We start from the raw sequence: 288,358 nt of genomic DNA on the forward strand, positions 1-288,358 counted from the left end.
ATAAAGCCTTATTCCAGTTATTATACATATTAGTTGGTGGGGTTTTTACAGCACCGCAACGAGAAACTTGCCAAGCAATAAATTCCATTGAAAGGTTTCTTTGTGTCTTTAGGAAAAGCTTACATGAGATACTTCCCTACTTACATGTAATAAAAAGAAATAATGAAGTACACAAGCACACAAGTAACCATTAACTTGTGCTATTGTGTATTTTAATGGTTTTATTATGGATAACTTTCCAAACTGTAGAGACTCAAACGAGTGCCTTTGCATTTCTCTGAATCTATCTTTTTAATTTACAGAAAACCTGATTCATACAGATTCTGGAATTAAATCATCACTCCAGCTGCTATGCTTTAAGTTTCCCAGACCTTTGTGAATCATTGTGTGGTTTTGAACAGCCTGGTTGTTGTGACATAAATATTTTTCTAATTGATCAAATATGTTTAGGTTTGGTTGGTTTGTATTTTTAACTAAAAAAATGTCATTTTTAGAAGGATTTCTTTAATTTTTAGGAAATGAGATTAATCATGTTTTTAAGGCACGATTTCCTTTTAATGTCTCAAACTAATTGAAGCACAGGAATTATTTTGATTTTTGTCTCAGACATTACAGCTTTGTTGAGCTTTGGATGTGTTTCTTCTAAGTCCTCCTTCAAAAGCTCTGGAGTTTTTACTGCTTGGCAGTTGTTAAGCTACCTGCCTCCTTGTTTATGTTCTAGGAAAGAGTTCAGGCCACTTATGTCTGAGATCAAAAAATAAAAATAAAAATCTGATGCATCGGAGTAGATAAGCAACAGGACAGAAAGCCAGATGTGGCAGTCATCAGAAGCAAAGCCACGTGTGTTAGCTTACAGCACAATTTGGAGCCTTTATGCATATTAATTCTAGGAGAGAAATGATGAGTGAATGCTGCCAGGTACTGCTTGGGCCAGGCAGGGCAGCCACAATGCAGCTGGGACTGGGCGTCCTTGGGAGCTGGAGATCTGAGAGATCTTACAAAAGGGGGGGGTCATATAATCCTATGCACCTTGTTCTCTAGTGACTAACTGCAAAAATTCCCGAGTGTCTAAGTTTCATTCAAATTTCTTGAGGACAGAAAGCTAAACTGGATACAGAGACACCTTCATGTAGACGAACAATGTACAACCAGACCCTGGAGAAACAAGTAAAAAGCATCCATATAGGCTTTGTGCTTAGCCCAGATCAGCCTCAGAGCGGTGCTAAACGTGCCACTGTGGTGGCATGGCATCCAGAGTTTTTCCCGTGTTTGCAGAGCTTGCTGTGACAGAGGAGAAGTGCAGGGGCACCGGGGTGCTCGATGCTCATGCAGGAGGAGACCCCTGGGCTGCCAGCTCCTGGGACTGGGGCATCCTTGAACCTGAGCTGTGTCCTGCATTTCTGGGCTGGTTGGTGCAAGCCTTTCTCTGTGACTGACTGCTGGTTGTCCTCCAGGGACATTTTTGTTGCCTCTTTTCTCTCTTTTCTCAGCTGCCATCCCAGCACTTTCCTTTGCAGCAGTTTCCCCTGCTGCCCTGTCTGGGTCTCCCTCCCGCTCCACCTCTGTAAGAAGTGCCCAAGAGAGGCAGGGAGCTGTTGGCTGGCTTCTGGGGATAGCACTTTTGGAGAGGGCTTGGTCCCCCAGGAGAGCTGCCATTCAAGGGTTGTCTGCAGGTGTGGGACACCCTTATTGTACCCTTCTGATTCCGTACAAGATATTTGCCAAAACCAGAAACTGCTAAGAGTTATAGCTGGCATCCCCTGCTAGGGCTGCAAAGGACACATAAATACACTGAGTGGCTGGGGCACTGGAGACCTCCGAGTTTATCCTGCTACCGTGTTTTCCCCGGTACTTTGACTGCTGGGTTCACACGTTGACACCAAATTGTGCTTTAAAATATATATATTCATTGTGGTTGTATAACTTTGTGACCGTAAGGGGAACCGCAGTCCTGTGGACCCAGTAATGCCACTTCTGCGAATGCTGCCAAAGAATCACCCCATTCAGCTTGGGGCCTGCTCTGTGGATTCTGATTATGCAGCTGCAGAATGTGGTATTTTCTTAACCTGCCACTGAATTTAGCATTTTTTTTTCCTGTGTAACTTGCTATTTTGCTGAAACCAGGTGCTTGACATTTTTCTGTCAGTCCTTTGGGGGGGTCGGGGCGGAGCAAGAAATCTTCCAGCAGCTGCTTCTTGTTTCAGACTGTTCTCTGGGGAACAGCTGATTGGATTACTGAAGAGATGGGGCTTGGCACTGGCATACCTGGCATGAGGGAAAGTCCTCGACAGTGCTGTGTGGGTGCACCACTGCCGAGCAGATCCTGGTAAGAGGGAGAGGAAAAAAATAAAATACCGTCCTCAATCACTGAGTGGTTTCAGCGCAGTGTGAGCTGTTCAGTAACTTTGAGCTGTAAGTGAAGGAGTATTTGCCAGACATCGACTGATGCTCAATCTGGGCATCCTTTAGTGAATGGTGAACATTTGCCTAGTGGTGAAAAACTTCCAGGCATCAGCAGGGTTCCAGGTTTGCTCCCCTGGCTTGGATGCGCACAGGACAGTCTCCTCAGGCTGCCATGTGCCTGGCATGGCACTGCTGCTGCTGCACACATGGTGGTGTGGGAACAGCTTGTCAGTGGTGTAGGCATGGTGTCCTTTTGCAGACTTCACTCTGGAACCTGCTGAAAATGTCCTTCAGCCTTTTCACAAGAGCTCTGTCCTGTGGCCAAGCTCAAGCCCTCTGGCATGAGGTGCAGGAGGCACAGCCAGTCATAGCTGGACACTGCCAAGGGCAGCTATGACAGTTATTGTCATTTGTCTCCATTTATATTACAAGAGCAAAGTTGATGTTATTGCTGAATATCTTCCCAGGGACATGGCACATCATCCTTTAACCCAAACCGCCTGCCTCTCTTTTACCTTCGTGAGGCTGTACCCACACCTGCAGGACAGCAGCATTTCCTGAGCTTGGGGTTTGTGTATTAGACAGAATAGAGCCTTTCAAATAACCATACATTGCTCCTAGGGTGCCTTATTAAGCCCAATTAGTAATGGTTTGCAAATGAGAAGGGTTTTTTTTAGTTATTTTTTTGTTGTTCTCCCAAACCACCTTGGGACATTTTCAGGAGCTCACGTCTACCATGCCTGTATTGGCACACATTGGGAGTGCCTGTCCCCTGGCAGGGTGCCTGTCTCTCCCAGGAATCACGACTAGGCTGGGAAATGCAGCCCAGTGGGGCCACAGCCACAGTTACAGGGAATCAGGCTACTGCAGGTGACCTTTGGAAGCCACTGATTACAAGATCTTTGGATGGAGGAAAGGCCTCCGAAGGTGTCCTGCTCTTCTCTACGGCGTGTGCCTGAAGTGGAGTGTTCAGAGTGGCTGCCGGGTCTTGTGATTGTAGAAATCAGGCGACGTGCCCCACGGTCAGTGTTTGTGCAGTGTGAATGTGCCATGGATCTCACATGGGATGAGTCTGTACATTTACTTGTGGAAGCAAAGAGCCAACCGAGCTTCATTTAATTTTCCCCTACACTGCTGGGACGGCTTCATATGCTGATGTACCCACCATGGCAGGGACAGGAGGAAGGCTGGGAGATGGTGCTGGGCTGGTGGGCATGCAGTGCTGGGGAGCCAGCCCATGGTGCTGCCCCACGCTGGATGGCTTCTGGCCCTTCACTGAAAGTCTGCAAGCACCTTGGTTTTCTTCATGTACACTTGGGCTGCTTTAATTTGACAGTTACTGAAATGTCACTGCTTTGTTTAAATCACTCTCAGGCATCTTAAGAATGTAATATTGGGATTTATCAAGCAGACTGATTATGTTAAGAAATGACAGTACACTTTTTTCCAGTTTTTAATGCTTTCTTGTAAAACTGAAAATATAAAACCAGCCGAGCAGATGAAGATCTTTATATACATGAGGTCTGTGATTAAAAAAATCCTTTTAGTTAAAAAAAAAAGGCAAAAAAAAAAGAGATAAGAATTGACCAATGAGTTAAATGAAAACTGATTAAAGGGAACAACATTCTCAAATTGAAACATACTTTTCAGGAAAAAAACCAAACCCTTCTTTACAAGTTTATTATATAACTTACATTTACACTTTACTGAGAGAACTTACAAAACAAGCTGCTTGAAATGCTCCTCATTCCCTTAAAGCATGAATTTCAAAGTGCCACAGCAAAGGAACAGGTTCCAATATTATCTTATACAGACTATTCGTGTATAAAATGGTTTGGTAAATGTGAGGTGTTTATTTAAATGAGCACATATAGGGATACAGACTAAATAAAAGTACTTGAACAACACCTTTGTTATTACATACACAGTTATAGGTATATTAAAGGAAACAAGGTCAGCACTGCTCTTAGGTATCTGTATAGATGGAAGGAATGTGATTCAAGCAGTGATCAAAGGCGCCGTTTTGGAAGAATCCATTTTCATCAGTTCCGTTGGAGACCATGTCTTCAGATACACACTGTGCTTCAGAGATTGCATCGTAGCCTGAAAGTGTGACAAGTTATATGGACATGATTTAGTACCACGGTACATATAAGGAAGGAAGCATAGTTTGAGGCTTGGGATTATACAGTACAGCACAGTATTAATGAAAAGACAATAGGGTTTACCATCAAAGCCTTACCCAGGAGATACACAAACTAATCTCCATGGGCATTTGTGTCATAGTAGATGAAGCTCCCATTCATTTCTGCAGAAAGCTACCCATCTGCAAGTGCAGTGCAAGTATCAATGACTCTCTTGGGACTTTACAGTCATTATCTGAATAGGATGTCAAAACAATGAGTGGGCAAGGATCCTAGTTAAGTGTGCACTAAAAGTGATGTAGTCCTCTTGTTTTGTGTGTTTTTCCTTTTAATGGCACTTAGGAAAAATGTTCCATGTGTCTCACAGCTGCTGTTAAGATCCAGTAGAAATCTGGATCCTACATTTATCGGATCCTCACATACTGCAGAAGTGAGGTCTGTGGAAGCATGTCTGGGTCAGGTCAGGCTCACAGGACACGTGGAAGGAGCTGCACACCACATTGTCAGCCCACCAAAGCCCACCGTACTGCTGGCTTCTCACCTGGCCGAGCTGGTTGGTGCTTTCCTGGCTACCAGAAAGCCACTATGGTGGGGAAGAATTTCTCTGTCCTTCTCCTTTTATAATGGAAAACTTCCACACCTGTAACGACCCTCCCTGAGCTGTCCATCCCTGTGGAAAGGAACAGGTTTGCTTGCTGTTGCTGCTTGCTACCTGGTGCTATGGCAGCTGGAGTGCCAGGCAGTCTGAAAAAATAAGTTTATTGCCTATCCCAAAGGACATGAAAATTTCCTATTATGCCCCACTATAACCTGGTTTTGCAACTGGCCAGTCAAGACTCACGTGCACATAGTCATTTTACTGCAGTCCAGCTCTGTCCTTCCCCCCTGCTGTGTTCACCCCTTACCCTGCCCATCTCTTTTTTGTATCTATCCCTGTGCCCACACTTCTCCTCACACCAGCCAGACCCTCCTGTCTGCCCCACGGCCCTGATGTCTGCCTGGGGACTAGGCAGCCTTCTCCTTTAACTGTTTTCTAACCCACCCCACTACCCCCTGCTCAAACTACTGCATGTAACATTGACCCCTTATGTTCATCCTTTAACCTACATATTCTGTTTTACCCTGTACCACCTGATTTGGCTTGGGTCTTTAGAAAAGTGTCTGTGTGAGCTTCACCGCACAGTTCTGACCCCTGCACACAGCCCACCTACCACAATTTTAATAATCGGCAGCAGCATTAAGTCAGCTGAGGCAACGCATGAAACAAGAGTCTTCTAGTTAAGAACATGCCTGTGAACTAAGTGCCTGATGTAGAAAATAAATCTCTTACAAATCACATTTGTGTGAATGGCAATGTGCGGGTGGCTGATCCTTGTGGTTAAAGCACTGGGACCTGGCTCCATCCTCTGCTTGGCGGAGGAGCTCTGTGGAGCCATTGGGAAATAACTGTTTTTCTGTGCCTCAGGTTCCCATCTGGAAAATGAGGCTCTTCATTCTCTTAGGCCTTTCTCTCATCTCTTCACACTGCCTAACGCTGCAGGAAAATGTGTCTAGGAATGGCTGAATAAAACACTGCAACAGGCTTAACTGAGGCCTCCAGGCTGTGCAGCACCACACCACCAGCAGTAATGGCAGATCCTGTAGTCTTATACAGCCAGTCCTGATTTCAGAAACAACCGTCAGCTCACTCCTTAGAATTTAATTATAGGTATTTTACTATTAGGTATGTTTTTATTATTTGAGACCAAATTATCTACTTATTTACATTTCTGCATTTTCCTATGACGTATTAATTTACTGCTAGTTTACAGGTCAAATTCTGCTGTCTGCAGAAATCTGGCATGCAGCATATGTCCAAAGTCTCTGAAGACGAACTCAGCCTGTTTATCTGCCCTGTGCTGTGTCGGTCCAAGTGGAGTGACCAGTATTTTGATAAGTTTTGCGAGTGTTTATGTTATGCTAATTTCTGTTTGATGAGCTTGTATACAGGGTGGATACACAACCACACATAGACAAAACCCAAGATAAGCATACACCCCAGAAATCATTATTAGATTCCAGATAGAGTAAACTATCCAAAGTCCTGAACAGAAAATAAAAATTTATTGACTGTTAATGTGATTCATGGAACAGCTGTTTGCCAGTCACATTTGGCATTCCTGTGAGATGAGATCTCATTTAATATTAATGGTGCTATAAAAGCCTAAAAAAAGTTAATGCGTAGCCTTGATGAATCTTGCAAACCTGAATGGTTCTATTTTACACATAAAAAGATGAGATAAGATTTATATATTTCATATATATTTATGTTTCAGTCTTTTAAGTATTTGCATACCTCAATAACCACTCTGAAAACAAAAATATTCCACAGAAACATTTCATAAGAGTTTAGCCCCAGACAGAAAAATCAACTGTTGTTGAAGTTGGTGTCTTGCCATAGTATTATTCTTTGCTCCTACGATTTCTTTTGGAAAGTTTATTTAGTCTGTTCTTTAAATATTGCAGGCTGTCAATCTAAACTTGAAATTTGATGTTAACATGAAAAAAACTATGTTTTAGTAACATCAAACTTATGAATAACACAAAAGAATTCAAAGTTGAAGTTGAAACTTCATCTTAGACTTTTCCCTTGCGTTCATTACTGATGCATACACTTTCTCGTATGGAACAACAGACAAATGCATGTACGCTCTCTCGGAACAGAGTCTCCTTTAATACAAAACAAACAGGAAAGTCAACTCTAATTTTGTGGTCTGACTCAGGCCCCATTTCAAAAAGCATTTAAACATATGTTTTCACTATCGTTCTTAACCGAGATGCCCTCCTGAATTCAGACACGAAGAAAAATTTCTTGGAGATACGTAAGTAAAGATTGCAGTAAATGGTAGCGTTTCACGGCTCTGACAACACTCACATTTTGCTTGATTTCAGTAATTCTGTCAATTCTTAACTGTGGTTTTAAAAGTAGAAAAAATGCTTTATAAAAATGAATTATTTGAAGTATTATAGTAATCCAGCTATTATTACTTGTTGCAAATTTTACATTACGTACATATGTAGGTAAACGGGAAAATGCAATTGCCATAAATATGCAACAACACAAACACAGAGGAATTCTCAAACGAATAGGAACTAACTAATATTTTTAGCTGACTTTATCAGAGCAGCGCCTTTCCATTTTGTAAATGTCAGTATTGCAAAACAAAGCCATCCTTTTATTCTTACGTGGACAGGAAGTCCCTGCTGCTGCTGCTTTCTTCAGAGTTGTGTTAACTATCTTCTCAACTTTGATCTGATTATAAAAGCCTGCCTGCACATACCTGAAGAGGTGTACAGTGAATAGCCCACACAATACATGTGAGAAGTGTCTTGTTTGTCAGCGCTCCTGAAGGTATGTGTTGCCTATGACATCCAGTAGAACGAACGGAAACTTTGTCCATCAGTCAAATGCAGGAGGATAAAAGAAAATGCATTTGCTTTCCTTCTGTGATTTTTCTAGATGCAAATGAATTTCAGTGACTGAGTTTTTTATGCAAGCATATTTTTGTAATAACATTGACTATAAAATATGTTCTTTACCCCTCCTGCTAAAAATATCATATGAATAATTCTTTATAGGTGGAATAAATTACCTGTTGAAGCTAAAGGTGCATTGAGTATGTGATAGCCATTCTGTCTCAGAGGATTAAAGCAATGGGATTCCCCTGTTAGCACATCACTGGTGACAGACTGGTCCATTGTTCTGTAGCAGTCTCCATAGTGGAAACAGTTTTGTATTGAGTGAAAGCTGCCTTGGTAACCTGAAAACAGATATTGCACACACATTTTAACACTACTGCAATGGTATTAGCTCCATTTCTGTCACGGTATTTCATTACTATTGTGGGGGTTTTTAGCTCCTTGCTTTTAACTATGGAAAAATGATCATGCTATTCTGTAAGGCGTAATAATATAAAAGCTACATCAGACTCGGTCCCACAAGGTGCTGTGGACTGTGATCCCCATCAAGCAAAAATCTCAAGGATGTGCTTCATTTCAAGCAATAGATCAGCTGGACGCAGTCAACAGTCCACTTGTGTTCAAAGCTAAGTAGTAAGCACTCCACTGGATCAGGTCCAGGATGCTCAGCTCCTAAGGGAATGTGTCTATAATGAATTACTTTTAATTTAAATACAATAATGCAATATTTAAATGAACAACAGCACTGCTTTGTTTTCAATTGAGTAAAGTTTTTTCCCATCTATTGTGCATTATGTACTACTGGAGACAGGGCTATTTATTCCAAATACCTGTAAGAGTACCTTAAACCTCTCCTTTTGCAGACTGCTCTTATTTAAATGAAACTCCTTTCACTGAACACAGGGGGCCACAGTCTGCAAGTAAAACTGAACTAGAGGTGCAGGACTGACTCCAGACTGAATTCAGCTAGAGGCTTTTCTGGCTTCTGAAAAATGACAAACTAAATCTGTATGGTCTCTGGCTGCCTCGGCCACTCTGCTTTTGGGGCATGTTTGACATTTGTCCCACGCATACCCTACATTTATTATCTCCTGCCTTTTTTTAAAGTATTATATTACCAACCAACCAGCAGTCTGGGTTTTGCCAGCAGAAGTTGTGAATGAGAAGATATTTAACAGTAAAGGACAAATGAATTGCTGAGGAAGGAATTTTACAACTTACAAGTTTGTGCCAGCATCCTAAAAGAAAATGTTACTTGCTCCCATAAGGATGACCTCAAAGCACACCACAAGATTTACACCGACCATGGCCTGATTTAATTTTCTTCCTTCCTCCTGCCTCAACAACCTCTTCCTGATTCCAGGCACATTGCACACTAATTGCACATTCATATTAACAATCCCTTTTCCTACCTTCTGTGAAAGTCCCTTCTGAAATGATGCTCCTTCCCTTATATGCTACTGAAGTCAGCCAAGTCAGGCTTTAAGTTTAGTGGAATGTGCCATCCGGATTTTCCTCTAATTGCCAGAAAAAATATAGAACTGTTGTCTTTCTTCCCTCAGTCCTACTCAGACTGTAACATTTTCTAAGGATCTTCAACTGAGAAATCAGTACAGCTCCACTCACCAGTGGAAAACTTGACTTGCTGGGCCAGTTGTGCAGCTATTGAGTCTGTTTGTTTAGAAATGAAATACCTGTGCCTATCACCAGAGCGCCTGGGTGCCGAACAATGTGGAATTTGTCCCTGAGAAATCATGCAGTGTATAAGCTTTCTCCTGTTAAGCAAGATCTCCTGTCTTTTTCTACATTTTCCCTTTATTACCAAAGTTTGACCAAGTAAATAGTATCGGGCGAAACTCGGGGTCTGTCTGTTCAGTCTGGTCATGTTTTCTAAGGTGGTAATAAATAAGGCTAAGTGAGCCAATTCTTTAGTAGAAATGCAATGAACTCATCGAGCGGTGAAAGATTTGCTCTGAAGTTTCACAGTTTAATATGTGTTTTGGCAGAATTGCAAGGATTAGATGATTCATTTCTTGAGAACCTATGATCCTCCACCACAAAATACCTAAACTGTTGATATTCATGATTGGTGAAGTACTAATGGATGACTATATTAGATAAAGACACTATGCACACTGTACCAAAGCTGTTCATATTTGCTCCTATGTAGAAGGCGGCCCAGAAATTTGGAAAGCTGAGTATTAAATGATGCATGTCCTTCCTCGGAATAAATACACAGCCACCTCTATTTACTGCCTGGAGAGCCTGGCTCAAAAAACCAAAGAGCTCTTATGAGAGGCTGCAAAGCCATCTTTTGATGTGGTTTTAGGTACAGTGCTTTATTGCTTGGCTTTTGATAATTATCCTGACTTTTCTGTTTACAAAACACGAACTCTTTGCTGTAAGCCTTCTAAAAATATATCCTTTTGACATGAGCAGGGACTTTGACGTGAGAAAAAATGAGACACGGCATCAGATGAGGTATAACTGTTTGCAGAGAGCACATATATGCATTGCTAGAGAAGAAACTGAACCTTTTCCAGAATGTCTGCTATACACATCATTTCTAGGGAAGGCATGACGTGTATTTTCTCTGTCTCTGTAATTGCTGCCCTTTCGTCATGCTCCCAGCCTTGCCTTTGTTAAATCAATTAAATATCTTTATGATCTACTGGCTGGCACAGTGGCTTAGAAAATCAGAGAACAGCCAAGCATGACAGAACTGGATTGAAACTAGTTGGATCCAGGGTTTTCTCAAGACCTATGGGTAAAGGTTTCTTTTAAAACCTTTTAAAAGTTACACTGTCTAGTTGCTCAGGAAAAAATACCTGAGGCGGAGAACTGCCTCAGAATCAAAAGTCTGGAAAAGAACTGCCATAAGCAGTCAAGTTCTCCTCTGGATTGCAGTACCTATCCCTCAGCATCTGAAAAGGCAGCGCAAAAAGTGATACTGGAACTATCCAATAAAGAAACGCTATGTAGTAAAATTTACTGTTATTGCACCGTTGTATTCACCAGGACCACATTTCTGCTAAGTGTTTCCCAAAATAATACAAAGAAATACACCAGCCCTGTTCTAATGTGCATGCAGATGTGATAAATGCAGGTAGCAAACCAAAGAAAAAAGATGGCGTGAGGAAGGGAAAGGTTGCAATAGGAACACTGGTCAGGTAAAACAAACCATGCCACTAAAAACGGGACTTTTAAGCCGTCTGATCTGAGCTTCATAGAAACGATGAGACAGCAGGACCCTGTCTTTATAGAAGGCATTCTGTGTGTGTGGAAAAAGGCACAGGGATGGCTATGGGAGGAGTGGACTAAAAGGCAGGTAGCTGCTTCTTTGAGGATGAAAAGTGACGGAGAAAGGCAAAGACTCACAGTAGCTTTTGCAATTGCAAAAGGTGAGAAAGAGGTGGAGACTCAAGACAGCTCTTCTGCACAGACAACAGCACTGAGAAGGATCCTGAGTTAGACAGTGCCTGCTCTACCCCTTATGCAGGGATCTTACACCAGATAGTTCACTGCCTGGTTGGAGACCTGTCAGCAAGCACTTGTGTTTCTCTTCTGTGTGTTTACATGACTCATCCTCAGAAAAACCTCTCACATGACTGCATGGAGGTTTCATGGGGAGTGACAGCGGCAGCAGTTTATCCAGGAGGACTCTGGCCTTACATCTGAAACACTAAAGAACTGCAGTTGCAGCTGGTGAACCTCATCTATAGTTCCACTACTAGGATGTATAGGAAAAATTTGGTTATGTTCCCTGCACTTAAACTGGGCATGAAACAACACTTGGGTAGGAACAATTGTGCTTTCAGTATTAAAAGCTGTATTTCACAACGTAGCGAGCTGACTGTTAATCCTGGAAGGTGGAAACGAGTCTTCAGTGACTGAAATTGCATGCCTCCAGGCTGAAGGACTGCAGGATCAGTAAGTTACTATGTCAGTTAAGATTTTTATCATGACTTTTTATATATTTTCTATACTACTGCCCGCTGCTTCAGAGGCACAATCGGAGAGTTCCTTTTGGTACCAGGTAGGTTGGCTATTGCTGATGGCCTTCAGTAGCCTGGCATCCTCCAGAGGCCAGTCAGTCTGTTCCAGAGGATCTGAGCCCCATGCATCTTTTACACTATTAAAAAGGGAAAATTGGCAGCTTGTTTAAATGCTGAGTGTTCCCGAAAACCAAAATAATTAGACAAGAGACAGAAAGGGCATGTGAGTTAAAGCAACCAAAGGGCTTTTGTAACAACGGGTGCTCTGGCCAGATAAGGTTTCATTCACTTTACACAACCACAGGAAATGAAACTTGTTGCTTGCAGGCAATACAACGTTTGATTTGCATGTGCAATACAAGTCCGAGCTTTACTGCATTTATACATTTTTAAAATGTGCAGTATGAAACAGAGGTGCTTTTGGTTCATGCCATTTAGTTGTGGTTCCTTTAGATTTTTTGAAATTCTTTACATAGAAAGTATTAGAAATTAAAATATAATTAAAATCCCATAGCCAATGGTTCCATTAACAACCACGGAGCATTTTTCATAAGTTCTTAAAAAAGATTCCCTTCAGTGGTTAAAATATGAAGTAAGCAAGAAGGATTGTCTGCTGCAAACATCCCTGCTCCTTCTAGGAGAGCAAAAGCGTAGCACCAATTTGGCAACAAGTGTTTCACCAATATTTTTTTTCCACTTGGATTTGAGGTTTTCCTTCGGCTTTGATTTAAATCAAAAATTTTCTGAGGTTAATTTTCAAGTGAAGAATTTACTAAATGTCCTGTCAGTTTAAATGATCACTATTAAATGTTTTATGTACAGTAGATGTAGAAATATAACCATTAATAAAGGAATAAACCGTGTTCCAAACATAACATTTAGTTAAAATTTTGCTTTGAAATAATTTGTGACAGAAAAGCTGCAGTTAGCCACTTCACACAGGGCACTGGCTGCCTCTGTTTCTCTAAGGTATGGCCTAGAAGTCTTCAAGCAGCTTTAAAATGAATGATGTAATGAACAAATAATTGGAATATGCCTATTAAATACCATCTTGTTATGCCATGCCATTTACATGTATGTGCAAATAAATCTCAGCTTTTCAAATTCCATAAAATTTCTGACAAGAAATCATGTCAGGTATAAATAACTACAGGATTTCATTGCCTGCAAAATTCTTTCGGCATGTAATAATTTCCATGTGATCTTATTACAACTAGGTTTAAACATATAAATAATGTCAGCGTATTCTTTCATTATCAATATTTCTGCTACCAGCTTGACGAAGCTTGCTGTCTTCTGAAAACTTCAGCTCCACAATGTTTATATGCCTCTATACAGACGCCCAGTTCTACAGCTAGACTTACATAGTGTGCCTATTTTCAGCAAAAATTCAAAACTCCTAAATTACTACAGATTCCATTAGAAAAATGTGCTATTAATGAACTGAGATGCAAAAAAGATGTAGAGCAAGTACAGCTGAGTACAGGTTACAGATCAATTGATTTCAAAGGCTGCTAATCAAAATTGATTTTTGAATGACCATTTCCATAATGAATTTATAATAATACTTCAACATTTGGCCAAAGTGGAAAAATATTGCTTTTTCAAAACCACATGACATAACACTTAGAAAGCAACAATTCATTCAAAAGGAAATGTGGTTTTCTTAAGGAATAAAGTCAATTTATTTAAGTGGTTCAAAACTTGTTCTGTCTATGCATTTGTTTCTGCCATAGTAATGAGCTGCTAAACTTTCCTCTTGTGGTTTGTAGTTATTTAGCTCATTATAGTAACATAATCATATATCATTATATGCTATCATAAATCTGCCACTTTTCCCTTACAGAGTTAATCTTTTTAAATTGAATAATCTGTTGAGCATCAGGTTGAGTTAGTTTTTCCTTCAGCACAAATCATTTAATATAATATGCTTTAGCTTTTTCAGACTAAGTCGGTCCAACCAAAGAGCAAAAATACTCCTTGGAGAATGAAGGGCAGAGGGAACGGTTGGGATACTGAACCCCATTAGAGCTGTGAATTGCTCACTGGGTTTGTGTTCAGCTCCTGTGCTTCAAACATAGCCTTAGCATATATTGAGAGAAAGCAAACCTCCTATTTTGCCCACTGGTAAATTGATCACATGTGTTACTTTGCCAGCCAAAAAATGACCTTATACAAATGACAATACAGCTGTGAAACGACTTTCAAAAAGCTGGTTATCTGCCTGTATAAACTTACACACTTGGTTATACTTGCAACCAGACAGATGTCCTGCACACTTCTTTATTGTGAATATTTACCACACTTAAGCAGCATACCATCTGGATTATAGAACATATTTCTTAAATACGCAAGCTCCTGTTACTGGAAGAATCGGTGATGATAATATCTTTTGCTAATTTATACCTCAAAAATTGCAGAAACATTAATTAGTTCCCACAGCAGAACTCCGGAATAGGTAAATAAGCTCCTGATTAAAAAGGCTGTGTAATTGAGAACAAAAAAATGTTTTAAATTAAGCAGTGGGACAGCTGCTTAGCTGTTCCCATTCCCGTCCTCAAATCCCACTGGCACACTATGGCTGTACAGAGTGCCTTTGCATATTATTATATAAAACCATACAGATGCCACACTTCCAAATAATAAATAGCAAAATATTTTTTCTTTGTCTAAGCTCGTGTCTAGTGTATCATTATCAGTGCATTGAGCAGGACATTGCCAAAGGGTGCTTCAGCCCGTGTATTTTGGGACTAGATGGCTCTTGCTTTGGCAGGGTCACTCTCTCCAAGCTGGTGGAAGGCTGGGGACCAGTCAGATGAGGTGCATAGCTAGTAGCCATCTACTGAAAAACTTAAATCAATGCAATAAATCAGCTGTTGTGATAGCTTTCCCCATTATGATAATGTATCACAGCATGAACTGGTCTGAAAATTTTGCTCTGTCTGTATATCAAGCCACTTTAAAAATTGGAGCTCCCATTAATATCCTGTCAATCCCTTAATAAGACAGAATTGGCAGAAAATGCAAAAACCGAAATAAATTATTTCTCCCCAACTAGGAATTAGCAACGGTAAAAAAATAAAAGCGGGAGGGGGGGGAAGGGTTACCTTGAGATCCTTGCTGTACAGACTGGTTTTGAAACTGAGCATAGGGTTTATTTGGTATTCCAGAAAATTGCTGCCCATTTGGTGACTGGCTGTGTGATGATGGAGAGCCGTGTTTCTGCAATAGGGAAGGTGGAACTAATGCTTTCAGGGGGCTGACAAGTGGAGAGATTATGTTGGGAGCAAGCCTAGAAAAAGAAAATAGAGAAAAACTTCACATATCACATCACAATATGGGAAAATGAAATACCCTATTTCCATAATGGCTGAACTATAGAAACATTTATTTTGCAGGTAGAAATTATATTGTAAAAAAAGAAAAATAACAATGCAGTGCTGCTTTCAGGTATCCATTAGGAGAAAAGGGAGTTAGAAAAGGATTTCTGTTCCTTTACGCTGACTTCCTGTACTAGCCATAAGGACAGGATCAAAGTTACACCACTCCTCACTAAGCAACTTAAACACAGCTCAGTTTTAATTTAAAATTTTGTGATACATGAAATACATGTCCAGAAAACAGAAGTGGAAAACAGAGTTAGAGTGAGTAAATGCAAGTAAATTGTTTAAGTGCCTTTGTAGCTATTACGGGGTAAAGTTTTACACTCAAGTTGCAGCCAAGAGAATGAAAAGTATTTGTTCCAGTTATTCCTCGTGTAGGATTTTTTTAGATTTAGACATACTGCTTCAACTGCAACAGATGGTACCGTCCTCTCAGAGAAAAAGCCTGAGTAAGTGTTTGCTTGTGGCGGCGCTGCTCAGTGCAAGACTGAGAAGTGAAGTGGTTGTACCTGAGAGATGGAAAATCCCCCCCCGACGTCTGGGCCTGGGGCCAGCACAGAATGCGGGGGCAGTCCCGCTCGGGGAACAGACCCGGACCAGCACTCCCACAAGGAGCTGGAGCAGCTGAGGAGGAGCCTCACTAACCCACTTCCCTGAAGTCCCTGGGCATCCTCTGCCACCGGTGGAGCAGAGAAGCTTCAATGCTTCCTCCCTGCCACAACATGACCGTCCCACCAAGGGGTGGTACAGCAGCTGGCCCAGAAGGGACGAACCATTTGCCACAGAACTGTCTTTTGGCCATTTACAGCCAGAAAGATGGCACAGTGCAGAAGATGGGACCAAAAACCTGGCCATTCATGTACAAGCCTCTCTTAGAGCTGCATTAAACTAACTCTATAAACGAGTAAATAGGTAGAAGCTGGATCTTTTACCCTCCTATGGCAGCTGTGACAAGTGGCCTTTTGCTCCACAGCCCAGTGTTACACTGTCAATGTGTGGGCTGTGTGGGCCGTATGTTTGTGGACCGTATGTTCACCATATACTCTCTGCAGCCTCTGGAGCTTCTGCTGAACACAAAAAATGGTTCTTCGAGCAGCACTGGAACCTCCAGATGCTAGAAAAACCACCCGTCTGTCTGAGAGCCACCTTGCTGAAAATTCACAGCTACAGGTCCTGAGGTGCAGAAATAAAAATACCCCTGCAGGTTATAATACGTGTCACGTAGCTGGAAAAAAAATACTGAGCACAAACCATTGCAGGCGTACAAAGAGTCAACTAAAAACCAAATTAAATCTCTCACTGGTGTCTTCGTCTACTGCTGCACAAGCCATTCAAACACCATAAACCATGATTTGCAATAGCAGTTCCTCGCCAGTTTACATGACTGCTTCTTGGAGCAGTTAGGATTAAACTTGGGGAGGGAGGCTATGCTTGACTTAGGGCTAAGCACTACATGGGAGCATTCAAGAGGTAAATATAGATGAACTGTGAATTAATGGTGACAACAGCTTAATCAAATTTAACATAAGAGGCAGAGGAACACTGCCAAAAGCTGTCACAGTGACACTCTATTAAAAGGGACTTAAATAAATCAACCAGTCAAAGCCCATCCTATGCTGAAATAATTCCATCTCCCAAAGCAGGAAAATAAGGCATATAATACAAACCACAGAGACTCTGAATAAAACCAAACTAAACCAAAGAAATAAACCAGTATTGTTAAATGGGTGAAGCCAAAGATAATTTTCAAGTCAAATATGTAAGAACTGGAAAATAATTTTTTTGTGAGAAAGGTAACACCCCTCCAATAAGCGATAATCAGTAATATGTAAAATGAAGAGGACTAAAGTCGAATTTTAAGAGCCAATATGCAAAGAAAAAAAGATATTATCTGGTTGGTTGGGTTTTTTTAAAGTACATATTGAAAAGAGCTCAGTGCCAGAGCTGGGATGGCCCTTGCTCTACCCGAGGGGAAAGGCCTGGGGCTGCAGAGTGGACAAAGGGATGCGGGGAATGCAGGGGCCACCTCTGCCCTCTTCAGGGCAGAGACAGAAAATGCTCTCCGGAGTCTGAACTGCTGAAGGGCAGATGCTCGGGGGGGAAAAATACCGAGTTTATTTGCTAAGAAGCAGCTAAACGCCAAGGGCAGCTCCCATGTGGCTGTAGTTTTTCCTCAAAGGTCTCAGTAGAGAAATAGTTTAACACAAATGGGCTGTCGTGCAGCCCAGCTACAAGTTTTATCTTCTGCAAATGCTCTCAAATGCCTGTCTGTGGTGAACTATTGCATGAAGATGGGGCTGACACGATCTGCTGGGACCTGCAGAAAAGCCTTTGCTACGGTCTCTTCCGAGGCTGCAAGGGAACGCCGGCAAAGCACAACCACAAATTACAAAATGGTCACCAGCCCCTCCAAACGGCACACATGGAGACATTGTCCTCGGCATGCCAGAAATGCTATTAGAAGCCTGGAAATACTTCTATCTGAAAGGAGATTAAAAAGATTGCAGTTGTTTTCATTGGAAAGATAATAGCTAAAAGAGATCATGATAGTGACATTTATATGGATAATGACCACACACACATTTAAAAGAGAAACAAAAGATGTACTAAAAACTCCAAGGGCTGGATGAGCCAGAAACCACTCTGAATGAGGGAGGAAAATACTTCTGGTGAGCGAGAAACTCTGCAACTGCCTGTGCTGGGTTTCCTCTGCCTGCTCTTGTCTTCTGGCTACTGCTGGGAAATGCAGCACCCCATAGAGACCTGCCGGGCCGCTCTCTGTGGAAGGCTTTGTTAGAATGGTCAAGTAATTGCATTTTTCAATTCTATGCAAATATGTTGCACGTCAAACAAAAATGGTACATTTAAGGTGTCCAGCTGTGGGAATACTGAAAACCCCAGCTTCCCTACCCAGTTTAACTACTCCAAAAGGCTACTTAAATCTTAACCATGTGAGAAGAATTTGACAGTTTGAGACACTGGAACAGGTTGCCCAGAGAAGCTGTGGATGCCCCATCCCTGGAGGGGTTCAAGGCCAGGTTGGACGGGGCTTTGAGCAGCCTGGTCTAGTGGGAGGTGTCCCTGCCCGGGGCAGCGGGGTGGAACTAGATGATCTTTATGGTCCCTTCCAATTCTAACCATTCTATGATTGTTATTTTTAAAGCAGCGCTTCTACCCGTTCACACTCTTTTGCATTCCTGTTTTTCCTCTGTGCGAGCTCACCAGTCATGATAGCATTTGGGCCTTTGAAATGGCTGGTTAAGAGCAGGTGAGATTGCCCGTGGGATGCAGGAGGCGTGCGGAGGTGTGCGGGGCCCTGCTCCGGCTGGGAGAGCTGAGCTGCCAGCTTGCTGCTGCCACTCACCACCACTGTCATCATGCTGGAGCTCAGCAAACATAGCTGTCTGCAGGGAACCAGTATCCTAGCAGCCTGCAGCACGGGAACCTGAGCTGAAACCCTGGAAGCTCCATGTAACTCTTGACCATCACTGCCTCCTCTGCATGAACAGAGTTTTGCACAGTTGAGCAGGTCACTGTAAAAATCTACTATATTCTGCTCGGTCTCTCACAAACAGGGAATTTAACATGTTTCCCGTAAGTTAAAGCACAGTTTTAAGCTAGGGAAGAGCTTTGCTCATCAGAAAAATCTGGCTTTACTAGCATAAGCAGCCAACACGCGATTTGTTTCCTTAAAATGGTCATCACAATGCCAGCTCGAGCTGGTCCCTAAAATACTGTTTTGTGTGTGTGTGTAAGCATGGGTGAATGTGCTCTGGCACGCTCAAGGAGAGTTTTTTCATCGGCGAACTGTCCAGTTCCCAGTGCCGTGTTTTTAATTTTCTCCTGAATATCTGCCTACTAATTAGGTTGCTGCGATACTCGGGTTGTTAACAGAGAGGAGGAATCATTCCTAATACAAATTAAATAGATAATGCATTAGCAGCAGCAGAGAGCTTAAAAGGAGATGCCTTCTGTATGGAAGAAGAAACACTAAACTACTTACACCAGGAACTCAGCTGGATACATTAAAAATTCCCAGGCAGTAGCTCAGGCATATATGTTTCAATAACTAATAGCCTGGACATTTCCTGTTAATACTCTCTACAACCACAGTTTGCTTTGGTTTGGATATTAATAATAAATATATACCTTGTATTTTACTTTAATTGTAACTTGTATAATTCGGTAAATTTGCAGGTCCTTTTGGGGCCTTTTAATATATATCTGTGCCTATATATAGCTATATAGAGAGATATATAAATAAATACTCTTACACACATCTAAAAAAATCCTTATCCTTGCTTAATTCATTAAATTTGAGGGCTCCTGGCTATACTGAACATTTCTGCTCAGGAGCATAAATCTTTTTGCTATCTCCCTAACCTTGTGACAAAGATAAGAAGAATCAACAGTTCTTGCAGATCGCTTGCACTGATGTAGTCTGACTGTCGGTATAATCTGCCCTGTCTTACAAGGATGCTTGATGGTAAAACACTTAGTAACTCAAACAACAACTTAACCCACTGCAAGGCTTTTACTACTCCATTATCAGAAACTGTATGTCCCTTATGTGAAAGGTAACCTGTTGACCATGCATATACCTTGCTCCTAGCCATTATCTGCTACAAACACTAATGAAGTTCTTAGCAAGCCCTCTCTGATTCCAGATTTCCAGTTGCGTACCAATGAAACTGCTATTGCGAAAATATGATGCAAGCAGGAAAGATTTTTCACCTGAAGATTCATTTTGGTGGCTTCAGACCTAATGGCAATAGGTGCTTCTCAAACCCTCTCATACAGAGAGATACGCACCAAAAGGGTCTCTTCCCTGCATGGGTTGGCTGGGTTTAAACTTACAGTACCTTTTGGGAACAGCACTGTTGTAGGAATAATGTACAACTTTCTTGAGCATTGATAATAACAGAAAGGGAACTATATGGTTGGATGCAGTAAGAATCTACTTATTAATGACCATATATTACAAGTGGTAAAAATAGAAGAGCTGTATTCAGTTTTCATGCATTAAGTTATTGTGGGAAACAGCTGAAGATATACTAGAATAGTACGACAGGGGTTTTTTTTACAAAGTAAAACTGCCAAAACTAGAAGCATGCCGATGAAAGAAGAGAATTTAAAACACAGTTTTTCCTATTACAAGGGTGCAATGGAGGAGCCAGCCTCCTCTCCACCCTGTCCAAGGCATGGGAGCAACAGGGCATGCACCACAGAGAGAAGCAGGTCAGCTTAAAACAAAAGGAACATTTTGCTCACACAGCATGCCCTGGCCTGTGGCATTCATAGCCACAGGAAGTCACAGAATCAAACAAAATACCTAGTTTTTTTAAAAGGGACCGAATAATTTAATGGCCAAAACCAACATTTCCATGCTAAGCGAGGGGTAATCAAATCTTGTGCTTCAGGATGTAAACTGATCGGCCAAGGAGGCAGAGAGGAATTCTCTCTCTTCACTCATCATACAACTTTGTATGATTGACCAGGTATTGCGGTTTTTTTTCAAATTCCCTTTGAAGCACCATGTGTAGGATGGCGCTGAAGACATTATAGTAGTCTTGAGGGACCTGTGATTTCAGGTGGAATTGCAAAGCTAATGTGTTCCTCTCCTGAGGATGCATCAGTGGACAATTAAGTAAAAGGACTAATCACAAAAATCTTGTTTGTGTAATACCTTAATCCACACAACCGACGGAAAACTATTGGAAGAACCGATCCTAACTCGGTAACATACCTTGTCTGTGGTACTGCACACATTTCTCTACCATGCTAAACACTGTCTTAAAATACTCAGCTGCAGAGCCCTTCCTAAGGGAAGCTCTCGAAGTCAGACGGGATACTACCCATGAAGAGTCATTAAACCAAGCGTTAGACATAGACAATGAGCTAATTCTTCACCTCTAATGCAAAGCATTTGTCACTCCTATCAATGGGAACGCTCAGAAATGGCAATCTTAACAGAAGGATTTTTTAAAAAAGAAAATTAAAAGTCAAAACAGAAGATAGCAGCCTGTCTTCTCTCTCATAAAGTACATAACTTTAGGAATTTCAAACAGAAATCCCAATAAGACTTCCACATAAATTTTCTTGTGATCATGTTTTAACAATATATTTTGGATGGTGAGAGTTCATATTAAATTCTAAGTAAGGCCTATGTGAGGGAACTGTCTAGGTATGCCACGACCTAGCAGTGATCTGCAGAAACGACATCTAACAGGATACAATTACCATTACCTTGGTTTAGAATTATTTATCCTGCCTCCACTTTCAGCCTCCCAAAGTAGGCAGTGGTGTATCAGAATCCGTGTATTTTCGCAATGCATACCAAATGTCTTGTTCCAGTATTATTGCAACATAAAGAACCAAAAAATAAATACATATCGACATTGATTTCCGAGCTTTCTGTCAAGACGTACGTTTCCTATATTCATCCACAGTACTTAGTCGGAGTAAGGAAGTTTCACACTTTGCTTTAGCCAATCTTTGTTCAAAAGCAGTTCCTGGACAAATTAACAGAGTAAGACACTGTAAAGCCAGATTTTGAGCTCTTTTAAGATGAGCTTTTTCATGATCTCGTTCATCATCTCTTGACTGCCAAAAACTACACGCAGTATACTTAATTAGCAAATATTGAATGGAATTGAAAATTGAAAAATAATGAAAATAAATTTAAACTAAGATTCTTGAATAATAAGTGGGAATGAAGTGTTACCGCAAAATAGAAATATGTAATATAGGGATGTTTCCAATATGAAAACTGTCTGGGTTTTTTTTTTTTTTTTATGATGTGATGGCTTGATTGGCAGATTCCTCAGCTAGACAAAGAACCTCAACCCATATCCCATTGAGTTCAGTGGAAACAGGACCCAGTCCAGACTGGAAAACATCTGTCCTTTATCTCAAATAATTTTTTGTATATTTTGGGTTATAAGACCATTCTGTAATACAATTCTCATGCGTAGCATATCGCCATATCAAACAGTCTTGACTTTGAGAATTATGTTTAGCTCACGTTAATATGAAGAAAAGTATATAATAAAGCACTAGAGAAGTACAAAGCAGAGAAGCCCCATGCTTTATCTTAAGTGACTCGTACAGTATTGCAGCAAGTTACAAAAACAGATTTTCCACGAAACCAGGTTCTACCATAAAATCCAGCATGCCGACCATTTCATTCATAAAATCTCTCCCTTAAGCATTATAGTTACTTATATTGTGAGAAAGTCCAATTCAGTTCCAGGACCTGGAGATTTTTTGTTTTTTCATGAAAAAAAAAAAAAACTTAACACTGATTTTCATCTCTTCCCATAATATTAAAAATGATGTGTAAAGCTCTGCTAATCTGGTCTCTGGATAGCGCCCAATCTCTTGCCACGTGTTTCTGTTCTGGGTCTTGCCCTACGGGAATTTCTGTCAGCACATGCTCAGGAAACAGTTATACCGTTCACTTTTTTTTACTTTTTTTTTTTTTTGAGAAGGACTCTATCTGAAGTTTGGTGAACCTTTGCACTAATCACTGCCAGGTGCCTCTGGCTACGTTTCTGGAATGCAAAGAATCTTTTCCTTCTCTGCCTCTTTCTTCCTTTCTCCTCTCCCCCCCCCCCCCCGATATATAATAAATCCTTCATTGCAGATCAGCTTGCTGGGCATCATTGCATTTTATTACCCTCTTCTATAAACAATGAGCAAACAAGTTACTGGCCTGTGACACACTACCCTTCTTACAAGGCCTCAGTCTCTGCTCCGTGACTGCAGGACGTGACAGCGTGTTTCTGTTTGTCTCTTTTCTCACTGTGCTTGTGGCCAGGGTGAGTCCCTGGCTGCTGGTATGAAACTCAAGCTCTATTCCTGGCTCTGCTACTAATGTAACGGGTGACACACCTCTGTGTGTAACACCTTTAAAGCGTGGCAATGTCAGCCTTTTCCTATATTCTAGATAAATACAAGATACTATTTTTAATTCAGAATACTGCCTTGGATTAATGTAATCCAGTTCTGCATCTTCGCTCACCCACACTCTGAGCAGTGACAAGTGCCTGTACAACGAGCGCAGGAGCTAGTTAGCTCTGAGGAGTAAGAGGGGCTTCATAAACATTATGGCGGACAATATCGATGGGACCTTTATTGTGGCTGAAGAGTCTTAGGTCATTTAATTGCTTTAGAATATTTGTAATAATACCGATCAACAGTGGTATGAAAATAGCTTCAGGTTCAAAGTGACACAGGAGCCAAAGGAGTCCTTTCCTGGTACACTCAAAGGCTTTCTGTGTGGGCCTTCTCTTTAGGTACAGAGCGACTTACTGAAATACTCACAATCTTTTCTAACAAATACACATGCAAGTCTCAGTTGGGCATAAAAAGTAACTCGGTATTTTGTATTGCATTTCATTACCTACACAAACTCACAAACGTACCTAAACACATTTTCTTCTATGTTAAGTGAACATCTCTACAATTGTTCCGACCTCGTATTGCAATTTCTGCAGAGCATTTAAGTATAGTGATCATTATGAGAACGGTGCCAATCTAAAAGACACCTTTATTTATAGGGTTTGTTCAATGACCTCCTTTGAAATAAAGCTGATGGATCACTACAGTGGAAGGTGCTACATGTAAGGAAAATTTGAAAACTTATTATCGCTAACAATCTAGCAGGAAAATATATTTCCAAAGTAAAAAAAAAAATCCTTATTAATGTGGTCAAAGAAGTATCAAAACATATTTAAATACAGAGCACTGCCTTAGGTTCAAGTGATTGCCAGAAAGTCAATTACAAAGACATGCAATCACACGCAGATATTGCCTCCTCAGGATTATCCAGCATGCCCTGCATGCTTGACTCATCTGTCTTATTTTAGTCATTCGAGGTCATTATTCCCTGGCACGTGTGCAGCAAGATGCTTCCAGGTGCAGGTCGATTCTGTACAGGTAGCTGATGCCTGCTTTCTTCAAGTTTACAGTCTAAAAGGTACTATACCAAATAGTGGGAAATGTGAGGATAACTTAACTGCTTGTTATACCATGATAAATTATTGTGTTTGGCGTATGTGATTTACATGTAACTGCAGAAGTTTCACGTAAAAAGCAAAACAAAATTAAAACAAAATCAGCTTTACAAATGTTAAGCGTAAATTTAACTATAGCTAAAACCCAGTAATGGCTAAAATAATTAATATAATGCAGAAGAGCTGCAGTTGAATCCCCCTTAAATGGTTCCTGAGTTACGCTGACCAACTCCTTTCACCTCCCACCTTCCTGTAACTCTCTTGTTTCTTACTCTGAGGTCATTTTGCTCACAGCGTCTCCTCTGGGCAGGCAACACAGCACGCACTTTGAGATGCACTGGTGAAGGCGCTCTAATGAATGTCAATCCAGCCCTTTTAGAAACACAAACGAAATACATGCCTACCTATTTCCGCTGATGGCCAAACAATATTTTACCCCATGATCACCCACTAAGTTATTCTTAACCGTTTATTGTTAAAGTAAGCCTATGCTAATGCTAGTTTTTCTTTAAGGGGGGGAAAAAACTGTATAAGCCTATCTGGACATGATTATAAATGAATTCTGATCACATTTTCTACAATGAGATAAATGACTAGGGATTTGAAACCAGATGCCTTTAATTACTGATTTTCTTTGTTACATGAACCTCAGCTCCACACCTGTACATTGTTCTTTCTTTGGACAGATGTACTGATGCCCCTTTTGCGTGCTCAGATCCATAACACTGAGATAAATTATGATGGGTTCTTGGCTTCCTCCATTGAAAATGTTTTCAGCTGTCAGAGATATCTGTTTCTTGTTATTGGTTTTAGTGCTTTTGAAAGAAAGACTAAAACACTGACTTGTGTATTCTATTATAAATGAAGAGTATTCTCCAGTGGAATCCACAATGAATGAATGATCTATCTCCATGGTCCTAGGAAGCGTTACAAAAACTGTGTAGGTGTTTAGTTCTCCAGAGCACTTCTAGAGAGTAAAAGTTTGCTTCCTACAAAGATTCTAGCAACATGCCAGTTACTACTCAATTTATTTATGTGAGCTCACAAAGATTAATAAAAATTAGACATAAGTAGTTAGACACCTAATTGTCACTGAAAGTAATGAGAATTAGGTACACAAATGTATTTTCCTATCTGGCCATGGATTCTGGCAGTTAAAGGAGATAGGAGGATTGAAAAGAATCTCCCTGGTTTCCTTTACTGGTTTGGGGGCAATTTCTTAAATCTTATCCCAGAAACAGTTACACTCTAGAAGACTAACTGCTTGCAAACAACAATGAAACTCTTACCGCCATAATTTGAGTGTGGTCCCATCTGATGAGGAAGCACCCACCAGACTCTTTTATGCCATCATCAGCTACCAGCAAAGCTGAAGCCAAATCAGTCCCCCAGAGCCGAGATGTGGGGTTGTTGGGGGGTGCTTTCTCCCAGCTCCGCAGCTCACTGCCAGCAGTCAGGGGACTGGGCCAGATTCTTCTTTGAAATGGAGGCACCTGTCAGGGTCCCGGCAATGTGTGTAACAGGGATGAAACGTGGGTAGGAGCTGCCTTACAGTCTCTTATTGCCAAAGGATGGCAGGGTATCAGTACAAATGAAAGTCCAGCACACAAGATTTTACCCTACATATTTGTTTCCAAGCTTAGAAGTATCAAGAATTTCAAATCTAGTGTTCCCTGGTTGAGCAAGAAGGGAGGCTCTGTGTAGCTTGTGTTATTTTAGGTAGAGAGAAAGGAAGGACTAAATATTTGATACAGGTCTGTGGTACTTGAATTAACAGATCCTTCTTAGCAAGTTAACAAAAATTCTAATGTTTAAGCAGCCTAACTAAAACGTCTCTTTTCACGTGATTGTTTTTAAGTCCTGTTTCTTGTGATTTGGAATGGGTAAGTGGCTCTTCAGGGGCATCTGGAACATGGTTTGAACTGGCTGCAGTTAGCCGGTGAGAAGCCTGGGCAAAAGAGAGTTGTGTCAGCTCCTCCCTCTAACCCTGATTACTTAATCCTTTTTATTAAAGGCTCACAAGACTGGTTTCGGAGTTCTCATTAATCATCACCTGTGGACATCACAGATGTCTTACTCCCACTAGTTCTTCATTTACTGTTGTGTTTACAGAGCAGAAATGACCTAAATTACCACAGGAATATAAAACACTAGTTTCACTTACCTTTCCCTTGGAGACGCATCGCCTTCCCAATAAAGTTATTATTTGTCAGTACCCCCAGCTTCTTTTGAGAACATAAGTGCTTTTTGTTATGGGTGACACAAGTGACAGAGGGCCTCACAGTCACACATAGAGGGACCGTGTTCAGGTCCTACAAAGTGACCTTGTTAGGTCATTAAGCTAAATTGGTGCAAATCCCTAACTTGGTGCCACCACTCAAACTCACTTAACTTTAGTCATGAGAGTTTCATTTAGGCTGATAATTTATCACACTAAATATTTTAAACTGAAATATACAGAGATAGTTTACAAATGAAACGAAGCACATTTTTAGATGGTTTAGATAATAACAGCTAAAAAATAGCAGAAAGAAAGACAAGTGCAAAATCCACATAAGATTAAATACTAAAAGCTGTTTTTCTGTCTTCATACTGCTACAAATCAAAACAGACTATTTTTGCAATGGGGAAAATGAAACTGAGTTAGACATTATACATGGCATATGCTACCAGAAATGCTAAAATAACACTTTGCTACCTGAAATAAAACACAAATATATATTTAAACCTGGATCATGACAAGCCCACTTTCTGGATGCCAAAACATTTCTCAGTCACACACTTTTTAGTTTAATTAATATCAATATAAGGAAAATTTTTTGGTCGAGCATACACTTCATACCAGAATTTGAAAAAAAATACTCTCCATATTGTATAAAGCCAGTATAAATACATTTGGTAATGAAGTCAGATTTTGTTAGAACATTTTCAAGTGAATTAGATAATTTTGTCAAACTATTTAAATGTCTTAGCAAACCATTTGGGAAAATTGACTGCTGCACTTGGTATTGACTTTGGCAAAGGATGGTATAACATAGAGCTTTTTTTAAAAAAAAAAAAAAAGAAAAAGCCTTTAAATCAAATTCTGAATCTTATGTCAAACTTGAGTTGAATATTTGTACTCTGCATCATGTAGTTTTTGGCATCTTGCATATCTGATGACTCAGTAATTAGATTTCTTGATAGTAGTCATTTGGTTCGTTCCACAGACTTAAACTATGCAATGCAGTCTTGTCATTGTCCTGATTCACAGTATAGAAATTCTTCGCATTTACTTAAAAATTAATACTGAGACAGCTGACAAATGAGGCGAAACATTATATGTGTGCCAGAAAGCTGGAGCAGTTAATATGAAGAAAGGTAGTGTTAGGCATTTCTTTCCTATTGTAAACCATATATATTTTATATGAGTAATGGCATATTGCTATGAAGTGGCAAAAGTGTAACAGTTCTACAATTCAGTGACTCCAAGCATTAGATTATTAAGTGATTTTGCCCAGTTAAATGGATGAATGCTTTAAACAAAACTGTGTTAAATGAAATTCAAGGACTATTAGTTCACACTAAGTTTCTGTACTTGCAATTAAAATGTCATGTATGGGCTTTATTTCAGCAGTCATTAATAATGTAAGCATAAACAATTGAAAAACAGCAAAAGGCTCTTGGACTGGGTATGACAGCGCTGAATACAGATTATTTTGAGTTTAGAAAATGGTATTTGAGATGCTGAAAAATTCCAAGTAATTATGTCATGAAACTAGATACCCTGTTTTAAAATAACTATTCAAAAATACATTCCACTCTCCATTTCCTGATGTTTGGTTCATGGTTAGAAATCTGTTATCATCTCACTTTTACATTTTGTTGTGGTGTTTCTGCAAAGACTTTACGTTACTTAAGTATACAAGCACTGAAATCATCAATCGGCACTGTTGTCTCCTCTGAGAAAGAATACCTATTCCACTAGAACTGGGAACAGCAGAGACAATTCTGATGTAAACTTTGGCCTAAGCAAATGATCAAAACGTCTGTAGAAGGAGCTCAGTGAGAAACTTGCTTCACTCAGCACAGCATTTCTGCTGAAAAGAGAAGTGCTGTACTGTGGAATGGAGACACGAGGGGCAGCAAGGAGAATTCATCTGGGAGCTTCAGACCCCTCAAACTGGAAAACTGTCTGTTGCCCTCATTCTGGTCAAGTCTTTGCTTTCATTTCTTATTAACAGTACCAAAATGCAAAGTGCCTTAGAAACAAATCCTTCTCATAGTATATCCTCAGTTTATTTTGTTCATGGGAGTTTTTGCCTTAACTCCCCTAGGAAGCCCATCCTAGAACCAACTCAACGAGGAAATAGCTGAGCAGTGCACTGGGCGGCAATGAGAGGAGAGGATTCTACTCCCCCAGGCTCAAGTAGCCCCATTCTGCAGGTAAAGAATAGCTCGTGGATTACCTTCATTTTGGACTGTCTGTCTCCATTCCTCCCGTTTGTGCTCACTGCCTTCTCTGCTACAGAAAACTTCATGATCATCTGGTATAACTTCCGCCTGAATTGGCATGCCCAGTGCCTCCTGTTGGCCATGACTGTGCCACGGGCATGAGTCTGCCAGCAGGAAGACAAGGTCGGGAATGTGGGTGGCAGGGCAGGGAAGGAGGAGGGCTGGGCACAGGCATCTGTGTGACAGGGACGGGATAAGTCTATTCCTACGAGGGGCAGATATGTGTCGTGCATTGGGAGGGAGCACTGGTACCTGCTACTGGCATAGGTCAGAAGAGATGGCTGAAGGAGGAACTGGGTATAGAAGCTAATCTCGCTACAGCTGTCGTCCCCCAGTTCAGAAGAAAAATTGAGTAATTTGTTCCTAATTGAATTTCCTTAATCAGATTGTTCTTCAACTACTACAGGTGTAATTTTCATTACTGTGCCCTTTCCATGTCACTTACACTCTGCCTCTGCTCTCGCTTAAAGCATACAATTAAAAACTTTCTGGGCTTTCTTTTCCCCATATAAAAGAAGGGATGGGTCAGTCACTGGACTAGGATGGAAAAACTCTACATTCAATTGCTGTATTTGCTAAAGAACCCCGACATATTTTTAGGAAAAAAAAAAATATCTTAATCTCTCTGTATCCCAAGTTCCCATCAGTAAAGCAAAATCAGAGTCCCCTCCCTGTCGAAAGTGCTGGGAAGAAAAGCTGCAAGTTTGATGCTTAATTTGCATGAGTCTAGGCACCAAAAGAAATTCTGAGCAAAAAGATTAGAGCAGAATTTTGTGGCTTACAGAGATTCTTCACTGCTGAGAAGATGTTACGAGATCCTTGAGCAAACAGTGCTTTACAAATATCAGATACTGTAACAATGCAATGCAATCCATACTGTAGCAATGCAATCTATACCATCAGTGTGATAATATACTCTTCCCTGATGAGTATCTTACTGGTTAATGCCTGCTGCTGAGAGATGTATTACAGAAAATCTTATCAGAGAGCAAGGAAGTGAGAAAGCCTGCTGATCTGACACAAAGTCTTACTAAGGCAAATGCTGCCTTATTCCTGAGTGACTCATAGTTTGGGTTTTCACCCTTTGAGAGATTTCTCATTTTAGCTGAGAAAAGTTCTCTCACTTATCCAAAGTGAAGTCATCAAGGAAGAATTTAAAAAAAAAAAAATTAAAATCTAAATGCAATTGCATTCTATGAAGAAAAAAAAATCTCAGTGTGTTTTGTTGAAGACAAGGACAAGGCCCTGAGCAACCTGATAGTAATGTCAAAGTTTGCTCTGCTTTGCACAGGGACACAACCTTCTGAGGTCCCTTCAAAACTAAATTATTCTATGATTACAAAACAAACAAAATTGCTTAGTTTGAGCCAGTGTGTTTCATTCAAACAGCATTCATGCAAAGAAAAACAAACAATCATTCATTATCATGGCAGACAGAGGCCAAGCATGTTTCATACACATACCCTTCCCTAGCACTCTCCAGCGGCGACTGATGGTGATGTGGACTGGAAAGGGCAGAGTCGAGTGGATGGTGTCTTGAAGGGACGTCATGAGGAGGCGGCAATATACCTGGTGAGGGACCGTTATGGTTAGCGCTGGAACCACTGTACATGCCTGTGAACACACGTCATTTTGCAAAATAAAATAAGCAAGGGAAGAAGCATCCAAGTAAGTCCTTGAGAGTCCCCAACTCCTTCCCTATCCCCCACCCGACCCTGAGACACAAACACACAGCAGCCCCCTTCTGTTGGGGGAGTCATCCTGCCAGGGGAGTCCCCCAGGCAGAGACCCAATAGGTTAAGGAATACTGCTGTGCTTGGAATAGCACTCAGAGCAGCAGCAAGGTATTCTGACACATGTGTGCCCCCCCTCCCGCCCTCTCAGGTGGTCCATTTCTTCCTTGCTGTGACTGCAGACCTGTAAGCACTTCTCCTAGCAGCTGGCAGGACTTGGCAGGACTCTCACCCTGCCTTCACTATACTTCTGAGTGAGAACTCGCAGTGCTCGTTGCTTGCAGAATGATGGAGCTCATATTGACAGCAGAGTGGTACGTGACACCAACAGCACATCAGACACTGAACTCAGAGCACTGTGTTTCTGTGAGGGGGATCAGGATTTGGTTTTTTTTGTTATTCATTTAAAACTTTTTAACTTGACTTTCAATTAATATGCTGCTGGACACCATAGACTATTTAAAACTCTCACATACTGATACAAATGAAACCCCAGTGAATTAAATGTGAAGAGGAGTGAGGATAAATGTTTAACGAGACCATGAAAACAGAAGCTTTACAAGTACACAGAGGCTGAAGGACTGTTGATGCTCCTGTTTTTTAGGACTCCAGCTACTCTTCCCTACCATAGCTCTGGTGAGACCCCACCTGGAGTACTGTGTCCAGCTCTGGAGCCCCCAGCACAGGAAAGTCATGGACCTGTAGGAGCAGGTCCAGGGAGGGCCTTGACACTGCCTTTTGGCATGAAGGCTGCACTGAGGGCAGTCATCTGCAACGAGAGGAGATCGCAGAAGTGCTCGCTGCCTGGCGTTGCGAACACTGTTTGCAAATACCACCCTATGGCAGAAGGGAAAAAGGACTGGCTCCTCATAAATGCAATTCTTGGAAAAGTCTAGTCCTTTTCGCAGCTTCTCTGCCCTTCTCTTCCTCTTCTTAAAGTTTGCTTACAACACATCTCCCAGAGTTTTGGCCCACCAGGGCGTGCCTCCAGGGAATCTGCACCCAGAGGAGGACTAGAGCAGCCACTGTATTCTGAAGGCTGTGGAGAGCAAATGAAGTTTGCCAGCTCCCGCAGTGTCCAGCTATACAGCACTTAAGACCTCACACCCCCTCTGAGGTCTAGTTTCTTCACCTTCTCTCCTCCCGTAGCATTCACCTTTCCTTTCCCACTCATTGTGTGCAGAGCAACACGTTCAGGAAGAGCTGTGTGTCAGCTCTGCTTGGACGTGTCCCGTGTCACTGACAGGGTTCTGGATGGCACTGCTCCCAAACCCTTGCAGTGACATGGAGCAAGCAGAAAGCATCATGAAAATCTGGAGCCGTGGGGAATGTGTGACAGCCCTCAGGGTGGATAAGACACGGCTGAATGTCAGCATCTGTTTCTGTGTGACTGAAGAGCAGAACCACTAAGGCAAGATTCCAGCCACCTTTGTCAGAGACTTCAGATGAGTCAAAAACCTCTCATGAACAATGACTCCTCAGCTGTTGACAGATCTAAAGCAACAAAAATGAACCACATCATCTCTGTCTCCGCTAGACAGAACATTTGTCAACCAGCCAGTGAAACCAACTTGCTTTCTGCACTGAAAACCAGACAGAAGGGGCTTTAAGTAGTCAGATGTTCGCAGGTTATGCTAGGATTTATTTGTCAAAGCCTCTTCTGATAACAGTAAGTCAGTAGCTAGGATGCTACATTGTGAAAATGTCATTTTTCTACTGGTGGCTTCAGTCTGTTTTATGACACAATAGTTTCCACCTCCCCCAAATCCTTGCTGTTCATACATTCATTATCAGGCTTGGAAGATGTGCCAAATACCAATTTGACCTTGACTGTACAGTGTCATTTCACACTTCAGCTGTATTTCCTACAACACACAGTTCAGGTATATTCGCAGCACAGCCTGGAGGAAACCGCTAAACCTAAAAAGACGTGTTTATGCTCTCTAAGGCTAGTAGACTATTACCGGATCCTGTCAATAACTCGCCCAAAAAGCTCAAAACCCCTCAAAAGGTAGTTTTAGCAGTGTGGTGGCCAGTAGACACACTCATATGTTCTATCTTACAATTCCACCCTGAACAGTTCATGAATGTTTAAGAGGTCTCTCCTGGCCCCTTCCATACTGTCTCAGTTGCTGAGAATAGTTCAACTCTTTGCTTGGGGTGGATGAGAAAGACAGAGTAGCAGAGCACCTACCATCAGCCTGCTGCTCTAGAGAAGCAAGAAAATGTTAAAAAAGAACACCCCCCACACATCCATATGTCCAGGAGTTGAGTCCTGCATGATCCCATGCACTCAAACCCACCCCATTAGAAAACCAAATGAAACCAGAATCCCCGTCACCCCGAGTTTCTGCCATGCCCAACTGCTGTGCAGGGGAGTTTGCCCAGCTGTGGTGGAACTACTAGAGTGGACACCCATTGCCCACTCTTGCGCTTGAAAAGATGTATTGCTGTGGATCTCCTCTGCTATTTAAAGTAGTGCTTATTCCAGCCACCCTGAGTTTATCCATCTTTTGACTTACTGATCACACCTTCTCCGGAAGAGGCCCCTGCTTGGAGCACATGTGTGCTGAGGCTTGTAGGGTTTGTTCATCAGTGAGTTTTCCTTTTCCTGCATCTTTATTTACCACATTGCCCTCACTCACGCTCAGTTTGACACGTGGCGTCTCTTGTTCCCCCAATCCCTCTTCCACACCGCAGCTTGTGCTGCCTCACCCCAGGAGCCGCTGGCTCCCCAGGCACTGACACCCCCTCTCCGTGGCATTGCTAGATCGGCAGCTCACCACAACATCGGCTGAAGCATGTCAGGGCAAACCCAGCCGTCCCCATGTCCTCTGGGACACTGACAAATGTGGCGCTACACGTGTGCTGCCTGCTGCCAAGCAGCGTGTGTCCCAGCTGAGCCCTGCCTGCCTCCCCCACAGTGGGAACACTAATTTTGGGTGCCACTCTCTGGTAACCAGCTGCCAGTATTCATGAAGACTTGTCAGAACGTAATTATCTCTGAGGCATTTGTCAAATGTGGTTGAGCTTGGCTAATGGATTTAAAAAAATACTGTGGGGAAGGGGACTGACACACATGGGGACAGAGAGGCGAGCAAAATGATTACAGAAGCCTTGCTTCCCAAGGAAATGAGACTCGACCTGGGGTCCTGATTTGTACAGTGTTTATCCCTCAGACATGGGGCTAGTGGGAGGAATGGGGGGAGCTGCAGGGCTGCTCTGGTGTCAGACAGAGCGATGTGTGCTCCTGGGCCTGGTGGTGAGGCTCTGAGACTGCACAGCCCACCATTTGGATGAGGGCTGCATCCGCCCCTGAAGCTTCTGGATAGTGAGAAAGCCGAAACGCGAGCCAACGTAGACAAAGAATCGACCCTATTGTTCACTTGCTTCACTTGCATGGGGTGTCTGCCTGCAATTAAAGAGTAGTTCAAGGGCCATGTGGCACACACAATGGGAGATGGGATTTACTACAAGATTCCATGTGAGTCTGCAATGAGACATTAGTCATTTCTGTTGAGTCACTGAGAACCAAATCGGTACTTAATTAACATTAAAAGCTATTTATCTTACACAGTGCAAAACAAGGGCACTCCAACAGAACATTAACTTTATTTCCTTCAGAGGGACAGACCTTTCTCTGGTCACGGGCACTCTGCAGGGTGTACTACACTGGGCACCATGAATGCTATCAGCTCTCAGCCATTTATGCTGCTACTGGAATTCATTTTGACTGTAAAAAGTTTGATATGCATGTTTTCATTCCAGACTTAAGACACTCAAAGTTTGGAGTTGCTGTCACTCCGATTCCATGATTATGGAATGGTATGTTCATGGGCGTTAAGCCCAAAGACGGTGCTTTTAGAAGGAAATAGTGGCAGTGACAGTTTATCAGGAAAGAGAGTGTGAACTGCTTTGTTCAGGGAAGCAGGAGGTATCCTGGCCACTGCCAAGTCCTAACAGAAAGGAAGAGTTGTCTGAGTGGAGAGAAATCCTGTCTTTGCTGCATGGATCCCTTTACCCAGGAGATCAGGTGCCTCTACAATGGAAGAAGTCAAGAGGGGAAGAGCAGTTGCTGTTTCAGCCTCAGTATCATTTTCAATACTTCTAAAATGTCTCTTCTTTTACAGTTTTTCTTTTTTTTCAGCAGTGAGCTGTAATATTCTGAGTACCTGAAGTCACACAGAAGCCTTTGGAGCTGTTATGAATGACTAATCCTGCAAGTGCAACCCCGTTCAGGACTGTGCACCTTGGGCCTCTTCACGCATTGACCATCTTAGCTTGTAAATATATGTCATCAATCAGTATTTTAAATGGCTTGGCCTTTAACCTTAACATCTGTTGCCAAAACGGTACTCTGAGCATCTGTGACTAGCAGCTTTTCTTTTCCCCAGCTTTATGCCAACTGAGACCAGAAAAACAATAATAAAACATTCCCAGAGAAAATGCCTGAGCGGAATTACCTGAGTGGAGATACTGCCTTTGTGGAGAGAGTGGTACCAGTTCGTAGGCACAGCTAGAGTTGAATGTGTGCAGCCATGAAGCATCTTAGTTATGAGGAGGGAAAAAGGAGGAAGATCTAAGCAAACAGTGGGTTCCTCTGCCTGCGAAACATTCTTTTGCTCACTGTCTTACCCATTCCCAAGCACAAACCTGCTTTGAAGTCAGCCACAAGGGATGGGAGCTTTTTTAATATTTCATTTTTCCTGTGATTGGCTTTCATCCCTGACATATTTAAAATGTGCTTTAACTTGGAGAAAGACAAAACCGAAACTCTCCAGGAATTCAAGTGATCCCTAAAGCCCAGTGCTCTGCACATTAATAATATGGTTTCTTTGGAAAAAAAAAAAAACCAAAAACCCAAAACAAAAAAAAAAGGGAAAAACCCCCAAACTCAAAACAAAAACCCAAACCATGAACATTTTCATATTTTCAAGTGGAATCACGAGGACATCATATACTGTATTTATCCATATATATCCTATATAGAGTATTATACCTGATTTCTCCAGAAATATTACCTCTGCTTATTTGAAAGAGCAAATGTGCAATCATTGCAGACTATAGGTGGCAGCAGGAATGTCCTTATGCTTCGGTTCTGTAGGGATCAGCACTTTAGCTTATATGCCCTAAATAATGACAGAGGAACAACTTTGCCTATGGAATTGTACTACACATAGTATGAAGCAAGTTCTGTTTCACTGCAAAACAGTCATTCAAATCTTGATTTATTTTCCCTGGCTTTTTTTATACTGTGCATGTGATGGGGTCTCATATAGGATGACCCGATGGAAGTATCAGGGAAGATTTACTACGTTTTTTGCAACATCCTGGTGATGGATTGATATAATCAGCAAAGAAATCATATCAGAGAAAGCCAGTATTATTGATAGATAAAATCCTTAGTTTCACAAGAGGTTCTCAGAAATGACACTGAGAGGTTAGTTTATCTCTAAGTGAATAACTGTTTTCCTGTTTTATTTTTGTCACTTGAAACCTGAGGCTATTTCTGAGGTTCTTAAGTGCAGCCTGTTCTGAGGGAAATGTTGCTGGTCTTTCCTGTCCTGCCTGGAAGCGAGGGGCCAAGCCATGCTCCAGCTATGCCGGACTGGCAAGGGTGGAGAGCAGAGGCCACGTGCTGCCCTCACAGATGTTAAGAGTGCAGATGACAAAGGCAGAGGATGGAAATAATCCCCCCAACTCCCTTCAGCTTTCTGACACTTTTCGAGGAACAACATATAAACTGTGAGTGCAGATTCCCAGGGGAACAGTGTTAGAATGATCGGTTATTTCCCTTTCTACTTCATTCTGTTCACATTACATTCCAACATTTTATTGCAACTTGAACTAGAAAGGAGAACAGGAGATGTCAAGCAGGATGCATTTTTTGTTTTTAAGATTTGGAATGAGAAAAACGCAGAAGATTCTTACCTAAGTAATTTTTAGTAATCTATTACTTTGCTCTTACGTGGCAAAATATATTATTAAAGTGCATCAGCTCTTCCCTTGGTGCAGGGGAACTAGCACCAGGCATTTTCGTTTCTAACCCAAATTTTCCATTGGATTTCTCTAAGCCTCAACAGAAACAAGCTAGGGTTTGTCTGGAAAGCTCACACTCAGTTACTAAATGACCATAGGAAGTCCCATCTAAACATGAGGAGGAGCTTCTTTACTTTGAGGGTGGCAGAGCCCTGGCACAGGCTGCCCAGAGAGGTGGTGGAGTCTCCGTCTCTGGGGTCACTCCAAACCCGCCTGGACGCGTTCCTGTGCAACCTGCTCTGGGTGACCCTGCTCTGGCAGGGGGTTGGACTAGATGATCTCCAGAGGTCCCTTCCAACCCTATGATTCTATGATTCTAAATCAATTTAAAACTTATTTAGCAATACCAAGTCAAGCCGCTCCTCCACAATGGAAGTGCATCTTAAATCAAGATAGATTTAGCTCTAAGCTAAATAATTTTATGAATAATTTGGGATTTTAATAGTGCTGGACATTTTCTAATATTGACCAAGTTTGAAAATAGTCTTCAAAAATGGCAACCCTGCCTTTTTTTGTCTCACCTTGGCTCTGCTCTGCAACCTGAAGGCTTCCTCCTCTGAGGACAGGCTGAGAGAGTTGGGATTGTTCAGCCTGGAGAAGGCTCCAGGAGACCTTACTGTGGCCTTCCAGTACTTAAAAGGGGTTTATAAGAAAGACGGGGACGGACTTTTTAATGGGGACTGTTGTGATAGGACAAGGGGTAATGGTTTTAAACTCAAAGAGGGAAGATTTAGACTAGATAAAATGAAGAAATTTTTTATAATGAGGGTGGTGAAACGCTGGCACAGGTTGCTCAGAGAGGTGGTCAATATTCCATTCCCGGAAACATTCCAGGTCAGGCTGGACGGGGCTCTGAGCAACCTGATCTGGTTGGAGATGTCCCTGTCCATGGCAGGGGGCCATGGATAGAGTCCATGACTAAACGGCCTTTAAAGGTCCCTTCCAACTCAAACTATTTTATGATTCAAACTGTCCTTCGCTCTTAGACATAGCATGTGGTATACCAGACTCCACATTCCTGCCCCCAAATTAGGAATAGTCTATCCAAAACTGGATTTAGTATGCATTATTATTTAAACAATTATAGAATGAAAAAGTGATTAATACTTGTTACATCTTTTTTTTCTGGAGATTCTCTCCAGACTAGATACAGAATGTTGCCATATATCCATCCCATTTCTAATATGCAGCTGCCATTTAAAATCAATAAGATACTGAGATGAGTCATGACAGAGAATGACACAAGAAAACACAACAATGATGGCTTATAAATCAAGTGCATCGCATAATCTGGAGTTTTGTGTGCAGTAGTGGCTATACCATCCCACAATTAAACTGATGGCCTTTGAGAGTTCCTCTTCCTCTTTCTCTCTGCTGCCTAAACAAAGAAGCTGAGGTCCCCGATTCAGGATCCTCTGCTGAGGTTCAAAAGTTGTGAATCTAGATCTTATTTTCAGCAGAAGGGAATGGAAACATCTTTTTCTCTTCCTATAAAATGTATAGAATAGTCTAAAGTCCCAGAAAGGGGCCAGCTCTTGTTCAAACCACAAGAAAGAAAGAAAAGACAGACAAGAAAGAATGAAAGAAAGATTAAATACTAGAAAAGAGAATTAAAACAACATGTTTGACATTTCAAATTCAAGCTTTTGCTCCATTCATACATCACCATATTATCTGCTATAATCACACAGCGCGTGACAATACACAGCCTCATCAACTTTCCTGCAGCTCCTGAAGAGCTGGAAAACCTTACTGCTGCGTGCCTTTGTCTTTGCTAGAGCGCTCATTTGGCTTTAGCAAAGCTCATGCACCTGCATTCTGCTGAAGCCAAGGCAAACTTTTTAAAAAAGAACAAATGGATAGAGGCTGACTTTCAGCAGGGCTGCTACCCCCTTCACATGAAATTAACAGGAACTATTTGGCTGACTGACTCTGAAAAAACAAGTCAGGCTTTAGCAAACAACTCACAAAATTATTTCATTTCGTTTGTTGGTTTGGGTGGTTTTTTTTCATCTTCCATAGTGGCAAATCAGACCCGTAAGCTTTTCTGTTTTAAATCCTGTATTAGAAGAGACATTTAGCACCATACTTATTAGAAGTATTCTTACCTGTAATTAAATCATGATGACCTACAGATCTACCACATTTCCCATCCAAAATGTGTTGTGAAGATGTGTGGAGTTGTTGTATAGCTAAGCATTCACTTAGTACATCTTGTTCGATATCAGTACATGAATTTAGCTACAAGAGGAGGATAAAACAAACATAAAATAAAATGTCATTCTTAGGAACTTGGTGTAATTAAGGATGTCTCTATTACTTGGGTTTTTTTAATTAGAGATAATTCTGGTTTTCTTAAGTGCAGCAGTTAAGCGTGCTAATCTTAAATCAACAACAGTTTGCTTCAGAAAATAGTGTACGCTGTGTTTCTTCAAACCTTCCTCAGTAATTTAACTGCATATTTTCCGGCTTTCTGTAGTTTCTTGGGTTCTGTGGCAAAAGGATTGCATCACCTTGTAGCTGTGACACGTGGAAAGACATTTGATAGGGACGGAAAAGCGTTTGTGCTTATCAGATTAGAACTGGTGGAATAATACGCTGTCAGTAATGTGTAAGAGGTATCACCGATATGTCAGCTGTTCTCCATGTAAATTAAAGCTCTGGCAAAAGTGTCCGAAGCAAACTCTTGAAAACCACAACGTCGATCATATTAAAAACAGCAGGAGAGGAGAATTAAGAAAGAAAAGCATTTCTAATTCTCTTTCAAACACGCTGATGTTGCCAAGCTTTTGTCATAATATAGTGCTCACATTACACAAACAGCCATCATATTCTATAGCCATTAATAAATACTTATTGTCTTTACGTTTACAGTTTTGCATACCAATCTCCCCCAGGTTTGGTTATTCTAAATAAAAGGTCCAGGCAAACCTATTTAGAATTCTGCTATACAGCCATTTGTTGCTTCAAGATAAACATCTAACATTTGGATCACAAAGTGCATCTGCAGCCAATTAAACTTAAACTACTACTAAATTAACAGCTAACTTTCTCCTATTTTGTTCTTGTAAAGCCTTTCAGAACAACCAATTATTACCTCCGCAGTCATCTTCTAGGCTATGAACTAAACATTCAGGATTCCTTTGATGTAAGTCTAAGTGCAGGCATTTTATTTTATATCAGAGATGGCACATTTTGGTAGCATATCTCAACCAAGACATGTGGGCAGAGCAGCCTGTTAATTTTTCTTTCTTGGCTAAGTCATTTCCAGTCAGAACTCCTGGGAAGCTGATACCAACAGACAACTGCCTTTGTGGAGTTATAACCAAAAATGAGCAAATGAGTATAAACAGTCTTTTCCCCCGTGGACTGTCACCGTTTCAATAACACTGAGATTTAATTAGTTGTGAAAGGGTGGGGGTTTTTTCCTATAATACGTTTAAGTGAAATATTGGGGGGATTTTATTATTTCTTTATGAGTCAGGTTGGCTTTCGTTCCTTTTGAGAGCCTGATCAAAATGCACTTTAAATCTGCTGCTTTTTCAGATGTCTTTTAAGTTCAAATTAAAAAGACACAGGATCAAGTATTCATAAAGTTATCACGGATAAATGAGACAGGAAATCTGAAGATGATTTCAAACCACTGGAGAAGTGCAGATTTAGACTGGTCTCCCAAATAAGGTGTGGGAGGCAAGGAACTAACATTATTTTAAAATGGAGTTGATAAGTCTATGGGAGGCTATGTATATGCATGCAGGAAAATTCCTCAAGCTAGGAGATTAAGAGATATGAAACCCTGGATATTTGACGTCTTGGTACATCCAAGCAGCTTGAGTTTGCAATTTATGTGTACTGCATTTGTCCTGTATTGATTCTACGCTTAAGGCCTCCCACGGCTCATGTAGGAAGTACTTTGTGCCCCTTAATGCAAAGTTTGGATTTAGGGTTTTTTCCCCATCTTCCTCCCTAGAACTAGAAATAGGCTTCAACAGGTGACAGAGTATAACAGTGGGGACTGTCCCTTTGTCCAGATGTAAAGGATGTTAACGTGTTAACGCATTTAGCCCAGTACACAGAGCTGAACAAATGATACCCATGTTTGGTATCAGGAAATAATTCCCTCCTTCCTCCTCCCAAGAAGTACCTCAGCAACCACAGGAAGGAAAGGGGGTGTGTGTGTGTGTGTTTCTCGCCTTTGGAATAGGGAGCATGGTTGCTTTCCACAATCGTGTGGGAATTTCATATAACAAAATCTTCCTGTCACAAAGATCTTGCTATTGCAAAAGATTTTGGTGCCACAATCAACCTCTTCCTGTGGGCAATTACTGCTATAGCTTTCTGACTAGTACTCTCATTAAGCTTGCTCTAGGGGAGTGTTGGGAATGTTGCGACCTGCGGTGTGGGAGGCAGGTGCGCGGCACACCCTGTGGAACCTTCTAGAGAGCTGTAGTGAAGCCACATGGCCTGATAAAACAAAATTGGGCTTGAAAAATAGGTGGTCCTTTCCAGTCTTGCCAGGCTAAATGAGAGTTCTGACTGGACCTAACCTCAATTCTGTGGGCATCTGGATGGGTGCCAGGTATGAATAGCGTTACTCCCAGGCACAATGTTTCTAGACTGACTGTTTGAAATAGCGTGCACAACTCTGGACACTGATGTTCTAGAGACTGCTACTCAGATGGCATACACCTGATGCAGAGAACGGTTACAAGAAGAATGGGGGGACAGACAACTGTCCTTGGAAGGGGGAACATAGGTTCAGATTGGTGAATCTAGCCAAGTGAAAACTGTAGGGGATATAATTCAAACTGAGAAGTAGCAGGAGGGAAGGAGTGTAAGACAGGGGGCATGGCTGACACAAGGACAAGTCAGCATGAACTCATCACAGTTGTATTCAAGCAGGAAAATTAGGCCTCTTTGACATCCATCTCACTTCTCCATGGCTCATCCCAAATTCTGCAACTAAGATCGCCTGGGTTCTGCTATTGTCTCTTCTCTCTGCATGTTCCTCTCTTTGCTCTCCAGTACTTCTAGTTCTTACCTTTGACATTTTTGAAAACTAGCTGCTCCCTAAGCTCTATCTTGCCAGGCTGTCATTTCTGCTCTGTCCTCCATCCTTTACACATGCCTTGCTGTCTCATCCGTGGTGCTCTTGGCAGTGGCGAGGCAGCTGGGGGAAGACGTCATTGCTGCTTATTGAGCTAATCGTAATTGCTTGATAAGGCTTGCACTCCCTTCCTCTCCTGGGCCTGAAGTATGCTCATGGTCTGTTCTGTCACAGACCAGCTCTGTGGGGTCCCAATCAGCTTTTTACAAACTGTGTGTGCAAACGTGTAATAAAGAAGTCTCTGATCCGGGGCTGGTGCCCATAAGTATCCCCATTTAATAATGAGTTCAGGATTTAGCCCACAGAAACCAAAATACTTATTTGAATCTAATAGTAGTGAAAACATAACTAGCAGTCTGGGTTTGGAATGATTTATAAATGCATTTAAAATACAGATGTGGTGGGAAAAGTGAGGGTTTTTCATTCTCATCTATTACAAGCGCTCCTTTCCTGACATTTCCGTAGTATCCTGGCTTAGTTTCATTTGTGTTTTAGATGATCTGCCAACATGTATTTACTAGATGACTGCAGAGACTCAATGCGCTGGATGGGGCTTTGAGCAGCCTGGGCTGCTGGGAGGTGTCCCTGCCCATGGCAGCGGGGTTGGAACTAAATGATCTTTAAGGTCCCTTCCAACCCCAACCGTTCTATGATTCCATGATTCTGTGACATTTTGTGTGAATGACAGCAGAATTTGGGCTTGTGTATGAAAGATGAACAGGAAAGAAATGCTTGGAGAGAAAGCGTGGGGCAAACTGAAATGACAGGCTGGTAACCTGGAAAGGGTAAAACTATACAGTGGACTGGTTAACAACAATGATTAAAAACCAAACAGGAAATTAGCTCAACTTCAGTTTTCTTCTAGCGATATTGCAGAACAACTTGAGAATATTTGAGAATATATAAACTAAAGGTAAATTAAAAATAACTATATCAAGGAGGTCTGCAGATGTGTCACTTTTTGCCTAGTGGGTCTTACCTTCTTACGCACCTGTTGTTCTTTGGCTGAATGAGCTTTCACGTGTTTGCGCAGAGAGCTGGGGTCGGTGTAGCGTTTGGAGCAGCCAGGAATCTGACAGGCATAGGGTTTCTGTAAATGTGAGAAAAGGGAAAAGATTTCCTATTCCTCTGCATCTCTACAGTCAGCACACAGAGCTGAAGGATGGCCGTTTCTGTGAAACACAGTGTTAAGCCTGTGCTGTTTGCTCTGTTTGCTGTTTCCAGATTTGCTCTGTCTCTCTGTGTGCACAAGCCAGACGTGATGCAAACAGAATAACCGCACCGATTGCTCTGATTTGGCACTCCATGAGGCACTGAGAGCACTTGACATAACTATACTCTGGCATGTTGGATATTGATTCTGGGCTGAATTAAATGCTAATGGGACGTAACTGGATGGGTTTTGACAGCATTACTCTTTTCCTAGCCTTTACAGTAGGCAAATGATCATGAGATCACCCAGTATAATTATAAATATAGAAGCTCTGGGTTTGAGTTCTGATTTACATAGTTTTTACAACTGCTCCATATGCAGCAGAGCAAAACTTGTGGAATAGCACACATTTGTTTTCATTCATACCTTGTTCCCGTTTTGAATAACAGCAATATCTTTCTTTTTATAAGTCCTAACCAAACAGCCTGCATCAAACATTAACATCTGAGCAAATCAATACAGAAAGAAAAATCCACTATTGTCAATTTTGTTGGGAAGATCTTTCCAGCTGATTTTGGCATGCGACAGAGCTTGCCACTTCTATATGGCACAGCATGCGCGCTCTTTCCTGGGAAAACCACCTGGATCTGGGCAGGCAGTTGTAGTACACTCTTCTCATAGGAAAATAAAAAAAATAAATAAATAAGGATGTTCCAACTTCACCGCTGATTCTGGAGTCCCAATGACCGAAAGCCTCAGCAAGTTCTTCTCTTAGTTATGCCTACTCCCAACAAAGGAAACACTATCTCCCCGTTACAGTGCAGCCTCCAAATTAATGTGCAAGTACCAAGTTGAACAAAGGGACTCCAGCACTTGTTATTAACTAACCACTGACTTAAGTGATAGCAAAATAGTGCCGCACGTCAAAGCTCACAAAGTTTTAAAGATGAGTGGAACATTCCTTTTTTCTCTTTTTTCTTGCCTCATCTTTCAACATTACCTTTGCCTTCTCACTTGGACTAGTAAGTCCATTTGGTGTCTTCCCAAAGGTAGAAAACTGGTTTGTCATGACCTCAGTGTCACGTTCTTTAATCCCCTCGGTTTCAGAAAGTGGATGCACAAAAGCGAAAAAAACCCCACCGGTTTTGGGAGAAGTGACTGTGAGGTCCTTTAAACAAGTTGCTGTGCTCCTGCAGGAGTGATGACATACCCTTTGTACCACAAGGACAGATACGTTCCCTTTGTTCTCCTTCTACCTAGGAGAAGGATCTACTTCCAGATGATTTAGTAGAGACTTGATCAAACTAGCATACACCAGTAAGTCTCTGAAATGATTTACAGATTCTCCTTTTGGAGAAGATAAATGATGGAGTGACCTACATTGAGAAGCTTTAAAACCAATTCCAAATGCACTCAATAAGGAATACGCAGTCTATATAAACCCCTTTTCTTTCTGAGTACCTCCAGAGGATAAGTATTGCTGCTCTGTCCAGCCAGCAGGAAATTTCTGAAGGAATAATAGAATCATTCACCAATTCATGACCTTACAGGCTAACACAGCACCTACCCAGAAAGTTACAGGGCGAAGCAGATTTATTGAGAGTGTCTGGAACACAGAGAACTGACACCTGAGGAAAAACTACGGAAAACTTTAACAAATCTCGTAGCAGAAAAAACTAGCAGAGTATTTTTCAAATCACCGATGTCATTCAAATTAGTGATAGAATCATTCAACTTCACGATAGGGAAACTAGATGAAAATCTGACTGCCCTTAAAAAGGTTCAAGGCTATTTGCTCTGACATTCCCGGCAGTTACTTTGCCCACTGAGCTAAGGCAACGTGCAGTCTTTACAGTAGCACCATCTCGTAGCTCTGTTATTTTTCACATTCACTTAAAGCACACAATACACTGAACTAAACCACCAGACTTCAATTAAACCAGGTGAGTGGAAGTTAGTTACTGTGTTGTAGGACCACAGAAACAGTTTTAAACAACCTGCAACAGAATAGCATGGAGGACGTTTTTAGACATTTAGGAAAGTCAGTAGAAAATTATTACTGTACCTTTTTCCTGATTTATGAGCATTTCAGACAATAAAGACAGAGATAAAGAGAGAAGAAAAGAAAATAGAAAGTTAAGAGACTTGTCTTCAATAATGCACAGATCAACAGATATAAGCATTTTTGCTTATTTTGGTAACTATTTCAATTCTCTTTCGAAACTAATAAATGGCATTCCACATGTGACTTTGGCTAATAAAAAATATATCTGTTAGATTCAAGCAGTTACATTTCAAAACTGTGCGCCCAATTTAGTATACCCACTTTCAAAAGAGACGCATTTTAGAACTAATTACAAATTCAAATATCTCAGGTTGACTTTCAAATAAATAAAACATTGTTATTGTAAGTGTGCTTTGGTTTGGAAAATGTGACTGACTGGCTTCTCTTACTTGTTTGTTTTTGCAAGGCATAATGTACATTAGACATTCCTTAATGCTGCACTGTCTGAAATGTGTAACTGCTTAAAAAGTAAATATCAATTAAACTCAAAAGCTCTGCCCCATAAACACTTGGCCAAACGTTAAAACATATATTCACTTCTTTGCAAAAGACAAAGGAACAACTCTGCCTGTTATTCTTTACAAGCTTTACGCTGAGGACTTAACTGGTCTACAAAGTTGTCTACTTTCTTTCCCCATAATACGGTGATTTAATTTTATCAGAGCCTAAGACACTAGACAGGCTCCCATCTTCTCTGCAAGACAAGTGAGAGGACTTGTAGAGTTGAGCCAGAATCTACCCACTGTTCATAAAAAAAGAATTTGTTTCTTACGTGTAATTCTGATGGTGGATACTTAACAAATTTCCTACAGTTATAAGACAGATGTATTTTTACCTTTACAAAATTATGTCCAAAATTGAGATGTGTTTACCTTTCACTGAGATGTCTGAACTGCTTTTGCATTCATTCAGAACAGGCTTTGTTGAAGCAACACAGGATAGGAAGCAAGATAAAGACACATTTAGTACAGCAGCAATGACTCAGCTTTCACTCATACTATACCTTATTCTGCTGCCTCCTCTTACTGGAACAAGAACAATGGGAGAGTTTGCTGAGTAATTTATTCCTGAGAAACCTATTCTTGAGTAACTTATTCCTCAGCATGAGTAAGGCAGCTGAATTTGCCTTTCTGTGATCAAGACTTTTTCATTTCTCAAAGCACATACAATTCAAAACAAAAGTACAGTTGCCTATAGCTGAGTTTTCTGAGACGCTCCTTGTGAAAAGTCACCCTCCAGTTGCAGAACAGACTGTGTACAAGGACCACTCGAAAACTCAGTGCAACTCCCAGTATGAAATCATGCTTACGGTATCCAGGTGTGTTCGCTGATGCTTTGCCCGGTCGCTGGAGTTGCTGAAAGCTTTCTGGCAGCCAGGATGCTGACACAAGTATGGCTTCTCCCCAGTATGACTCCGGAGGTGAATCTTAAGGTTCTCAAGCCTAGAAAATGCCTTGTTGCACCCTTCAAACTGAAAAACGTCATAAAAAATCGTTGTAAAGTACTGTTAAATAAACCATGTGCAGCCACAATGAGAACAGTGTAAGAACCAAGTTGGACATGCAATAAATCAACTAACATTCAAACATCTGTTGACATTTATGGATGAAACGTAACATTTTGTGCTCTTCATTTAATCTGTCACTGAAGACATGGTGTGTAGCTCAATAATAATACAAGGGTTATAAATATCTCACATGTTCTGTCTGAAATACTGAACGCTTAAAGACATGGTGTCAGAACAGAAAATTTAAAGAAAGAACAAGTGTTCTGATGAGTACGCTTAGATGTTAATTGGCACAGGAACCACTGTGAGCAATAACAATTAGCAGCTACAGACAGAGAGCAAGAGAAGCTATTTGTGGTGGGTTAGAACCTGGTTTCAGATGTCTGAAATACTATACACTGGAGCAGATGAGCACGGACTATTACAAGACCTGATCCATTTGAAGATCAATCCAAAGAACTCTGCTGTTATTCTGCACCCTTTTCTTTACTGGCCGCATCACACAGATCTGTTCTCAGCATTTATACAAGCAGTAACCTGAGCAACTCTGACTTCTTAAGCACCCGTTTCATTAGAGAAAACGCTGCATAGCATTCATAACAAAAGTCACTGTTTCAAATTAAATCTGAACAAATAAATAATTAACATTTCCAGCTACAAGGCCAAGGGAAGGGTGTTTTGCATTGCTCAGAGATAAGCTTCAGTGTTACAGATAACCAGTGACTGCAGGGGTGGCACCATCTCTGAGATGGGCTTTGGGAACTAACTCAGGTGAGCACAAACACATGCACATGCACATTTGTGCACCAGCAAGCCCATAAAATGCATTCAGATACTTGTGCAGGTGCACAAATACTTCCATGCACTCATACGTGTGGTGGTGGGCATATACTTTGCCCACTCTGCATTGCAGTTTCACGGCACTGCAGATCTTCTAGTGTCCCTATACAGATAAAACCCTGGCTCCTCTATGATTAAAGAGCTGCGCGTATTTGAGAAACACAACCCAGTTCACCTTCACCATCAACACTAACAACAATTTTGAAAGAAGGCAGGTGTGTCTTAAAACTGCTATTTCTGGAAGCCAGCTGTTTTTGTCCAATCCTTGCTCATAAAGAGTGAAATCCTGACCCTCACAAAATTAGTGAGTGCTTTGTCACTTCCTTCTGATGAGTCAGGATTTTGTTCAGCAGCTTTCCATTCACTACCTGTGATTCCCCAGATGGCATCACAGAAATCACAGTCTCGCCAATCTCTGTCGCAGTCTATTTGTTATGCACAGAGCCCTTATACACATCAGTGTGTGCAAACTTCTGACTCGGCTGCTGCATCCAAACTTCTGACCCGGCTGCTGCATGCAGCATCGCAGGCAGAGGGATGGGAAGGGAGAGCAAATGCAGATGGAGCCTAGAAGATGCTGTAAACTGGAGGCACCTGATCTCCTGGTGCCTGACAAAGGCAATTTTAACTACTGATGGACAAAGGTCCATCACATCCTGCTCAGACCAATGTGTTTTAAGCATCTCAACACAAAGTGATCTGGACTCTCCAGCTAGCACTTCATTTTGCAGGCTGGGTTCTGTCTTTGGGTGCAGATCCGCCGTGCACACTACAAATTAAGCACACCAATGCACTCCAACACACAGGCACCCACACCGAGGGTTTCCTGGCAAATTGCAAATTTCTGCCTTTCCTCACCACCCATACATAAAAGGATCGCTATAGGTTTTACTGCCTTAAATATTTTACTGCCCTGGAGAGATATTTAATCTGTCTGAATGGCATATATAGGTCTATGTGTGCAAACAACTATCTGATATGTCTATATTTCCATCTTTCCCCATCACAACTATCATGATAGATCCACAGTCACCTGGAGACATGCAGTCTATGTCTTCAGAAGTTTGTTTGGTCATGACTCTCCTCTGAACACTTCAGTTGGTGCAGGAAGCAGAGGGAGTTTTGGAAGTGACCAAGCCACCAAGGCTTAAAAAGAAACAAACTTTCATCTTAATCATCACTACAAATCTGGCAAGGATTCAGAACAAAGGAATCTGAAATGTGCAAATATGCTGAAGTCCGTGAAAAATAAAGAGTTTGGCAAATCCACAGGTGTCGTAAGACATTCCATAAGGCCAGTCTCTAGCAAAAGGAGTGAATGTTCTGAGGTCCTTAAGATCATTTGCTTCCTCTGTTCCCCCGCATCCTCTCCCCTCCCCTCCCTTTATTCAGTCTCCTTTGATTACTGTTGTGCCCACAGTGTTGTATCATCCCCTTCGAACTAACATCCCCTTCATTTTCAGTTCAATAGACCAGCTTTTCTCAGTTTTACTCACCAATATTTAACCACGAGGGAGGGTGAGAATCAAACCCAGAGTCTACAAAATTATTCTGCAGCTCAGCTGTGTGACCTCATTCACCTGAATCCCAGGTGAGGAGCAAGACCAAGCTTTTCCCTTCAGTTGTTCATGCTGTCCCCCGATGTGTGCCATTCTTTCCCTCCTACCTGAGCGGACTCTCCCCTGACTCTGTTAGGAGTTCTTTCTACATGCTCCACTCCCCTCTCTAAAGGAGTTTCTGGTTCTTGCATACAGGCATCAGAAAACCTAGTCCAGAAAGACATTATATAGCAACGTTCTTTGTTATTGGGTCTTTGGGACACTTTATACCCTGACGGCACCAGAATCACTACAGTGGCACTCCACAAGATCCTCCTTGTCTCCGTGTTGTCTCAGGACTGGAAGACCTGTTAGATCACAGAAGTAATTTCTCAGTTATTCAGTCACGAATGGAGAATCTTGACCCTCAGAATGTTTTTCTAATGGATTACCAGTCTTCAGCTACATATCTACAGCCGAATGCAAAGTAGGAAAGTATGCAGAATAATCCGAACAAATTAAAGGTCCAGCTCCATTCTCATTGATGTCAGTAGCAAAAATTCCAGTGGCAAATGTCCTAAAACATCTAAACACAAGCTTAATTTAAAACACATGAAAGCACATATGTTTAAGAGCTTGCTGGATCAAGACTACAGGAAGAGAAGGTACAGGCCCTACCATAAACGCTCAGAGCTACAATGTAAGCAGCAACACTCAAACAAATATGGGGTTATTACCCTTTTACTGTGGTCAGCAGCCTTTTTTTGGTACTAACATATAATCCAAAGGTGTAATGCCTTCAGCAGTAAGGTTCCTCCATTACCACATATGCCTGGACTTTAAGGTCTTTTCTTATTTATATAATTATTTCTTAATTTGCATTACTTATATTATTCAGCTGGATAACAGATAGTGGGACAGTCACAATGCCGTGATAAATTCAGTCTAAACATGTAAGGTGGGAGAATACACCAGCAAAGAGAATGATATGACTCCAACGCTCATATTTTCAAGGAGGCAGGGTTGCAAAAGGTAGGGTTGGCTGAAAAGGAAGAAAATCAACGGAAAAGGAGTAAGAACCTTGCTGGTAAGTGATAAGAAGAGGGGAAAGTGATGTACAAAGGTGAAGGGCCTGAGAGGGAGGGAGGAAAGGAGCTGGTGCAAAGAGCTGAGAAGCACGGGGCTGAGAGAAGCCACTCAGAGCTGCAGAAAGGTCTCCGCTTTTAAGGACTCCAGGAAAACCTATTTCAATTTGGTTATTTCTTGCTAGATCTGCTGACTGTGTCCCTTGCAGTTTTTTCCTACAATTCCACATGTGGAAACAGCACTGCTTCCCTAAAGTGGAAGTGTCTCACCTGTACAGTTGTACAAGGACAAGACAACTTCAACTGGGTTACTGAGGAAACTTGTGTTAGGATGACTTCGTAAAGTAATTCTTGGGCTTCACTGCTACTCACCAATGCTTTTAACCCTTCCACCTACCCTCGCTACTTGGAGTGTATTTATATTTATATATACACAAAATAAAACTGCTCCTGGAGAGATGGGGCGCTCGTTTTCCTTTTCAAATAACGTCCAGGAAGATCCATCAATCCCACAAGTGTCTCAGCTTCAACTACAAAGAACAAATGTTCAATTTCTAAAGGGCTTTAGGATGGCAAGAGCTATTTGATCAACTGAGAAGGCTACTTACAGTATCTCCCAGACATCTGGCCCCAATCTGTCACTGCTTAATCCTACATCTTAAACATTTTGTTGCCGTTTGATGCTTGGGATAACTGTAACAAACTCTGCGTGATCCTCAAAGTCTGTAAATGTCAACAGAGCTCTTAAACAAGTTCATCAATAAAAATAATAATTATATTACAATTACTACTTTTGTCTTTTTTGTGAGATTGCTAATGGGGGCCTCAGACACTGCCATGCTACACACATCTGAGCACAGACACAAAACAATGCCACATGATTACAGTAAATAGAATGATGCAATTACTGGATTTTATAACTACTGCTGCTTTTAGAATAGGGCTTCTACCAGGAAAAAATATGTTGTACAAATTTACGGGACTAAATTAGTTCACTACCATATGGAAATACATATGTTATCTTTATTTTACTCTAAAATCTCGCTGGAGTGTAACTGCTGCAATATCATGCATTTAAAAGGCATATTTATGAAAACACTACATTATCTCACAGTGATCTAAACACATCACAATTTTCCTAACTAAACAATTTAATCTAATAACTGTAATTGCTTAATATGTTTTTTCTTTGCTTCCACATTATACTTTGAATGCACCTGAGAACGTTGCCATGCAGAAATAACAGCATATTCCTAAGAGGGTTTATATTATCAAATGTTTACCATTTTCATAAGCATATTTAATCACAGTCTTGTCTAGAATATCTGTCAGCGGTACAGATCAGAAGAAATAAACTAGAAACCAAACAGCTCAGACCATAAGGTGAAGCAATAACTGACATTTTCTTAGGAAATGAGTTATGACTGAAAAAAAGAAGCCTTCACAGTTGTAGTGCTAAATAGGTCCAGTGTGCCATTAGAGAAAGCTCATTAATATACACCTCTGCTCTCTGCTGCAAGATCAGTGAAACAAGCTGCCTTTTATTTATAGACCTAAAAGGGAAAGAGCAGGTCATATTGGCTGCTGACATCTCAGACAGCCTACAGATGGAAACCCCAAAACATTTCATTCCAAAGCATTTATTACTATCAATAGGAAATCTTATGTCTGGTCAAAACATCTACCAGCCTTATGAACATTGTGAAATGTTCTTTCTTCCCAACTGATTACAAAATTGGGAAAAATTTATTGAAAAACATGTTATGAGAAAAAGGATCCTGTGAGGATATGTATCCCTTCTGGAGGGGAGGAAATAGTCACAGCACTCTCTTTAAATAGCATCAATGTTTTACAGCACACTGAGTCTAATGTTGGGGACATGGCAGGAGGCACACAAGGCTCCAAACTCTTATGAATGTCAGTAACTTAAGCACATGAGTTGTTCCATCCAACACACGAAGCAAAATACCTGATTTGGTGCTTTGTGTTGTTTTTCTTTTCTAGTGAACTCCTGATTGGATTAATTTTTAATTTTCTATTTTAGGTACAATATAAAGCGCTGATCCTGCAAATGCTTGCTCGTGAGTAACGTGACTCATGCAAGGAGTGTTATTAAACTCAACAGAACTGTTTGCATACATAAAAAGCAGCCCATAGGACTGAGCTCCCAACTGCCTAAAGAATATAGCCAGTTCATATAGCCAGCTTACAAATTTAAATTGTTAGAAGATGCCTTTTTCCCCTTGTGCTAGCAAAATAATGGAAGATACCCGTAACAGAAAAAGGACTTGCCAATTTCTATGTTGTTTCTTTTTCCTAAGCCTGATCAATTTACGTTTGCAAAGTGACATTTCTACATGATATTTCACTTGAGTCCTGGGAAAAATTGCTTATACTTGTTTCATGATTTGTATTACAAAAAAGCATTCAGGGCTTTCACCAGACTATGGTACAATTGCTGGTGTGTAGGAGAAAAAAAGATAAAAAGGTTCAGAACAGGAAAAACAAAACCTAGAAAAGTAAGCCACAGTATAAATGCAATACATCCTTCATGTTGTTGGGTTTTAGGGTAATAACAGCCAACCATTTGACATCAACACATTGTACACCAGCAGTTCATGTTTCTCTATGCTGTTCAACAGGTTGCGTATTTCCCGATTAACATGAAACTGGGAAATACTAATACACTGAAAATCCTGGAGGAGGCGTTTGATCAGCATACGTCATTGAATTAAACAAGACTTTGGGCTGTCTCTTTTATTTCAATGTTATGAATTTCTATAAGCCCCTAAGTCTGCATTCCTGACCCCCCTATCTCTGGCAGTACTAGGAGTTATGGGTGCACGAGGAATGCTGGCCCACGCACAGCGTAACAACAGACTCATTGAAATCATGAGGCTTTCAACAGCAACCAGCTCTGATTCTGCATGAGAGGTGATTTCCACACACAAACAGACTTCTCTGCCTGCAAAATCCAACCACCTGCCTGCCAGCATCCCCAGAGATGCGATTCCTCTGCTCTCACTGTAGCTGTCTAAAAAAAAAATGAACAGTCTCATTGTTTGAGCTCCCCGAATCCCTGGGGAGCAGCAGGTCTGCCCAGCATGAGGTAGGCAGCTCCGTGGGACGCATCCTGCTCTGGAGGTGCCTGTCCCTCTCCCCTGACTACACAGGCAGCCTACATTTGGCTCCTGGGTTTTGTTTTTTAAAGATAGTTTTACCTGTGCTCCTGGGGAAATCTGGCATTAAATGTGAGTTTTGCTGATAATGTCTCAAGGTCTGCTGCCATACCGAGCGCAGGAGACCAGCTCAGGACAGGCACTGAATCTTAGCTTGTCCCTAAGTAGCACTGGCATGTTTTGGCTCTCAGAAGTCGCTCATGTAATTGTAAGTTATCACCTGTCAGAAAAGGGGTGAATGTCCTTCGAAGCCCTGAAATATTCATAATTTATTTCTTCTAGTACTACGAGGTCAAGCACTTCAGTGAGCATTTCAGTGAGCAAACAGAGCTTTACATACGTACTCCAGCAAACCCCCAAAATAACCAGGAAACCATCAGAGCATACTATCATTTTCACAAGACCCCATTGCTAGCCTTAAAATTCTTTTTAGTAGTCTTCTTTAATCAAGTAGAGGGATAAACATTTGTCAAAATAGGGGTACTTGCATTTATTTACTGCAACATATGAGAATGAACCAGGGAAGTCGGGGATATCTTATTATCCGCAGCATGACAGCCACAAATTTTGCCATAAGGTTTTGCTAAATACGTAATTTGGAAACCAAAAAATTTTCAGAAACGTCATTACAGTTGGACTGAATGCAGTATTATGGCTTGCAGGCAAAAATAACATTGCATGGAGCAACAATTTAAAAAACAGAATGCAAAATTCATATGGTCATGTAATAAGCAAAGATGACACCCGTCCTGAAATCTACATGTCAGTCCCTTTATTTCCTCGTATGTAATTGGAAAACTATTATTTATTTGGGATTTTTTCAATAGCTTGCAAGCTATTCGAAATTAAAGGACATCACACAGTCCACAATTTGCTGCTCCGGTATCTGAAGACAGATCTGTTTATTTGGGGGACAAAATTAAGATTGAACAAAATCAATTAAAGACCCTCTCCAGCTGTGCCAGCGAAGAACCGTAAATAAAATTGTTTCCCTCCAGTTCTTTTTTTTTAACAAAAAATATAGTTCACTACACATACTTCAAAACTGTTCCTCTGGATTGGCAAGTCATTGTCTTACCTCACTTTCCAAGGAAACATTTCAATTCCAGTTTGCATCTAACGTATCACCTATTTACACCTATCTCAGCTGAAACTTTACTGAAATCCTGTCCTACACTCTCGCCTGTATCATTGTATTCTGGTCCACATTTTAGTCACATCTTTAAATTACAGACTGCGCTGGGCAGCCAGTTACACTGCAAAGAGTTCTCTACAGAATGCACTTCCACTGACATGCAAGATGGAAGAGGCACTCAGGATTTACCTACAGGCATAAGAGTTTGCAAGTTTGGAGTGAAGAATTAATTCGCTTAAGATAATGAACACAGCTCCAGGACAAGGGGAGAATCCATTTATGTGGACTAAGCAGTTAAAAAATAAAATAAAATAAAGAGAGGACAACAGCAAGAACACACAAAAAAAGTAATTACAAAAAGAAAAAAAAACCTCCCCAAAACTTATGGCTGATTAGCATAGCGTAGCATCTTAAAAGGCCAAAATACCACATGTGTGGCATGTTACAAAAGAAGATTAAAATAAAAGAAAAAATATCCAGAGAACCATGAAGTCTCAAAACATCTGGAGTTTTATGGTAACAAGGAGGAAAAAATCAGAAACATAATTGAAAAAAGTCCACTGCGATACATTATTGTACAATGAAGCTTAATGGAATTGAAAGGAGAAGAGATGAAAAGGCAAAGTAAGGGAGGGGGGAAGAAATAAAAGAAACAAGAAAAGGCATTTATATTTTAAAGATGTCACTAAGGGTTTTTTATCCCAGTTATTAAAAATTACACACCCTGCTTCTGTAAGCTGTTCCTGTAACGTGTTGAGCGCTCTCATTCAGCGTAGGACATTCATGCCTGCTGGGGAATTCATCGACCCTTTTGTGCCCGGTGTAGGGGCACTTTTGGCTCCTGATTCTTTGAGGGACATCTGCAAAGAGAACGGCCGAGAAACTGCCTGCCCTGGTTTACATTCTGAATCCAATGGGAGATTTGAAGAGAGGCAGGACAAACATGTAAATTAAAAATGTTTGCTAAAAACAATGCACGCATTCAGGAATTAAGCAAACAATCTTAAGCTGTTATATTGGCATCAGACACTAGAATCAACTGTAATTGAAATAGTTTGAATGTATTCACTAACAAACATTTATATGGAAAAGTGAAATGAAAAACTTCCCTCTTTTTTTCATATTTTTCTCTTTTTTTAATGAACCAGTAAAGGAAGAGGAAGATCTGCACATAGTCCTGTCTGCCTTTGCACCGTGCCAACGGCCTGTCTATAAACAGGAAGGGTTTCCAACGCACCACAGGCCTGAACATCCTGGATTAGGTCTGTGCTGTCTGTCCCCGGTCACAGGAAGGTTTGAGACAAGTGTGTGTCAAACCCCGTCTGTAACAAATACGGTGTAATCTGGCAACAGTGAGTGTCCATCCTAACTTCCCACTCAACCTCCGGACTACGATTTTTATTTTTTTTAATCCTGGGAAACCCATCTCATACCTTTGTCAAGACCAAGAAATAAATGTTTTACAGTCATAGATTGTCACACGTCATCGCAGCTAACAACGTGGCTCCTGTCCTTGGCAGATCAAAGAGGGGAAGATCCGGTGGGTGAAAAATGATCTACAACTGGAAATTGCTGACGACAGCTAACTGAACTGGCCAACCACAATCAAATTCTCTCTTAGAAAAGACAAAAAATAGCAGCAAGGTAACTCTTCACCCACCTACCTGGTTTTTTGTTACAAATACCACTTTTTGTATGTGGTTCAACATACATCATTAGTTTTCCTCACAAAATCTGTTTCACAAAGTGGATAGCTTTATTGCTGAGGTTTCCTGTTTTAGATAGGGTGTATTTTTTATCTTAAAAGGCACTGCCCTTCTCATACTCTTCCTATATACCCTCTTTGTTTCCACATGCACATAATGGAACTTCTACCTCATATTGCTGTTTCTAGAGATCGGCTAAGAAGAATAAAAGGTTCCCTGCAAATTAACTAACTGCATTAAACATTCAACACTGGATGAATCTTTGCACAAAGTGGTAAGAAGGAAATTTCTCAAAGATTTTCCTTGGCATGGGAGTAGACAACTCGGTGTGATTTTCCATGCTCAGATAAGCTCCTGCTCTTTTCTATGCCATGTTGGGCCAATTTGATTATCCACAAATGAAGACTGAGGTTCAACCCATCATCCAAGAAGGACAAGGGATCTGCTAAGATGTGTGTGATTTGCCCAACATTTCCTTATGTGTGTAGAGCTGAGCTCTGGTAACGAGCCCTGTTGCTCGTTAGCTGCTGGTGAACCACCAGGAAAGAAAGATTGTGCAATGTGGTGGGAGCTTGTCATCCTTTCAGGGCTGGTTACTTTATCCTGCCTTCCCTCGTGCCCTGGTTGTGGAGTAGAACCTCAAGAGACATGCTTCCCTCCTTCCCCACTGACCTGCTCCAGCCACACTACAACAGAATCCCACAGGGTGACTTTACACTGGGGAAAACTAGAGATGGAGAACATGGAGAACAATCATTATCTCTTTCTGAGAGAACAGGGTCTCTTCTCAACAAATGAGGAACTTCTCCTCATTTTACCCAGTTGTTAACTTTAGTCCTGCAGTGTCTTTGTTTCATCTTGCTTGGCGATGTTCAATACATGAAGGAAAATGTTAGATGTATTCCTAGGAAAATGGCTTCAAGACGTCATCTGTTTTAAAGTAAGTCAGTTTTCTGGCTTTGCCAAAATCAAATCAGTGCCTAGGTGCTGCATTGTTGAAAGAGCCACGTTTTAGAGTTCGGAAACACAATTCTGTTCTTGCATTCTGTAAATGACTACCATGCTTCAGCTGAGCTCCAGCAACGGTCCTTGCCTAAGCTCCTTCTCTCTGGCAAATCCATTATTATGTGATGCCTTCCGTTAGAGGCTGAGCTCACTCCTGTTACCTCACATTTCCATGGGCTAAGTGCATGTCCTTCAAGAGGCACAGTGGCTGATGCACACCAACCTGTGAAGTGCCTGAGCCTCCAAAGGAGATGCTAAATCAAGGTTTTGCTAACAAACACCCCCAAGCCCGTTGCTACTTTTCACTCAAGGTGACTTAGTACGTCCTAGCACAATGAGCTACCCGCTCTAGTGTGGGTAGTTACCATCTTCACCAAACCCTGCTCCAGTTTTAAGTGGTGGAGTTGCCTTCTAAAGTCTATTGTGAAGATGAGTTTTCTGCTGAAGAGCAGACGGCGTGGCAGCAGTGCCAGGTCCCTTCATTCTCTATAGCACTGTGGGATCCTTTGGATAAAAGGCAGTATAGCAATGTTCTTTTCTGAATAGCACTTAATGTTTTCCCACAGTCTTATTGTTTACAGGGAGTTTAGCAAGTCACTTCACTAATTTAAAATAGATTGTATCCCACATGGGTGCATAACAATAACACATATTGGTGAATCATATGGCTTTCAAATGATATGTATGAAAAAGAAGTGCTACACATATTGTCTGAAATTTTATTGTGTGAAACCACAGCACTTAGCTCCCTACCAGCTGTGTCAACAATTCAGTGTAATAAACTAATACAATTGTAGAATAACAGCAAGGTTAGTTCTGAAAAATGAAAAGCCAAGATTAAAAAAAATATATGCTGCAATGAGAAAACGAATACAGATGAACACCATTTCAGGTGGGAACAAGCACTCTTGCAAATGATGCGACCTCACGAAATTTAGATTCTATGGTTATAGGTTGCCATTTAAAGCCTAAGAGGAAAAGAGATCATATGGATGAAATGATTTTTAAAAGGGAAGAAGAGCAGGTTTTGATATCTGAGGAAACCGGTGTGTTATGCTTAGACCGTAAAACCACTGCTGAAGCATCCTAACTTACTACAAACTACATGTACAGGGTCAGCTTTAGAATGAAAGGGGAGAAAGAATCTTTCCTGGACTTTGCTTCCTAGGTTCAGATCAGCCTCCTATCCCTGCCGACTCGTTCATACAAGTTACCCTACATACATGACGTAGCTCCCGAGGATGCTGCCAAAGGACATTCCTGACATACTTGACCAATAGCGGCCCATGTACAGGAACGGCTGAATGAACCAGGCTCAAATAACAAAGGGTTTACATTGAGCTGTCTCACATAATTTTTAATACGCTGCTAAATAAATAAATAAATAATGGAATAAAAGACATTTTCTAAAATAATATTTTGAGGGAAAACTGGAAATTGAACTCAACGGAAATAGGTTTTAAATTAAAATGTTGAACTGGAGCCCAGAAATGACAAGAAAATTAAATCTCTTTTTTTCCTGAACCCCAATAAAAAAGTCTTAAACACTCTCGGTAGACCACAGTTTTGAAAGAAATGAAATTATGTTATTGTCATGCATGATTATCCAACATTTAGAAGGTATCTGCAAGGTTTTCCTGAGAGTTGTACCTCCGTTCCATAACCTAGCAGGAAACCACAATCACTTCTGTACCTTACGTGAAGGACTTTGAAATGAAAGTGCCTCAAAATCAAATATAAGCAGCTTTCAACATGTGCATTTAATCTTCCTAGGTTAAGAAACACCCTGTGGCCACCACACTAAAGAACTGAAAACGTAAATTGAAGAAATTATATCCATATGATTAAGTAAGATTCTTAAAGAGAAACATGTTGTTAAGTACTTCATTGAGAATAAAATGAAATGCAGTAAAATAGAAGCTATTTGGAATAAATCACTGACGCACATGCTTTCTATGCAAAATGGCAGCGTTCAGCTCTGAGTGGACATCTGGAGCAAATTAGCATTATGTTGAGAATAATATAAAATTAAAACATTTAGTTTCAGCTTCTAAAATTAAATATAAAATCGGAGACCAATGTTGTGTTGGACAGCTCGCCTTGTGACTCTGATAGCAAGAGTTTATTTTATTTTTAAAGTTGTTTACGCCTCCTACCACTGTTCTTGGAGCCCTGACGCTCCCAGATACTATCTATGCAAACAGCACCAGGCAGAACCTCGTATCTGGAAATGTGCTACCGAGTCCTGCATTGGAGGTTCAGAATGAGGACTCCAAGGCCAAGCGTGGGCCAAAACAGCTTGGGTAAAACAAGAGGAAATGACCCAAAACTATGGGCAGAACTCGGACCACACCCAAGCCAAACCTCCCAGGGCCTGAATACGTTTGATTTTTACATTTTCATTCTGACTCAGCACTTTCTGGTTCTGGAGAGCATCCGGGGTTGATGTGTTGAAGGTGCTGGGTGACTTTAAGCCCTTGTGGGGCCCCTCTAAAATATGCTGAGCTCTTCCTGGCGGCTGCTGCTGTAGCTACTCAATTCACATGAGGTCTGTAGTGGCCAACTGGGAAGCTCTTCCAGCTCCTATTGAGGTGAGGGACAGAAGAGAAGACTCTGCTCCTGGTGGGACCTGCCCTATTTGTTTCAGGGACAGAGGCTGTGCAGGAGGCTACTGCACAGTTCCTTATTTCCAAGTTCAAAGAAAGCTTCTGTCCCTGTTCCTGTCTCTTCTGTGTGCTAACTCCAGGAAGACAACCAAGCATTTGTAATGCTCTTCCTCTCACTTCCTAGAGAGACTAACCACGATAATGGAAGCTGTAATTTGCTATAATCACTTTCCTCTACAACTGTCCTCTATAAAAACTCTGTCATGTGAGGAGAAGAGAAGCTGCCTTCAGCCTGGGCTTGCCACAACTGAGCACCTGGCCTGTCCACTTTGGTCCTGAAGCAGGAAAAAAGAGTGCTTCTGCTCCCTCAGGATGCCAGGCTCTGGTACTCACCAAGACCACAAACTTCAGGGGAGAACTAACTTTTCTCCTGGAAATCTTTTTAGATGTCCCATTTTGGTGCTCTGCTCCACACAGCTTTACAGAAGTTACTGGCTTATAAAACCGTCCATCTCCAACTAGACAAAACAGCTACTAGCAATGACATTTCTGAAAAACGTCTGTAGCCAGAAGCCATTAGCATCCCTAGCACACTTTTCAACAACTGCTGCCTGCTTCAAGGAGCCATGCTTGCAATGGTGCCATACCAAGCATCCCTTACTGCTCCTGTCTGCCTGTGAGATCTACCTAAGGGATCACTTCTGATCTGCCAGCAGCCCTGAGACAGCTGGGTGCCTAGGAAGTGCTGAACTGGAAAGACACTGCAGTGCAATGGCTATCCCATGGAGCTCAGCTGGGGGAGATTTGGTGTTTTTCTAAGTTCTGCGATTGGGTGACCCTTAGTAAATCACTTCATCTCCTGTGCGTGGTTTAGTCCTTCATACTTTCTGAGTATTTGTACTGAAATACCTACTGAGCAGGGACTGTGCAACATCAAGAGCCTCATGAGATGCTTTCAGAGCATCCTGAACTCATCAGTCACTGGTGTAAAGCCACGGAGCCAGGAGCAGTGCTCTGGAGAATCAGGCCTCCCAGCAGAAGATCAATAACCATAGCACTGGAGAGAATATCAGACACATAATCGTCCTCAGGTAGCTTGCTAATGCACCTTTATGCTTTGAAATACTCTCCTAGACATTTGAAAAAAAATAACGTCAAACAAGCAACCAACATTCACTTTATATAGCATAAAAATAAGCTCTTTATAATATGGTTTATCTCCTTTCTGATATATTTGGGAACATGCCAACCTTGCCACCTGTTCCTGGATTTCCTTTAAGGTAGCCCCGTCTTTCAACATGAAACCTAAATTGGATGTGCACAGACTTGCTTCTGCACTTTGCAATGTAAACACCTGCACATATGTTTTAAATAGTCTCACACCTCTATATGTAAAATTTCAGACACCTGTGAATTGGCTTTAAATAGCCCCACTGGGTTTTGTGGATGGAGAACAACTTCCAGGTGCAGATGAATAAGGTTATTTCAAGGGCACAGGCAATGTACAGCCTCCAGTCTGAGTACATACAATACTGCATTTCCAAATTTAAAGCAAGGCTTTAAACACTCGTCCTCTCTGTGACTCATTAACCACTACAAAATGGGGATATAAATACATTTGTGTCTCTCTGGATTGTATTGAGCCTTCATTTGTTGGGGTTTAATTCTCTAAAGCACCTTGAGATCTTTGCGCTTCCGTGCACGCTGCGTGTGCACTTCACAAGCAAGAATAGTCTCAGTCTTGCTCTTCATACAGCTGCACAGGAAAGGCTAATTTCCATTGCTCTTAGGCTACACTGCTTTGTGATTCTTCTGGAGAGAACTTTCTTTCCATGTCTGTATTTTAACACTGAAAAGATTCTGTTGGTTTTTTTCCAATTCTGCCAGCACCTTCATTCACATCAGATCCTCACAGATGATTTCTTATTCCAAAATTTTGGCCTGCTTTGGCCCATCATCTACTCACACAGAATTCTGATAAACACTTCCATTATGCTTTTTACCCTATGTGAATAAAGGCTGGGAACTCTGAATTAATCTACAGTACGTCTTTTTAAATCCCTGCTTTTCCTCTTCTATTTCTTCTCCAGTCACCTCATAATTGAGAACAAAAAAAAGATGTTCAGTTTATTTTCCCATTTAAGAGATGAGTTCTGGAGAAAACTTGCTTTGATTTCATGGTGATCTATGTGACCACAGTGTATTCTTTGAAAAGAAGAATAAACTTTGGCATTTAATGAATGATTAGAACTCTTCCAAAAGCTATCATCATTTTTTTTAAAATGCTGTGTCTTTTTCTCCTTCCCCTGAAGAATGTCCAAAACAACCTCAACTTCCCATATGCAAACAAACACATATTTTAATGACAGTGAGGAAAGTTTTGCAGGGAGAAATAGTACCTTTTATTAGACCAACTAATACAGCTGAAAAAGACAGACAGGCTCTTGGCATAAAAGCCCTTCTTTGGATGTAAAACTCTCTGCAGACTGACCACAAAGAATTGTAGCCAGAGACTAAAGAAAAGATACGTGCATCAAATTTCCACGCTGCTTTATGAAGAGAACTCTAATGGGCAATGGGGTCTTTGTGGCATATCTACACTAGCCTGAAGAAAGAGTGGCATGAGCTCACTTCTGCCTTTCAGACTGATCATTAATTCAGACTCAGGCCACCACAGCTGGGCCAGCGAGCTTCCAGCTGTGGTGCAGGCCCGAGCAAGGGCACAGCCAAGCTTCCTAAATAGGCACTACGTAGTGCACAGGCCCAAGTAGTACATAGACCCAAGATGACCGTTGACACAGCCATTCTCTGGGGTGGAATGGGTATGCTTTGCCTTGAACAGAGGAGGCCACTTAAAGACAGCCTCTGCCTAGCCCTGCTCCACTTTCTTTTCTACTTTTTACCCTTGGGAGCGGGGAGGAGATTTTGTGGATCCCTCCTACTCCTCTCCCACTGGTTGCAATCCTGGAAATGCCAGGGCCCGTGGGAATGGAGAGATGCAGCCCTTCTTTCTGTCCAATTCTGGATCAATGCTTTTTTGTAGAGAAAAAAAATGTCACATCCCTCCTTGTGAGCTTTCTGTGTTCTTTTCTCACTGCCAGAAGTGAGCATATGAAATAAGAACTCTTTAAATTTCATCTTGAAGGCTAGTGCCTTTTTAATTAGCCCCTAGAGAAGCTAAAGAGCAAACAGGTGAATATGTGATTGGAAAATGTATGCAAGGAAAATAAAAGGGGCACAAGTGGTGGACCTACTACTCTTGTCTGTTCTCATGATTTTTATGTACACATGACCTCACCAATTACATGATATGACATCAACAGTACAGCGCCATTCTTTGTGCGCTGAATGTCTTCAAAGCTTTCCTGGCCTGAGAAATTAATCTCTAAAACCAGTCACTAGTACGAGCCTTTTGCATAGCCTAAACCAGGGACTTCATATACAGTTGTGTTTCTTCCAAATAATGCAAAGCATAACAGGGTACGAGGTTACAGAGCCCTTGTATGTGTGACCACACACACAACTACTGATGCATGCATGCATTAAACAGCTCTCTCAAACTGCTGGGAAAACTATATTGCCCCCTTCAGTAGCGAATCTCTATAGAAAACTGCCTTAAAAGCTTGAGCTATTGGCTTGCAGTCTGTTACAGTAACACAGAGGACTTGGGTTCAAGACAGCACAAATACTATCCCTTGCTGAGATATCGCGCCTACAGGTATTCAAAACTATTCTTTAGCTATGTGACCTAGGCTTATCTGCCATTAAAACATAGCCAGACTGATGGACTCCTTAAGTTCAGAATGGCTCATCACCGTTAGAATGCCTTTTCCTAATCCTCACCAGGAGCCAGTACCTGTGTACAGCCAAATAATCCACCTCATCAATCTCCTGACATTTGCCAACCAAGCCAGGCAATTAAAAGACCTAGCCAGAACTCACAAGCTAAGGACAACCTAAGGGTTTCTATACACTTGAGGTGCAGGGTTAACTTCTGTGAGGCTTCTTTAGCCAAATGCAACAGGGTAGATGAAAATACTGATTTTGAAAAAGCTGGACTACTATTTTTTAAAATGATGGAAAAGGTGACTTCTTCAACGGCCTCTAAAATAAAGGTCTAAGAGAAAATATAATGGGATCTTTTCTTTGTCTGGGACAGAAGAACAAAAGGGCATGCAATGAAATTAAAAGATGGCAAATTTTAAACTGAGGAAAGGGAATAATTATTCACAGAACACGGAAGATTTCAGAGTTTGTTGCTGTGGGGAACTGGTGTGGAGAGGAAGTGAAATTTAGAAAACTTCTGGACTGATGCATGTGTAGCAAGACTATTCAAACCTGTCAAAGTTCAAGCAAACACTATCGAAAGGATACTAAGCCTCCTTCTTCTGGACTTACCACCACTCTCTACCATTTAGATGAGTACTATGTGACCACATCTGTCTATTCCAGTTTTCACACCTGTTGTAAAGCATTTGCTGCTGGCCACTGTCACCTGTTGTTACACTAGGTACCTGTTGTACTATTGGGTTTCCTACCCTCTGTTGGTGGGAGACAGCTTTAATGTTTTAAAGATCACAAACACCTCAAAGTCATGTTAACAGCCATTCTGGAAGGATGCCTCTTACCCACATTTAGACAAGAAACAGTCAGTGACACCCTCCTCATAAACACTGAGACAAAGAGGCCTTCCAGAAGATGAGTGAGCCCCCTCAGCTGTCCAAGACAGCTGGGGTACACTGCCACCACGTTCCTCCTTATTGACCATTAGGAGATCCTAGAGAACAATAAAATTAGGAGAGGTCCTGAGGAGGTAAGGCCTAAAAGGTAATGCTGGGCCTAACAGACACCACGCCAACAAGAAGCCACTGTGACCCTGTTGAACTGCTGGTGGCAGGACAAAATCTGAACTCAATTTGGTGGAGAAAATAAGGTTTGGAAGGACAAAGAAGATAATGATGACCTCTGGGAGAGCAAGAGCAAAGTCTGACTGGGTGGGAGGGCACGGAAAGACAGGGTGTGGGAAGATAAAATCTAATGATTTCAGCTAAGCAAATGGAGCAGTCAAGTTTCAATACAGTCAACTGCAATCACTATCTTGCTTTCACTGTGGGGTCACCAAGAAAAACAGAGCAGCACAGAAGAGCAAGACGGGGAAGCAGAACAAATGCTGAGCAACCCGTGTGGCAGATTGTGCCCACTGAACTGAAAAGATTTTAAAATGACAGCACAGGATGGGCATGAAAGAAATGATAAAAAGGGTACAGGATGCTCCTTCTGCCTCTGAATCCTATTTACAGTGAATAACGCGTTATTGATTTTGACATGTGAACCGAGTTCTGCTTAGGATCAACCAAGTCCATGTACCTAAATATCCCGTGTCAGGCAGCACAAAACATATCCCAATTTTTTGTTATTTTGTTTGGTTCTCCATTGATATTTTTTACCATGACTAACACATGATTTTCCCTCCAAACTTACCATGACAAAATCACAGCTCTTAAACATAAGAATACAGCCTGCAGGCTCTCTGAGTTAAAGCAAGCGCTGGCACAACAGCAGCATGGAGGACATACTCGGCCACAAAGGATCACACCAGCAGATTACCACAGACACATTTGGGCACTCACCCTTAAAAGCCACACACACCAAACTTTGGCAAATAATGTCAATGACAATAGGAAATGACCCTTCATCAGGACACAGAAAAAATTTGGCCAACTGAGGAGAACCTCTAAGAGCACTGGGTGAAATCATCTTCTCCCCTAGGCTGGCCTTCTCTGCAAATCAGCCGAATCGTCGTCACACTGCAAGGCAAATAAATCAGATCAGTGAGTTCAAACCTTAACTAAGCTTGCAACCATTTCTTAGAGTCCTTTCCCCCTGCATTAAAATCAGTTTTCTCAGCGTATAAAATGTTCTTGGCATACGACAGAAAGAAGAAAGGGTAAAGTATAGTCATGTAGTCGTGGCTGAAAGGGTACCTTCCCACAGCCGTATCTGCAAGGAATATTTTGTGTTATCTCTAGTTGCCTTGGAGACACTGTGCCAATCTGATGTGCCAGTCATGACCTCAGTTGTGACCTCTTACACCGAACCACAAAAATGCAATGCATTTGGGCACTACAGGCTGTCCATCTAGCATGTGATGGCATTACCCTGACTGCCGCTCTCTTCTCAATATCGCTGTGTGAATTTAGAATCATCCTTGCAATTTGGATTCCATCTTTCTCTCATTCAATGGCATGGTCCCGCATGGTGCCACAGTATGTTAAAAACTGACCAGACTGCAAAGAACAAGTGTTTGGTAGAGAGCTTAACTTCTCCAGAGAATCAAAAACAACACTCCAGGGGCAAATGAGAACAGAAAACCAAAACCAAGACCATTTCAGAGTTCTTCTGTGATTCCACCAGTACAGATACCACACACGCAGAATGCTGATCTCTTTCTGAAGAGCCATCAGCCCTCCAGAGCTGATGGCCACTGTCATCAGCTTGTCAGCCGTCTCCTTTTCATCCAGGTCTGCTCTCAAAAACCTCAGTCTGGAAATGGCAGCATCTTACTCCAAATATCTGCTCCTTTTGCACAACAGCCACATTTTTCTTTCTGCCACCTGAGCTATTGGTTTCAGAATGGACTGATAATCAGCTGCAAGATGAGCCAGCTCACCCCATGGACCTCAAAGGCAGACAGGGCTCAACGGCAGCATCAGGCAGCTGTAGCTGCTGGTCTGATTTGACCAAGAGAACTTTCTTCACTGTGATGAAGAAACAGCTCAGAGTGAGTGTGCTGCCAAGTTTAATAGTAGGAAGAAATGATTTAGCTTTTACCAAAAGCATGTAATTATTGTATCCACTTGCAGGTTGAAAGTCACTTTTTTTTTTTTTTTTTTTTTTTAGCAAAACAAGTTCTGTGAATCCTTTCTTGTTCAAACAGTCAAGTTACTCAGCTCTCCCATCTCAGACAGACAAGGATGAATTGGGAGCCAACTCACAGGACTGCTCTCTTCTCTTCTGTGTGTAAACCCACTGACAAATAGCACAGCACAGGAACAGCACTGTAAAAAAATGCAAAATCCACTGATCTGCAAACAATGTCAACAAAGCCAGGCTCTCACCACTTCACCTGGGATATTCTGCCTTTGTCCCCTTAAGTTGTGGGGTTGGACTATTAGTAAAAAGTTGACACAGCTGTCCCAGATGCAAACCTACTGGCACCTTCATCTGATACCTTAAAATGACACCAAACAAACAAAACCAAAAAGTTTTTATGCCAAACAGAACAGTCCAGATCCAAATGCATGCTAACATTTTGGGGAGGATAGGAGATCTGGAGGCAGGGACCACAGTAAGTCAAAACTGTATTTGTTCTTGCTTTTAATGCCAGCTGAGAAGTTGTGGAAAACTGGTAAATTCTAAACCCTAGGCACAACATAATGGTGGCGAAATTTCATGCCCTTCCAATGCTGGGTAGGTGATCTAGGATATAAATGGCAATATAATAATGGTGACGATAAACAAGATAAAAACATGTAATTCTGCATAGTAAAGTCAAGTCATTATGACCCACTTTTTGCTGTTGGCCACTGTTCAATAAATGGCAATTTAGCCACGAAGGAGCTTTTTGCTATGCATCTGCCATCTGTCAGAAACAGTTCTCAATTGAAACATACAGTTACTGCCATTCTTTGATCTACTGGGGTGTGTGGGACTTTATATTCCGTTTGTGCGCGCAGCACCCCTAACTGGAAAAGTGTGTGCTCTTATAACACGAGGGCCATACGCTCTCTGTGATCCAGCACGCTGGTTCATTTATAATATTAACTGGTCTTTTATTTTGCTTTAATCCTTCAAATTGACACTACCAGCACGCAACATACATGATACACATTTCATCTGGTACCAATCCCCCCTCCCAAACCCCTCAACCCTAAGTAATCCAAAGGTTTACAATCTACTAAGGTTTTCAGGTGATAGAATCTGAATCAAATCCCTTTAGATTTTAGTAGAAAATTTGGATAATGATTTTAGAATTATTAAAAATCATCAGATTTTTTAAAAAACCTCCTTATTAAGATTTCTCATGTGTCCCCTTTTTCTCTACCACAACAAGTTCATTTGAGAAAGAAACCGAACTGGCTGAAGACAGTACAAGCAATTCTTCCATCAAATCCTCTTCCAGATGAACCTAAAACCACACCGCACTTTTTTAGTAGCTTTAAGTGTCCTTAAGAAAATCTAAGACTTTCATTTTTAAAAATTCTGTTTTCTTGTTCGTATTTTCCAAATTAACTTTGTTTTGTTTTGCTTTGAATGAAAATGTAGATTCTGGCAATCACGTCTGTGCCAAAGGACCTGGGAGCTGGCATAGGAATTTGGCCCATTGTATGGATACCTTTTAAGTGCCTGTCTCTGGTTTACTTATCTCACTTCCCTCTGACCTAGTAATTCCCATTTCAATACAAGTATTTAATGGATGTATGTGTAAAAGAGAGAAAGAGAGATGTACATATTTTTGAATCCAGCCCAGTATGAAGCAATCATTTTCAATTAGCATGTCCTTAGATGAATACAATAAGCCAGTGTTTTTCATTTCCAATTTGTTTTGTTCCGTGCAAAAGGAATTAAAGAGATAAAGGACATACAAAGACTGGTCCCAGATGCAGCTGTAAAGCAAGATTTATCAACTACTATGTCAGAAGTATCAGGCTGGCCACCATTCCTAAGGCATCAGATTCCCGTCTTTTAGTTGTATCAACTTTTCTGCTTTTAATTAACTATCGAACATCAGGCTGGTTACTTGAGATAGCATCAAAATGCGTAGCTCCACCCCAACACTGTTGTATGACTGCTAGATTTAGCGGCATACAAGAATCTATTTTAACCATCACAATTAAAGGAAAAAGAAGATGTACTAAATAAAGGCCTCTTTCCATTTCACTTCTAGAGGGAGAAACTTTAAAGGATTAGGTACTTAATATTGCATTTTACCAAATAATGCTGTTCTTACTCCAGTACACTGCAAAGCCATCCTATCTCTGCCCTCTCTGTGACGTTCCTTAACACTGGAAGTCACGCTCAGCACTTTTGTAGTTTTCTGTTAGATCAAATGTAACTTGCCTGAGCTGCACTGAACACAAGTCAACTGTATTTGTCACGTATACAAAGCATGACCAAAATCCACTGTAGGTGTGTTCATCATGTGCCATCTCACTGGAACTCAGCGCCCAGTGTCACAAAGAAGACACTTTGGTACCAACACTGACTTAAGGAATTCTTGCCACTAATTTCTACCCGTTTTAACTCATTGCTACTTTGTTTTGCATGCCTTCAGTCCAGCCAAGACAAGTGTTTGCAGAGCCATGCTGTGAACCAGACCAGTGATTTTATCAGTGTCAAAAACTGAGAACTTTAATTTTAATCAGGGTCTGTTCAGTTCAAACTGCGGATCCCATAAACATAAATAATGGAAAGAAGAGAGCAACATTCAAACCCTGGTGCATGAATGAACAGCCAGGGGAGAGCTTTTTAAACCACGTTTGCTGCTGAAAGCCCATGCGCTGTGAAACTACATTTGAAGCAGCAATGGACTAGCCCAGCCAAGGTTGCAGGGCACTAATTGAAAGCATAGAGAATCACTTCCCAATCTCTTAAGTAAATACTATTTATAGAGTAAACCTGCAGCCCACTGTGATGATCTTATACTTGCTTAGCTCTGTATGGTCTCTCTCTTGCTACCCTAAACTGCCAGCAGTGTCCATGCCCCACAAACAGTGTTTCACAGACAAGCAGCCTGACCTATGCCTTGGTGAAGCAATCTCTCACTTGTTGAAATAAAAGACTCTATACAAATATAAGTGATTATTAGTATTACATTTTTCCATTCATTTTCAAGAGCTTACATTTTCACAAGTACATCACATCCTATAGTCGGTGCACATGAGAAATGTCTGCTAAATTTTTAAAAAATATGTCTTGATAACGTTTATCATTCCATACAGTAACACAGAGGGAGAGCGAGCATTTCATTATCCTGACATAAATCTTTGCAGACAAACAGCATTCTGTGCGCCCCTAGTATTTGCTGACAAAATCTTTTAGTGCTGTCTTCTCAGCATCACCTAAAGAGCAAAGCCAAATTTCCAAAAGCCAAGAGGAAAAACAAATGTAAAGAGGGTCATGATTCATACTCTAAAAAACCAGAGTGCTCAGCCCTCCTGGCTCTGCCCTCTCCATGCAATAGTCCGTAACACTGGAACACACCTGTGCAGAATGTGTGCTTTTCTGTTAGAGCAAATGTAAGTTACGTGAGCTGCAATGAACGAGTCACCTACACTTGTCACATATAGAAAGGCTGAGGTTTGCCCATGAAAATGAACCCTATCACCTTACCATAATTTCTCAAACACTAGGCCTATACCCACAGTTGCTGTTTTAAGCAGCTGGTTTATATATGCAGGGTCACATAGAACATTGTATGAACATAGAACATGTAACATAGGGAACATCCACGCATTGCCCCCCTGCTGACCATCTCAGGTAAGAAGTGGCCAGAATATCCCTGCTTACACAGCTCAGTACTGAAATAGGGCAAGCCCTGTGGAGACCTGCAGCTGCTGCCTTCTTTCCACTGCTTCGTCGGGTGGGGAGAACATGAGAGGCTGGCAAAGGTAACTTCAAACATCCTCCCTTGGCTGTGGGAACGAATCTCCTCAGCTTGACAGCTATTCTTGGGGTGGTGAAGGAAGTGGGAAGGCAGGCAGACAATGCCCAGTGGCTTTTGCCAGCTCCTGCGAGACAGCTGAGGCTGCACTGGAGTCTGTGTGAACCATGTTTTTTCTCAGTCTGGCTTACATTAACCTTTTCTTTCATGATTTCCGGATGCCTGTGCCTACCTGAACTGGATATTCCAGAAGAGAACAGACAAGTTCTTGGTAGGTAACTTTAGCTCTGGGTTAACTGAACTTTGGGCTGGCAAATTTCTAGTTTTGTTCTGTTTGTTAATAAAATAATAGAGGGGTAGTGTTAAAACAGTTGAGACTTGCATATAAATCTGCAGTTAAGTCTCTCCTGCGGCCAGATAGCGATCAATACTGCTAAGTAACTTCTACACATCCCTGTCCTCTCCTGTGTTATCTTAGAAGAGTGAACTAGGGATAACTGGCGTCAGAATTCATCATGTCTCAAATCTCAAAGGTGTAAGTTTAGCCACCGGGCAATCTCAACTGTGTGTTAGCAGAATTGTGTGCCATTTAATTTCTTTGATTATAAAACAATAATTTCTCATCGCTCTCATTCACTATCCCTCTACACTCCCTCAACCCCTCGGCAATGACAGCCCCAGCCACACAATGCCCATTCTGTCTTACTTCTCTGCTTTTCTCTGCCTCTCCAGTGCTGCTTGGCCCTCCGTCCTCCAGCAGCTTCCTCCCAAAGAGAGCAGAGGAGCTGGGAGATGGCACAGAAATGGTACAGAGCATGGTGTAGTCTGTGAGAACGTTGCTGATTTTTTACGAAAGCAGTCATAGAAGGAAGGACAGACGCTCCTCGGTAGGACAGGCAAAGCCCAGTGAACTGTGCAGATCTGCCTGTGCCACGTCACCCTCACCCCAGTAGCTGTGCTGCCACAAAATGCCCTTGTGCAGCAGCACTTACCACGCTGGCTCTCCAGGCCTCACGCACTGACACAAGGAACAGGGACATTTGCCCTGCTCAGCCGTTTTCCCTCCAGGAAAATGGTTTCTTGGCCAGTGCTTCCTGCTTGCCCTAGGTGTGAAGGCAGCGAGGCTGTGGGACATGGGTACATGTCCCACCACTGGGAAAGGAGGTGTCTGTAGAGCAGCACCCCATCGCCGCTTCCTGCTGCCAGCAGGTTTCAGACCCCCTTCCTTGGAGGCAGGTCACACAGGAGGCTGGGGAAGGAGGAGCAGGGCCCTAACAGAACACGCACCCTCATCTCTCCCGCCATGCTGCTCCTCCCTCCCATGGCATCTTTTCTCCAGCACACCAGTGCTAAGGGCTCAGTCTATACAATCTCCCTGCAGTAGCAGTCCGTGAGTGGAAGAAATAGCAAATGCGCTGATCGTTCCCAAATACATCTGTAGAGACTATGCCATCTGTAATTTATTACCTTTCAAGAAGAGCCTCTCTAATGTTAGCTATGCAAATTAGCATGGCAAATCCCGACACACACATACACAATCTGGAGAGTGAAGTCTGATCACACACAGTAGAGGACAGTTGCAATGGGATGCCAGAAGACTGTCAGTGTTCTGCCAAGAGAAACAGATATGGCAGTGGAGTAATTTGTCCACTTGATTTGCTGAAGCACTGTGACCACACACAGTCTAAAAATTCCTTTGCTTGGTCTTTTTGCTACGTACCTATATAGCCAAGCTTTTTCTTTAGAAAAAGTATTCAAAGTTGTATCCCCAATAGCGCACTACGAATCTTGAATTAGCCAAGACAAATCTCGAAAGGGTGAGATCAGTCAGGGTGGGAGGTACAAGAAGTACAATTTTAAGCTTCATGAGAGTACAAATACCCTGCAATAGTAAAAACACCTTTTGAGATTGTAAAATTAATTTTTCTGTGCAAGGAGGAGAAGTTCAATATGACACCTTGCTACTGCGCTTCAATTTTGTGACATTCTACACAAAGAATTCAAGTATGACATAGGACTTATCTAGCAAGCCCAAGCCTGGTATCTCCATTACGACAGGTAAAGATACAACCAACTTTTCAACAGGTCCAGTGAAAAGCCCAGGAGGTCCCAGCAGTTGAGTTAATGAAATGCCAACCTTCCCTCTTCCTTGACATTACCACAGTATGGATGCAAGATATTACAAAAGCATTCCAACTATGTTTTCAGAAGTGTATTTTGTCAAGAAAGATACTGCTTCACATTGGCTTAGATACTGAAAACCTAACCAACCACAAACACTTGCTCTTGCTTAGATCCAAAAGGTGTGCTCGGACATGGCAAGAAAGCATTCTTCCATATGTGCAACATCAACCTGCTCAGGCCCAAGTTCTCAAACATTAGTACGGATCATCTGCAAACGTGGACATGCATTTAGCGTATTTTTACTTAATAGGATTTAATACAGCAATGGCTTCAACCATAACTGCAAAATTGTTTTCCTTCCTACCTGTATTCTCCAGAAGAGTAAGACAATACCTGAAAATCTGATCCACATCATCTCTGTTGTCTTTTGAAAGATGCATTAAATTGAATGGCCTGGCCCCAGTCACAATCAGTCCTGCTATATAGCGCTACATTAACTGCTTCGCTTTATCCTGCTTGATAGCCTTGATATCTCTATTTCAACTGTGTTTTTGTATCTGGAAAGCTGCACTGGCATTATTCAGGCTGAAAGATGCTATACGCTGTAAGTATAATTACTCAATATGCACAGTTGCCACTATTTAAACGTGAATTTCTTAACTAGTTTTAATTCTTTGTAATACTCAAAGGCACTAGTAGATGTTTAAAGCTATTTTGGGTCTAGAGAGTATTAAAAAAGCAAAAAAAAGTTTCTGAAACAATTAGATTTCTATTTCACTCGTCACTCTCTTGCAATCTGAAAACAGGCCCGTCAATAAACCAAATGTAGTTTAAATAAGAAAAGCAGTATGCTCTCAGGCTGGAACCCTGTGTGCCAAATTATAGCTTGCAGTAAATTTTTATGAGCAAGTTATAAACCCCTGAAAAATGGAGCTTACAACAGAAAAACTGGAAGAGCCATCACTGCAGCAGCCCTAACATATGCTGCTTGTTCTTGCCTGGTGAAGCTTCATCCCAGCTTAATCTCTTCCTCCTCTTCAACATCAATACGGCTTCCCAGAGTGACTGTGAAATCAGTAGCCATCTCTGAAACGGCCATATCTTCCATCTCCATTGCTGAACTCTTGGCACTGAAACACATTGCGTTATCCGTTGTGTCAGGCACCCTGCTCTACACTCTGATTTCTGTGGCTTATCCTAAGGGAACATCTCCCTCGCAGATTTGTGGTTTACCCTGTGAGGCTAAAGCCTACTCTTGGCCTCTCTCTTTCTACCTTGGCAGAGGAAATGTAGTTCTATTTCATGCACCAGTGACTGCTTATAGGGCTAATCTTGGGCTAGCGTTTTCAGAGCAAGGGGTCGGTGAACAAAAGTGGAGATTCAGGAGAAAGAGAATTCCAGAAGGAAGAAAAGCATAACAGAGAATAACAAAATAACAGATGAGTGTTCATTATGTAGTTATGTTGGCTGTTTCATGAACTTATCAATAGAAAAGCTATAATGGGAATACACTGAATTTGACCACTAGGATTTTCACCTGAGTTGAATGGAGAACCTTGCCATTACAAATTTCTCCTGAAAACTGCAAAAATGAAAACTTGGGTTCCCAGCCACATGCTGAAACCAATGCAATTGACTTCGTTGGGACAATCTCTACTTCCACAGCACGTGTAAGTATGAAAATACACCTCTAAACCGATCAAAAGCAAAGACGAACACAAGGGCAACACCACAGGCTGATGAGGAGAAAAAGTGCAGGGGGAAAGGCAGCTGGAACTGCTGATCTCATTCAGAAGTAGCATGCGGTCTGTTAGTTGATGTACTGACACAGAGATGGGTGAAAAATACATCAGACAAAACTATGCACACTTAACCAAGACACCTTCAAAGCCTGAAAAAGACCTATCTAATGGAAAAAAAAGGAACGGTGGTCACATAAATAATTCCCCTCACTGATACCTTGCATTTCTTGTGAGAACTGAGATTTTTAAGACCTGCAGTGGTCTGCTTTTTCTTTTTCCATCTCTGATTTAAAATTACATTTTCCTGAATCTGAAAATGTTCATATATTTTAGATTTTTCTAACTGTTTCTAAAAGGATTCCCATAAACTTTTAAGTATTCTGGGCTGTTTTCCCTTCCCCTTTTCCTCTTCTGTATTTTTCTTCTTACTGTCTGCTCCTTCTCCTTTTCCTTTTATTCATTACTGAAAAAGGTCTGATGGGAGACAAAATGAAAAAAGCTGTATTTTGCATTGGGCAATCGGGATGTTTTTTGGTCAGGAAATGCTGAAGTTTTTCATGAAGCATAACTTGACTCTTTTGCCAGCTTCATTCTGTGACCTCCTTTTTCACAGAACGGAGACTTTCTACAACATCGCCCTGTTCTCATCAGGTTCAACAGCAAGTTGAACCATTTTTTTTACTTTTCCTGTTATGCCACCACAATGAGCTGGTTTTATTCCCTCATATAGCATGGAATATATAGCTTAAGTGAAAACCAAACACAATTAATGGATTAATACCAACTGTCATGACTGTACTTCGAAACCTGTTTGACAAAAGTATAGTCACTGTCATGAAAAACTACCTCCTTCAAGACTTCTGTGGTCTCTCTACTAACAAACACAATGACAGTTGTACGCGGTACAGCCTACAAGAGCACTCCCTCTTTTCTCATTGTCTCAGTACACGTCCATGATTTAATTACAGATTTTGGCTCTGCTTTGATTTCAGTTTATACTAATGATATTTGATTGACAGTAACTTAAGAAAAATCACAAACTTATGTTAAATTACCAGATTATTTATGTATTTTCTGCTGTACTGGTAACAATGACTTCAGTGAAACATATGGAACAGATAATGGGATATTTAGAAATCAGGAGTTTATAAGAAACTGGAAACAACTTGATATAAACCATTTAAAAACTATATTGTGCTTCATTAAAAAAGATATATATTTACCTAGTCTGTCTGGTATTACAGGAAACAAATAAGAGAGAGGTACTTGCAACTGTAATTGAAGTGACAACATATTTCATGGTAGCTGGAGATTTCAACTATCTCTAAAGACTGGATTCACTTTAAAACTACACAGCCTACTCACATCACTGTCCAATTTCAAAACACACCTAATATTAAGAAGAGTTGGCAATATGTTCCTCAAGCCAGAAAAGTACTTTACGGCATTAAGGCACAGTTGATTTTGATTACCCTGTTGTTGAATGTCACCCTTTAGGCACAGCTGCACAGCCCCAGGCCATCATTCCTCCAGTGAGCGAGGTAATACAGAGCTTCCACTGGCACGGGTTTGGCTGATCTAGTTTAGTATTGCAGTGCTGCTGAGTCAGTTCTGGTGCAGATGAGGATATGACACGTTTCTACTTCTTCTCACCCTGTCTGGTGATCTTCACAATCGCTGTACCCGAATAGAGCTTCCCACAAACGCTGAGACTGTCCACAAAACACATCATGTCAACCTCCTCAACGACATCCTGTCCCCCTGGGCCGCAAAAGCAAAGAGATCACCAAGCACATGCTAATAGCAAACATGGTAGAAAGCCAATGGCAATTAAAGAGAGCACTAAAGTGGTGTGACAGAGGACTGATTAACACACTGCCAGACGCCAATTAAGGTGAAGCAATAACATGTTGGGAAGTTACATAATTAATAAATAGCTTGGGATAAATACAAAGTATTAAAAAGCAGTTTATGTGCTCTGTCATTTTTAATCACCACATTTACGAACAATTATGAATAACGATGCCTCACAACACTATGAAATAACAATACTGCTGTGGTACAGGCAAAGCAAAAGTAGCCCATCGTTACTCCTGGCTGATAGAGATGTCAACAGATTCTACAAATTGCATTTTCCTTAAGTGGCATCGCCTACTCGCACTGCAATCCAATTTAAAAACATACCAAATAGGTATCGAGGATACGTTTCCCACAACAGTGCAGTTTAAGTGCGTTACTTGTGGCCACTTACAATCTCACTAGCAAAGCTGGTCTACAACTAGTCTCTAGAACTAATTCTCTGGGCTTTTTGCTAGCCAGTAGATAAATCCCCTCCACTTCCCAGTGAGAAACTCACACGCTCAACAAAGACTGACTTCTATTTGTAACCGTTGCTCTTCTTCTAGGAAGGCCGGGAGAAACAGTACTGGCGGAAAGGTGTCTTTACTATGTATTCCTGGGAGAAGACAAATCTTGCTCCTGGGTAGCTGGTAGGGAATATTTTATATTACTCCACAAATTATTTGATAAGATGAGACATTAAATAGCAATTAAATAGCCTTGGAGAGGGGTCGCACTGTGTAGCTCAAGACACAAACCTGCATTTGTGCTTGAAACCCCCAACGTGGATCCTCCCCACCACCTGTACACCACAGTACTGTGTGCGGCACTGGGCACAGCCATGGGAAGGCACTAAAGACTCTGTGTCCTACCCTGTCGAGTTTGAACAGAAATAAACTCAGAGTTTATGACATGGGCCTAGTTCCTGGCTCCGTGAATACAAGGTACATTCCACTCTAATTATTCCTAATTGCCATGACTTAATGTGTAAATATTTGCAACACACGGATATAAAAGTGCTTCCATACTGTTAGCTACAGACACGTTACCAGCTGCTAGCATGTTTTCTAAGCCTTTGCAGTTTCTCCAGATACAGGCCATGGAGCTTGGCTCCTCAGCTGACGTAAGCCCTTTGAAGTGAGGGGCCGTCTTGTTTTGTTGAGGTTTTCAACAGATAGTTGAATGGGAACCAGTGCAGTTCTGATGCCCCAGTTTGCACACACCATCTTCCCATAAATCTTTCTTTTATCCATTTGTTATTGTTTTCCACAGCTGTTGGACATCTATCATTGTGCAGCCTGAACCCCACCTACCCTAAATCTGCCTTTGCCCTATCCTGACTGCTCCCCTGGTACTTAATATTCTGCCTCTCCTCCGCCCTGGTTACACTGCTCTGGTTCTAGTATATTAGAGAACTTAAATTGGCAAGATGAGGCCAGCTGACAGTAGGGTAGACATGGCCCAAGTGTGTTCTTCTCAATTTAGTCCCTTTTCTTGGTAGAGCCAAACCTGCAGAGAGAGTCAAAGACAAATTCCAGGGTGGTCGGGGAGGGGGCTGAGCAGTGGGTGGCACTGGGAACAACTGGGACTTTGGCTGCCAGTTCCAGAAATTTCACAGGATGGTTCTGGAGGCAGCCGCCCAAAAGGCCAAGGCAAGCCTTTGGAACAGAGTCAGAAAAATGGATGATTCTTAAGGTTACCCTGCAATGTTGCAATCAAGTTTTCCATGTCCATCAGCCCTACACCTCAAGTGGGTGTGCCAGAGCAGTCTGGCAGCATGAATCCCTGTCTACAGAGGTCAGATTTATCGACTGAATGCAGCGATTGCCATCAGCCAACAAGCTCTCCTGAAGCTGTAATGATTCTTAGCCGCCTTCCACTTGGACCAGTAAATCGGAGCAGCTGAGACACGGTACGCAGACACAGTGCTGTAGCTCACTACCAAGTCCCCTGAGGCATCTTGGGCCATAATTTATACAGCTCTGAGTACTTTTATATTATATAGAACTGAGAGTTTGAAGGAAAACCAAACCAAATGAAACAAAGCAAATGCACACAATGAATAGCCTGAAAAATTAAAATAGCCTCAAAACTTGAAAAACCCAAACTGTCCCCCTAAATGACTCACATTAAAGAAGCTCCCTCATTTATTAGGCTAGAAGAATTGTAAAAATAAAGACAGATTTAAAGAAACAGCAAGCTCTCAGGGGATTCACAGGTTACTCATTTTTTCTTTTAATTCTAATCTCTTAGGACATATTATACTGTAAAGCCACATAGCTGTCCCAAGGCAGGGGCTTTCACTACGGTGGTGACAAGGCAGCCTGTTCTTCCTCCTTTCTTTGGGGGTAGGGAAGGTACCATAAAGGGCTAGGTGTTGTCACCACCTAACAATCCGTTTTTTCTTTTCCATCCCCCAGGGCTAAATGCCCCTTTCCCAAGATCTGACACAGAACCTGTCCCACACCAGGCCCTTGCTAAGAGGCTGGAGGAAGGTGCAGCACAGGTCACAGGATGACTGAGGATGACAACAGCCTGAGTCATCCCCACTGAATCCTCTCCTTGTCCACTTCCACTGCAAAGAGCTCACCAGGTTTAGGCAAAGTTGAAATAATTTTCAACGAACGGCAACAGCAAACCCAAATTAGTGTAATAATGCAAACTAATACACATACAGGTCATACTTCTGACAGATAATACAATGCACACACTCTCCTGTTAGTCTCTTTTATCCGTACAATTTTCCCCAGCATTTTTCTGCAAGCCGAATGCGAGTTTCCTTCTGGGACTAACAGTCCTCAGCAAACTGAGTAATAAATAATAATAATAATAAATAAATTGCAAAAGCCCTGGAGCAGTCTGCTTAGTCATCTTATTAAGTGTTACCAACACTTTCACAGCGTTGAACAGGCCTTAGTCATTCACCCATTCCTGTAAAAGACACGGTTTTCTCATCACTAACCCTCTGCAAAAGTGCCAGAACGTCACGGCTGGAAAGGAATTGCTGTGAGCAGAGTAAGGAGCTCCCCTCTGACCTCTCCCACTGGCCGGACAGCAATTAAAGGTTGTTCTGCACTTTGGAAACTTGTTCTCTTAGTGTTGATTTTAACTATATGACAACATTTCATCATTTCTGATTATCAGTCTGCTCCCACAACAAAAATGGCTGCAGCTCTGTCTTTGGCTACAAGAAAAGCAAGAGGAAGATGCTGGATATGAGCTGGTGAGGCACTGCAATTCATTTTTTTACAAAGTTGCTTTTAAATATGAGCAAAAGCATTTCTTATTTTATGCAAAATAAAGGGGGATATTATAATGACGAGGTAAAAAAGAAATCAAATAGTAACCCTCAAGGGTTTAAATTTCCAGGTGCTTTGAAGAGAAGTTTCTTAACTGTTCCTTGAATTTTAGAGATTGAGTCACACGATCACGCTGTATCTGACCAGAAGTGTTAATCAGAATGAACAGTAACAGCCTATCACAATGGCAGTAAGTACATAAATATTATTTGACATACTTTTTCAATAATCTTATACGTGCTTTTTAACAAGCCTCCATAACACAGAGAACATATGAGCCCTGCTAGTATATACTGTACGGCAAGGTAGTTAAGAATATATTGCATTTATAAACTATCCACAACTTTATGAGTCTCTAGCTATAATTTCATCATAGCACAGTAATTGGAAAGTCTGCATAATTTTGGAAGGATATGTGTTTTAGTTAAAAGAACGCTATTATTGCTAATTGGATACCAAGCTTACATTGTAAATCAGAGCAAAGTATGGGCTCCTAATTACAAAAATTTTTGAAACAAGCACTGTATGTCTTTACATTATTTTTGGCTAACAAGTGACTTAAATAATTTTAGTGTTACAAAGTCCATAAATCTTGTCTTTAGCTGTGGCTGATGAAATGTTACAGGATAAGAATGTGTGCTCCCAAGGTAAATAGCTGGCTTGGCAGCCTCATCTCCTCCAGTGAATCAAGGTAAAGGGGTATGTAAGTGACTGGCACTGGCAGAGCTCCAAGCAGAAAAGGTAAAAAGTAGAAAACTGGTATTACCTTATGTAGCATGTTGCAGCTTAACACATTTTAAACAGGCTGGGCTCACTTTTTGGCATCTGGAGCTAAAAACTTACAGCCGTGTTCTTATGTGGAACGAACTTGTGTATTAGAATTTTACAACACCAGCAACAAGCTTTTATGAAGTTGTTAAGGTCCTGAATCCAGAGCTGTTATGCAAGGCTATTTTTAAAATTATTTTTTTCCAAACGGCTTTTCCTCCACATGCCCTGATCCACTCTTAGCACACCTGTGGCAGCGGAGACGGCACTCACCACTGAGCTGGGCGACAAACACCAACGGAAATCAATATGCTCCTCGGATACGATCCTTCATGAACTCGGCTGGGCTGACAGAAAGTGCCAAAAGCCTCAACTTCCTATCAAGAGTCTGTGGGAGTGGAGAACGTTCAACAGAAGCTATGATCCTCATGGGATCTGCCTGCTGAGCACACAGGGGCCAGGACATCTACCCCAATCCTGGAGCCAAGGTGCAGGAAGGTGGTTCATTATTCAGTGTTCGATTGTTCACCACGGCCTTAAAGATATGCTGCTTATCTCCATGATGGACAGAGTGAAAAGCCTTGTGCATTAAAAGGAGGCAACTTAAAAAACTGGGCCTCTTGGAACATGTAATGCGGCCCAGGAAGATCAACAACGCCAAGTCTAAAGCCTGTCTTTCAATCTCTCCCCATTGAAAGGAAATTCATGCCTATTTTTAAAGTCTGTTGTGAAGACAATAATGTACTACAAATCTCTGGAAATCCTTTTGATTTTTCCTTTTGATTTTCTATGTATGATATATATTTATTAAAAAAAAGTAATGTAGACTCAGCCATGTTGATGCTGTTCAAATGTCAGCCTGCATAGCATCAAGACAGAGGCCATGTGTTCCAGATTTAAAAGCTGTATTCACTTTTTGATATACCATTCAGCAAGGACTCACTGTCAGACAAACCTTCTAATCTGTTCAGCATGTTTCCACCTCTTCTTCTTCAGGGAATGGCTGTGCCAGGTTACCTGGTAATTTTAGTGTCTTAACAACCAGTTGGAGCAGAAGAGGTCTTTAACAGTCTCGGATAGCCTATGTATCCCATCTAGGCTGAAACAGTCCCCAGGGTCTTGGAGTTCAGCAGCTCTGCAGGGTATATGCATTTAACCTTTCATCCTCGCCAGGTTATTAAAGTGAGTTCACCGAACTTGATTCCGGAAGAAAAAAACAGGAGCAGTGTGCTTGCACTGTTGCAAATGAGTAAGTATGGTTAAGTCCTGGTTTATGACTACCTTAATTCCTTTCCCATAAATTCACTAACCTCAAATCACAACTGTGAATGCCTCTGACAAACAAGACCTGTCTGCATGGGAGCAGAATATTGCAAGCTCCACTTGGCTTGTACCTGTTTGTTAATGCAGGACCTGAAAACTATTTCTGTCACAAGTTCAACCACAATCTTCTCCATCCACCACAGGGTTAACCCAAGTTCAGTCTTGCAGTGTAGATGACTCAAAACGTATGATTAAAACCATAGTGCTCCAGGCACATTGGCTATGGAAGCTGGCTTGTAGCCTTCTTGCCACCACCACACAGTAGCACAGCTGTATCCAAACTCTGTGTATCTAGGATGGTAAGAGATGAATGAGAGACAAAAATCAAACTGCACTGCCAGGCAGAGAGACTAAAGATGAGTTTCTCTGTGTTGATTTGACCACCTTGTTCAGGCTCAAGCCTTTACTATTCAAAATCAGCCTTTTAGGACCCTCCTGATAACCTAAGATACTGTGACAATACTGTTTCTCTCCCAGGATGACTGGCTGAAGTACTACAGTGTGCGAAAAACTCTCTTACGGAGATTTTCCTCACTTTCAGGTTGGCAGGTGTTTCCCATTGACCAGAAGAACTCAGAATTGTTCTGGAACAGGAAACAAGTCCTTTGAGATCTGGAGTAAAATACCAACTGGAAACTTTTACCAGGGCAGGTGTGGCAGAAGCTTTAGACTAAATCATTAGCGTGTGATTGTTAAAGGAGAGAAAAAGGGGACGAAGTCAGATGTGGACATGTAGATTAGACAGGAGAACATGACTCATCCTCTTCTGGACAACTTAAGTTCTTAATCAGAAACTCCACTAGAGAATTCACCAACTTCAAGCAAGAACACATTCTTATGAAACTGAGCACAACATGTGCTCTTCGGAACACCAGAAACCCAGGACAGACCGGGCACATAGAAATGGGATGCAAACATACATAGTTCAAACCTCATTGTAAGGCAATCTGTAGCCACCTTACATCAGATGGGCAGATGGAAATGCTCTCTGAGAAGCTCTTGTCTCAGCAGCAAAGGAAAGATTTACTAAACCTGGCAAATAATCTTTCTACAGAGCACAACAGAATTTGTTGTACTAAAAACATACTCAGACACCCACATACTGCACCATCCAAACTTCACCTGCAATGCATTTTTTGAAACTTTCAGGTAACTGCATTTTACATTTTTATTTTTGTTCTGCCATTCTGAAAATCCTGATGTTTCTGTTTAATGTTGCTTGCAGTGAATCATTAATTTCAACTGAAACTGGGCCGAATTTTTCACCTAAATCCTTATTTAAACATCTTCAAAAGTAGGCTGTTTTTAAAGGTGCTGAGCACTTCACACCTTGGAAAAAATCAGTGCTCTTCCTTAGACACCATTTCTCTCTGGACTCAAGCTGACCGCATATTTCAGACAACTTGAAATACTTTGTTTTCAAGTAAAAATCTGTCCTCTCTCCCTTAGCACACTCTGACACATGATTCGCTGCTTGTTTCTTAACAGCCTTTTGGGGGCACAGAAATTACAATGTCTCCTCTGTCAGGATGAACTCGTTCCTTTTCTTACTGACCACCTGAGCACGGCAGTAAGGCTAGGTTCCAATTAAATTATCAAAAGAATTGCTTCAAGACCGGGGCAGGTGAGCAGCCCTGCACGCAAAAGAGCAGAGAAATAGCAAGAACTAAGAATTTGCGCAGGATATCCTGAGAGCACTGACCACTAGCTCTGCTTTCAAAACAAAGTGAAACAGTCTGGTAAGAGTGCTTTAAAGCCAACTATTAGATTTCCCATGTGCATGTTGTATGCGCATGTTTTAGACTATCCCCAAGTAACACATGACATTCCCATTAGCTTTTGTTAACTTCTACATCAGAGTAAGCCAGAATCTTCGGAAGATTAACCTCTGTTCCTTCTAACTGTTCCTTAATTTTTATTAGAACAATTTTTAGGGTAGTTTTGTGGGCTTTCTTCTCCTTTGGATGGATACAGAAATTTCTCTGATGAAAGCTTCAGACTTTTTTAATTAAAAACAAAACAAAACAAAAAAAGCCCCAAAACCCCAACCCTGTAAAATTATTTTCCTTAAAGAAACTGCCAAAACTCTAGGAATCAAATTACAGAACAGAAGCAGACGTCACAATTCCAGCTTTACTCTACCTACTCAGGGAACCTGAATGCCTCTCTGAGGTGATGAGTTGATGGGAAACAGCACAATTCTGTACTGAGGAGGGAATTTCTATTTGTATTTAATGATCTTGGTGAAAGCGAAGCTTATGAGCATATGTAATGGATTTCTCTGTTCTTAAAAGCTGGAAAATAATTCTTTTGCCTACTGATGAATAACTCTGCACAAACCTACAGCTATCTAAGAAAAAGACTGGGGCTTTCCATCTGTGGTCTGCAAAGTGTTAAGGTTAGCACTCTGCAAGGCTGCTGTAAAACATACTTACAAAAAGCTGATTACTAGTGGACATACATTTGCTATCCCAAAGTCTGCAATTCCACTCAACCATTTTTTAGAAATCTGCAAACTGGAAACTACTTCAGGGTCAGAGGGCCTGATTTTGGCCTTCTCCTTCACTTATGATACTGTTTCTGCTTTTTAAATTGACAGACATTCTTCATTCATTGTTTAAATGGTCATTGACTTCAGGAAAATAAGTCTCTGTTACACTCAATAACTGCTAACCCCATTTATCCAGCCAATAAATAATCCGTCACCCTCTCCCTCCTCCTCAACCCCTACATTATTATAGTGCAACATCTTGGCTCTACGCCTATTTAATCTTGGTAATAATGATCAAAACCAGAGCGCACAGATCTCAGTACCCTGATTAGGATCACCATCCAACTATACATAATGCACATACTTCATTAGAAAAAGAAGGTTCTGCCAGAGGTTGCCATATTCGATTGGAACTTTTACATTTCTCAGGATTTAATATTATCATCAGCAGTTTAGATCCCACTGGACTTTCGATGGTAAATGGGAAGTTTATTAGCTTTTTCCATTGTTAGAGGCAAATGAGGAAGTGGGTTTTTTTCCTTTTTGCATGAACTTATGTCAGGAATGATGACTCTAAAAAGTCATTAGACAGCAGAAAATGGAGGGTGATTGCAGTATAATACTTTACAACAGACAAGGCTCTGTTCCTGCTCCAGCAAATAAGAAATGTTGGAGGTCACATGCACTAAGAAAGAGGACAGTCCATATTTAATGTCTGGGTGATGTCTGTCTGAAGGTTTTTGTAGTATACATTATAGAGTCCACTCACAGAGGACATGACTCAATTCCTATCTGCGACAGTGGCCAAACATCTACTGACCAAAATCGTACAGGGTAAAGGTTTCATTTGTCAGTCTCATGCTATAAATAACCAGTCTCCAGGTGTACAGCCTAGTTTACCTCGGCAAGGAGAAGACAGCATACTGATTTATACAATCCAACTACCATCAACATGTCTTGCACCCTGATGTGCAACAACAGTTACCATTTAAACAATAACCCCCAACGTCTGGTCCCAAAACAGTGGATAAACAAAGGATTCACTGTAGTTATGTGCTGCTTACATTTTAAAGTAAATTCTACCTTCCAATATATGTGGGAAAGCCAGGAATTAATTTGGTTTTACTGCACACTTACTGGCTGATTCCTCTGCAGATGGTGATGTTGTCAGCTAGCAGGGCCTTTTTTCCACTGATGTGCTGCTACATAAAAAAAATGTAAGGCCCGAGGGGTTAAATGCAGTTGTTTAAAGGGAAAAATGTAAAGATATAGTTTTAAATAATGTTTTGCCATGGCTCTGCCTTAAGTTGATGAAAATCATCTTAGAGCCTTATTCTTTTTTGCAGGGAGTCAGTGTCAGTGAGGCTCAGAGCGTGGACAGAAATACCAAACCTCCAGCCTTGGCTGTAGACGGCTTGAGATTCCCAAGTTTGTGCTGACGTGTCTCTGCTTCATGGCCATTTTATAAAAAGAACCATTTTCCTTCCCAATAGGTTACGCTAAGGAAAGCAACCTGCCTTTCCTGAAACACCTCGGTTTGCAAGAGAGAGACTTCTGTACAGAAAGAAAATTCCAGGCAAATTTGACAGATGATTGCTGGTTGCAAAGATATTAAGTTCCTACTAGTTTTTATGAAAGTTGGCAGCTGAGTAGGAGAGAGACTGAAGAAAAGACCCCAATAGGAGACTATATTTTACTAGACATCAGAAAATCCTGACAGGCATTCAGCCTTGAGACAACCAAAGGAAAACAGGCTTAATTAACTCTGCTGTCCACTGACTTGTTTTCAGGTTAACTAATTTCTCTCCTCTACAGAATGCTAAAGAATCTCTTACTATAAAAATGTCTATAATATAGGACGATACTGTGCAAAGTGTTTCTGTCTATCTACTGTCTCTGCCCATAAAAGACATTAAGTCCCTTTGTCCAGCATGGACAATGATTGGGGGCTGGGCAGGAATTGAGGGAGGAGGGATTTGCCTGTGCATATGGGTTAAAAGACATTTAATGAATCACAGAAAATAATAGCTTTACACAGTAAAAGCATTCCCTCTCCCTGCTTCTCTCCCCCTACTTTTCCACATAAATTATGTGAACATATCATCAAAACATGATGATTTTTATTTTCATAAATGGGGCCATATGTCAGTTAAAACAGAAAATGTGTGCTGAACTGTGATGTGGGTTACATGATACGCTTTAATTGGATGTCACTTTAATGTAAACAGCTTTACATAAAGCTCAGCCTAAAAGAAAACTTTTTAAAATTGTCAAATATTAGTTGCTAAAACAATTCGATGTTGCATGAGTCTTTTGCATTGTCTAGTCAATCAAAAGATATCTGTCACAAAGGGGCTACGTTCCGATCTGACTTGCACCAAAGCAGTCACGGAGAATTTGCTAGAGGTTTTTAGAATAGGGAGCCAGGGACAAAAGATTTTTTTCGCATAAACAACTTTGCCTAAATTTTCCATGTAAGATTTTTTCTTTTTTATTGCAAATGTCATTTGTTCACCTAAACATTCAACAAGTGCAATTCACTTGTGGTCAAGTCTGTATGCCAACATCCCTTTTTGCAGTGGGAGAAATCTTAATCTGAAAAAAACCCCAAACAAACCCAAGTACTACACACACACTTATATAGGCGAAACAACCCACTTTCCCTCATACAACACACAACTCTGGGTACCCACATGGAAATAACCTCCATAACAACACATTACCGTAATAACGAACAGCTGAAAATAATGGGATTTAAAAAAAAAAAATTTAAAAACCAGCTTTGGTAATGCTGATAAAACATCAACCACTTATACTAGGAAACACTAACAAGTCAGTATTTGCTAGCAGATACCACAGGGTTACCACACTCAATTTCTGTGTATAAACATGGGGAAAAGCAGCCACATCTCACCTGCTGCTCTGGGGTAGCTGCTGGCAAAAGCTTATTCTTTGATGCCGCTGTGCTCTACTATTACAGCAATACTCACAATGGGACCTTTTGAATGATGCTGTCAAGTTGAATTCCAAGTGATGACTGATTCTTACTACCTTGCAATAAAACCCTCGTATTTTAATATCAGATATGCAGCTGGATAGCACTTCCTACCTTTTAAAGTACTTCTACAAGTTGAATAAAACTGCTGACATCAACCCGTATTCACAGTAAACCACTGATGGGTTTATCAAATATCTTTGATTTCTTTTAGCAATTAATCGGACCTGCAGGCACATACTGCTGTGTACACATGCTCTAATCCTAAATGTTACCCCTGACAATTAAGGCAGAATCCCATAGCATGGTTAGAAGCATCCCCTATAAGCTACCCCACCAGAATCCAAGGTCTGCTTTGTAGGAAAAATAACAGTTATCGTTTCTTACTTTGCAGCTTCCTACAGTAAGCCCACTGCACCTCAGAGCCATGGCAGGAGCCTCCATGATGCCATCTTAGGCCTGGACTTCTCTTAAAACAAAAAAAGCTGCATGCTTCTCTCCGAGAACCATCTAACACGCTTTGGAATTACATCTAGACCACCAACAAAGCTGTTGGAGAAAAAGAGGAGCGGCGTTATATTACAAAGCTTTTCCTTACAGTTCCTGTTACTAGTTATTGGACATCATTATGGCTTTTATAACGACGGCAGCGTAAATCAGCAGGCGAGGGCTGAATAGAATGTTCTATCCTTGTCTCCTGATGAAAATTCCTGTCCAAAGAAGGGATAAAATAATAAATTTGTTTTAAAGAATCACTTTTTTCCTCGGGTTTATTTTGGTTTAATTTAGCAGAATGCATAAAAGGAGGATTTAAAAAAAAATCCATAAAGCCAAGAAAACCACAAAATCCCCTTAAAAAATGAGATTTATGTTCAAGTTTGAAATGGCATAAACAGGCATTACAAACATCATCTCTGTTCCAATCAGAGTAATAAAAATTGTCTTACAAATTATAAGGCTATAAAAATGGAAGACGACTGTTTCTGCAGTCCAGTTGGCTGGCGCTAACTTCAGCATTTGGTGTTTGAATGTAAACAGCACTGCTGATTCTTCACGTGCTGCCTGTCACTTAGGCTTGCCACAACGTATGTAAGGAGGAAGCATGTCTGCGTGGCTGTAAAGCACTCGAGCTGACCCCGTACGCAATGCCAGGGGACAGAAACAACCAGAAAGACACTTCCAAAGCCATGTGCCTTTTGCACTGGCTGGTACTTAAGGGAAGTCTACCCTCATCACAAGGAAAATTTAGGGGAAGTCGTCTTCAACCACATATTGTGGAATGAAAAAAATGTTTCAGAATCTTATTTTTCTGGCTGTACTGAAGCTGGCTTCCGCTATCTCAGCTCATAATCTACAAAAAAGGCATAACTTTCATAATAAAGCTGCTGTAGCTGCAGCAATGCAAACAGAAAAATCCAAACCGGAACGGCTTTTCTGCTTTGTATTGGGAAGACTTTGGATCTGCTGAGCAGGGCCAGGACAGCCCTGCACCCCTAGTGTACCCAGTTTGTTCCACATAAGCCTGTCTACGTATATTTACGCAGGACGCCCCAGCTGCCTGTGCAGCAGCACGCTGCCCTTTCTTACACCTCCCATCCCGCCCATTAGTCAGATGGATTATTTAAACAACAGCCTATTTACACCAGCAGAATATAAATCCCGTGCAAAAATGCTCACTGGGGTGGGCACTGCCCCGAGCAAAGTCTCACCAGGGATGGCTGTTGGACACAATATTTATCCCAGACACCCAGAGCCTGCAGCACTCATCCCCACCCGGGGTCTGTCCCAGCAGTGGTGCCATGGCTCCTCAGAGGGGAGGGAGGCATTTTGTCTTTCGCCCTCTGGCATAGGCCTGGCAGGCCACAGCCCTGCGATTCTTTTAAATACCTTTTCAGCTAGGCAGTATGATCCAGCGTCCCATTGTCAGCAACTGCTAGGGATGTAAATCCCTCTCAAAATGAGCATTAGGGTCCAGTTCTGCAGTAGTTCCCATGAAAGGTTAATTCAGACGCTGCAAAATCAGCTCCTTACAGTTATCTCAGAAGTACAGGAGAAAACAGTACATATTGGACCTACAGCTATTCACTCCCTGCCGCCTACCTTCAGCTGTAGCGTACAGAAGAGAATGAGCACATTAAGATGTTAAATGTGCCTGGCAGCAGGTGAATGATTTAGCTGTGACTTGGTAACATGTTTTGCACAGGTGATGGGATTTTGTATGTAAAGCATGACCCTGGTTCAGGGAACATATATAACCTTCCTTTCTTGAAAAACCAGGCTGGCAAAGGGCAGTGGAGGGAGTATTCACACATACATGTACGTATATACTTACACATACATATATACACACATACATGCATGCACACGCACACACACACACATATATATATATAAGCTTTAAAACGTGCCCAGAATGAAATACAGTTGCCTAACAAAATTACTAAATTTTGTCTCCATTATAGCCGCGCTGCCAATCTACCACCAGGCATTCCATCTTTCATATAGAATTCGGTAAACATTTCAATCCAAATCTAAGACCCATAGCCAAGGTATCAGTAACAGTGACATATTATGAAACTTTCATTCCCTTTCCCCCTCCCCTTCCACCCCAGTAATAACTGTCAGGCGATCCTGGCAATTTCACAAGCATAGCAATGATTCAGCTGGCAGATTTCAGTGGATTATTGTGGCCAATTTGGAAAAACACTCTAATAAGCATTACTTTCCAGAAACCAATATAAATCTGGAAGAGGGGATTATTAAACCCAGGGAAACTATAACAAAAGACATTAACTGCATTTTTGGAAGGACCTTTTGAATTAAATTATTACCTGCTAGTTTATAAGGCAAATATATAGATAAAAACCACTACCGTGACAAGAATTTATTTATATTGGCCATATATACTGTAGGAAATTTATATATAAATATAATTTACACACAAACACTATGCTCATTTATGGCATTATATAAGCAATACATTGTGTTATATGTCCATATGTATATCTTCAGACAATTAGGATTAAGTTATTTACTCTCACATACACACATATGCACACAAGTGATGGTAAGTAAAACAAAAGATCAAAGGTAGAAAGTGAGCACAATGAATTATATGCCATCTGTTTGTGTATTTGTAAGTATATTTTAAGGTTTCTAGATAGTCTTACAAGAGAATACAGCAGTTTCTTAAAATGGGTCTACAGGACTTGGAAAGATTCTTGTAACTTGCTTCTCATTTGCTGCTTATGCTTAATATTTAAAAATCACCGGCCTGTTCCAAAGTCCATTGAAGTATATGAGGAGCTTTCTCTTGACATCAGTAAATGCTAGATCAGGCCATTAATGCAGAAAGATTAATCAGTGCCTTGAACTTCTGTGTCTTTGGGGATTGTGTGAGAACGATGGAACAACCACAAGCCATTTTGGAAGTTCAAACACTAGATGACTCAAGGATTCATCCCACTGTTGAATAACAGTTTTGAAAACAAAATAATGTATTCTTACAATAATATGATGTAACCTCTGATTTTCCTTTTTTCCCTGTTGTGAGACTGTCCACCTGTATATATGTTCTCATTTTGTCTGCATTCTCTTTCTATTTATCTTTCCAAACACATCATGAGTAGCTTTGGAAGTAAAGGAGAAACACTTTCCCTTCACAGTGAACTTCATTCCTGTTGGAGCCAGCGCTCTAGAAGGTTTAATAAGGCAGCAGGAATGTAGTGTGATGAGCAAATATTTAGATAGCACTGATCATATAGCCTAAAACTGGTCACAAAGACTGCATTTATTTTGATAACTCAAAAAAAGAGCTAGGTTTTTACACTCCATTATTATTAATGAACAGACCCGGAACAAACACACAAAGCCAAGCTCCAAAATAACTACTGCATAGGACACTGCTGCTAAAACCCGAAGTGCAAACCAAAGAGGTAATGAGATCAGAAATATCCAAACAAAACACACACAGGGACTGTGGCTGAGCCACAGGACTCCCACACAGCTACCTTTTGCCTTCCTGGAGAGGAAACAGAGCTTGTGTCTCAAACCCGAACACATTCAGCACCTCTCCTGTGCCAAACACCAGCCCCGTCTACCCCGTCTCTGGTCTTTCCAAGTCTGCATCCTACTACCACAGGGGTCTGAGAAATCTCTAAGCTTCTATAAATGCAAGTGCTCTTCACAGGTCCTTTCCTGTTCTCAACCAGCTCCCTCCAGAGAATGACCACTACAGAAGACAGGTGAAACTGGGGTATTTGAACGTTCTGCTGACCTTGGCAGTTGACAAGGTCTCCCCACACCAGCACGGGGGTGAGACTGCCCCTCATGGATGCTCACTTGTTCGTGATGCTGTGGCCACCTTGCAGGCCTGACTTTGACACCATCAGAAGCATGTTGAAGGGGATACAACTAACACATTGGCCTAAGCATCACTATCAGCTGTCAATTTTATTAATTCCTGAATTAACTAATACACTGTACTAATAAATAATGAATGGTCCTTTTTCCACTAATTCCTATCTTAATTTTTAATTTCCTGGATACCCCAAGACCCCAAATTAAAATGATCACTATATGGTAAAATTAAAATTCTGCATCCACCATGAAACAGAGAGGGCCAGATTTACAAAGGAAGAAAGAATAAAGGAATTGTCTCCCTTTCTTCTCCTTTTAGCACTACACATTGATACATGCAAGTAAGACATGTCCCCTCCACCCCCTCCAATCCCCAAAAGACAGCCAAGCATGAGTTGTTTGCTTAATTTGACAAACACTTGGCTTTTAGTGGGATATGACTGTCTGTAACAAAAGGCTCCAATGTCTTATACTGTTTTGCCCTAAACATCACTGTAATGTGCAATTACCATAGAATTCACTGAGAAAAACAAAGCTCCCGGATGATTCATGTTGCATATTTTCCCTAAACCTGAGCTAAAAACTTTAAAGCCTCCCAAACTAAATCACCCTGTTTTCAAACACGTGGAGCAACCTAGGCAGAGCAGCATTCAGAGGTACTGTACAATGGAGCTGTGCGCAGTACAGCAAAGCCCAGGGAAAATCATCCACCTCTGCAGCAGAAGCACTCAACATCTTGTGAACTGGGGCTCGATTATTAAGCTTGTATCATTCCAGCCTTGGCTGTGCTCCCGCTTGTTTGCGGTCTATGGGAATTTTGCCCCTGCTTTCAGCGCAGCTGAATTTTGCCTTTAGGAATTGGCAGAGGCTTGAGATTTGCAGCTGGGAAGGCTCCATGCAGGTGCACAAAGGATGGAGACCCTGCTTTGCCTGGAGAGGCCACGGCTGAGGGCCACCATGGGGAAGCAGAGGTGTCTCTCCCTCCCGCCCTTGCATGGTCGCTGGCTGCTCGAGAGCGGACAGGCCAAAGCAAAGCGCAGATGGGAGGGTGGGAGAGCAGCATTAGCTACAATCCCACCTACGAGTTGCAATGGCCACTTCACAGATGCTCCAGCGCATCCAACAACAGAGAGCTGCCTTCTCATCAGCAGACATTTCTACATATTTAGCAGAATAATCAGCCTCTTTGCTCTCAGCCTTTTCCACCAACCTCTCTTCCCCTCACATAAGCCCAACAACTTGATAGCTAAATGATGTGTCTATTATTTCTTTAATAACATTATGAAAAATTTATCAAAATTTATCAAAACCAGACTCGGGTCATGAATAAAGCCACTGTACACTGATAAATGTTGTAAAGAACAGGGAATCAGGATTTAAAGGCTTGCTGTTCTTTCATAGTCTAAATTAAAATTGGCTGCAATCAGTCCTGGAAACTGGACAGTCCAGCTACAGTTGTTTACTAGTAACTGTATTTAAGCTACGTTTGCCAGTATTCTATATTTACCATTTTCTTAAGTATACACTGGTGTCTTTGACTGCATGGAGGGACAGAGAGTTGAAACAATGACAACATTTCCAGTGCAACGTTGCAATCAAAAGCACTCAATTTAATATAGAGGTTTGATAGTTTGTTTTGTCTAAGGTGGCTATTTTGCACACTGTTTTTTTTGCTTGAAATGGTTCCTGGGCAAAGCACCATAGATTTAGAATGATACGCTGCCATGTTTTTAAGGAAAATATGGTTTTGTTTAGGCTACAATTAGATGCTTTCACAATTCGTCTCTGGCAAACTGAGACTGAAAACTCCAGAGTCAATTTGTTTAGTGTGAACTGAAGTAACATCTATCTTAGTTAAGAAACTTTTACAACAAAAGAGCCTTCATCGTAGTAAGACCTAAGAGTTTTCTTTCTAAAAATGTAAGGCTGCAATGCAATTCTTAACGCACACCAATTCACAAGGCTACGAGCCATGTATTGTTTGGAAGCCATGGGGGTAAATCAAATTATCATGAATGACACTAATAATCCCACACTTGCCTGAACATAATGCACGTTATATAGTCTTGCCTTTAGGGACTATTTTTTTATATATATAATTGGTATAAATGGCTCGCTCCCTCTCTTCTGTCGATTTTAGAAAGAAATGCACTCAGGTACAGAGCCTGCCTTTCCCAGGTTAATTATGTGAGCCCAATCGGCCATGCCTATCATGTGAGAAGTCCCCAGGTAATGCCTTGGAAAGACCTGAGTGCAATAAATGGAGTAGCATGTCATAAAATGCATATGACTACCCTCTACTGGATGGAGCTAGAGCAGCCGAGCTGTGTCAGTGGATCCTCAAAGCCATGACTTAATAGAAGTCCTTCCACACTGACTGGGATGGGTTTGGGTTTTCACAGAAGTGGATCTAAACGCAGTTGTCAAAGAGAATTCCTGGGCACTCAGGGTATGCTGTCCTTGGACAAAGCAAGCATTTCTGCTAAGTACAGGTCAATTATAAACACAACATACAAAAAAGCAAATGCTATATAATGAGAGAAGACAACCATCACAGACTTTCAAAAATCCAAATGGTTTCTTTGCCTTGCACTTTTCTTTCCCAGCAAAATCAGGCCAGATCCCAGCTGGTAAAAACTGGCAAACTTCCATTAGCCTGTGGGTCATTAACTCTGAAAAAAGGGCAGTTTCAAAACCAGTTTTGTATATAGTGTTAGTTTCTGTCAGCGTTGCTATAAACAATCAAAATTGAAAGTATTTGGGATGACTACAATACCCATTTCTTTCTCTTGCCATTCAGAGATGTGTTCCAACACAGATTTTCCTGAAACAATTTACACGTATCAGAGCCTATATCTGACAAGCTGAAATACTCAAAACAAGCTTTATCTACCTTCTACATTTGCACCACTGGTGTCACACAAAGATAGTCCTCTGTTGTCCATCTGTAACCGTTAGACAAATTCTTAATGGAGGTGCTTTCACATGCTAAAGCGAACAACTCATTTCAAAACGGCTGGTGCAAGTACTAAGAGCAAACAGAGAGCTGGTGTGCTCTGCACTTCCTGATCAGCAAACGCCTTTGCAAGGAATCTCAATCCATGCCAAATGTAAAACAGGAAGGCAGCATTATCATGCTTTTCATTATCTTTCTTTTCTGCCATGTCTACCGTGTTCAAAGATGCCAAAAACTTGACAAACATAAGCCCAGGTACGGATTTAGCAGAGGAGATGCCTAAAAGGGAGCTGGCTTCTTTCCCTCTCCCCAGGTTTTGCTTAGCATCCTCTGATTGTGATCCCGTATCTGGGCAGCTCCCACGTCCCCCTGTGCAGCTGTGCCCTGCACCCTTCCCCAGCCAGACACAGAGCAGTCCGTGGGGCTTTGGGACACTGAGCAAGGCACAACAAACAAGCTTGACCAAAAACTTGAATTTTACTGCCTGAATTTTGAGGAAGTTGTACCAGGAACCTGCATGTGAAGCTGATGTGTTCAACAGTCTTTATCTGCTCAATTACACAGCAGAAATAAAATATCTATGCGTCATGGCACAGTCATTTCTGGCACAATGGTCTATGCGGTACATTAGCATTCACTGGAATCAATAGTGAAGCTTTCATTCATGGCGAGGAGAAACTTTTTGTTCTCTAAAGGTCAAATCTGGTAAGGGCAAAACAAAACAAAAGGTATCTTGGCAAACTGACTGCTCTAGCCACTGATCCCTGATTTCATACTTGCCAGTGTGCAAAGCAAGCATCCGTTTCTGAAACGGTCTGAGAAGGACAGGGGGGTCCACATCTCAGGGGACACTGAGCACCACCTCTCTGCATGGTGACTATCCCCAGCAACATTGGGAGGACAAAATATACAAATAGTATCTTAAGAGTGCAGCCACCTGAAGGCTTAAACTGTACTCCTGTGCCTGCTAATGCAGTTCCTTCTCTTACGCCTCATGATGCAATCAGTCTTCACAGAATAGGAGAAATGCAGAATAAGACAGTGTAAATTCAAAATGATTCTCTACAATGTATTTTCCAGTTTTTCAGACAGTCTATCTTATATTAGTCGTACAGTTGGGCATCTTCTATTTGCACTACAAAATTATTCCACTTTAAAATATACTTTATTTTTGGAAACTTTTACTGAAAGATTAACTTTAAATTTTCTTTTGCTTGATTTTGCCTGATACCCCTACTTATTCTCTAGTCTCTTCTAAACAATCCCTCCCTTTCCTGTTCTCCCCAGCCCTTGTTTAATTCCTTTAATCTTTCCTTAAAAGACCGTCTCTCTCTGCCCCCTTAATCATTTTTTAATTTCCCATCCTTTAGCCGAGTGCCAAAGATGCTAAAATGAGAAATGGATGCTTGCCATAAAGGAACAGAACTCCTGTAACTCCAAAACAGTTGAAATCATGAGAACTTGCAGGTCATTACCCCATTATGTGAATGGTATTTTTACAGCACTAGAAATGAAGTAATGCAGCTACAAATATTCGTGTTTTAAACTTGCTGTCATTCTAGCGGCCCAGCTACAACTTGCCTGAGATGTTCTGATGGAAGGTTAGGGGTATCACAGTCCACAGCGAAGAACTCCCATTCTTCACAAAGGTTCCTTCCACTCTGATCCCTTCAACTTTGCTCAGTGTTAAAAAGTCTTTCCTTTAAAAGTCCCTAAATTTGCTGCTTTTCAATATCCATCTGTGAGGAGAGATGATGCAGAATCCCTCACCTGGCCTTTCCTGTGATGGTCACTGTGTATTTCCGACACCTCTCCCTCTAAATTCAGCGAAGTCTCTCCACACCTGGAAGTATTTCTGAATGCCGTCTTTCAAAATCTGAACAAAAATGGTCAATGACCATCTGAGATAACTTTGGCATATCATTTCAGCCCAGAAGTGTGACGTATACAAGAGGAGTTTGCCAATCTGAAGTGTAAAGCATGCAATTTAGCCGCTACCTGGCTAAAAGATTTACAGTGACTAAGCTAGTGTGCTCTGTGCGTCTGATGCATATGTTTGGTTTCTGTGTGTTTGCCGTCATCTTTTCACTCCTTGGCTTTGAAGACAAAGCACAAGCTCAAAATGTTCAGTTAGACCAAAGCATTGTAAACAGTGAACTCCGAGATCACCACAACCATGCAATTAAAAATGTCATTATGTTTGAGGATATGGAGGAAGATAAAAGCCTGTGAATAACTGTGATGCTTTTAAATATTTTCACATAATCTGCCTTTTTCTGCTCTCCCCATGTCTTCTCTGAGGAGTCAATTTATTGCATGGAGGCAAGTGGGCAGCGTGTCAAGCATTAGATGTGGTTTTGTTGAGAGCACCCCACACTGAGTCAGGTCTACTGCTGTTTTTCTGTGAGTGCAAGCAAGTATCACAAGGTAGATCTCTTGCCAGATCCCTTCTCCCTGCAGTACTAGAATGTGTTTTCAGGCATCACGACTTGTGCCATTCCAGGAGTAGCCTCCTGGGCCTTGTTTGACGTGGAGACAGTGTGCTCGAGATCTACGGGGAACCGGGTTGAGACTGTATCTCTTCATAAGGGAAAGCAAAGCAATTCCTACAGCTGGCCAGTTCCTGCGCAAAGGCAGACAAATCACAGAATCACAGAATGGTCAGGGTTGGAAGGGACCTCTGGAGATCACCTAGTCCAGCCCCCTGCCAGAGCAGGGTCACCTAGAGGAGGTTGCACAGGAACGCGTCCAGGTGGGTTCTGAATGTCTCCAGAGACGGAGACTCCACCACCTCTCTGGGCAGCCTGTGCCAGGGCTCTGCCACCCTCAAAGTAAAGAAGTTCCTCCTCAGGTTTAGATGGAACTTCCTATGCTCAAATTTGTGCCCATTACCTCTTGTCCTGTCGCTGGGCACCCCTGAAAAGAGCCTGGCCCCATCCTCCTGACACCCACCCTTTAAGTATTTATAAGCATTGATAAGATCCCCCCTCAGTCATCTTTTTCCAGACTAAAAAGACCCAAATTCTGCGGCCTTTCTTTCTTCAGAAGAGAGATATTCCAGTCCCCTAATCATCTTCGTAGCCCTTTGCTGTACCCTCTCCAGCAGTTCCCTGTCCTTCTGGAACTGGGGAGCCCAGAACTGGACACAGGACTCCAGATGCGGCCTCACCAGGGCAGAGTAGAGGGGGAGGATGACCTCCCTCGATCTGCTTGCCCCATACTTCTTGATGCACCCCAGGATGCCATTAGCCTTCTTGGCCACAAGGGCACACTGCTGTGAGGCTGTATCCATTTTGAAATCAGGGGCAAAAAGAGCAGGATTTGTTTCACATGACTTTGAAAAGATCCTGACGATGCACTTTTCTCAAAGGCACAGACATAAAGGTGTTCTGTGCCTCTGGGAGCACTGAAGGGATTATTGTAAGGAGACATGGTACCTGGGATCGCAGAGGCTGGGCTCACTGACCCAGATGGCCCTACCAGTTTTGCCTTGTGTTTTCCTTTTTGTAATACTCCATCTTCCTCGTGCTCTCGATGAAACAGAGTGAAATCATATCAACATGGACACAGCAGATTAGCTTTACAAGGTTCCCACCAGTCTGACATTCATCAGCTTTCTAATCTAATAGTAACACAATACCCTTTACAAGTACATGTTGAAGCAGCATGCTCTCAGTCTGAGGCCAAGGGCTGCAGGTTAAACTGATACCCAGGTCCTGCATTCTACCAGCCGCTGATTGACTAACATTATTTTTCTGACATTCCCAGGGCCTGGCAGCCCTCCATGCAAGGGTTAAAGGAAAGTTGTAAGCAACGGTTCTAAAACACTTGGAAGAATCTCCTTGAATCAAAACCATTTCATAAAAGGCTCTCTGCCAGGCAATAAAATATTTTTGATGGACTCTTATTTTATCATTACCCATGTAAGAAAAATGTATTGCAAGAATCCCAACACAATTCAGGGAAGTAATCATTTGCAGATTTAGTAGGCATTCTCAATTGGCAAAAATGAAAGATTTATTGTAGGGATGATGAAACAAAGAGCAGTTGTGCAAACTTTACTGAGCTGGATTATGAGAACATGCTTTTTCCATTTCCCACTTTTAAATGCCTTGGATGCTGTTTCAAAAGAAAGATCAAGATCAATTATTTAACACTGCAGCTACACTGTACCTGAGTGTAGGATCTCTTCACGCATATGTTATCTGTACGCAACAATAAAAGAAGGAGATCGAGGGAAGACACTGCTATAGACAACAAAAGCAGACTTTGAAATAAAACTCATATTGTTCCTTGATTCCAGGGATGTAAATAGAAAAGTCAGGCAATGACAAATGTCTGTGATGTACATGCACAGCTATTTGAAATGAAGCCCCTTTTGACTTACCCAAACACAGAAAATAAAGTTCACAGAGCACAGAATACTCTACAACGGTGACATTTTCTTTGAAAACCACTGTAGAGCTGACTAAAATTGCTGTCTTGCATACCCTTACGTGAATAAGGCTCTGAAGTAGAAGGGACCTTCTGGTCAGCAAAGGTGCATCACACCAACTTTAAGAAATAGATGGAAGGAAAAACACTTTAGGAAAAGGAGGTCTTTTTCTTGCCTTTTCTGCCAGGCACTCAATGTGTGACTTCTGGCACTTTGTGGCCAAGCCATTCTGGGCTCACGTACTCTGGTGTAAATTCAGGGTTTCTTTACAATTACACCCGTGTAAACAGGGACAGAAAGTAGCAGAGTAATTTGTCTTAATTCAACTGTATCTGGAACTTGAGCACAAGAAATGCCATAGGCAGGCAAAAGCTTGAAAGAGCTTTGAGATTCTCAACAGAAGGAACCATTAGAGATGCAAAATAGCATTATGGACGCGTTATGTTATTGGCCTCACTACCTCGCTGTCATTATTCACCCTCACTGTGCACCAGAGAGATTTATTTCATTGTACTTGTGGGGAAATGGAGAACTAAGGTCAAAATTTCCAGAAGCGTTCATGGAATTTTAGTAACTCAGTTACACACTGTCTGTTACGAGAGAAAGAGGACCTCAACTTCAGAGGTGCCTTATTAGAGCAGGATACCTCCAAAATAAAGCTATCCAAAACCAGGTCCTGCTTTTGAAAATCTTGCTCGATGCGAGTTGTCAGATGCCAGAAGGTCAAGTTTTGATATATTTAGTTTAAATAGCACATTATTTTTTTACTAGGCCCACTGGACTACTTGCTAAACAAGTGAGTGAAGGTTTCAGAATCTGGCCCTTTGTGCAGCCCAGGCCGATATAAACACCCCGCGCTGTGGAACGATGGCTTTTTATTTCTCATCCGATTGTTAAAAGCTAACTGTTGCTGGTTTGCCCCGAAGTAACAAACAAATGCATCATATTTAGAACTGAGATCCAACTGCATAAATGACTGTATAAAGTTTTTAATGTGCACTAAATTCCTCTTTCTCCCCTGAGACTATACTATACAGCCTCTGTGCTGCTTGCAAATGCAGATTAACATTTTTATTAAATGACATATGTTTCACTAATACAGAGTATTAAAATGTATTGGCCTAATAAGAAACATTAATGAGTATATCGTTGGCACAGTTTTTAAACAATATTTAATTTTACTGCTTTTTAATTTGACCAAGCCTTCTGCCAGGTGATTGCAACTATTTTTCCTTCTTGGAGTTAATCGCTGTTCAGACAGGCTAAATCACGGAGAGTTCAGAACAACTCCATGCCATTTTTAATAATCCCCACAGAACACATACATAAAAATAAAACAAAGCCAAGCACTTAACCTCAAGAACACAATCACAAAGGCTTTGTGTAAAACTTTAGAACTTTCAAGCTCTCCACTTTCTAAATGACAAGGTTAATAATATTCAGATGAATTTAAAAAAAAATAATTGCAATTTCAGGGGGAAAAATATCTTCTCTCACTGCTACTAGATATTAGAAAACTGCAGACTGCCTTCAAATCACTGAATACAACCTTCTTTCCCAGTTCTTTTGGAGCAAACTCACCTTGACAAAATGATGCTGGACCCTGCAGAATTATAGTTTTAGGACCCGACTGCTGGACACATCTTTGAGGTACTCTTGAGGTGTATTAAGACATTCTTACAGGAAGCAGGTAGTTCCCAATTATATTTACTGCTCTGTAAAACTTATGACTAGAATGGAGAACGCATCTGACTAGCTGAGGGTGTATCACTTTTTCTTTACTACTGTGCAGATTCATATAGTGAAACTGATGGACAACTCGCTCCCAGACAGGATGCATAGTGAGAAAGAAATCTTGTCACACTTTTGCTACATGGGAAGTGGTGAGCTACAGAAATACTTAAGAGTTATTGCAACGCCAGTGCTTAGAGGTTGGAAAGCCTTTCCGTTTTTTTGCATCTTCAGATGTGATTATTTGATAGAATTCATTGATCTGCATGGCAAAGAAAGTGATCTTGTGGTGCAGCTGGAATGAATTGGGAGTTAAGAGGCTGCTTGCAAGATATCTTCAAAAGGTGATGCCCCATGAGAGGTTTATAGCTCTGTGCTGAGGCTGGGGTTTGAATAAATCTACATGTGGAGCATCACCCAGAGCCAGGCCACAGCAGAGCTGGAAATAATTCTGTGTCTTAAAATGGGAAAGAATCACTACTTACTGAGTTTTGTGGGACAAGAGGATAACGATAAAAACATGGTATCTAGATGTCATTTTTGTGTGCAAACTGGGCAAAGGGAAAGGAAAGGAGCCTAGGAGAAATTTTCCCAAAAGACCTGGGAGACAAACCTGGCAGCCAGACATCGTAGGTCACAACTAATAAATTTCATTTTTCTAAGCTGGGCATACTCTAGCCTATATTATGTGACAAAGAATATGAATGACTTTGCTCAGCATGGAGGAGTTCTGATACAACTACCTCTTCTGTGTGCCACAATGGTGCCAAGCAGCACAGTCACCGCGGAGAACCATTTCTAATACAAACACATTCCCTTCCTTTAAGATGCTCTCTGTCAATCAGACCACTGTCAGGTATTTTTCAAAAGCTCAGCGCATTTAGGATTCTGACAAATATCTGCTGCTTCGCAGAGAAGTGGATCATTTTCCTTCTACTCAAATCATGTCACAGTTGGAATTGTGGTAAAAAAAAATATGTATTTCAGTAGCCAAATCAAAACATTGAAGAATGAAGAGAAGAGAAATCAGTCCAGGATGAGCTGAAATATAATTGTTTAAGGGACTGTGCTAAAAAAATAAAAACACTGAATAAATCAAATGGGGAGAGCTTTTAAGCAACAGAAAAAAGCATCTTTGCTTAACAGTTATTCATTCTGAAATGGAAAGTAAAAAAAGATGGGTTAAAATACGGAAACATTTCATTATTTCCAAAACAGTACACTATTTAGAAAATGTCAATAGTAACAAAAACCTCCAGTCCTGTTCCCTGTCTCCCCATCATTTTGTTTTCCAAATTGGAGGTGACCCAGATTCACTAATGGTTTTCTTCTCCAAACTCTGTTTTACAATGATATTACTGCTGATTGAAAAAACTGGCATGGAATACCTAGTAAAATGTCTAAAGTGGAACACGGAAATTAATATCCATCCTTGTGTCAGAAGGCTATCTGCTCCCTAAACCACTATCTGCTTAGTCCTATCACCTTACCTTCAGTAGATACTAAGTATTATTAGTGAAAATTATCCAACACTGTGATTACCTTAACACTGGTAATTCATTGCATTATATTCCATGGCAGTGAATTTCATAGAGTGAGTACCCACTTTGTTGTGGTGGTATTACTATTACTATCCCACTTTGTTTCTTATTTAAAAGACTGAACGAACAGCGATATCTACACACAGCGACCAGCCCTGTACAAATATGCCAGGAAAACTTCAGGATAATCATTGTTTAAACCAGCTCCCAAATTATTTAATAATTTATCAAGTCAAATGAAATAAAACCTTGTGGAATTACATGCTCTTCTAGGATAAAAAAGTATGTATTTGAAAGTCCCCTCCGTGGAAGTTCCATGCTATACCTCTAACTACCATATTCCATTTATCACATCTCTTCAGTGTCCTGTATAATATGTTTAAGGCACACAACTGAACTTGAAAACCATTGTGGTTGCTGGCAGCAACAGTCGGAATTTATTTCATTTGTATTTATTTAGATTTATGCGAACAAAAAAACCCCGAGAGTATGCCAGCCAGACCTAACCCATACCAAACTGCTGGAAAATAACAAAAAAGGCAGCCAGCTCTGCTTGGTCAGAGCAGAATTCCATCTGGCCCAGCATTCTACACCTTTTTCTATCAACCTGACAAAGCAGATGCACCTCACAGAATGACCTGAAGGTCAGCAATCCCAGGACCAGTTGATAATCCCTCAGGGAAAACCCTGGCAGCTACACCGTCTGCAGCTCAGCTCAAGAAGGCAGGTCTCGGGGCCCTAAGGGCACCATACCATTGTGCTGTACCCTTGCGCTGTGAGCTGCAGATTTGCATTTCTGTCCTACTGCCCTGAAACATGGGACAGTCCCACCCACAGTGCAATCTGGGCCGTAATTTCTACATCTTTTGCTCTGCAAGATCTACTCCTGTGGACAGACAAGAGTTCAAACTCACCAAGTGCCATCGAGTATGAGCTGACACGGTGCCAAGCCTAAAGCCATTTGCCAGCCTGCCCTCCAGTGCTAGGGCATGCTTCAACCCACTTGTACTGTCGTGTAATCTGTAGTGGTTTTTGTAAACAAACAAACATTGTATTTTCACAAAACCACTGAATTGCTGCCTGTTCCTCTGATCAGAGTGTTTTTAACGCTGCAGTTCCTTGACAGTATCGGGAAATGCCATCAGAGACCTAATAAAAAGAGAGATCTCTAGTGAGGCAGCTTTGATAGAATGGATGTTTCCTACTATTGACTTCAAAGGAAAGAAAGTGAGGCTAATATTATTGTTGTTTTTTTAAAGCACTCCTTTGGCATCAGTGCATGACACCCTCCACTCCAAAAGCTGCAAATATTTTCCAGACTTGCACAGCATTCCCTTGAGTCAGGCATGGAAACTTATTGTTTTGGTGAAGTAACTCAAAAGCACATAAGCTGGTGCATGCAGACCTATTTTCCCTGCAGATGCAGGATTGTCCCTTAGACTCATCTGTAGATGTAGCCTGTAGAGATCTCATTACTCACCGTCCATTGCTAGACACATGCTCCCCACTGACCGCAGACAGCATAATACTTGCTATCTACTGGGAACGGAGATTCCACATGGGTTTCCTTAGCAGCAGAAGCAATAATACTAATCTGCTCAACAGGCCCCTTTCTCCTGTAATCGTGATAACCAGGTTGCTGCCCATGAAGTGTTACAAATGTAGCCGAGCCTTCTGATGAAAGTTTTCACAGGTTTATGACGTGTCAAACCACCTGCGTCAGAGATGCACAGTAAAAATAAGAGAAAGTTCAACCAGACCACTATCTTTTGCGTAATCTGTACAAAAATCTGTTTCATAGGTAAATTGCAAGTAGTTAATTTGTGTCATGTAGTGATTTGAACACAAGATCTGCGCTGGAATGCTGGAATTGCCTAAAGATGCCTCTAGGCAAGTTACTTATCTTCTCTGTGTCTCAATTTCCCCATGTTTAATGCAGTGCCTATAATGTCTCACCCTTAGGGATTCAAAAGAACCGCCTACAAACAGCACAAGTGCTGAATTTCACTGTGTACAATACAGCACCCGAAGACACCATCAAGACTTTTCCCAAACGGACTATATTGCATATATACAAGAAAAAAAGATTCTGCTTCAAAGTCTTAACCATCTAGGCAAAAACACGATGTGACAGACAGGTCTAGAACACACTCAGGAGGCATCTGTTTCTTTGAAATACAAGAATTAGAGACACTAACAATGGTTATTATCACCATCCAGCTCCATTCATGGATATCACATACATTATGATACCTAGTTTCTAGAAACACTAATTGCATATGTAGAAATCGCATAAAGATAAATGTATTTACCTTGATCACGTCTGTGAAGGCCTGCAACATAGGTTCCCCAAGCATGTATGCACGCAGTGATGGGAACTTAATTTTCCACGCTTTATGAAGCCACAAGAGTGCAAGAGGGTAAACTAATAAGCCAAGTATGGATTTGTCCAAATCAAACAATTCTGGACAACTAAATGAGCAGCTCTATATTTACATTTGCAAGCAGAGGCTTAAACTGAGGATGCAATATCTGGAGATCAGCAGGGTTCTACCCACCAAAGTAGTGGAAGAACTTAAAGACAGCAAAAGATGCAGCTATGAGAAACTTTTTTTAAAAAAATAAAAAACATTTAAGCTTGCTAATTTTTGCTGTCTCAGACAATCAAAATTCCAATTGTCTGGGACATCAAATCTAAAGAAGCATGAAATTAATCTTCAGAAGTTAAAGTCTTAAAGGCATTGCATCATTATTTTTGTTGGATATATTTTTGATTATAATGCAGATGAACCCCAAATTTAATAAAACTAAAATAACATGAGTTAAGTATGAAACATAACAGGATATTGCAAAGAGATTAGGTAGTTTCCTTTAGACTACTTGCAGAGCCCAAGGAAAAACCAAACGGAGGGACACAATGACGAGAAGGCACCACTTAATTAGAATATTTAACCGAATATGAAAACAGAATACTCATAGTACTGGTTTTGGCAATGAAACACAGCGAGCAGAATATGGACTCGAAACGTCAGTAGTTCTCTACACCAGATACTGTTTTGCCTGTCGACTGTCTGTAGCAAAGAAAGAAGCAGGCTTGCTAAATTTAAACCAGCTGTAACGATGAGAGTGTTACAGTTGGACTGAAGGAAGCTTACCTCATGAAAGTATTGTGGAAACTGCTGTTGGAAAGATAATAAAAGGATTAACTGCAGTTTTAGTGAACCATTTACTTTTCAATCAAAATGTCTCATGTATTTCCTGTTCTCAAGTAGCTTGAATTCCAAAATTCCTTTGTCTATTACAGTACATAGTAGCAAAGCCTGTCATAAGAAATTAATAATTTTACATGGAAAAGTACTTTTATGTATGAGGGTGGGGTGCTGCTCACTGTTAGCTTCTCCTGAGCAGTTCAATACCTAGGCAGCCAGTAATCTTACAGAGAGGAGCAAAATCAAGGGCTTAAAAAGAAAGTACAATGGGTAATTGTGAACAGTGAAAGAAAATCTCCACTACAAATACCCAGAGATGTAAAGTTACTTTAACGGGGCTACAGCAAAAACGAAACAAAATCTCAGACCTCTATAGACAGAGAATGAATTGCCTTCTTAATTTGCAGGAATAACAGCACAATTATTACCACATCAAAAGAAAAGCCATCATTTAAAATGACATGACATCACTGCACAATGAAACACTGCACAGCAACCCTTGTTTAAAGTGGAATGGAATTTGCTGGGCAAATAATCCCCACTTGATATTAATAACTTTAAGGAGCCGTGTTGCAGCTTTGGATCTTGTCCCTGCTAGATCAAGGCCTTTCCAGGGTAGAAAACTAAATTTGCAAAGACGACATATTTTTCATGTGCTCACTTGGATCCAGCTTTACTCCACACAGGATTCCAGGTTGTATCATTTAATATATGGATACCTCTGCTGACAGTGGAAGGCTCTTATTTTGGGAATAGAAGAGTTAACTGCAAGTTGTGCAATTTAAAGCTCCTAATTCTGATTGGGCCATTCCATGTATGGGAACAACTACAATATCTGCTCAAATAAAACAGATCTTTATGTACTTACATGCCAAGGCTATAGACATGTGCCATGAAGGCTGTCTGCAGTATCACATGCAAAGGTTTTTCCAACCTATTCACAATGCTAAACCTTGAGATGTTATCAAAACCAGGTTCTTTAATGCAGATGAACATAATTGCAAGTAGGAAATTTTTAGCATTTGCTAAGATATTACATGATTTAACGTCTCTGGTTTATCCAGTTTCCTGTAGGAATGGGACTGTAACATTAGAAATCTGCTATACAATACCTGTCAAATACGCATTTTGCAGAAAAAGACAAAAGTCACCTCATCCTGGACTCTACTGAATCTTTCAGCATCATAGTAAAGCTAATCAGGGTTTCACATTTTAAGCATTTCTTCTAAAAAGTGTGAGATAAAAGTGGGAAGAACATTGATCTCATTCCAGATGATAAAAACACCAAAACCAAAAAGTAGGCTGAAATAAAATCTGTAAGTATGCTTTCACAGCTTACTTATATTTTTGTTTGGAAAGAAGCAATTAACTTGCATTATCCTTTGGTGATTTATGACCGAATAAAAGATATGGTCATATCGTTGTACTTGTGCAAATTGTGATTGAGCTACTTCTGGAAAAGAGCAAGTCAGTTCTTTCTCTCAAAGGAAAAAGAAACAGGTAAGTCTTAGAGCGTTTCCATTTTATCGTGGACAATTTGATGGTGTTGTCTAAATATCTGCATTGTTTCCAGTATTACTTTAGGGAATACCCACCGAACGGTGCAGACATTAAGATAACTTTTTTCATTTATCCAATGGAAGTAAAAAGATAATCAGGATGACCACTTACAGAGAACATTTTTCTCTGTAAAAGATTTCAAATACAGTTGTTTTCTTCCTTCTCCTTTCCATAACCACTGCAGGCCAGCAAGCTTTTTCTTGAACAAATGAGAAAAAGGAAGCTTTTTATATAAACATTTTTTCCTATTCCTCCATAGAAAGCTACAGTTTGCCATGGAAAAGTTTGTCGTGATCTAACTTCCTTACAAGCATTTTCCATTATATCATTCTCTGATCAAAACAATAAAATAGACATATAGTCAAAAATTCTGCCTATCAAGAACCACAACCTGCGCCCATAACCATTCCCTTTGTACTTAGTGGTGCGTGTGTGCCTGTGTGTATGTGCATGCGTGCACACGCGTGCACATGTGGGTGTTACAAATAAGATGTTCCAAATTTCATGGCCCAATTTGGAAGCTTATGTCAAACTTGTTTTGCTTCATCTGTTTCAGTCAGGGTCTTATATCATTGTTGTTTCAAACATGTGGAAAGCTTAATGGAAGTCATTAACTTTTATTTTAGTTTGGCCATATTGTCATCATGGTGGGCAGATGCAGAGATGGTGTTATTCCCAAGATCCTCTTTTTGGAACACTGAGGTTGTTTACATCTTCTTGATCAGAAGAGAACAATGGTTTTTACTTATTTTTAAAGCTCTGTTTTGCAAATTAAAAAAGCCCCTAACAACCTTTGAAAATGTAATTAAAGATATTCTCTTTATTGTTTTAACTGTTTAAAATCCTTAACAAATTTCTTTTTCTTTTCTAAACTACTATTTGAAACTTCTGCACTCACAACCCTATGGGTTATTGTTCAGCTGAAGGAATGAAAAGAATTTCATTAGATGTGTTTTATGTTTCTTGATTAAAAATGTCACCCGAGGCTCAGTGACTTGTTTTACGCTGAATGACTGCTGCGTGCTTTGATCATCACTTTATTAATGCTTTAATGAATATTAAAAAAAATAAAGCACTGTATTAGAAGTTAAGCTCTCATATAAGGAAATTGAATCCCTTTTCCAAGAACTACAGTATTTCTTACTCAAACATTTCCTTCTAGATTAAGGTTTTCTCCGATTCCCCTTTAGCCTGCTGCAGACTAAGTTACAGGAAAGCACAATTATATTGGAATAAGATTGAAGAGAGGGCAAGAAAGAGACCAGAGTAGTATGTTTCTATTCAAACAAATATATTCCAGACTTACCATGCACTTGTTTGGTTTTTCTCCAGAATGAACCCTCATATGAATCAGCAGTTTGTAACGAGCATTGAAGGGTTTATATCGGCGGACACAGCCTGCCCAAAAGCAAGTGAAGTCCTCTCCTTTCCGCTGGTCAATGTGAGTCTTTTCTATGTGTCTGACCAGTTCGTCTTGTTGGTCGTAAGTGGCACTGCAGTCAATCCACCGACAGACCTGTTTGCCATTGCTGAGCTCCTGCTCATCCCCGTCGCTGGGCTGAAGGGACTTCGGAGACATGGAGGCGTGTAAGTGAGGCAGTGTCCCTTGAGTTTGGCTTAGTTGCTGGTGTAGATGGTAAGGGGGAGGCAGCCCCTGCTGATGTCGAAAAAGATCAGCAGTGGAGGAATAATCATCAGCTGGTTCTTGTTTTAAGAAACTCACCTTCTGGGTGCTGTGCGAGGTGTTTTGATGAGGAATGCTAGTACCATTCATCATAAGGCTGAGGCTTCCATTCTCCTCGACTTGCTGCATTTGTATCTGCTCACAGTCACCTCTGTCACATTCAGCAGAAATAGGTACAAGACATGCTGGAGGGGAGGGAATACTGCAAGGGTTTCCAGGCTGAGAGCAAGACTGGGGCCGAGAGGATTTTTGAGCACTGTGATGACTGATCTCCACAGGATGAGAGGAAATGCCAGCTGAATTAGTTCGCAGTCCATTCACACAGGTGACCAGTGACGTCTGTGATGTGCGGATGATAGCTGTAATATCAATTCCTTCAGCCGAAGACGGCACAACAGAGATGCATCTCTTCTTCAGGTTGCTTGTTTGTAGCCTGGCCGAGTGCTGAGGGGTGCCAAGTGACAAAGGACCCAGGGAGGAGCTATGTTCATTATTAAACAAGTAGGATGAAAGTGAATTTGTAAAGCTATTATTCATTAGGTCTATTTCAGGATGCAGACTACTGGAGGCTCTCAGCTCCATCCCCTCCGTAATCCTCCTATGTGTGGATGCCTCAGACAGAACCTTATAATCACTCGGGCATTCTTGTTTAATGTGCTGAGCTGGGTGACTTCCATTCAGGCATGGAGCAGCAGAATCTACTGAGTCTTGAAACCTTGGTGACCTGTAATACAGTTTTCATTAAGCATCGCTAACTACCACAGGATTTATGATTTTTGTACAAGAAACAACACTTGTTAAGCCCTGGAGAATGGAAGCACTTGCTCTCTGCTGAATATAGCCTGTCTAACGCAGCAATTACACCAAAAAAATCTGCAATGCTTCCTCTACAACCCTTGTAAAGGCAGCATCGTTTTACACAGGATTAATTTTACACACTGGGTTACCCACGGAACAGACAATCTCCCCTCCACTGCTACAGCCTGTTCATCAATCACAATCTAGGTTTTCAATGCATAATAGATTGGGCAAAACAATAGCTGAGAATGAAGTTTGAGAGCTTTGGGCATTTTTGAATTATTCAAATATCGGCATTTTCCTCAGAGCACACTGGGAAAATGCCTTGGCTTCTTGTTCACACAAATCAAAAAAGGCTAGCTGACCATTGCTTACATGTCAGAGAGATGCTTTCCTTCACTGAATTAAAAAAGGAGCAAGATCAGTGTGGAAAAACAGCATACAAAGAAAGAACAGCTTGCTTTCCACCAGTGATCCGGAGTCGATGAGAGATCAGCTGAGTATTTGCTTCTAAGAGGTCTACAAAAGATAACTAAGAAAAGTTCACAACCAGGAGATTTAAACTGGCAATCTATGTATTCCTATTTTCATTTGCCCTATTAAAGTCTACATGGGTCTGCAAATCAAAAGATTGTTCCGCAGAAGTGATTTTTAATCTTTTTTGATGTGTGCTGGATCCAGCCACTCAGGAAGCGGAACCCTGAGGAACCCCACATGGACATTTCAGAAAAACACTGCATCTAGGAAACGTTTCCTCCTAACATTTTCTTCCAAGCAGTTAGCAATTGGTTTATGCCTTAAAATAAAACACTTTATCTCAGCTATAAACATTTACTGTGGATGATCCAACTGTGATTTTTCTTAGGACCAGCGGGTGTTCCTTACATGTCCCTAAAGCGCCGTAGGGTTTAACTTATGGCTTCATCACGCAGTAATGTGCCAGACCGAGAAGAGGAAACAGTACATCTGTGTGCAGGAAAGCTGTACCTGGACTAATAAACCCTCCAGAGAGGTGCTCCATGGCTCTTATGCTGACATGTTCCACTTAAATGAATTTTATGCTTTTTTGATGCTAGCACCACAAAAGCTGAAAAAATCCCGGCCATTTGGCAACTTGTGTGTGACACCACAGCTAAGACAAATCTGACACATTTTAACGCATGGAACACATATGCATAAGGTATTTTGGACATATACATACATTAAACTGTGAAGCTGCTGAATAAATTGCATTTATTTTACGACTTGGATGATTTTATCACTATTATTTCTATTAATCCACCACTAACATTAAGATGGGAAGCTGGGACAACTTCTAACACTTCATTGGTAACAGCTCTCAAAGAACTACCAATTAGAAAAAAACCAAAACAACAACAAAAAGCTTCAAAAAGGCTTCCTTCCCATGAAATTAAAGTCAAAAATTACACCTGTCTAAGGCACGTAACTGTCAACACTGCATTCACTAGTGACAGGTTTCTAAGCTCCAACAGTTTGCAGCCAGTAGGGCTTGATATTAAAAAAAAAATGTTAAGGTCATGAGAGGAAGTGAAATTCCCCACCATTCATTGCTACAGAACAATCAGATCTTGCATTTGCCACCAGAAGTTTAAAAAGACTACATTTAAAAAATTTAGAAGTTTCCATAATCCATTAGTTATAATTCCTCCCTTTAGATTTCCACAGTTGGTCTCAGGGTAAACTTAAAGCACCTGGTTTTGCAGATGGTAAATTTAAAAAAAAAAAATTTAAGATTTTAAGATTTACAGAACCATGTGTCTGTAAAATATGTGGCATAGGCATACGTAAAAACCTTTTATTGCACATATTTGGGAAACCCTGCCCTGCTTGCTTGTAGCTTCATTGCTCAGTAGAAAGTGTGCTGGTTTACACTCATTCTGAGAAAGGTTTTAGAGCATACCGTGCAGGCACAATATTTCCTGTTACTTAGTTTCTTCTGTACAAGAACTCTTCTAAATAATTCCGTTTGTATCATAGTTCAGTGGTCCCAAAGCCTCAGGCTAAAGTAAACACAACACATTTCTTACATCATATAAAGCTAACCCAAGCCTTGCGTTTCAGCCTGTGATAATTGGTGTCATATTATTAAGCTTTATGTAAAGCTCCCATCTTTCCAGAAATCCACGTGAGGAGTTTAAGCTGGAGGGAGTGCAGAGTGCCTGCAGGATGGATACAAACATCCCTGTCCTGGGAAACAATACATTCCCGAAACTCCCAGCAACATCAATCTGCATTTCCAGCACAAGATCGTACTCGGACTCAGGACTGTATTGCTCTGATGCTGCAGTGCAGAACATGAGACACGCTAAAGAGGGGAGTTTTGAACCAAAAGGCAAGTTGGAATACCTTATTTCAAAAGCAAATGGGATGGAGGCCCTGAATTCATGCTTCCCATTACCACAGCCGTGTCTTATCCATGCTCTGCCTACATAATGATAAGCCCAGGCTGCTCGTGCAGATCAGAAGCAAGCCTTTTCTGGGAGCTACAGTTTCCTCTGCAGCACTGTATATTTAAATACATTATATACCCTGTGTTAGCTAACTCTGCTGGGAGAATCTGGCATTCTTTCAATCTACCAATGTTTGAGTGTTGGGGCACTTCATGTCAAAGTTGCATTAATGCAAACTTTCTGTATTCCTGGCAGAATTTTGCCTTCACTGTTGTAGGGAAAGCCCTGCTCGTTCTTCCCAGTCCTGGGGGGTGGGGGGAGAAGGGGCACACAAACAAAACTGCTAGGAAAGAGAGACAAGGTGTCTGGCATCCAACCTGCTGGGTGGCTCCTCTTATACCCACTGAGTATTTGCTCCCATAATGGCATCTTGCTGTTAAAGCCAGCGATTGGATTCCAGGCCTGGTACACGCAGGCAATACTGGCTGTAAGGATTTCATAATCTCTGGACGGTAGCAAAATATAAATTCATATGAAATAAACAGCCAAGAGGTGAGCGAGAGGGACAAGGGATAGCAGAACAGTTTAAAGAGCACTGTGTGGACATGTGGATCAGCATGAGCAGCTCTGGGGGCTTCCAGATGAACGACCCTGGGAGGGAGTGGGGTCAACAGGAGAATATGCCCCACAAACCTCTCTTCACAGGGAGCATCCATGTACTAGGGATGGACAGTCTGAGGCACCAGAATTGCTGCTTAAGCAGATGAAAGCTGAGCGTAAGGCCTTTGAAGAGGAACAACAGCCTCTCAGAGGATACTGAGGCAGTGTTTCCAAAGAGACTCCCTTACGTGGTAATTGGAGCCAGAGCACGAGGCCAGTAGCACCATGCCAGAAGTACTGCAGTTCCCAACTGCCCTCAGAGGAAAAGACGACTGTATCTGAAATCTCCAGATTATTTACAAAACATACATGCCTTCAATTGCCACTGTAAATGTGCACTCAGTGATAACTGACAGTTTTAAGAAGCTGGAGGGGACTGTTCTGCTGCGCATCCAGGGACCCTTTGCAACACTATCTGACTGCTCTGATGTCTTCCCTGGGTTCTCTGTGCCGAGCACTGAGCACAGTGTGGGCGGGTTTGCCGTCTCTGATAATGGATTATTTGACAAAAGGCCAACACTAGCTGTGTGCTGACTCCAGTTGTGGTAAAGAAGGTATTAGGACTTTTCCAGTCCCACACACATTGCATTCACAGATAACATGTAGCAGCAATTACGTTGCACAACTTAAAAGCTATTAACTGAGTGGGGAAAAGGGGCCAGGAAGAAGAGGGATGGTGATTCTTGGAGTACGGCAGTCAACCCTAGAATACAGTTTCCAAGAGAAAGTGATCCAGGGAAAAGCTGAAGGGGATAACAAGTTTCAGTGCACTGAGGGGAAAAAAGGACAAAGCCAACCATAACCCCAAATCCTGAGGGAGATTTTGGATTGCTAGGGGAGGTGCCATCTCATTTGTTTGGGTTTTCCTCGGACATTGCATGTCCTAGAAATGCAGAGTCATTCAAAGCTCAACCCAGAGAGATTGTTTGAATTTGTACCTCCCTTTATTTCTGTGCTGGTCACTAGAGCTGGACAGAACACCAAATAAGAGCTTGCCCTGACTTCTGTGTGCTCAGATATCTGCCCATTCCAGCCCTATTTCTCTCACCTCTTTTGATTTTTCCCATCCAATGCAGGCTGAAATCTGGGGGGCACAGAGCACCCTTGGCTCCCATTGACTCCACTGAGACCTGATGAGCATTCAACCCCACCTCAGTTATGTTCTCCTGTTTTCAGATCTTCAGGGAAAGACCATGTTTTCTGTTACTTGCTTGTTAAGAACCCTTAGCATCACAAACACCATGAACAGAAATGGTCCCAACTGCTGTCCGTCTTCTCTCACATGCCAAGGTTTTGGCTCTGTACCATGTGTCTTGTGAGTAGCAGGGTGATCAAATTAGACACTGTGTCTATGAGGTCCATAGAGCAGAGCTGGGCATTGGCTTTACCTTGCAAATCCCATGCAGACAAAAGAAGTATAGGCCAAGCGGACATACAAGCAGAGCACGACCAGTGGGACACACAAACAACCCATAAAGGAATGGAACGGTCCTTCAAGATATTCTCCAAATATTTCCAAAGTGTTGCTTAGAACCAGCAGAGCCTCAAGGTTTCAGACCATGCTACAAAGGGGAGGGAATTGGGCCTATCACCTGCTACTTTCTCATGTCATGCAGCAGACAATCCTTTATGTTGTTCTGGGAATCCTCTTCAAATGGGGGCTGGAAGGGGTTCATATTTCTGAGGGTGGGTACTGTGATGCCCGGTATGCAGGTATCTGTCATTCCCTCATTATAGATTTTACAAAAAGGTTCAAAAAGATCTAAGCAGAGTACTCTCTTCCTCCTTTTGTTTGCTCCTGCCTTAATTATCTTTGTTTCGTAATTGTCCTCACTGACAGAATTAAAAAAAAGGTTGATAACTGCCAGTCCCACATTGAGCCATAAAGAAGCTAGGAGGGAGCAGACTTACAGCCAGCTGCAACAGCATCTACAAATCTTTGTAGTGATAGCTGAATATTTTGTTATGTGGCATGGATATTATTTGTCCTTTTCAAACAAACAAGCAAGCAAGCAAAAAGCTCTTTCCACTTGCTTGCCACATTGTTGTGCCGCCTCCTCCTAAAAACACAGATGTTCTTACCCCACCAGTAAATGGAAAAGGGAAAACAAGACATAAATATGTATAATAAAATCAGAAACAGTCAGATTTCCAATACCAAGCTATAGGCCATATTTCCTCTTGCTGTGACTATGGAAATTTGGGCTTGATAGTTCCATGCACAGAGTGCCAATTATTCCAAGTATCTAAGATAAAGGCTGCAACTTTATTGAGGTTTTTCTTTTCTACAGCTCTTCAAAAAGGTCAAGATTATTCTGTATTATATCCCCTGCCAAAAAGCAGTGTAATTAAAATAGATGGACAGATTTTAATTTGTAGCAGGCTTCTATTCACAATGGATGTCTGTTTAGGGTACTTGTTTAAAATCTGGTAATGTTAAATTTGTAACAACAACAAAAAAATAATGGAGTTCTGTGTTTTCATATAATTAATTTATAGCAAATGTTTAAATAGAGATTCTGTTCATAGCATATCCAACTACAGTGTATATATCAAAACCAGAGACCAAATTTTCACATTACGGCCTTAAAAGCAAATACCAAGGATGTGGCTGTATGGGAACATTGAAAATACTTCATTAAAGGAAATGCTGTAGAAATAAAAGTGGCATTGGCTTCCTGTAGGTTTGATGGTGGAATGCCAAATTGCCATATGGGAGACATTGGTTTGAGAGTAAGTATCATCCCTGCCTTCCACGCTGCAATTTGGAAACAACATGGCATTGGGTTGGAGGGTGGCAGTACAGAGGAGGCAAGTCTGACCCTACTTAAGCCCCTAGCAGAACACTCATTGACTTTGGAGCATGCTGGAAGAGCCCCCACAGGGAAGCTGTATGTCAGCTTCAATTCAGGGGGCTGTGGCTGCATACACAGTGACTCCTCCTGGCACTGCCTTGCACAGTTGTCTGTGCATATGTGCATGTCCCTGCAGCGCGAACCTGCAAACGAGCAGTGCAGTTGAATCAGCATCCAAAGGACTTCCAAAATGAAGTAAAAGCCAAATATAGCACCCACGGATGCTACCGGGAAATAGTTCCAACAAAGAGGCACTCGAGAAGAGCAAGGTATATCAACTGATAAAACTTGCAGTGATACCTTATATCCGAGTGCGTCAGGTTCAGCTGCCCAACGTGAAGCAGTCTCTCACAGGACAGTGGGTGGTCTCGCATAAGTGAGTTTCCTGTGTGGATGAACAGACCTTGTCTGCAGACAGGTACCGAGCTACTTGTCATCTCCATGTCCATCATGTTCTTCTTCTCAGAGATCAAATTACAATGACTGTAGCCACCGTTCACTGTCAAAAAAAGAAAAAAATCATAAGCCTTTGACTAAGAACTCCTCATTCTCATTACTTTGTATGCTCATTTGCATATTTTGTATGCTTATTTGGGATCTCCTTGTAAAATTCTTGTAAATAACATGGCAGTGGAAATGAAAGTTTTGACAAGGAAGCAAAAATTAATTCCAAAGGAATGTGGATCTGTGAATTATGGTTGTTTATTTCTCTTTTTAAGTCTTGTGGCTGTTTTACACTTCATAATCTAACTCAAAAAAACTTAATCTGATAGTTTGCCTTCCTTCTGTGTATTTTTATGGCAGAGACTTGCCTGTGTTAGATTTTGCAGAGAGATGTTTCAGAGTCCCCTTATTTTCAGGGAGAGGAGAGCTCTGAAAACAGTGACGTAAGTGAAGTTTTTCTTTGCAGACAATTATCTCTGTGATTATGACTTTAGATGGGCATGTTTCTACTTTACTGTCAGGTCAAGAGTGTTAAAAAATGTAACTAATTTTGTTTCGATGTATACATTTAACTGTTATTTTCCAAGTAAGCTATTATTATAAATGCTAATGCTAATAATAATAATATATTCTGCTCTGGTGAATATTAAATTTGACCAGACTTGGAAAAACAGACTAGAGGTATAGCAATATTCTTCAGAAATATAAATATAACCACAAATGATAATCTATCTAAAAAGAAAGGACAAAGAAGGAACTGAGAATTTAGATTGCATTGGTCAAACACTAGCAATTCCATTTAATTTAAAGTATATTATATTCATCTCACCATAGTTTTGCTGTCTCTGAGTTTTACCCAGACAATACCTATGTCATTAAGCGATCCCAAAATGGGTATCTAAGACGAGCTCATGCGACTTCAGGACATGTTTTCTTCTTCCCCTTGACTATAGAAGGTACCTAAACTAGTAACTTAAACTGAGTACCTGACTTTTAAACAGCTGCAGTTGAGTGAAATGAATAGTAGCCATATGACTTACAAACATCCTTGTAACTAATAACCTACTTTACATTGCTCTCAGGTCTGGGCCGCCTTCTACTGAAGCCCACGTTGGACCTGCAATTTACAGCACAACTTCTACCATTTCGACACATAATTTGTGGTATTACCCAGAGCAGGTATATGTTGATAAAGACTCACAGAATCAGAGAATGGTTTGGGTTAGAAGGGACCTTCAAAGATAATCTAGTCCAACTCCCCTGCCATGGACAGGGACATCTTTCACTAGATCAGGTTGCTCAAAGCTCATCTAACCTGACCTTGAACGCTTCCCTGGGGAAGCTGTCCCAGTGTCTCACCACCCTCATCATGAAAACTTTTCTTCCTTATATCCAATCTAAATGTACCTTCAGTTTAAAACCATTGCCCTTTGTCCTGTCATTACAAGCTCTAATAAAATGTTTTTCTCTATCTTTCTTATAAGCCCCCTTTTACATATTGAAAGGCTGCTATAAGGTCTCCCTGGAGCCTTCTCTTCTCCAAGCTGAAGAACCCCAACTCTCTCAGCCTGTCTTCATAGGAGAGGTGCTCCAGACCTCTGATCATCTTCGTGGTCCTCCTCTGGACTTGCTCCAACAGGCCCATGTCCTCCTTATGTTGGGGGCCCCAGAGCTGGACACAATACTCCAGGTAGGGTCTCACCAGAGCGGAGCAGAGGTGCAGAATCACTTCCCTCGACCTGCTGGCCACGCTTCTTTTGATGCAGCCAGGATATAGTTGGCTTCCTGAGCTGTGAGCGTACATTGCCACCAATACCCCAAGCTGCTCTCCTCAGGGCTGCTCTCAATCAATTCATCACCCAGTCTGTACTGAGCTTTACACCTACATAATATAGGTATTACATAGATTTATAGGTGTAATACTGTATAATTAACCAGATATCACAGTATCTAGTTAATTATATTTTCATTATATAAGGGTAAGTAAAATTGTACTTGTGAAGTTTTGCAATCACTGCAGTTTTGTTACCTTGTTTATGAAGTTCCAATCAGAGATTGTGCTCATTTTAGTCCATTACTGCTTCAGCACAGCTCCTCAGAGCAAAGGTACCCTTAACATACTTGAACACCCGTTTCCTCTTTTGGAGATCTGCTAATGCTTGCGGACTTGGCAGTGTTAGGTTTACAGTTGGACTCAATGATCTTAAGGCCTTTTCCAACCCAAATGATTCTATGATTCTAATCCTATAGCAAACGAGAGCCCGAACTGCTGTGGTCCTCTATAATTACAGTCAATGAGGTAAGATTCTGATTGCTTTGAAAGCAATGAGAATCACGTTCAGGGTATAAATGAGAAGAAACAGGTGACTGGGGAAGGCAAAAAAGTCTCTGGTAACTGGAGAATATGTGAAAGGGATCACAGCACAAAAGTCCATTCTCCTCCACTGGCTGGGCTCCACAGCCTCCCCATCATGCTCCACGGCACCATTGTAATAGCGAAGACCATGGCAGATGAAGACGTAGTCCAGGCAAGCATCCAGACCCATAGAAAAGAGTGGGTACATGTGACACCCAAATTACAAGTCTCATGAGGCATTATTGTGACATTTCCAGAAGAGAATTCCGTTTCCAATGAAAAGTTTTCAGTGTTTGGCTGATACATTACATTTCTTGACCATTTATTTATTTGATTATTATTTTTTAAGAAGTCAGAATCTTTAAAATTGGAAAAACAATAACGGATTTTTCCTACACAGCTCCATCACAATACCAAGTCATGTGATAAGTCTTAGGAAGTGTAGGCCAGCATTATTTTATGTAAACAAAAAGCTCACGTAAGATTTTTTAGGAATGATACATGAGAGTTTAAAGAGAAACCAATTTGTATTTAAACTACACAAAATGGGTTACTAGCCTTCTTCATGGTAATTAGTATATATGTTCTAGTTATTTCAGATTTATATTCAGAGACCTGAATTCACTGATATCCTGTGATTGTTCTGAATGACTCCAAAGAGACTCAGAAGCTGTACAGAAATGTAGCACCTTTTGGCCTGCGCAGGGCAGTCAGTTATATTCGGAGGTTTTGGACCGAGGCATTTAAGATCACTTTGGAAGCCTCTCAGCTTATAGTGGGCATTTGTGACAATTAGGTCTGCCCTGCTTGTAATCATGACATAAATTATCACTATATCCTCTGGAGTCCACAGCTCCATCGGGCTGTATTCCATTCCTATTCTCGTTCCATCCTGTCATAATTTAACTCACTTCAGGGGTAATACCTACCTTAGCAAGACTGTATAATCAGACTTGTGGTTGTTAATTTGGATACATTAATCACATGTAAAGGGTATCTAAATACACTGTTGAACATCAGTGAAATAAGTTCTATACACTTTTAAAGGCCACACCGCCAAGAGAAATTGATAAATCAGTCATACCTACAATACCCAATTCACATTTCCTCACTTTTTCCACCAGCAATGTTACCTGGAATATATTCAAGATGTATCTTCCCTCCAAAATACTGTGGATTCTTTTAAAATGTTTAAGATAAGACTCATAATAAAAACACTTTCCTTCTTTCATTCCAGCCAAATGATACAGGTCTGAAATTCATTAGGGCTCCATTAGGGCTTTCTAAATATGCATTTTATCAATTTTATCATATTATCAAAACACAGAAACTTGAAGCTTCCACCAAAGTTCCACAATACCAACTGTAACACACACTGATACCTGTTTGTGTGAAGATGGAGATTTCCTAGAATAACATGAACATTATCCCTGTGCTGTCAAAAATTATTATCTTCTCTTGTAGCTGTCAAATCAGAAAATACATTTCTCCCCGCAAAGGAGTAGAACACTTATGTTAAATCCGTGAAATTATGTGTTCAGCCAATCCACCATGCATTTGCCTTCACAAAGTACCTTACAGATTTATTAACAAGAGCTAAAACAACAGCGCCTTGAGTGAAGTTGCACTTGCATCAAAGCCCTCCGAAATGTGCCCACCACATGGGAGTTGGAACAATGACGGACAAGGAACAACACCAGTGGCACACTTTTTTTTTCCCCCGCAGCAACTAAAACAAGAACCGAGAGATCATTTCTGAACACAGAAAACCAGAGTCTACGTTTGACTGTCCAAGCACATGTGAAAGCAAATTCATTACCTCTGAAAAAAAAAGAAAAAAGTCTGGTTTACACCAGTGTAACTGAGAACAGAATCTGGCCCTTTGACAACTGGCTGTTTTATACAATATTAATATCACTGGCTGGCATACACAAGATTTAAGCATTTTCCATGTCTGGAACTAGATCTCTCCTTTCACTGGTATCGAGGGGCCTTTAACCTACATACTGTAACTTACCAATAACAGATGAAAAGAGCTCATACTCCCTGCCTTATACCAGAGGGTTCACCCTGCTTTCAGTACAACCGTAGCTATTTCATAAATCCCTATAAAAAAGTAATCCTAATTTACAGAGAGTAAATCTAATAAAAGCAGAATGGTTTCCAGAAGGATCTCGTGGAAGTAGAATCCATCAAGGTAACTTTTGTCTTTCTCTTTTTCTGTCCTGCAGTTTTGATTTACATCTTTACATTTAAATGCTTGTGAAGGGAACGGAAGAGGTTGATACAGTAGTGTGCAAAGGCTGCAATCAGGCAATTCCTTCCATATGAGTAATCAAGTTAGTTCAATTTTGGACATCTTGCTTCTTTCATTCTGGGGTAACTGACTTTGGGGGAGTTTTTTCTTGAATTATGCCAGATTAAGTCATGAGAGAATTGGTCCCATTGATTGTGATGAGGCTACACACCTCAGGAAGGACACTAGGAACTGCAGAGTCAGCCCTACATTTTTTGCTAGGGGTAAATTCTTCTAGAGGAAAACAGAACATCTCCTCACACAAAGGGAAACCTGTCTGTGCAACAATGAGACCAACCTTTAAAACAACCCTACTAAAAGGCGATAGCTCTCCCTCCTCCCTGGGGAACATCTTGTTTACCATTCAGGAAGGCTTCACTCTTACTGATAAAATTAGCTATTAAGGCTGTAGATAGATAAGAGCAAGAATTTACCCAAAGGGTAATTATTCAACAATAAAGACGTGTTGCAGTGCTTTGGAGTTTACCTAATTAAGGCCAATGAACAAATAACTAAAATGATGTAAAATTGAAATGACTCACATTCAAAATAGAGATAGATTTGAAATATTTGCCTAACATACTTAGATATCCCCAGAGCATTGTGGGTTTTGCGGCGAAGACCAAACTAGGTCATTTGCTTTTTTTTCTTACTGCTTCATTCTCTTTAATTACTTCTTTTTTAAAAAAATTTTGCCATTCTTGGTTTTGTTTGGATACGATGTCCAAAATTTACCACGACAACACTCAGAAACGGAACGCTGTTACTGGCAGCTGGATGAGTCACGTGAGATGAGTGAAAGATCAAACAGTACCAGATTTTCCTCAAACAAGTGAAAATCATCCGTGCTGGAAAAGGCCATCAAAGCCCTCCACTGAGAGAAAATTATTAACTCAAAAGGTGCCAACCCAGCAAAGCCATGTATCGTAGGGAAGGCACTGCACCCATACTCAGCAACCCATTCCACATAACTAACGCTGAATAATCTCCATTGCTGTATGGCTGGAGTGACTGCCACAACTCCTATACAGTCAGTAATTTAACAGCGTCAAGAGAGATGCACAGCACTACGCTGCCCGCTTGAAGGCTCTAATGAATGAACGGAATGCTTCAAAACACAGAATCTTCCAAATGGTTCACGAAAATACAGCATTTTCAAAATTTTCAAAAACAACAAAAAATCAACACTTTCTCAAAGTTTTTTATGCCTGTTATGCCACTCTCTGCAGTGAATGGGAGGGCTTGTCTTAATCCTACAACACCAAGCCTGAGGGGCGGAAATGTGGCATAAAAGCTGGAAAAAAGATACTATAGTTGTTCTTATACTTCCTAGAAGGCAAGTGCAACTCTCTGAGCCAGATTTCCTATGCCTGGTGAAAAAACACGGTTTCTCCTTTAGTTTCAGTGAAGCACTATCAGAAGGGTTTGGGGCTATTTTTTTTTCTGTTGTGGGCATAGCTTAAGAGAAGGGAAGAAACTTTAGAAGTAGGCTGGTGTGATTAGCCGTATATGACATTACAGCCCTACGCAGACCATACCCAAATGTAATATCGTTATTTTCACTTAGATCTTCATAACAAGATAACCTAAACACAGACTTCCAGATCTTGGCCCAGAGACCTAAAAGATGTTTGGATCTTCTCTTGACCTCTTTACAGTCATTTGCACCACCTGGTACACAACAAATCTCTAGACATTTGGGCTTCTCACCACTTGAAAGAGGAAAGTTCTGCACTTTAAGAGATTTTTGCAATAATTTCTAATTCATTACAGCACTTCCAATAACATGTTATTATTAAAGATTATCTTTTTTTAAATTACACAAACAGTATGTAGTCTCAGATTGTCCAACCATGACTCTTTATGTAGGTAGATGTACACTCTCACAAAGCTTTGTAAATTCTACCTTTTTATTACAAGCTATAGTTTTACCCTGTGTATTTCTGGTAGTTCCCTCTGTGTTTTGATTTCACCTCTTTGTGGTATCAGTACTATGCACCCCTAAGTTTCTCTCCTGGGGTAGAAGGAGGCAAGAAACGCCTTAGAGCTGAATAACCCTGGAGCAGTGCATTAAGGTGCAGAATTCCTTCTTTGTTCCATTAATTATCTGAGTCTTCTGCAATACACAGGTAGCAAATGCAGGATGTGAACATGGTGCTGAAGAAACAACTACATAGATAGTGACTATCAAACAAAATCAATGTTACACAGAAAAGTTACTTAAAACATTCAAATATAATTGTGCAGTTCTTTAAACCTGTTGGGCAGCCCATGGGGTCAAGTATATTGACTTTCAATACAACCATTTATCACGTACAGCTCCTTTGGTTCATTTAGACTGGCAAAGGAACAATTCTTTTTCCAAGGCATCAAGACAAGAGATCTGTTGCTGTTTGTCCTTACTTGAAGACTGAAGTGGCTAACAATAACAGCATTAAATTTTCACTGCTGCATTCAAGAGTTCATATCCCAAAGAAGAACAAGGCAGCTCCCACCACATTCCAGGTTCACCCTAGATCTCTGTATGAGTTACAACCTGTTCACATTTTAAGGCCTGTTTCATGCAGCTGGTAGAGACTTGGCTTCACTTTTTTATAATGCCTGTACACTATCTTAATAAAAACACAGTAAGTGAGAGCCAAAAGATTCTTTATTAGGGAGCAGACCTCCCTGTATAGGGAGAGTCAGGTGAAGACACAAATTGTCCTACATTTGTGTATCGTAACAGAGGTGACAGGTCCTCTGCCCATTTGAAAACAGATACAGCTGATATGAATCTATAAAACATTAGGGTTAAAACCAGCAGTATTCAATAAGATTAGAATAAAAAAGAAGTAACTCTTTCCTCCAAGTTTTTTTGAACCATCCTATGAAATACTATAACAGAAATACTTATTTCTTTACTTTCACATTGATATATGAGTGAAGACAGAAGGGCTAAGAAAACTCTTGTAAACTAAAACAACCCAGCTAGGGAAATAAATTGTGGAGTATTAATCTTAAAAACTTGTGAAAGATAAATATAACCCATGTGTGTCTTTCTAGTAGATTCTGGACCCTAAGTGTTGGCTACATCTATATTTGTTATTTCATGTTCAATTTATTTTTAAAACAAGTTATTTGGATTGCATTTTATTTCTGTTCTGTGGAATTTCTTTTTGCAGACTACACACAATATTTTAAAAGAGTGAATGAGTAGGGTTGGTATTACTGAATAAAGAAGCATGGTTGATTTTATTACATCAATCTAACTTAAAACAATCTGACAACATTTCAGTAATTTAGAGATTTGTAACCTCTTCACCTTTGAGCATGTGGATAGATATGTCTCCCATATTTTATGTTTTCATGATATTTTAAAGATAATCTTGGAGTCCAACAGGCAGTTGAAAAAGGCAGTAACAATACATTACATCTTTCACTGCCAAAATGGCTTGCAATGTTACGTAGTTTAGATTCCCAGCAGAGACCTTCACAACACTTTTTGAAGTTAGCGAGCATGGCCAAGATTCAGGAAAACACATGCCATGTGCTCAGGTTCCAGCCACTTCACAGCCTTAGCTGATGTTCTGAGTTAGGCTTTAGATGTGTAAGAATATAACCATTTTAGGCAACAGTGAATAGATTGTCAGAGAAATAAAATAACTGCCTGCTATCACAAGAAGTCTTTCACTGCACTCAGGTTTGAAACTCAACATTCTTGGCTTCCTATTTGGATCTCAGACCTCTAAGTTATGCCCCCAAACAGAGCTGAAAGCAGAGTGAAAATGACCATTGCCCTCTTTTGTGGCAATCAGGACAAAACCTTTCGCAGCCTGATAAAACACAGGTCTTGTCATTAAATTCATTGTTACAGAGTCTCCTCATCTTGAAATCACCTTTTGCCTGTTGCCAGGCAATCTGAAAAATATTGTTCTCAGCACATCTGGCCTTTTTTGTGGTCAGTTATCCTTCCTCACAGCTTGGGTTTTAGTAACAGGGGGAAAAGACATTAAAATAAATGTTTTAGGAAAATATTAAGCTCAACAAACATTATTTTAATTAAAAGGAAATCCTAAAACCCTCCTAATGGGCACTTGGAGAATATAAGCTCTACGTAATGAAATTTGATGTACTTTTTTTTTTTTTTTTTTTTTAAGATGACTGCGCTTGGAATAGGTTTAATTCTCAGTATTTCTGTCAGGTAGGATATATCATTATGATTCTCCTCGCCCTGCCAAACACGGAAGATGGGTGCCTTTGCCGCCTTATGAGTAAACACATTTGAAGGAGACGCAAATATAGCCATTGGCCCCATTCTCTTTTCCCACTTTTCCACTCCTCTCCATTTCGATTTCATTTCTAGGTTCGGTTTGAAACCCTCTCTTCCACTAACATCTTTAACCCTTTCCAACCTGTGCCTCACCTTTTGGTACATGTTCCAGGATGACATAGATGCAAGCCACCACACTGTACTAAGCTGGCTCTACCAAATCCATTGTACTATTTAGATGCACAAGTTTGAACCCTAGTTGATGCTGGACACACTATGTGGGTACCAGTCAACTGTATTTTTCAATGTGAGCAACACGCATAACACACAGAAGCTGCTGTCAATCTGTTTGGTTTAAACTCCCTGCTCTCACACATGAGATTGATCAACAACCTGTGCTCTCAGGGACCAGCTGAACCAAGATGAATCAAGCCACACCCCCTGAAAAAAATGCCATTGTGCATATTGGTGTAAGGTACAAGACAACTCTACACCATTTAGGGTTATGTACACACTCACCTGCCCTTGTCCCCTTTGGTTTGTCTTTTTTGTTGCTCTAAATGGACACCACCAGGGTATTCACAGCAGCCTGTAGTTAGATGGGGCCTGTAGGTTAAAAGAACTCCAGAGTGACTCTTTCAAGACAGAAGTTCACATATTTTGTGATGAGGGTACTTGAATTGTTCCTATTGTAAACATGCTTTCATCATCGATTATGTGACTCCATTGAAAAGACAGGATCTTTCCATACATGCACAGTTTGAGATTATCTATTCCTTTTGGTTTTTTCCTCTAAGTCATTTAATTCACTAATAGCCAGAGCATGCCTACTATGAACTGCACGTGGGTTATTGCTTTCCCATTTACTTATTAAACCCTGAACTTTTAAACTACCAGATCTCCACTCCCCTATATTTTACGTAGTCCATTTAGTCTCTCTTTTCCATGGAAGTTCTAGCCAGCAGACCATGTAAAGACTCCGCAGGGGTATATGCTCTCCCAAACATTTGAAACACAAGGATGTGCAGGGAATGAAAGCTGGGGTTTTGCCATATGGCACCTTGCATGTGTCTTGTGTAAACATACATGTCTCTATGTCCCAAGAAGGAATTTTATGTCTGCCTGGCTCAGCAGTACGCTATATATATTAAAAGGAAAAAAACAACCACCCATACTTACAATGGAGCACAACAAAAATTATTTCTATCAAGATGTTGAGCTCAAAGATTTAGAAGCCTAGAAGCATCACCAAATCAGTAAAAGCCACAGAAGCTAATTACTACAAAGACAGAATCACTGTAGATCATACAAGGTCATGCAGGAACAGTAACTTTAAACAAAGGGGAAAGCTAATAACTAAAAAGCATTTTGTTCTTTTCAACGCAAGTTAGTTGGAGGAAAAGGTCTGGTGGGATGCGGATGCCCAACATCTAGTCTTAAGGACCTAATTCTGATGCACGTATTTGGAAACCAGTCTACTCATAGTCAAAGATACAAAAAACGACTCATAATAGGAATGAAAATGCACTGGGAGTCTAGAAAGAAGCTTCTACGTTGCTGTGTGATGGGAACACTCCTACATGAAAGGGAAGACAATGGAGGGGTGATAGTAAACCTGCACTGCACATCAGCTTCCAGCTATGGGTCATCTTCCATTTTCTGGCCCTCCAAAAAGTGCGAAGTAAGCTCCTTTCCTATGGGAGCCTTCATGAGTCTCTCCTCTCTACCAATATCTTTGCTCCAAGCTCACTTGTTACAGGAGCTTCTTCCAGACATTTTTTCCTGGTTCTTTATATATCAGAGTGATTAAGAACTACAGTGAAAAGGCATTTGAGTGCTGAAGACTACACATTCTCCTAATGGAACTTGCATTGGTTTCTCCATTCTCTTGTTAAAAAACAGACATCCTCACATACATAACCTCCATCTAGACTCACTGCAGATCTCTCACACTTACCAAGTAACCTACATCTCCAATCAACCTCTTTGTGCTCTTGTGTAAAACAAGTTTTTACAATGAAAACTCAAATTGCTACCACAAACAGGCAACCATTTCACCTACGCGGTCTCCTTGATCATTTAATGCTTGATACCTAATACAGTAATGGCTTCTTTGCAGCTTAGAATTAACACTGCCAGAAAGAAAAATTCAAGACAAACAAACAGTTTCCCCAATATATGCTGAAAAGAGCAACAGCCTACCCCTGCTACTTTTCATTTGCTGTTTTCATTGTTTGACATTTCTTTCTGCCAAGCTTTTGGCATTATTTCAAGGATTGATTTGAAATATATTTAACACCAAGTGATTTGCAATGTTGTTTTCTATTTTACCAGAACTATGCTTGGGACTAATTCTATTTAAATAGAATTTACCCTTCTGCACTCATTGCCAGTGAACGGGCCTCTTGCAGGCTCTCCACAACAGAGTGCACTTCTCCCTAACTTTACCTAAGTCTGAAAATAGCAGTAATCTATACCTGCAGTCTCAGGATTGTAGATATATGCAGTGCCTGTTAAACACACACCTTAATGTTATCACCAGCGATAACAGTCTACTGAACGACAGTGTCAAACATACAAGTTATTGGTGCAATAAATACCTATATGCCATGAAATACAGTAAGAAGAAAAACTCTCCTCTATGACTTAAATACAACTAATTCAACTTTGCAGCATAAAACACTAAGCAAAAGCTCTCAGGAAAGTGCACCTACTTGCACACTGTCCACATTCCAGCGTTATGGCATTCTCAAAACTCTAATTACAGTCAACTCTTCAGATTTACAGCATTTTTTCTGCTGATCATCCCCGCCATCAAGAATACATGAAGAGCATGAAATCATTCTAACACGCTGATCTAACCGATCCAGTGAAACTAGAGTAATGCATTAATCATATTGTCTTCGGGTCCAGGTCTGGTCTGGTTGTCAATCAGGAGTCACTGCCATAGCCAGTGAAATAACACTGCTAGAAGGTGAAAGATCAGACCTATGAAGTCTTCTAGAACTATCTAAAGATGCACACTGGAGGGATGAATTCTAACATCTCCACTTTAATAAAAGCTTCCAGTGCTCCATCGGAGATACAAATACTGCAGCCAGCAACTCAGTAAATATTGTTGACTAACCAAACTGAGCAGAGAGCCACAGACAGAAAGGTCGTCTTCTACTCAGACTGCATTTGAGGGCCTCATATTGAGAAAGTTTAGCTTCTTACAGCTCTGGGCAGATGTCCCATTCCTTTCTTCTTTCCCATCACCTTGGGACACTGCTAACCTTGACAATGAGGGTGAGGATTTATATCTGGAACATACATTTTATGTGACTTTAGTGCTGGAAAAAAAAAAAGCCAGGTTAAAAGCAGTGGATATGGAAATGTTCCCATAGCAGGTAAAGTGTGTTCAAAAGGTGTGCAAGGTTCCCTCAATCTCAGGACAAAAGAGCCAGAAATGTGCCCTGTAAGAACTACTACTGAGTGGGAAACAGAGACCCTATGGTGAAATGACCAAGTTTGTGAATAGCAGGCATAGCGCAGGAATAGAGAGTGACTTCCAAAGACCACACAGTTTACAGGCTGAACCCAGAAAGAATGCCAGTGTGCTTGGTGCATTGTATTTCCTGTGGGATATCTGCATCTAGTTTAACCACACGCTGTTGGATCTAGAGTGTATCTTTTAGAAAGACATCAAATCTCAGGGTGGAATGGAGAATTGCTTCTGTGGCAGTTTGTTCCATGGCTCTCAGCATGAATTTTATATAGCTTGAACTTGTTTGACTTCAGTTCCCAGGCCCTGGGTCTCGTTACGCCTTTGTGTGCCAGATTAAAACACAAGACGTACCTGGTACTTTCTCCCACTGCAGATAATTTTAGACTTTGTTCCTACCTTTTCTTCAGTGACTAGTTAGTCACTGGCCTTCTTTTTTCTTTTCTCACAGTATAGTATATTCTCCAGATCATGAACCGTTTGTGTGGATCTTCTCTTAAACACAGCCAGTTTTTCCACGGAACCTTGTTAAATTGTCAACACTAGAACAGTACAGTACTAGAATCATTAATAACATAAGACAACAGTGTTGTTTTGCTACTTCTTCCCAATATGTGCCTAAACATAGCTCTCCAATTTTTTTTTTATTTCTATTCTGCTGTAGCATCAGAATAGGAACTTTTGTTTAGCCAGCAAACTCTTAACGTTTCACCTGAGGCTACCTGGCTGGGTCCTTTAACGCTCCCAGAGTTTGGGGGAAGGGAGAAGGATGGTTATTCTGGTTTTGTGTGTGCGTGACTAATACAAGTCTCTGCTAAGAAATAGAATAAAGTCACCAAATTATACTACTGTGTCTCCAAACTTAATGACCCAGAATGAGTTCTGCTGTCGATGGGCCTAACTCAATAGGCACCACTGAAAACAATGGAGTCCCCCAGTGTGCGACCAAAAAAGAAATAACAACTTTTTAAGGAATGTAGCAACTGCAGAAGCTCAGTAACCACTTATGAAACTGAGGGGGGAAAATCAGCCATTTGAATTTTTTGTTTACAGGCAAAAAGGGCTCCAGTAATAGAGTCAGTGAGTGTGAGATTTCTGTTGTTTTAATTAAGCCTTTCTTAGGTTTGCCTTGTTTGGTTTAGCACAAGTTCTGCAGAATACATCTAAACCCTATGGCTGGTTTGCAAAAGACAGCAGAGAGGGAGTAACTGAAGCCATTTGAAAAATAAAGGAGCTGGAAGCTGAGTGTGTGTGTCATCCGAGCCCCACGCTAAGCCATGGCCTTTTACAGCTAAAACGATTGCCGACAGAGCAGAGTACAGCTCACAAAAATCCATATTTACCTGGCAGAAATCCATGTGATCCTGAGCACGCTGACTAAGAAATTAGCTGAGATGAAGGGAGAGAAATGCAACCTCTGGAAGTTCCCAAAAAGAGAAAACCAAGGAATTTTTCCTTCTCATTGTCATAGCCCTTCATTTACATGGATCCTGGCAGACAGCAAGAAGGAAAAGATGAGAGCAGCCCAGCTCCAAAATCACTACTCGTGTACAACAGGAGCAAGTATCATGCATTATTTGCACTGTAAAGCATTAGGAGTAGTTTTCCAAAAAGAAAAGGAAGGAAAGAAGGGACTAGCAACAGCAAAGCTGGGCCACCTCAGAGCACGCTGCAGGGATCTCTAAGCTGGCGTGACTTGAGCTACCAAGTTCTCACGCTGCAGGGTAACACTGGGGGGCGGTTCCCACCCCCCAGTAAGAAAGGCTGTCTCCAGAGGCTGTATTAGCCTGGGTCCAGGGCTGGCAAAACGGCTCAGAGCCTGGTTCAATGGCAAGCCCAGATGTCAGGCGCTGTGCTGTTGTCCATGTGCGCTTACTCAGTGGATATGCTTAGAAAGCACTAAGCTCTACAGAAACACCAGGACGTGTACTGCAGCGACTAGTCCCGCACAAGCTACTGTGGCTTTCCAAAGCTCAGGTCTACTTTCCCTGTATGTCAGGGCATTTTCCTCTTCTCAGTCAGTGTGGAAAGTACCTTGTTTCTGTGTAACTGAATCCCAGCCAAGTATATACAGCTAATGACTGGTTACACCACACATACGAAGAGTCACATTTTGCTAACTGCATAGGAAATAAACAAGCTAAAAAAGAAAACAATTACTGGCTTTAGTAGGAATCTCTCTTGACCTTCCTTTTGGACTCAGACCCTTGATGCTAAGACTGCTATGCATTACAGTCACTGTCAGGCACAGGTACCGCCTTCTTCAGTTTTGCTTTCCCTTTAATGCCTATTGACTTTTCTTAACTTCCTTTGCTGCAGAACATCCACCCAGCAGAGGCCACGGCATCGGAATTACCATGGTCTGCTTGGGATCATCCATGGCCTCGTTCCTCACCCCCAGCTGACTGAGGTGCAGCCATGGCAAAGGAGCTATCCCCACCTTTTACCTCTGAGACACAGGTAGTGGTTGTCCAAAACACCGAGACATGGCACAGCTGTGAGGGAACCTCCTCAGCACTGGAGAGGGACCATTCTTTCTACATACAGTGAGAACTGTGCAGTTCTACTGCTATTTATGTATTAATACTGCCAAAGCACAAAGGATTATAATGCCATTGCAGTTTATTCTGCATATGAACGACCAAAAATATGACTTCTGCTTCAGAAAGTTCACAGCCTAAGAGACTGATTGATACAAGCAGCAGAGCACAAAGGAATGTGGAGCCAGTGCCACTCAGCACAGCAGCAGTGGCGTTGGCACAACTGTAGCTTAAGGTTTCTACATCTTTTGTCTGCATCATGAGCCAAACACAGCATGTCAAACCTCTTGACATGCAGTAGAGACAACTGCAGTTCTGGGCTTAGGTTGTGGTAGTAAAGACCAGAAGTTAATGGTTGGCAGGAGAAAGAATGGGGAAGGGCGAGACCATGAGAAGAGGCAGAGAGAGAGCTCACACACACACACTATGTTCTGTCCCTGCAACCCATGCTAAGAGCTAAGGGAACCCGCCATACTTTAACATCAGTGCTTTGAGTAAAGAAGGAAAACAAGTTTCTCGTAAACATCCTGCTGTCTGGTGACTTGTGTCTCCCTCTGCTCCCCTATAGTCTAAGGCAAGCCCTGGTTGCAGCAATGTCTCCAGAGGTGATGTGGTGGCTTGCACACCCCTGTGTGTGTGGGCACTGTGAGTCTTCTCTTCCAGGGAAGCAGTAGCTAATCAGTTTTTTCAGTCGTGGTTGGACAGGGACATTTTATATGGAGGAGTAGAGACAGAAGGGGAAAAAAAGGAAGAAGGGGAAAAAAAAAAAAAGAAGAGACTTACGCTGACAAGTGGCTGGTGGGGATAATGACCCCAGTCAGAGTCCTTGTGTTCTTATAAAAAAACTCTTGACAAACCCCAGCATCTGGTAGTTCAGCTGTGGGTTTCCGCTGTTTATTTTTCTATTCCAGTGCTCTCATCCCTATGCACTGCCTGTGCCTAGCTCTGTTAAGCATTCCAAGTGCTACAGAGCATAATTGAAAGAATAAAAACCCCAGGCTCGGCATCAGGCACGTACAGAAAAAAAATGAAACTGCTTAAATCCTTCCTTACATTGATGAGAATGCAGGCAATAATCCCCCAGTGCCACGCCAGGCAGGTCTGTGGTGAGTGCAAGCTAGGACTGCCAAACCCCAGCAGACTTCTCTGAACTGGTGAGCGTGCACATGAACACCAGGTTATTTTGTTCTAAGCAGTGGGAACCATGGCCAACCCCTGTGATGCACAGGGAGAAGCAGTTACTTCGATGAGCTAGCTAGAGGATGGATCCTGTTCATGCCCTTGTCATTTCAAAGAGTTTAGTTCTTTCTCTATTTCTCACCTCCCTCTTCACCTTCACACTGATACTCTCAATTACAAAACCCAACATAACCATCCTGCCTCTGCTGACTATCGTCTGCCTACCACCGCTTAAAAATTCAGTCTCTGAAAACGCTTCCTGGATGATAAATCATCAAAGGTAGCTCCACGCAGCTAAAAAACAGACCCCTGCACCTTCAGTCTGCTTCTTCCTTTCAGTCTTACTATGAACAGTCCCTGTCACAAGGTCTTCATAACACAGGCTTCATCTCTGACTTGGATCTCTCAGCCCCCACTTCACTTCCAGGCCTTTCTGCAGAATATTCCTAAGGCAATGCCTTTCTGATATACCCACACGTCCATCCAGCCCCCCATTACCCTGTATTTCTATTATTAACATATCCTCTTATGTGATCTTTACTTACCTGATATTCCCCTGCTAGATGATTCCCCCCCGGATAATCATCCAGACTAGTGCTGGAAAAAAATAATATACAGTGACTGTGGGGCTGGGGGGGGGGGGGGGGGAGCAAGATGGGTAAAGAATATTCTCCTGGCAAAAAAATGCATATGCATACTCCATAGCGTATGCAGCTATGATTAAAAAACATGAGGATTACAGAGGAACCCTGAGCTATATATGTACTTGGAGAAGATTTCTCTCTTATAACTCTGGCAGAACTAAACCACTGTTTATTGTAGGGCTCACCGCCTCATACCTCGCTCCTTCTTGCTGTACCACCCCTCCACCTGCAATGCACTATTTTCCCACTACTCCATCTCCACAGCTCAGAGCCGGGAAAGGAGCGGTGGTCAGCACCTGAAAGGCAAAGTCTGGAGCGAAGCCCAAGGTTGATGTTGTGCTCCTTTACAGCGAAGGGGGAGCTGGATGAGCTTTATCAGCCCCAGAGATGCAGCTCCCCTCCTGCAGGAGGTCACCTACGCTGTGAGGTGTCTGTGCAAAGCCTGAGGGGGCCATTAATGCCACATGCTCAGGAAAGCGGCCTCTGAAAGTAATTAAAAAAAAGAAAAAATCTTTTGAGAAATGGCCTATCTTTCAGTTTGGGGAAATCACATTCTGCATCTAATCAGCAGGCAACCAGAGCTGTTAACTGTAATTGGTGATAATCACAGGAGAATTTTATTCAGTGACAATTCATTTTCTGTAATTATTACCCTGTTCTTATAAAAGTTACCTAAATGCTATGCTCACAGCTACAACAAGAACATTCCCAATGCTAACTCTCAAATTGTTTTCACTTTTAGAGATGCATAATATTGAAAGCAGATGTACCAAACTGAAACTTTTTTTTTTTTAACATACTGTAAATGTTTTTAAAATGTGACTCTGGTACAATGCATGTCAAACAGTCTAATTCATGGTAAAGAGTGCTGCCAAAAACAGAAGACAAATGAAGTTTAAAATCAGTTTTGACAGATTAAATGGAGACACTCTGAAGCCATGAATCAGATGGCCAGTCTCTAGGAACTTAATAATGAATGTATCTTTTCTCCGTATTTATTATCCCAAAGATATACAGAAAAACAAGCCAACATCAAAAGCAAATTTGTACCTCGGTGCCTAAAATACTTCACCTAAGTGGCAGTGAAAGTATGACCAAGTTCATCTCCCAATATTTGCATGTTCTGAAGACAGATGAAAGACTAATATTTGTAAGACACACAACTTCCCAGTGTTCAGAATCATTGTCTAAAGTAAACATTTGAGCCATGTGCATTTTCAGTGCGTGTGACTCCGCATTCACAATGTGGTGGATATCTGGATTATTTTTTTAACACTGCTTACGAACAAATAAGTGTCTGTTTCAAATTGTATTTTTGGTAAAATCATGTTCCAGAAGAGAAGGGACATAAAGGAAACAAATTTTGCTTGTAAGACCTTATTCTACCTTCTGTGCAATCTGGTTGGTTATATTGGGTTAATTTCTTCACATGTAAAATGATGCATGCAAATAAAATCAAACCAAAACAAAGACGGCAGAGCAAAATGTTTTCCAAGCTTTGCAACAGAGTGCTTTCAGTGTTTATACAAATAGTAAAGTCTGGCTAAAACAAGCATCTGACAGCTCTGTGCTGCTTTCAGACACATGACTCCTATTTGCCATTTATTGCATGTAGGCAGAACTGGGTGCCCAGGCAGAGCCCCAGTGAAATCCCTGGGGCAATGCATGAATGCAAAGTTTTGCTTGCGCACATGCCATCAGTAGATTAGATCTTGTGTGGCGTGCACTCTGTTCCATGCTCACTCAACACGCTCCCACTGAAGCTGGACAAATCTAGATATAAACTGTCCTGGAGGAATTAGTTACTACAGAATACATAATAAACAAAGGCCTAAGAAATTTGTGCACTAAAACATACCTTTCACCTCCTGGCTTTTTTTGCATTACAAATTATATTCCACAATCTGCTGGCATGCATTCTGCTCGGACATCAACAAACTCCCTAAAGACAGCAAGCTCTAGCCAAAACGCAGCACCCGACAGTAAACTCAGCAAGGATTAAATGACGAACTCTCCGCAGGTCACAGAAGAAATACCTGTCACAGCAGCCTCCTAAATTTAAAATCAGGAGGGAGAAGACTGGATTTGCACATGCATCTGTAAACACGTATGTGCCAATACAAACAGGAGCATTTGGGAATACTGCATGGATTCAGGGCACTCTACCATTATTATAATCTAGACACACAGGGAAATAAAATTCTCTTCTAGTAAGTTTCATACTGGTTCATGAAAATGGGTATGCCGTTTCTCTCAGATCATTATTCTGAATTTTAGTTCATCTGTGAAAGAAAATAATGAATAATCATTAAATCTCATCACACTGTCTCTTTTGAAATCATAGTTTTGAATTAAAATGGGCAATATTTTCTTTCAGGCGCTTAAGATTACAGAAACCCTCTTAAGAGATCTCATATATTAGTTTCTCTTACTTGATTTTTATAAACATGATCACATGCTGATTTTATAAAAGTATATGTATGCAGCAGCCTGACTTCGCCATCGCACAGCTGAAAGAATGGCCAGAACGCAATAGGATGGGCAGTTCTCATGGGACTGCATGGTGACACTGGGCTCAGCCACTGGCCACCTACAGCAGTGAAGAGCCTCTCACCAACATCTGGGTCTAAGAAACAGCGATGCAAAGTCATCCATAGCCAATTTCTATTAAATACAACTCTCTTTGCTTTGACCCTGATGTAAGACGGTGTTGGTTCTACTCCCCAGCACAGGGCACTCAACATCACCCATTACCTCAAATCAGTATGCACCATCACTGGCTCTGGTAATTATGGCCAAGTTCTCCTAATCCAGAGATATTAGCATTTAAATGAGAGATACTTGAGTTTTAATCCTATCACACACATCTCTATATAAGTAAAGTTCCTTTGGAATTCAACAAAATGCCGTGAGGCTTGTGAAAGTCACTACATAAATCATCTGGAAGAAGGGGGAAAATACACAACAGAGACAAGCAGAACTTGTTTTCTTTGTAAAACAGCATTTTCCATAGTTTGTGGTACCACATTCCTCTGTTCTTTAGAATATTATATTTGAGTTAAAACCAGAATTTTAGTCAATGCAAGGTTTTCCTAAGCAAGTTCTTATCTTACGAGACAATTTACTTTATGTGTCACTGAACCGCTGTTCATAAAAACAACCCTAAACAATATGCTTTGTAAAATAAAGAGAGCTCAAAGCAACCCACTCATTGCAAGATCCTATACCTTGCCTATAAGCAATACAAGTACACCGGAGCGCAAGGAAGGCAGCAGGGCCCCATTTCATTAGTATCAAAATTAATTGTTTTGCAACACTGAAACTTCCTCAATACTGTTGGTTTAAGCTATTTTATAGATACAGCAGTCAAAGGCAAAACTGGGAACAAGAAGTGTTCCTTCTATAAACACTGTTGCTTAGAAACCCTGTATTTTTAATAACCTAGCATTCTAAATTCAGCATGGCCTGTCAGTAAGGGATTTCAGCACAAGACACTAAGGTATTTTGAGGCCAGTTTCCCAATTTGCACTGTACCATACACAGAGCTGTTCTTCATAGCAATACAGTGACATGAGCAATTGGGTAAGGAGACAGGAAGCTGAGTACTTGTTCATTATTCACATAGTGCCTGAAATCTCCAGTCCTAAAGCGATCCTTTGCTAGTGATGTGCAAATACAAAACAAGACAGACAAGCCTTGCACCCAGACAACTTAAATGTAGAGAACAGGAGACCAAAAAAAAGATGCAAAGGGATAATGCATTTAAAAAATAACATATTCTACACACTAAATAATTAAGAGATAAAATAAATTAAAAAATAGTGCAAAAATTAAGTGCTGTATTTGGTTTTGCTAGAATAAATATGGTATATTTGCTTGAAATACATCCTTTGTTCTTACAAAAAACAAACCACACAGATGTAGCTACTCTCTCTGCTAAGTGGTACTTGATGGCTTACAGGATGCTGCTGCAGCACAGTCACATCTGTTCTTAGTATCCTCATTGTGTTTCATTATCTCTATCCTGCTGTACGGCTTCCTCGCCCGTTAAACTTTTTAAAAGTTTTCTCTTATTTAGAGGACCCTAGAAGAGTTGCTTCAGTTCAAGCAGTTAAGTTTGTACTAAGGGAAAAGTGATTTTTATAAAATCAAACATGATTTCTCAGAAACATCTGTATTTTTTCAGAGATAGGCAAACATCTGCAGATGAGATTTATATTGGTAACGAATTTTTACAAATGGGGAACACTGGACAAAATTCCCTCTAAAAGACAAGAATGTGAGGCAGAATCAAGGACTAAATTCTGAGCTCTCCCAGACTTAACCATCCATGTTTTTATTAGAAACTAATTATGAACAGTAATTTTAAATACCTAGCGAACCAAATCCTGACCTTGCAGCCAAAATCTTCTTTGAACTCTATGAACTTTTCACCTAAGAAACAACAAAATTAGAAAGAAGTATGGGTATTGGAATTTCACTCATGAGTTTTACCTTGATTGTACCTATTTTAATTGCCATTATTTTCCCTCTGGCACTTCCACCCATCACAGACCTTTGGTCCCATCCCAGCAACATGACTTCACCTCCCTGTCATCTCTCTTGTGCAGCTGGCAAACGGGTTGTGCTCATGTAGAAACACACCATTCCTAGCCCTAAAGGATGCACTGTTCTTGCAAGGATAAGCTTAGCTCTACCTATAAATGTCTCTTCTCCTCCTAGTCCAAAGGGATGGCGAATCCTGCTGTCTTGCCAGGAAAACCTTACGTCTAAGAGCTGACACTTACTATGACCCTGACCCTCTAAGGCACATTACATCTTGTTCTCCAGCCATCAAGTTTTAACATCTATTGCGTAATTCCATAACAGCGACGCTTGCAGAAGATACCAAAGGCCACGGGTTTATTGCAATATGACGTACACTGAAATCAATGATGGGGCCTCAGTTTAAACAAAACAATACATTTTTACATATAGTTTATAGGGTTTAGCAGAGGGGCTCTAACTTCCCATGAGTGAACACGCCACGGACATTTCTGAGCATTTCACTGCTTCAAGTTTCCCAACGATTCTCCACTAAAGCGTTAGCATTCATTCAAACAAAACTATGCAAAAAAATCTGCAAGACAAATTCTGTATTAATTATACAGCAACGACAGTCATTACCAAGATGTGTGGGTTTTTTTAATTCTCTCTCTACTGGTGCAGTGCTTGAGGTTGCTCTACTGATTTTTTCATAAGGATACTGGAAGAAAAGTTTATAGTCAGTCAAGGCAGCTTTTAAACATTATCAGGCTATTCCTCTGAATCAAGTTAATTGATTTACCTGAATCTAATCTTTTAATTAAGATTACAGATTGGCTCAGTGATCAGAGTACGGTCTGTATGACAATTGCTTTTTCCTGAAAGCAAGTAGCAACAATGGACTCACAGATAAATGTAACAAAATGCAAAATAAAAAGAGTGCCTCCTGCCAGAAATTTCTTCTTTTTCCGTAGGTTTTCATCTTGTCAACATTTTAGTAGCTTGGATAAGTCTGAAGATTATTTTTTTTTTTTAGTAACTCAGTTGAAGTTCAGCAGAGACCAATATTTTTTTAACATAGTCAATATTTTTTTGAAAAGATACTTTATGTGGAGAAAAATGACTGCTAATTCCCCAAATGTTTTTAAAATCTTCAAAAACACTCGTAATCTTTTGCCAAAGCCAATGGAGCCAGAATTTCCATGGATGCATCGGTACTGTTGCCATACTAACTCATGCTTTGAACTTGACAAGTCTCGCAAGCAAATCAACATTGAACACAGTCAGGTTTTGGTAGAAAATGTCCATGAAAGCCTCAGGCACTAGAGAAACCGCTCCTGACACCTAGCAAGCTGCAATGTTCCACTGCAATCGTGCCTTCTGGATGCTCTAGGGTGGTATTAATGCTACTAGCTGCTAGGATACCCTTTCTTAATCTAAATAGCAAACAGAGGCCCTGCTTAGACAAAGTAAGTGCACATGCATGCACAATTAAGTACTATTTTTGCAAATCATCTTTTTAACAGCAGCTACCAACTGCAATGCAGGAAGACTGCACTGCTCTCTAAGAAGAAGAAAACCTTCTGATCTCTTTAAGTCATGTCAGATTACAGGAGCGAGAAATGACTTCTGTATTGGCGGATTACATGCTACAGAACAAGCAAACCAAGCAGCAACACAGACTTTCCAAACTGCAGATTCTGTAAATGTAACTGTCCAGTACAAACTCCAGCTTAGACATATACCAGCAACAAGAAATAAAACTCACAAATTCCTCTGAGTTTTACTGGATCATCCTGGTGCAGAAAACACTAGTGTGGTCAGCTAACATGAATGGCTGATAGAACTGATATGCTTCCAGGGTTTAATGGAACTAATCTTCCATATAGTCCATATATTTTATTATTGTTTCAAAAATGACCCTTTACTGTCTGAATCCTTCAGGCCTCGCCATCAAGCTCAACACTTCTATCGCAGCTGATGTCTCTTATTGTTTTCTTAGGACACTTTAATTAGGGTAAGGTTAGGGCACTTTTAGGTTTTCCTCCAACACTGTATGATTTATCTTAAAAGACTGTGTTGCCTATGTCCATCTGAAGGCCTGGAAGGAAGGGTGGTCCTTGGATTACTGTAAAGACAGAAACGTTGGAGCTGCTAATTCACATTTTGGATGGCCCTCAGGCAAGTCATTGAATTCAGCCTGCATTTGATGCCTTTCTGGTAAAATAGGAGTAACAACACTTCTGTATCTCATAGGGTTACTAATAAAATAAATATATTAAAGGCTGAGAGGCATCCAAGTTCTACAGGACCATACAATGGTCCTATATAGAGAAGTTACAGTCAAAGTGTTGCTGCCTGGCCACCCCCATTTCAATGCTTTATGTATTTGCTGGCAAGACCTAATTTGCTGGCCTCCACAAAAACTGTCTTAAAATATAGCCAGAGAGTACACAGGGGATTGCATGATCTTTGTCTGGAAGAAGTCTGGATAATTCAAACAGGCTCCAGAATTGCATATATATTTTTGGGGGGAGGGGGGAGGATACTCACTGGAGATAAGCCTGAACTCTGAACCTCCTAAGCCTCTGCTGTCACTGCCAGACAGGAGAAACCTTGGTGGTAAATTTTAAAGCAGAGGGAAGGATCTTCAGAAGCATCTCAGGGAATCGTCAATACAAGTGTCCCCCACAGACAAAGCTCCTATCACAAATAAACTGATGCAAAGGCAGAAGAAAAGGGAGAAAGTAAGCTCTTTAGAGTAGGTTTCTAAACAGATAGACTATATCTGATATAGATATAGATAGACTATATCTGTCTTCATTTTTGGTAAATTAGCCCAGACTGCACTGCCTCGTGTGCTGCAAGTGTCATTCCCCAACAGATTCCCAGGTAGGACAGGTAGTCACATCACAGCCCTTCCCAAGCACATTTCAGTGAGGTTTTCTGGGGCAAGTAAGTTGGGTTTAGTGCTCAGAAGATAGAAAGATTGAGAAATGCTTTCTGGGAATTAGGGTTTTGGTGGCAAAATAATAGCTCAGGCCAAGGAACAGCCAGAAATGGGGCACAGTGCAGTTAGCCCCAAGGCTCAATCAAATCTGAGATCTGAGCCCATGTGAAAGCCAAGTTTAAGACAATAATGTAACACGTTTCCTTGTAGTGCCAGATTTCAGTCATTTCCCATTCACCTTAAGTTGTGGCTTAGTCACATTTTCATGGTTGCATCCACAGGAAAAAACAATAGGAAGGGACAAAAGGAAGGGGAAGAAGAGGAGCCCTGGAGTCCCTGTCACCACTTTCTCCCTCCCTTTCCCCAGCTTGTTCCCTGTTGGGTCATCCCAGCTCTCTCATCCCATCCCTCACTCTTATTTGCAAGGCTGGGAGGCCTGTCATCACCAGGGAGGCAAACTAGCACACCCCTCCCTCCAGCCTGCCTTGGGAATACAGTATATTTGCAGCCTCCTTCCCCATCAAAATGACTGCTGCTAGCAGACCCTCATAGGAAGGAGGAATGGCTGCAGGACACGCTTCTGCTCCATGACTCTTCAGAGACTAAGAATACACCCAGGCCTGGGCCTCTAATCACAAACCTCCCATCAATCATTTACGTTTCTAGATTCCAGCTAAGAGTAAAGCCCAGCATCTCAGCCTCACTCAAACACAGCCTTTGACCAGAACTGACAATAGAGATCTTCAAAATTGGTGACATTAGGGTAGGTGGGAAAAGAGACATCTCTGCTAGATTGATTTGGTAGTGCTCATGGAACAAAAACAGCTGAGAGAAAAATACTTGCTTTAAAATGAGGACATCCCTCTTCTGTCTCGGTTCCTTTCCTTCCTTCATCCATTTTAGAGGACTTGTGTGATTCTGGGATCAACATTGAGTTTTGGGTCTTACGTTCCTCTGGAGAAAGGCCATAAGGAAATCAGTCAATTAAGTCAATAAAGCCCAAACCTGAAAGAGAATTGCTAATTCTTTCTCTTTCCTTCTGAGTACTCAGAGAAGGAGAAGAAGGACAATTTTTCTGAGGGGAATGCTGCGGCTTGGGAGAGACTGGAAATTAAATTTCCAAACTTTCATTCTACCGGAAATCCTCTAAGGAAGGATATTTCTTCAGTGGAGCGGCAAGAGCATTTTTGAACTTCCAAGGAAAGTAAAAGGGAGATACCAACATGTTCTGAAGTCAGAAACAGATGAAGATTGTCTTTGATTTCTTTGTGAAATGGGGAAAAAATGCTATTGTTAAAGTAAAAGGAAACTGAGAAACTCAGAGATCTAGAATTCTCCCACACAAATGAATTTCTGCAAGGTGGCGAATTACTACTTATCAACCACTTCATATTAACTGTCTTGTATAGGCACTTCCCTTAAGTAAGCGTAACCTAATTTAAGGTAGGAAAAGAGAGCTAAAGTACCTTTCATTGACACGGAGGTGCTGCAGGGTAAGAGTGTGTGCATATGGTTACTCACAACCGAGCAACTGATGCATTGTGATTTGTAACTCTCTAATAATTTATCCTGATGCCAAAGCCCTGAGGCCCTGTGCCCTGCATTGAACACCTCTGCTCCTATCCATAGGCCCTTTAAAAGAGCTGAAACATCAGCACAATAGTAATCTGTCTCCTAGTAGAATCAGAGGCATTTATGCACCTCAGGAGCAATGACTGTACACATGGAAGGGATATTCTTGGAAAACCTGTAAAGTTTAGAAAAAATCTTGGGAAGGAAACACTGTCTGTCCAGCCATTCTCATGCCGTGCTGCTTGAATGACTGCTTGACCTGCCCAGGATGGTTCTGTTAATCCTGCTACAGATCCCAGTGATTCCTGCTGGTGCCTAACTTGTCCTCCATTTACAGACACACATGCACAGCACAGTCAAATTCTACTGTAAAGAGACCATGGGGCAGGTTCTCAGCTCATGCAAATCATCAAAACTCCCTTTACTTCAGTTCAGCTCTTTAGTGAATGAACTACAGTGATTTACACAAATGAGGGCCTATCCCTCAGATAGAGGCAATGATAGAATAAGAGGCAAATCCTGTGCAGCTGAAGGAGGCAGGGTTTGATCTGTTATATCCTTGATGGGGACTAAAGAATGCTTTTAGGTAAGCAGACATCACCTTAGCTAAGCTAAATGGTCCATCCATGGGCTAAAAGGATCCACCAAGCCTCTCTCCTTTACAGAAAATTGTTTCAATAACTTTTCAGCATCCAAGCATGGAATGGGGAAGGAGTCTGCGTTAAACAAGTTTCCTGACATACCTTGCTGTACAGAAGAAATGAGAGACTAATGGGAGAAGATTCCCTTTTGCTTCTTTAAATAACTGGATAAACCGAGGAGACATGATGTTTGGCAAAGATGCGTATCTTAGAATATTGCACATAAATGCTTAACAATCGTCAGATGAAAAAATCATGTAGCTGCCTCACACAATTGAGGAAAGGGAAATAAACAGTTACGCTGACTTGCTCTGACTCTGCATCAAGTGTTATGGTGTTATTCAGACGAAGTCTGCACAATGAATGAAAATAGCTACAGTGGCTGTTCTGGGAAGGACTGGCCTCATCTGGCTTTTGGTGAAGCATGAAATGCTGCTTAACCATGGAAACCTGAAACTACAAATGAGGAAATAATCTTTTGATAAGAAAAGTTTCTTCCTAGATCCTTTGCTAAAAGGCTATATGCAGAACCATGAGGTTTCGTATCCACTCCACAATTCACATCAGCTGAGGACTCAGCTCCATTTCCAATGCTGACAAAAGTATGCCACATCCATACATTTGGAATAAGCTCAGTGTGATCCCTGACTCCTGCAGACTTCGTCTTGGCCATAAAATGTGAGATAGTCTTCCTTTTCCCATAGGACACTGAACTTGGTATCACAGATATCCTATCAGCCCAGGGGGGAGAGTAAGGAAATGGGAAAGGATCTGCTCATATATGTTTTAAAATTCCTGGGAAAAACAGATTTGAAATTTGAAAAGGAAAAAAAACCTGGTTTTGGAATTCCTAATTCCTTTCTTACAAATTGACTCCAGTTCCTTTTGCAGGAACAATAAGTTTTAGGACCAAGGAGTAATTCAGCTCACAGTTTCAAGTGACTCCTGACTGCTCAAGTTCTGTGATTTCACTGGAGTCTTCCTTAGATACAGACTGAGGCGAAGGGTCATATACTATCAATCAGCCAAAAATGAAGCCCTGAATCAAATAAATCAACCATTGTTAAAGGCAAGGACAGGTTTGCTTACCCAAGTTCAGACAGAAATATAAGCTCTTCACATTCCAGGACAGCCTCTCAGTATTTTCCATTTTCATTTACATACCTTATAAAAATAGCCAATGTTTCATGATATATAGTCATAGAAGTTAGTCCCTGAGGACAGATGCAATTCTTGTTTACACGGAAAACCTGTCATAGGCACTAGGGGATACATGAGCATTACTGTTAGCTGTTTGAATTGTGTCCAAAGAAAAAAATTAACTTTGTAATTAAAAAAACAAATCCTGCCTGAGGCTAGGCAAGGAAACCAAACAACAGCAGAGTAGATGCTCTGTACTGGGGAAAGGAGCACACTGTTCAGCGCGGCATCTGGCAGAGCCATGATAAGCACAAAATGGAGCTGCCTACAGAAAATGGCAAAGAAGAAAAAATCCAGGGAAAGCAGTAAAACACACAAAGAACAAAAAGTGCCCTTAAACTCAGCACATTTTAAATGCACCAGAAGTCCCTTCAAATATTCAGCCTTCTCCAGTGAAGTCCCACAGAGACAAATTAACTCACTCTGGAGCCCAAGTCAGTCTTCATATTTCTCCAGATAGTTCCATCACCAATGTAACAGGGCGGTGCTCTTCATTCCGCAAGGTAGCAGCAACTCACAGCACTTATTAATGACAACGTGAAAGTTAATGACAATTTCTGGCAGATGGCAGCAGTTAAGAATACCAGTATTGCAGCTCCATTGGAGCAGGTGCTGTATAACATAGTACACGCTCTGAGAGGTACAAACCAAAGAACAGTCTGAAGATAAAACACAAGCAAGTGTCCTGTCCTGCACTTCTGGAATCATTTTAAAACAAGTAAAAACATGTTTAAGGAGTTCTTTATACCAGTAAAGTGTTCCAAATGCATGGTAGCTTCTGGGTCAACCAGAAACTTGTGATGCAAAAACACACAATAAGATTTTTCCTTCTCATTAAGTAATATCTATTTAGTATCTAAAGAACAGTTTTGATATGGCACTCACCATATTCTTGACTTCATGACAGGCCAGAAAATATATCTCTTTGCAAGACAGGACTGCACCAACCAAACTACTTCCTTAAACAAAATGCAGCAATACAAGCTCTCAAAATACAAAAAGCTATTCCAGAAGTATCTGCTAATGTTCAGAAATGTTAGCTTTCTGCACTGCTTTATATGGAACTCCTTGACAGACCCTCTGTAAGTCAAAAACCAGAATAAAATAATTTATGGTCCTTGTGTATCTATTGGCAATAATACTTACACAATTTTAATGAATTTGCTGGTAAATCAATAGCTCTGTTTCTGTTCTGCATTACAAGTATTGCTGCACGTCAAATAAATCATTGTAATGAAGTTTGATGAGCAAAGGGTTTGATGGTGGTGTTCCATAATTATAAACATCAGCAGAAGGCTTTTTCAAATCATGAAAGGAAAAGTGCTTTGATGATAGCAAGTAAATTCCCTGATTAAAATTACTTTAGACATTTCAGGCAATGGAAGTCTTCAAATCTGGCCCTGACCTTTGCTCTTCAAAATACATCTCTTCATTAGTAAATTGCAATATGTTTAATCATCAAATAATAAAAAGGCACTGAACATCACAAAAGCCACAGCACACAGTTGATTTATTTATGCAAATTTTAGAGATGCCGTTGCTCAAACCATTTTGAAGGTATCTGACTTCTAAGACAAGAAACAGCCATATCAACCTGATGGAAGTATTTGTTACCTTCATATGGAAAGAATCAAAGGACTGAAGAAATAAAGTGTCAGCTGGAACAGACACCACATTATCGAGACTATAAAACATGATTTATTTTCAAGTTTCTCCTTGACACAAGCATTATAAATTTAAAACTCTAGCTAACATTGGATCAGGTGCAAGACTCAACAGAAGTAAAAAAATCCCATTCACCACTTACACAGTATTTAATCAGATTCCTTCCATCTGCATATCAAACGAACGCCTGAATGGCTTACATGCATGAGGAAACCAACTGACCCAACTAAATAGCTCTTGCTGTGAACTGTAAATAATTTAGGTGTTCCCATCAAAGAATAACAGCAAACAAACCTGGACAGTAACATCAGAACAGGTGTGCAAATTGACTGCTTGGTAATAAACAGCGTTTAGGTCATTATCCAACGGGGTGGGGGGGAAGCTTTTACAGGACAAATAATTTTAATTTTTGTCACTTCCTAACATCCTGAAATACTTCTATGTAATGTCAGTTATTGTTCTTGGTTACAACAATAAACTCCAACTATACACCAAAGACATCTTCGCAAACTCACAATAACATGAAACATTCCCATTGCTCCTCCCCTCTCTGTATTTGTCCCTGCCTCTAACCTTGCAGGTTGTATGTAACTCTGAGGACACTTTGGAAATGGCATAGGAGAAGAGCTGTTATTTCCAGCCTTTCCGCAAGACTGATCATGGGATTTCAAGGGTCTGACAAACTGCACGTGCTGGGGAAGAGTTGCCCTCTGCTCCGTTAGCTCAACCGGCACCTTTGCAGGCTCAAAGAACTGGGATGAATACAAACCTAATCCAGAGAACTGCATTCAGGAATGTCTTCTCTTTCACCCTTATGATCCAGAAAGGGAATACAGGAACTCAGCACTCCTCTAGCTTTGTACCTTTTTTACAGGTCCCTCTGGGATTTGGGCAAGGACAAGAGCAAATCTCTCCTGAAAGCACCGTTATATACACAGTGATGATAGAGAAACACTACTACAAAGCTTGAAAGAGAATGCAACATTTCTGCTGACCAATGAGATCGAGGGCTCCAGGGATCTTTTTTCACTAACCATAAACTGGAGGAAAAAAACAACCTATGAGAGAATCCAGTTGCATATAAAGGACAGTATCTATCCTCTGTCATACATGTGTACCCTCTGATCTTCAGCTGTATTTCAAAGATGGAAAAAGGAATTAAATGTTTATTCTGAGAATTGCTCCACCAGCTCTATGTCTGGAAGGTTTCTTTCCAGAATAGCCACAAGGCCAGCCCATCACCAGCCTTAAGGATGGTGCTATAGCTGGAAAAGTGGAGGGACACATTCTTCATTCCTAAGCCCACTTTAGGTGCCATTCTACACAGCAGAAGTAACCCAACCATAGCAAAACCAGAAGACATTTCAGAACACATCAACACAAAAGTCAGAGACATTCTCCTCACAGATAAAATGTCAGTGACAAAAAACCTCACTTCAGAGGGCAGAACATACACCGAACTTGCAACAGCCCTATAAAAACAATAAAGGACGTGATATATGATGGGTTTGTGGCATGAATTCCCTACCACTGACTGCAGATATGATTCAAATAACCAAACAGAAAACAGCACTTGTAAATGGGACCAGACAGATGGAGAAAGGCAAATATTGAGGGATTAGTTGAGATGCTGATCCCTGAATGCCGATGCCTGGGATGCTCAATTAAAGGAGGGAGATGTTTTGCTGGACACAAGACTGGCCCTGCGACTGGATGTAAAGGCAAGGCAGGCAGCTCACCCAAATGGTGAGGGCAGCAGATTGGAACGGATAAAGAGAAAAGGGGTGTGGTGCTTTGGATGCCAGAAAACACTGGAAATATATTTTTAAATACCTTTAACTTAAACTTGGCTCTTTTTTTCCCCTCCAATCAGTAATACCAGTACAATGAGAGACAAATTAAAACAGCTGCCTATATTGCCACATCCAAGACATTCTGCAGAGATCACATCAGAGAGTCAGCAGGCCAAATCCAGAGGTGAGTATAAGCAAGGCTACAGGAAACCTATGGTGGTGCGACTTACTTCACCTCCAAGAGCCCTTGGCCTATATGTCATTTCCACTCCATCACAGACTCCCTTCAGCGTGGTCTATGCTTATCTGTGGCTAACTCATACATCCTCATACTCTCTTCATGCCCCACCTCTGAATTTGGCTCTCTGCATTTATATGCGTGTGAAGGATGTTTTGGGAAGCCCAAGCCATGGGGTCTTAAAAGAAAGCTGAATGTTAAGCATGTACTGAAACCTGGGGGGGGGGGGAGGGGGGGGGGCACGGCGGGGTTCAGGGAAAGGGTGCAGCTCTTAGAGAAACCAACAGGAACATAAAAGGAAGTACAACTCGAAGAAGGGAAGGGACTACTTGAACTTACAACATAATATGATATATACACACACACACATACATATATGTATAAATTAGATCAACCTATTGTAAATATCACCCTAAAAGCACCTACGTTAAGAGGGAGGTACCTGTGACATGTCACCTCTGGGTTAGTCCCAACTTCAGCCAAATAACAGGGAAATCAAAGTTTTCCCGAGGTGGTTCCCAAGGACACTTGAGCATCTAACCCAGCGGTACCCAGGTGCTGCCTAGTGCAGTTTCCCAGGGAGTAGGCAGGTGGCCAGTCTCCATGTGTCCCAGACCCAAACCTTTCCATTCACCTTCATAAAGTTGTGCAATTCTAACTGAAAGTCATCACAACCTCTTACACTCTACTTCCAACATCCAGAATCATTTTAAGTAGCGCCCAAAAGTTAGCCAAGTGAGCTAACGTTTTCCTTTGAACCCATGAGCCTTTCGAAAGGTTGGTAAATTTTTATACAGTATAGAAGCATGGTGTGCTTGCTACTTAACAATCCAGTTCTGTGCTGGATCTGTCACCACTACAGTAAAAAGTTTAAGTGTACAGTGTGCTTATAATAAATACTTTGCACAAAATTATTCATTCCACAGATGGGCAAAAGGGACTTTAATGCTTACTTTGTTTGCAGAATGCTATATAAACCCTGCTAGTTACAGGGAAGAATATGGAAGTCGTTTTGTTCTATTAAATAAAGGAAACAAGGTTCTCATTTTAAAATTAATTCAATGAAAACTATTAAGTAGCTGGCTGTGAATGCTTTGGGAATTTATATATACACACAGACACACATATACATTTTTACCTGATACTAATTTCCCTCCCCACTTACCTTTTAAACAAACACACTGTTAACCACATCGTTTCCAAGGAGCTCGGCATGGGAAGAGCTTGCAAGTCAAGACAGCATGGTAACATTCACTACCCAAATACTGCAGCCCGACACCGTATCTTCCAGCAAGCACAAAGGGAGCATACACCAGGGGGTTTTCTCCCAAACAGATGCAATCCGATCTCTCCCATGGTCATGCTGGTTTAATACTAATAGCTGAGGAGGAACAGCCCCAGCCCTCTTGTCTCTTGGCAATATCAGCATCACTTGGGGAATTAGCCCAGAGCGGACTTTTGGCAAAAGCATGAGATCTGAGAGCTTGTCTGTGCCGGGTGTTTGCCTTGACTTCAGCTCCCCTTCGATGGTTTCAGGGCAACCGAGCTTTTGTCCTGAGCTGAGAAGGACATAACGGCCCCATGCTTTCTGCAGCCCATTGCGAGCTTATGATACAAACCTAAGTAAGCATTTTAACTGCTTTTTCTGAGGGGTTTTCAGCTTTCCAAGAACAAAGGTGCTATCTATGAAGTTATAATATTCTTCTGTGAATACAAGCTTCCCCTTTTTCTCCTCAACTGCTTCTTTAGTTTTTCTACTTAACACAGGCAGGACATGTGATAACATTATTCCTGAACATCCCCATAGCGAGTGTGTGAGGCCACAAATGACGGGTTGTGTACCCAACTCACAGGGAGGCTGAGGGTTTGGGGAGAAGAGAGCTTCAGTTTAAATAAAACCAAGTGTTTATCAAGAACCACAGAACAAAGCAATAGCCAAAAAAAATTAGAAGAAATTAATGCATATAAGTAGGAAATGTCACTCATGTTTTTAAACGCTTTCATGGAACTCGTACGTATCTATGCCTCTTTGAGCTTCCAACAATATATTTCTAATCTGTCACAGCACAAGTCACACATCATAAAAGGCAATAATAACATGGCCGAAGTCAGACATCTCTGCACCACTCACAGATACCCTACTGTGGAGCTTTTTATTCTCTTGAATGGTGCTTCCCATGTCTCCTCTATCTCTCAGGGCTGCACGCTAACTTCAGAGACAAATTCTGGCTTAAATTAAGATGGTTGTATCAGGATGAAATGTGCATGTCTTTGAAAACTATAAGGATAATATATCAAATCTTTAAGCTGGCATGTTTTTTTCTTACAGCTTCACTGCTGATTTACACTATCTAATGATCTGTTTATTCTCTGGATTGTGCATAGTCCACAATGGTTTAAATTACTCATCTGCTTGCACTTAAGCATTTGGCCTCTATAAAAGACATGATAGGTAAGTGCAATGCAAATGTACTTTCCAATAATCAGTGCCACCCGGGTCAAAATTTCAGCTGGGTAAACACAGTTGAAGCGCACAGATTTATGCCACCTTTAATAGAACCCTTTGGTGAGGATCTGTGGAAATCTCTAAGAATAATGTTAGCTTTTACTCTTGGTTTTATCTGCAGGAGGTTTTAGCATAGCAATCTCCGCTGACATATTTTGAAGCTCAGTCTACTAAGCCACATGAATATTTTTAATGATGAAGCGGCAACCTCTCTACATAGTTACATTAAAAGAAGCAGGATATACATCAGATATTGGCTTGAACAAATGCAACATTTGGATAACCGTGTAAAACTGTATTCACTTCAGCTGATCTCACCAGGTAGCTCATGAGTATTTCATGGGGACATCAACACCTGCAATTATAAGGTTTACAGTTGGAGATTAAGGCAAGGCCCCAGGTTATTTTGCTCTGTGTTGCTGGGGCACCTTGCCATTGGCACCAGAAACTTCTGCCTGGAGAATGCCCAAGAGACATATATAAAAATATATATACACACACATGCGCACACTCAGACACAATACCTCGGTAGAGATTATCTATATTCTTACTGAGGTATAGCTCAGGATACAAACAAAATTGAATTAGCACATCCAGGGAAGCTTCCCAGCAGTAAAGACATACTCACCACAATTACAGCAAAACCCGAGCATCTGGAAGCCGGACTGGATCATTAAGACCATTAGGAATCTTTCACTATCCATAGGGTAAACACGCTGTTCTTATCAAAGCTAAAATCATACAGAATCTTAATGTGATGCTTTTTTTCTGGAATAACCACATGTATTGCAGGTCAAAGTCAAACTTATGCAGAATGACCTGGAGTCTCACCATAATATCTTTCTTACTGTGGCAAGCCTGACAGATGCCCTTCAGCACACGAGATGTATCAGTAGTTTAACTTCTTGAAACAAAATGGCAGGGAGAAGCAAATAAAGGAGAAGGAACAAGAGAACTATTGTTAAGATCATTTAGCTATTCAAAGAAAGAAAAAGAAAATGCAAGCATGTTTTCTTAGGAAATAACAATAACAATTGTCTTTGTCATCTAATTCCCTGTTGGCTTTATTGGTCTCTAGTAGAGACTTAGATGAAGAACATCGTGCAGATGAACTCAGTGAGGGCCTGGTATGCATTTGGGAAATCCAGCAGAAGGGAGGGAGGGAGGTGTTTCGGACATAGGAAAATAACCTAATGTGTGAAGGCATGACAGAGGGAACAGGGGGATAATAGGATTAGTGATGAAGACAAACGATCACCGAGAAAGCAAATTACCAACTTTCCTGAAAACAAAGCAAGATTATACCCAAAGTAGAGGAACATTGGAAGCAAACAGCAGGATTCATTCAGGACATGATGCGATCTAATCAGTGGGAGGAAGTGCTGAAGATTTACCCCATCCGTCATTTATCCATCCCACCCCACCACCCCCGACCCCCCCACAAAAAAAAAACTCACTAAAAACCAAGGGGTTCCAGCTCTTCCTGACTACAACAGAAACCAGATTTGCCTCAGTATAATCAGGGACAAAATCTGGACAGAGTGGACTGTATCAGTGAATAGGAGACAGGCTTGACAGATGTGAAAACACTTTATTAGTAGAAGGTCAAAGAAGAAAATGAAGGTAGGTGCCATCGCAGCTACCACGCACTAGTATTGTTCAAGACTGACATAAGAAAATAAAAGTATTGCTTTAGTGTGTATGCTTTGGAAATACTAAGGGACAAAAAACATGGAACTCTTCAATGCCGTTTTAAGAGCTGCTTTTCAGGGAGGAGCTGCCCTTTAAGTTTGAGTGACTAATGGCAACGAGTGTAATCTGTTTTTTATTTGCAGTGCCAGGCTCATTTGGCTTGTGTAAAATGCAACCCTTTGTTTGGTAAACAAGCAAATTAAACTGGTGATCCAGAGAATCTTGGAAACTTTACTTAAATAAAGGAGCCTCTCTCTCTCAGAGACATGGCTTAAAACCCATGGGAAGGTGTGTTTCCAGATGTTTATCATGGGCTTTGCTGTCAAGATCAAATAGGTAATCTTTGCTAATATAGTCATGCCATATTAAAAATAAAAATAGTGAATAAACACCTATTTATTCATACAGTCACAGTGGCCTCAGCTTCTTGGTCAAGCCATAACAGTGCCACCCAATGTATTATAAACGAGTTAAAATACAGTCAATTACATCATTGAGAATAGCCTCAAAAAAAGACAAATAACTATACCTATGTTATGATAGGAAGACTAATACAAAAAAATAATCAAACAGCGCAAGAGGAAAGAAAAATATGCACAGCACGAATTGTATAACCCCTCAAAAATCTCAGTAAGTTTTTTCAAATCTTAGGAAAGATGAGACATATACTGAACCTTGGGGGAATATTCCACATGAGAGGCTCCTCCCAGGGAATGAATAGGTCCACGCCAGCCAGGGCTACACATTGGCATCCCAAAAGGCACAGGGCAGAAACCACACAACATCAACCTGCTTCAGTTGAATTATGCCCATCTGCTCACGCTCCAGACTGCCTGTTGCAGAAGTGCAAATATTCCCCAGGATTCATTGGAAGCACTAAGCTTCCCATGTAACTGGGGCATATGCCATGCCTTGTTGATAAAGTTGTCTGTCCTAAAATCACCCAGAGACGTAAATGCAAGTGCAGCTGCTCATGCCAGTAAGAGCAAGTTGCCTTGCTCCCACCAGATCTCAGCATCCCTGGGCAGAGCAGAGGTCACAGTAACAAAGCCTGCTAGTTTTAAGTGTGTCTGCAGCTATTGCATGGAGCCTCCTCATTGGCACTATTTTCAGACGATGGAAAAGCAATACTGAAAACAACACATTGATTCTCATGCTGCAGTTCTTCTAAAAGATAAATTATGCAAAAACGTCACTCTCTAGCTCCCTGGGCAAAGCCGTTGTTTAACATCTTAGACTGGACTGCTTTCAGGTACTGACAGAATTTGGAAAATACTAGCTACAGAAACCAAAAGCTAAACAATATTGAGACACTCTAAGGACATTACTGGCCAAAACGCTTCTTTTTCCCCTTTCTGCAGAACTAAGGGAGCAAAAGCAGGATTCCCTCTGATGCATTATCAACAGACCACTGTGTTGAACTCCAGGCAGTTGCACATACTTAAATTCACAATGCGTGTTTAAAGGAACTGCAGAAGATCTAATCTTGGCCCAGAGACGTACAAGATGAAATAAGGCGTTCTTAAAGACCAAGGTTAGCTTGAGAAACTGGCAGTCAGAAAACACATCTTTTTATCTACAAACAGAATACACTGTTAAGCAACCAGAGACATGATAAATCTAGAAGCCTTTGCCATTATTTTCACAGACCTACTTTTCACAGCAAGGCTGGAACTGACCCTGAATTATGCCCAAACAACACGAAGTCTGACAAATTGAAATATGCAAAATGAGATAAATTAAAGCAGGTTCCTTCTGAGCTGAGACACCTCTTCCATCTCTGGCGAGTAACACAGTGGAGTACAGATGTAAATGCATTTTATCTATTCTTTCTCATTGTGAGATTAGGCTCAAGACAGCAACAAACTCCATTGTGAATTGTTTTGATTTTGTTGGTTTAAACTTGATCCTCAACATTAGGAATTTTTTTTTATTTGATTATACACACTCTTCTCAGAAAGGAATGCGGAGGGCTCTCTCCAGCTTTCAATTAGGATGATGAGATTACCTTGAATTTTGTAATGCTGCAGCAATGCCTTAAAGTCAGGATGGAGTAGCCCCTTAGCCCCAACATCACCAGAGGAACATGTGATTTCTAAGAATCTACATATGCTAATGCTTGCTGTTTGGATATTAACTCGCAGTGCAAAACCAGCAGCCAAAACACAAATTAGAGCTGGTGGTAAATCGACTCCTGATCTGTTTGGGACTGTGCAATGAAATCCCCCAGGAATTCGCTGTAATATTTTGGCTGCTCAGTCTCTCGCCTGCGTACGTGGTCACAAGCAGACAGTAAGACCAACACCCTACTAATGAGCAAAATATGAAATACCATGATAGCTGAAGATAAACTCTGCCACAAACTCATGCACTCGTCGTTCTTTTTCCTTCCCAGACAAATCATCAGCTGTTAGGGGGAGGGGGGAATTTATACCTTTTTCATCTCCTGGATCTTCCCTAACCCAGCACATTGCCAACACCATGTTAACGGTTTTTGAATATGCCCCTGAAGAACAAAGATACTGCTTTTGCCAGATCCCAGTATTTACAAGCAAGCCCAAATCTGTGAGAAAATTCAATTGAACGCAGATGGCAGGAAATTCCTCTAAAATGACAGTGGCCAAATTCAAACCACAAGACATGAAAATAACCCAACGTACTAGACATGAAGAACATATCTTATAGATTTTTCCTCATGCAATTCACAATCTGTGATTGATTACTGGGAAGACAGACTGCAGATTTATTGGACTTCTGTAGAACAAGTATTCCATTTGCAACAATTAAATCTTATGTGGTTGAAAAATAGGTTGGAGGAACCAGTGGATGGCTCTGACACCGAAGAATGCATTTCTAGGTTGTCCGTAGACTGTTGCTTGTTTAATTTTGCACTAGACCCCACTGTGCAATGATTTGTTTAGTGTAATTAACAGAGCTGACTCAAAAATTTTGTCATTGTTTCAGAAAACCAGACCTGAGAAATATTATTTGTAATGCTATAATTTCTTTTAATTTTTTCAATGACAGATGTCAGTCTTTTTGTCATTTAACAGCTAAGTTAATCTTTATGTGCCCTTCCAAAAAAATGTTGCTATATACATGGCAACATGCAGATGGAGCCTGGACAAACTACAGTGATGCCTCAAACTCAGATGTGGACAAAGCTGAAGCAGTCTTCCACACCGAACGAACCAACTACAAGTTGGTGGATGGACTAAGCTAAATCCTGTTTCACTGAAACTTGAGGAATTTATACTTTGCTGTGTATCTGCTGTAAAGCTCAAGTGGCAACCTGAGGACAGAAAGGCACAGTCTGGTATCAGACAAATCCCAACAACCTGCATCAGAGGAACTGAATCGCTATCTTCTCTTCTTTTGCAGTGCCTCAAGTCCAAGGTGACCAGGGAATTCTGGAGGGTGGCATAAGTCCTCATAGGAGAGATGCTCCAACCCTCTGATCATCTTCGTGGTCCTCCTCTGGACTCGCTCCAACAGCTCCATGTCCTTCTTACATTGGGGGCCCCAGAGCTGGACACAGTACTCCAGGTGGGGTCTCACTAAAGCGGAGCAGAAGTGCACTCACCTCCCTTGCCCTGCTGGCCATGCTTCTTTTCATGCAGCCCAGGACATGGTTGGCTTTCTGGGCTGCAAGTGCACATTGCTGTCTTGTGTTGAGCTTGATCCATCCAGCTCTACTTAGCTTCCCTGAGCCCAGGGAGTCCAAAACAGCTTTCCTGGTATTCTCTTAAACCGACAGCTCTCTCTTCCTTCTCTGTTCTCATGCCTAACCCCCGTTCCTTTCCATTACTCTGCTCGCACCTCTCAGTTCAGAGTATCAAGGCAGACAAACAAGTTTGGTCTGAATGCGGTGGCTTCTGGGGGAACAGGAGTATAATGAGAAACAAGCAGCTCTCAGAGCTGCAGCAAGCCATCGGGGCACTACATGGATCTCTTCTCCACAGGGCACTCCTGCCTCTCAGCAACACCCTGCCTGGGACCTGACAGTCACCAGCCCAGGCCTGCAGCTCCTCTTCCCAGGCAGCAACAGCCTGTGAGGCTCAGGTGTACTGTCCCCATTAGGTACCACTCCTCCCACTGTCCCTCTAACAGCTTTTCTCTCAGCACCTAGAGGAATACAGCTCCTTCCCCTCAATCCCTAATACATCCCCCCCTGCTAAGACAAGATAGGGCAGCCGAGACTTCATGCTGGCCTTCGTGGCACGCTATGTCTGCTTTCTGGCTGCAGCATGCGTTGTGCACACAGCAACAGACAGAAACTTGGCAGTCCCTTTGCTCACTGCACCGACCCGCAAAGCCCTCCCCGGCCTCTTCCACTGCATATCCATTTGCTTTCATGGGAATTTTGCACGCGCATCGAACAGAAAACAGAGATCCTGGCTGAGAACCACAAAGAATACTCGCCTATAGCACGCAAACAAACAAACACAACCTATTTTCAAATGAAATACCATCTTCTCACAGTCATCGGGAAACAGGTAGCAAAAGCAGCAGTTTGGACCACAATCAGGAATTGGCAGACTCTCCTTCAGGCAGAAAGAGATACACAGTGCAGATAATCCTTTATGCAATAACCTGGTGCAATGCTCAAACAAGAGCCGCCCAAATACCTTGTTAGGCACCACTGCCTATGCCGGTTTTATGAGCGACAGTAACTTCTATGCTGGGGCTAGGAATACATCTTTTTTTTTATTTGTCTCCAAGTACTTTTTAATATAGCTGTGAGAGCCTGCAAAAAAATCTGCCTTGCAGACAAGCTTTCTCTCTCTCTCTGCCTTTATCCTCCCCCTTCTCCCTGCACTTCCTTTTTCGAAATAATTCTTCAAACTCAAAAGTCCAAGGAGATCTCCATGGAAAGAACACGGAGGACACGAAAGCAATTACAACTGAATCATGCAAATATAAACAAGTCTGATTCTGATCTTTCAGTTAATTTATATGGGCAGGAATACATCAAATTTATTGCAGTTGTTTCCAAATGGCATTGGAAAATGCAATATCCGAATTCTGATTTGTGTGTTAGCTCTTGGAAAGATAATCAATCAAATAACTATATTTCAATGCCTTAAAACTGCACTCGAAAGGGCTGTCTCTAGAAGAATGTGCTAGTGAATCCCTTGCACTTGATATCTTGAAATGAACACTACCAAATCAGAGTGCTGATTTAAGAGTAAAAGTAATGCTATTTTGACTTACTCATTTTCACTGAAGCCAATGAAAACCCTCCCACTGAGCTAAATCAGACCCTTTTAAGGATGACAAAGAAAATCTGGTGAAAGTTAGCAGGAATGTGATATGATTAACATCTGCCTTTACCATCCACAAGAGAAATCTGGCTCTGTGCCTGACCCCATGCTTTAGGTGATACAATTGTTCAAGACTTCTTTTTTTAAAAAAAGAAAAAAAGAAAAAAAAAAGAAAAAAAAAAGAAAAAGAAAGGACTGCTGGACCATTGAAACCCATTGCCTGACCCCGAATTTCTCTCTTACCTCTGGTCCCATAAACTCATGTTCTAGGTGAAAACAACTGCCAAAAAAGCATCCAGTCTTGATTTCAGGAGGCCAAGAGCCTTCACTTGTTCCAGGGATTCTTCACATCTTTTAATGTACAGAGTTTTCTTGTCATCGAGTCACTTAACCTTTTTGATAAGCTAGAGGCTAAAGCCCTCAAGTCCAGGAAGGTTTCTTCCTCTTTAATGCCCTTTCTCCAACTTGTCATCATTTCTACTGGGAGCAGCACAATGCTATGCAACACCTCGCTGCACATATTGCCACTGCTCCCCACAATCACCTGCAGAGTTCAGACTTTCCAGGACAAGGTGCTCCTCCTTTTCCAGATATTGCCTGTCTGCCTTCCTTGCTTACCCAGGAGTTGCAGGACCCAATATAAGCTGTGCTAAAAATCGTTTTCTCTCTGTGGGGTCCAACTTTTCGAGGGATTGACAACCAACCTGTTGCAATACTCTGCTCTTATCATTATTTGGCATTGGATCAACCTTCACAACATGTATAAATTTCTATCAGCAATGGTTTTGAAGTTCTAGCCTCAAGTACTAAAAACCTAACCACTCCATAGGCACACCCACTGGATCCACCTACTTTCTACTTGCTACTGTCAGCTACTCTAAGCCAGTACTTAATCTGTTTAGTAGATGTTTCTGCAGTATCACATAATGTGTGTTGGGGTTTTTTTGGTTTTTTATTGTTGATGGGTTTTGTTTTTTTAAGAAAACCTCAATCCATTAACCTCATAACCTCATGGAAATCTGACGTCCAATTTCTTGGACAAGATGCACTTTCCTTACAACCACACTAAACTAAGTGTATGCCTATTCTTCAATGCTTCATCAAACCGTGATATTGCCAAATATGAAGTCCCACTAACTGGCCCGTCACCATCCTCTTTGTTCATTTCTGATATTGGCACAACATCCATCTCATGCTACCCTTTCACAGTGACGCTGCCAGTAAAAGGTTGAAGCATAAGGAAAATGGCCACGCTGCTGTGCTGTCTGCTTACTCCACCGTGGAGTCACTCAGCAAATACCTGAGTCTAGTGATGTGACATGTTAACGGCAGTGCCCAAGAGCAATCATGGAAGTCAAGGCTCCTTTGTGCCAGAAATGGGACAGATACCCACTGACTTTGTACACACGGATCAAACAGAAAGGTAGGTGAAACGGGGTGAGGGAGAGGAAAGGAAAATGAGTGGGTTCTGTGCCTTGCCCACAGTCAGTCAGTCAGTCAACAGCTGCTCTATATCCAGGGAATGTATTGCAGCAGCAGCTGGGGCTGTCAGAACCTATCACGGCTATTAAACACCTTGGGAAAGTTGTCCTTTGCTTGCTATAATTACTTTAACAAGATAAAGAGGGCTCTGAGAGATCCCCATTACCCTTTAATTTCTTCCTCTGAAGCACTGCTTCACAGTGAGCCTCGGAAGAGACTTCCTCCCATGCGCTGCTCTCCTCTGCTCTGAGCATAGGTTCTGCAGCAATCTTAAATGCACTGCCAGCACTGCAGCTGGAGACAGGATTCAGACATATCACAGCTGTGTGCATCAATAGGATGAACTCACTGCAGATCTCTGGGGTCAGCCTGGGCTTCATTCAAACTTGTGCAGGAGTCAGCAAAGCCAATTGAGTCATATGCAATCTGTTTCCCACACAGCCATCAGTCTTTGAGGATGACGCAGCTGCCACTGCTGCAACACCGTTTTGTGTCACACTTCTGATCCCCTGTGACTCACCCCCACGTTCCCTCATGCACCCAGCTATCTTATCCCTGCAATTTCTTTGTCCCAGTCTCTCTGCCTCCTGGCCGTGCTGAAGGCAGCACAAGACAGTTATGTGGCAATGGTTATCCGGTCACTCACCTCCCACCGCTGAAGCAGGGAAAGCGCCAGGATAGCTCCTGTCTTCAGAGCAGACACCAGGAGAAGGAAGAGATTGCTCCACCTAGTCAGAGAAATAGTAAGAAAGGAGAGGAAAGGCCTGGAAAGTAAAAAAATGACATTTGGTTTGGAAAAGCAGAGTTTCATTAACCTGAGGAGAAAGAATGGGAGACGCATCCTAGGAAGGTGGTTGGAGGGAGGAAACCAAGTGAACAGCAATGGTTCTACAGAACACACTGCTATTTCCTGTTTAAAAAGGGATGCAGAGGTAAATTCACAGGATGAAATCAAGGACAGAAAACAGGAAAATACAGCCTGATGAGGGAGATATATTCCGCTACACAGAAGTTTCTTGGGAAAACGCACCCTTGGACATACAGATAAATCACTAGTAAATCTGCAGTACTGAGAAACTCCACACTGGAAGGAGGAAAAGCATTTGGCCAAACAACTCTTCAGTCTTTGTTTCTTTCCTTGGCGGAAGTTGGAATAGGGCATATCGTACAACAACTTTGTATATAAGGTACACAAAGAAGGGCCAAGACATCTGTGGACTGATTCTCAGTGCCTCTGTTTCCCCACTTGCAAATAGTGATAACTTCATGCCACAAGGGTAATGTAAACTTCAAAAAGAGCCAAGATGGCCTGTAATAGAAGGTGCTGTTAAAAGTACAGAATTCTGTTTTTAAAATGGGAGAAAATCTACAGTAGCAAAAACAAGGACTAACACTCAGCAGCAGAAAGAAAATGAAAGGCTGAGGACCTCACATGACAAGCCCTACAACATCATTGCTGTGTTTGCAGAATTGCCTAACTAAGCTCTTTAAAGAAAACACACTTACAGTAAGTGATGTCTAACTTGTGTGAATCACCCCTCTCCCCATTTCCTACTTTTTGTAAAATAAAAATAAAAGGTACATCTGTACTGCTCTTCTTTGCACAAATAACTCACTCAGAGCTGTGCTGGCTGGACATTCACAACAAAAATACTTAACATTAACATTGCTCATGATGACAACTTCTCCAGCATCTAGCTGGAAGCTCTACTGGGGAGCTATTCTACCAGGAAAAGTGAAGGTAAAGTCATCCTCTGTGGCCTACTGCTTGGCCATATTTTTTATTTTGTCAGGTTTTTCTTTCTCTTGCCTTGAGCTGCTTCCTGCCCAGGTACTGTCAGCATATTCATGGATCTTGGTAACCCTGGTAAACACTCAGATATTACTGGAGCAAGAAGGGTACAAATACGTAATTTGATTGACTGCACAGGCAATACTCAAACACCTTCCATTCCCAAGTGAACAGAGATGAAACAGTGCCTGTACCCACAGTGGGCAGGATCGCCTGGAGCCAAAAGACACTTCGTTTCATGAATTACAAATTGTTCTATAGGGAAAACAAAAGAAAACAAAACAAAAGAAAGAAACAAACAAAACTACCTCAAACCAGAGAGGCTAGAAACCGTTAACAAGTACTGATGATGCACATCTATCAGAGGTAAAAAAAAATCAGGGGCAGTTACAGATCCCTGGAGGGGAGCAGATAAAAGTGAACAGGAAATAACGAGAGGAATTCCAAAATTCTGTAACTGGAAGCCAGATTTCTACAAAGTGCTGTAAGAGGGTCAGCGTGCATTAGTACAAGCAACATTGTGGCATGTAAACCTTCACACATTACTGACGATCTCAGACAATTCAGGGCACATGCTGAAGCGCTGAAATAGTCAAGTGAGCTTGATCCACCAGCAAAAGACAACAGCAGACTCTGGACATGCTGTCGAGGTCCGTGATGTTGTGGAGCAGGGTTTGCTTTTACTGAACTGTGAGTCACTTTCCCTGGGGTGACTGGGCAGCGTGGTATGTACAGCCGTGTATTTAGATGACAATGCCTCCCTCTGTGCCTAACAGATCAACTGTCTGATGGGGCGTTTGCTCAGCAGCTCCTGGAACTGTCTCAAGATCATGAAAATTCTGCCTAGTCACACTGCAACCCTGTTTCAGTCATAATTCAAAAGCTAGATTCTCTCTCTAAGTACTCCTGATGCCATTCTCCTTTTCACAAGTAAACAACAAAGAAGTCATTGCAGTTTCTGTAAACATGTTTTTCTTCATGAGCTAGCCTGTTTGGTGTGCGTTACACGCCGTGCTGGCACAGGCTGGGATGTCTTACAAAAACGCTTTCCACTAATACTGGAATCTTGCTACTCTGAGGGAATGCTGGGTTGCACAAGAGAGGCATCAAGAATCAATTCTGCTTTCCTCCCCACAATTTCAGATAAGAATTGGTTTTATGTTAATTGCTCATTCAATTTTTACAAAGCCCTTGGGTGTGAGTCGAAATTTCAAAAGATCTTCTCCATTTTTTCAGAGGAGAAGAAAATGATAATATTTAAATTAAGCAAAATGAGTACTTACTAGGCTGAAGTAGAAAATACTAATTTGTTACACAATGAAGTGGCCACATTTTGTTCTCACTAACTGAAACTAGAATAAATAGAGTGCACAGCACGAGAGCAAATGAAAGGAAATTTTACACTTAACATTTTATATAGGTAATAGATTAGTAGATGACTAGTGTGGGAACTTGAAAATAAGCAAAGCAGGAAAATCTTATGCTTAGCAAATGGGATTTTTTTGCACTCATAAGCTGCAATTACGGTTGATTCCACTGAAGTGTATTTACTTTCCCCTCTGGCCTTCTTTGGGCCTGATTCTTACAGCTCCTCCAATGGAGCTGGCAGAGGATAGAGTCCCTGACATGGTTTTGATGAAAACTTCTTGTTAAAAATAATTGTTTCATTTTTGCTCTCATTTATCTATTAATGACTATTCCAAAGTTTCCATTGGGGATTTCTTGTCAGACTATTCTGAGGAGAATCCCTGTTTCGCCTAATACTGCATACAATACTTACTTCAGAATTATATGTCTGTTATGATCTAGAAGCCGAAATACAGTCACCACTGCAGCTTGTCTGTGAATCTTCCAAATGATGCCACCTCCCAGGATCAACGTAGCATCTAATTCCTTGTCTGTCATCCCTCCCCCTGAGCTCTCATTCACCCTCTTTGTACAGTTTCTTATTAAGCCAGCAAGGCTCTCCAAGATGCTTCTGCAGTAGCATACTGATCAAGAGGACATTTCAGAAAAAACAAGTATAGAAACTGTTGCGTACTATGGGCAAGAGATCACAGAAGGAAGCTGAATATAAGGTTCAATGAAAGTCAGTAGGATTTGTACTATTCCAAAATAATTTTTGAAGCCAGTTTTGATTAATGTGGACTTCCCCTCAGCCTTTATTGAGATTCTTCCTGTCCACAAAACCTCTGTATCTGGCTTTTTGGGCCCAAAAGTATCAGGCTGGCTCCACCTTGTTTTGAAAGCTAATAAAAATCAGTAGTTCAATTCACTACAACCTACCTAAAACTTTACACTTAAATTCACTCCTGAAATCATTCTCTTTAATTTGTGAGCATCTGAGCTTTGCATGATGATCAGCAGAGACACACAGGCAACTCCAGATCTTACGTGGCTGAATCAACCTTTGGGAAGTATCTCTGTCTTTTCATTAACTCCAGAAAAAGCCTACAGACTTGTCCTCTCAGCAGAGATGGTTTTAATTTGAAAGTCTAAATTTAGCTAGGATGCCACTGGTAAGATGTCTTAGTCCAGAGGGACCTTATGATGCATTCGATTCTTCATCTGGAATAGATCCCTTATTTTTATCTCCAGAATCACTGATTTATATATGATTTTTAATTTATAAATACAGGCTACATTTTTCAAATGCACATTTTGCAACCAGACACCTACAGGCATCTAAACGTAAAGAATTTTGCTTTCCAAGCAGCTGGCTTTTCATATAAGTGCATGAATGAAGACAAAGAATGTAACTTCACTGCATTTCAGTTTGAAACTGCCAGCCCCACTCTCATTTCTCACTGCTAAAAGTTGCTTTAGACAAATGGGAGAGCCGGCAACCCATTGTATGCAATGGAAGAAGCCTCCTGTGTTTCAGCTGTAGCTACCAGCAGCCTGTGCACAAATGCAGAGCGGTGTGACTGAGCTCAGCAAGTGAAAAATCCCTCTAGTGGGGTGACATCGCAATCGTAAACTGAGCACAAGAGTGGCCCTGCTCAAGCTGCATCACTGCGGAGGGTACAGCGCAGCTGGTTCCCAGCAACACGCACTCACGCTCTGCGGCACCCTAATAGAAGGTGTTGCTCTTCGCTTGTGTAACACAACCGCAGGGTCCAGCTCATTTTCACAGTACGAATTCTTGCCTCTTCATATTTCAAGACTTCACACTGCCTGATGGGAAAGTTTCTCATGGACACGATGTCAACTCTTAAAATGAATTTGACTTCTGTTTTGAAAATGTCCTGAGTTCAGAATCTAGGAGACAAAGACCGCCTCAAAGCTAACTACAGAGAAGGTAAAGAAAGGCAAGTTTGTTAACAAAGTTCTACCTCAGGTAACGCCCTTCTTGTATTCACACTGTGGTTATTATCCAAACTCTCATTGCACTTACCCAAACTCCTATCAGCTTCAACAAGAGCAGGATCAAACCATTAGGTTACTACTGTACATGTATCTTATAATTGGACGCAAAAACTTTACAGCCCAAAGCATTTCACGTTGCTCTGAGATGTCACAGGCCTTGTAACTCAGCTTAGCTGAATATCACATTTCTAGCAGCCTCTATCTTACCTATTATCTCTGCCCTTTAGTCTTAAATGAAGTTAACTCCAGTCAGACTGCAGCATTTACTCCAAAAGCATCTCATTTCTTGCTAAGCACGTTCTTTGGGCCACCAGAGTGCTTCTATGCCAGATGTACGGTTCTGTACGCAGTAATGGGCTTCATGAATTATAAGCCACTATGAAGGAGCAAACCAGTCTCTCAACTGCCCCTTGGAACAGTGAATGAAATGCAGCAAAAGAAACATCCACCCACTGGGCTCATGTCCATGCTGTGCTAGAACATCTCACCAAGATCATCTTGGCACTGCATACAAGAAACAGCTGTAAAATACTGAAGGAGAAATCCTTGTTTAGAGTGCAATTAGAATGTGCTTTTCTTGCTTAAACAGATTGTGACGCGAAAATAAATATACACAGGAAAGCTCAGATTTACTGCTCTGTTGACTAGACAGGTCTCCTATGGCTTGGATCATTCAGTGACAGCCCCTGCCCTCCCCCAAACTCCCCTCTGTTCTCAGCATCAGTCTATAGATGTGCATCACCCTGTTTCAAAACATCATTAACTTCCTCTCTTTTTGTCCTTAAGCATGACGCAGCTCCCTTCTTGCAGTCCAATTCCTTTGCTTCCCAACCTGCACACCACTTGTATCTCCCCTCAGGAAGGCCACTGAATTCCCTTGAGGCAGACAGGAGACAAAGTCGTACACATGGGACATGAATAACCCACAACAAAGGCCCTTATGTACCCCTAAATGCCCCATAAATGGCATTTATGTACCCCTATAGAAGAACTATTAGGTTCTCTCTCATTTGTTCAGAAAAAGGGCACCTCCGATTTTCCCCACCTTATGCCTGTGTGCTAGAGAGTATGCATACGTAAACTCACACCCACAGTGACTCTGATGCGTCCAGAGTGTGAGAAGCTGACCATGTGTCTGTAGTACTTCTCTGAGCATGTCTGGTGGCCAGGAAACCTAAATAGCTAACAGCATTCTAGAAAGCCTCAGACAAGCCTCCTCTCTTTCTTAAAACGTCCTGGAAAGGAACAGGGAAAAAGTGGGGATAAAAGCCTGATCTGGAGAAGCCTGTCAAGTACAGTGCATGTATTGCAGCAAGAATGGGACTGCACCACCACTGCTGCCAAAGGCGCTGCTTCTCAAGCAGAAAGGAAAGAGCTGCCCACTTCCCTTCTCCTCTCACCATCCTTAATGGGAAACACTTTGATGACTGGCCATTGATGTGTATCAGATCATTTCATCTCAACCCATTTAACATGTATAGCAAGCTACGGCCTCATCACAGCACAAGTACACTGAAATAAGTGTGCTTGGATCTTCATTTGTATCTCCCAGCTCAGTACTGAAAGGAGCCTTATAGGTCTACAATTATTGTTTGAGACAGAACAGCCCATTAGTCTTAAAAATAAATAAATAAAAATAACAATTAAAAAAAATCCCAGTTCTTGAACCCAGACATGTCAATACCGCCACTACTTAGCTTTTTAGCTGAGGCCTCCCTCCATGTTGCTGAGAGCTGACATTCCCTACCACACAGCAGCATTACAGCCTAGCCAAGAGCCCACATCTCCTCACACTGCAGCTCGCTCAGACACAGCTCAGCACCACCAGCCCAAACTGGTCTGCCTTACTAGTAACCGCATCCTTAATAAATCAGAAAAGAAATCCACAGTCTGGCCGCATCCTACACAGCACAGTCTACATGAGGAGTTCTGGTGAGGACTACTTTCATACTAAACACTCCTACAGAAAAAAAGGCAAATAAGAACGTGGTGATAAGATCAGACTCTCAGGTAACTATTCTGTCTGTTCAATCAGAAGAGGTTTTTGGAGAGAAGGTGATCATCTAATAAATATATCAAGCTTACAGGTCATTCATAATTGCAAGATCACGTCTTTTCTTTGGGCTGATCTTGTCTGAAACTTACCTCTTTCCTGAAGAAAAGTCCAGTCATATCTGAACAACAAAGAGCAACCAAAGAATGGCTTGATAAAGAAAGGCTGAGGTGATTTATGTAAGGATGGAGTTCTTACATAGGATGGAGTTCTTCTGCCATGAAGAGCTTACAAACGAGAAAAGAGTAAGAGACACATCAAGCCTCTGGAGACTTCTTGTCCTGCCCAAACCACAACACCTCTGCATCAGCTTGAGGAAAAGTGCTAGGTAGCACAGAGCAGAGTTGAACTCTGCTGAGAAATCAGTGGTCATCAGTCTTTAGCAGTGATTGTTAAGCCACTTTGAACTCGTTTTTGCCAAGCTCAAAACCATTTAAATAGCAAGAGATACAGATGATGCTATTTTCAGAGCTCATCTTGCCGCTGATGTCCACAAATTTCTGCTGCCACCTGGTCTCCACAGCTGCTCAGCACCTTATGAAGAAATCAAGCTCCTCTTACAGATGTTTTTGTATGATTTTAGAAGTCTCAGTTTATTCTATTTTCTTTCAGACTTGACACCATATTCAGTAATTCGCAGTTTAGCTGTAGCTACCTTATTTCTCAATTATTTGAAATATTTCCTCCCTCTTCCCATGCAGTTTCAACCTGAAACAATCTGGTTCTTCACTCAGACTAAAAGAAAATACAAGGATCAGGGCGGATGACGTATGAATGGAATAAGTACACAAAAGCATGCTTAACTAAGTACCTATTCAGATGAGTACTTGCTCATCCAAGGCACAATGTTTCCATGTACTCCACCAGTGCCACAAGCCGCACCCATGATTTTCTAACATCTGTGCTGGTAAACAGACTCCACTTCCAGTCAGAAATCATTCCCTTTTCAAGTATCTAAAGCCAGTCCTTTTGGTAAATCTCAGATGGCACATCACCATACTACAAACTCAATGGAAGAGCACTTGAGGGCAGTGAACAAATCGAAATAGAAAAAGCTCTGTTTAATGTATCAATGGCTACCTTTTATCAAGAATATAGTTAACACTCAAGCCAAAAGAGACACTGTAGAAACAAAGGGAATGTCAGACACAGATGGTAAAGATAAGCAAAAGGAGAGAATGCACCTCAGATTAAGAGAGCCCAGAGAGATCTGGAACGTTATCTCAAAACCAGAGATAAAGATGAGGTGACCAAACTACATTATGAACGGTATAAAGCTAACCATGGAATAGCTAATGCTCACCTCCTTATATCATGAGAACTTCAGTAGAAACTATCCCATAACTAAGCTGCTGCACTATCTCCTTCTCTGAAGCATCCAGGACTCACTGCTGCATAAGACGGGACTCTGAACTAGACAGACCAATGGTCCAAATCATGTTGGCAAGCCCTTTGTTTCTGCTATTGTAAGTTGTCACTCCTGCAAGGAAAGGGCTTTTCTTTATAATTTTCTGCGTTGTTTTATCATTGTTTTAAGAAAGCAATTGCAAAGCTAACAGGGGTAGAGAGCGCAGGGTTTCTGTCACCCAGGGAACAGACAATATCCTCCCAGGAGCTGGTGTATAGTCATAGCTGTATTAACTGGCATCAGCTAACAGTTACCTTAAGCAATAAAACAGTCTCAAAGCTGGAAGAGTCCATTAGAGAGCAATTACTCAGAATAACAGGGAAGGTAATAATTTTCCATATCATACCTTCAAACTTTCAGACACATGGCACTGAAATCCAGTACAGCTCAGCTGTAAATCAACTGTGCATCACAGGACTATTAAATGCTTTCAAACTGTTCAAAAAGTGTTTTCCCACCACTTGGTACAAATTGAATCAAGATGTGTTCACATCTGTATGAATATCAGAAGGAATAATAATTTATTTTTTCTCCATTTCAAAATCAATTCTTATTGGTGTATCTAATTTAATAGATTTTTTTGGTCCAATTTCACAGAACATGGCTGAAATGCAGGAAAGAAAAATGGTTGTTGACGCCTCAAGCAGGCATCTTTAGTCATGAATGGAAGCTTATTGTGCAATTAAAATAAAACTCCAAAAAGATCTTTAAAATAACTTATAATGCTTTTTAGAAATCTCATAGTGATGAATTTGCTGCTTGTTTACTACAAAAATCCAGCTTAGATTTAAGATGAAAGTGGTAGAGAAGCCAGATGTTAGGACAAATATCTGAACCTAACACAGTGCAAAAACAATTTATTACTCATGTTTTTAATGATTTTCCCCATTTCCCACTCCATTTTGGCTCCCCTGAAGCAAGATGGCCTTTTAAAATTATCTCATTCTACCCTAAAGGTCATGCTATAAAACTCAAGTTTGTGTCTGCACCCAGCAAACTGAGTTCAATCCTGTGACAAGTTTCCTTCAGGACAAGAAATGACAAGTTTCCTTCCCTAACATGTCTTTAAATATTGTGCAATCCAACCAGTAAAATAATACTAAGCAGCACATGGATTACGGACCGTGCCACTCACTCTCCTGCAAGATGCAAAGCAGAGTAGGTGCCAAATAAAACCATCATGTGGCAGTTTCTATATAATCAGAATGGGTTAGCTTTTAGTGGGGAGGTTAACTAACATATAGCTGAAGTTATGAAACTCACCATCAGAGGATATTGTGAATATTGTCAATGCATGTGTTCAAAAAGTGATTAGAAAAAATCGTGGTAGTAAAACTGGTCAAGGCCTATAAAACAGAGTAACATGAGTTTTAATTAAGTCCCTAGACTGCACACTGTAAGTGGCTGGGAGAAAATACTCAGGAAGTTTGACTACATGCTCGCCCTCTTCTTTTGCCCTTCCTTCAGCATTTCTCCCAGCTCCAGTAAAATACAGAATATTGCACTTTAATCCAAAATGGGTGTTTTACGTCGAGAGGACCAAGCAAAATGATCAGTCTTATGGAAGAGAGATTAGAAGGTTCCCTGAGATGTTATCTATACAACCCTGCCTCAAATCAGAATAAATCGTATCCAGTTCTTCCCCGACAGATGTGTTTCTAAGGTGTTCCTAAATATGGTAAGAGATGGTGACTTCACGAGCTCTCTGCTCTTAAACAGGTCTAGGTCTCACTTTGATCTACAAGGGCTGATGTAGCTGCATGTGTGGGACAGACACAACTATGTCATACCATGGTGCTAAGAGTAGTAGACTAAGACAGTAGACTTCCTACTGTCTTCCCTCCTCAAGTAAATCCATGTCCATCATCTCATACTAAGTAGCTAGGCATTGCCTCCTATACCTAACAAGTAAAGCTGCAGTCAAATCTTGTGCCTTGTTACATAAAAATCAGGAAAAAAAACCCTCACCAAGTTATTTTAAATTGATCATTATTAAACGTAATTGTGGGTGGCAGTCATGTTTACTGACAGAAACATCCTTGAATTCACCTTTCAAATCTAGGGGAAATACTGTAGCACAACAGCACTAAACGGTTGTGTTGGTTGTAAATCAAGGCTGTGGGTTTCTGAAACCCCACCTCATTTTGCACTGTAACACACGCAGAACAGGCACAGAGTCATGTACTAACTCTCACGCCAAGGAAGCGGTAAGTTCTAAACCACACTTACATGATCTCAAGCCCTCATCTTGAAGTAAAGCATTACTAATCGCTCAGTGTTGTGGAAGAGTAACAAGAGGATTTGGTTTGCATCAACCTCAATCAATCTGGGGTCTAAACCTCAACTCTTTGGAAGCCTGAAAGCATCTGAACAGTTGTAGATATGGCTTATCTTTGCTGTACTAAAGTACAGCAAGAAAAATGAAATTCTAAACCCAGACTCTGCAGTTTTTCTTAAAAATGTATTCCTGAGACATACATCTAGGAGAGAAAAAGAACAGGAATTCCATACAAACATCTTTACAGTCTCCTTTTGAACAAAGGCCTAAACCCCTGTGTTACCTAGATGTACCATAAATACAGATTTGAGGCCTCTTTATTGTGGAATGATGTAATGTAAAAAAAAAAAAAAGCCAAGTTGAAATTTTGTGCTGGAAAATAATCCTGTCAAGTACAGCTGGGAAAAAAATACTTTATTTGTTTGCCATCAATAGAGTCTATTTTCAGCTTCAACAATGTCACCATATGATCGATCACTGTAGGTTCATGAGTATTAATTAAGTCATAGCAGACATACTAGCTGAAACTGAGCTTTCACCACCTGCGCCATAAACATAATCATCCCATGGCTGATGATATTCCATTATAGTTAGTAAGAACATGCACAATTCTCTTTTGATAAAGGGTCATTTGATACAAGTTCCTCGTGATCTTTCAGACCTCTACTCTACTCCCCAAAATATTTCTTTAAAAGGAGCAGGGTTATTTATGTCAAAGGCAGTGACAAACCTGTGCCCCTACAGGGGATTGCATGTGTACAGACCAAATTCTCTCATGATTCATGTCTCAACTTCAGCGAGTTATGTCAGCAGAGAACATGCCCTTTGCTCAAAGGATGCGCTCTTTTCCTTTGGTTCTCAGGTATTTCGCATTTTTCCATGATAATTCTTGAGTCTAACTAACAGATGGGCTTGTTGCATGTGTTGTGTGTTTCCAAAATTGATGCACACTGCTGGATCTGTTACTCCATCCTCATGAACACTGGTGGCCATTGCCATTAGTGGTGAGAAGGATTTTTCCCTTTTTTCTGCTTGCAATCTCCCTCAACAAGGCTGGCACACCAGACACTAGAAACTACCTTCTCATCCTTTCATATTGTGCATACATAAAAGGATATCACACTGATAACACTCCTCTTATTACCCTTGCATCTATTCATAATAGGGGAAATAACTCAGAACAAAGTGATGCCTCTGTAGTACCAAGCATGTCATTATTGTCTAACTGAAAATCTACACAGCATCTCATGCCCTCTATCTCCTTCTTATGTATTCCTTGAAATTACCTTTTATCTATGTCATTTTCCCCTCAGTGACCATGTACTTCATTTTCTCACATAGCTCTACAGACACAGTCATCTCAAGCTAACAGTTTTAGCCAGTAACAGTTAATAGGATCTGATCTACTCTATTTTTTGCATGAATTACATAAAACAAATCCATCTTTCATTACTCTTTATTATTCATAATGTCATACTTGGTTTTAATTATACTTTTGAAATGACGTGTCAATATTTTTTTTAAAGCTTTTTTTCCTGAATCTGCATTTTCAAAAGGTACTTAACATGCAGATTAGACTGTGCCTTTTGATACTAAGTTTTCTAGCTGTCGCGTTGCTTTGATTATTTCTAACATCTGGGATCAGCATGTGCCATTTCAAGATATGAAAAGGTTCCTACAATAGAATAGTTAGTTCTGAGTTAGAATTCTGCAGCTTGCACTATTGATACTATGTACCTCAAAAAAGACGAAGTGCGCTGAAAGCACTCCAAAAGCACATTTCTTCCTGGCTTTTCTCTAATTCCAAGCTCTGAACACTTGAGCAGTCAGCCAACAAAGCCTTCTAGCGTCAGCTCCTAAATTCTACCAGAAAGGCATGTTAGGTGCCTAAGCATTTTTCTTACAGCTGGCCCTCAGAATCTGTCTGCTTTAAATGAGCAGTGCTGCATTTGGACTCAATGATCTCAAAGGTCCCTTCCAACCATGAAGATTCTAAGACGCCCTGACATGTTTCTTTTACCGCATACAATTTGCCATGAGTGTAGACGCTTGTTTCTAAGTGAAATAGCAGGGGAGGGGAGAGACAGCTTGAGTAGGAAAGCTGATAAACCATTTTTTCTATTAATTACAGTTAGCAAGATCAGTCCCCTGGATATGCAGTTTGCTCTTTTCTTTAGTTAAGATGCATAGGTTTTCAATAGTCTCAGCTGCTTCTCCCACATAGTCAACGGGGGTTTGGAAAACTGTTGTGAACGGATGGGCCTTTTCTGCAACAATATCTAGATTCCTCTTTTTGACTGGCTGGAAGAACAACCCAACGTGGCCTTCCCATTTGAGCCTGGCTGAAGTTTACCTTTCTCTATTTCTCCCATCTATTCTACACTATTCTCCTGCTTCTCTCAAAAAGGGCTTGTCTTTCACTGTTCACAAGAATACCCACTGCTTAAGGAGGCATGGTATAGGTCCAGCCAACTTTCTCTGCTCTGACCATTTCTTCTCTTCTGTCTCCAAGCTTCAAGAATTATCTTTCCATGAGGAGCAGCCAGCTAGCCAACAGTGAGACCATGATTTTTTAGTGGGTTTTCTGCAGCTTGAAATCCCACACCCATGAAGTTAAAGGGTTTCTTGCTCCCCTCTTAAACACAGTTTTTCTATGACAGAAGAAAATCCAAAGAGTTACTAGCCCATCACTTACGTTTTGGTTTTCTGTTGTAAATGATACATCACAGGGATTGTTCCTCACCTTCTACAAACACTGCAGTAGCTATATGAAACTTTCATTTTTCCAGACAGGATTACCTAAGCAATAAACAACCTACAAGTAGTGACTAAACAAAGTACAAACTTAGAAAGCATAATTTCAAGGTGCCAAAATGAAAATCACTTAAAGCTTTCTGATTGCTGGGGAAAAAAAAAAAAAAAATGAAAAAAAAACCCACCAAACTTTCACCAATATGCGATTCAGCTTTTGCTGGCTAAAGCTTTATCTGACGTTGTCTGCAGAGGAATCCAACTACAGCTCACCAAGAAAAATGTAATTCCTTTATTTGACTGTGTGCTCAGCTCCCTGATTTGTGAATTTTTAATAGTTCTCTGACTCTCGAGATGGTCATAGCACATGTGGTTTCTACAGTTGTAGCTTGCACCCAAAAACTGAACTTTTGACTAACTGCACAGATTAAGCTTTTATGCCATCCATGTTTTCCACTTGGGAGAAATAACAATCTTAAAATCCATCTGAGATCACTGTGAAGCAGCTGATACCATTCAAAAGACCACAAAAATGTAAGTGAAATGCTAAATTTTCAATGCATTCTAAAGAAAAAACAGGAAGACCCTTATGAAAATACCAAGTAGGAGATACTATCTTCCCTGACAAAGGCTTGCACTGTGAGACCACTAAACTAAAGAAACTGAAAATATACCCTTTAGCGAAGAATAAAGTTGAAATCAATCTTAGCTGTCTTGTTTGCAAATGGAATCTGATCCTCATATTTCAAAGTAGCTGAAAATGACTCAAGACAAATTCACAAATCCAGTTACTCAACATGAGATAATGGAAATTATGGCTCTACGACTCATGAGGGATGCTTCTGAGAAAATTTCTGGAAAGTGCTGTACAATTATGAATGATGAAACAATGGATTTCTCCAAAAGACAGCTAGCGGTTTTATGTCTCCAGTATGTGGATGACAACATGAACATTCATACAGAGTTCACCAGATTCTGCAATCCATTCTATACTTGTGGTGAAATTACATCAATAATTAGAATGTTGTGTGTGGATCTAAGCGACATCCAATGTTATAGATAATGCTACAACAGTGCTGTTAAAGTGGCAAGGTTTGCATCAGTCTGACTACAAAAGGAAGAACTACAAGCCATTAATACTCACTACTAAAGATTTTCCCTTTACCTCTACAGACATTTTTGAAAATGCTTAACTTTTTTGGAAATACCCAAAAGAGATAAAGGATATCAACAAGGATATATTGCATACATCACCTAGCATCTGTGTCCTCTATCTAGCAAGAGGAATAGCTTTACTTTCTGATACCTGCTTTGCCCATGTGAAACTTTGGAGGATGTAAAGGGTACAGTGAAAGATCCCAAATTAATAGCACAGCAGCTCAGATGGGAAAGACTAATATCCTTGTTGGTACTGAATTAAGGAAGAGAATCCTAGACCTGGTAAACAACCAATTTTTTCACTGCCCTGCGAGGGCTGGGTATGTTATTAGAGAAGGCCACTTTCTTACACAAAGACACTAATTTCCTGCCGTCATCCAATTGGGATAAAAGTTACAACTTGTTTGTATCCAATGGCTTTTCACCAAAGATTACTGGAGTGCCTGAACGCAGTTACCAAAAATTAGAAGGGAGTTGTGTAAGTGTATCTGTGCTGAAGTAATTGTTTTTACAGCATCCAGTATTCAATCAATTTGAATGCACAGGCTTAGAAAATGATTCAAGATCTTTAAACTCACATAACAACTCCAAACATAACAGAAATGCAAAAACAAAACAGGCTTCAAGTGGCTGATTCTGATTTCAGCTGTAATTGCCTGATTACTCAGCCTCTTCTGTTGCAAGCCAACTGTAAGCTCACAGAAAGGTTCTTGTAGTCAGTTCAGAAGTATCTGAGCTGGCTCAGACAAGGGTGGCTTCCAGAACAGCACAGTTGATAATTTCGACGTTACCAACCATCAGTGCTATAAGCAGGTGCAGTTTTAACACCCTCTACCATATTAAAACCGTTATTTCTCCAGTGTTGCATGGTTTTAAAAAATGAGAACAGAACTGATGACTTACAGCTTACAGATGTTTTGGAAGGACTCATCAAGAAATGGAGGGCAAATATGGGTGACTAGAACTTCTCTGGGCCTGCTTATCCTTTCTTTTACTCACATTTTAAAAACAGCCTTTAGTTTTCTTCTCACAAAGCAATGCTGATGTGTCTCCTCATAGGCTCAGGTGGCCTGTGAGCAGTTGCTTCATTTTTTCCTACAGCTTTCAGAAATAACCTATTCCACACATGCATCTGTAAGACAAGGCTCCTCTTCTTCCAGAAGACTCACATACTCAAAACAATCAGCTGGCCCAAACCACTACTTGTTTAGAGAAAAAGTTGCCTTTCCTCTGAACACCTCTCAGGGGCATGACAGTAGCCTTGCCTCACCCCAGGACCTTACACGAGGAGGGCCCGGGTTTCTCATGCTTTCCCTTCTTCCAACAACAGTTTCAAGTATTTTCTTCACCTTCCCTTATTTATCCCCTGGACAGGAAAAGTGTCCTCACTAAATTAACAGGCTCTCAAACTACTATCTTGAGCTGTAAACGGCTAGGCCCCCCTCTTACAGAGACAGTTTGCCCTTTCAGACTCAGCATTTCCTTAGGTTAGAATTATAATCGTATTTTTGAAAGGATTACAGGCCCCAGAACCTCAAATTATTTGTGCCTATGCTGGTTCTAGAGCTAAAGCATTTAAAGTTCACACATACTGTGAAAGGGACATTTCCTCAATTCTTATAAAAGCTGCAGTTATTAACAGTTAGCCTGAATTTTGCATTGAGATGATCAACTTGGTCTATAGGCCATGTATTACTATTTTTAGAGCCATGATGAATACTCAAAAGCTGAGATCAGAATGTCTTTCAAGGTATTTTTGTTTAAAAATACTGGTCTCGAGTCCCTCATTCCCTGCTCAGCCTGACACCAGAGGAAACCTTGAGAAAAGGCCAGACTTTTAGCAATAAGAGCATCCATTACCTACCCAGTATTTCTCTCCCTGTAGGACATCCTGCTAGACTGATGCCTTGATTCTGTTTGCCAAATAGTGAATACTTAAGATATATAATGCTTGATCCCTCTGCATCCCCTAGGAATTACTTCAACATTAACAACTTAAGGAACTGATTTGCGTTCCCTCCTCCCTTTCAGCAAAGAAAACAACAAATAACAAAAATCCTCGTAAAGTAGTTTGTCAGAAACCTTTGGCTTTATCACCAGCGCATATATTCCTATGATTTGCAAGTCTTCCTTCCTTATAAGAAGTCTGACTTCATAGTTCAGCACAGTTTGATTCAGAGATAGTTGGCATCTTTACAGCGAGTAGATAAGTAATGTTTTCATGCAATGTGACAGTAGTTACAGTGCATATAGCAGGGTAAAGATTTATTACAAATGCTATCAACACAAAATTCACAGTAAGACTTTCATTATATTATGTTTTCTGTATAAACATCTCCATGGGTTTTGCCGATCCATTTTACATCCAAAAAAACGTAACAGCAGGGATGCATAAAATATAAATATGTCTGAGTCTGTATTTTGACTATTTCTAAGAAATACGCTTTAAGCAATTAAAATGATAAATAGAATAGGAAAGGAAGCTACTTCATTGTTTAAATCCAACATTTCATGCTCAAATGATTTCACAGGATCTGTCCTTCAAATCGTCCTTCCACCTACCTGGACTTCCCCCTTCCCCCAACCCCAAAGGAAATTAACTACAGACAGTTTGGGGGGAGATAAGATTTATGTGTCTTAAACACTATAAAGACTTATTATATATTGCAGACAAAAGTTAGACAGTTCCTGCCAAAAACCCAGTCTATACATCCCTAGCTACAGACTGAGTTGGTGCCGTAACCTGCAGTTTGGAATGTGTTTAAATCAGGCATTACCCAAGGTACAGATCAGGTGTTTTCAACCACCCAAAAACGTCTATACTGAGTGTTACCATGTTGATCCTGCTGGCTTTACAGAACAACAGCACAATGGAAAAATTTCCTATCATCTGGTTTGTGACACCATTTGTACTATCCAACACTCCAAGGCTTTTCCAAGAGATGGACCACTCCTCTACTAAAAGGCAACTTCAATTCAAAAAGCTTCAGTTCTGACTCTCTCTAAACAAGGTTAGATTTAAAGGTGAGCTTTCCAAGAACAAAACTGGGGGCCACACATAAAATGTGTCAGTATATTCACACACCTGTCTTTGTCTTAGATGTAGATGAAAATCGAATACTTGACGATGTAGAAGTCTAGTTAGGGTATTTACATGAGCAAACTGGCTACGGTTCTGCCCTCCTACTTGGCCTTCAAGGTGTGAAGATTCAGTCCTCAATGAGATAATGTTTTTTCCTTAATTATGGAAAACTTTACACAGCATTTGGGTTAGATATTCAAACATCACTCCTTTGGATGGCTAGACATGAGACATTCATTAACTGAAGTGTCAAACAAGAGCAGATGAAAGTTCTATCAGTAAGTATTTTTTCCAATTCCATGATTCTTTCAGCAGCTTAAGCAAACAGTAGCACTCTTGTCCATCAGGAAGAGTCTGTGGGCCAGACAGATCCTATTGGCTGCAAATCAAGATAACTCCCATAGAGATTAAAAAAAAGTAAATTGACTCTATTCTAAAATCTTACAGACATTTTTGGCAAAAAAAGAGTATACATACATAAAAAGCAGATTCTGAGTTTGCATCTGAAAAAAGATCTTGCAAATGTTTACTTTGCAAAACAGCTATTACTTCTACTCCCACCCTTAAGTCTCCAGTATGCTAGCAGTAATTTAAAGTATTTCTTTGCAAGTTATTGTTTTTAAATACAGGTAGCAGGTCGTATACATTACTGCTGCTGCTGATACAATATACTTCTAGAAAAGCAGGGCTTCCATAATCCCCACTGACTCTACCTTTAGAAAGAAGTCCTAGGACACCTTAAGGTCTCATTCCTTCTTAACTGGGCTAGTATATCTACTTTCTTACACATCTGAATAAAATACAAAGATGGTAGTTAGCTAGAAATTCCTGTAATTATCAAGAAATATAAGTCCAACAAAATACCACTTTCTGTATCTTTCCATCTTTGTGATATTACCATGCCTTCTGTGGGCCAAAACTTAATTTAACCCTACCATGAGAGGTAGGAGGAAGAACAAAAATTCAGTGGGTCTAACTAGAAGATTTCTTTATGCTTCAGAGACAAAGACTGAGCTGATAATATATAGTAGTAAAAGTCCATTAGTAGATCAGAAAGGTCCTCCTTGTGGTAGGTCAATAAGGCTCACTCCGGCACTGTATAATTTATTTACACAACAGGTCTGGCTTAAGATTGTCATGTTATTTTTTTTAAATACTTTCATATGATCTTCATGAATGATCACTGTTGTGTTACTCACTCAGATCTCCAGAAACAGGAGTTGCAACAAGAGATCTAATTACCCATTGTTAAAAACAAAACAAAACTCTCACTTCTGCAGTGCAAGTAACCGTAGGCAGGCTAATCTCCTTAGCTCCACAGGTGTCTGCCGGTGTGATCTTAAATGGCTGTCTGCCAAGCACATGTAATTTGGTCTAGACCCCACCAGCCAAATCTTTCTGTGAAAACTAGATTAGCAACTGCCAAACTCTTCAGCAACTGCGTGGCGCACAGTATGCATATGTCCAGCAACCCATGTGTAACCTACTCATAGATAAACAGCTTTCCTATCACTGCCTTGTTTAGGCTTAGGTCCAATGACAAAACATTCTGCTAATGAAAACAAAACATGACACACAATCCTGCCTTCCCACTGGCTGAGAGTGAAATACTGCCTTGCAAAGAAGTAGTCATTGCCACCATTTTAATGATGACAAAATGCTACTTTGATTCCAAAAACTAATCCTTGGCTTGAGTGAAGTTATCTAATCTGTCTCTTGTGTCTCTTGTGTTCAGAGAGGAGGTTTGTCTTTATTAGGCTGTAATGTTGAATCAGATACTCATAGGAAACAGCTTCCTTATCTATTCCAACAGCCAAAATTAGCACAGACACAGAAGTGGTGCTCTCATACTGGGAAATGTTATAGGGCTCATGCTCAGAAACAACTATTACAGGATTACAGAACATTTTCTACTTCTAAATACATGTAAAATGGCAGGAAGGACAGTGACTTGCATTCATCCTCTTTCTGTCAGGCCAACACAGCTCTACTCCCTGCCCTCACTAAACCAAAACCTTTCAAGAAGCAGAGCAGACAGGGCATCTGGGAGCTCCCTTGCAGACTTTAAGCTTTGCTGAAGAACCTTAGTCCTGGTCTGCTGTCCTTAGGCCAGCGTAACTCGGCTGAAATAACTTCTGCAAATGCACTTCAGTATTCACACAACCAGAGGCCTTTATTATTCAAGTCCCCAACACAACACAACAACTAATATTAAGTCAGACTTCAAGGCAAGTGCCATCTTCAATGTTCTCTAGAGACATCGATGAATCTGCACAGAGTCCAGGGTAGTATCAGGGTAGCTGTGACTTCCTGCCTTTTACAGGTGATGGACTGGTAGCAAGGAGACTTGGTAAATCAGTCCAGGACAGGTTGCAGGACTGTGTTCAGAATAATGCTCTCCCTCAAGTTCACAGTCGTCTCGAGCTGCCTTTCCTTGTGTTATGCCTCACAATGCTTTATGAACTGTCCAGGAGGGTTTCTGAAGAGAAGGGATGAGAGAGTCTTGTTCTTAAGGAAGTATGTCTTCATCCAAACTTGTGCAAAAGTGGAACGGTCTTGCTAGGGACCAGGATAGGGATGGGACCAGCTGCTCTGAATATTCACATAATCAAGATGTCCAAATAAAAGCATGCGGTTGTAATGATTACCATTTCTGCTTGATAATTTTTCCCCTGTTACTGCATACATAACTCAGCTTGCCTGACATGCATATGTACATGACAGTTTTGTATTTGCCATTTGCCAGAACACTTACAAATATTTCTATGGTCAAAGTATCTCCAGGCCCCTACTGAGCTGCAGTACCCTTTGTTCCCATAACATGCACAAGGCTTAAAGACAGTTCCTCCCAAAGGAATTTAAAAAAAGAAGTGGGTGAGGGAGGGAAAGAGGAGAATTGAGGCACAGAGAGTTCAAGTAATGTGTTCACAGTTGTACAGCAAGCCTGGAGAGAGTTGGGAATTAAAGCCAGACCTCCCAAGGCCCAGCTCAGTGCATTAACCACTAGACCCTCTTTCCGGAAAAGCCAACTCCCACTTTCAATTGCACAGCAAATTGGAGCATTGAACTAAATATTTGGCACCAAGCATCAATACTGATGGATCACTTAATTTCCTGATACCTCAAATCATCACTACACACATCGTGGTCTCTTGCTCCACAATATATACAATATATAGCCTATTTTCACAAAGTCACAAGTAATTGTTGCTTCATCTGTTAAGAGTATTTTGGCAGAAAAGAGTTTTTTGTTTTGTTTTTGTTTGGAAATCCTGCCAAGAAACCCTCTTTGGTGGATAGTAACACATTTAGGGACTTGTTACGTTACAAGTTAAAACGAAAACTCGATTAAAAATTATATTCAACAGAATGGAGTTGGCTGAAGAATCAGAGCATCAAAGAATGGGAATCTTTCCCAGTAAGGCCAGAGTTACTGCCCAGAGTCCATGGCAAACAATGGAAGTATTCATCAGAAGTAGTGCACCTTCCCCACTGAATGTTTGCAAGAGCATAGAAAAGCAGAGCTGGCCCTGGTATCAACAGGCTAACTCTATCTTAGAAAAAAAATACACTCTAGAGTCAGTCACAATGTCCATGATATATTTCAAATTTCAACTGTGCTTCATAAGATCACACAGATCATGTTTCCCAAACAACTTAAAGAGTTAGCTCACAGGGCTTCCAAAAACGCTCTTTAAGGAGAAGTGAACCCCCGAGAGTTTTACATATATCCATGTATATACACACAGAAATACCTTGTGTAAATTTTCAAGGCTTTCAGGAGACCTGCATACATACAATGGGCTGCCAACGTGAGCCAAAGACCACAAAACCCAACTCTTAAGAGACAGTAAATACTACAGGCCTGTTTCACTGCTGGAACAGTAGACAGCGGCTTATCACAACTGACCAATTGACCTGGGGATGTACAGGTCAGTGAAAACTCTTGAGAGGGTCTTCTATCTCGTTGCTGTCTGTCACTGTAATAACAAGGGAATGATTTGTATTTGAGTACATACAAGATGCTCTTGGATTAGAAGACCCCTTGGTTTAAAATGGAATCCAAGCCATCTGCAGGTAGTATCAGAAGTCACCAGCATTGAGCTAACACAGCACCATCATCTCAGTAACCTAGCCAACTCCTTTCACATTGTGGCTTAACCACAGATGCTAAAAATACTTCTCAATGGGAATGAATTTAGCAGTGAAAGGGAAGACAGACAACCAGAATTTTCTGAATTTACAGGAAGGCAAAACACTTCTGTGGAAACTCCTGCAGGTGTGTTACCTAGGGGTTGGAAAGTCATTTGCTTTTCAGTCATCAGAGGAACTGAGCCTACCTCAGAGACAAAGGTGACCTTGAAGAGGAATTAGTTGATGAAATACTATGGTCCCTTCCTAGCTGGTGAAAGAACCCAGTTCCCTGCATCATACAAAGTCAGTATTGCTGTTGGGAGCCAAAGCAAAGATCAAGGATTGACAGATTCATGGTAAGAAATCTGCTTTCCTGCTCTATGAGGGAAAACAAATGCTTCAAGTCTACGCAAAAATACAATGGATTAATATATCGATCCATCAGACCTTCCATGTGGATACCTGGAAGACTGACTTGCTATACTGCCATTACCACACTGCTCTGCATTACAGACACGTCTCAGCTTTGCTTATCCATCCATGTGGTCAAATCACCACAGCTTAACAGCTGAGCCATTCTGTCTGTTCATGGAGTAAGCATTTTTAGCCTGAAGCAGGTGTGAGATCATTCCTCTCAACTATTTTTTCCACGGTGAGCCAAACTAAGTTACATTGTCTCTCCTTTCCCACAGGCCAAGATCACAGTAGGGGACAGTCATCACAGTGTAGCTGGCACATGAGAATTTTTATTTTGCAAAAATGAACACAGTTATAAAAGCAGAAGACTTTCATTGTCCCCTGTCCCTGCAAAAAACCTCAAACCTGTCTAAAAAACAAACTTGTCCATTAAACAGGGATGTCTCCACCCAAATAAAGTCACAATTTTAACCTGTGGTTAAAAAAAAAAAATGAACATTACATTATACAGAAATTCCAAGCCAACACAAAGAAGAGAAAACAAAAAAACAAAGAGTACGAGCTGCTCCAAATGGATCAACTCAACGAAAACTGTGGGTGGAGTACGTGAACATTTCTTCAGTGAAAGATCAGGACTAGTTCTTCACAGCTCTGCTCTAAATGGAAGAAGACCCGGCTCTTAGACATGTAACACCTGAACAGCCACTGGTCTAGTCCCAGCTCTCCATTGTTTCTTTTCTCCCTCCTCCCCCCTGCCTTTTTTTTTTGCCCACAAAGCTGAGTTTATAGCTATTGAACAATTTTCTCAGCCCTGACTGCATGCTGCAAACATTGGTGCTACAGCATGGACATTATGACTTTAATAAAACTAGAAGCAGCTAATGGTTAACAATAAAAAATAATATTTTTCCTTCAAGCAATTAAATTGTAATATAGGGCTCTCTAATTCCTTCCTGTCTGGTCCCATGGGCCTAAGAATAAGGCAACATGAGAAATAAATAATGTGTTGCTGTTACACTGTTTCAACCAAATCTTAAAGTCTCTACAGGAGAAATATTGTCTCCCTCATTAATTCTGAAATCTCTTTTATGGTTTCATATATCAAGTTACCTTTCTGCTAACCTTTTATTTATACGCTAGTTTACTGCATTATGTTTCCAATTCAGCATTGTTTTAATGAGTAATTTGGCTTTGATAAATCCACGACATCACAGACAAATTCATGTTACGTTTAGCCCAGGAAGCACTCCAAAATAAGCAGCCAGCCAACATTCAAAGAGCCTGCAATATTTTGCGACCGCACCTTAACGTTAATTTGTTTTTATTTATTCCCTTCCAAATGCAAATAACTTCCCAGCTTACTTTAACAAAGAAGTACTACCAGCAGACAAGAAAGGGATTATGTTAGAAGGAAGGGAGGGTTCAGTAAGAATTTAGACATGAGTATTAAAATATCAGAGTCTGATTTCTAAATCAGACCCTGAATAACATATGTGGAAGGAAAGAAACAACCCCAAAACTGCAACTTTAACATAATCTGGGGCTATGTACTATTAGGGAAGCTGTAGAGGGTCTGGCCACGATCAGTCTTGCAGTGCTAGGCGCTGTATGAAGAGATGCAGTCCTCTTGTAAATGCTTTTATGCAATCTGGATGGTAGTTACATACGGGTATCAGAAGGCTCTATGAGCAAAACAGCCGCTTCACAAGTCTACAAAGTAATTGATAAGTATTTGCAAGATTGCACTTATGTGAAAGAACTAGGTAATGTACAGAGAACAAAAGGGAAACCTCAAAACATGCAGTGGAAATGCAGCCATCACCTCAAGAAATCTTGCACAGGAATCCCAGGTAAGAGGAGGAATCTGTACCTTAAGCTGAAATCTAACTAAAAGGGTAATCCACTAAAGGGGTAGAACTAAAAGGGTAAGATGGAGGAATTGTTTGGTTCTGTTTCTTTTTTTAACGTGACATTTTACCCATGCTGGCGTACGTGAAAAATCACAGTTATGAAAGCATAAACAGCACTGAGTAGAAAGAGTCTGTCTTCCCATTTCAGAGGAACTGCATTAGGATACAGATCCTAAGGCACCAACTTAATGAAAAAATGAAGTTTTTCAGTGTTGGCAGATGTTTAAAGTACATGCCTGAAATGAGTGTGTGTTAACCAGCTTAGCTTAGCTTTACTTCAGAGAACTCTTCCGTCTGGTAAGACTCTCTAGTATTTTACAATGACAAACGTGCCCCCACACACCCCACTATCATCTTCAGTGATGATGTGTGTCCTGGAAATACTAGTTATTGTAGCTCCGAGCCCTGCATTTTATGAGCTCTGAGTAATTCTTAGCATTCAAAAACCTCATTCCAAAGGAGAAGAATAACAAGTTTTTTTTAAAAAAAAAAAAAAAAAAAAAAAAAAGAAAGAAGGATGGGTAGTGGTTGGCATGAACAGAAATGGGCACCAGAAGTTTCTTTCTCCCTGCACATAATTTTGGTTGCACTTACAGGCTGCTGCATTCAATAGCTTCATCAGTTCCACATTAAGTGAAATGCTACTTTTGACTACTCTTCTCAGAAGTGGAGCTCTAAGGATTTCTGGGTTACAATCTTTATTTATACGCATTGCTCTTGGACCATATAATCTCCCCTCAGTCACTAAGCATTTTATGAAAGCAGGTAAGTATCACTAGCCTCATTCTGCAATCAGCGAGCCCAAGGCACGGAGAGGCTGGCTGACTCATTTGAGATTGTAATGATGAACCAAGGCAGAGTCAGGCCTCAAACTCAGATCTGCCACACAGCCACATCGCTAGACTTTCAGCACTGTAACCAGGGACAGATGTCGTTCAGTTGGGTTATACACCACGCGTTCATCATAAATTTTACTGGACTTAGGAGGCAAAGTGTATCACTTCTGTTGGCAAAATGAAAATGCTAAATTAAGGATTCAGTCTTGTAAACACAGCCTGTGAAACATTCCCAGGGATGTCTCAGATCCGCATCTGAGAGGGGCAGCGATGCTGTCGACTGGCCACAGGTCTTACACACTCAGTCAAGCCACGACATCTATGCAAACGATTTAGCCTTTACTGAACCCAAGAATCCTGATCAGATGCATCTAAAGCACTTCACAGACAGGTCTGTAAGCCCAAGCTCGCTAATAACACACTTGTACAAGCAGACCTTTGAAGTCAACAAGACTACTCAAGTACATAAGGATAATGTACTGGCCTACGAGATTGATCTTTCCAAAACTGAAATAACTGACTTCCAGAATATTTTCTAAAATTAAGAGTATCACTGGAAATTCTTAAATGTAAGGACATTTCATATCCACTGAATTATGCCTCCGTTTACACAGCATCAGGCTCATTAACTTCTTTTCACTTAAAATTTATAAAAGAACAATATTCACTTTTTGTCTTCCTTCTCCCTCTGCTTCTCGCAAGAGTTTACTTATGAATGCAGAGAACAGACAAGAATATAAAGAAGCTGCTTTTTAAGAGAGATTTATTTGCTGCTGCTTTTCAAAACTCACTGTTGCAGTAACATGCAGGAGACTTCAGTATCTTTGAATCACGATAAAGGTTACTTATATTACACATAAGATATATTTAGTACATATTAATAAATAAGTATATAAACATATGTACTACAGTACACACTGAACTATTTAGATAAAACATTTGTCAGAAAGGACAATGTCTTAAACCGCACAGAGCTGAACAGAATTGTTTCTGTTTAATTGTTTCTGTTTCATGGAGTGTTTATTCCACTCCATGAAACTATTTTTTCTGTTGTTGTTCTCAATTGGGGCTTATACTGGTATCACTCTCACCACCAGAACTATAGCTACAAATAATTATAATATCACAGTTTGATCAGCCCTAACCTGACTAGCTTAATGAGGAAAAATTGTATAAGTAGGAAAATTATTTATCTTGGGACTGTTAGGCAGGTAATTTTTGTTAATTTTTTCCAGATGGCTTCAAAATCTGAAAATTAGCCAAACCCTTTACCTACCTACTGAAAGAGTTGTTGCCTTCCCTGGATGATTCATAAAAAGAACATGTTGTATATACTCTATATGGCATGATACTCTCCATTCTTGGCCACCAGCACAGAGATATAATTAATCATTATTAGCTGATATGTTTTTCTTTCTGTTTCTATTAGAAATGCAAGTTAAACACAAACTTCTTACACCCTTTAGATTTTATATTCTTCCCTTCTTCTCTTTGATCCAGTAACCTCTACTGGGAGGAAATGGGGCATTGCTGCCCCAGGAGCACAGAGAGCTGGGATAATGCTAGTGCTGTATGTGTATGCACATGTGTATCTACTTATGCATATATATATATATATATAGCGCATAGCGCTAAGAACATGCTTGATAACAAGGACTCAAATATGGCTGTTTCTTACCATCTAGAAGGCACCACAAAAGACAGTGGCACATGTTAGACATGAAATTTACCTCAGTGATACCTACTGCTCAGTTATCCTGCTGTGACAGCACTCCCTGTGGCTGTCTCTGCATACCATCAGGGTTTACTTGCAGTTCTCCTCTCTTTAAGAGAACCCCTCTCTTTACAAGGGCCCAGCAACACAACCAATAGGTCATACTTGCTTCCCAGGTACCAGCCAGGGAGATCCCAATGTATGATTTGGACATTATAGGTATCTTCTAAAGGCCTCCTGCCCAGCCCCCTTAGCTTCGTTCAGCAATGCCCCAGCACCATCAGTTTGCATCCTCCGCAGCAAGGAGATGCAGAAACACAAACTAGCAGTAAGCAAAAAAATATGCAAAGAAAAATCAACAGGTCAAAGAGGAACAGCCCCCCTGGCAAAGCATGGCAGGACAGAGCAAAGGAAGTAGAGAAGCTGGGAGAGCCAGCAAGAACCTTTTCAGTAGGAAGACACGTTGAAAGGAAAGCTGTAACTGCAGGGCTTCCTCCCTGGCAGCCTGATACCAACACTTTGACTCCAGCGACAATTCTTTTATGAGACAGAAAATCATTAATAGGATGACTTATTTTCCTAGTGAAGCAATATCTGTTGGAGCTGAAGGAACTCAGGTTTCCTTCAAGTTACACAGACTTAGAAAAATTTATGTCAAGAGGAGGATTTCTGGATCCAGTTCCTGTCCTGTTGCTAGCATCACTGCATAAAACTCCAAATGAATTTTACTGACATAAGAAGTCAAGCTTAGCAAATGAGACAGAGTTTAAACACCAAGAAGGCAGCTGTGAACGACAATAAGCATTAGAGAGGACACGTAATCTCTGTTCTTGGAGGCGTGTAAGAACAGGCTTGGCAAAGATCTACCAGAAATGGCATGGGGAGCAATGATCCTGGATGGGGAAGGGAAGACGTCTGTCACCTCTTGAGTGCTGGCCATCATCACCAGCCATACTCACTGGTGATTAAAAGTGCCCTTTTTCCAGGAGAACCTGATAATCCAGCTTTGAGGGCAGAGAGTTCTGATGCCGTCACAAAGCTCAGGAGTACCATTGCTAGTGTAAGCCAACACATAGTAAATACTCTTCTACCTGCCCTTTCCATTCAGCATCCAGTTTCCCATTTGAAGGTACAGCCTTTCTAAAAGTGAATAAATTTTTCCATTTTATGTACAACTGAGGGACTAAGCTGCATTTTCTTCAATACCATCCATCCCCCCGCCCTTTTTTTTGCACAAACGTTGTGCGTCTCTGATCTGTATCAATTCCCAAAAAAATCATTCCCATTCTTTTCAGTCTCAATCCACTTTTTTTTTTTAAGTCTCTGATCTATTATTCAATCCATCTTTGAAGCCATTTAAAATTCTGCTAAATCCTTTAGGATGCAAAATATTAATATAACATTATATGACTTCCAGTGCTATTTTCTATTCTCTTCTTTTTTTCTCTAACATCTGTTGTTTTGGCTTATGCCACTATGAAGATTTTAACTTTCTAATTGGAGAGAAGGCTTATTGTAAAACTCAGGTAGGTAGGGATGGTTTAGTGAGTGAGCTGGAAAAGGGGGGGAAAAAAAGATAAGAATTTCCACTGGATTTGTTGGAAATCAGGGGTGTATTTTAGCTAACAGATGTTCAAACACAACTTGCTCTGATGATACCAGGTGCAGGGTCTTGCTTTCACTCAAATTAAATCACACAACATTTTATAAAAACACCTGTATTCACAGAAAACTGTATTTCTTACACAGCTTTCTCATTTTGCAAATATTTTTAGTTATCTATCGTGAGGAGTACAAATGAAAGCAAATCATAAATGTGTCTATAATTTGCATTCCTTCCCTGTAGAAGATGTTGAAGCATTTTATTCGAGTACTTGAAACCTATAATTCTAACCATATCGCACCCAGAAAAGTTATTGCTTTTAGATGAAAAGTAAACAGCTATTAATTTGGCACAAGTCTTTCAGTTACAATGAAGAGGTTACAGGAAGGAGGTGCATATTGTACAATACGTAATTTTACTTTGTTGTCATAAAAACTATAATTAACATTTTCTTATATTTGTAGTGAACAGTGCTTCTGAAAATCTAAGATGATGTGAGATAACAATGCAATACAAACCAGCTTATGAACTCAAGGCCATCTTCTCATGCAGCGATTTGTTTGTTTTAGAGAAGATGCAGATCTGAGGAGGATCTAGGCTACTGCAAATTCAGTCAGAGAAGGCTAAAACTCAGGACTGAAAATGCTGCACCAAGCCAGAGTGTGTCCTTGGATATAGCTGTGTAGCTGAAATCAGTAGAACTATTTTGGTTTGCACCTGTGTAACCGAAAACAGAACGCAGGTATCTGCTTCCCCTTTAGACTCAATATTCAGTAAGACAAGAAAACAAATTCAAGCTGTTCCCACTTCTTATGTTTACCAAAATCCTATAATTGCTCTCCACAGGAAATACTTAGAGGATACTCTTATCCTGACATGCAAAATATTACACAGGGCGATTACCAAGAACTCTGTACAAAGCCCCAGATATCAAGGTGGGGAGAAGCAGCTCCATCTGACTCCTGCTGATTTACACAATTTGCACCCGTATAAGCAGGGTTTAGAGCATGTTTACAGAGCAGTTTTTAGCAGCGTCAAAGGCTGCTTGCACAGATCTGCTGACTAGGAATCCTGAAGCATACAGAACGCATGTAGAGCCAACAGTAAAAGCACTAGGCCGTAAAGGGTCACAAGTTCTTAAGCAGAACTGAATAAATTCACTTGAAAGACCAGAAATACGAGGTGGCCGGTGGCTCACAAAGGGAGAAAAACAAAACTCAAACTTTCCAAAGAGCAAAAGCTTATTAATCTTTTTCTGTTCAGCTTCTAAAGTTTTATAACCACATATCTCACCTATAAATACTCAGTCTAAGACCAATGTGTCTTGTTCCGTGTAAACTCCCCAATCAATGCTGCCTCCTTTTCTATTAATCCACCCTTTAAAATACGTTCTTTTATCAGGTTTTAATGTCTAACATGATTTAATCAGGAACACATGCCTCATAAATATCATCTGTCATGTTCCATTAGTTTCATGTGGAAAAGTACAAGTCAATAAACAAAGGTTGTGCCATAAATCTGCCTTGAACACATTATACCTCAAATAAGAAAATAAAAACATGTGTGTCCTTTGACCTGGATATTCTTAAAATGGAACTTCAGGTATTGTCTTATCCCTTTAAAAATGTCTAAAGCATTCACAATTAATTGCGTACCTAAGCAATTTCAATTTACATAATGTTGATATGGAGACGGTGATTAAATAAGCACTATGCCTTTAAGGCACCTGTTAAATAACATCACTGCCTCTGGGTTAAAACTGATATCCCGGACTGCACAATGAAAACCAGGTCTCTCCACCATGCAACTCTGCTGTAAAAATCCCTCATAACTCAGAGGAGCCATTGGGTTCAGTTATTAAAAGAGAGAGGGGAAGAAAGGAAAAGGAAAGAAAAAAGAAAAAAAGGCACCTTCTCTTGCGCACTGCATGGAAATATGGCTGCTGTAAACACCCGTGAGTCCAAACAGCACGCACGGGATCCTGGTGAGCTCTCCTCAGTCCCTCCACTCTGGAGTTGGTGGGCACCAGTTTGTCACCAGTTCTCTGATTGTCCAAGTACACAAAGAACATGAGGTACTCGGCTTTGATACTGACACCAATGATCAAATTTGATGCTTGGGTCATCTGGGAATTTTTATTTAAGGAAATTCCCAGCCTTTCCAGAGTCGCAGGCCACGGTCAGTGCTTTCAGCCTTTCCTGCTTTTTACAGCAGTTTGTGGCTTTTGGTATTTTCCACTAACGATATCTGTTTGTTATAGGCTGTTGGGGAGTGCTTTGTGGCTTGCGGGTGGTGTGGGACAGATGCTCCCTGGACTGAGTGTTGATTGCCTGCAGTAGCAACAAACTGGATTCGATCATCCATGTGGTCCTTCCCAGTCCCCTGGTCTTACCAACCCAGTGGCCTTTGGATCGCACAGCCTCCCTGCCCAACCTTCTGCTCTACAGCAGCACAGACGAGAAGGGCCAGAGTTTTCACCAGGGTCCCTGTCCATTCCCCAGCACCTTTCTGAGCAGCATGCTGCCCATTGTGCCCTACAACTGGCCAACTTGCTAGGTGGCTCACTCAATTTAGCTCTGCCAGAAGCAATATTCTTTTCCTGAGGTGCCACTGACTTCTGTAGGATCTGGAAAGTGGTGAAGAGTTCTGATTCCTGTCTAAAAACAGGGAAATTGGACTTACAACAGCTCTAGAGTCCTTGAGAAAGGAAGTAAAATGTTTTCCTCTTGTGCATTGCGAAATCTAAGGAACAAGCAGCTCACAACTCAATAGTTCAATTTTCAAGCTTTAAAAAGAAAATAAAGTATATATATTCTTTTTTTCCTTAATGACTACTTTGATCACACACACTTTCTGCAGGTCCTGTTTGACCTCTTTGTGCAGATGGGCCTACACTCATGTCCCAAGTAGTTAATCCCCATTGGTTTCTATTTTTTCCTGTTCCTGCTGCCTTTGCCCAGTGTTCCCTTCCTTCCATGTCCAGTTCCACCTTCAGCTTCTCCCAACCCTTCATCTGGCAACTGATCAGCCTAGGATGTGCATAGACACAGATGGTCAGGGTGCCCTGACCTGCTCATCATTCACCTCTCAGAAGGAAATGGTTCGACACTGTCTCTTGCTGCCCAACTCTGCAGTTGGAGCATTTGCTCCTATGGTGAGCAGCTGAAGTTAACGTTGACCAGTTTTATGCGAGTCCCCACACAGAGTTTTCTAGATTTCACTCTTTTCTCAGATGTTCTCCTTTGACAAACAGGAGCTGCATGTCTACAACCTGAGTAACTCACTACTTCCTCTGCCTCTGGATTTGGAATTACAAGGTAATACTACTAGTCAGGATCTAGTAAAGGTACAGCTGTTGTGAGTCTCTGCAAGGAAGAGGCTGACAAGGAGGATTCCTGTTACCACAGAACTTCCTTACTCTCACATCACTCAGTTAGCAGTACAACCAGACCTGTGGGCCCATACTAAAACTGTGAATTGCACACTACAAGACTGACAGCACACAGTAGGGTGATCATCATCACAGCACCCAGCAGAGTAACCCTCACAGCACCCTGATGCAGCCCTTCCCAAATCAGAGTTTAGAGAACCAGCCCAAATGGCTGGGCAGTGACTCAGACCTCCGGAGTGTCTCACAGGACGCACTGGGAGTATAGAGAGTGTTTCATTTTATATGTTAAGTGAGAGGACACTTCATGTTTTCAGTGCCAGACACAGAATCAGTGTACGGTACACAGTTCCCAAGTGCTTACTCCCAGGCTACATCTAACCTGGCTGAACACCAGGGCCCTTTGCTGGCAGAGGAACAAGCCTCATCCAAAAACCTGCACTAATTACAGCTGCTCTCAGGGCCCTTATAAACATCAGGGTCCACTTTCCAGCTCTTGTGCTTCCTTTTCTTTCAACAACAAAATTTTAAAAAGAAAGCTAGTTTTCTGGGTCAGGATACTCTACGCATCAGAATAGTTTGATAGCAAAGTCATAATACTTGTAATTCCCTGAGATCTTTTCTCTTGCACATCTCAGACGGACTCCAATGGTATCACCTGGCAAGGAGCCAAAGGAGCTCTGCTACTAAACCAGCATGATAAGATCAGCACTGAGTGGAGGAAAAGCCAACAAAAATCTCCCACTTTTCCCTGGATTTTCATCCAAACAAATGAATATGTCGCTTTAGTTCCCCCCTCAACAAAGTCACAGTGCCTGAAGGTCAGCCCCATCCTCCCTCAGTAACACTAAATTAATAAAAGAGCAGTGTATTTTCTCTGAGTTGCTTGCTCACCCCACTGCTTCTCTGTGAGGTCTCAACTCCGTGGTGGAACAGTAGATTATCACATGGCATAGCTGTCTAGGCAGCTGTCTGCATCATGTACTGGAACTCACGGTGGGAAGGATTCAAAATTAATACTATTGCACCACTCGCAGAAGATGCCATAAAAGGAGACCCACAGAAAGCATGAAGTATCAAACATTCAACGCCAGAAGACTAAGCACCAGATCCAGAGAGGTATTTAGGCACTGAATTTCCACTGACGTCAATGGTAGTTAGGTGCCTAAATACCTCTCTGGGTCAGACCTTTAGTAGAGCAAACTTTAAGGTTTGATTTTTCAGTGGTTCTACAGTTCCTACAAACTCTTCAGCACCTCCTTTGAGGAGCAAGTCCATCAAAGGAATGCCTAGGAGGCTCATCACACATTTGTCTTGCCTGAAAACAACCATCCAGTTCTCAACGGAAACAGTGGACCCAATAAGTACATGAAAAAAAAAAACCCCACCTTTTATGATATTGTTCGGGTGTCACTATTTGGCTTCCTAGGAGCCATTTACTCTGTGACTCTCTAAGGCAGGATCCTGTCTCTACTACCAGGCTTATGGAGTGGCAATATGATACGACGCATCTGACAGCAATTGCATTGTGGAAGAATACCTGATAGACATGAGCTGTTAAGCTTATGGATCATTTTCAATTAACATAGGCATCACTGAATTTCACTGGCTCTTAAAACAACAATTAAAAACAACAACAACAACAAAAAAAACCAAACAAGAAACCTGTCCACAATAACATAAACCAAGAAACTGCACATGCTCTTAGTGGGCACCAAAGGGCAATCACTTGCCCTGTTTAGAAATATAAATCAAAGATACCACCCAAAGGAAAGGGGAAGGAAAAAAAGGCCCTTGTGATGACAGTTCAGATTGAAATTAATTTGCCCACTTGCAGAAATTCTGAAAGTGTTTGCTCTTGATTTTTCATCCCCACCACATGGCAGCTGCTTTCTTCCAAAGCACACACTTGCACTGTTGTGGGCTGCTGGAGCAAGACAGCCAACATCGGAAATAGACATGTCCCGCAGTGGCACAGCAAGCAACGGGCACAGTGGCCACACCACAGGGTGCGCGGAGCTGTAAGTACATATACAGACACAGACTTGTGTCTGGCCCAGGGACTGACAGAGGGGGAAGGTGTCACAAATATAAATCTCAGGCCGGGGAGCCAAAGAACTCAACCGAATTTTAGTCACATGGGTATCTCTCAGTTTCCCTTGGCTGCCTCGATCAACTGTGGCCCAAAGTTGTAAAACCTGCACACAGCTGCTCTGCTCACCCCCAACCTGATGTTTCACACTGTGACTTTATGCAGGCTTGTTTGGGTCTAACAAGGTCCTTATTTTTCTACAATGCAGGAAATAAGGAAACCAGCCATCAATTATTAGAAGCACAGCAGATCTGAGCCGCGTGGCTGTAAAACAGATTTTTCTTTAATGAAACTGAGCTGGCATTTGCCAGAAATAACAAGTGCCCAAGACCAAAATGTAAATCAAAACTAAAGGAGAGTTTTCAAAACTTTGAATCATTGGTAGCAACAGACAAGCTCAGAAGGAGGTTGGTATGATTTTGGAATGTCTTAAAAATGTGTGACTAATATGACTTCTAAAGACATTATTTGTGAGTTAGTATTTCAGTCTCCCCACAGAAAGAAAACATCATGACCAGCAAGGGCCATAATGTTTGCTGTAATAACTGTGTTAGTATGTCACTATTGCTATGCTAGGAAGGAGGCTAAGAACCTTTGTTTTCTTTTCAGAAAGCAAAGAAAGGGAAGACATTAATGGTGAAAATCATCAGTGCTTTGTAAGAGAAGGAAGATCACGGCTGTTACCCTCTCCTCATATGTCCAGGTTTTAAACCCAGCACTTGGTTTTAGTTGGTCTCAGCCCAAGACCTAGGAGACAGTAGGTTCCATCACAACATCTCTGAATGGAGACTAGTCTAGTCGAGGAGGAGTGGTGCTGTTTGCTGAAGGGAGACATAACAAGAGGAAAGAAAGGGCGGGTTTGGAGGAAACTTTAGTTGCTAGCGACAGCCTTACCATAATTACTGTCAAAACTGTGTGACTGTGGTGTGGTAATGCTGCTCCTTCCCCAGCCTGCCCACTACTCTTTGTCATGAAAACCAGAATGATGCCCTAAATTTGGACTCAGTATGGATACTAGGCCCAAGGATTGCAATGGAGAGGGCACATGAAGGAAGAGCACCAGGTCGAGCACCAGGAGATGGCCTGGAATACGATCTTTTACAGATTGCAAGTGGAAGCTGTTGGGATGGTCCAGCTTGTTCATCTAGTGATTCTACCACTGAATGCAGTTGTCCATGGTTGAAATGAATCATTTCTTCCACAGGAACACGCAAACCTGGCTCAGCAACTCCAAGTCCCAGTGGATTTATCACATCCTTTCCTAAGCTATGCCAGGGTTAATTATCCTTGCAGTCAAAAACATGAGTCTTTCTTCTTGTTTGATCTTTCTCAGTTTCCAGCCATGAGATGCCATTCTGCATTTATCTGCACCCAAAAGAACCCTCAATTATCACGTATTTTTCCCCTCCGGTGCATATCCGGAACAGATCATATTGCCTCTAATCTTCCATTAGTCCATCAGTACTACATATGGGTTGGCATCTTCCAGTTCTTCTCCAAATCCTTTGATTTTTCAAAGTCATTTAAGAAAGTTTGAGTGTTTATCTTCCTGCACCTAAAGCGATGCTTAAAAGAAAGATAACATCACTTCCCTATGCTTTTTAATAATGTATCATATCACCTCTTACCCCATTAGAATTTTATTTTCTCATACCAATTGAATATGACATCCTAATCCTTTTCAGCTTCACTGCTTTCCAGGACATACAGCCTCCCATCTATAAATACAGTTTATATCCTCCATGCCAAGGTAGAGGCGCTCATGTGCTTGACTATATGAAAATATTCATTGTCCAGTTCCTGATCATTGCTTAAGAAATCCATGTCACATGCCAGTCACTTCTGAAATTGTATTTATTATTCCCTTAAGCTGAAGCAACAAACTTCACTGGCAGTGGCTTTCTATTTTTTCCTCAGGATTTCAGTAGAAACTATTAGATAACACTGGGAACAAAACTCAAACTTCCAGAGTTGTATACAAAATACTTCCACTCTACAAAATATTGTTGTTTGTTATGCATCTCAATTTCTGTAGATAAATCACTTTTTACTCCATTCAAAAGGCAACATTATTGTTTTCTATACCACTATTTTTCTGCCGTCAACATTGCATGTCACAATTCAAATTGTATCCCAGAAGCTTAAGTCTAATCTACCAACACATTTACCTCTGCCAGCCTCACTCGCAGGCTTGTTGTAAACAAGAACAAGCTTGATGAACTCTTTTAGGAAGCAGAACAGCTTCCTTCAGCTGCTACGTAAATGCAGATTTTTGCTACAATACATCCCCAGTTCTAAACAATCTAAACTTCACCTGGACCATAAGGATGTAAGTATGACTGACAACTAAAGGCCAATAGTGCTGGAGGACTTCAGCACTGAAGCAGGACTTCAGTTAATTTTCATATTTGGAAAACAGGATGCATTGCGAATGAATAATAATAATAATTCAATGTGAGCCTAATTCAGTATCAATAAGGCTATTTCCTTCTTCAGAACAATGGTTGGCATTTTCTATCCCCAACAGGCAATCGTTTGTTAGCAGTGGCATGTCCCCAGAATGCCACAGAACATTTCACAACTGCTTTGCACATAAAAATCAATCATTTTCCATGCCCAGTTGTTCTACCGCTGGCTCTCCCAACTGCTGCTCTTAGAGCCCTTCACTCAGTTTGGTTTTTATTGTATGCCTTCTCGGTGTTTTCTTGACAAACAAATGAGTGGCCAGAAACACCAATGTTAGACAAGGAGGGATTTGAACTTTGTTCTGTAAATCAGAGAGGATAGAAGCCTGGAGTATTCCAGGTTGAGGGACCTCTTGTAACTCCTTATAGTGCTGAAGCAGTTGAGTGTGGGAATTAAAAATGTCACAGGAAAGATGGTCAGGCCCAAAGAGTTACATCCCACAGTAGGACTTCCATCCAGCCTGTCTTTAAAAACTTCAGTGACAAACAACTCGCAGCCTGCTTGGGCGCCATATGTCAAAAGCTAAGTATACTCCTAGTTAATATCTTTCCTAGTGTCAAGCCCACATAATCCCTGTGGAAGAATAAACCAATACAGAAGGGACAGAAGGTCCTGAATATCAGGTGCAATACACAAAGTACTTAGTACCAACAGGGAAAACCTACAGCCACACTCAGCTTCAGAAAGGATACAATAGGAGATTTTCTTCCATACCAGCAGAAGAGTGGTGCCTCTGAGGGATGTGTGGGCACCATACACATGAATTATAACTTTCATCTATAAATCAGTGGATTCCATGTTTAGAAGGTCCTTGTCATATCTAGCCAATATTCTAGATCTGAGTTGCTCATCAAACTAGCAAATGCCGTAGTCAGGAGCCTTCATGCTGGAAGCTGTATTAAGTCTTCCAGATTGTTTTCTCTAGTGTTAGTTAGTATCATAATTCATTTTTACCTAAATGCCAGTTGGTTATAAGATGAGCCTATTTTTCACCAAGCTTCTTCTCAAGTCTCCTATTATTTAGGCTATGAAACTGCCTCTCTGTCACTTCAGAGTGACTGCTTGCTGCCGAAACATCTACCCCATGCATAAAACAACTTTATCACCTCTAATGTTTACTGTTCTTAATTTTCAAGTCTCCCAGCAATTTCTCCAGCAGCTAATAAAAACTCTATTGTTGGCATTAACACTAACCCTTAGCAAGGAAAGTTCCCCAAGCAGGTTAGTCCCATTCTGAGAAATTTAACCTGGGCACCACTGAAGCAGCAAGCCTCTGAAAAACACCAGTGTTTTCACGCAGACTTGCCAAATAAACTGTACTTGTAGCTAATGCCACCATGCATTCGGGCCCAAAACACTACTGATGATTAGTCATTCCAATGGTTTGCTCTCACTTTCTAGATTTTGTTCCCCTTCATATTGGCTTTCTATGACTAATCTTGCAAAATATATGCACTTGTAAAAGTATTTGTGGAAGTGGCAAACTTATAAGCAAATAGGCATAAAAGTGAATTTTGACAAAGCGGTATGAGTATTAATGCCAGTAATCTCTGTCTAACAGCTTCTGACAGGATGCAGTAAGAGAAAGGAGATCTTGTATGAATTATGTTTCCAATAAAAGCTAGACAAATCACCCTGACAGATTTTGAATATTTACACATTCAACAGACCAAAGGCTATTTACATCAGCTGCCATATTTCCACATATTTAGCCCACAGATTCAAAGAAGTTACAACCCTTTACGTATATTTAAAAATAAGCCAACAGCAAAGTTGCACAAAGTAAAAGACAGAGGCCAGGAGGCTGAGAGGGTAGAAAGAATAAGTTATTGAGACTCAAGGGCAGGGAAAGAGCAAGTGGGCTCTAGGGGTAAACATCCGCTTAAATTTCCTGCATACCCATTCAAATCAGAGAGATGCTGAAATGCATGGGGATTTTTGTTTTGAAAAGAGAACCATTCACACACATAGTCTGTTGCTTATCCCCACAAAAATACGACAAATCAGCAAACCTTATCAAATAGCTCAAGAACTCAAAGGAAAAGAATATAAGCCAATTTGTGGCGAGTTGGCAAGAAGAAAAATAAGAAGCAAAACCATTCAGATTAAAAACCTGAGACATCTTTTTATTTTGCCAAGTGAACTGAGTCTATACTTACAGGACAAACTTCTATGCATTAGCCCTCCAGGGCTCAAGTCTGCCTCCTTTTTATCCACTCTTGGTTTTAAAATGGCGTCACTTCAGATTTGCACCAGAGCTAGGGATAATGGAACCAGGCCAACTCAGTTTCAGTTGAATATAAACCAGCTCTGGTGACTTCAAGGAAACTGAACATTACAACAATCAGATATCCAGAAAGGAGGAATTTAGTGTTGCTTTTTCTTCTTCAAGTCCTGGGAGACAGTCTTAGCTGCATGCAAAACCTGTTCTGGGAGAGTGATGAGCGTCTCAGGAACCTTGCCGTAGCTACTGCACCTCCAGCCCAGGGGGCATACGATCCATCGGGTGATTTCTACCTCAAGAACAACAGCTGTTAAGAGACTTTTCCGTCTTCTGGAAGGCAAGGGCAACCCAGAAGTTGCTTCCTTGAGCAAACCTGGGGGGAGGGGGAAGATTTTTCTCCCAACAGGTACTTATTATTGGCTATTTCCAACACAGCTCCCTTACTGTAGCCTCCTTTCCCTCAGCTCAGCGTGTCAAGCACTAAAATAAATGGGAGAATTTGTTCCTCAGCAACAATTCTGCAACTGGCAGCATAAACCAGATGCCAAGCAGTAAGAAGCCCAACTAAAATGTTCCATTAAAAACCTTACTCTCCCAAAGATAACAAATATGTATTTTTCACTTTTCACGAGGAGACTTAACAACAAGGGCAAGCACCACGTACTCCAAAGCAAAGAGAGAAATCTGGTCCACACGCACACTGTGTAGAGGGAGTGCAGCCACATTCAAGCAAGTGCCACCCCAGGCTGAGACAGCCACATGTTGCAGTGCAGCATCTTGCCACAACACCAGATCAGATCTCAAACACAGCACAGCCACATCACCCAAACACTGCACCTGAACTAACAAACTGTCCCCCAGCGTAGAAAATGAAGCTGGCCCTGATGGTGTGCCGAAACAACTGCACTGTTTCTGACTCGCAAACTGGCTTGTCTTTCTCTACACCATACTCCATTACACTCTTGCAGTAGAAATATCATGAACAGTACACAGACTTGCCCCAAATAATACAAGTGGTCCAGCCTAGAATAGTGTTCAAGCACCCTAACTCTTTTCATCCAAAATGTTTACATACTTAGCCACGTCAGCTGCTGGCACAATCCTTCACCATTTTTGCCTGTTTTGTGTACGATGGCAGATCACACCAGCTTTAGACCCATGAAGGGTCTTAACAGGAAGAAAAATTAAAGTTGAACATGCTGCGGTGACTGACCTTGGCATCCAAGCTACTGGGCTGCTTTTGCTTGCACACTTTCCTCTTTCAGAGATAGTTCAACACTTAGATCTTCTCTTCTGTGCCTCAAAAGAGCATGGATGGGATTTTCAAAAACATTCAGTACTGGCCTCCTCCTGAAGTCAATGCCGCAACTCCCTGCAATTTCAGCAGGAGCAGCAGGGCAAAGCAAGAGTTATGAAACCTCATGTTAAAACCTTTCTGGGATTTTCCCAGAAAATACTGGGAAATAAAACAGAAATTTCCTCTTTTATCTGTTCTCACTTTAACTCTCTCTTCTCTGTCCAGCACAGCTGGGGGTTGGGAGGCAGGCAGGACTTACATTAAGGAGCAATAAGCGAGACCTGGTTTAGAGTGAAATGAGTCCTTCTGAATGCAGACTGATGCTTTCCTTGAGCACCCTTCCTGTCCTATTTGGTCTTCTCTCTGAACCGTCTGCCACTACCGAGATGTTCCATCAAAGAGCACAGTCATTGTGACTGATCATTTGCTCTCAGTGAAGGATTCAGGTTAAATCAAAGCCAGCTGCTTTAGAGAGAGGCAGGCGGCTAAAAAGAAGTTTAACAAAATAATAATAAAAAATGCAATCTAGAACCTACATGCATAGGAAATCTACTCTTGTATTTCAAATAAATAACTCTAAGGTATTTAAGCCTCATGCACAGAAAACAATTTTGTAACTTCTTTTTTTAAGTCGTCCTCTTGCATTGTTGTTCTGCCCTAATAACTCTGAAACGTGCTACTCATCTCTCCCAGTTAAATATCCTGTTTCACAAGCCCACTCTTAGATATCTGAAACTGCACAACATTTCTATCTAGCTTTAGGCATCTAACATTCCAAAGAATTAATATTTAAACTTATTATAAAGGAATGGGGATTGCATTAAGCACATAGTATTTAGCAAAACATTCATATTAATAAACCGTTGTGTTGCTTGTTTGAAGCACATTTATCATTCTTTAAACTCAAAAAAAAGATTATGCTCCAAAACTGACACATGTATCTATTTTCCTTTTAATACAACCAAGACTTAGATAGGATTATACAGTGGAAGCTATCAAATTTCAATTTTTACAATATGCTTAAAATTATATTATCTGTCTTTGCCTAGGGGATTGTTGACTTCAGTATTTAAGTGACTTAAGCATGGCAAATTGTGAAAAAGCAGTGAATCGCAGCACTTTAAATAATCCTAGACCCTATACCTCTTCTTGGGAAGCACCTCATGTTAACATTTGTATGCATATTATTGCTCTTCTATCTCTTGATTACAGATAAATCAATAAAGAAACCCTAATTGGTTACAAGGTATCACTAATTGGGTTTTTTGGTCTTGTATTAGCCTTTGATTTACACCTCAGATACGCTCTCCCAAGCCAGCATGTGTAATTTATTTACAGCATTGGAAGGCAGGCAAAATACATCATCTACTGTTATACAACCTTCTACTAGGTATTAAAATACCAGGCCCCTGGAGACACACTTCATATAGTTCAGCAAGTTCCAAAATAAACCAAACCACCAACCCCTTAAGCACTTAAAACAACAATGGAGATCTGTATTAAAAAGTTAGTTTTACAGTATTTGATGATGTCGCCTTAGTGTCATTTTTCCCCTCTGGCTAAATATGCAAAAAACCACGAAAGAATGTATTTGCTTTCCCCTCATTCTAAGACAACTGACAACTCTGTAGCTCTCACAAAGCCCTCTTCTTATCACATGAATAAATGCCAGAATTAAATGCAGTTTAAGATCTTTTGCATTCATTTAACCCATAGAATAAATTTGATCGGGTAGATTCAATTACGATGCTCCTTACCAATCCACTATACAAAATAATCACATATACATTCAGATGTAATGACAGAAAAGTCAGATAGAATTAAAAAAAAAAAAAAAAAAAAAAAAAAACAAAAACGAAAGAGAGAGCTCAAGCACTTTGTGACGATTTGACTGAGTTCAACCTTGCAATTCCTAAATGCTCAACACTTTAAAATAACCTAAAACATAGAATTTGTATCTATTTCATATTGCAGCTCTGGCAATGTCTCATCCGTTTTTCGAGTAGTCTCCTTTTGACAAATAATTAACAATTATTAAGATTCATTTAATAGCCAAACTAATGACTGTCATAAAAGTTTTAAAAAAAATAAAAATAAAAATCCTTGTTCCAGGTTACTAGTGAAGCGCAGATTCTAAGAACAGAAAGTTCCAGGTTCTGACTGAGATTTCACATACTGGGTGCCAGAAATGTAATAGGAGGGGAAGGAAAAGGGGGAATTCTTTGCCTCTATTCTTCAAGGCCTGTGCAGAAAGGTAGTACTGCAGTAGTCTGAACTGATTCTTATCTGAATGGAAGAACAGGCCCTTGCTTTTTTTACATGCCCCATTTAAACGCAATAAAACGGCATGAGTGGTTTTAACTGGCCGTTCTGTGTATGTCATTGTAACGCTCCCTGCTCTCAGGAGAAGATAACAGCTGGGCCATATTCAGAAACACATACTTTTGCTATTGTTTGCACATTTGTAGGGCAAGATTACACTGTACCACAGTTAGCTAGCACTGCCCTTGCTTTGGAACCCTGTATTCTTTGAGTTACATCAGTGTGCTGGGAAACAACGTTTGGTGCCCGAGAAAAAAAAGCAAGCAAAACCAACAGTCTATTAAAAGCCATTTCATGCACTGTGAAATGATTACTAGATTGCACAGTTTGTTCAAGCATGTTGACATATAATGATAGAAACCTGGAGTACAAAACAGACAGTTTACATCTATATTCCCTCTCCAATTACCCTGCCATCGACATCTTCAACAGTTCTAAAATCACTAAACAGCAGAGGTTCACATTTCTAGAATAATGGTAATCATGGTACTGAACACAGAAATTATATTCACAGTACTACAAATTTCTCTTTATAGTCCATACGTTATTCCACTTCCTAGCTTACAGATGGATTTCATACAAGCTTGTTATTTGTCCTACAAGCTCTTCCCTGTACACAGGATACAGAACTTCTGTAATATTAGGATTGAAATAATGACCCAGATAAAGTTAGTGGCAAGACTCTCACTATTACTAATAATTTTGAGTAAAATGTTGTCCCTCCTATTTAAATACTGAGCATCTTTGCTTGCTGAAAGTGAAAAAAAAACCTCCAACCAACTCTGTTGCAATAAAAAGTTACTATATCCCAGAAGACACTCACATTACATTTAGTAGTTTTACCAAATAGAATCTTGAAGCACTTCCAGAATATAATCTCAAATCTACTAAAAATCCTCAGCATACACTTTAACAATTTATGTGTATACAGGGTTGAACACTAACATACATATAATCATTTAGATATAGTTGAATACATAATTTAGAATATTCTAAGTCCAAAGTATTTGTAGTTGATGCGACTACTGACAGGAACACACTAATGCACATGCTTAAGCACTTGCAAGATTTAGATTTTAAACTTTTTCTTACTAGAGAAGAAAGGAGAAGATATTTTTCTTCCCATCCCATTTAGCAGAATATATCATAATCTCAAATGTCATTCCACGTGTTAATGTAACATTTTAAAGCCAGAGTAAGTAATTTCTTATGTTACTTCTATTCCCTCAAGTAAAACTCAAGAAGTTACAAAATTTTTTCCACAAATCAGATTTATTTCCTGTAATCTGAAATTATTTGTTATTCCATATATTTCTACACAACATTAAGATAGATATAATATTTATTCTCTTCATTTTTTCCAATAGCTGTATTTTTTTCCTAAAGCAGATGCGTGTTTTTTGCTTTTACTTTACAAGTACTGAATGCCTTTGTATGACAAGTCGATTGTTAGATCTTCTCGTTTGTATTTACTAAGTATTCTCTACTACCAATCCCTAAATAACAAAGAATTTCATTAGATACAATTAAACCTCTTTTAAATTAAATCCATTAAAGGGTCATCTTCAATTCAGTGACTCTGATTTTGCAACACAAATCATTAGAAGAACTTCCCTCAGCAGCAAGTAACTGAAAATTATTTTTCTATTCAAGACAGTTATGCATTGTAGCCAGTTTAAGGGAGGAGGGGACAGTCACAATTTATCCCAAATTACTTTATGCGCACATTCTCCAATTTGCAGTTTCTTCTCCTTTCTCTCCTTATAAAAAAAAAAAAAAAAAACAAAACACCACAGATCATGAAGTAAAAAAGGGTTCTGTAACTGCAAGTTCACTTCAAATAAACTTTTAAATTCCTTTTTGTAGTCGACAGTTCAAACGCATAATACAGCAAGCAAGAGAACTACAGTGAAAAGAAAAAAAAAAAGTATTACTACAGCTCTATATAAAATTGAGGGACTTTAGAGATCACCATACCAGTGAGCCCATTCTCTGTCTCCTTATCAGCCCAGATAATATTTATCAGCTCTAGTCAGTCCCATTTACTTCAGTGGGATCATTCAGGTGAACACAGACAAGGTATATGAAAGAAAATAGCAGAATCAGGACAGTTGATGCACCTAATAAGTCATATAACAAAAACATATGCTTTTGCTTAAGATCCCAACAGTATAAGCTGCTACTTATGCAAGGACTGTCCTGCTAACCAAGGAAATAGTCACAGGGTGTTGCAATGGCAAGATTTAACCCTCCTTCTCAACAGCAGAATAAAATGAATACATTTCAATACATTAACTATACATTTGCTATAAGCAGCCACAGCTAAAAAAAAAAAACAAACAAACAACAAACAACCCAACACAAAAAAAACCCAACCCACTTTCTCCTTGGCTGAATAAAAAATACTCTCAACAAGGAAATATCCAACTACTGCAACCCGAACAGCTTATTGTTTTGCCCACTGTAAGTTAATATCTGAAGTGGTTACTGCAAAGGTCTGGGCCATTTGGATGATTTCCCAGTGGCACAACTAGCAGGATAAATCTCGTCATTTCTACTGAGTCATGAATTAGGTACACCAAACAAAACTGGAAAAGAATGAAAAGAAGTGTTTCCTGGTAACAACAATAATCAATGTCATTAAAAAAACTGAGACATTTGACATCTTTATAGATTACTCTTTTGTCATCACTAAAGCTTTCTTTCCCAAAAGTTTCTTTCCTGTTGACAATAATTAGTTTGTCCTGTGTTGCTTTCAAAATGGTAAGACCGTAGCACGAAATACAATGAAACAGAACCAAAACCACAGAATCCCAGGAAAACATTGTAAAATGGACTTCATACCTTATGGTACAGTTATTCTATGCTGAGCAGACCACAAATGCCTGTACGAAGCACTGTCTGGGTGCAAATACTCTGCCTTGTGCCACACAGGGAAATCAATGATCAAGAAAAGCGTGGTGTGTGTTACAGCCAACCATACCAGAAGGGGGAGGCTGGGTGAAAACTGGGTGTTTATTTTAAACAGTTCCCAAACGGAACAAAACATGAAGCACAATTCCAAAATACTGATATTTTTGATAAACAACCAGCAGCTCCATCCTGCAAAGTGTAGACCCAAATGATCTGATTCCCAGAAGTAATCCTCACCACCACCCCTCAAGTTTTTCTTTGTCTGTTCATGTAAAAAGACTTGCTCAGGCACGGAAGCATTTTGCAGGATCATAACTTAAACACTGTGAAGCAGTAGAGTAACACCACAGAGACATTACAACAGCAGGATGCTTTTTCTCCATTGTGATTACTTCAAAGCTGCCCTTTTTATTAGTAGGGTAGTGCATCATTTTGATTCATTCTTTTTTGAAAAAAATCCAAAAAAAAGTAAAGGCATGTTTAGGGAAAAAAAATATTTTTTACAGGCAACTATAAAAATTGATTTTGCTCTTGTTAAAGAGAGTCTTTTACCCTTCCCTATTTCAGCTTTCAACTGTGGATAAACCAAAACCAGGAGGCACATTCTGTAATCTAACCCAGATTGCAAAAGGAATTACTGGGTACACGGTACTCTGGGTCTGGAGAGCAGGAGACGCACAGCGTGATGATCTGAAATCAAGCTGTCATCAGTTTCCTTCCTAAAACCTTTTACTGGGTAAATCTGAATATTTCCCACTTCTTAGCAATATCTTGTTGTATCACATCCACACACAGACATCCTTGGCCCTTTTCTTTATATTCCTGAGAGAACCAAGGGTGTTGGGAGATGGTTTACATCACCCCTTGAAAGATCAGCCACTCTCCCGTCTGCAGCATAGCTCACTTCAGATACACAGAGCTCTGATTTTACAGTTAGATCACAGTGAGGAATTGAGTGACTTCTGTTATTTCTGTGGAACTGACTCATGAGCATCGGGTGCTGAGCAGGGGCTGGCAGCTTGCAGTATTCAGCAGGAGAACTCAAAAATGCCTGAGTGGACGTTAAGGCACTTGCTGACACTGTACAGGTCAGGAGCAGCACAGCCCACACATTTTAAATCAAACTCTAGCCCAAAATTTTACCTTCCCTGACTTCTCCTGAAAATATCTTCACGGGGAAAAAGAAAAAAAAACTACAAAACCAAACAAAAAAAAACCAAAAAACAAAACAAAACAAAACAAACCAGTGCTGCCGTCTTTGGAAAAATCCAACATCATCCATCAAATCACCATGCTCAGCAAATGAACACTATTCTGCCCACAGATACCACCTACTTATGCCCATGACTCAAGTCACCCATATGCTGAAGCAACCACAAGGTAATAACCTGAACAGAAAATGCATTAAACAAAAAACAGCAACAAAATTTAAAACACAGGGGTTTTTTTCCCAGTGGTGAAAAGGGGAAATTTCCCAAGCTGAAAAAGGGAAAAGCATCCTTCTCCCAGAGCCCACCTACACCTACTACAAGAAATCCCAAATGAATGGAAATTACACTTTTCTTCTTACCCTCCCCAGACCCCTGCCCTCTGCAGCACCCACAAGAGAAAGCATGAAAACAGAACTAAGTAGCTCAAAGTGAAAAAGAAAAAAAAAAAAAAAAGGAAAGTGCTTCAACAGTCTGCCTGGGTAGGGCAATGCATGGTTAGGGTCTTAAGCTGGTATGAACCCTAGTCGAGTGGCACCAACCTCACTCGTGAGACCACAAGGGACTTGAACATCTCATGAGTCCCTTCTACAGGCAGCAGTTGCAGCAGCACAGCAGTAGTAGAGCTCGTAGCTGTCCCTTCATACTTTGTGAATCCTCCTTCTCCCCCCTCCAAACCTGGTTCTGTGTAACAGACCTTCATTTCATTCTTGCCAAACGTTAACCACCACCTTTTTTTTTTTTTTTTTTTTTTAAATCAGGAGAGGAGAATTGCAGCATTAACAAACAGAAAAATAAAAAAGGTAATTTATAACCTGCTGCTCCACTCTGTCTGTATTCACTGGCGATGAACAAACACATCCCACAGTTTGCAGGACAGACCTCGCACAGATTGAGGTGTTCATTAACATAACTTCATGGCAGTGAAAGGTGCTATCACCCTAGGTAACGAGCTCAGAAAAGAAAATGTTACGAGTCCAAGGGCATGCAGTTTACTTTTATTTTTCAGAAGAATGGACAGAAAGTGATGCACTGAAAACATCCTACAGGGAATTGCCTTACACCAACAAGATAACAGCATGTACATCTCTAAAAGAGAGAACAGGAAAGGACTGAGAAGAGAAAAAGAGAATTACCTTTCTAACTTTACAAAAAACGTTGTTTTACTATTAATAACCTTAGGTGTAAATGTCTCTGCAATTGCCTTTGGAATGTAAAGGAATGCTTGAATTCCCTCAGAATCCATCCAGTGATACCTTAGAGGGATCCTTTTAAAACTAAATTTTGATTAACAACTTCCAGGTCAATTAACAAGTTCTGGCTCAAAAGGGTAACTAACAGAATTTAGTGGGCAATTCCTAACCTAACTTCAGCGCCACTTCTTTAACAATGTATGGATGAAAACTGGGCATTTGTTAACTAGCAGAATTTAACCTTACGCCATGCCGTTCAGGCACCAGGAATCCCGAGTCTGAGGATTGAACTGCCTGAATCCAGCATTTGTAACACCTCCGTGAAATACAAACTATAAATCCAAGCAACCGTGGTGAAACTGCTGAATAAGAACCAGGCATTTATTGTCAGTCAGGCGTACTCACAAACAAACACCCCACACGCACACTCTGGCGCAGGACAGACTAACACAGTGTTCACCGGTGTTCAGCACCATCCTCAAAACAACCACCTCTGAGAAGCAACCAAACCGAGCAGCAGCCGCTCAGGAGAACTAAAGAAGATGCTGGTCTTGGGATTTCTTAAAGAACACTGAGAAACACTTTGCTTCCCATCGGCAAAATACACGAGTCTGGTTTATCCCGCGCCTCCAAGGTGCGTAAGAAAAAAAAAAAGTTTTAAAGCTTGCAGTTTAGTAAACAAGTTAGAAAATATACTGAAGACCAAAAAGAAGCGGGAAAAACACACACATAGACAAAAAGAGCTTGATGCACATTTTTGTTTGCGTGGTGGATATACATATATTTTTGGTGGTGGTAGTTCATGCATTTTTAAACTCACCCTTCACACTTTGATGTTTCTGCTGCTGGAAATAATCTTTGGAGCCTCTAGCGCATCGCAGCTCCTGTGCCCTGGGCAGCACCGGGATCCTCTCGAATATGCTGGGTCTTTTGGGGAGGAAATCCAGCAGAGGCGCTGACATTTCAGGGGGGCTCTGCTGAGGCTCCGTGTGCTCACCGCCGCTGCTGACAGCGATTTTAAAGGACATCTGAGGATTCGGGAGGGCTCCACCAGCGCTGGGACGAGTCACCCGCGGCGGTTCCCTCAGCGGCGCTGCCTGGCATTTATCGGTCACCTCGAAGCGGGCCGGCCCGGCGTTGCCTTTCTGACCCCCTGCGAGCTCACAGTGCATGTCCGCGGCCGGCTGGTGCCCGGGCCCTCGCCGCTCTCCTGCACCGAGTGGCACGGGGGGGGCTGTCAGCGCCGGCCGCTGCCTCAGCCCCCGCCGCCTCAGCCCCCGCCGCCAACGGCCGTTAACGGCCGCCCGAGTGGCGCGAGGCTGTGGGCAGCCCCGCTCGTCCCCTCACGCACACCAGCCGGGGGGGGTGTGTGTCAGAGCTCGGCCCGCCCGTGAGGGACGGGGAGGCTGGCGCCGCGCGTCGGCTTTCCTCCCTCTCTAGGCAACACCGCCGGGGCTTCTCCTCAGCTCTCCGGCCGGGAGGGAGGGGAGAGGGGGAACGGGGTTGTGTCGAAGTCGGTGCCTTTCAAGCTGAGGCATCCAAGCGGACGCCCAGGCAACGACGGACGCGGCGGCAGGGCACGCAGCGCCGCGGGGCGTGTTTGCCAAGGCCGGGCTCGTCGCGGCCCCTGGGTCACCGGTCCCGGCAACGCGCCGAGAGGTGCGGGAGGGAAAGAGGGAGGGGAGAGCCCGGTGACAGCCGCGCCCCCGCGCTCCTACCTGGGAGGGGACGCGCTGCCCGCCGGCTGCCGCCGCCCCCGGTCCTGCCGCCGCCTCGCCAGGCTCATGGGCTCAGCCCCGCTCCCCCGCCGCAGGGCCGGCTGCCTGAGTGAAGGCGGACCGGGCCATTACCCTGGCGCGGCGGCGGGGACAGCCCTTCGCTCGGGCCAGTCGGGGCGGGCAGGGGGAGGGCTGTGCCGCCGGGGCCGCCCCTCGGGGCTTTGACAGCGGCGCGGCGGGGAGCGGGGTCCGCCCGCGGGCCCGGCCGCCCCTCACGGCCTCGCCCCGCCGGGGAAGGGGAGGGAGCCCGCGGAGGGGGTCAGCACCCCACTGCGCCCCGTGCGGGGGCCCACACCTTCCCGGTGCCCGCCCCGGCCATGAGGGGTCCCCGCGCTTGGCCGTGGTCCGTGTTTCCCCTTACACCCGCTGCCCAGGGCCTGGTCTTTTCCCCTTGCCCCGCAGGCCTCGAGGGACCCCCGGCAAAACCCACTCACGCCTCTGCACCAGGCACACGACAGGCAGGAGCAACAGGACACCCACAAACCACCCAGCCGCGGAACAGACGGCAGCACCCTATAAACAACTTGTGTGCAGAAGCCACAGCAACTGCAGCGTGTCAAGGAGGAGCAGCGGGAGAGAGCAAAAGCCTTGCCAAGGGCCTGGGAAGCAGGAGATGGGGCAGAGGCATGTAGAACCTATCCACATCATCTCCTTGATGACACAGCTTCAGGTGCATTCAGTGCTCCCTCTCTATATGTTCCCATCCTACAGGTGCCTGGAGCTGGCCCACTCCAGCGGGGACAATTAAACTAGCTCAGAGCAAGCAGCACGGAGCAGTGACATTTGCGCTGGCTCCTTCTGGGCCAGCTCGGGTCTGGAAGCAATCTAGCTGGGTTTATTAGCTTGGGCCTGGTTCCAAGTGAAGGCAGGCTGAGCTACGATGAGCAGCTTTGCACCAGCAAGCTTTACCAGCCCACTCTCTGCTGGCTCGGGGGTGTCTGCACCCTGCTGCCCTGCATGCTGCTGTCGGCACAGGTGCAGCGCAGCAGGTCTGTCACATACCGAGTCACTCCTACCTTTGAACTGTCCTAGAGTCACCCCTGATTTACACGGGTGTAAATCAAGCAGACGTCTGGTTGGAAATCACGCCTGTTCACATCAAACCTAAAGGAGAGGCTTGGGAGATTTAGCACAAGGAGGAGGGACAGCTACTGAACTGGCGTCTTTCTACACCCCTCCTGAGGAGCATCCCGCTGCTAGACGACAGAGATCTTAATCTTGCAGCACAGATGCTGCAGAGTGCCTCACTCACAGCTTTATCCATCTCCTTAATAACATAGGCCACCCTGCAGAGTAAAGGAATGGTCAAGACAGGAAAGCACGACTTTTTTTTTGGCAAACGCTACAAATGTTGTGGATTTGGTAGGACAGAGGCAACACAAGACACAAGATCTTGAGATGGAACAAGCAGTTCTGGGGGCAGCAGTACTAATGAAGTCTCGTTTGCAGTGCATCTCCTCCTTCCTGCCCAGTGTGGATACCATGAGGTCTACTGAAGAAGGAGCTTGCCAGCCTTTTCCCTCGACAAGGGCAGTAATAGGGTCTTTTTCTTCTGTAAGGCCACATCTTAAGTTGTCAGAAGTTAATAGCTCTCTGTCACATGTGGTTGAAAATTGATCAATGTCCTCAGGAAATGTTAGTGGGAGCAAGACACTACAAAAAAGGAAAAATCCCTACCTTACCTTTACAGAAAGCTAACCTAAATATCAACTAGCTGGCACAAACACTGAATTTTAATGGTGATATCCTGGGGATTTATCGAAACAAAGTAAAAATTTCCTGTGTACGTTCTCCCCCTGCACGGCTGTTCTCTACAGCCACACACCACCTCTCAGTGTTCTGCTAAACTACGTCCGTTCCCCAGTCCCATCCATCTGTGGAGCCCTCAGGACCGAGCAGCTCTTCCATTTGGAAACGCTAAAGGTACCTGGCAGTGCTACCAGAAACAGTAATCATTTAAGATACAAATGCACTGTGGTAACGGTCTAAACCCCAGTGACGTGAAGAGGCAGTAAAATTTACTGAGGGAAATATTATTCCTGGAACACAATGTAACCAGGGTAATCCTGCTGCTGCCAGCGCAGGAAAAAACTAGCGTTTAGGTGCATCCTGACCACGGCCTCAGCTTGTGCGAATTATTACATCTCTATTGATACACGCTGTCTGAATATCTAAAACAGAGGGGGTTTCCTAGAAAACAGGTAGTTTTGGATATATTGTATAACTTCCTAGAGGGATTTTGTTTCACGGCTCGGGATCTTCCCACAGCAAGTAGGGAAAAGGACAGACTTCGGAACCTCGACTGCTCTGACTTCATTATCCCACCTCGTTCGTTCTGCATTCCCTACCTCAGGCCACGCGTGTCCTGCTCCGAACCGCTGTTTATCTTTTTCTCACCATTATCCAGAATATTCTGCAAAATACCGGCAGGTGCCGCCACTCGCCTAGCAATAGCCCAGGGCTGTGCTGCTCCGCAGGCAGGAGGGGGCACAGAGCCTCCTCCAACCTCGGGGGGTGGGAAATAAAGCCAGGAAGGCTTCGGACTGAAGCATATCACGACTCCGAGCTTCACCAGCGTAGAGGGCTGAAGCCTTCACAGCAAGGTAAATTTCTCCATGACAGGTCATCTCATGTAGACTGTGTAGCTCAAGCTGCAGGTACCCACATTCCTTCAAGAGGAGTTGAGGCCCCATGGACTCAAACCTTCTCGCACACCACTATTTCCTCATTTTCAAGTGAGGCATTTGGCAGCTGCCCTATCGTTGCTGGGACTATCCAGCAGGGGATGCCCATCCCTGGGCCTGAGGAGGAGAAGCAGGCGGTGGATGGACGTCCTCCTCCAGAGCTAGCTGTGCCTGATAGAGATTTGACACATAGAGCTGTTCCAAAGCAATAACGTGTCTCCTCCAGCAAGTCCGCAGATGCAGGAGGAACAAGTGCTGGGAGGAGCCTCTGTGCTGAATCAGAAGATGCTTCATATGTTTTGGTTCTGGAACAAAGGCCAAGCAAGTGCAATCGTGGCTGCTGCTAAGACTGTTTTATGCCCTGGGTCACCATGACTTCGCTGTATGCACAAGCTGTACAGCAAATACTGATTCACCCAATGTTGTCACTACATCTATGAGCTAGACGAGTGTCTCCCCTCTTTGTGTCCTTGTGAAAACCAATCATTGGCCTCTCCCCATGACACCAGTGCTCTCCCTTTTAGTAGAATAGGGGCGAGTTTTCCCCATATTAGCCTTCTTGTTCAACATTCCTGGTTGCTGAGGGCTGTGGTCATGGGTCATAGCACGACCCACAGTGAGCCCAGTTGCCTCTTCCCTCTGTTAATGAAGTTGCCAGCACCAAAGCAGACCTTCAGTTGAGGCAGACAGGCCATCTTCAATCCCTGAAGATGGTCCCTGGGGGTTGCTTCATTTTGAGTCAGATGTGAAAGGTGAGGTTGCAATTTGGGATAAAAAACATCCAGAGGAATACCACTGCTTGCCTGAATATCCTCTCCTTAGGTCAAGTGGGAAGAACACAGGTGATAAGTAACCAGAGACTTGCCCATCTGCCCATTGATTCCTACTTGTCAACCAAAGAAAGAGAAAGCAGATAGCAGCCTCAGATTAGCTCAGGCTGGGGTGAAATTGTACCTCACAGCCAGAAGATAAAACAATTGCTGGTGAAATGATGCTAGTTGTGCCGATTGGTGTCCTTGTAGCCATAAAGTGCTGAAACACCAAGAAGTTCCCTGCCTCCATGGTTCTGGGCACTGGTGGTGGTAGAACAAGGCTGTGACACTAAAACCAGCTCCTGGACCATGTTAGCCGCAGAAACCACACAGTCCTCCTGCACCACCTAACTGCACCCTTAGCACACACAAGGCCATGTCACCCCAGGCCCAACTCAAAGCTTACACAGAGCAGCGAGGAGAAAACCAAAGTTTAAACAAGTTTGATACTTCAGGTTTTCCCTGCTGATACCAGCCAAGATCAGGTCATTGCCACGACAATGGTTTTCACAGAGACTACAGGTGCTTTTGCAGACACACAGCCTCTGCTCCAGACAGCATGAGCCCCTGTGGTCACAGCTGCACAAGCTGAGGCTTGAGATGCTGCTGCCTGGGAGCCAAATACACATGAGGACAAGGAGACATCATCTGTAAAAGGTGAGGGGAACGGGAGGGGGGAAAGGACATTATGTGAAGGGGACCTCAGTTCACCAAATCCGGTCTTCAACGTGTGCTATTTACCTTTGTCAGGAACAGATGGTTGCAACTGGCCTCAGCATTATGGCTGGTCACAAATCGAATCTTCGAGAAACTCAAAAGAAGGTAAAAACTCCAGTTCCCGGAGCAGTTCTTCTGTGGAAGGAAAAGAATGAAGCAGAACGGACACAGGTAAGGTGAGCTGCGCAGAGCAAACAAGCAGAATAGAAGTATTAATCTCTCGTTCACATACTGAAATCCCTGCTTCTACTCCAGCAGGCAACAAAATTGAATTTCAAAAGGACACAACTGAAATTGTGAGGCCTTTGTGTAACTGCTGCAGTACAGACAGAGGTGGGAGGTGTTACCGTAAGCATTTTGCTAATGCAGGGCAAAACAAGCTCTCTGGTGGGAGAAATAACAAACTTTGTTATAAATAACCTGGTTGCAAACGAGCTGTCGATTCACACACAACAGTTTATTTACAAAGGCATGCCAAGTCCAGACTTGTTTTTGTTTTAATTTACTGCACCACAGATAGTAAAAAAGAAACAACCAAACAAAAACTGAGCCAAAGGGATTGTCTCTGTAAGTATGCCCGTTTCTTAGAGATTGCCCATATCCCTTTAAGGCAGCACAAAGCCCTTCTTTATAGTGGTTTTAAAATGACCTCCTAAATTAAGACAGCAGGGTCAAACTGACCACACATTATCTAGCGATGTACTCAACTATTGCGTCATAATTTACAGATTAGTTTATAGCTCTTGCAGTTAGAAAAAAGAAATTCCTCAGATCACTGTGACTTATCTTTTAAAAACAAATCTCTCTTCAATAACTACCATATTCTGGGACAATCATACAGTAATCTTGAATCCACCTTTGTCTTGCAGAGACTGCAAGAAACGACTGGCATCTCCAAACCCCACAGTAACACTACAGATCTCTCACTCCCTCCTGCCTGCCCAGTTAATTGGCAAATCATTCTAGAGGACTTTGAGGGAAAAAAAACCTTTAAAGAAGGGTTTGACCAGCCTGCATTCAGGAAGTCGTTGTTTACACCTGCAGTTAGCTTCCTCAAACATTCACCTGTATTATTTCGCTGCATCAGTCCATAAACAGATCCATCTCTCACACCATGCCTACTCAACACAGGTAGTAAAATAAACTTAAGTCATAAACCAACAAACAAAAAGAAAAACAGGACAGCACAACTTAAGAATGTTCAGCTCGTAAAATCCAGTCCTCATCACTGGGACATGCCAGGACTAGAATTACTGGTACAACCTCGATTCACGCCTGCTATAAATGAGTTATAGTACTGGCTTTATAGCATGGCCCCACACTTGTTTTGCCTGGGGATCCATATATTTACTGCACTGAAGATAGTGATTGCTGAATGAGCAGCTAGTCCCTCTTCTGCTCTCTCTTTATTGGCATAGTGTCCGGACCACACATTGAATATATTTCCTGCACATCAGCCAAGCCCTGCGCAGAATACAACGTTATTAATTTTCTCCAGCGCATTTCTTTGTTGACCAGCAAATTTCTTTGTCCATCAGTGCAGCAGCCTACCCACTGCAAACAAATATTTACTTATCTATGATTCTATGATTCTATCATCATCGGAGGTGAGGGAGGGTGGGGTTAGGCTAAGCCCTGTTTTACAACAGAGGCCCAGAAGCCAAAAGCTTCAGTTTGAGTGCTAAACTTGTGACAAAGACTGGCTGCTTCCCCCACCCCTCGCTCTAGGTTATTTAGCATTTCCCATCATTGTATATGGTAGAGCACATTTCCAGTTCCGTCGGTTAAACTCAACCCTTGGTGTCCCAAACAGAGCATGTGGAAACCGGGAGATTTGCAAAGAGTGGCCACCTGTGAAGAGCTGAAGTGCTGCTCAGGATCTTGGTGATGAAGGCAAGGACAAACACATTTCTCCCTGGCAGTGTTCAGCTTGCACTAACTGTGAGACTGGGCTTTCTCTTCCTACAACACTCCGTGGTTGCCGATAAAGCCTTCCCCAGATCTGACTGCCAGGGTCCCCCCAGTACCTAAGTTTGAGCTGCAACCCTGCGCTCAACCCAAAACTCTGTACCACCACTGATGAGGTCCACAGCTCGGTGCTTCCCCAAACCTGCTTTTAGCAGGGACCTCTACTGGTAAACAGACAGGGAACCCAGCAGTTTACAAAGCTGGTGCCCCCCAAAAAGCTTGCCCTAAAGGTAGTCACCCAGCCTATCTCTTGATCTGAAACATCTAACATTAGTAAACCCACAACTGGAGCTTGCTGAATGTGAACAGAGATATAACCTGCAACAATCTTTGACTGCCAGAAGGCTATATATTCCCACTACCAATTCCTTCAAAATTCACTCCAGGGCTCTCGCCATAGCTTTTCAGCCAAGATGCAGTTAAATACAACAGCCAGCACCAGCACTGTTGTTTTAGTAGTCAGATTTAAAAGTTGAGTTAATGAAGAGGTGAAAGGCAAAGCCTGTATTTTTGTGTGTGTTTTGGGCAGGGGAGGGAGAGGAGCTCACTACTCATCCAGCACTTGGTTCCTTTGATGTCTGTCTGAGCACATACACGTGCTTTTTAGGCCACAGTTTTCTCTGAAATTCTTCCTATTTTTCGAACTGACCCTTTAGGGCGATTAGAAAAAAAAAACCAAACCAACTCCTATGCCATTACCACCTATTAGAAGAATCAGGTAGCATATCCAGCAGGCCACCCAGGGAACTATTCCCACTTGAATTTGTGTTTTGATCTCATGGCAGGCTCCAGAGACACCATGTTCATTTATCGCCTGACTGACTAGCTCTACTGCAAGATATTTGCAAGGGCAGAAAGGTGAGGTCTTCTCTCATTCAGTTTTTGTCTTCTGAAATCACAGTACGGTGTAGGTTTTGCTCTCTCTCAGGCTGTTTTCTCAGACACAAGGGAGCTGTGCAGTTTGTTTATATTACAGGTTTGTCCGAAGCTGATATGCCAGATGCAAATCCCTACCATGAGTCTGCAGTGAGGGGAACCAATATTCTGATGCGAGCACATCCCTGTACAACACAAGAGCCTGGCAAACCACACTCCAGGTACATCCACGGCACCCAAATGCATTTGATCCACATAGGAAATACGTTAACACTGTACTGGTGATGCAAAATGCCAAGACCACAGGGGGAGGAAGGCGTGTGGATAGTGGGGAGGGTCCTCAACTTGCAGCATCTGTGATTATTCCACCCAGACCTTCATCTTTTTATTGCATCATTGTAGAAAGGTGGCGATGGGAGTGGTGGGAGCATGGCCGCCATTGATGGGGAGCACAGCCCCCCATGCAAGGGGACAGCACTGCACACAGCAAGAAGCACCTCTGCAGCTGAGGGTGCTCCTAGGGCCACCTCATATGGATTCACATACACTCACCCCCCGAGAGGCATCAGGCCCTCCCCCCAGGCAAGCATAGGATCCCACACACGGCCAGTTCCCATAGCTGGGGTGGGTCTGGTGAGCACACAGCCCACAGACCCCACGACTTGCCTGTGACTGAGCAAATCCATCATCAAGAGACTGATACTTCCATAGCTGCAGCTGGATGCATCTGGAGGGGCGCTTGCCTTGCCCTCGGAGCCATACGTGTGTCTCAGTAGGTGGGAAGATGGCTGTTCAGGGCCCTAAGACACCGAGCACAGGACATACAATACAGCCTCTGTTCAAAGTAAGCAGCAACAGAATCGAAACCACTTCATGTCAAGGGTGCATTCAGGCCCTGAGCTGCAATTGGCATCGAGACAATTCTCCAAAGTGGCAAAAGTGCTCCTGTTGAGGGAGCAGGTCCTGCCCAGCTCCCTCACATACGGCAGCGTGCAATCGTTTCAAGGACGGGCCAGCGCATTTTTCCACCCACAGTCTGAATTTTCAAAGTTATAGCTCAGAAAACAAAGCAGAAGTGGGTTTTGTTCATATTTATAAGAGACTGCTAAAGAGCTAAAGCCTCTATTTCACTACTCCATTCTAACAGGAAAACAGATCTGAACAGTCAACAGCATTCCACTTCCAGCTGTGGTGGAAATCATTTCAGATAGTCCTGACTACCAACCTTCCTCTAGGGAGAGGCAGGTAGTTCACAGGGTCACCAGAACAGCAATCAAACCAAATGCTATCGCTTCACTTGTGCGTTTGGTATGCAATCCAGCAAGAAGATGCAGCTCAGCTTTGAGATGAGAAATATTATCAGGCTTGAGGGATCCAATTTAACTGCAGTTACATAGAAACCAACTGTAAAAAGGCTTTTTTTTTTTCCTCATTACCCAGAATGCAGAAATGAACTTGAGAGACCCTTACCGTACCTCACAGAGGCTTCGCAAGCTTATTATTTTTAAGACAGAAGTATATAAAAGGACCTGAAACATCAGCACCGTTTGCCAGAGGAATATAATTATTCCCAAAGCCAAAACTAGAATAAGATGTTATCCCTGTTTGAGTTGTGTAAGCCAGTTACTGCATCTTCAGAGGGCATCCAGTGTACACTTTATATTCTTGTACTTAGATTCATGAGCATGAGATAACTGTTAAAGATGCACTTTTAAGTAAAGGCTCAAAAAAAAAAAAAAGTCTACAGCTCTTTAAGAACTGGAGCTTTTAAAGAAACCACAAAGCAATCAGCTTTTGAAAGCTCTTCTGTCATACACAGAGAATGCCATGAATCACACACACATTAGCAGATGTCATGTGCAAATCTCTACTGCAACACCAGGAGGACAGACCTCAAGCACTTTGGCATCAAAAAGTCATCTGCATTTTAAGCCTGTTGCTGACAGCCGTAACACTGTTAATTACAACTTGCAGCTTACAGTTGTGGGAGTGCTGCAGAAAATACCAGAGCAATTAAAAAAAAAAAAACAACCCCCCAAAAACCAACCCAAAACTTTCTGCACCTGTTTAAATGCCTGAAAAATTTATTTGAAAATTTTGACTGAAGTATTTGGATCAACAGGTAACACCTGAGGTACCTGCTAAAGCACCATTTTAACTCCAGGTGCACATTGCAACACCAGAAAATAAGCAAATTAAATTATTTAATAAACCAGGCAGGCAAGAGGCTTTGACATAATAGTCAAACCCGTAGCAGAAGTTCAGCTTGGAGAAGCTTTAAAAGACTTTGTGCTTAACCTTTAAATAGAACGAAAGGCTGTCCATCACCTTACGGTGTCTGCTGTAAGGCACCTCAATGCAGAAAGAACAATACAGTTCTAATTCCCACTATCAAATCTAACACACAGTGTCTGCACTGCAAGAAAGTTACATGTCTCTACTGAGGAAAGCAATGGGCAGGTCTCATTGTACACTTGAGGGTTTCTCTTTTACCTAAACCTTACGGCCCCCCTGAAGAATTGTTACTACACAACCACCCTCCACCAGCTGATCATTTCATCACACCAACGTGACTGACACTGTGGCCATCTTCAGATCTTAAGCCCTCCATCAAAAAAACCCAAACCCCACAGGACTAACAGCACCGAAGAGAATGGAAGGAAACGATCCAAATTTTGTTTCCCCTTATCACACTAAGTTCATTTGCAAGGCCACTTAGCTTACTTTTATCTCAAGGAAATGACAGTAAGGTACTGCAGCTACATCTACGCTCTTCATACATGTTTTCTAGTGTAGATATCACAGTAACGGGAGTCAGTTTAAAAACTGAGTAGCTAATTTTGAAACAGATAAAAAGTTTTTAAAAATGCTTTAAAAAGTTATGGTAGCTTTTGGTGAAAAATATAATGTATGTTATTTTGAAAAAGTTGGATGTGCTGCAAACATCCTTCCTATCCACCTTAAGAGAAAGCCATTGATCTAAACTTTAATTCACAATATCGTTACTTGGGAGTTTTCCTAAATACAGTAACGTTTCTCGTATGCTGCAGCGTAGATCAGAACTTAGTTTCCTGGGTCACCTTAAAGATAAAATGCAAGCTGCTAGCTTTTCAAGCTGTATTTGTGTCGTAACAATGCCTTTCAGCACACCCATTTTACTCTGAGGCATATTTCCATCTTGTAGAAGAGTAGCATGTTTTATTCCTGGGCACATCTGTTCCCTACTCTTAAAGTACACACTTCATCTGCACTAAAAGTGTTATCAACTAAATTTATGAAACGCTTAGGCACACTAAGTATCTATGTAAATCTCTACTCAGCCCTTTAACAGAAAAGCATCAGGAAAGAATACATCGTGAAAAACACTGAGGGATCCGAGTGGCAAAGTAACTCCGATAATCTCAAATGTCAGTGTCTTACGTAAAATAAGAACTGACACTTTCTTATTTGTAAGTGATATTAAAAGGAGGCAAGATGAATTTTAAGAAAGTTTTATTATACAAAAGACGATCCAAACCCAGAAGAGCTCTTCTACAGCTCTAAGAGTTTTGTTCTGTGACTTGTACTTCCATATACTCTTCCAAAAAGCCAAGATAAACAGGCTCATTAGTCCCACTTTCTTCTTACCAAGAGTGTTGGAAAAAAATGATAGCTGCATCAGAATCCGTTTTTTATTCTTTGTATTCCAAGAACTGCTGAAGTCTTTTTTTGTGTTCTGTAGACACTTGCACTGCACTAAAAACAACAAATGCAGAACAGAAGATTTTACAGTAAATGTAACACACCACAAAAAATAAAGCTCCACACCAAAATTAAGTATACATCAAAATCAACAATTACACTGGAGCTAAATTTTAGGAAACCCAGCTGTATGAAAAATCTACATTCCAAGAAAGAGACAAAAAACTGTATTAACCCTTAAAACTGTCAATTCTTACCCTCAACAGCTTCCACTACCAAGACACTTGACCCTAGAAACCTAGCCTATTTCCTCACCTTTAAACTCACACGAGCAATTGTTTAACTCGCATGCATGATTTAGGTAAGAAAGAATCTCTTAAAACGATCTCTCCTGTATATCTAGCACTTCCAAACTGAGTAACATTTCATCTCCACAGAGAGAGATGGGCAGATACTGCAGGAAGGTTCAGTCCCACATACGCAGAGGCCAAGAACGAAAGTCTGCCTGCTGCGACTGAGAAAGAGCCATCAGAGAACCAAGAAGCAAGGGAATTAGATTACTTGGACTGTTCATAGGATTCTCAGGATTCTCTCCCTACAGAACAGACAATTGTCTCTAGTTGGTTTACTTTCTTTTCAATAGCAAAGATTTATTAAACGAGTGGTATTCATGGACTGCTTCTAAAGACTTCATGAAAAGTCACTAGGAAAAATCGCCCAGATATCTATGAACAGTAAGTTTCTAAGCGGGGAGGGGGGGAAAGGTGTGTGTGTGTCTAAGGGGGAGGGGAAAATATCTATACAAGAATTTAAATCAAAAAAACAAAATCAAAATCAAAAAATACTAAAATACCATGAATAATGACCTGAATGGATTTTTGCCCAAACTTCCCTTTTCACAGGTCCTACAATAACATTAATTAAAACCAAATTTAGCAAGCAATGATTAAAAAGTTCTTACTTTAAGTGTTCTCCAAAGACGGTAGTTATCCGGTATAGTGCTGTTTTCAGAGATGCTCTAAGTGCAAATCGTAGCGTTTTGTAGGATGTGTCCACCAGACTTCCTGAAATCCTGGGGGTCTTGCTAGAAACGTGAGGCAGTTTGAAATACCTGTCTACAACCTGATGGAGAAACACATATAAGAAAAATGAACTTGTTTCATCTGCTCAATTATTTCATAATGTAACTCGCAGTATGTTTATGTCAAATAAAGAAAAAAGAAAGTGCAAGTTCAGAAATTCCACGAAGACATACAAAAATGTACTGGGAGACTGAGCTTGACCTTGCATTCCCTGGCCATCAACGTGAACACAGAACTAAGTTCTGTGAAATAAACCTCTGTTAATGAGTCTTAAATGCTAAGCACAGCGCACACTGCAGTAAAAATATATTTCTGTCCTGTATTATGACTTGTTTCTTTCAGAAACAAGGGTATTGGCTTCCTCCCCCGGCGGTGCCTGTTCTTGGAATAGATGACTTGCACCGAAGAACTTTAATAACCTCTAAATTCTTTCCAAGAATCTCCATTAAGGCAGTGTAAAATGATTATGTCAATAGGACACGCATAGCCTTGGAAACAAATCTGGATTTTTTTCAAATACACATTACACAAACATCAGTAAGTTGAGAGTGACTTAGTATTAGCAAAGAAACACCACACAGATCTTATCTCCCGTGATTTGCAATGTCTTTAAGTGCTCCAGGTTTCACGAGGAATGGTGTACAGCCAAATAAAGATGAAGTCCTAACTATGCATAAAATATAGTATTTTAAGTGCGGCATCCCCAAAATAAGGTCTTGAACTGAGCATGAAGTAAGTTTTTTTTAGAAATTAAACATTCCATTAAAAACACACTTTCTATGTCTACATTTTCAAAAACTATAGCAAGGTCTTTATTCAGCTGTTTCACAATAAGATAGTGGCAACTAGCTGTTTTGTTTAGATTAACTGCAGAAGAAAAGCCATTTACAAACTTGAATGTTATGACTGGTCACCAAGGTCAAAATATAATATTAACAAAACTCCTTCTCTTCTTCTAAATTTGTTCTGGAGTAAGGACAAGTTAACAGTTTTTACCTCCTGAAGAGTCAGTAAAGTATTCAGGATATCTGGCAGTGTCGTTTGGACAACTCCAAATTGGTCTTCAGTAAAGGAGGCTGCTACCAAATGAGACAGACCTTTAAAAAAAAAAAAGTAATTTACTGTAATTACTGAATTATCAGCTTCTGAAACATTACCAAAGATTATGGTTTGCCTGAAGATTCAACTAGTGCAGTGAAATTCTTCAGGACAGCCAGGTGACAGTTACCTCAGCTTTGCCTTGCTTCAGGACTGAACCAGTCCCTGGTTTGACAGGTGTACAGGAGTTTGAGGTTGATGACAAGGCAAGAGAGAGTATGTGTGAATTTTAAAAAAGCACTGGCTCCCTCTTTCCGCTGCTCGGATCAGAGCTGCACCTGACATCAACCAAGAGACAGGACCTATTTCACAGTTCTTCTCGCTATAAACAAACATTTCTAGATCACTTAACTTTTTTTGTTCAGCTTGTACAAGGAGAATGCTCTACTACTTTGAGGGAAACCTTGATTTAGCTTTAAATCCCTTCACAGTTTACTACTTATCATATTTTTAAGAATTACAGCTTAGGCCTCTGCCCTTAGTTAAGACACGAATGGTATTGTCTGCTTTTCTGCAAACTGTACGTGTGGTTCCCATCCTGACTCTACATCCCAACTCATCACCTTCACTCTGACAGTCTGACATATCTGCCCACAAAAAAAATCTAACCTAGGAAAAAGATCAACTTTTACAGAGTCAAAACTAATAAAAGATTCCATCAATACTGGTATTTGCTCATGACTTTGAAACAAACAAGAAAATCCCACAGTGCGACCACATGCTGTCATTGTTCTTTTAATTCTCTGCAGACCATCTTTTTCCATTTAGTTGTTAGGTCACTACCTGAGTGCCTCCCTCCCTCAACTCTCTGTGATTAGCAGAGAAAGGCTCAGAGCTTTTAGTCAGAAAAGCCGTTTTAAAGAGACATCATAAATCTATTACTGAAAAAAAAAAAAATATGTACAAGGGATACCTGGTTTCACGTGGGAGAAGCAACAGAAATCAAGTTTAGGAATCTCTACCAAACCTCTACAGAACATAAACTAAGAGATCTCGCATGGGATCTCAAAACTAACAAGTTAACTAAACCTTTATTCATGTTGGTATCTGAAATGCAGTCAGGTTTTATCAAAATAGATTCAAAGATTTTTCTTCCATTGCATTTCTAAAGCCCCAGAAACCTGGAATTGAATCCTTTTAGTAGTAGCCTGGGAACAGAAGCTGCTTACCTCCCAAAGCCCAGATGTGCATTTGGGCATCAGAGAAGACAGCTTGGATGGAGGCTTCGGGGTGCTGAGAAGAAATCAAAGCATTCTGAGTGCACTTCACAAACAATATCACCAAAATTACAGGTTTCAATTAAGGTATTACACATTTGGTGGGGTCATCCCCCTCCCCTCAGAAAAGACCTGCAAGGCTGACAGATCTCAGGGAATACTCAGAAAAATCAGATCTTTCAAGAAACTAAAATTCTTTTTGGACAGGAGCTGCCCACAAAGCCATAGCTATGACTGGGAATTTTAAAAAAATAAGTTAGCTAACTAGTTTTCAAGAGTTATATAGGCAAGACAATTCCCCTATGCCCATTTAATGATCTTGCTTGCCTCCATCTCCGCTCCAGTCTATAACTGATCAGAAAACACTGCTGTATATGTAAGCGTAAACCATTATCACATACACAGAAAAGATTGCGTATAAAAATATGATCTCTACTTGCAGGAAACATTTAAATCCCTGAAAAACAAAGTCCAAAATTAGAGGGGGATGCTTCTGTAAAATATAACTGAGCTGTTGTTCAATTATCCTAAGAGAAATACCCAGCTGTTTTTCTGTGTAAACACGACGCAAGTTTCATTTAAGTGTTCAAGTTCACCTCAAAAGTAATAGTAATATTTGTACCAGTAACTCATAAGGAGAAATTCCCAACGTTCTAGCTACCCTTTCTCCCACAAAGGAAAACTATAAAGAGTTTATTTGGTACATTGACCTAGCAAAAAGCAGTTAACTGAATTTTAAAATTAACTGGAAGCCATGTCATGTTACAATTAGTATACCAAGACAATTGCATTTAAGTTTTCAGTTGTGTTTTATTGGTACATGATGCTTCAAGCAAAATGCAGTTTATAACCAGAAGAATTTAAACGAATATGATTATTCTTTTTTATGCAGGTATGGGATACTCCTGCTATGAAACTAATAGTAAATACAAAGTTGTACTTATGGAAAACCTTAAATTAACAGGAAAGGTGTTAGAGCTGTTACTATATGCAAAAAGTACAGAGCGCCACAGCAGAACCCATATGCTCATGCACTTCTAGTCTATGATCAGTCACAAAACATAAGATCATGATTACCTTGCTGAAGAAATACATTATCAGCACCCGTTTGGACAAAAAATTTTTTATCTGAAAAGAAACAAAAGATTAAAAATAGTTAAACAGTTGGCCCTCTTCAACCCTACCATCTCTTCACAGCATAAAGGGATTGGAGGTGGGTGGAAGGATTTTTGTTATGTGTGCTAATTGGAGAAGGAAGTATTAATTAACAAAAATGGAAAGTTTTTTCCGAAAAGAGAACACCTAAGCTACGCTGCTATAACCTATCTGTACTGCGGCTTTTACTCTACCTGTTCTTGCTTGTTCTGAAGCCATGCGTAAATAAAGCTTGGCTGTACTGCCTCACTGCCAGCTCTCGCAGCAGAGAGCACTGGGATGGACTCGTGGTGGGAACCATTCACTTGCAGATCTACAAGAGAAATACAGCATCTTCAGAAAACTGGTTGCTCTCACTTTAATCCTCAAGATACAGATCTCTATTGACATGCCTACTACACTTAGGGCTACAAGGCTAAAAACAGCGCTGCGGAAAAACCTTTACCTGAACCTGATGTCCACAGCTTTGGTTGCCTTCTCATAACACGAGGACTCTGGACTGATCCATGCCAAGGAGAGTTTACATCTAGAATTCCCATCTTGCCATTTAAAGCAGGTGAGCCGAAAGGCGAACCGAGATCAGACCCAGGCGATCTCTTTAAAGGCGTTAGGGATGGTTTAACCAGGGAAGCCATGGAGGCTCTGGGAACAATATTAGACCTCTGTGACTGGAAAGACACGTCTTCTGTCACAACAGCTCCTAGTGACAAACAACACGCTGCGTGAAGACAAACAGGCTGGCACATATGAAATAAAAGACCGGTTTGTTATTTGATTGCTATTTCAACAACCTCGCTTATCATTAGAGCTTTTACGAAAGGACATTGTTTCCACTGTGGTTTTGCAAAGAAGTACGCATCCACATGAGCATGAAGTGTTTTAAAAGTTCATCAGTTTAAGAACAGCAAGTGATGAGAAGGATCCCCATGGATTTATTTATTTTTCTCCTTTTGCTAGCTAGCATCACTATGCCCTGGTATGTATCTACATAAAGTGTGTGTTTAGGATTAAGTACTAGAAAAAGGCTACCTATAGAAGAATGGCGATTCTTTCTGATTCTGCTTGGTATGTAAGAAAAGACACAGAATCCAAGGAACAGCAGCACTAGAAGAAATTCACCTCTGACATACCAACAGTCCCCCGCTGTTCCCAGGGCACTTGTATCCTAGGCACTGACTGCTAAGGGATTCAATTACCTGGCACCCCTCGTGCTAACACAGCTCTGCTGCCAGGAATGATGCCTACGTCTGGCACGTAAAACACCCGAAATGCTTGCAGGTGGCACACCGCTCAGGAGTCGGATTGGATATTCTAATTCTACAGCAATATTAGTGAATATACTAATATTATATTAGCAAATATACTAATACATACTACATATTCAAAGTCCCCCCGACAACAAAAAATTGTTTTACCATCTTAAACTAATCATAAGAGCAGCTATGCAAATTACAAAGCATCTCTTGGCAAGACTTAAATTCTCCCTCTACTAGGTTCGACCACTTACTAAAACTGTACTAATTAGACTTTTTTAGTTCATGCAAGTGCGGAAAAAAATATTGTGTTGAATATGACACCATGCAAAGTAAACAAACTGAGTAAACATGATCTTTCCAAGTTCTCTAGTTATTTTGGGATTATTTCAACAAGAATATCTAAAATTAAATCAGGGGAGAGACTTTTTGTCTGCATTTATTTGTAGAAAACCCTATAACTCATTTTCCCCATACAACTTAATTGAGACTAACGTACCTATGGAATCTATTGGTACTTTCATGCTTTACAAACTATTATGAGCGTTTCCCTCGCATACCTGGAGTCTGTGGAAATACTTTCAGCTCTCCTGCCGGCTGCTTTGCTCTCCCATTTGCTGCTGCAGCTTCCTGCTGTGTGATCAGCCTCTTGGTCAGATCACTCAGAAGACTCAAACACTCCCTTGATATCGCAGTCCAGTTGTGCGGGTGCCCACCTAGCAGTACGCACACACAAAAGGAAATGCTATAGGTATGTTTAACCCAGATGCTCATCCCTGTATCTATCCTGACAGTGCCCGTGCGCTCTCAGCACAAGGCTCAGAGATTATAGTATTTCTAAAAAGACAGAGTGCATTTTCACTGTGACAATAAATTTGTATTGAAGGGAAGATGAAAACACAGGCAGACTCTACCCTTCTGCCAGTGGCTAACTCTAAAAAGACTGCAGTGAAACCCGCTAAGCGAGCGGGAAACACAGGCAGCTCGGCCCATCAGATCTGAAATCACTAAACAACTAAAACGAACAAAGCAATATCAATGGTGATGGTAAACAATTTTGAAGTAGTACAAACACTGGAATTCCTGATGAGGTGTAACAAAAAGTTCCCGGAGGCTTTGACGCAGTTTTAATTTACCTTCTCTGTCATATCTTTGTATATAGAAAGAGGCTTGAATACTAATTGAAATTATAGCCATTGTTTGCTTTCACTACTCTAGTGGTGACTCACCATTTATGCTTGATTTCACCTCATTCACATCTGAGCATTAGGCTTTCATACACATCTGTTAGATTATTCACTTCAGACTATTTGACTGGTGGCATCAAGAGGACCCTGCTTTCAGTATCCTGAGACCTGTGTTTCCTCATGGCTGCCATTTAAATCAAGAAACAGGCACCAGAATTTCTTGAGTTTAGTAGATGAAACAATATGAATATAGATAATTACGCATCCTTTTGGAAAAGGCATCATAGGGACAAAGCCCCCTGGCTTAGATAGCACACCTCTCAGCATGAAGTACAGTCTAAAAGCATTTGACTAACAGTTTAAAAAAAAAAAAAGACAAAGAATCAACATAAAATATTTTTTATAATTACCTGGCTGACTAAGGCTAAAGACTTCCTGTCGTCGAACAGGAGAATACTGGGAAAGTAACATCAAGTCTTGTAAGGCTAAAAACTACAAAGAAAGGAAAATGTTTTAGGGCATGCAAAGTCCAATATATTTCCTTAAAAAAATGTAGTTATCCATACAAAAGCAATCCCTAACAAAGAATGAGTTCACACCGACTAACACCAGCCACAAAACAGAAAAAGCAAGCAGGCAAACGACTGCGCACATCCCTAGAACCACTCTGGATGGCGCTGCTGAGTTAGTAAGAGCTTCCGAGAACTTTACTAATATGTCATTTCTCTGGAGTTAAAGATCTAACGCTATTTTTTATCTTAACAGCTCAGACAAAGAGCCTAAGACGCAAAAAAATCTCAGGAAAGAACTGTTTCTATAAGCCAGAGCTCAACTCCACAGTGTGCTGTACAGTACCAGACCTAATACTGCTTTTTCATGCGATTAAATAGTTAATGTGGCAAACCAAAAATAACCAGATTTCTTACACTGTGCAAGACCCAATTATAGATTAGACACTTTAGTAACAGCTGGGATCATAAATTAGACTTCGTCTCCTTTTAACAGTGCTGTGCTCGACCCTTCCTCACCCATCCTTTGATAACGCAGCAAAGCTTAAAAAAGGATTCAAATGGATTAGAGCCTATTGTATCTCCAGTCTTATCACAGATCTGTAAAATCAGTAAAAGTGGATTTTGTATGTGCAGAATATTCTTATCTTTATTTACATAATACTTATATGAGGTCTCCAATTTCTAAGTATTATAATCAGTAAATCCCATTAATGATTACCATAGTCAGACCAAAATTACTCCTTTACTCACAGATTTTAAGTAGCTTTTTAGTATTGTCTTTAAAAAAAAAAAGAAACCCAACTTCCAACGTAAAAATTGAAATAATTTTTTTAATTTCAAGAGCGAACACACACTTAAGAACTCAAATACAAGTAGCAGGGGCAAAGTATTAATTGTGTACAAAGGTTTGACAACACACCTGCTTATCTGGCAAGATTTAAAGCTGAAAGAATTAAAAAAAAAAACCAACAACCCCCAAATGTCACTAGCCTTTTGTTTTTGCATCAGTACATGTTAATATACTTATGCTGCAGACAAACAGACCTTAGGTCTAACTAACTGAGTCTGTCTTCAGCTTAAAGTAACAGTGCAGCGAGCACCAGCAGATGTCACTACTAAACAAATTTTCACCATTAAGTGTAATGCCTCCTCCAGTGTTCCCAGGCAGCTTTTTAAAGAACTAGCACCTGAGTTAAAATAACTGGTATCTAGAAGATCTAAATGCACGCTTCAAGAAACCACCTGAGCACACACCTAGCTGGGAAGATGGTGGGAATTCCATTACCTTTATAATGAGGGGAGGATTGCTGCTTAAGATTTTCGGCAGGCACTGGTCTGTCTCCTCAGGAAAAGTCGGCTGGACAGGAAAATGATGAGTCTAAATATAAACATCAGAAATTGAGTTACACAGAGCAAAACAAAAGAAAACCTTTCGAAAGGCCAAGCCCGAGCTGTTACTTGTCAGATGAATGACGAACTACAGAAGCGTATATCCCATTGTTTCAACTCACTGTAAATTTGCCTGAATTTCCAAGATAAAAACAAAAAGACTTGACTCCTTACATTTAAAACTGAGAAACCTTAGAAAAATCAGGTATCTTTACCTTCCATGTACCAATTTAATTCACAGCTAGAGGCATCATATCATTATGACAAGAAATCCCTCTAACTACATACCCAGGGGAAAAATTAGTGACAACACATTCAGAAACAAGACTGAAATTTAAACTATAACGTCTATCTTTAAGAGTGTAACCACTCCGGTCAAGAACTGAGGGTTCTTTTACCAAATAATAAAAGATTTGTTTAATTTTTCTTTTGCACCGTTTCACTGATAAACTAATGAATTCTTCATATTCATATTCTGTGTTTTTAATAGAAATTCTGTTCTTGTGGCTACATTTAAAATGGAAATAGCAGTTTTTAAATTGTATCAAACATCACATTTTTAACACTATTTATTTAACATGGATCAGTTTGGCACAGATTACCTGTCAGTTTTGTGTTACTGCACTCATTTTACATATCACAGCTTTATTTTCCTGTTTTCAACTTCAAAATTGAAACTTGAGGTAGCAATTGCTTCCAAAGTGTTAGTAAAGTGACTTCATGTGAACTAATTTCTTTCCTGACTTTTTTATGCAATTATTTACAAACAGCTTCGGAAGTTTTTTAGCTCTTAAAAAAACAAAATTATGTGGATAAACAAATCTTTTGTTTGTTTATCCAAGTCAAAAGGTCCTTCACAGCTGGATGTTTCTTTTGCCTTCCAGAGTTTTATAAGCAATACAACAGTTACAGCCACTGACAGGCAGTGTTCCCTGGTGCTGCAACTACTGTCCTTTAAAAAAGGTTGTTCACACCTCGTAACTGTTGTTGGAGCCGCCCGCAGATTCTGACACATAATTACATCAGTTTTGTTTCACTCATTGTTAGTCTTTTCTCCATGCAGCCACAACTAGATCTTTTTAATTAAAGCCAACACTCCAACAAGCACTGCATGCCATTTCATCCCATAAGTGTTTTGCATCATTACTTTGGTCCAGGATTTAAACATCGCTTTTTCCCCCCACTAACCTGCAGTCCAGTAATGTTTTGTTTTGTTTTTTAAAATCAAGTTAGATGAACAATTTTTTCCTCTGTATTCTTACACAGAAATATCTGGATTAGTCACAGATCAAGTCTCCAATTTTTTGTTGGCAAGACTTTTTTTTTTCCTCTTCAATCATGGTCTCACATTTATTCTAATATAATTCATTATATATTTAAACGGTCTTTTTTTAGCTATATTCATTTGTAAATTTATGACTTAATGAAAAGGCATAAGTGTCTTAATTCCCGAGATTACTCAAAGTCTATTTTAATACTGCAGCCTGAATTAGATTAACATGTTTCTGCTTTGAACAACTGTGTACTTTGATGGTTTGCTTTGAGATTTCTAGAGCTTAGCTCACAGAAAACGGACAACATTTGGTTCTCTTTCCTACTGTAAAATTGCATTGAGAGCTATGTAGTTTCTGGATGTTCTCTTCCCATGTAACCTGTAGCTGTTTAGCTAGCCTCGCACACAAATACAAAACCACTGCATGGAAACACACGCAGAGACCATTAGTAAGCTCTGCCAGACACATACGGGCCCTGCACTGGCTCATCTGTCTTTACACCTAAAGAGGACCAAGAACGCGGTGCAGACTCCATGAAGCACAAAGTGGTTCTTTGTTAGGGTGGCCCCAACAACATCTGCACGGATTTAGCATCAAACATGAACAGGAGAAGGGGGACGTAGAAACAGAAGTAGAGTATAAGGAGGAGGTGGAAATAACAAAGCACTGCTGTAAACCCTGTTAATTTTGTAAGCAGCATAGGCTTGTGCTATAGGGAGAAAAGGGGAAGGTCAGTTAACGCTCAAGGCCTCTCTCAGCTGTTCAGTTATCAGGTATTACCTGGGGTGCGTGCTTCGAAAATTCAAGAATTCATAATATGTTATTTCCTAGTAAAACTGCTTTTGAAAAGAAAGTAGTGTCTGTGAAACACTGATGTTACATCTTCAGCACTGACACCAAGTACTAACCTCTGTAGCATAGATTTTGAAGAGTAACCACGTGATGTACCAGGTAATCAGAAGAAATACGCCGCATAACCAGGCATGGTAAAACAAGGAGAGATCCAATAGGCCAGTCAGAGTGTCAAGAGGATGCAATTTACTGCAGATAAACCAACCAAGAAGATATAAGTATTTTTACTATGGAAGATGTCTATACTAAGCTGTAACAGGAGCAATAATTGCAAGAATAAAGTTGCATTCTTTTTTTGCAAAAACACTTCTTAAAGGTGTTTGAGATACCATTTCTTTAATTTTTCAGTAACTGTCATTAAATGAACTTAAGAAAAATTAAGGAAATTAAGGAAAAGAAAATAAGTATGAAATAAATAACAATAATTAGAGTTTTAAGTAATTACAGTAATTAAGAGTCCAGTTTCTCTATTTTAAAACAAACGGCAGTCGTATAAAAACAAAGCTATGTCCCCCTAGAATGACACAAAAGCAGATAAAACACACACTCGATTTGGAGAGATTTGCCTTTCTAATATTTTAGAGACTTACAGAGATGAAGGAAACAGGATTTCTCAATGACTATCTACAAGATGGTTCCTACAAGGGGATGTTGGTTCCTTTTGGATCCATCTCAGAAGCACCAACTGCTCCCCACGTTCTGTGTGGGGACACAAGGACCCAAGTCCTACTAGACACACACAGCCAGCTGCGGAGCTGGACTTCTTTAGCAAAGGGAGCCGTTGTCAATATTCTCCTGCAAGTTTTCATCAGCGCAACGTACAACCCACCTGTCTACCTGAAGATCCATTGTGGTACTTATCCATACCTTTGGGATGTAACCTAGGGGATCAAAAAGAAACACTGAAACAGCTACAGCACTGCAAAACACATATGCAACATGCCAAAAAGACGACAGAAGTAGAATGCGGGTATAGAGACAAGAGACTGGTCTTGTAACATGAGCACACCAGGAAACAATCTGCCTTTGGGTTTGTTTTGTTGTGGTTTTTTTTAAGAAACAGAAAGAGAAGGAAAAAAAGCCTTCAGGCCAGTATACATTTAGAGACATAGACCTAATCTTTTATTGCTAGCTTCCCAGCAAATATTTGGGAACATTTAAAGAAAAACGGGAATGTAAACTACAGACTAAAACAAATGATTTTTTTTTTTTATTGTTTTCAGATTTTTATTCTTTTTGCCACAAAACAGTGGCCCAAAGCACCAAGCTTTTAAATGTACACCTGTAAATCACCAACTGATTACAATTTGGCAGCTCCTCTTCCATGCAAGTTATTTGACAGCTGCCTGCACCAAGATTTCCTGCACAGAAGAGATCACCCGAGACAACAGTCTGTGTTTTGGTACAGTGATGAAACGGCCTTCAGGTCAGAAAACTATAGTTCCCCACTCCCTTCTCCTTAGAATACTGTCACCTTCTGAGAATGCTATCAGCTAGACAATAAATTCATATAGAAAGCATTAATCTCTTCGTAGAAGAGACAGTTCTCATATGTTAAACAAGCTTCTGTGAGGCTGTAAGAACTGCCATCATACAAATATCGCTGTACAAACCCCATGTCTTTTCTTACTGTTTTGGAGAAGTGTTAGATCTCTTCATTTATTTATTTAAACAAGCCTACAAGCCTTTAGCAAGTTACCTGGAAGGCTGAAAAATAGCATAACAGGCCTGACTGATTAAAGATAAAGTTTTCAAAATACAGGAATTTAAAAAAAAAAGAATTTCAGGAACCCTTACCAAAAAAGTAATATGCAACACAGAAGTTTCTAACGAAATATAGCGATTCCACACAACTGTGTTTAACAAGGAGAGGCAAAGACCTTCTGAAACGTAAGCACTTGTATTGCTAAAAACAAACAAAAAACTAGTTTAGTATTCTGCACACAGAACATATCAATGAAATGGTGAAAAATAAAAAACGGACAAGGTACTTGAAAACCTGAAGTCTAGATGAATTAAAAAAAAATAGTTTAAGGCAATTCCACATTACACCTACTATTTATTTTCCTGGTGTCTTTCTGCCAGCCTCTTTCCTGACTTTGTAAATCCGGGAATCATGCAGAGTTAACAGCTGCTGTAAGGCTACAGCAACAGAAGATGTATTTGTAAGACGATGTTTCACAAGCCATTCATCATTTCACATTGGGACAGATTTCTGTAGAACTGCTAGAGCCCCTCCAAAGGAATTAATGGAATTTCACATGAACAAGCTTTGGATGTTGAGCTTTAAGCAAGATTCTGGTTGCTTAAAGATATGAAGATCACTATCTGGTACCCAGTCACAGTTGATAATGTGCTTTTTTTCTGCTCAGGATTTTGAGCTTTTAGGTGACCCATGTTGTCAGTTCAGTTTGTGGATATTGTTTCTTTCCTGTAGTTCACTTTCTGCACAGAAAAGCTTCTAACGTGCATCAGAGGGGCATAAATTTTGGATCTCTGGATTTCTGTGTTCATTTGAAAGGGGCTGAGCAGGAAGGAGGAAGATGAGCAGTACAGCCATTTAAACCTGAGTGTACGCTTCATCTGTTAGAGAAGGCACGCCAACAGACAGCTGCTACTGCCACGTTCAAAAATCTAAACAATCAAGGCTTTTTTGGTTTACTTAGACATGTCTTTCTGCAAAGATGTTAAACCTCTTACCTGTATGATTGGAAATGGCAAATAATTCATATTGTTTATAAGATAAGAAAGACTATAACTGGATCCCAGGAAAGCTCCCGAAAGTAGAAAAAAGAGGTGATATTCATTTAGGCACATCTGAGGAACAGCATCAACTAGGCTAAAATAGAAAACCTAGAATTAATTCTGAGTTAAAAATAAAAAATTAATAAAGTCATTCTAGCCTTCAGAAGTTCAAATCAGAAGTTTGATTTTACTTTCCTGATCAGTACATATGATGATATCTCAATAAGTCTTTACTAAAGTAGGAATCCCAGCACCTGTTTTTGCAGTTTATACATGAAGATGCTTCTGATATTTATGAAGTATGTCACGTTAACCAGAAGACCAAAACCTAGTTCAACCAATTTGTCATCATTCAACTTTCCATTAAGAATGCTGGCAATTTAGTTTCAAGCCCAGTTATTTCTCTGTGCTTTCTAACATTTACAAAGGATGCTACTTCCTATCCTTTACTAAAGGATATCAAGATATAATTGCTTATTTTTGATAGTACCCAAGTTATAGTCTTTTGTTTGAAAGAAGCCATCAGTAAATACATTTTACACTAGAAGTTCTTTGCATAATTTATCTTTAACACACACAAATAATTACCTTTCTGAAGGCGTGCAGGGCACAGCAAGAAACTGGAACTTCCCTTTTGTCATAACTGTAGCACACCAAGCAACCAACATTCCCATTACAGCATGAACAACCGAATGGATAACTTGCCGAGGGTGAATAATTTTTCCTATCAGTGCTAAGCGAGAGCATGGTATCGATGGCACAACTGCAAATAAAAGCCAAAAGTGAATTTTCATTTCTTATTAACAAAACCCTTTATTAGAGGGGGAAAAAAAAGCCATTGTCATTAAAGAACTTCTCATAGTTGGAATCAGTCACTAGATAACAAAGAAATCAACAAAGTGTCTCAGCTAAGAGAGTCTCAGCCAAGAAGCAAGCAGGAATATGGAATGATTTACTTAAAAACAAGCTTTGTGTCTTGTCTATATTAATTTAAAAGGAAATCTACCAACATCAAGTACACTGAATGAAAATACAAATCTCTTTAAATGGCCATCCTACTTAATTCAGGTATCACAGCAGTTTACATAACCCACCTGCATAAAATTCAACGTTGAAGACGCTTATTACTACTATCACCACAGACATAAGGAGGATACAAAAGATGACATAGGAAGTATATAAATCATTGAGAGAATCTAAAATAAAAAAAATATATTATTGCTCAGAAGATTGCAGTAACACAACAGCATCAAGTAACAGAAAAGAACGCTTAAGCAGTGAGCAGTAATGCACTAAGTGCATAAAGGGGAGTAATGTTCAATGGACTCTGTAATCTCTCACCAGATCTGCCCAGCTACACAACATTTCTGCATAAAAGCATATTTAAATGTCACGGAAACTATTTAACACCCTTATAACTGGTTTTCTCATAAGTGAACAGTCAGAATTTTGTTTTTCAAATAATAATCTTTCAAAGTTAATTAAATTATGGCTCAACTAACACAGCTTCCCTTCACTTAATAAAAGCTACAACCATACCGCCACACTTAAAAGGTAAGAAAGTCCTTACAAAGTAAATTGCTTTTGAAAATACAAAAGCCCAAAAGAACAAATCAGAGGGGGAAAGAAATCAAGTCTCGCTGCCTGGAGCAGCGGAGTGACTCCAGGTATCCAGCTTTCCTCTAAACATCTCTCAGTTTTCTGTGGGTGCACTCGAGTGAAAGTGATGCTCACCACGCAGTGCAGCTGTTTCAGGAATTTCACTTGTGATTCAACGCACCAAAGCTAGAGGAAACTTAAGCTCTTTATGCAAACAGCAGCTGCATGGGGCAGGAAGGGGAAGCGTGTCCAAGTACTAAGAACAGAGAACTAAGTCGCTTAACTTAACTTTTTTCTCTAAAGGATATACTCACTTACATGAGCTTGCAACAGCTATTTCTACCTCGAGGGAATTATGGTTATAACCAAGACAGAAACTGACATTTTGTAGCTTACAGACCACCCCCAGCTGCCCCGCTCCCCGCGGCCGCAGCTCACAGCGCGGTGCCCGCTGCCTTCCACGGATCCCGCGCCCGCCCCCGGCCCCGACCGCCGCCTCGGGGGGGACAAAGCACCTACTGGAGATCCAGCGCACCGGGTGGAAGGGGTCGATGCCGCTGAAGACGACGAAGGCCGCGGTGCAGACGGGCAGCAGCAACACGGACCAGGCGACGGCGGCCGCCACCCTCCAGCCCAGCACCTGAGGGAAGCAGAGCGTGAGGGGCCGCGGGGGACGGGAACCGCCGCCTCCCCTCAGGCCCCGCACTCACCTGGCGCAGCAGCGCCCGCCGCCGGCCCGCCTCTGCCTCCATGGCCGCGGCCCGGCCGCCCGCGCCGGCCGTTCAAAGTCTCCGCCGCTCAATGGCCACCCCCGCCGGCCGCACGCCACTTCCGTCGGAAGGTGCGAGGGACAACAGCCAATGGGAGGCGCTCGGACCCGCTTTCCCCGCCCCTTGGACGGAAGTGACGCGTCGCGGGCGCGGGAGGACTACAAGGCCCGGCGTCCCCCGCGCCGCCGCTGCGGCGGCCATGGCGGCCTGAGGGGAATGGGGGTCCCAGCGCGGTGGCAGAGGCCCAGCAGGGCCCCTCAGCGCCCGCCTGAGAGACAAGGGGAAACGTTACACAGTCCCGCGGGGAGGGAGAGCGTGACTGAGGGGAAAGCAAGCGTGCCGACGACACCAAGTTGTGTGGTGCAGTCAACGTGCTGGAGGGAAGGGATGCCATCCAGAGGGAGCTGGACAGGCTGGAGAGGTGGGCCTGTGCAAACATCATGAAGTTCAACAAGGCCAGGTGAAAGGTCCTGCACCTGGGTCAGGGCAATCCCAGGCACAAATACAGGCTGGGCAGAGAATGGATTGAGAGCAGCCCTGAGGAGAAGGACTTGGGGGTGCTCGTGGAGGAGAAGCTCAGCATGAGCAGGCAATGCGCGCTTGCAGCCCAGAAAGCCAACTGCATCCTGGGCTGCATCCAAAGAAGCGTGGCCAGCAGGGTGAGGGAGATGATTCTGCCCCTCTGCTTTCGTGAGACCTCACCTGCAGTGCTGCATCCACCTCTGGAGCCCCCAACATAAGGAGGACACAGACCTGTTATAGCGAGTGCAGAGGAGGCCACAAAGATCATCAGAGGCTGGAGCCCCTCTGCTGTGAAGACAGGCTGAGAGAGTTGGGGCTGTTCAGCCTGAAGAAGAGAACGTTCCAGGGAGACCTTATAGCAGCCTTCCAGTACCCAAAGGGGGCTACAGCAAAGATGGGGAGGGACGCTGGATCAGGGAGCGTAGCGATAGGACAAGGGATAACGGTTTTAAACTGAAAGAGGGGAGATTTAGATTAGACATTAGGAAGAAATTCTTTGCTGTGAGGGTGGTGAGACCCTGGCCCTGGTTGCCCAGAGAAGCTGTGGCTGCCCCATCCCTGGAGGGGTTCAAGGCCAGGCTGGACGGGGCTTTGAGCAGCCTGGTCTGGTGGCAGGTGTCCCTGCCCAGGGCAGGGTGTTGGAACTGGGTGATCTTTAAGGTCCCCTCCAACCTAAATCATTTTATAGTTCTATAAAGAATGCGTCTGGGCCTAGGAAAGCGGCAGGAACTGCTTTCAGGGCAGCATTTGGTACTGGGAGAGCTCGGTACACATTCGGCCCTCAGGGCAGTTCAACCGTAACATGGCAAAATCCTGTCTCGCCTCCAGCCCACCTTCACACCTCTTATGAAACCTTCTCAACAGCTTTGGAGAATGAGTATCAGATCGTTAACAAAATAAGAAATCACCTTCAGAACACTTTATTCAGAGGCAAAATAGTGTTGTGAGTGCAGACAGACTTTTAAAAAAGAAAAACTGCTGTACAGGATTAAGATCAACAGTTCACTCCCCTTATGGAACCAGTCAGTCTCCAGTGAGTGTGGAGATGTCCGTATGTCCATGGGACATCACTGTCCTTTCTTCTACAAAAAGCATTCCCTTTTCTTGCGGTTTCCATGTTCTTCAGTGAAAAAATAGTCTAAAATAAGATTACTGTACAGATGGAGAAACAGGCATTGTAACCTGAAAGAGACAAATAACTCCTATCAATATTACAGCTCCTCACAGGCACCAGAGGACACAATAAAGCACATATTTACATCTAAATACTAAAATTGATTACTATCATTTGGAATCCTAATAGGCACCTGGGATGAGAAACTGATTTTGCAGGAGTAAAGCTTCTAAAATTGATCTGCATGATTAGACTGTGTCACAGATGGTAATTCTTTATGATCATTTTTGCTAGGCATATTTGGCTTTTTTCTTTTTTTTTTTTTAAATCTAATAGAGCTTCTGCTCACTCAAAAAATACTCTGATCTCCACATACATGCTTGCGGCTGCTGTACTTGCAGGGGCCTGGCCTCTGCATGTCTATTAGCCTTTCCCTGGACCTGTTCCACGTCTCATCTCTCCAACAGAATTCAAATGTCATCTGCCGCTGGCAGCACTCCCAGCTACCAGGAAGCAGAACCTCCAACCATCCCACACAAGGAATGCGGTCCGTACGGATGGCTCAGGCTCTGAGTCAGCCTTGCTCAGGGAGTACATGGATGTCCCTGTACACAGAGCTGCTGCTCTGAAACACATTGTCACAAACACCAAGGGGGGGAAAAAAATCCAATTTACTTTTAAGATTAAATGGATAGGAAAATAGGAGCATAATAGTTTATTGCTTAAGTTTTACTTGTGCAGTACAAGGAATTGAGGGAAAAATACATCTTTGAAATTACCTATGGGACTGAGTAGATTATTTAAATGTGTGTTTCTTTGCCAAGAGTAAACTGAAAGAAAAGAAAGATAAGATGCCTTTGTTCCTCAGAGTCTTTCTGGCTATATTTAAAACTTACAACTGGAAGAAATGTTAATAAATGGTATTTATATATTATATAGGTGCCATTTAGCAAAATTGGTCTGTTAAACCCTTTTCCACTCAACTACAGTAATGAGAAAAAGTTTCAAGATGTCTTGTGATGATTACAAAAGTTAGTTTAGATTGGATTCTTACCTTATTTACCGACTCCTTGTTACTACTGTTGATACATTGTGAGCAGGGATAACAGGTGCAGGAAAATCCAGTTCAGGGGCATCAAAAAAGTACGCCTGCATTATCACAGAGGAGAAAAAAGACTGTTTAGGAAGAAACTAACAGTTCTGTCTCGTCCCAGCTCTTTCCTTCCACACTTGCTGTTCACAAAGTATAAACACAGCACTGAAACAGCAGATTTGAAGCTTTTCTGTTTTTGTCAGATTAGAAACGGTCAACTAAACTGGTGCTCTAAACTACACCTTCAAACATAACAGTTTGCAGCTGAGGCCTTTAAAAAGACAGTATGGGAAGGGACTGGATTGCAGATATTTGACTGTTTGCTTTTTTAACTGGTGAAGCTCCAGGCAGGCTGCGGTGACAGGAGCCCCGCTGAAGTCAGCTGCAAGTCTCCTGCTAACACGAGAGTTGCGTTTTGCCTTCGCCTCCCTGCACGCTGAGCTGCGGGGAACCAAATCTATCTACTCTGGAAGCTGGGAGGGCAGGGAACAGAAGCAAAGCCTGGATTATATCATTCTGCCTACTGCAACAGAGACAAAAAATAATTTCTCATCACTGTGTATTTCCATAGTTTTAGAGTTTTTGTTTTCATAACGCTGCTATCGTGGAATCATATTTACTAAGTTGTAGCAGGTTTATGTTTTCATACATAAAACTTATAAGCACACGCTACATATTGAACATTTAATCATTTTAAAGGACTACCTAAGCATAGTACTCGTTGGAATAAGCTGCAACTGGATACAATAAAGATTGTAAAGATGATGAATTCCAGACAAATTTAAAGATGACTCTGTGAGTCATTTTGTGCTAAAGACTTATTCATTATTGAGTTTGTTACTGGCACTGTGAAAGTCAGATTGGCATCAATTTTTGATGTATTTGAAGTAATTGGAACTTTCACTTTGGAGGTTTTTCAGAAGTACTATTACTTTCTTTATCAAAAAAGATTTTCCAGCAATCCCCTTCCCTGCACCGTAACATGTCGCCAGTCCCAGGAAATAACGGATTAGAGAAAAGGAAAGGCAGTGTCATACCAAACAGCCGACAGCCAGCAGGGCATGAAGCAGAACAATGGTCCCCACGGTTGCCAGCGCAATCCTCCGGTTGTCATCTCGGACAGCGGGCCAAAAGGTCATCACCAAAACAGACCCCGAAAGGCACAGGGAGAACATCACCAGGACCCAGCGCACCACTTTTTGTGGAATAATCCATAAAATCTATAAGAGGGAGTAAAACGATTGTTAAATAGACTGTGTGAAACAGGGATTCATTTATTTAACGCATTGTTCCATGACGTTTCTTCACTTCCAGCCAATTTGTGCACAATTAACTCACGCCTTATCTGATATGTCTCTGTTATTTGAGGAAAGAATAACAGCAAGAGCAGACATGACAAGAGCATGTCCCCTGAGTTATGGCACTCCCTCCAAGGCCTGCCCCTTGCCAGAGCGGCCCAGGATGGTCCCTGCTAGGAGAACGTGTCCTCGGAGCCTGTCCATCAGCACTGCCACCCCACTCACCAGTGTCTGTACCCTGGGGACACACAGCCCGATTCCTGAAGTTCCCCTGGACCGCCTATGCGGCTTGCCAGCAGTTTGGATTTGCTGCCGCTGCGGAAATGACCTGTCCTGGGCTTTTCCAGGACCCACAAGCCATCTTTACGTTACACAAGCTTAAACAAAAAGCCAAGCAAAAGCAGCAAGTGATTTGCCCAGTCCCCAACATTTGGGCTAATAGGAACAATAGTGAATTTTCTAAAGCAGGACCTTTTTGTGGGGCATGTAATAGAGGTGCCCTCTTTAGGCCATACGTACCGCTGTGGGAATGTAAATGAAGAGGGAGTAACCATATACACACACGATCTCCAGGAACGAGTAGGACACAATGTTCATAACTTTACTGTTCCTCCACATCAGGAATCCCCAGAGAGCCAGGGGAACAAGCCAAGCATACGCATAAATCGTTGTTGCTGCTATGGACACTGGAAATACAACAAAAGGTTTCACATTTTACTCAGAATACCAGCCAGAATCAAACGTGTAGAAGCATTTAGCCCCAAAACTAAAAAACTATCAAAATATAAAAAGTTTGAATTATTAATAAATTGAGAACTTTGCATTTACATCCAGTTTACACCCACTAACCCACTACTTTACCAGCTCTTCAAGTTAGTTTAAAAGTAAAGACTCCAGAAAGTATTCTCTTGATATTTTCAATTTCTTTATTACACCTGTGTAGAAAATGCTATCGGTTTCAGTGTGAAAGGAAGTGTCACGGAGGAAAGAAAGACTTAGTTAGAAATTCGGCTACCAACAGCTACTGAAAAGTGAGAACAGACTGCAGACATGCTAAAAAATTTGGAGGAAGACACAGACACGAGTGGCAAATGTGAAATTATTCAAGTGACTGGATTCCCAAGCAGCAGCATTCTTCCAAGTACACTGGATTTTGGAAACAAACAGAAGCCGTGTTCCTCGGCAGGGATGGCAGTGTCCTTCAAACTACAAGGACGGGCATAGACAATTGGCTCCTCACTCCGAGTTCTCTGGGGCACGTATCAGTTCAGCATCTTTTGCTTAGAGTTTGCCAGAAGGTAACAACTCGGTAGGTAATATAAGTAATATTCTAATTCAGTCATTTTCTGTCTGAGGTCTGCGGGCTTCTAGGAGGCCACGGAGCCAGAAAGGCACCTACAAAAGCACCACAGTAGCCACTGCTGGGCTGTCCCTCTCTGTACAGGGGGACATTCACTAAGGCTAGAAAAACAACTGCTCTAATTACTCCTACCTGCTCTAGTAAAACTCTGTAGCTACTTCATGCTCTGGAGGAGTAGGGTTCTACCTGTTACAGCCCATTTTAAGGGCTCGTTTCACATCTCTAAGAATTTAAAGAGAGCAGTTAATCAAAAGACTCTGCTAAATCAGAGCTGTGACCTGTTTTTACATTACTTCACTAGCACATTAAAAAAAAAGAAAACCCCAAAAAACCCCACCAGAAACAAAGCAAAAAAAACCCCCACCAAACTCAGGACTGTATTGACTACTTACAAACCTTTTCTGAACTCGGGCACATAGTGGTATGTTGGTTTGCCCAGATGGATGAAGAAATTCGAGAGATTGCCACTAACAGCAATGGTAAAGACGAGTGTGGCACATATCCAAAAAGGACCTTAAGAAGAAACAAACATGTTCAATAACAACTCCTCTGCCCTCTTGTTTTTTAAGGCTAGCGAGTAAAAGGCAATACAAACTCAAAACACTTAGCACAGAAGAGAACTTCTCACACCTCGTACGTACCGTAAAGGTCAGGATTGCTGCGGATATACAGCCTCACAAAGTTCTTCCCCGGTACTGGGAAAACCGAACCTTTGATTCTGTCCAGGACCTATGAATACATACAGATTTGTCCGACTCAAGATACAAAACAGAAAAAGCTCAGTATCTGGATAAAAGATAGCTCAGACAATAGTTCTGCTCTGGAGTGAAGCATTAACCTGGTACGTGTCCACATCGAAGAACGTCTGGTAGTACTCAAACGTCCAGAAAGGGGCACTCTTCTTCTGTCCTGCAAGCAGCTGTACGGAGGGGAAAGTCAACACGAAAAACATTACAAGCATGCAATTTATGTATTACTAGTTCACTTACACAATAGTTAAATGATTTCTGTACCTGGACAGAAAACAAACTGAACAGGCTGCTGCTTACTATTTAATGGTTTCCCTTTCCCCTGCTAGTATTTGTTAGCAGCGGCTAGTCTTATCTCCCTGAAAGCAGAATGGTGGCCTGGCGTTCTAAAGAGCCGCCAGATATTACCTTCCACCACGTCATTTATAACACATGCCGCCATTGGTATCACAAGTTCCCTCGCCGTCGCTGACAGCTGCATTAGCTGAGCCTTCAGACAAAGCCCTGGCCGTTTCCAGGTTTCCTGCTTTCCTGCCAGAGTCACCAACCCCACAGCAACAACCGACAGAAACAAACACCGTGCTGTTTTCAGCTGCTGCTGCGCTCATGTCCTGGCGTATTTGAGTAGCATAAATCACCGCCATTTCAGTTCAATTTCCTAGGCTGCAAAGCACAACAGCTGAGGAGCCAACGCACGTTTGCTTCTGCTAACTCTGCTAATGAGAAAGTAACCTGCAATGGGGATGAAGCAGAATTTTAAGTCACCCAGCATGAATCCCTGGTGTACTTCCGAAATATCTCAGTGTTCCCAGCGCTGTTTGTGTAGGTGCCAATGGAGGCGCTGTAGGTGTAAGGGCATTACCTCTGTTTTATCGGAGTCGTCGGTCCCCAGTAATTCATCATCCTCTTCTCTCCCTGGGTCCTGCCGACGGCTGTGCTGATTCTTGGGGATTTCAGCTGGCTCGTCAATGCTTATTGTAGTAGCGTCAGGATTTGCTGCAAGCAAATTAGCTGCATCGTCAAATTCTGCAAATAAGTACATTACAAGAGAGGCAATGATGAAGCTAACGAAATTTTTGCTTTTGTGGCTGAAAAAACTGCATTAAGACCCCTACACAGCCCAAGAAAGGATACATCACTAGTTTAGGCACGTCAAATACGACCTGCTTCTTAAAGCCCAAACTGACATGGATCAAGCTGAATACTTACTTAATTAATAAAGCGTGAGGATGTCTTTCCTGCTAACCTGCCGGCATTATGATAAACCCGCACCACTGAAACCTGCCATCAGCCCCAACCTGAGACTCCGCAGGTCTCTGCGAGGGCGGGGGGAAGGAAGCTGCCCCTCTGAAGCGACTGTAGAAATGGCTATATTTCATCCTCTCCAAAAATTAGGTTTTTTTCCCACCTGAGTCTATTTTATCAATAAATCCGCTTAAACAAGTCTGAAGCTACAGCCCACCCCCTCCCGCCGGGAAGGGCTCCGGCCAGCAGAGGTGACACCGGGCGCACAGTCCCATGGCCGGACGCTAGACATCCCTGACGCTACCGGCGAAACCCCACGGCGGGTTTTCCTCCGAGAAGGCTCAGTGAGGCTCCCCGGCTCCGACCCCCCACCGGCTGGGCCCCAGCCCACCTTTACCTTGGAATTTGAGGTCATCCACAGCCGCCATCCCCCCGCCCTGCTGCAGAACGGGCGACAGCGCTGAACCCCTTCCCCGTGTCCCTGTCCGTGTCCCCGCTGCCGGCGGCCCCGCTGCAGAACAGGTGAAGACCCCGCACCTCCGTCCGCCACAGCCCAACCGCTCCCGGCCCTTAAAGGGCCAACAGCCGCCGGGCGGTGACAGCCAATCAGCAGCTCCGCCGCTCTCCTCTCCTCCCCCGCCCCTCAGGCTCAAAGGAGACGTCGCGGCGACGCTCGTCGCGCCAGCCAATCAGAGACCGCGCGGCGCTTTCGCTTCCGCCTCCGCCCACCTCCTTAAAGAGCCCGCGGCGCCCCGAGCGCTGCTGAGCTGGTGTTACGGGAGCGGGGCCCCGGCTGCTGTTTGTACGTGTCATATACATACACATACTGATTATACGTGTAGCTATATGTTATATAGTCCATTATAAACGTATATTATATATTTTATAGACCACTGTGTAAAAATATAATATATAATAATGTATATTATAGAATTTATATTTTTATATATTATAGATATTGGGGTGTGTATATATATAGGGCACCCCCCAGTGACAAGCAGCAGCCACCAGAGGAGGCCAAGCTGTTGGAACAGGCAGCTGTTGGTGCAGCCCATGCGAAATGCAAATGGTGGCATCAATCCAAGGCCCCCAGCGTCACCATTGAGGGTCCAGCGCTGAAATGTGACCGCTCTGAGACCCGTGGGGTCCCAATGCGGAACCGCTGGCACCGCTGGCAGCATCACACCCTCACGTACCGCTAATGCAACTCGGACTTTCACCCTGCAGCTCTGGGAAAACACCCTGATTCAGCTGCTCTCCTTAGTAAAACACACAATATATTAATGAATAAGCCTTATAAATGTGCAATTAGCACCAAAAATCTACCTGTCACTGTAATTAATGCCTTTGGTGCAATGGAGAGTGCGGCTGAGCAGCTTCTCGCTCACGCAGACACTGAATTCCGCGGAGACGTGACGGCGTGCAAAAGCAAAGCAGAAATTCTGCCAAACGTGAACTTTTTTCCTCCCCCTCGACCTTTGGCCCTGCTGTCACTCCGCGTTCCCCGTCAGAAGCGGCCAGACCTCCTCCAGCACCATGTTCCGAGTCAGGGTATTCCTGCAAAAAATCCTGATTCTTCTGCATGTTACTACGTGCGTCATTGTCGGCAAAACGCTGATGATCCTGTTCCCCAATGCCATGAAAAGATACATCCTCAAACAGGGCGAAAAGAGCAGAATGAACACGAATCCGAAGTTCAGCTACGAAAACTGGGGCCCGACATTTTTCAGCTTCCAGTATTTGCTCTTTGTGCTGAAGGTGAAGTGGAAGAGGCTGGAGGATGAAGCCTACAAGGGACATCCCGCTCCCAACACGCCGGTGGTGACTGTCAACGGGGAGGTTCGTCACCTCTTGGATTTCATGCGAGGTCAGTAGATGGGCCGCGTAGGTGGCATTCACGGATGGGAAAGGAGCAGCACATTCACTCCAGCTGCCTCCTGATTTTCAAACACGACCCGTATTTATCATCCTGGCTACCGTATCCCTTCACGCCAATAAGCTCAAGAACATCTTGCAAAAGGTGGCTCTGCCTGGAAATACCTCTTCACTGATTTTAGGGAGAGAAGACCCAGAATTGGAGCTGTGTGCGGTGATTCACAACTGTTGGCTGTCACTCCCTGCGTACGTACAGAAAGTCCCCCACCAGAGCCCTTGGCCAGCACAAAGCCTAGAAAGCGCAGTGCTTTTTTCCAGATTCAAAGTGGCTAGAAATAAAGCAGAAGAAGCTGCTTTGTACTTTGTCCACTGCCTCCCACGGAGATCTCTGTAGAACATGGAATTAATCATTAAACTGCAGTCTCAGTCCCCACGGGAGGGATTACACCCTTATCTAACTCTGCTTTTCTAATTTTTTTTATATATATTTTTTTTTTCTATAGAAAACAGGATGCAAATCTGGAAAAGAGACACACAATATCTACAGGGAGGTACCCCCTTTATTAGATTCTTTAGGATATGGATCTATGCTAGCAGCGGTTGTTGAATTTAAACCCAGCCAGAGGGAAGATCTTGAACAAATTTCAGATAATTTAGCATAACCACAGACTAAAAGAGTGCTTAAAAATCCTGCAAGTCCTCTTAAATGGAGGCCTTACAAACAGATGCTAACACCTGTGGGCATGTACCCTGATAATTTATAAGCAACTGCATAAACGCTTTTGCCAGTGGCTTTTTTAACACTAGTTTAATAAATAATAATATATAACCAGAGTTCTGTTTGGACAGGAAATTGCAGAAATACACTGAATGCATGAAAGCCTGCGAGGCATGACTGAAAAGTGCAGCTTCCGCTCAGCTCAGCTAGAACAGACGCCTCTGAAAAAAAAATCAAGACACGGCCACTGGGTTCATTAAAAGGCGTTAAAAAAGGACTCTGTACTTACATGTCCCTCCCTCAAACGCTGTCCTTTGAAAAACCTTGTGGATGACCATGTTGAGTATTTTTGAAGTTCCTTCGTACGAAGGATCTCGGGGAGGCTGTGACGCCCTACGCGCTGTATATCCATTTTAGACCAATTCCCTCTCCCAAAACATTGGTAATTTGAGTGCTGGCTCTCGTGATGCGGAGGCGAGGGAAGCTGTGGGACCACATGGTGCCTCCTGCCTTTGCCAAGGAACGGATCCCCTTCGGATGAGCTCCGTGCTGGACCCAGCACAGCACAGAGCCAGGCGAGGGTTAAAAAAGCACCTTTGTGCCTGTTTTGCATAGACGCAGATGTTCTGCTGATGATTTTAATGTCCTGAGAAAGTTACAGGGTGACGTACCTACTATTGCCCAGGAAACTCTGCACCTCAAGTCAGTGTATGTATTTAATTCTCTCCTTCCTCCCAACACTGATTTAATCACAAGCTGTACCCTTTTCTTCCAGAAAACCGACCTTTAATCCTGAATTTTGGAAGTTGCACCTGACCTTCGTTTATGTTAAAATTTGATGAGTTCAACAAGCTCATCAAAGATTTCAGCTCAATAGCAGATTTCCTTATCATCTACATCGAAGAAGCTCATGCAGCAGGTACTGTACAAATATCACAGTAATGCCTACCAAAACTTCAGACGCGCATCATTCCCTTTAGGAAAATACGTATTTTGGCAAAGGAGGGAATGCAAATGGGAAAGAAATCACCCTCAAAAGTGGCAACACCAAATCTTGGCACCAATTTGCGTCCCTAATTCTCTAAAGCTTTTACTCACGCATCTGACTTTACACTGAGGCACTCTGGCTGAAGGCTTCATCTCTCTGAAGCGAAGCACGGAGTTCTATCTTTATAAAACTTCCTCTCAGTGTTAGTACAGCCCCTTCTGATATTAAAAAAAAACCAAAAACATTTAAGAGAACAAAGGTTTAAGTATACGATGCCACGTGTTAACGTTTAAAAAAAAAAATAAATCATTTAAACACATTTCAAGAACAGGAGGCAGACTCTTAATTTGAAAAAATTAGCAAACAAACTGTCCACACATTGGCCCTGATTTTATCCCAGGGTTAAGGTGGTTTTCTACAACATAGCATTCAGAGTTTTCAAGTTTTCTAACAACACATCACTTTCAGTAGCTGAGAAAAAGGTAGTAACTCAGTCAGTCATCAAAAACTTTTACTAGTTTCAACTTTACTAGGAAGGGTTGTGTGCAAACGTGTGTTTGCGTATTTCCAAAAAAGGAAGCTGTGCCCTGGCTCAAGAATGTTTCACTTCTCTCACAGATCTGAAATTTTGTTTCATAGGCTCAGTGAGTACAACCAAGCAGAATGAACAGTACGATTGCTGAGACTGTGCTAAACAAACGGGTATCAGCTGATAGCACTACTTACCATTATAAAATCCCTTCCTCTGAGCCAGTAATTTTGGCAAACCTTACCTAAATAGGCTGTATCTCCCCCAGCTGATCTCTCTCTAGGGTGATTGACATAGGAAAATTTCAGCTAAAACACATCAAATATTTCTGAGTCCAGGGCAAGGGGAAAATAGTTTGCCAAAATTAAAGAAAAAAGAAAAAGATCTTGGAACCATTTATTTGAAAAGCTGTAGTGCTCTCACACTCTGAGGGGGGGCTTTCATTTCATGGCAAGTTTTGGTGTCAGCAATAAACTGCAGTACTGTACAAACAGAGTTTTGGGATATGGCACGCAGTACATCTCCACCCTTGGCACCTATTCAGAATGTTCCTTGCTAAATCCCTTTCTCATTTGTTTTAGATGGATGGGCTTTCAAGAACAATATTGTTATTAAAAATCACAGAAGCCTTGAAGATCGAAAAATTGCAGCACAATTTCTTCAGAAAAATAATCCTTTATGTCCAGTGGTTTTAGACACTATGGAAAACCTGAGCAGTACAAAATATGCTGCATTGCCAGAACGACTCTATGTACTTCAAAGAGGGAAGGTAATCTACAAGGTAAGAAATATCGACAATAATAATGAGCACAATATATTGAGATTTTTAAATTTCAAAATAATTTGAGGATGCTTTACATTTAAGTCAGGATTTCATTCTGTTTCAGAACTAGTAATTTCACAATTTACTGTGACTGGAGAGAAAACGGACTTGTAGCAAAACCAGTCTGGGCCTTTATGAAGTACATATTTGATGTACACCTCAGTCCTGCTCAAATATTTATCCTTTGGCTCATTAGGAAACCTAAGTACATCTAAGCTGTGAGATCCAGGAACGCTGTCCAGCTCCAGGATCCAGAGTCTGGCCCTGTCCCAGTTACACAGCAGGGTGTAACCTGTGCATGCACCATCTCCCACACGACGGCTTCCATGCAAAGGAAGCTCAGGCACATCTGCCCATAGTTCTGGTGCAACTGCTGCGTGCCAGAGGACTGCCGCTTTGCCTGCTTGAGCATCACTGTGTAATTTTATTGCCTCTGCAGGGAGGAGTGGGGCCTTGGAATTATCACCCCCAAGAAATACGCGCCATCCTGGAAGACATGAAAAAGAAGAGGACTTCAGAATAAAGACTATCTGGATAAAAAAGCTCAATTAATAAGTTTTCATAGATGTAAGTGTAAGAAGGAAAAAAAAAAGAATAATTTAAAAATAACAAGAGAGACAAGAGGGAAAAGAATCTAAAGAGCATCTGCAATGTGGTTCATTATGTGTTTGTCCAGAGGGTTTCAAGTCTCCTCACTACAACCCCAACTACTGCACTGTAGCATCTTCCTACACTTACACCACATGGAGTAATGAAGAGTAGTTGGGTCCACGGAGCTGTCAGGACTGGAAACCAGCATTTAAATTTGTAAGGAATATTGTGCAGGATAAACTTCAGGGGTGGTGACATTTGCTGCAAAAGTCGACTGGCATGCAAAACACTAATTTCACGTTATTAAGATTCTCTTTCTCTTGTATACGTACAATTTTCCTAAATGTTCACCTTCACTGACTTCAGAAGGCTTCTGAATAAGACAATCTCTATCAACATTTGTTTCTATTAATATTTGTTATGACAGTCATAGCATAAAGCATGGACGGCTGTGACCTGACTGTAGAAAATATTTATAGAAACAAGGGATTGATCTGCAATTATTAAAAATCTATCAGAGCACTTCATATGGCTTCACATTATTTCCCTCCCTGCCCTGCCCCTCTCTCCCCCACGTTATTTATAAGCATTGGTATATGTTTATATTCATCCTATTAATCTTGAACAGTTTGAGTTGATGACAAATTTACCAATTTAAGAACTTTTGAAGGACTTGTTTGACAGTAGGAAGTAATAACTCCCATTTAAGTATTTGACACTTTTTTTTCCTATTTAACTCAGTGCAAGGGACACATTTTACAGGAGATCGAGTTTTAATTCATATATTAAGAAAGCCTGATACAAACATACTTATTTAAATGGACTCAGTTATGTTCAAGTGTTCTAAGGTAACAGTCTAGGTTATAAAATGAGAAAGCTGTTACTACAATTAACAAGAGTACCGCATTGCAGTTGGACTTGATCTTAAAGGTCTTTTGCAACCTAAATGACTCTATTCTATTCCATACATTAAACCATCGGGGAATACATACTACATCTAAACCTTCAAAAAACACTTCAATACAAGGTTTTCATAATAAATATTCTCTGCACTACAGGTATCAAAATATAGTTTCTTTATATATAAAAAAAGAAAAAAAGAGAGGTACAAATTTAAGCTGGACTTAAATGTTTTCTGCTGTGCCCTCTGCCATCACCCGGTGCACTGACACAAAATGATCAAAGGCAGATTTGATGATGAAACGCAAGTAAGTGGCTTGGAAATCAGGAAGCTGTAGAAGGAAAAGGAAATGTTATTGCGTTCTCTGTAGTAACATCACTATCCGACAACATTTGCAGCAGTTTGTTAGGCAGAAGGATCTAAATATTTATGTATCTGTTTTTTGAATTACACATAAATCAAGCTCTTTTAATACATCTAGCCAGCTTCAGAGCTTCTTTAGATGACAGCAATTCAAAAAAGTCCCATTGTTCCTCAATAGTGCAGCCTTAAAGGCAACAACTGAGGGAGGAAAGACTGCCACACTTCTCGAAAGAGTTCCTTCACAGAATTAGGAGCAGTAGGCAGATGCAATTTCATACCATAATCTACAAAGGAGCAGTCGAGAAGTGCAATTTTATACCATGATCTACAAATTCCCATATCTAACATCAACTTAGCAATAACTGTAAATAAGGATACGTTTTGGGTTTTCATGGTTTCTCCCTAGTTGGTCTAGACATCCCATTTCATGAACAACTACTGATGTACACCATAAATACTCACCGGAAATTCTTCCATTTGAAGCTGTCCTTCTGTGTGTTGCAAATCTAGAAAATATATTTTAAAGGAAATAATGAAGAATAATGTGCAATACTGTGAAAAGTTTCCACTGGACTTCAGAGTTCACGGGAGTTTAAGGACCATGAACTTACACTGCATATAGAAATAAGGTGGTTGTTTTAACAAGGTGATTTAAGAGAACAAATACTTTTTTGCAATATCCCAGTGTATATATATCCCACCCACTACACTGTTTTATAATATGTCACCCAAGAGGCATTAAAAACAAAACAAAACCAAACAATGCAGGAAATGGCACTCTATTATACTACGTAAATCTGTTTTTAATTTTTGGAACATAAAAGCGAGTACCTAAGTAGTGCTTTTAGCCCTTTTACAGCATTTTACATCTCCAAACTGCTACAGAGACCACCAGTGTTCATAAACTTCATTCAAATGTGACTATTACATTAATGTCTTAATAAAATAATCATCAAGCCACACTTGACTACTCAACGAATAGACATGGGGTTAAAATGACTTACTGAAAAAGATCAATGTTATTCCCACAAAATCCCTGCTGCTTCAGATTCAGAATCTTACCTTTTTCAATGCACTGTTCAAAACCTACTGGGTCTTTAGATACGCTTCTTTCAATCCTTAAGGTCCGCACTAAAATATATATACATACACATTTAAAATATCAATATGAATTCTGACTCATTATTAATATTTATTGCATCACTTTTCATCCACAAAGCTCTCTAAAAGCATTAACTAATCCATTCTTCGTCTGACTTATGGGGCAGGACTGTAATACAACCAACATCACGTACAAGGTTGGACGAACAATGATAAGTTTTCATGTCTTTTGCGTAGCCTCTGCAAACGGTCAAGGTGCTGTCTCCATGCTCTGACCTTGTAATAGTAAGTTCTGTTTTAGAACTCAGACTTCCCTTCACATTATTTTAAAAAAGTACGACTAAGAGAGTTCTGTCCTATGAAACTATTAGAATCAATATTCAAAATAAATCATTAAAAGAGTAAGTTTTGTAGTCCTGTCCATTGAATTAGAACAGCCAACGCTGTGCAAGAGAACAATTAATTATAAGCTTCATACGAGTTGTTATAAGGACAAAATAAGTGCAGGTGGGGCAGATTTTCCATCTTTTTCTGATTTATTTATGAAAAACTTTGACGGCAGAGAGCCAATTGCTTTGTTAAGCTAAATGACGCTTTACAAATTAAATTAAGCTTTAGAAGTGACTACTTACAGAATGCGACACCACTGTGAGAATTTACATAGGCATGGAGACACGTTTTAACATAGCGCGTATTACATACCGCAATACATGAAGTCTTACCCAAATAACACTGGATTGCGACTTTGCTGATTTTTACGCATTTAGGAAAACCGATAATGAATTCCTGTGGGAACATCCCTGTTGTCGTCCAAAACGTTTCTGAACTTCTGTGGAGAGAACGGGACAAAACCCCCACCTGCAGATTCGCTCCTATAATAACCTTAAAAAATTCTACCACAAAAGAAAGGAAAAAAAAAAGGCTGCAAAGCCATTTTTATTTGGGGTATTTTAAGCAAACCGCTGTACGGCAATGGGGAAGCGCTATGGAGGTATTAATACTTTAACGTGCTCTATACCCAAGCAGCAACATAGGACTCAGAGGGTCCCAGAAACAAACAAAAAAGTTAAATTACGCGTTAATATGAGTGGGAAGGCAAAGGACAGAGCGTGGCGGAGCCGGGCTGCGGCACCGGCAGCACCGGGAGGGATCCCCGGGGGGATCGGCCACCCTCGAGGAGCCGCTTCCCGCCGGGGCCCACTCCTCCCTCACGGCCCCTCAGCGCCCCCCTCACCCGTCCGCCATGTTCTCGGCCGGGTGCTGCTCGTCGCTGGAGGTGGCCAGGACGACGGCGGCCCCCGCCGAGCTCAGACACCAGTCTGCGGCCCTCATCCCCGGGCGGCGGGGAGGGGAAGGCCGGGACGGCCGCTACCAGGCAACGGCGGCGGCCCCCGCTCCGCCCCCAGAAGCTGCGCGGTGCTTAGCGGTGCCCTGCGGGACCCGCCACCTCAGAGAGCCCCTCAAGTCCCCGGCTACGCCGCCGGTGCCGCAACCCCCCGGGGGTCTCCCGCCCCGCTGCCGCCGGTGGGGTTTGGGAGCTGGAAGTTCGCCTCAGGCAGGGAGGAGGGAGACCGGACCGGACCCCGCCGCCCCTCAGCCCCCCGCTCCCGGCATGCTCCGCGCCGCCCCGGCCCCGGCCCCGGCCCGCTGGCGCTCCCCGCCCCCGGCGCGGCTCCGCCCGCCGCCCGCCGGCGCTGCGGGATGGGCGGCGGGAGCGCCGAGCCGCGGCCCGGCTGACGGCGCGTCGGGGCGGCCCCTCCTGGGGCAGGTAGGTGGGGGCCGGGCCGGTGGCCCCTGGGAGGCGTGGGGAGCGGGGCGCGGGGCTCTCGCCTCCCCGCCAAGCCGGGGGGGGACCCTTCCCCTTGCCCCCAACCCCGCCGCGCTCATCCCCAGGAAGAACGCGATCCCTTCACAGAGCCCCCCTCCCGCCCCCTCAGGGCTGGACCCGATCCCCCCGGACCCCTCTCTTCCCGGGCAGAGCCCCATCCCATCCGCTCCCCTCGCAGGGCCTAGTCCCCTCCTGCCCCGCAGGACCCGAGCGCCCAGGGCAGGAGCTGACAGGACCCCGTCCCTCCTCTGCCCCTCGCCGTGGCCGGGTCTGCGCCCTCCTGCCCCCCCTCACAAACCAGAGCCCCTGGGCAAGGCTGGCACCAGGAGCCTGCCCACCCTGCCGGGGAGGGAGATCCTCCAGCAGGCTCCGTTGCCCTGCTGCAGGCAGCCATTTGCCCTCCTCCTCCTCCCCCTCGCCTGCAGCAGAGCCAGGCCAAGCTGTGGGGGCTGCTTCCCACGCAGACCCCCCACCACTGTCCGTGCCTGTGCAGGTCTGGGACCCTGCCCCGTGCCTCTGATGGCCACCAGGCACCAAGTGGCAGGGCCCTGAGAGAGCAAAGGCCCTTTGCCTCTCTGCCAGCCCTGCATTCTGCTCCCACTTGAGTGGTGTTTGCGGTTTGATGGCAGACAGCACACCCCTGTGCCACACAGCTCAGCCATCCTTGCACCGCAGGGCTACGTGGCCGTGCTTGGGGCATTGAGGATGGCTGCCAGGGTTTGGGGTCTTTCCCGAGTAGTGTTTTCCCTTGTGGCTATTCTTTACGTGTCTACGGTTTGTTTTTGCAGAACTGGACGAGGGGAATGTCTTACTGTCTCCACTCTGAAAGCCATTTGGATACTGGGCCAATATACGTGCGTGAAAATGGGAAGCTGCACATGGTAAATCAGGGTGCAGGCAGCATACAGAATGTCACTCCCAAAACAAGACCTTTTAGGCTGTTTTCCAGAGGATTTTCGGTGGAGCTTTGTATGAACAGGGAGGACGATAGGGCAAGGAGGCAGAGGACTGATCATTTCATCTTCACGTACACTAAGGAGGGGAACCTCCGATACTCGGCCAAGTCTCTCTTCAGCCTAGTGCTGGGTTACATTTCTGACAATGTTGATCACATTGACTCGTTGATTGGTTTCCCAGAGCAGATTGCGGAAAAGCTCTTTTCAGCTGCAGAAGCAAGACAAAAGTTCACGGAACCAGTAACGGGACTGAGAGCTCTACAGAAGTTTACTGAAGCATATGGCAATTTGGTGCTATGTTCATTATGTTTGCGGAATAGGTAAGTGTGTTCAGTAACAGATATTGTCATCTGCTAGTGCTTTTTGTTAGCATGCTTAAAAGTTTCCCTTAAATTATTTTCTCTTAAAAATAATTTAAAAAAAATCTCTTGGGCCTTATGACACCACCTAATTTTAATGAAATGACCTGAGCCTTATCTCACTTTGCTGCTTGCTTACTTTTGTCCCATTCCTTTCCTACAAGTGCAGCTGGTGGTTTCATTCCAAGATGCAAATCGTAATACAGGTGACAGGCTACATCCGTGTTAACTAACAGGGGATTTTACGTGAAGGATTAAACTTCCAACTTTTTTTAACAATAATAATCAGCGCTTCCACAGCAATCTCTGTGTTTAATGCATTCTCAGGTATTTAATGGGAAGTTTTTATAAGTGCTGCTAATAAGCATTTCAACATACTTAGCTGACTGTACAGATAAAATACACCCTTGCAAACTGTCTGGGTTTATTTACTATAAGCTTGTTATCCTGTTTCATTTTGGGGCCTCAGAAGAAGATACAGTCTTGTAGGTAAGTTACAGGCTTTGAAGTCAGGCAGGTTTTACCTTAGTTTATTGTGGTTCCCATCCCCATATTGAACGCGCTTTAACGAGGTTCTGATTAGAGTCCAGCACCATTTTTTCCACCTTCTCAATGTCTGTGTTGTCTTTCACTAAAAGAGAGTCTTGCCAAGCTTAAAACTAGAGTTTCTAAAGCTGTGTTCCTACTGAAGTCTTTCCCAGTAATATAACCAGTCTATCTTCCATCTGTACACTTGAAAAAGGGATGGTTTATCCAGTTTAAAATCAAAGTAGGGACATATTCATCTGAAGTGCCAAGGGTGTTTTGAGCACAGTAGGAATGTTTGAGCAGAGGTCAGTTATCTTTTGTTTTATCCTTTAAACCTACTTCCTTTTTATCTCTAGTACAGATACTTTTTATGGGCTTAATTCAGAAATGAAGTTACCTCTGGCATCTTTTGCCATTACAGAAAGCCGAGTTAAGTGCTGAGTCTTTGAAATCCAGGAAGTAAGATATTAAGGCATTTCTGATTAATCTTATTTCTAAGAGAGCGCGCTCTACTCCTCACAACCCCCCTGAGCTAGTAGTGTCTCAAGAATTGTCTTGTGCTCTGCCTATATGTACCACCTTCTGCACAGCTGAATTGCGTGGCAAAGAGATTTGGTGGGGTAGTTTGATAGGTGTATACACAGTGGGAGGATATTAAGATCCCCTTATTTGCATGGCCAAAGAGGTATTCCTTTAGGGATCAAATTAATAAGCACCCCTCATTTCAGCAGTGAAGATGCTGACCTCAGGGTTTGTCTTGCCATGGGGAATATAAGGTAAATTCAGGAGAGATTAGTGAATGTGGGGTTTGCCTTGCCACGGGGACAGTAAGATGTAAGTGCAGGGGAGACTGGTGATGTAGAGACTGCTACGTGCTTATTACTGCATACTCATGCAGTGGTTTGTTCCCATCTCTAAACCTCCTACTGAATAGTTCCAGCACAGATGTTTGCGTGGCTGCAGAGTGAGTCAGATCAGGGAACCAACACAGCTAAAAAAATAACCCACTGAGTAACTGCTGCCTGGGGTGCAGTCCTAGCTCTACTCGGAGTCTTGCAGGTGTCCTGTAGGACTTTAATCTCTAGTGAAGTATTTTATTTACATATATAAAAAGTAAAATTTTGCTGTTTGACAAGATATCCTGATACATTTGAAGTAGATTTTAAACCTGGATGAATGTGAGTTTGTCTACACACTTCGTAGGTACTGAGGAAGAACAGTTTGTGAAGTTGATTTACGATAAGATAGAATATACATTTTGCACTATTTTGAAATAATATAATAATAATCTGTAAAGAAGTCCCTAATTGCAATGTTTGCAAGTTGAAGTCTTAATTGTTAGTCCAATATTTTGAATCAAAGCAAAACCATGACATTTGTTCAAGGAGAAAACTGGGAACTCAGCTGTTTTGTGTACTGCAGACTGCACGTAAACTGGTAGTTAGGACAGCTGGCTAATTTCTGTCAATTTGCACATAGGTACTTACAAGAAATGACTGCATTATACTTGTGACACTTGAGGATATAGGGATATAGGTGCTGCCTTATGTGCCTGAACACTGATAGCTTTTTATTTTTCTCTCTTTGCAGATACTTGGTTATCTCCGAAAAGCTAGAAGAAATTAAATCTTTCCGGGAGCTGACGTGTTTGGATCTCTCCTGTTGTAAACTTGGAGATGAACATGAACTGCTGGAACACCTCACCAAAGAGGCTCTGTCTAGGTACTGATTTCTTGATGCATAGCTAAAAATGACACTTTCTTTTCCTATCACTAAGCAATTCAAAGAATCAGGCTGTGACTGTAAAGGAAATTTTCACAGGCAGAAACGTGTAAGTTTGAAGATTTTGGTTGTTCATAAAACACGTTCTTGAGGTAAACAAAATACAAAATTTACTATATCCAAAGCACATACTGAATTGTAAGATGTGCAAGATAATTTACTGTCTCATATTTTTAAATCAACTTTTTATATAAAAAACACAAAACCTGCATCTTGAGCATTTGGAATTTTTACACTTTCATTTCCCTTTTCAAGAGAGAACTTTATCAGCCAATTTTTTTAACCAAACCAGTGTTCCAGATAGAGATTTCTGCAAGCAGTATGTGGAATACTTAATTAATTAACATTTAAAAAAAGATTTTTTGTAATTTTATTTAATACTAAAGATTGAAAAGTAGAAAATCAATAGGCAGGACAATTGCTAGTTAGGGGATATTATGTTACTATAAGATTTTGGTGCATTTTACTTCAAGGCTGTGTCTTGAAGTGCTCTGGAGAATGTTTTAATGATATGTTTTTCCCCCTGAGTTTTGTTCATCTATGTTATGATACCTCATTGCTAATTTAAAATCATTGCCGTATCTCTTATTAAATCTGCCCTCTCCCATTTGCCAAGCATTTCTCTCTTTTTAGTTTTGACCGGAGTCGAGATTGGCAGCCTTGACTTAAATAGCTTCAGTGTATAAAGAACCTTATTGTCTCTGTTAGCAAATGCTTGTGCTCTAGGATCGGTTTGTCACGGGAGCTCTGGGAATAGCTGGTCAAGCAAGTGCGTCTGTTGAGCTAGCAGGGGCAATATAAAGGTATTTCTTAGTCCTACTAACCCAGGCTTCTTCCTTGCTGCTTTTTACTAATGTTAACAAAGCGTTTGCACAGGAAGACCCCTGCCTTCCGACACAGAGCTTTAGGACATTTTGCTAAATTATCTAAAATAATGACTATAAACTATGTGTTTATATCTCTCCCCGCAGTGTAAAACGGCTTCTCCTGAAAGACAACTCTTTATCAGATGCAGGCCTTCGCAGAATGACAGCACCAGTACGAGTATTGAAAAAGGGGCTTGAGAATCTTTTGGTATTAGACTTGTCTTGTAAGTACTTCATGGGTTAATATTAGAAGCAAACTGTAGCCTTTCTGATTAAGAATTTCTTCTCCTTAATGTTGAAGGAATACATGAATTTAATGATTCCCATGAGCCAAGTACTCAACCCCAAATTTTACCAACAACTTTCCAGAAGGCGCAGGTCATACCTGTAGTCTCAGCCACTTGCTACTTACGTAAATATTTTTAATAGTTTGAGAAATGATATTGTGATATTTGTATTTTGATCATTAGAGGGAAAAAGTCAGTTTTGACTCACTTTCAAAACTTGAAGCATACTACAGAAAAAAGGTCCAAACCCCCTTGTTCCAATATCAGCTTTTGGAACAGACAGTTTGTTGGTATTCTGATCATCTTTCTCCACGTCTTGCAACTTAATTAACCATTCTTGACCTTACAGGTAACCCTAAAATCACAGATGTGGGAATTGGATACCTTCTTTCTTTCAAGAAATTGAATTGTTTGGACATTTCTGGGACAGGTCTCAAGGTAAGCATCTCAAGGAGCATCTAAGTGTACCAGACAAGTGTCATCAAATGTTCTTCCCCTCTGCTTACTTTATTTCCCTTTTCACTAGGACGTTAATGCTGTCATTAAACGGATCCAAATGCAGATAGGCCTGGTTCACTCCAAAGTGCCTCTGAAAGAATTTGATCATAGTAACTGCAAAACAGAGGGATGGGCAGAGCAGGTACGGAGTTTTAAGTCTCTTTTACTCTCTAGAAATAGTCCTTATGGAGTATTAAAACACCAAATATCAAGGACTAAGGCATAGAGTTGTTTCCAATGATATTTCTGTAAATTTTACAAGAAATATTTTAACGCGTTCAAATGTCATTTCAGACAGTTTTGCAGTGGGAGCAGGCAGTTATGGAGGCCAGGAAGTCACAAGACGACTTGAGGTCCAGAACAGCAGCTCTGCGTTTCTGTATGTAACTACATATAGATCACATAGTTTATTTGTTTTCCTTCCTACAAGGAGTATTTTCGTACTTCTTTTTTTATAGTACAAAGACCATCTCAGGTGTGCAATCTCAGTCATTTGTGTGACTGCATTACAACGTGTTTGAGTTTTTTCATTTGTTATACCGCCGGATAAGTACAGCATGGCAGCGTGCTGAGGGCAACATATAACAACTGAGTCTTCTGCTTTTGAATCTAAAATATAAATGTTATTTTGCCTTAAGCAGTCAGTGTTCCAAGTTGGCTTGGCCAAAACACTTTGCAACACAAGTATGCATTTTAAAGCATAATTCTGTTTTTCCCAAAATTTAAACTTGATTTTTTTTTTTCCTGTAGATGGCAAGACACATAGAATAGAGGATGTAGTGAAATGCAAGCTGGTGGAGGCAGAAACAAAAGCATCTGGAAACTTGCAGTTCTATAAGGAAAAAGTTCAAAATTGTCATTTACCTTTGAAAAAGGAGATTGCAAGCAGCCATGAATTAAGGAACAATAAAAAAAGAGCTTTGGCTGAACAAGAGAAAGAAAGGACTTCCAAACAGAAGCATCTGTGCCTCAGTGTGGAGGACTGGGATTTGTTAAATACCTACTGAGTCAGAAAGAAGTGGGTCTTTTGTTTGTTGTTTTCTTGCTGATGACAGAATTTAGACATATTGAGAGGGAGTAACAAAGGAGACCGGCATCGGCAAAGCTGGTTGCTGGGATATGCTTGTGGGTTAACCTGTGCGTGGGGAGGGAGAGTGTCAAGGAGAAGGTTGATGATACTACTGTATATTTTCAATACACAATAATTTTTTCAAATAAAGTTTTTGTTGTCATCCTTAACTAATTCTTCTGCCATAGATGTCATTCAGAAAAATAGCTGGTCCTATCCCTTCTCCTCTCTCGCCTCCTGAGGGGCAGAAGACTAATCACCGCAGCTTATCTGAAAGGAAGCTGCACTGGGCTGGTCAAGCACCCTGGGACGTTAATAGTGGTGGTAGAACATAAACCCCAGCCTGTAAGCACCAGGCTGTGCCCGGAGAGCTCTGACAAAGGCAGGAAGCAAAGAGGATAAGCACCGGCCCCAGGGGAGGGAGGCAGAGAGACAGTAACCCCTCGCTAAAGGTTATTGCAGAAATCCAAAGTAGAACAGAAGTCCCCTCTCTTTCTCATTTTAGCCCAGGAAATGAAAGCTGAAACTGGGTCACTGTAGAGATTAGACTCTGCAGTTGTAATATGTTCTCCCTTACAAGCAAATTCACTGCATTTGAGAACATTCTGTGGTTTAAAACCCTTTCTCGGTGTGTATGCTTGCCTGCAATATACTTCCCATCTAAAAACAGGGTAGTGTCCACAGAATTATACATATTTGCCATAAAAAAAAACCCCAAAACACCAAAAGCCTAGATTCTCAGACTCGTTCTGTGTTGGTCTGTCTGAAGCCAGGAGTACCGTGAGTTGGGCACTCGACCATCATTGTGCTCTTAGGCCCATCAGGCCAAGAATTTAACTACAGGTTTCCTCTCCTAGTGCTTATTTAGAGGATATCTTCCTTTTACACTGTTGTCAACCATAATTCAGCAACAAGAAAAGCAACACATCCTTGGAAATCATGAAGCGTCCGAGAAAAGGAACTTGACCTCAAAAAATGCATAAAGAGCTAAATCTCTTTCTCTCTTCACTGTTAAATTGATGGATTTGCCTCAAAAAAGGACAGCCCACAAACAAAACGAGAATCCTTGCAGTCAAGCCCTACATTTTTTCCCAGAAACTCAAGACTATTAATAGCTTCCACTGACAACTACATCGGCCCTCCGTTGAGACAAATAGCGGCACAAACAGTGACTTAGCAAAACAGCGTCACAATGGGGAGGAAGACGACTGTGGTGCTCAAGCATAATCCTCCTGCAGCTGGCAGCTGGTCCCATGGCCACGACGGATTTCTTTTGCTAGCCCTTCCACCACTAGTGCGAGCACAGCGAGATGCGCGTCTCGGGGAATCGTAAACTCCATTTCACATCGGTAAAGCAGGTGGGAGCTGCTGCCTCGAGCCAGGAAATAGGCACACGGTGATTTGACATGAACGGTCTGCCCAGGTCACAGCCTTGTTGGTAAAATAATACATTACAGCTTTTCTTTTCAAAAAGGGTGTTTTAGACCACTGCGTGTCTTACACTTTCCATCCCTGGTACTATTATTCCTTTCCTTAGGTTTCTTGCTGACCACAGCAGGCTTCCTCTTTTAAACGCACTGCGGTGCAAATTTTATCCTAGGAAGACTCAGACACACTTACTGCTGTGTCCTCAACCCACTCATCTCCGTTTATTGCTCTCTGTAAGACACGCAGCCTCTGCTGACCGGGAACAAGGCAGCAAGTAAGAAAATTACAGGAGGAGACTCACCCTGCAATAGATGGGCTCAGCCAAGTGCCTGCTGAAACCGCCCGCTGCGTCCCTGGCTGTTTCCAGGCTGGTTACTGAGTCTTGCTGCCTGTGGACTGTTGCTTCCCTTGTCCATCTTGGTTAGGCTCTTCACAGGTGTAAATCCAGAGCAGGATGTGTCCCCGGTTCCTCTCTCCTAACCCGGGGACCATTAATCCCAGCTCTGGCACCCCAGGGACATCAGCCGGAGAGCAAGCCGGGGCTCTACCCTGCAGGTACCAGGTGGGTCGGTTCCTCTGACACCAGTAAACTTTTACTGGCTATCTTAAATGCAGAGATCACATTCCTGACCCCATTTCTTTGTGGTTTACCTCAATTAGAAAACTTCTCAGGAGAGGGGAGTGTCTGGTTTCCTCTTTCCAGCCATGCCCCCTAAGGCTGCCTCCATTTCCTCACCCTCCTGCTGAAGGAAAGAGAAGGTGGCACAAGAATCTTCCCTGCCTTAACCATTTGCCTTCTTTATCCGTCTCAAAATAAAGTAAGAATTCCCAGATCCCAACGTTGTCCCCATCCAGCCAAGGCAAACCACCACGTGACCTCCGCTGGGCTGGAGAAGCAGTCTCCCACACAGCAAGCACAAACGTCCGACTCCCCACGCTCACACGTTGCGTGCCCAGCCCCCTTTCCTCCTCTCCCTCGAGAGCACCTCAAAACTTGGCAGAGGTGAGCCGTGACAATGATCGACAAATCTTGGACTGGGAGAACAGAGCAGTTGCCATATGGGTCAGCCTAACCGGCATCCTCTTCCCAACCACAGCAGACATCGGAGGCTCCAGAAAGTCATGGCTGTCCCAGTATCTTTGATACAAAGCAAATTTTATTTACCCATCACATTGGCTGGGCCCTATGCTGAGCGTGAGGGTTTTTTATATTTTTTAACAGCTTGTTAGTTCAGTCCTTACCAACTACAGTTGCTCCGTTATCCATATGTAGTTCCCATCATGAGGGATGAGGTTCTTCTTCCCCTCCTCTCCCACCTTTCTTTGACCGCTGGCCCGTAGAAGCCTGCAGCAGTCACAGCCCACCTGCCCCCTGCCAACGGAGGGACCTTGTTGTGCTTCAAAGCCAAGGAACAGGCAAACAGTTGCTGCCTGAGCCCAATTTGAATCAGAAAGCTCTCCTTCCCTGGGAAGGAGAGGCTGATCTGGTAGCGCTGCCTCTGAATCACCCCTCCTTGAAATTTCCTTCAGAAATGCTGCAAGACTTCCTCATTGACTGCCCCAGAAGACACTTTGGGGTAACAAGAGGAACAACAGCAGCTACAACAAGCCAGGCTTTATTTACCAACCCCGGCTCAGCCTTGTTGAAGTGTTAGATGTCTGTGACTCTCCAGCAAAAGCGTGCATCTCGATTTCAGGCTTTGATGGAGGCTGGAAGCTTGCAAGTGAGAAATATTTACCGAGAAATCTCCTAACCTCTCTTCTGAGCTGCAGCACCAAACGCGCCACAGTAATGTTTTATGGGCACGGAGAAAGAAAACCATCCGTCCTAGCCAGGTGTGGAGAAGGACAGGTTGTTAAATGCGTCTTTAAAACTTTCTCATAGTCCTGGTTCCGTTATGCAGAGTTTTGCCATCTCATTCCAGGTGAAAGTATGAGTCAGAATACAGTAAAGCTATTTTTAAAAGATCTCTCAGCCCTACAGCTGTATTCCAGCTACAAATTAGCAGAAACATTCACTGTTGATGCAAGCCATGATGACATGCAGAGTTGCAGATCACAGGGCAGAGAGGAAATGATTGAACGGGGTTTTATTTTTAAAGATCTATGACCTGGGATGGTGGTGGGAAGAATATCACCTGGTGTTTATTTTGGGCCTAGAAAACTAAGCGCACTTACTGCAAATGTGGGCTTTTCTCAGAGATGATGTTTTAGACACAGAGGAGCTTTTCAAAGGAGCAGAGAAAGATGGCACCTTTCTTAAATTTCAGTGGCGGGCTGTATGGCGTGGCTGTATCTACATCCTGAGGACTGCTTTGAAGGCTTGGCTGCCTGATCCTGCTCTGCTGGTGGAGGAATGAATCGAGCAGTGAACAGACCCCGTGTCATCCCTCACCGCCCCAGGAGCAGCACTTGAGTTTCTGCTGCTCCCTGCTCCAAGGCTGCGACTTTTTTTTTTTCCCTCCCTTTCTTTGCCATCTTCAAGCACAAACTCATCCCAGCCCCACGGCCATTCTCAACCTGCTGAGCTGCTGCTCCAGAACTGCACAGCCCTGAGACAAGTGCATTTTATATATGCGCCAGTTCCCTGTCCCTGACCTGCAGGGATGGCTACGTGGTCACAGGGACACGGGGATTTGTCCCCACAAACACTGAAACACCCACTGCAGTCTTCCTTGCCATTACACTCTCCACGTTGGCTTTCATGGATTGAGAAGAGGGCGGGAGGCGGCCTGTGCAGCAGCTCCCCACCGCGTCACCCTCAGCACAGCGTTCCTGAGGAAGTGTCCTGGGAGCATCAACGTGGAGCCTTCAGAGCTGCTGCTGAAACCACCTGCAGGTGTGCTTTGCACACAAAGACAGGGTTCTCCTCCTGCCCACAAGGATCAGGAGTGTGAAGATGTGTCAGAGGGAAATGCCAACCCAAGGGCTGGAAAGGCTCACCTCACTCAGCTCCTGCTCTTTAGGGTAGTCCTCAACGTACCTTCATTTGGCTGCCTGCAGAGGCACCAGCATGTCCATTCTGGAGAAGTCCCTCACCCAGGGTTGGCCAGACTCAGTATCTATGTCACCAGAAGCTAGTGGTCTCCAGCAGCCTGCACACAACCCATCGAGCTATGGAGTCAATGCTGCAAGATGGTGCTTTGCCCATGTAGAAAGGACTTGCCCTCACAAAACAGGAGAATCTGTGAAGGTGTCCCATAGCTGGTGTCTCACCTGCAGCATGGGCTGCCGTAGGCTAGAAGCACAGCACTTCATCCCTGTTCAGTGTCACCACATGCTGATGAGGACTTGCTTGGGTTGGAGCTTCCTGAGCAGTTGGTAGAGCAGGAGGACACCACGGCTCAAAGGTGACAACGCAGGAAGCACTCTGCGATCTCCAGCGCTGCTGGGTGACAAGACTTCATGGTCTGCAGATATACTCATCGGACCAGCTGTGGCAGTGCTGGATGCCGTCCTGGCACAGCCTCCTGGGGATGCAGGAGCAGTACTCGTAGAGCACAGGGCTGCAGTTCCACCATTCTGACCCACAAGGGGGGCAGGCAGCCACTGGGAGGGATGGAAAACAGGGAACAGAAATGCTTCTGCTGCACTGGCCCCTTCCCTCCTTTCTTAGGTGGGTAGCTACCCTTTCACCCCCCGGCAGCTACTGCAAAGCCACTGGTGATGACCTTGCGCCTGTGAACCCACCAAAAAGGACACTCGCTTGATGCTACTTAAGGGAGGCAACCACGGAGTGTGACATTGTGATGACCTTCATGGCAGACATGTCACCCTGGGAGGAACAACTAACTGTAGTTTGTACTTTTTTTAGCAAGCCACTCTAGAGAAAGCTGCTCAGATGGGCAGGTCTCGCCTGAGGTTCAAAACCAGAGGGGCGACTTAGGAACAAACCTGCTGCTCATTTTAGCGAGAGAAGGGTGTAGATGGCTTTGAAGCTGCTGAGGAGCGTTCAGTCCCCCCGACTCAGAAATGTACCCATCTCCTGACCAACAACCAAAGGCTAGTTTGAATGATCGTTGCTGCCTACAGCTACACATCCCAACGAAACTGCTCCGCGCTCAGCAAGCCACAGAGGAGGAATGACTTTTGGGGCTGGGAGCAAGGCACGGAGCCTTTCCCCTCATGGTTGCCAACAGACATTGACACAGAGCCCTTGGCAGCTGACGGGAGGGAGTCCACACAGTTTGTACTCGTGTCCTGTCCCAGCTATTTTGTGTTTTAGCAGTGGATGCCAGCCTCCCAGCATTTCCAGCAGCAGCAGTGGGCACCACGCTTAGACAACCTATTGCAATCCATCAGCAGAAAAGACCTTTTGCCCAACAGCAGCCAGAAGAGAGACTTACAGCTCCCTGTCTCGTCAGAGCAGTCTCCGCAGTCGTTCATCCCATTACACCTCTGATCGGCGTAGACCCAGTATGCGGGGTTACTGCAGCGGAAAACCAGGTGTCCCGGAAGGCTGCGGGGCAAGTCACCTGCACGGGCGGACACAGAGGACGCGTGCTCAACTCCACTGGGCATGGACTGGGGCAGCAGCTACCAAAGGCTGCTGTCATGGGGTGGGTCAGTCTGTCCTTCCCCATGCGGTGTCAGGGCATGAATGCCACCGCAGATGGGGAAGCTGCGGTTGGAAAGGGAACGGGATGCTCATGGAAGAGCCAGAAGCAGAGTCTGGGTGCCCCACACTTCTCCTTTAGTAAGTTTTTTGTCCAGTGTAACTGGACTATAAATTAACGACGTAGGCTTACAGCTTAACCAATGGAGGAAAGCTGCATCATGGTTTAAAAAAAGCCCTTGGAAGATCAGAGGAGCTTGGAGTCTTTGATTCCTGGCATTCCCGCTGGGTTTTAGGCAGTGCCATCTCTGAGCGTCTGCCCTACAAAGGATCTACCAGGCTTATCTGCTCACGTACGCATCCAGCAGTGCGGAGCAGGATTAGAGGGACACCGGCTGCTCCGTCTCACGATAGGAAGACCAGCGCGGGGAGGATGGTAACAAACAAAACCACTCACCACAGAGTTCCTCCCGCTCGTCCTCTCCACTCCTGCAGTTGCTGACTGTGTTGCAGACCTGGCTGGCAGGGACACAGGTCACTTTGTCATCGCACAAGAAGCCTGTGCGGTTATTGGAGGCTGCGCAGAAGCGGTTCACTGGAGGGAAAGCCAGAAATACTTTATTGTTCAACATTTTTGTGGTATGAAGAACAGATCAAAGGGAAGAAAGGGGGATCTCTGAAATTGATTTGTTGTTATGGAAATAACCAGGGGCCAGGAATAATCTCTGCTATGTTCCTGTCAGAGTCATAGAATCATAGAATCATTTAGGTTGGAAAAGACCTTTAAGATCATCAAGTCCAACTGTTAACCTAGCACTGCCAAGTTACCACTAAAACATGTCCCTCAGCACCACGTCTACACGGCTTTTACATACCTCCAGGGAAGGTGACTCAACCACTTCCCTGGGCAGGCTGTTCCAATGCTTGACAACCCTTTCAGTGAAGAAATTTTTCCTAATATCCAATCTAAACCTCCCCTGGCCCAACTTGAGGCCGTTTCCTCTTGGCCTATCAGTTACTACCTGGGAGAAGAGACCGACCCCCACCTCTCTACACCCCCCTCTCAGGCAGTTGTACAGAGCGAGAAGGTCTCCCCTCAGCCCCCTTCTCTCCAGGCTGAACACCCCCAGCTCCCTCAGCCGCTCCTCACAAGACTTGTGCTCCAGACCCCTCACCAGCTCCGTTGGCCTTCTCTGGACCCATTCCAGCACCTCAATGTCTTTCTTGCAGTGAGGGGCCCAAAACTGGACACAGTATCGAGGTGGGGCCTCACCAGTGCCCAGTACAGGGGGATGATCACTGCCCCAGTCCTGCTGGCCACACTGTTCCTGACACAGGCCAGGCTGCTGTTGGCCTCCTTGGCCACCTGGGCACACTGCTGGCTCATATTCAGCCGGCTGTTGACCAACACCCCCACATCCTTTTCCACCAGGCAGCTCTCCAGCTGCTCTGCCCCAGGCCTGTAGCGCTGCATGGGGTGGTTGTGATCCAAGTACAGAAGATGAGACCAGTAAGTCTGAAGCGTGACCATACCACCCAGAGCTACCACAGCCCTATGGAGCAGGACACCCGAGCCGAGGAACGGCTGGCGGTCCCTTTCCTTCTTCCTGGTCTGTGCTGGGAAGCATGGTGATGGACACAAAGGCTCTTCTCATGCAATGCCATTCTCTGCCACCCTTACCAAAAAAAAAAAAAAAAAAAAAAAACCAACTCCTGGGATACCAACCTGGCGTGTGTGACAGGAGCCCCAGCACCACCGCCAAGCCCACGGTGGCCACAAGGACAAGCAGTGCCATGGCAGAGATGCAGACACATCTCCATGTGCAACTGCGTGGATGGCAGCGGTCTGTCAGGAGGCAAGAGCAAGAGGTGAGGGGCTGGGGAAGGGTCAAGGTGTTTTGGAGGGGAACAGCACCGAGCCACAAGGGTGATGTTTGAGGGGTTCTACATGCAGGAGTGGCAGGGGGCTACTGGTGTTTGGGTATCGATAGTTGAGTTTTAATAGCCAAATGATGATGTTAAACAACAACTTGCAGGGAATTACGCTGCTTGTAGTGTGGCAGAGGCTGTGCTGCCATTATGGAGCCCTGGGACCGAGCGGCACAAATGCTGTGTCTGCATCGGAGCTCGCCCAACGCACTCGGATGCAGGGGGATGGAGAAGACCCAACTCCATGGGACAGCAATGCCCTTTGCACGGTGGGAGCAGCTGAAACACAAGGCAGGTCAGTGTAAGGCTGGGAAGGCGCCCTCCCAGAGCCCACGGCAAAACTCCCCAAGAGGTAAAAATTTCACTTGACAGTATTTTGGGCTTTCTGCCCCAACCAGGACTTTCACAGTCCCACAGGACGTGGCTGAATTATCAGCTCAAAATGGCGAGAACCGGATGAAGAGCAGCCTTTTCCCTCCCCAAAGATGTCTCCGGGGTACGGAGGGCAACAGCCTTCCAGGGACTCCAACTTCCAGAAAGTCACGTACGTAAATAAAACCGGAAGACAAATGACAAACCCACAGTCATTGCAACACCAGGGCAGCACACGTACGAGCAACACGGAGCAGCTCAGCTCTCTGCAGCACCAGCGCTTTGTCTTTAAACCAACATCGTATTTTCCTTTGTATTTCCAGACCAACAGGAAAAAAAATTAATGTCCGCACCCGAGAAGCACATAACTGGGGCACTTAAGACAACCCTGCTTGTATAATTGGATGTTGGTACTTCTGAACTTAAAGAGCTTTGATCGAAAAGTTAGAATTTGTTGTAGCTTCATCTTTATTTAGTTGTTGTGTTGTATGAATGCAGTGAAGGCACGGCCTTTGCTCAACGGCAAAGGGATCCCGGCTGCAGTTACCACCCCCTCCGTCACGCTCGAGCGGGAATCAAACACAGAACATTTCAGCTTAAAAGAAAAGTGGTGAATTACAGCATGTCCGCCTCTACAAGACAACACCTTTGACCAGAAACCACAACAGCTGCAAACAGACACGGGTGTAGAATAATGGCAGTGATGAAATGTTGTTGCAACCTGATCCACAGGTTTGCTATTGATTCTGTTTGGTCTCACCGTCTCCTTCTTAAAATGGTCAAAATTTGCTGAATTTAATTGGCTATTAAAAACGTACAGAAAGCCTATAGCAAGTTCACGATGAGCCTTTCCGTGGCAGCCAAGGATTACTTATCACGCCGCTCTACCACAAGACTGCCAACTCCAGGCCAACAGACAACAGCTTAAGTTTATTGTGCTTATAGTCTGGACGTTTCACTACACAGGAGCGGGGGGAAATCAGTCTCAACAGACCAGAAATACTGCTTGTATTTTACAGTACCTAGATAGTTTCAATTGATTTATACTCTAATAATAAAAATGTTAAGCTCTGCGTTTTATTCATTACCTCTTTCTTCAGAGAAGGACTTTGCTGAATCAAAAGCGGCTACATCGCCATTTCTCTAGAAGGAAAGGAATAAAAGACGGTTTACGGAAGCAGCGCGCAGTAGCCACGCAAGGTATGCCTTTCTAGTTCTCATACCACCTTACCCAGGAATATATAACGTATTCCTTTATTTTTACATACAAGCAAAAGTTGCCTCGGTGGAAACACAGCCCAGATTTAATTCACAGAGCAATCGACCAAATCGCCTTTTAAAACTTAGTGACCCATTCGTGAAACAAACACTAAGGCAAGTCCAAGCGCTTTGTACCAATACTTGCCTTTCGTATCAAATTAGGTTAAGTAGAAACAACTCCGAAATCTCACAGAAACCAGCGATAAAGAGGTCAGACAAACACCGCTACCGAGAACACGTGCACTTTAGGAAACAGCTGCACGTAAGGTTTTTCCCCCCCCGAAGAGAAGTACCGTACCTGGGGGTGAGTTTTGTTCATGCTTCCCAGAGCTACAGAGCTCAAAGGACCGCCGGGAGTCTTCTGCACCTAACAGGAGCGATGTTACCAGGATACGAAACCCAACAGAGGTAGGAGAGCAAGGCAGGGAGCTGCTGCCCGGACACGCAAGCAGGAGGGGACGGGGAAGGCATGTGTCCTGGGTTGAGCGACACAGGACTAATTTCTCTTCCAATGCAGGGGAAATCTTCACTTTCGGAAGACTCTAGCGTCTGAATTCGTGAAAATATTTACTTTATAGCCAGCTATGCCATGTGGGATTCAAGGTCTCGGTGTTCTCAAGCCTTGCCGGGTGCAGGGATGAGGAGGAGCAAGGCCTGGGCATTTGACCCAGGCTGGCCAACAGGATTATTTCATACCATGAACGTCACATTCCATATAAATTATAAAGTTTTCTGCGCAGTTTCTCTCTCCCTTGATGGCGACAGTCCAGAGAAACTCCTTGCCCCGGTGCCGGACCCCTGAGCCCTTCCCTTCCTCCCGAAGCCGTTGCGCTCGCAGCGTCCCACATTTGCTGTCCCCTGCCGGGAGTGCGTGGCTTCCTGCTGAGAGAATGGGCTGAGTATAATTCTTGTATATCTTATATTAGTGTTGGGATTAATACTGGTTCTTTAGTATTATTGTTAATTATTTAGTCTTATCCTATTAAATCTATTTATATTTCAACGCTTGTGTTTCCTTGCTTTCCCCGATTCCCCTTCCCGGGTGGGGAGAGGTCCATCAGGTGATAAGTTGTTATGAGTTTTCTCAAACCATAACACAGTGCTGAGCCCGTGCTCCAGCTCCAGTGGGAAGCAGGTTTTCTGGTTTGTTTCTCATTCCTCTGGCTCCATCTTGGTTTCACAGCAGGGCATTAGGCAAGTCATAAAGGACACGGAGATTTTGGCTGCAGAGAACCCCCGTTTGGAAGACGAACACTCACCTCCAGCCAATGCCAAACACATTTACCCTGGTGCCAGTCAGGGAGAACTCCCCTTCACAAGGAAAGCTTAAGGGAAGAGTCTGATCATGTTCACGCAAGTCTCCTTTCTCCCCACCTCCTTCCAGAGAGCTGACACACTCACCTTGTAGCAGCATCAGCCCAGGCTCCTGCAAGATGATCAGATCTCAGCAGACCTGGGCAGGATACAACCCTCTGGAATAGCTTCCCTGCTTGGGCAACGAGCACAGGCATCGCAAATCCCCCAGGGTCCTCCTTTTCACTTGCGTACTTGAATTTCCAGGCCTGTAGCTAATATGAACTCACAAATCGGTTGCAGCCTTCTAAACTGGCAGCAGGCCTCAGCACAGCACAGGCAGAGCGGAGTTTTGCAGCTTCAAGGATAAGATGTCACGAGCGGGCAGCTTTGCCATGGGGCTAGGGGGGAGAAAAAGCACTGGCAGAGAGTCCTCGAGGAGCCTGTGTTCTTCTTGCTTGCAGGAGGCTCCACAGGACTGAGGTGCCTCCAAAGACGGTGATTCCTCCCCAAGCAGTAGCAAAACCAGCTCACCAGGGCTTTGGAGGAGAAGCTGGCAGCTATACTGCCTGTAAGTTGGCCCCGAGACAGTTGCCTCAACATGATTCAAAGCACCAAGTAACACCCGACATGGAAGAATAATTATTACAGCTACTTCCCTCTCCATCCCCACACACGACACGCACCTCACTCTCCGTTACATTAACTTTGAGTTAATATACGCTTCTTGACACGGGCATCTGCCAACCCCGCACTCGCCTGCTCACAGACCAGCCAGAATGAACTACAGTCTCCAGGAAGGAGCTCCTCCTTCGGCGTGGCAACACCAGTTTGTCCAAAGCAGAAGCTTCTCACAGGAATACGTCACTGGTAAATGTGGTGCTCTCCTGTTCTGAGGGGAATTTTGGGTGAAAACACGAAACCCCAAGTAGCAAACAGCCTGCAAGCCTGGGCACCCGCCGCAATAGGGAAGAGTGACGGACTAAGGGTTAAAACCTGCGTTATCTTAAATTTGGGATCTGTTTATAAAGAGGAAGTTTAAGTTTCTAATTGGACTTGATAGAGAAGGACTATTTTGAGCCTTCAAAAAGCTCGTTAGGCGACTGCGAGTTTGCTGAGTTCCATGTAAGAGCACGGTCAAGCCGGCTATCCGTACCCCATGAAACAAGCCATGTGTAAGATGTGGGGTAAACCCACTCTTAGAGGCAAAGGTCCGTAAGACCTGACTTCTGCCACCATCTGCTTCCTCCACCAAGATGCTCAAGCTCAGCTGTAGCCAGCCAGGCGGTTGGGTTTTAGAACAGTTATCCCACATCAAAAACCGCTAGTTCAGAAAAAATGAGCTCATGCGAATGAAGCAACAAAAACAAGCAAGTCCTTCTGAAGTAGAAAAAAAAAAAAAGAGATAAAATCCTTACCGAAGATCTCAGAGGCTGAAGAGGGAGCACAGATTAAGATATCCAGTATGACAGGAGACTATCGTTAATTCTAGCACCTAAATAAAACCCACCCCAAACCCCCCTAAACGTACCATGGCTATTTCTGCCAGCAGCAAACTGCACACACTTCAGAGGGTTGCCTCATTTGCGTCAAGATGATTCCATTTAAAATCTGATACAAGTTCAGTTGAACACAGGCCTAAAGAGAATATAAAATGCTTTCCTCCTGCCGTTTCAGTAATTCAAGGCCCTTCGTGTAAACGGTGGTCTTGGGCAGAGACCAAACCCAGGCTGCAGCCTCTGAAAACGAGCACGTCAGGAAGTCAAACAGTTTAAAAAAAAAAAAAAATTCATCAGACAAGCCATTTTGCAAAGCCAAATGCCAAGATAGCTTAAATACTCCACTTAGATTAGAAATCTTGAGAAACGGTTCAATTCCTGCAGCCTAGCTAGTATCTGATTTTACTGAGGGAAGACACTTTGACAAGAGCTTCCAAGTACAACACTTAACAAATTCTCCAGGCTCTGGCTCGCTCTGGAGACAGTAGCGCCAAGTGACAGATTGCCACAGGCACGGCGTATCCTGTGACCTAACAGCACGGTTACTGAATCACTGGCTTCACTGCACAGATTACTTTTGCTGGAATGTCATTAAACAGCGAACAAAAGACAAAACCCGTAAAACTTCTGTTGAGTTTCCTCCCTTTGTTGTAGGCAGATACAGCGCCAAACGAGAGCAGAAGCTGTTTAACTCAAGCCTAGGAATCTAAGCAAGAAAGTCAAAACGTTTTGGAAGAGGAAGTTTTGTGAAATCAAGCCATCAACATTACAGAGGCTGTACCGCACACATTGGAAACAGGCAAACAGGTTTTCCTGAAGCTCTAACACTCCCTCTGCAACTACACCTAAAAGCAAAGGAAAACATTTTAAACAGACTTGAAAACATTTCCATGACAGTCATTCAGTTAGCAAAACTGGGATTGCCGAAGCCTCTTCTGGAAAGGCAATCCCCAACAATATAGCGCTAAGACGACAGGCAATAATCACTGACATAGGGCCCATATTTACAAGGTAATTTTGGAACATCCGTCACACGCGTCACATTTGATACCGCTCCAAGCGGAACACTGGCATCCCGCACCGAAAGAGGGCTGCGTGCTGAGCTTTGCACTACGTGAGCAGAAACATCTCAACTGAATCACTGCTGCAGAGGGATTTCCCGCCCCTGCCATCGTGCAAGTGAACAGCGTTCCAAAAACATCAGCCCATCCATTTTCACCGCAGTCGCGCTTGAGGCCTCTGCAGTAATGGCACCCACGCACGAAGGTACCCATCAACAGCTGCTGGCACCCACGTTTCTGGGCTACCACGTTGTCCCACTGAAGAAATTAGCACAAAAGAGGTACTCCTAATTTAAGACTTCAAATTGCAATTTCCGCACATTGATACAAGCCTGCTTAAAACAAAGCATCGCTCAGTGCTCTTAAACCTCATTAAAAGAAAAACCGCTCGAGTGCTCCCAGGCTCACGGCCCCTGCAAGGCTCCATCCTCTGCAGTTACACAACCCTCAGCGTTACAGCCGCATTAGGAATAGCTATTGAACCAGTTCTAACAGCGAGGGAACGCGTCGCTGTATCCTCCAGAACCTCTACGGCTCTCACCAGAATTCAAAACCTGAAGAGGTGGTGTTTGGTTTTGGGTTGTTTTTTTTTTTTTTTTTCCCTTTTTTCTTTTTTTAAGCCTTCAAGCAGTTCTGTATAATCAACAAAACACGACAATGAGCTGGAAATCACGCGTTCTAGCCATCTTTCAAACACTTACAGAGACCTTAAACTAAATCACATATACCCCCAACTCGTCCATGCTATGGGAACCAGCACACAGTAATCTCCTCAAAGAAATAACCACTAAAAATATAGCGGGGACACTGTTAAATAGATGAGAGACATTGTTGTTGTTGCGTTAGTGAATCATACAGCAAAATCAGGTCACGTTGCCCATGAGGGGAATGTCACAGAGAGGCTTTCATACTAAACACGTTGTGGTCAATAATTAACCGTAGCAAAAAGCTCTACAGTCAACATTTTCTATACAGTCAATTTTATTTGTCTCTTCTCATTTCTCAGGAATCAACTTGTTTCTGTAAATGAAGTTACAAGACTAGAATAGTTAATCAAGAACAGAAAGTAGAATTTCTTCAGAAAACACAGGTGCTAACTTTACAAGCAATTTAAGACTTAAAGGCTAAAGTTTGACAAAATAATCAATCATGTTATGTTCCCTGTGTGAAGGGATATGCCCATAAGTTTTAACAAAGTTTCCATCTTTCACAAACTGAGTTCTAGCCTGCGATACTTCACAAATGCTTTCCATCTTGGATACTGCCACACTGTAGAAAAAAATATATTTCTGGTTTTGGAGACAGGGTTGTTGCATGGTGCATGGACATTAACAAGTACAAAAATTCAGCAGATAATTTTATAATATTTTCTCTTAACTACAACAGAAAGTGCAACACTAAAAAGGCATCTCCCGCCTACTTAAAATTTCTTATACCTTTACAAAGCTAACTCTGAATGTACACATTACATCCTAGAACACACAAAGAAGTCTGAAAGTGGAAAGCATGCTTACAGCTTTTGTAAGCAAAGAGACACGTAGCAAACACCAGTGGAAAGTGATTATGTCTGGAAACAAACATAAATTCAAGATGTCTGAATCTTCACTACTAGTTGAAAACAAAATCCCATGACATTTGTTGATTCTGTAACTTTATTTGCATTTAAAGACTGGCTGCTAAGCTTCTTGTCTGAAGAACCACCACAAACAATCAGGAGTTGCTAGCTCTGTAAGAATTAGTCTATTGGATCCAATGGAGACGTATTTAAATGGCTGATTGAGCCAGATTGACTTTTGTAGGGAGAGGTCCTGCTTCTTCATGTTCCTCAGTCTTGCATCGAACCACAACAAGTGCAGAGGGTGGATATCTGTTCAGTTTTTGTTCATTCATGTATTCCAGATCTCCATAGATGCTCAGCTTCTGAAATATGTAAACAATTTACTTTAAGACTCTCCGTACTGAAGACAGAAATGCATTTCACTATGAAACTACATTCCTGGTTCCAATGGCTGCAGCCCTTCAACACAAGTGAATCCCCAGGCCTTCTGTAACGTCTGAAATTCATGGCTGGAACTAGATTTGAGTCCAAAAGAAATGTGTTAAATCTGCCAGAACAACAGCAGATAAGAGCTTGTGTAACAGCTCCTTTAGTTTGCCAATACCGCAAGCCTTGTTTGCACTAGAGATGCGAGTTCAGCCAGTTCCCCCCCGATCAGACTCTCTGCGCTCACCAATAATACGCTGTCACTTCTGTTCTCACTATGGATCCTCCTAGATTAAACCCATACTGGGTTCCACCTACGCCACCCAACCCTCGGTATAGCTTTAAGCCCAGAGAAATTAGTAGCAGCCTCCATTTTTTAAGAGTAATCTGAAGGCTGTCAAGAGGAGAGCGCTACAAACCAAAAGACATCACATCTGGGCTGGCTGAGTAAGGCTCAGAGCACCTATCAGCCACAGGAATGAGCAGGAATTGTTTGGTTATGAAAATCAACATTCAAATAGGAAAACTGGTTTGCTACCTGCAAAATAAATAAAAACAACACCACCTCCACTCCTTCTAGTTGAACCTCCCCCCAAACGTTTCTTAGTCTCTAGACGGCTGTAATACAAAAGTAATATAACGAATAAATTCAAAGTGTTTTAAGTTATAAAACAGAGTTACCTCAGATGGAACATATTGCTCTACAGCTGTAGCTACAGTTGCGCAACAAATCCAGAGCAACACCAACACTGAGAGGACGAGCGTAGTGGTTAAAATCCAACTGGAATTTCTGAAATGAAAAGAATGTTACTAGATTTCATATACCGAACACGAGACAATGGAGCCTCTAAAATGTTTGGTTCAATTTTGACTGCATTTCCTGCTGATTCATTAGTCTCTAGCTCTTTCAGCTACACAGCCCACTTCAGACTCCTGGGTACTCTAAAGCCTATTTAGTAATCTGACTTCACAGACAAAAAAAACCTTGCAGGATTCTGTTTATTCATCCCTAAGCATCCTCCCACCTACAATTTTAAAAACAGATTTTTCTGTTACACATTTTGGATGCAATTCACTGATTCTTCATGTGGAAGTGTTTAAGGAGAAAGTAACTGGAGTAAGGGAAAGAACCAACACGCTGATCTTCAGCAACGCTTTAATAAAGCTATACTGGGTATTTTCAGACTGAAAGTGAGACATGACAGTTCCTTTCATATCAGACAGTCCCAAATCAAAATACAAAACAAGTGCTTTGCCCTGAAACATAGCCAGAGCTAAAGAACAGGCAAAACAGCATTGATTAAACAGTTCACAGAACACACTCAAAAGACAGTGTAGGAAATTATCGATATGAAGTTCAACTGAAATGGGAAGGAGAATCAAAGTTGGCAGAATAGCCTGCAAATAACACGGGGCCAGCACAGAAAAGCCGCAATCGCAAACAGAGAGCCAGTTTTAACTGCTGTGCATCCTGACCCCAACAGACTTGTAGCACTTTGAGATCTTACAACATACACGCAAAGGGAAGGCCGTTACCCTCCTTACTAGGTATAGACATTCTAGGATATACGTACATGGAAAGACACTTGAAAAAGCTGTCATTTTCTCGCTCTTCAAAAAGTCCTCGGTATGTCTGTGAACTTCCTGGACGTAGGTCTGCTGAAATACAACAGCAGAAACAGCAGTCAGGGGAGCAATAAAAGTAGAAGACTCAAATGCCACACAGCTTGTTTACAGAATGCATAAAAAAAACTTTAAAATGGCCCTAGCTTGCATGTTTCTATTTCCAGCAGAGCCTCGTTTTTACCACAGACTTCGCTAAGCATGCATAGTGCAGTCTACACGGCAAACACAGTTATATTTTAGCTTTCTAAAATCTGCTTTCATGTGCCACCTGCAACTTCATTTTTTATTGCACGACAGGGAACATTTGCATTTGCTCTTCCAAAGCACAAAGAACAACTTACAGGCTGTTTTACTCAGCGACAAGGATCCTCTTGTATCTCCAGTTTCCTGATCAAGCTGTGGGACATACTGTACTTCTGGCTTTGACTAAAACAAAATAAGGAGTTAGGAGATCCTGCTAGCAGGCTTCCACTGATCTTAATCATTGACATTTTCAGAACTAATACGGAATTTAAGCTTAAGACATGCACCATTCACCCAAGTTTGACCCGCTCCCTGCACCAGTCCTAAAGGCAGTGAAATACTAGCAAAAACTAAACACTTCTCATAGTGCTCCATAGTCCTTTCTGTGACTGGACGGAGCAGAGTTAAAGGCATTTAGCACCCAGAACATCTAGTTGCCTTAATCTCAACCAAAAAGGCAGGCACCTGGAATATGACAATTTTGCCATCATCTGCTTGAAGATAGAAAGTCCATGAGGATGTTATGAAGCTCTGAGCAGAATCCATCATGTCACTCCAGAATGATCTCACCAGTGTCAGAGGAAAGAGGAGATGAATCCTTGGCATCAGGGACATTAACTGCAAGCACAACATTAACTGGTTTTCCATTTGTTTTTACATGAAAAGGACAAAAGTCATGTTCCTGCTCACCCCTCGCCCCACACCTAGATTTCAGTCCTTAGGAAGGTTTGTCTTACATTTGAAGAAATTAAAAAAAAAGACGACACGCTGAACAGAAAACAAGTATGTGGTATTTGAAAAACATGTCATCTACTTACTTGCTCTTGCCTTAACTCAGCAAATGGCAATTGGTTCTGGCATCCAAGATGGCAAGCATATTGTTCATCAGATTGGGAGTATGCTTCCGTACAGGCTGCAAGGAAGAAATTCCCCAAATGAGAAGACAAATTCTGCGTTTTAGTTAAGAAAACATTTTCAGTATAAGTTGGATCAGAAACTAAGCAGCAGTTAGAAGACTGACAAACCCATTTGCAGGGAAAGATATTGCAATCACTCCACGGGTAGCATTTGCTCTGAGGTCTAACAAAGGCTAAGGAATCAAGTCTTAGACAGATGAGGCAGTTGAAGTCTGAATGCAATCAGAGCAACTGATCAGCAACGTTACCCTGGAAAAGCTTACGGATGCAAGTTTTCATTGATCCTCCCACAACTACTATAGTTTTTCTTCTACATAACACATAAAACATGAGTTTTTACTTCAGAGAACATAGGCTGGAATCCTAGAAGGAATAGAGGGACCATCAGTCCATTACATCCCTTAGAAGTAACAGCAGAGGTCATGGTATTACAGGAAAACCAAAGGAGTGTTTTCCTGATAGTGAGAAGAATACAGAAACTGCATTAGAAAGTATTATGGAATAATTTTTTTAAAATGAAAAATGAAGACAATGTTTTGTTTTACAGAAACCTTCTATTAATTGTTCACTAGAGACCATGAAGATCAAGAAATCTAGATTATTCAGAGATAATAATTTAGATTGTTCTGCCCATGGAGGTACTGGGCAGACAATACGTGGGCATAGCTCTGCCCCAAAACACTATAGCTTAGGTGGACAATGTTGCAGCACTACCCGAACCAAAGACTCAAGCCAAGTAGCAACACCAAGGACAGGAGCTCTCCCAGTTTTCCACAGGAACAAATGGACCATCATAAAGGCTAAGAACAGCACGGCATCAGCAGCTAAGCATTTGAGTATGCAGCTCATAGCACCTGAACAGCAATTCTATGGTAAAACTGCCGCCCAACTAGTGTTTGTAGGCAGAAAGAAGCATCAGAAGACAGAATTGAGCAGATCAGCCAAGATATATCTTGCCAAGCATGGAATACTTAGTCAGAGCACCAACCAGTGTAACAGATTACAGAACATAAGCCAGCAAAAGACAACAGCCTCAGGAAGGAGTTAAACCAGAAAGTAAGCAACTGTTCAATTACCCCTACATGTGGTCTATTGCTACGTTACTCTTTTTTTATGGCACTCTCTCATGTGTGGTTTGACAACTAGACTGACATGCTGTATCACAGCTATACGCAGTGTATGACAGACTAGAGCATTAGCCCATTTCTGGAGTATTTAATGCAGTTTTGTAGCACATTAGCATCTTTACATGTCAGGCTTTCTACTGGCGTACCTTCTACCAGCTCTCAGAGATAGCCACTAGCCCTCTTGTTTTTATGAGCTACTGAGAGGATAAAACCTCCTTTAAGTGCTGTCTTGGTGCCTAATTGTATTGGAAATATTGATGGAGAGCTCCTACCTTTCCCGCTTTCCTCTGAATAAAACTGTGAATCAGCTGCCTCAATATTATTGGAGGAAAGCTCTATACAATTCCAAACCCAGTAATAACTGGCCTATGGTACACATATTTCATATTCACTGTGCAATTTTTGCTCTAACACGGATAATCTGAGAGAATTAGTCACAAGTATTTAATGGCCTATTTCAAACAAAACACATACCTCATTCCCAAGAGTTTAGCTGTAGGTAAGCCTCAGGATGTAGCCTAGACCACAAGTTACAAGGCAGAGAGCACATTAAGATCTGTGTTCTTACTCTCTCCGAACGATTCACTTGTATATACAAGTTTGTCAGGAATTGTAAATGGCACTAATTGTCACATGGAATTATTAAAGGAAAAGTGTTCATTTGACTGGATTTTTTTCCCCAGCCATTTTGTGTTTTCTATGACAAACTGTTTGTAGTAAAACAATTTATTTCTAATTTGTTTACAGGGACTAATGATACTTAAGAAATTCGTGAAAATAGCAACACTGAGGCTCAGGTAAGGAGAAACTCACAGAGAACAGACAACCTTTCCCTAAGATTTTTTTTTTTCATATTCTGTATATAAACTCTAAGAAGTTGTTAAACAAAACCAGAAAGCAACTGAAGTAATCCCCCCGATTTAATAACACCCTTTCAGACCTTCCTGCTCTCGCCTCTGTTATGTCTCCACTTTACAGGATGTTGAAGGAGTACTGAAATCTTACCAGAGTCGCATTCCAGTTTGGTTCGATTCAAATCGATGCCATCGTCCACAAACTGACAAATGGAAAAGAGTCTGCAGCCTCGCTGGCACGCGTACAGCTCCTCTTCCTGGGAAGGCACAAGAAAAAGGCTTGCATCCCTCCATTCAAGAACATAATTGTCAGAAAACAAACAATTTTTTTTTTTTTTTTTTTTGGAAGTGCTATAAAAAGCCACCCACCAGAGCACCATCCTCCTTCCCTCTGCTAGACCGGGAAGCCAGCTAAACGTGACACTCTGGATCATCTGAAATAAAACCAAGCTACAGCTCTTTAACGCTGTAGCAGCAGTTACAACACAGTAATGCTATTGATTTATTTCAAACAGAGCTCTTCATTCTGTAGTGGGGCAGACCTGGAACAGCAAATTCTATTTTGTAATTCCGGTCCTACAACTCACAAGCAAAGTTGCACCGCGCTTTTTTTTTTTTAATAAGCATTGCTTTTAAAAATAAGAGATATAGCTATAAAAGATTTACTGACATTTAACCCTACAAAGAGCAGATAGTCTTAATTTCAGAACTCAAACAGTAGAACCCAACAGGAGAGGACCAAAAAAAAAAAAAGACTAATTTTGACAGTGTATTACAATGTATCTACCAGACTCTATTCAGAACTACAACAGAATTGTCAAAATAAGAGATTATCTTCTGACGCACTAAAGCAGTTAATCAGGGTACCAGTAACTTGCCAAACCAGCTTCACAAGCACATATTTTTATTTATTATACTGAACTGAAGCGGAAAAGTGCTTCCTCTAAATTGGAGACTCTCTAAATTGGAGAGACATGGATTTGATGACGGACCACTCAGTGGATAAAGAACTGGCTGGATGGTCACACTCAAAGACTGGTGGTCAATGGCTCGATGTCCAAGTAGAGACGAGTGACAAGTGGCATTCATTCCTCAGGGGCTGGTACTGGGACCAGTGCTGTTTAACACTTTTGTCGGCAACATGGACAGTGGAATTGAGTGCAGCCTCAGCAAACTTGCCAAGGACACCAAGCTGTGTGAAAGGGTTGACATGCTGGAGGGAAGGGATGCCATCCAGAGGGAGCTGGACAGGCTGGAGAGGTGGGCCTGTGCAAACATCAGGAAGTTCAACCAGGCCAAGTGCAAGGTCCTGCACCCTGGCACAAATACAGGCTGGGCAGAGAATGGATTGAGAGCAGCCCTGAGGAGAGGGACTTGGGGTGCTCATGGATGAGAAGCTCAACATTGAGTAAGCAATGCGTGCTTGCAGCCCAGAAAGCCAACCGCATCCTGGGCTGCATCCAAAGAAGCGTAGCCAGCAGGGCAAGGGAGGTGATTCTGCCCCTCTACTCTGCTCTCATGAGACCCCACCTGGAGTACTGTATCCATCTCTGGGGCCACCAACATAAGAAGGACATGGACCTGTTGGAGTGAGTGCAGAGGAGGCCACAAAGATCATCAGAGCGCTGGAGCACCTCTCCTATGAGGACAGGCTGAGAGAGTTGGGGCTGTTCAGCCTGGAGAAGAGAAGGCTCCAGGGAGACCCGAGAGCCCCTTCCAGTACCTAAAGGGGGCTACAGGAAAGATGGGGAGGGACTCTTGATCAGGGAATGTAGAGATAGGACAAGGAGTAATGATTTTAAACTGAAAGGGGGTAGATTTAGACTAGATAATAGGAAGACATTCCTTACTGTCAGGGTGGTGAGACACTGGAACAGGTTGCCCAGAGAAGCTGTGGATGCCCCGTTCCGGAGGTGTTCAAGGACAGACTGGATGGGGCTTTGAGCAACCTGGTCTAGTAGGAGGTGTCCCTGCCCATGGCAGGAGGGGTTGGAACTAGATGATCTTTAAGGTCCCTTCCAACCCATTCTACGATGCCTCACTGAAACTATTAAAATTATGCAACTATAGAAAACCTACACCTAGTATATCTTCTGTTCACAATACCAAAGGGATGGATGTGCACTTTGCACATACAGTGCTCTCCATGTTGCAGAACTAAAACCAGACTCTATTACGTGAGATCTCCTACTTATGATCCCACCCTATCATGAATCAGACCCATCAAAACCACTAACTACATAACCACTGAAATGACTGCAGCCAGTTGCTACACAGGTGGAAAACGGACTCTGAATTAATTTAACAAAAACCAAACATACCACACCTTCTGTACAACCTACTGTAAACAAACTGGCCATTGTTTGCCTCTGAAAGCACAAGCTCACATGCTTTAAAGGCAAAAAGTAGAAGACTGTGAATGTAAATTAAAACTCAACTCTAACAACACTGACAAGGTGGCTAAGACAGTTATGCTGTTGCAAAAAAAATGTTTGCAATTTGATATCCAGACAGAATTAGCTTTAGCAGACTGATTTCTATGGCAGTCTTCCATGGAAGTCTCAATGAAGCTTGTCTTCCTTTCCACTGACAACTAAAACTTCCTTCAGTTCAGCTGGTAGTTTTGTGACACATGGAACAAAGACTAAATGTAAAGGAAGAAATGGGTGTATTATTCGACAGCTCCAACACCAGACAACAAAGAATTCAAAAGTACAGTAAAAATCACAGAACTATCAGCTTTCCCTGAGCTTGAAAGAGTCCTTTAACAGAAACAAGAGCACTGTGCCAAAACAGTATGGAAATATATTAGCATAACGCTTAGTCATAATTTCTCAGGTTTAAGTTATTTCTCCTCACTGTCATCACATGAAAGCAACAAAACATGCCGTAAGTACAGAGGTAAGTTTACTTATATTACACACAACTCCCTGTTACTTCCCTGTGGGGATACCCATATCAGTTAGAGTCATAAAATCCGATTTAAGTTTCACACGAAACAGACAAAGCCCTATTACCTAATATTGTCAGCGCTGCCCTTGCGTGAAGTCTCAAAGATGGGGTAAGAGCTCCCATCATTTAGAGTTCAACCTGCCACACAGCTGCAGCTGATAATGAAGTATATTGCCAAGAACCAGGAAAGATGAGATTTTTGGCAATAGATTTTCCAAATTCAAGCCAGTAGTTAAAAGTTTACAAAGCTTTGAACCAACAGTAAACTCTGCAGTATGAAATTAGATTCCCATTAGACGCTATTTCAGTACTTTATCATGAGACGGAAAAAAATTCCATGCAAGCAAATCAAAACACAGGTTGAAGGTTCTGACAAGCTTCTTGTTTATCATAATTTATACTTCATCTTTCAATATCCAAGTGTCACACTAGTGCCCTGACTCAGGATCTTTGGCCTGTAATGCACACAACATTGTTTTTGTGCCCACAAATATGGAGCAGCCTAAGTCAAATTACAGCTGCCTCTTTTGGAACAGGAAGGGAAAAAAAAAAGCTGCAAAACTGCCAAAACTACCCAGCACTATTAAATCTATACTTTGAAAGTGGCATTTCTTCGGCAAGCTGCAGCCTAACCATCTATTTTCAAAATGAAGTCTCTATCTTTAGAGAAGCCACTGCGTTCCCTACTTTGAGGGGACGAAAAATCTAAACCAGATGAGAAACGCCACAGGCGTCCGGCAGCAGGCTGCCGGCTGCCCCCGAGCGCTGCGAGCATCAGCTTCCTCCATGTTTATGTTTACTAAAGACACGTCCAACACCACTTGAGCAAACACGGACTGGGACAAGCCTCGACAAGGGCTACCGTCCGAGAAACCCCCGGGTACGTCCTGTCACTCTGCAGCACAAGAAGGGGCTGCGAGGGGAGAGAGGCAAGCGACAGGCCGAGGGACGGGGAGGCCGGGGCCGTGTTGCCCGACCGCCCCTCAGCAGGGCTGCCGGGGGAGGGAGAAGGGGAGCGGGGAGGGGCCCGCCCCACCGGGAGCCGTGAGGCAGGGCCCGCCCGTACCTTGGGGTAGGTGTGCAGGGAGTAGGTCAGCTGGCAGGCGCGGTGACACGACGCCGTGTTGCCCAGCACGGAGTCAAAGGCCTCGGACGAGGCGGCGGGAAGCGGCCCGGCGGCCGGAACACTGCTGCTGCCCCCCACCAGCAGCGCCAGGGCAAGAGGCAGGCAGAGAAGGCCGCCCCGCCGCGCCGCCATCTTCCTCCTCCCGCAAGCCCCCACTGACGGCCGAGCACTCTCGCGAGATTAAGTGCCTTCGTCTCTCCCGCGCGGTGCCTGCTGGGAGATGTAGTCCGTGCCGCGGGGCGGCCCCGGCCACCCCACTGGGCCTCGCCTCCGGCGGGAACTACACGGCGGAAAGGGCGGGGTCAGCCGCTTCCGGGAGGATGGACCGGTTCGTGGTGCGCAGGGCCCGCGGCCCGGAGAGCCCCCGCCGGGCCGGGCCAGCCCCCCGCGCCTACCGGCAGGCCACCATCGAGTCCCTCAAGGCAGGTCACCGGCGCTGGGGGGGGAACGGGAGGGATAGCACGGCTCGCCCCGGCCTCCTGGGCCTGAGGGGGGGTCTGCACCCCACGGCACCCGTGCTACTGCGGGGCCCGCTGCCTCCGAGGGCACGGGGCGAGGCCTTGCGCCGGGGCAGGGCCGCGCTGCTCCCCAGAGGCTGTGTGCCAGGGCGGCGGGAGCACCCCGGGAAGAGCCAGGATGGCCCTGAGGTGCCTCGGGCGGAGGAAGGGGTGTCGGGCCTTCACCAGGCCGCCATCCTGCCTCTGCATGGAGCTGAGCAGTGCGGGGTGACAGCGGGAGGAACGTTTTGCAAACTAATCCCAAACTGATGTCTGTTACCATCGAGGAAGGTGTTGATCCCAGCACGCCTTCCCTGCAGTCGCTCTGTGCCCACCTAGGTATTCACCTGTGGCTTCAGTTCTTCACCGACATCTTTGCAGCGTTGAGGTGGCATCCTCAGAGAGAGCAGGGAAGCCAGGTTAGAAAGGTGCAGAGGGCTCTACTGCATTGACAGGCCTTCCCTAAACCGAGATGGGTTATAACTTGGCTCCTTCCTGCCCATTTGGTGTGGTGTAGGGTCAGGCTGGGCACGCAGTTCGGGTACAGCCAGGTGACAGCACCATCTTCAGTATTGCCAGCTGGCTCGCTTTTCTCCCCAGCAAGGAGAGCTCTTCACTTGGTTGCATGGTGGTCCTGTGCGAGACCTGCATAAGAGCTGAGCCCTCCTTTGCGGAAACACAACAGGAAAACATTTGCTGCACCAAAGAGGTTGTTAATGTAAGGCAGAAAGCAAAAGACTGGTGCATAAAAACCACCCCAGCTGTCTGACCATTGCTGAATCTTTCTAAGATGCCGCATATCCAAAAGATGAGGCTTGCACCGTTTGCAGCATGTTCTGTGGAGCTCTGTGTCAAAAACGGGTCAAAAAACACTGCAGATGTCCAGTGTACTTGAGTTTGCGTTCGTGTTCCCTAATGCTTTGTTTCTCTCTGTGCTGGCATTATTTTAAATTTAAAGCCAATTTGAGCAGGATTCAGATTCTGCCAGGCTGCTAAAGATGAGTTCCCTCCCTCTTAATCCTTTTTTCTATTAAGAGAGATTTATACAATGGACTCCTTAAATTCAAAACACTTCTCTTCTAGCAGACATTCACTGTTACGTGCCCTAAGGTGGGCAGACCAAGGTGAAGCAGCTCGCTTTGCTTTCTAGTTTCTCCAGTCTTGATTTGCAGTAGGCTGCTAATCTCAAGCAAGTACCCATCATTCCAGTCCATCATGTATCCTGTGCTCTGGTTCATGCCATAATCAATAATTCATGTGTTGATGACATCCCCATTAGCTACAATGAAGCCAGTGTCCTTATTTATAAGAAAAATATTCTGCTTCCTTAATGGCTTTTCTATTTTCCAGAGAGTTGTGGTTGTGGAAGACATAAAACGATGGAAGTCTATGCTTGAGCTGCCTGGGCAACCAAAAGAGAATCTGATCGAAGCTTTGGAGGAGCTGAAGAAGAAAATACCTTCCAAGGAAGTGTTACTTTCAACAAAAATAGGTACATCTTGTCTGATCTAGTCTGTGAATGTTAGGCTGTCTTGTGTCGGCTTGGCTTGTCAGTACAAAAGAGACTAGATTGCAAGTTTTTTAAGAAACAAGCGTAGCTACCAATAAAAAATTGTTGATATCCAGCCTGCAGTTTTCAAAGCTTGTACTGAAAAAGTCAGCTATCCTCTAGTTCTTCCCGGATTGTCTGCTTATTACCAAATACTGCATCACCCCCTCTGTGTCAAATTTTTCAAGCGCTCTTCTTGGGCACCTGTGTGTTTTATTCCTTCTCCTGCTATCTGTTAGGGGCATGGCAGAGTGCGCTTTTGCCATCTGAGACATGGCTCATCTCTTTGACCTGGCCAAACACTCTGAACATCCGAGAAATTCTCCTCGGATTGGCGCGGAACTGCTTACTGCATCCTCACGCTGAGAAATCCCCAGCAGACATGTAGCTGCATGCCAATGACACAGCCCGATCCTGGCTATTTTCCACAGGACTTGGGGGAGGGACAACGTGAGACCACATGGTCCCTGCCTCTCCTGTCTATGGAGAGCATCCTGGCACGGGAGACAGTCGTGCTGGCCTTTGTTTGCCATTACAGCAGCTGGATCTCTATTCAAAGAGCCCCCCTTGCCTTAGAAAAGGCAATGTGATCTGCCCCATTCCCCTTAACTTCTGAATTGTCATTTCATTTGCTGTGTTCAGCTTATTCAGGCTTTTCCCGAGATTTTCTTCCCCAGTGCCTGCCTGAACGCGGCTGGAAGAGCCACTGAAGCCTAACAGTGACATCTCCTGGCCAACAGTGCTAGTGGTCAGAGACAAATACCCCGCTGGAAGAAGGTCCCTTTTGTCTCCTCTCAGAAGAAAGCCTCTTTTGCACTGGCAGGCCCCGTCGATTGGGAAGGTTCTGCTTGGGGTCACTGTGGTGTTTGTATGTTAAAGTGCTATATAGCCCTCACCAGCAACATCTGTTTTCTTAAAGGGGTTTTCAGGTTAAAACCAGCATTATTTGTAGGCCAATCTTACAAGCTTTCACCAGATCTGGTAGCCCTGTATTACCTAATTAAATTAATGTAGCCCTGTATTACCTAAGTGTTGCTCCACACCTTGGTGATGTGGGAAGGTAATTTTCACACGTAAAGGTCAATTTCTTGCTAATTGCTCACGAAAAAAAATCACCGCAGAAGTCAATGAGTGAGAACTTCGGACTTAATTCCTAATAATTATATATTTGTATTTCTATCAATGCTCTGGTTGTTTTGCTGGCGCTGCTTGAATTAAAAATGTGTGTGGCTGCTTTAGCACCAATGTGATTTGACCGGTGTCCATTACATTTTATCCACCTACCAAACCTGAAGGAGCTGTTACTGTTTTCCAGGTCACACAGTGAATAAGATGCGCAAACATTCAGATCACGATGTGGCCAGCCTCGCCAAAGATATTTACACGGAGTGGCGAACTTTCATCAAAGACCATTCAAACAAGCCCTCTATAGAGGTCAGGAGCGATCCCAAGACGGAAGCTTTCAGAAAGAATGCGCGGAAGCTGCTTTGTGAAGCCCTGGATCTAGAGGTAGCTTTCCCGTCCATTTGTCTTTGGCTCAAAGAGTTACTTCTTGTAGGAACAAGTTAAACAAACTTTTTTCAGCCATAGCTACTGTAAGGCTTGTCCTGCCCGCAGAGCCGGGACAAAACCAGATGATCTGTTCCTATTTTCAGTGATTCACTGTGCGTCCCTATTTATAAGTAGCTTTGTTTTCAAAGTAGGTAATTATTTCTTTTTTGGTTGTTAATCAAGTAACCCCGCTAATTGTAAATGAGGTGTATTTGCACTCATTTACATAACCAGCCAACAGAATTGTTGTGTGTCTGCTGCAGTTGGGCTGTACAACAGAAGGAGGAAGTTAATAGAACATAAAGTTTTTCCTACGACTTAACAGCTGTGAAAGCAACACTGGGACCTTTTGGTTGTTTCATATTTAAGTAATTAAACATTTGTAAATTTAAATCTATTGCAAAAAGAGAGAGGCAAGGTTGACAGTATATAAAGTGATAAATACCAGATCCCTCAGGTATCTTTAAGTAAATGAACAGGGCTTTGCTGTAATGACTAGTTTGCTTGGTCTATGAAATGCCATAATAATTATCCTTTTTAATTTATTCATTAGTTATCCTTTAAATGGCAAGTCAAGTGACAAGCACTCAAGAGTTTCAAAGCTAGGTGTTTGCTAGCTATGAGAACAACCTCTCCAACTTCCAGTCCATCTGGACTGAGGCAGCACAAAAGGATGGTTTGCTGTGGGAACGGCAAAGTGGGAGCTCACCTTTGCCAGGCCGCTGGGTCAAGCTTGGTTCTTGGAAAGCATATCTATGCATGGTGGTAAGACTAGTAGTAAAGTCTGAACCTATGGGACATAAAGGCTGTTGTACCACTCTGAAATGAGTAGTATTGGGTAAAGCAGAATTGCCTCTGAACAGGACTTGCACAGCAAGGAAAAATATCCTTCTAGCTTGCAGCTATCACTGTACGTGCAAGCAGAGCTTACAGCAGCAGGTGAACAGCATGTATAGGGAGAGGAGCCACAGAGGTCCAACAAATGGGGAGCAGGGACACCTGAGAGGGTGACAAAAAGGAGAAGGGAAGGTGGGGCTGAATGAATCCAAGGGGCTTCTAGTGCTGCCTAACAGAGGGGCAATGTAGTGATGAGTAGCAAAACCAAAATGGGCGAACGACTTGGAGGAATACTGCTTGGCACGCTGGAATCTCCTGCATGCAAAGCATGGGAGATTCCCCATCACAAAAGGCAGAAGTGAAACTAAAACCATTTCTTGATGGGTGGGGGATTTTTTTTTCCAAGCTGTGCTAAAGTACAGGTTTTGGCACATGTTGAAGCAATAACTGCATAATTAACATTTAGCAAATCCCTTTCTGCATTCTTAATTACACCTCCTTCTACACACAGAGAGCCCACATTTCCCTTTATAGCACCAGGCAGAGTTGCCAAGTGTTTGGCATGTCTTAGAGTTGCTGTTGGAATCAAGTTTGAAATAGTATCCAAGGTACCTTATATCAGCAAGATCAGAAGTGAGCTTTATGGAGACAGTACAATGTAGCTTATAATTGCAGTTGAGCTTGATACTCAAAGCTGGTTGCAGATTAGTTTCCTGTTGTGATGGCAAAGTACTGCCACCCAGCTGGAGATGTGGATATGTTCCCTGCTACTGACCATGTTGCCTTGTTCCTTAATTGCTAGGGTGGAATTAAATTGCTCTTCCTGTTACACTTGTGATGGGAAGTAGATTTCCTTGAATCTAAACTGATTAATGAAGAAACACTGAGAAGCACCAAACTCCAATTTCAGTCAGTTGGTCTCCTTATTAAATGTAAAGATCTAATTTTATACTTTGTTGTTTTCAGATTGATCACCCACTGGCTGAAAATATTGAGCGAGAAGCTTTTCATCTCTCTTCCCGTCTCATTAGCGCACCGTATCGCAGAATGGTGCGAGCTCTTGTCTTCTCATTAAAGCACAAACCTGAAATCCGAGCAGAAGTCAAGACTGGCACACTCGCTGTCCCTGCCTTTGTACAGAGCCATAAAAAGTGAGGTGTTGTGCTTGATCCTGAGTAAGAACTTCATGTGCCTACATCTGTGTGGAACTGGGAGCCCTCTCTGTCGTGAGGGGAGCGCAGAAGTGCTGATGGTGTGACTCACTTGGCACCACTCTATGAACAGGGCTGCTGAAGACAAGAACTACTAATGATGAAAATGGTGCTGTAAATCTGGCTTGGTAGAAATCCCTGTGGGCTTTGTTGCAAGAAAAGTTTCTTCTACTCTGCTGTATATTTTCCTGCTACAAAACCATCCTCGCTGACTCACCTGTTTCTCACTTCTGCCTGTTTTGTCATACCTCAGTTTAGCTCCGTCCCTGATATGGATCCTCAGGTGTCATCAGCTGGATCACGTAAAGGAGCAGCTCTGTGCTGTGCTGGTAGGAAATACTGGGAATTCAGGGTAATTGGTCCGTGGGAGGAGATTCCTAGTGGATAACTGCAAACCCTAGTTAACCCTAAATCAGCCACATCTGCTGCAGCTGGGCCCTGCCTGTGGCAAGAACTAGCTGTTTTGCCAAGCCAGGTGATTGCCCTTGTGCTGCCTTTCAGAGTTGGATGCGCAAGGGGTTTCAGTGGCTTGGCTGCCACCATTCCATAGGCTCAGTCATCCTGGATTGTGGGCATTTTCTAAAGCCCTGGGGTAAAAATCGAAATGCCCTGGAGTATAGGTGCTATCTAACGCCTCTGCTGTTTAATAAGCAGCACACTCAAACTTCCATACATCACTCATGATTTAAATGTGGTGCTTGTTCTTACCGTAACATGAATAAAAACTTGAATTTTCTAAATAAAATTAAGTTATAAGCAAAATACTCCTTTTAAAGGCTTTTTTTTCCTGCAAAAGGAACGTGGTTCAGAATGATCGTGTGAACAAATTTAAGCAACAAACTATTGCTTTAATTCCTTCTAGTTATTAAAAACTGGAAATCTTGCCTCTCATATTTGCTCTGATTTCTTTAGTGCCACAAGTCACCTTGCTCTCCATAAGCTGTTATTAAAGCTGTGACAGGCACAGTGTTTCTCTACTGGTAGGTAATAAAGCGCGCTCTGTTCTCCGTGTGTACGTACACTAGGGAC

General features: G+C 42.1%; 9 protein-coding genes across 20 annotated transcripts; 3 read left to right on the forward strand and 6 right to left on the reverse strand.

Moving 5' to 3' along the window:
* Positions 1-3,522: 3,522 nt before the first annotated feature.
* On the reverse strand, positions 3,523-207,206 carry GLIS1 (GLIS family zinc finger 1). Its single transcript, XM_074597704.1, has 11 exons — positions 207,085-207,206; positions 206,187-206,576; positions 115,337-115,535; positions 107,935-109,036; positions 46,302-46,463; positions 42,754-42,864; positions 38,776-38,908; positions 30,359-30,509; positions 15,109-15,293; positions 8,180-8,347; positions 3,523-4,506 (listed from the first exon to the last, which is right to left on the reverse strand). Exons 2-11 carry the CDS (start codon positions 206,536-206,538, stop codon positions 4,370-4,372), a joined length of 2,700 nt encoding a protein of 899 aa, XP_074453805.1. The 5' UTR covers positions 206,539-206,576; positions 207,085-207,206; the 3' UTR covers positions 3,523-4,369.
* A 10,168-nt stretch (positions 207,207-217,374) lies between these two features.
* NDC1 (NDC1 transmembrane nucleoporin) lies at positions 217,375-234,082 on the reverse strand. 2 transcript variants are annotated; one of them, XM_074597705.1, is made up of 18 exons: positions 233,956-234,082; positions 233,765-233,885; positions 232,741-232,842; positions 232,235-232,409; positions 231,602-231,740; positions 230,699-230,807; positions 229,731-229,782; positions 228,958-229,090; positions 226,672-226,764; positions 225,285-225,366; positions 224,248-224,403; positions 222,880-223,134; positions 222,629-222,747; positions 222,357-222,407; positions 221,232-221,295; positions 219,961-220,061; positions 218,844-219,004; positions 217,375-217,936 (listed from the first exon to the last, which is right to left on the reverse strand). In XM_074597705.1, exons 1-18 carry the CDS (start codon positions 233,995-233,997, stop codon positions 217,873-217,875), a joined length of 2,019 nt encoding a protein of 672 aa, XP_074453806.1. In that variant the 5' UTR covers positions 233,998-234,082; the 3' UTR covers positions 217,375-217,872. The 2 variants fall into 2 exon arrangements, with proteins under 2 accessions (XP_074453806.1, XP_074453807.1); XM_074597706.1 differs by lacking the exon at positions 233,765-233,885 and having other exon boundaries at positions 217,677-217,936; positions 233,956-234,081.
* A 1,359-nt stretch (positions 234,083-235,441) lies between these two features.
* Positions 235,442-242,576, reverse strand: YIPF1 (Yip1 domain family member 1). Of its 3 annotated transcripts, none has more exons than XM_074597067.1 (9): positions 241,794-242,576; positions 241,014-241,177; positions 240,241-240,321; positions 240,044-240,131; positions 239,799-239,915; positions 238,562-238,728; positions 237,782-237,964; positions 236,706-236,800; positions 235,442-235,719 (listed from the first exon to the last, which is right to left on the reverse strand). In XM_074597067.1, exons 1-8 carry the CDS (start codon positions 241,822-241,824, stop codon positions 236,711-236,713), a joined length of 921 nt encoding a protein of 306 aa, XP_074453168.1. In that variant the 5' UTR covers positions 241,825-242,576; the 3' UTR covers positions 235,442-235,719; positions 236,706-236,710. The 3 variants fall into 3 exon arrangements, with proteins under 3 accessions (XP_074453168.1, XP_074453169.1, XP_074453170.1); XM_074597068.1 differs by having other exon boundaries at positions 241,014-241,147; positions 241,794-242,035; XM_074597069.1 differs by lacking the exon at positions 240,241-240,321 and having other exon boundaries at positions 241,794-242,024.
* A 356-nt stretch (positions 242,577-242,932) lies between these two features.
* On the forward strand, positions 242,933-246,907 carry DIO1 (iodothyronine deiodinase 1). The gene is made up of 4 exons (XM_074597072.1): positions 242,933-243,263; positions 244,765-244,908; positions 246,088-246,287; positions 246,769-246,907. Exons 1-4 carry the CDS (start codon positions 242,933-242,935, stop codon positions 246,850-246,852), a joined length of 759 nt encoding a protein of 252 aa, XP_074453173.1. The 3' UTR covers positions 246,853-246,907.
* On the reverse strand, positions 245,225-250,920 carry IFT25 (intraflagellar transport 25). Of its 3 annotated transcripts, none has more exons than XM_074597075.1 (6): positions 250,520-250,920; positions 250,008-250,114; positions 249,247-249,315; positions 248,647-248,690; positions 248,091-248,152; positions 245,225-246,816 (listed from the first exon to the last, which is right to left on the reverse strand). In XM_074597075.1, the coding sequence occupies exons 1-6, from the start codon at positions 250,615-250,617 to the stop codon at positions 246,792-246,794; spliced, it is 405 nt and encodes a 134-aa protein (XP_074453176.1). In that variant the 5' UTR covers positions 250,618-250,920; the 3' UTR covers positions 245,225-246,791. The 3 variants fall into 3 exon arrangements, with proteins under 3 accessions (XP_074453176.1, XP_074453175.1, XP_074453174.1); XM_074597074.1 differs by having other exon boundaries at positions 248,030-248,152; XM_074597073.1 differs by lacking the exon at positions 245,225-246,816 and having other exon boundaries at positions 247,687-248,152; positions 250,520-250,914.
* Positions 250,898-257,628, forward strand: LRRC42 (leucine rich repeat containing 42). Its single transcript, XM_074597071.1, has 8 exons — positions 250,898-251,053; positions 251,902-252,389; positions 254,547-254,678; positions 255,710-255,828; positions 256,241-256,329; positions 256,418-256,531; positions 256,684-256,768; positions 257,140-257,628. The coding sequence occupies exons 1-8, from the start codon at positions 250,898-250,900 to the stop codon at positions 257,394-257,396; spliced, it is 1,440 nt and encodes a 479-aa protein (XP_074453172.1). The 3' UTR covers positions 257,397-257,628.
* A 4,661-nt stretch (positions 257,629-262,289) lies between these two features.
* LDLRAD1 (low density lipoprotein receptor class A domain containing 1) lies at positions 262,290-267,321 on the reverse strand. The gene is made up of 6 exons (XM_074598893.1): positions 267,301-267,321; positions 266,831-266,885; positions 265,168-265,287; positions 263,899-264,036; positions 263,233-263,361; positions 262,290-262,435 (listed from the first exon to the last, which is right to left on the reverse strand). The coding sequence occupies exons 1-6, from the start codon at positions 267,319-267,321 to the stop codon at positions 262,290-262,292; spliced, it is 609 nt and encodes a 202-aa protein (XP_074454994.1).
* Positions 267,322-271,812: 4,491 nt separating this feature from the next.
* Positions 271,813-281,979, reverse strand: TMEM59 (transmembrane protein 59). Of its 2 annotated transcripts, none has more exons than XM_074597573.1 (8): positions 281,625-281,979; positions 277,758-277,863; positions 275,527-275,621; positions 275,174-275,326; positions 274,807-274,891; positions 274,414-274,498; positions 273,521-273,629; positions 271,813-272,775 (listed from the first exon to the last, which is right to left on the reverse strand). In XM_074597573.1, exons 1-8 carry the CDS (start codon positions 281,814-281,816, stop codon positions 272,620-272,622), a joined length of 981 nt encoding a protein of 326 aa, XP_074453674.1. In that variant the 5' UTR covers positions 281,817-281,979; the 3' UTR covers positions 271,813-272,619. The 2 variants fall into 2 exon arrangements, with proteins under 2 accessions (XP_074453674.1, XP_074453676.1); XM_074597575.1 differs by having other exon boundaries at positions 274,414-274,495; positions 281,625-281,848.
* Positions 281,980-281,985: 6 nt separating this feature from the next.
* On the forward strand, positions 281,986-288,219 carry TCEANC2 (transcription elongation factor A N-terminal and central domain containing 2). 6 transcript variants are annotated; one of them, XR_012588714.1, is made up of 5 exons: positions 282,144-282,600; positions 283,532-283,673; positions 285,046-285,239; positions 285,835-286,046; positions 287,085-288,219. XR_012588714.1 is itself a non-coding variant. In XM_074597577.1 (4 exons), the coding sequence occupies exons 1-4, from the start codon at positions 282,005-282,007 to the stop codon at positions 287,271-287,273; spliced, it is 627 nt and encodes a 208-aa protein (XP_074453678.1). In that variant the 5' UTR covers positions 281,986-282,004; the 3' UTR covers positions 287,274-288,213. The 6 variants fall into 6 exon arrangements, 4 of the variants coding, with proteins under 4 accessions (XP_074453678.1, XP_074453679.1, XP_074453680.1 ...); XM_074597577.1 differs by lacking the exons at positions 282,144-282,600; positions 285,835-286,046 and adding an exon at positions 281,986-282,110 and having other exon boundaries at positions 283,536-283,673; positions 287,085-288,213; XM_074597578.1 differs by lacking the exons at positions 282,144-282,600; positions 285,835-286,046 and adding an exon at positions 281,999-282,106.
* The last annotated feature ends 139 nt before the right edge of the window (positions 288,220-288,358 follow it).

The sequence above is a fragment of the Larus michahellis genome, chromosome 8 (genome assembly GCF_964199755.1).
Source record: "Larus michahellis chromosome 8, bLarMic1.1, whole genome shotgun sequence".
NCBI lineage: Eukaryota > Metazoa > Chordata > Aves > Charadriiformes > Laridae > Larus > Larus michahellis.

Excerpts from the sequence above, each read along its gene's own strand:
- GLIS1 (XM_074597704.1), bottom strand. The coding sequence starts at position 206,538 with ATGCACTGTGAGCTCGCAGGGGGTCAGAAAGGCAACGCCGGGCCGGCC. Across the intron at positions 42,865-46,301 it reads AGCGAACACACCTGGATACC|AAACCCTATGCCTGTCAGAT; the intron begins GTAAGCATGATT and ends TCACATTTACAG. Across the intron at positions 8,348-15,108 it reads TGTACAGCAAGGATCTCAAG|GTTACCAAGGCAGCTTTCAC; the intron begins GTAACCCTTCCC and ends ATCTGTTTTCAG.
- NDC1 (XM_074597705.1), bottom strand. The coding sequence starts at position 233,997 with ATGGAGGCAGAGGCGGGCCGGCGGCGGGCGCTGCTGCGCCAG. Across the intron at positions 229,783-230,698 it reads TGTTGCATATTACTTTTTTG|GTTACATCCCAAAGGTATGG; the intron begins GTAAGGGTTCCT and ends TTGATCCCCTAG. Across the intron at positions 222,748-222,879 it reads GCTGTGGACATCAGGTTCAG|ATCTGCAAGTGAATGGTTCC; the intron begins GTAAAGGTTTTT and ends TTTCTCTTGTAG.
- YIPF1 (XM_074597067.1), bottom strand. The coding sequence starts at position 241,824 with ATGGCGGCTGTGGATGACCTCAAATTCCAAG. Across the intron at positions 241,178-241,793 it reads GGATGACCTCAAATTCCAAG|AATTTGACGATGCAGCTAAT; the intron begins GTAAAGGTGGGC and ends ACTTATTTGCAG. Across the intron at positions 238,729-239,798 it reads TGTGCCCGAGTTCAGAAAAG|TGTCCATAGCAGCAACAACG; the intron begins GTTTGTAAGTAG and ends TTGTATTTCCAG.
- IFT25 (XM_074597074.1), bottom strand. The coding sequence starts at position 250,617 with ATGAGGGCCGCAGACTGGTGTCTGAGCTCGGCGGGGGCCGCCGTCGTC. Across the intron at positions 250,115-250,519 it reads GCCGAGAACATGGCGGACGG|AAGTTCAGAAACGTTTTGGA; the intron begins GTGAGGGGGGCG and ends TTCTCTCCACAG. Across the intron at positions 248,153-248,646 it reads TTCAAATGGAAGAATTTCCG|CTTCCTGATTTCCAAGCCAC; the intron begins GTGAGTATTTAT and ends TTCCTTCTACAG.
- LRRC42 (XM_074597071.1), top strand. The coding sequence starts at position 250,898 with ATGCTCCGCGCCGCCCCGGCCCCGGCCCCGGCCCGCTGGCGCTCCCCG. Across the intron at positions 255,829-256,240 it reads TTTGGTATTAGACTTGTCTT|GTAACCCTAAAATCACAGAT; the intron begins GTAAGTACTTCA and ends TTGACCTTACAG. Across the intron at positions 256,532-256,683 it reads CAGAGGGATGGGCAGAGCAG|ACAGTTTTGCAGTGGGAGCA; the intron begins GTACGGAGTTTT and ends ATGTCATTTCAG.
- LDLRAD1 (XM_074598893.1), bottom strand. The coding sequence starts at position 267,321 with ATGAACAAAACTCACCCCCAG. Across the intron at positions 266,886-267,300 it reads TGAACAAAACTCACCCCCAG|AGAAATGGCGATGTAGCCGC; the intron begins GTACGGTACTTC and ends CTTTCCTTCTAG. Across the intron at positions 262,436-263,232 it reads CTCTGACGAGACAGGGAGCT|TGGCTGCCTGCCCCCCTTGT; the intron begins GTAAGTCTCTCT and ends CATCCCTCCCAG.
- TMEM59 (XM_074597573.1), bottom strand. The coding sequence starts at position 281,816 with ATGGCGGCGCGGCGGGGCGGCCTTCTCTGCCTGCCTCTTGCCCTGGCG. Across the intron at positions 275,327-275,526 it reads CTGAGTTAAGGCAAGAGCAA|TTAATGTCCCTGATGCCAAG; the intron begins GTAAGTAGATGA and ends TTGTGCTTGCAG. Across the intron at positions 273,630-274,413 it reads TTTTTCAAGTGTCTTTCCAT|AAATTCCAGTTGGATTTTAA; the intron begins GTACGTATATCC and ends TTTTCATTTCAG.
- TCEANC2 (XM_074597576.1), top strand. The coding sequence starts at position 282,451 with ATGTCTGTTACCATCGAGGAAGGTGTTGATCCCAGCACGCCTTCCCTG. Across the intron at positions 282,601-283,531 it reads AGAGAGAGCAGGGAAGCCAG|AGAGTTGTGGTTGTGGAAGA; the intron begins GTTAGAAAGGTG and ends TCTATTTTCCAG. Across the intron at positions 283,674-285,045 it reads GTTACTTTCAACAAAAATAG|GTCACACAGTGAATAAGATG; the intron begins GTACATCTTGTC and ends ACTGTTTTCCAG.